This window comes from Aythya marila, assembly GCF_965140915.1.
Source record: "Aythya marila genome assembly, chromosome: 4".
NCBI lineage: Eukaryota > Metazoa > Chordata > Aves > Anseriformes > Anatidae > Aythya > Aythya marila.
In genome coordinates, this window is record NC_139045.1 from 76,184,805 (window position 1) to 76,461,250 (window position 276,446).

Consider the following 276,446-nt stretch of genomic DNA (forward strand, 5'->3'; position numbering starts at 1 on the left):
AGGCAGGGACACCAGGAGTGACTGGGGAAGGGCACTGGGCTGGGGAGCAGGAGAAGAAGGGCATTAAAGCAAGGGCAGTTGGTGCTCTCAGGCACAGAGATGAGCCAAGGGCTGGAGAGCAGACCCTGAGATGGCCTCGTGGTGAAGGCAGAAGAACATCAGACAGGAGAAACAGATTTTTCTGACAGTAGAGGTGTGTCCACATGTGCTTTAACAAACCTACTTGGGAGACTTAGCACATTTTAGCCATGCGCTGCCTAAATCTGCCAGGTGGTAGCTGGGGCACTGCAGTGTGGGCAGGAGGCACTGCCAGAAACTTCCCAATCCTTCCCTCCTGAGGCTACTCATTAAAAGACCCTGAGACAAGCCCATGAAGTGGGCTCAAATGCTTGGGCACACTGTAAAATTGACTGCAGCCCACTTTTTCTGGGGCTCGAAATAGACCATGGGCATCATCTCACCTTTCTTTTTTAAATCTTTAAGTCTTTGCTACAGCTCCTAGGAGGCAAAACAGTCACATCTGCAAATAATAATAGTAATAACAACAACAAGTGGATGTTTGTGTGGTGGGGCCATAGAATAACTCCTGGAGAAGCCCCAAGGGCACATAGGGCCCGACATCCATCAGGGTTGTGCTAGGGCCACCTGCCCAGCACACGTGGGCTGTGCCTGTCCCTGATGTGGGATCTTTGAGGCATGGCTGAACACTGAGATCTCAGCAGGGGATGGGAAATTTGGGATCTGAGACCTCTAGGCTTCATTTTTCCTCCCAGGTAGGATTTTTTCCTGGACTAACAAGGGGATCTTCTCTCCCATCAGACTCCAAGCCTTTTTCCAGCATTGCCTCCAGTCTGGCAAGCAGGCTGAGAGTGTCCTACAGGGGTGGAAGCTGTCTTAGGGGTGAAACAGAGAGGAGATGCCTGAACAGGCTGAGGTGGAGGGATTTCCCAAACAGGGCATTAGCTGGGGTGGGGATAGCATTATATCAGGAGCTGCCTCACCCCAGGTGCATGGTTGTGAGCTGCTCTGCCGGGTTTATCGTTGGGCTCTGCCTCCCCCAGTCAACCCAGGCTGGAAGGCACTGGGAGGGGAGCCCAGGGCTGTGTTGCACAGTCGGGCTCAGCCTCCAGCTCCAGCCTGAGCCTGATTTCTGCCTCATCTGCAATGGAAGGGCTCCCTCTGCTGCAACCAGCAATCCTCTCTGCCTCTTCCTTTTTTTTTTTTTTTTTTTCCTCTTTTACTTTATGTTTGAGTTTTTTTTGTTTTGAGTTTTTCCTCCAGAAAAGGCATCTTTTTTTTGCCACAACCATATCTGCTCCACGGGGGAGGACAGGGCCCACCCTTACCTCTTCTGTGTAATAAAAAACATTCTGTATCCCCCACCCATCACCCTGCCTTTCCATAGCCACCCCAAAAGAGACTGAAATCCCAGGAAACCTTCCCCACGAGGGCAGGGCAGTGATCACCCACCTCAGAGAGGGTCACAAAGCCTCAGCCCCGTGCTTTCAAACCATGCAGCTCCTTGTGGTCCATTCTGGCTGTGCAAAGACAGTGAGGAAGGCTGCAAGCCTCTGTGTCCTGCGACCTCCTGCTCTGCTGCAAGTGAGCCCGAGTTAAATAATGTCTCAGCGTCTGGGTGCCAAGCACAGCATCCTCATATTGCTCTTCCCTGTTTCTAGCTGGGGTCAGACCCCGTTCCCCTTGGTAAAGTGGGGGAAAAGCTCCAGAGAGGAGCTTTGGGATGGGGCAGGTTGGAAAGCTGCTTCCTTACCCAGGAGACTTGTTCCATCTGCTGCTCAAGGTGCTGCCTGCCCTCTGACCAAGCAGTTTTCCTTCTTCTTTACAGGCTGAAACACAGCAGAAGAAAGGACCTGAACTCTGCTTCCCTGGACCTTGCAAAAGGTCATCAAATAGCTGTGCCCAGAAGAGGCAACAAGGCTGCCTCGGGCATCCACCAGCAGGAAAATCGGGGCTGTTCCCTCCTGCTCACACGTCCTCCATCCTCCCCTGCCTGTGCTGCTGCCCCGGGGAGCATCACACCGTGTGGTGGAATGGCCACCAGGATCAGAGGTGTGCTGCAGCGCAGCAGCTGTGTTATGGATGTCTTACAGATGTGGAGGGGGGCACGGCTCCATCCAGAGCTCGCTCACCTCATGCTCACAAGGCCGATCTGGCAGGGGAAGGTTTGAGAGTTCCCACATGAATTTTTTTTTGTTTGTTTCATCTCTTCCTTTTTTTTTATTATTTTTAATTAAGTTTCTCCTGATTGCAAAACCAAATGTAAAAACCTGCAAATCCAGATAGCCCCGGGGAACAGAGCACTCGGAATGCTCCTGACAAAATTATAACTCCTGGTTCACTTGTGCAGTGTGAAAAAGTGCTGGATGAGAACAAGAACAAGCTGCATGTATTAATTATGGCCATAGATGGCACCATGATTTAAAATACAAGAACAGAATAATCCCCATCGATGTCAATGGAACAGAGCAAAGTTCTGAGGTGGAGCCCAGGGGAATCACGGGAGGAAGTAAACTTATATAGCCCTATGCAATATTCAATGAAATATTTACTAATTGTAATTTTAACTCATTTTTCTAAGGAGATGAATCTCGTGTCGTAGCTTAGATTAATTTCATATTAGTTGACTAGCCAGCTAGTTACAAGTGGGAGTGAACTTACAGATTTGACTGTACTCTAAGGAGGAAACTGTCTCCACCTAGGAGAAGGGAAGGAAAAGCCAGTTTGAGCTCAGTTTCATGACAAAGTTTGTCCTGGGAAGGAGAGGGACTCCGAACCCATCAGGGCTGAGGCCAAACTGAGGACATGGATGTGTGCAAGAGGCACGTGTTTGCCTAAGAAAACCACAACAGCAAAGGAGAAGCTGGAGGGAGTTGCATCCTCACCCCATGTCTCTGGGTCTTTTTCCAGGGTGCATTCACTGCTCCCCTCGTCCTCAGCCTCATCATGAAGAGCAGTACCTGGCCAGGCCATGGTGCACGAACCTCCCCATTCCTTGAAGTTGTCTCTCCCAAATTCCATTTGAAGGGCTGTGCTGGGGGATCTGGATGGGTGCTTGCTGCTCACTGGCCAAGGAAGAACTCCAGTTTTCCTGGAGCTGCCAATCCACAACCAAATGCAGTGGAAAATTGCACAGGAAAAGACCCAAAGCTCCCCCTCCAGCTTCTGAGCTCCTTTCTTGGCAGTGTCCAGCCAGCTCAGCATCCTTCCTGGGGAAATGGGCTTTGCATTCCAGCCATGCATCTCCAGACTTACAGGGATATTTCTTTTCAGGCACAGCTGTGCCTCTCCCATTTTATGCACCCCTTTCCTCCTACCCCTTCCATCCCAGACCTTCCTCTTGCTGGAAAGCCCAATTTGCTACAGGGAATGCAAACAGCAACTTGCTGCAGAGGTGGGTGATGTGTTATACGGGGCCTTTGATGTTCCTTTTATTTCCTTTAACTATGGAAAACCACCCTGAAAGATGCCATAAAATGCGTCAAAATTCATTGTGAGACAGGCAGTGGAATAAGATCAAAAATACAAAAAAATACAGGTGTGTGCAAAGAAAGACAGAGAAGGAGGGGGAGAGAGAGGAAAAAGAAGGAAAGAAGGAAGGCAAGAAGGCAAGAAAGAAAGAAGGCAGGAAAAAAAGGAAGGGAAGGGAAGGGAAGGGAAGGGAAGGGAAGGGAAGGGAAGGGAAGGGAAGGGAAGGGAAGGGAAGGGAAGGGAAGGGAAGGGAAGGGAAGGGAAGGGAAGGGAAGGGAAGGGAAGGGAAGGGAAGGGAAGGGAAGGGAAGGGAAGGGAAGGGAAGGGAAGGGAAGGGAAGGGAAGGGAAGGGAAGAATTTAAATAGTTTAATAATTAAATAAATGGAACATGGATTCCCTGAACCCCACTTTGTTCCTCCTTCTCAAAGTCCAATGTGATTCACTTTTTGTGAGGGGACGGAAAAAGTGAAGAGATTTAACCAAAACCACTCAGGAATTCAGTAGCAGAGAGAGAAATAACTGCTTGGGTTCTCATGTTTTGCATCTGTTTCCCTTGCAGCAGGCAGGGAAAGGTCCCTCCTTCCCTTCATTACAGGGACAGAGTGTTGGTTTTGAGACATGAACATCAAGAGGTGCAATCTGATCCCACAATCCTCGTCCCAGCACACAGAAATGGGGACGTTTCAGTTCTTAAAACAGGGACAAAGGAGGGGAAGGTCCCACCCAGGTCCTTAGACACACCAGGCACCATGTCCAGGCAGCAGTGCATCACTGGCATGATGCATGCCAACCAGCAGTCATTTGCACGCCACCAAGCAACCAAGCTCTATCTGAGGCAGATCCTGTGTCCTTGGGATTTGTTTGATCCAAATGTTCAGTACTGACACCCATTTCTTAATAATAATAATAATAATAATAATAATAATAATAATAATAATAATAATAATAATAAAAGAGCCCAAATCCCAGCATTGGACCTTGGATTTTGGGGCGATTTGGGGTTTAAGCTCAGTCCACCAGGTGAGCGGGACCTTGAAGCATGTCCCCCTGTGCTGTGCACCTGGAGCCATCTCCATCAGAAGCCTTACATCCAGCAAACCTCTGTCTTAGCCCCCCAAAAGCAGCCGATAGCCCCGGGGAGACCTCACACTCCGGCACGGCTCCCTGCTGAACCACATGCAGGATGTGACCACGGCTCTCAGAGCATCGTGTTCTAACAGTGAATTGCCCTCACTGCTGGAAAAATGAAAAGTGCTTTATTTCCACACCGAATTTGCAGTGGGTGCTTGTGACCAGGCCAATCCAGCGCGGTGCGTTTCTTTTTTAATTATCTGTTTCACACCGGCTTTGAGAAACTTCGTCTGGGCTGGGGCCCCGCTGTGGTAGGCAGGCTGTAAATCCATCTGCCCCATGGCATGAAGCAAAGGCTAACCACCCACCGTCCCGGATGGAAACTCAGCGACCTGCTCCCTCACACCTGTGAAATTCCTCTGCCTGCAGAGCGATCTGCCCCGGTTCTGAACAGCTCGTGGGGACATCGGTTTCGGATGGGGACAGCCAAACCTTCAGCATCTGCATACGACACCGCTGACTTCCTCAGCCGTGCAGTGGTGTGTTAGCCTTCCCCTTTCCTTTAAAAGAAGAAGGGGGAAAGCTGAACACTGGGTCCCCGAACAAAGCTGTCGTTCCTCCATGCTTATCAGTTTTGCTCCATATATTTCATTTATGGCTTTTTTTATTGACCAAAGGAAGCCCTGGAAACCTTGTTTTCCTTTATACCGCGGTAACACCAACTCTGTGAGCCGTGGGACTGACCACAGGCACATCTGAGCATAATTCACTAAAAATTCCAGTAAATGTTTTTCTAGTATGAAACTAATAGTAAGTAAGCAAACCCACCTGCCCCCAGGGAGCAACTAACCTCGCTGTTACCCGAGAATATTCTGCTGAACTCCACCAGCTACTCTGCCTCTCAAGTGGCACCTCTGGGCTTTGCCGGGTTCAGGTTATTGTTGATGTTTGGTTTTTCGACCACCTCCCTGCCAGAAGCCAGGGACGGGCTCTGCAGCGCGGGGACTCACTGCTGCTGCTGCTGCTCCTGCTGCTGCTGCTGGGAGCTGGAGCATCGCGGGGAGCTGGTGTCCCTGTGTCACTGGGTTTCTGCCAGCGGAAAACCTCCACCCTATGGCACTGCCTTGTGTGTATCAGAGGCTGTGTGATTCTGGAGAAAGAGGAGGCTGTGGAGCTGGGGGGAAGCAGGAGGAGAGTAGCCAGACCAGAGCAGGACAGAAGACAGGAGGGACTAGGTGATGTTCCAAGGTCCCTTCCAATACCTAATCTTCTGTGATTCTGTGACAGAAGAAAGAAAAAGGAAAAAGGAAAAGGAAAAGAAAAAGAAAAAGAAAAAGAAAAAGAAAAAGAAAAAGAAAAAGAAAAAGAAAAAGAAAAAGAAAAAGAAAAAGAAAAAGAAAAAAGAAAAAGAAAAAGAAAAAGAAAAAGAAAAAGAAAAAAAAGAAGAAGAGAAGAGAAGAGAAGAGAAGAGAAGAGAAGAGAAGAGAAGAGAAGAGAAGAGAAGAGAAGAGAAGAGAAGAGAAGAGAAGAGAAGAGAAGAAGAAAAAGAAAAGAAAAGAAAAAGAAAAGAAAAGAAAAGAAAAGAAAAGAAAAGAAAAGAAAAGAAAAGAAAAGAAAAGAAAAGAAAAGAAAAGAAAAGAAAAGAAAAGAAAAGAAAAGAAAAGAAAAGAGAAGAAAAAAGAAAAGAAAAAAAGGAACATGGCATCAAGGACAGAGAGGCAGGAGTCTCCTTGTGACTCCCTCCTGGAGTCTCCATATCCATCCCTGTGTGACCTCCAGGCAATCCCTTTCTTTTCCCCTTGGTATTTTGATGGCTTGTCCTAATTGCAGCGTTAAATTCCTTGCAGCAAACCATGTCTGTGAGAGGAAGCTGAAAATGGGCAAGGGGGTGGGGATGCCCAACATCCCACAGGAAATTCTGGGGGCTTTCTGTTTGACCAAAATCCTAATTAGAATCATGAAGGTTATAATAGAGTTTTGTTTTGGAGCTCATGGGTTTATGTTCTACGTATTGCTGGCAGATGGCTTCGGCTCCTGCTTCCCAGGGAAGTCCTGCCTTGCCCGTCAGAGGTCAAACATCACTACCCTCATTTGGCTGGGAAAAGAAAGTAGGAGAACCAGGGACTGGAGCAGGACAGAGGGCTCCACATCCTCTTGAAAATCTTACATTAATGCTGCTGCTGCTGAGCACTGCATCCCTGTAGTTTCCATCTATCCATCCTGCTGACCATCTACCTGCTGGTCCATGCACACACACAGTACTTTATCTTTTGACCTTAAACCTTTGGTTCACGTTCCCCATCCTCCTTCCCTCGCCACCAGGATGATGCTCAGACCGCTGAGCTCCCTGGAGCAGTGATGGTTTCCACTGCTGGGAGTTAACAGCCATCCTGCTGGGGTCACAGGCTGGCACACTCCATAAATCAGCCCCCCAGCTGGAAAGGCATGTTACACCCTCTGCACCTCATAATGGCAGTCTCCCATTCCCAGGGGCAATCAGCGTCTCTGTGGATGTACAGCATGAGACTTTCAGTAAATAGCATCCCTTCCAAACTTAAAAGGCTTCTTTCCTTTCCTTTCCTTTCCTTTCCTTTCCTTTCCTTTCCTTTCCTTTCCTTTCCTTTCCTTTCCTTTCCTTTCCTTTCCTTTCCTTTCCTTTCCTTTCCTTTCCTTTCCTTTCCTTTCCTTTCCTTTCCTTTCCTTTCCTTTCCTTTCCTTTCCTTTCCTTTCCTTTCCTTTCCTTCCCTTCCCTTCCCTTCCCTTCCCTTTCCTTCCCTTCCCTTCCCTTCCCTTCCCTTCCCTTCCCTTCCCTTCCCTTCCCTTCCCTTCCCTTCCCTTCCCTTCCCTTCCCTTCCCTTCCCTTCCCTTCCCTTCCCTTCCCTTCCCTTCCCTTCCCTTCCCTTTCCTTCCCTTTCCTTTCCTTCCCTTTCCTTCCCTTTCCTTCCCTTTCCTTCCCCCATTTTTAGACAGTTTTTAACGAACTGCCTTTGTCTGCTTGGGTTAAAAATAAATGCCGACAACATTGTCAAAAGGCTCTCAGGAACTCACAGATGCTTGAGCCTCAATGAAGCTTTCTGCAAATTGCTTCCTTTCAGTGTAACTCAAATAAGAACCCACCCAGAGCAAGAAACAGCTCTTAACCAAGACAACTGGCTACGGAGGCATCCTGCCGTCTGTAGAGCTTTCGAAGCCTTCCCCAAAACACCACTCATTGGTAGTTCCTTCCCCTGTTTTCCCTCTTCATCCACCCCAAAAGCATCTTGTTTTCTTGTTTGCCAATGCATCCGGAAGAGGGAATTAGTGCGAAGCCTTTTGAAAGGGTTTAGTAATGAGGGCCGCCTCATTATCGCAGAGAATTAATTCACAATTAGCTTCCTCAGTGAGGCTCTTACCTTCGTTAGCTGGCCTAGTGAGGTGAGTCATTGGCAGGAAGGGCTCGTGTCCCCCCCAGGGGGCTGGCGGTGTCACTTGGGTCCTGCAGCACCCTGAGCTGTGATCTCAGCTCTGATGTAGCAGAGCCAACATCATGGGCAGTTGCAGGGCTACAGAAATATGGCCAGTAACATTTCCCGAATTTCAAAGTGGCTCCCGATGATTTCAAATAAATCATCTTTTCAAATAAATCATCCCAAGACTTTTTTCTGAAGTTAAAAATTTCAGAACCAGGGTTTCGGTGTAGAAAAAGCATGAAAATATTGGAGCATTTTGGGGTTGAATCGTCCTGGAAAAATAAGATTTCAGTAATGTGATTTCTTCTTATTGAGGAAAACGCTCTTTCCTTCTACCTGATAAAAATAAAGGAAAATAATAAAAAATAATAATAATAATAGTTTTTTTTAAAAAAAAAAAAAAAGATAAATCTATGCTGGAGAAAAAAAAAAGCAAAGGACATTATCATGTGTAATGATTTGCTATTTTGCCATCCATAAGAAACTAGTAGAAGAGAAGCAAAGTTTAATTAGTTCTTCTAGAATTCTTTCTCTTTGTAGATCAGAAGCTACAAATCTTCCCTCTTTCTTGGGAAATTACTCGTGACCCTTAGCTGGTGGACTCTGTGTCACCCACAGAGGTGGCATCCACAGGACCCCGCACCGCACCCCCCTCTCGTGCTGATGTCCTTTCCCTGCCATCGCCACTTGTCCCACACCTCGGTGCCATCCAGGTGGCCGGAGGGTGAGGTGGTGGAAATGTTGACAAATCCAGGTCTCCTCTGGCAAATGGCAGTCACTGGAGACAAGATTGCTATGAAGCTTTTGATTTTGACAGTTCTCAGAGACTTTTTATTGGAGTGGAACCTCAAAAGAACACCTTCCCTCAAAAAAAAAAAAAAAATAGAGAAAATGCTCCATTTTTTTTTCCATTTTTCTCTATGACAAGGAGAAAAACCTCCATTAAGAATCAGCAGAACAGCTTTATTAAATCAGAGGGATTTATCATTATTTATTACTTGGGCTTAAGCAATGTCCAGGTTTACAAGCGTGGACAGGGAAGCTACTGAGCATGGGGTTTTACAAACACAGTGCAAAAAGATGGGGCCCTGCACCAGAGAGCTTAAAAGCAATTGTGATTATGGGGTGGAAGAGGGAGAGAGCTGTGGTCATGGACAAGTTGGAGGTGGGAGGAATGAACGGGGGAGAAAGGAGAGAGAAAGAGGATGAAGGGTGGGTGGAATACACAGAATGGGGCAAAAAAAGCCAAGACAGGGCTCCCACCAAGGGCGGTCACAGCAGGGAGAAAAGCTTCTGGCTGCTGCATGGGGAAGGGACATGTTTAACCTCTTTTGCCAAAGCAAGAAACAAAATTTGGCAATGCTTTCTGCCTCCCACAGCCGTCAGTGCTCTCCTCCCTCTCATGGGTTTGCCACGCACTCGCTCCATCACCGGCATCTGCTTCGTGTTGTCCCACACAAGCCACCAGCAGAAGTGATGCAGAGTTGTATATATACATGTTGCATACACAGAGCTTTCAGTCCCACATAGCAGAATTTGGGGAGCTGTGATAAGACCCAGGTGCAGGCCAAGAAAGAGCAGAAATCACCAAATGTTGGCATCTCCCTCAGTGTGGGTTTCAGGCCTCCTGCTGTTAGAGCAGAGATCCAAGACTCCCAGGCTGCTGTACAACACCCAGCCTCCGTCCTGAGCCTTCTGGGTGTTCTCCTGGCCCCCATCACCGGGAGGGAGCTGTTGGACTTCCCCGTTTCAGTGGATAAAAATAATCAATGTCTAATTGAAATTGGCTGCTGCCACAGCCCAGCAGCCCTCCGATTTTGGAAAGGGTCCTGTGGACAGGAGAAATCCCCCACAGCCTTGAGTCACCAGCCAGCGACAAAAGACGTCAGCAGACATCTGAAGCCCACATGAACCTCTGATGATGGCATGCAAGCTCGCTGTAACCAGATGCAGGCACCAACGCAAAGAGGTATGAAACCCTCAGCACCAGCACGCATCCCATACGCTGGCCTCGTGGTCCCTTGGGACTTCTCTATCCAAATACTGCATCCAAGGCACGTTGGATGGTGCAGGTCCCCAGCCTCTTGTTAACCTTGAGATAAAGTCCTGCGAGGTGCTGCAGAAGGTCTTCAAAAGGTTGCAGAGGCTGCTGAGCCTTTGATTTAAGGCTATGGTGGGCCACCTCAGCCCCAACCAACCTAACCCAGCCCCAAACCTCTGTGGCAAGAACTCACCAAGGGATGTCCTGCTTTTCCAGACTCCCAAGTGGAAAACTGAGTCTTACCAAAATCACAAAATAGTGGCAAAGTTGAAGTTATGGTTGCTCCCAGGATGTTATTTCTCTTGCATCAGACAACAACAGCTACATAGGTGGGTTGACACATTCCCAACGCAGATGACATTTATATGCAGTGGATGTTCATTTGCGTCACCATGTAGGAAAGCCCTGCTTGCCACGAGGCTGGAGCCACCTCTTCTTTTGCAGCTCATTTTCTTTTCCTCTTTACTATTTTTCCTATCCGGGGGGATGAGAGCTGAGGTGGGGTGGAGAAGGGGAGGAAGAGGGCAGCAGGCTGACTTTTGTTATCCAAGAAAATGTATGTAAAAGGGGATATTAACCAAGTTATAAATATAGAAATGAAAGCAAAAGTGTCACCTCGCCGAACAATGGGGGCATTTATGGGATAAAGTTACTGCAAATTAAGGGCTGGCACAAGCTGACTTGGGTTCATAATTTATAGCGTAGCCTAAATGCTGGCTCGCAGACAAGTAGGATAAAGTTGAGTTCATTGTGGAAGTTTCTATTTTTGTACCACGGGGTGAGCACGGCAAGCAGTGGAAGAAATGACTCGGGTGTCCTGGGGGAGGCTGAGCCTGCTTTATGGTGTTTGCAAGCCCTACCTACAACTCGCTGCTAAAGGAGGAAGCCCCGAGCTGGGTTAGGGCTGGATGGGCAGCTGGTGGAGCTGGGTTTGGGGAATGGTGAGTACCCCCTGCATACAGCTGGGTTTCAGCCTGAGGAAGTGCATTTTGCAGCAATGAACTTCTCACCTGTACTGTCCGTGCTTAACCCAATGAATCCCCCCAGGGATGTTCATAGAGATGCTCTCCACGAGGGATGGAAAGGAAAGGGGCTGCAGGCTCTGCTCAGCAGTGTTGTAAAAGATTACAGCAAAAGCACAGGGATTTCAGGGAAAAAGCTAGGGGATTTTTTTGGTGAGCCACCTCTGGGAAGAGTCCTCACTCTCTCCTATGTTCTCCATGGGGAACATCAGCAGATCCACCAAGGGTTTTCTCTATTCTTTGGTTTAGAGAAAAACAACCATTTCCTCAGCCTGCTTCACCTGGTAGCAGAGGGGATCCATTGCCTCTTTCAGGCCTGATGGGCTTCAGCCTCAAGAGCAGTAAATAACACCAGCAGCAGGAACAGCACTGCCTCTGCATGTTGCCTCTTCACCCCAGATGCTGTTCTTGCCTCAGTTTCCCCAGCCTGTGACAAGAGAAGAGGAGGCAAAATGCCGAGTTATGAATCTCTGGGATGATTTAGGCTACAGGTGCAAACAGCTCTCCATCATGGTTCAAAAGTATTGCCTTTACTATCCAGGATAAATACGAGCAAAGACTTTTATATTATATAAACCATAAAGCACTAATAAGAGCAATTTTGTGGCTTTGCTTTTATTTTTTATAATGAAAAAGGTAAAATCTGAACACAGCTTTGTAGCAGCCAGATGTATATGTGCAGTGATTTTATTTAGCTTAAAATCAAGACTGATTTAAGCATGGCTACTTGCCAGGGGTATTAAAAAAATGTTAAAATCAAGCTCAGCTACTGGGCTCTAAAAATAGCATTTACTGATAAATTCCAAATTTTTTGCTAGCCTTCTGAGGGCTGTTTCTAGGATGTTGTCTGCCTCAGGCAGAGGTGTATGGGGTTGCCCAGGTGAGCAAGTTACAGGCTGGTGAGGTGATGGCTCATGGTGTTGCCTTCTTGCTCCCTGAGCTAGAATGGCAATTTCTAAGGTGGGTCTGGACCGACAGAGCTCCCAGCGCTCCTGAGGATGTCAGGCACAGCTCCATCTGCTCACAACAGCAGCAGCCAGAGTCGAGTTACAGTAAGTGTAACCCTGACTTGTGCCCTTGGGGATGGAGGGGGAGAAAAAGCGAAAAAGCGAGCTGCATCTGGAACCTGACCTCACCAAGCAATTACGGCTTGTCAAACCTCATGGATGTCCTCTGCGGAGATAATGAGACTGGAGGTTTCTGTGGAATCTGGGCTTCATGGGGAAACACTTCATCATCCTCTCCTCTCTCCAGAGAGGCCAGTTTAATCCCTCAGTTCTGCCTGGGGTTGGTATTTATGCAGGCTTAAAGAGTCCCATACTCCTGGGCAGAACCTGCAGGACACAGGAGGAAGAAAGATGTTCTTTTCTAAAGGTTTTCCCTTACTTTCTCAGCTTGCTTTGTAAGATTGCAGCTGGAATGGTTTGGACCAAACATTCACCTAGCCCAGCATCCTTTTTCCTGCAAATGCAAGTAGAGAGAACCTACAACCATGGCACACGTTTCATAGGTCTCCTGGTTACAGCCTCCAACACCTGGCCTTCAGCTCATGAGAGACAAATGAAGCTGGACTTTCCATTAAGATCCTGGTCTAGCTGCCATCTCAATTAGCAGAGAGAAAAAAGGCAGGTTGGCTCTTGGAGGCAGGCTGAAATTCAGAACAAACCAAGTTTCACAGGGGGCAGAGCCACAATGTACACAGAGCTGTGAAAACCACAAGACTGCATGGCTTCTGGGGGTGACAGAATGTGTTTGTGGAAGAGGAATCCCATCAAGGTCTATTAAACACAAAGGTGCAATCCCTGTCACAGGAAAGCCATGATTTTTCAATCATTCTGCAGATGCATTGCCATCCGTATGCCCTGACATTACCACGGTATTGGTTGATCTGGCTTAACACAGCTGCATATTTTTCCCTATTTTCATGAAAATAGGAAATGCCATTGAGCCTGGCAAATCAGTCCGTGTGTCTCACTCCCTGTGTGTCATCACAGAGCTGCAACACGTCCTCGTCCAGGAACTGTGATCTACTGGAGAATCCAGACAAGAGCAGGGACTGGAAGCCTGAGAAAAGCACCTTGCGTGGCCAGAAACTCAAGAAGCCCGCCTGCTTTAATGTAGTCAAGGTTACTGGTAGCTCTTCACTAATTTTAATCATTAAAAAAAATGTCCAAATCAGCTCCCTGATCTCCATCTATAATCAGTGGGAGATGCCTGAAGGCTTAAAGCAGAGCTGCAGCTTTTGTTGTGCAGAGGAGCGAGAGGAGCCACTCACTGCACCGGGTGGCACAGGTCGGTGCCTGCTCCTGTGCCTGCAGTGGTTCACGTGGCTCTTTTTTAAGTCATTTCAGGGTGAACAACTAGAAGCTGAGTTTTGTTTTTGCAAATTAAATAAAGAAGGCTTCCACAATCTGAAAAGGGAACTCTTTGTTTCAAGTCAAAACCAAATGTTGTAATAAACTCCCCACACACATAAACACTCTTTCTTTTCTTGTTTTATTTTGGTGTTTTTGTGGGTGTTTTTTTTTGTTCAGGCTTGAAAAGCCTGAAAAAGATTTCTTGTTATATATACAACAAAATCAAATATCCTAATCTTCTCCAGCTCTCAATTTTTCAGGTCATTTGCTGAAAAGAAAGATTCATTATTCTTCTATCTCTATGTGCTACAAATCCACTCCGCCGCTCCTTAGAAGCATCTGGATGTTCTTGGATTGCTCCAGATCTGGGCATTTGCACAAATTCTTTCACACAAATCAACAGCTTCCTCCACGGTGCCCCCCAGATAGATCAATGTTTGCTTTTTGCTTGATCCTCAGGCATGCTGGGCTCCCCTGTTAGCAGCACCATGCAGATTCATTTAAAGTCCAGCAGAAAAGAGACGTCCTGACTGCACAGCTCTGAGCTGGGGGCCCAGGAAACTTCCCCCCATCCCGTTCCTATTTCCCCCTTTGGGTGAGGAAAATAATTGGCCTCACCACGACCATGGCATCACCACGGCTGGGCTGAGCAGTAGGAAGCAGTGGGAGGGCAGGGGGCATGGGGAGGAAGCTGTGAAAGATGTGCGAAAAGGAGGGTGAGAACAGCTCAGAAAATGCCTTCTCCTGAACCTGACAACCAAGTATTGAAGAAAATAATAAAAGTAATAAAACAATAAGAAATTAAATGTTTGGTTGCCCTTTCTCTCTGTTCAAAATTCCCATTCAGGCTCATCTGGCTGTCCTGAACCTCCAAGTCCATAAAGCTGGATAAACTCAGCCTTGGTGGGTACCTCCAAACTAAAACACCAAACAAAGGGGCAGAGGAGAAGGAAATAATGTTATCACCATTTGCACAGTTGAAAAACCAAGGTACAATAAACGCAAGTGGTGAAATCTTGGAATCATCCTGGCAGTCCTAGAGGTGGGCATTTCTCCCACCAGGGACATGAACGCTGCTGGCAGGAGGCACCACACCCCCCTTAGCTCCGAGCTGAGCTTGCTGTTTGCATTCCTTGCTTCCCAAAAGCAACCCTGAAATCTGGGATCGATCGGCCACGTGGCACCGAGCACAGGTTTATTTTAAGGGCTGCTGGACTCGTCCAGTTGGGATTCCATGGAGAGTTAATCCCATTTTTCCAGCCCCTTCCTCCTGCCAAAGTGACGGGGAGCATCTGAGCCTCCCCAGCATCCTCGGGAGCCCCCTGGCCCATACCCCTGCGACACGCACACGGGTGCTGTGGTGCCTGGGCTGAGTTTCTGCTCACAAGGACACGCTCCATGCCGTGGTTATGGTGTCACACACAGCCCATTAATGTCACCGCTTGGGAGTGTTTGGGATCCCGCAGCCAGAGCCCAGACGTGGTGCCGGGGTGTAAATGCCAAAGCATCCAGAAAGGGCAGGGATCACACGCGGATGAAATGTGAAAAGGGCTGTGGTTAGACACGAGATTCTTGGACATATCAGTCACTCCAAAAAATGTGTTCAAGATGCTCTAACAGTGGCAAGTGATGGATTTTTCCTTCTTTTATTTCTCTCAAAAACTTAACCCAGGCCTTCGTGCTGAAAATTCCCTGCCTGAAAGCTTTCTGATGGCAGCAGGATGGGAGCTGAACGTGCTCTTAATGTGACAAAAATGGGTCTGTTTCCACTGGATTAAATGGCATTAAACTATGGCTTATGTAGGCTTCACATTTAGGTACAAGGGCCCTAAACTGCACCTTTCCTGCAGTCTAAGACAGGAGTGGAGCAGGGATGGTGGAGCCAAGAGCTGAATCCAGCTCCCTCAAGGCCAACTCAAAGTCTCTGTGATTGCAGATGATGGAAAACACCCTTCCAGTCTACAGTCCTGTGCAAAAGAACAACCTTCAATGCCTGGAAAAAAATAATTATATATATTTTTTTTTTTTTCAGCAGGAGAAGACAAGAATAAATAGGAGGCAAAAGAAGGGAATTTGTGCCTTGGTTTTCAGCTGCAAAGGGCTGGAGAAGAGGTGGGCCTGATGACAGGGGTCATGGTCTCAGCCAGGGCACGGTGCACAGCAAGCACCTAAAGCCTCCAAACCTGGGCACGGGCACCCAAAATGACCCATTTCCCTTCGATTCAGGTGCACACACCTCACCAGCACACAGAGCCGACAAAGAAGGCATCAGAAGCACTTTTGCTCTGACGTCCCTTCCCTGTGGGCATAGGGCACGAGACAAACAGAAGCCAGGCCTGGAGGCAAGGAGGGAATGGACCTCACGGGGGGGGCTGTGGGCTGCTTGGCACCAAATGCTGCTTGTTTACCTTCCCTGCCAATAAAACCCCAACATGGAAATAATGAATGGAGCTTGCAAATTAGTCACTAGGAATCACTTAACTCGTAAAAAATTATTAGCCCAGAAACAGAGGTTTGGAGGAAAAAAGGTGAAAAAAGCCAGGGGAACTCTTGTCTTCAGACAAACGCTTTTTACGCTGAAATTAATGGGGGTCGTGTCAGGGCATGGAAACCATATAAAACAGAGCAGAGAGGGGAAAACTCTTACTGAGGAAGCCAAGATGAAGTGAAGTTGGATTTGGGTCAAGTAAGCATTAAAACACTGTCAAGAAGCCTGCCTTTTTAGCCAAAAATCAAATTCCAGATCGAAGCACAGATAGAGAGAGGTTCTGGTTTCTTAAAGCCAGAATCCGGCACGAACAGACGATGCTCAGCCGTGGCCCTGCTATTGCAGGGCTAAAAATAGCTTTCCCGTTCAACATGCCTCACAGATCTGCAACTTTTCTCGAGTGCTACAAGATCATTCGTTGCCCACATTTTGTGGAAAATTTCATTTTTGCCAAAAGGCCTCTCAAAGCTCTGGGCAGAAGCAGTGCAGAGCCAGCGCTGGGCAGCACAGGGCACAGGACACCCAGGAGCTGCGGAGAGGCAATGTGGGTCCAGAGCTGGTGGAGCAGAAGTCTGACACCAGTGATGATCACATCAGACACAGCCTCTGGCACTGGGCTGCACTGGGCAGGACTGGTCCACACTGGAGGGAGCTACAGTCAGATACGCAGCTTTTGCAGATGGGTAACGCAAGTCCCCTGGCTCTCCATCAAATGCTCCTCTGTGTCTGTTGCCCCCAGTGATCTGGGGACCAAACCTTACCATCACCAACCACTACTTGCTTGTGTGACCCCTCAGGGGTGTCAGGCTGAGGGTCCATGGCACTGGGCACCACCAAGACTTCACTTCTCAGCAGCCAAAGTCAGTTTTTAAAGTGGGAGGTGGATCCATTACTCATGCAGGGACACCCAAAACTCTGACTCTGCCTTCATGAAGGAAAGAGGTAGAACATACTCTAATTTTCAGCACATGCATTTATTTTTATTTATTTATTTTAAATTGGGAGCAGTATAGGGTGAGTTAGCGCTACAAATACAGACAGACCTCAAACCCATCCCAGTGGCAAATGCAGCAGCTCTCTTCCAGGTGCAAAAAAACAGTTGCTCCCATCTCCTTGCAGAAAATGTAATGAGATTAAAACTAATCATTATGATGGTTCAGTTTCAATTTAATATTTCATTCATTTTGTAAGGAAGAAAGCTTTTCTTTCTAGTCTTCACTCTTCTTTTTTTTTTTTTTTCTTCTTATTTCCTCCTTCTTCTTCCCAAAGGTCATGCTCAGGGCATGGGAAAGAGCCTAAAGGTGGAAATTATCCCAAACTGCCTCCTGAGCATGTTTACCCCATAATTTACTTTGCAACAGGTATTTATGGAGCAGCAGGGAATGGCACCCAGACTCTAAATGGGCCAGATTCCCATGGTATCCAACTGTGATTTTTCACAAGTCATGACCCTTCAGGGAAAAAGGAAAAGGAGAGAAGGAAACAAACAAAAAAATCAAAACTGCATTACCATATACAATTAAATATACCGGTTGCCACAGGTTGCCTGGGCTGAATCTGGCCTTTCATATGAAATCTCAGCTACATTGAGAGTACATTCTTTGCTTTCTCTCCCTTTTTTTTTTTTTTTTTCTTGGGGGATGGGGATAGGGATAAAATTGCAAGCAGGCCTCCAAATCTTGCTACACCATGAGGCTGTTTTGAAACTTAAGTCCTCCCCACCAGCAACTGCCTACTGTACCCAGAATCACAGATGCCTCGTGGCCTTGCTTTAAATTAAAGCCAGGCATTGCTTTTCATTCTCCTCTTAAGCCCCTGCTGCAAATTGACAAAAAATGCCCTTTGCCAACAGCTGCTAACAATGCTGCTAATGAACATTCATCAGGAAGGAATAAACAGAGGAAGATGGAAAAGCAGCAGGGAGCTGGGGGGAGACGGTGTCCTCTCTGGGGTTACGGTTGCCTCTGCAGCCATCATTATAGCCCATCATTTTAACCCGAAATCAGCAGCCACCCTTTGCAAGAGCAAACTGGACCGAGGGTGCAGCCGTGCTGAAAACTCCTGCGGGCACTTTGCAGCCCTAAATGCTTCCCCGTTACAGGCAGCCACCAGGAGGGTTTCTCCGAACTCATTTGCATGTGGTTTGGTTTGGCTGCCACGTGGATGCTCCTGCAGAGCCTCCAGGTGCCTGCCAAGAGATTTGCTGGGTCCCACCCAGACTGAGCCTGGTTTCATTCTGAACCAGAAAGGCCATTGTGGAATTGCTGCAGTGTCACCAATCCCCTCTAAAGCTGTGCCTCCAGCTTGTTTGGGTTGTCCTACGTGAAATAATAAGGATGAGGGGGGCTGAGGACCTGGAGGAATGGTGGGGCAGTGCCAGACAAGAGCAAATCTGCCCAGGGCAGGAGGCCTGGGAGGTCTGTTGGCTGGTGTAGCACCAGACACCAGGGAAATACAATTGTTCGATGTGAGTAGAAGATGAGAAAGCTGTTGCACTCCATGAATTAGGGTCAAACTTTCTAAAAAAATCCCTTGTCCCGTTGGACACCAAGAACTGAAGTACCACAGAGAGAAGTGTGGATATGTTGGTCAAACCAAAATGTCTCCAGACCTGTGTTTCCTTCACTGTGACCAAAAGCAGATGCCCAAATCAGACTGTAAGACCAGGGCAGAAAAAAATGATGTCCTGCACAGGGTCAAGACCAGGCTGACACGATTCTCCTCCCCAAGCATCCTCAGGAACCAACTCTGGTACCATTTGATAGGGAAGTCACGTGCTGGCAAAAGGCAAAGAGGATGGTTGTGGGTCCTGTCCAGAAGAAACCCCTTTATTACCCACTGGGATTTGATCAAATAATTTCTTGTACTGAATTTAAAGGCAACCTACAGAACTTGAAAGCTTTTTGACACATCCAAAGACCTCTGGGTGAATTAGGCCAGTAGGTCCGTATTAAACCCGGTGAAAACATCTCAGAGAAACCCTGTGCATTTCCTGGAGGAACAGCAATCGAAGGGCGCTGGCCTCCAAAGGGTTGATCCCTGATATTTCAAGCATCTCTTCATACCCAAAGGGTGTTGTTTCAGCTGCTGTGGGCAGGTGTAGCAAAACCCAAAATAGCACTGCATGGGGAGACACGACCAACTAACTTTTATCAGTCTTGAGCTGAACCAAGCCTCTGGATGCAAACCAACCATCTCCAGTTGGGTTTAGGTCTCCTGCTATAACACGAGAGCTACTCTTTGTTGTTATGGCTTGTTCAGCTCTGGAAGGGACCGTGCCTTGCTGGGACTCCCGGTCAGGTCACCGGTACAGCTGGGAGCCTCGCCTGGGACATCTGCTCCTAGGGTTTCTGGCTGTTCCACCCCAGTGAAAGCTATTTGTTACTCCTCTCTCAGCAGAGGAGGATTTCTCTCTATGTGCCATTTTTCCCATTCCTCTGGCAATGTCTACCAAACCACAGAACTTAAATGCCGGCTGGATTTTCGTGCTCTTTTCCAGGGCAAAAAGATTTACAAGGAGAACTGAAGAACTGGTAATCTCTCAACTTGGATGACAACAATTTGAAGGGGCCTTTCTCTTCTGCTGTCTCCAGTGGCTAAGTAACCATCAGCCCTTGGGGTAATGTAGATCAGAGACTTCTGGTGCATTTTAATTTACATTCCAATATTCACTTAAAATCCACTTATTGAGGACTATATAACATTCCCTTACCATGGATGAATTTGTTGGCAGGGACATTTGGAGAACAGCTACTGGGATGGCTTGTCTGCAAGGAAACCTCTGAATTCCCGATGTATTCCACCTAATTTCGTTACAACCTCCACACTAGACAGTTGACTTTTGTCCCCCTGTGGCGGGGTGACTAACTTTCCTTACCACGTAATCCGCAAATCAAAGTACTGAACAAATAAGACCCATTGGGCTCGTGCCACACGATTTGGGCAGAAAATGGGGAATATCTGAGCCTGCAGAGCCTAAGCTATATGTGACATCTTGGTCTGGAAACCTACACTTGATCCACATACAAGCCTGACCTTATCAGCCAGATCCATCTCCGAGACTATAGGCTGCAGAGCAATGCCATCACACAAGCAAAAAACAGAGGCTCCAGAAGATGGTCAGGGTGATGTGGAGCTGCTGTGCAGGGTCCCTGGGTAGAGGATTTGGCCCACTGAGCCCTCTAGCAATGCCAGAACCACAAGCAGACGAGGCTGGGAGCTGGCACTTGGGAGGAGTCAGCGCATCCAGACGAGCAGAGCCAGCTTGGACCTGGAGGTGAACATCTCATTTACTGCATGAACAGCCAGACTGGGGGGGAAAAATAGCTCAGAGAGCACGCATCAGGGGAAACACTGTTTGTAAGCCAAGGGTTTGGATGACTAAACTGCTTTACTGCAAGCTACAGCCTTCGCTTTGGTATCTGCCACCCGTGTAACTGCTGTTCCCCACTAAGTGCTCTCTGGTAGGGGACGAGGGGACACTGAGATGTTCTGGGATCACCTCTCGAAGGCAGGCTCCCCACGTGGAAAGCTGCAGCTCAGTCCCTGTCCCGTAGCCTGGTGGGGCCACTCGCTGCTGTGCAACCTGCCATGGCACAGCCCTCTGCGTGGCAGGAGATGTCGCTCGAGTGGCCACAGGAAGGAAATGGTTGGACACTTCTTCCAGCCTTTGCACAGGATAAAAGCAATGCTGGCTGGTGGAAAAAAACAGCTGTGAAACTAAGGGGTCTGCTGCCACTGCTCTGCCTCCTCTGCTGCTTTGTTTTGCCTTTCTCCTCTGTGCTTTGCCATCAGCTCTGTGGCTGGGGGCAGAGTAGTGCCCACTCTGAACTTGTGCATGGTCTTTGTCTAGTGATACTTGGTGCCGGCTGCCCCCGAGGCCAATGCATTTAATTCATACACTTCTCGATGACATAAACCTCAAGAAAGAGGAGTTAGCTTCGTATGGGCATGGGAGCAGAAATAGGCAGCGTTTTTTTGGATGGCAGCAATCTCTAGAAATGACTATTTGATGGGCTGTCTTTTACGGCGTGTTTATTTTATTTCTAACCACAGAAGTATTTGTAATCTCCTAAACACAAGCTTAGTTCCACTGCTGTGTGGTAGTTGCCCACCAGATGAGTTCACTCGCTGTGTCTCCCAGGAGCTCCTAGGCACCCTGCCCCAAACCAAAGCTCACCCAGGTGCTAGGTGCAGGAGCCCAAGCTCCAAGAGCTTGCAAGCCCACCCAGAGGAGATTGATGAAGGGGCACAGGGGAAATAAGGAGCAGGGTGGCTTGACAGGGGTCTGCTGGCACAATCAGCAGCGAAGATGGGGAAAGTCCTCTGAAAACCTGACCTGCTCCACACAGGGACAAGCAGAGAGCTGACGTGGTGACGCTGAGAACCGAGCTGCCACGAGGTTCCCAGCACCCAAAAGCATCGCCCCTCCAGAGGCAGGGGTGAAGGAAGAAGCCATCCATCATGTCAGCACGTCCGTCCTGGGCCCCTCCTGGCGCGGGGGAGCGCGGTGCCGGCGGAAAGTTTGGTGGCACGCGGGGGGCGCACATCTGGATGCGCTCGGCGGCGCAGTGGCAGCTGTGCTCGGCGCAGCTGTCAGACCCAGTAGGTCACCCCTTATCTGGAACCAATTTCTGAGCGTTTTTTTGTTTTGTTTTGTTTTGTTTTATGCATAAATTCGAGACCAAAGTCTGCTTGGCACCTTCTCTTCTGGTTTCCCCTTACAGCTGGGCTTCCATTCCTCGCACAGGCTTGTCCTCAGGAGGCTTAAAAATAGATGCGGAGGCTGCGGCGCTGTAAGAGGAGCTGCGCTGCTCTTCCAAGGGCTTTGCTGGAGGGAGGGAGCGGGGGGAAACCTGCTCTCCTCGAGCAGGGAAGGGCCCGAAAGGGAGAAGTCATTGCAGGAAACCAGCGGGCACAGGCACTTAGCTGTGCTTACCCACATAAATCCCCTTCCAGGTCGAGCAGTGCTGGTATTTCTTTGCTGTAGCAGGGAAGAGGCACCCAAAAGCAGATCCATGTCCAGGGTGGTTATGGCCCAGATGTAGAAAAACATCTGTTTGTACAGTGGGACTGAGGAAGGGTGTGGGAGCTTATGTCAAAATGTGTGGTCTGTAAGATCCCTCCTTGTACCTACTTGAGTTTATCCCGTGGAGACTCCTAAGCACCAGAAAATAGGGCATTTTGCACTGTTTTATGCACCTACAGAGCAGGTGGCATGATGTGAACTCATTTCCCCCAGCTCCTTTTCCATCCAGCAGAGATGCACCCCTATGTGGTTTTGAAGAGCCCTGCCACCACTGCATGAAGCCCATCAGACCCAGATACCAGCAAGCTCTGAGCATCCTTGGAAGAGCAGGATCAGCTCTCCAGGTGATACACGCACCTCAGAGAGGTTCTTCTGCCCTCCTTGGAGAAGAAAAGCTCCTCGTACAGCAGGACGGCTAGAGATCTGGCCTTCCACCTAAGTTAAAACTCAGATTCAGTGTTTGCTGTCGAGCTGGGATGAAAATATACATTAATATATGTAGGTAACGCCAGTTTTCCTTCCTGAAGACTGGACCAAGAACATTTAAGTCCATAGTGGACATGTTGGAGGACTTGCACAGACCTTAATGCTTCATTGCTCACAGATTATGATGCTTTTCCCATTTCCAGCCCTCAGGGCTGTGGAGGTGACCATGAGCTGGTGATGGCAAGCAGCGGGTGGAAGAGCCCAAAAACAGAATTTGGAGGAGGTTTGGGCAGACCTGCTCCTCTCCCCAGCACACCAACAAAAAATCCCAGCTTGTGCACTCCCCACGAGACCTCGCATTGTCTCTCACACCTTTTCAAGGGCCAAAGCACACACCTTTCCACAGCACCACAGCATTCACACGGCATTTCCAATTAAAACCGAGAGTCTGCAGCGCATTCCAAAATTAAGTGTGAGGTATGCTGGCTTTAATATCACACCAGCTAACGCAGGGGCTGCTGGGCTGATCGCTACCATTCATAACTTACCTGCGGCCGCTGCAGAGTTGAATTTCCTCCTGAGCATCCCCAAGGACCCCGGAGAGGGGCTCAGCTCCCACAGGTGATAAAGCAGAGCCTGGCCAGCAGTGAGTGCTGTGTGCGTTACCCTGCTTTATTCTGGGGGAAGTCTGAGGGGCAGCGGTGGCAAAGACCCCCAGCAAACTCAACCACGGGTGCTGAAATGAGTAACGAAGACTTTGTAATTAATTAACCCAGCAATAAGGTGGCCCAGTGGAGGATGTTGGAGGCTCCCTTCTCCAAAAAGCATCATTATTTCTGATTTTTCTTCAAGTAAATAGATCTGAGTAGTGCCCAGGCTAAGTCCAGGCTGCCCCCATGCCTGTTTGCATCGGGTCAGGAAAATGTTCCCCGATGAGCTGCTTGGTTTTAGCTGGGTTTTGGAACATCCACGCCGTCACAAAGGCCAAGGCAAATGACCCGCAGCCATCGATATGATGATGATGATTGCTATTCCAAGCTACAGAGCGGGATGGAAATGATTAACAGGCTTTAAAACTTCTCAGGATCCCTTTTTTTATTACTGCTATTGCACAAAGGGGGCAACAGAGACGAACCCCCCCCACGTTTGGGATGACACGGATTGACCCCCGAGGGTTGCTTCGCTCCGACGTGGCGAAGCAGCGCCCCGAGATCAGAGGTGGTCAGAAGTGTGTGTTCCTTGCTGGTGTATTTAACCAGTATTTCGACAGCAGTCCCAGCCCTGACAGTCGCTGGATAAATTGTTTCGTGTCCCTGGACTCCGTTTTCCCATAGGGGCAACAAGGCAAGTTGAAAAAATAATGAATTTTCCAGTTCACCAGCAATTCTGAAAAACACACTCTTTAAAATTAATTCTACCAGAAATGAAATGTTTTCTTTCAATCTCAAGACAGTTTTTTTTCAGTGTTCTTAAAATAACTTGAAGGAAATTTCAAAACAGGGAATTGCTTCACATCAGGACATCAAAATGTTTTGTTTCCAAAAAGGTCTAAACAAAGTAATTCCACATTTTCAAACAGGCTTCTTTTTCTTTTCCTATTTTATTTTTAAACTTCTTTTCTCCAAATGCACAGCCTGGTGTCACCAAACTCTATTCAGAGAAAGTCTATGTTTTGTTTTACCAAATTTTTATTTGCTACCAAAAAGAGAAAGAAAAAGAAAGAAAAAAAAATCCAAACCAATTCCAGTGTTTTTCCTGGCACTGGTTACAACCTTCCCTCCAGGAGGGCTGGGAGGATTCATCATTCATGAGCCTGAGCCGCTCCAAGGCCCACGTTGAAGGAGCCATAAATGAGCTCAGAGGGAAGGAGGCTCTTCTGCAAGCTGCCTTCTGCTCTTTGACCCCTCCAATGAGGATATCCAAGGGCTCCTTGAAGGTTTCCACCGGTAGAAGAGTGGAAGCCTCTCTCCTCCTCATCCTCACTGTGTCCCTGAGCTTTTCCCATCCTTTCTCCTCCCATTTTGTGGAAGGGAAGGGAAGGGAAGGGAAGGGAAGGGAAGGGAAGGGAAGGGAAGGGAAGGGAAGGGAAGGGAAGGGAAGGGAAGGGAAGGGAAGGGAAGGGAAGGGAAGGGAAGGGAAGGGAAGGGAAGGGAAGGGAAGGGAAGGGAAGGGAAGGGAAACAGATATCCCCCCTCTTGAACCACCTCAGAGTGGGGTTGGCAGAGCACTGTGGCCCAGGTGAGCCACCAGAATGGCCTCTCCCGTCCCTCCTTGTTCTGCTTTCTGTAGCCTCCATCGGTCACAGCAGGCTCTATCTTGGGTGGCGGCTGCCTCTTTTCATCTCCTTCCAGCAAATATTTTGCTCCTCTTAACAGTAGCTGCTTGCTGCCATGGAACAAAACCCTTTCCTCTGCCAGCCCCTCAGTGGTTTCATTCCCCTTGCAAGAGCCATCGAGATGTGTGTGCATGGCTTTCGTGTTGATCAAAGCAAGGAGTCTACATTTTGTTCCCTCTGTTGGGGAGTTTTGTTACTGTAAAACACACCAGGACCTCATCCTCCTTGAGCCACGGGTGCCTGCGATGCTGGCAGGCCTGCAGCAGGATCACAGACCCCATAAAGTGCACAGCACAGACTTGTGCTCATGCATCAACTTGGCACAACACGTGTAAGCCCAGACCTGACTTCCATTGCCCTAAATCCCCAACCGGAGCAACTGGACCCCTATCATTGCAATTTTTATTTTTTTTTCCAAGTTGGCAGCTCTCTTGCCATCAAGGTTTGGATGATTTATGGTGCCAGAATAACCTGGTGAGGGGGTGGAGAGGAAGGTCTCAACTGTTTAACTCTGTCGGTCATAAACCTCATTTTTCCTTCTCCATCCTCATCCCTTCTATCACCTTGTTCCCATACTCTCACTGCCGATACAGAGAGGTTTTTCCTTCAGCACTGGGTTCACCGGGTGTTTTTTGGTAGGAAGGTGGGAAGCAATCAATACTTACAATAAGTGAGCCATGCTTTCCTGCTCCATCACACTTGTAGGAAGGGGACAGAGGGATGCCCTGTCCTGGGATTGAAGAGCAGATGGTGGGTTGAAAGCGGACACCAAAATGATCTTGTATCCCACCACTGCTGCTATTCCTCATGGATCTGGCTTATCTTACTTACATCTTACTTATATTAATAAGATATCTTCCTTCTCCCTGAGCAGCATGCAGGTGACCTGTCCCTCATCACAGTCTCAGCCCTACAGTCACAATATCCTTTATTTTCCATCCTGCTGAGCCTCACCACATTCTATTTGCATTGTATGGCACAAGCAGTCTGCATGGGTGCTGCCAGAGGGACACAAACTGGTCAAAAGGCAGTAAAAACCCAGCTCATCCAGACCTGGGAGCTCCAAAACCCACCTAAACCTCAGTGTTTTAAATGACCGGTTAGCAGAGGGAGACCTTCCCGGGACCTTAGCCCCCCACATCATCCTCTGCCTTATGCCCAAGGCACTGTCCAGGCCAGCTCCCCCTTGCCATGGGTTTTATGGCTCAGAATTAGACCTCACACCAGATAATTTTGCTGCAGCTGCTGGGATGCTCTCCCAGCCCACACTCCCTGCAGAGGAGTGATGCTCCGGAGCTGTGGGATCACACATGGCCACCATGCCCTTCCTGCCTCTTCCCAGCCCACACTCGGGGTCTTTCCAGGCTTTTCCCACTCCCTTTCCAGGCATCTCCTCCTCCCAGGTCCATCTGCCTGCGATTTCCAGATGCTGGGCTCTGCCTCCACACTTGTGTGACTGCACAGGGAAGTCACGACATGTCTCCTCCAAGTGGGCTTCCCTTCCCATCAACGTGGTGTGGTGTCTCTCCATCATTGCTGGGGTCCCAGATGTTAATATTAAAAACCACAACTGGTCACAGCTCAGGAGAATGGGAGGGGAACAGAGAAAGTTGAAATGTTTTACTAAATCTATATTGAAAGCTTCAAACCTTTCCTTTTCATATCAGAATTTGCCAACAAGCAATTTTTAAAGACTTTTTTTTTACGTTTTGCTTTTAACATTCTCAATCTCAAAGTTTTTAATTAAGTAAGTTTAATCAAGTTTAAAGTCTAGCTAAGTTTTTATGGCTTTTTTTTTTTTTTTTTTTTTTTTTGAGTCAGTGTGTAGGGCAGAGGGATTTGAATGGGCTTTGTTTCATTTTTCACTTCACTGAGAAAAATATTGAGTTTTCAGTCTGGCCAATCTGCAGTGAGGTTTAAAGTTCATAGTTCTTGTTTCATCAAGAAAAAAAAATCTCAGCTGTAGTTGTAAAGGTCTATCAAGTGGCATACACAAAGCATACAAAAAGTGTCACACAAAAACCTTTTTATGCAGGGATTCATTTACTTTGAGGAAAACTTTGAGTTGAAAATAACTGTATTTGGATCATGAGAACCCCAAAGGAAAAGTGTGAGACCCAATACCTCTGTCACTTGGACCCCAGGACAGCCCAAGTCGGCCAGACATCTCTCCTGAGGAATTTACAAGCCCTCAGCATCCCTGGCTATGGATTTATCTTGTGTCTGGTTCTCCCTTCTTGTTCTACCTCTGGTTTCAGCAGAGGCATCTCAAGGGGCAGTGGGAGGGTACAGGAAGGGAAAGGTGCTCTGCGTGCTTTTGTGCTCTGCTTGCAAAACTCACCAACAGGCAGGATGGTGAGTGGGCCCATCCTTGGTCAGGATGGACGTTTGGTCTAACTGCTGTATCCTCATTGTTCCGACAGAAAAGCGTAACATCAAAGAAGACCATTATTTGCAGTATTATCACTAAATAATAATAATAATAATAACAACAACAACAATGTTAGTAACTCATTTGACAGGGAGCATTCTCAGTGCTTTGGTTAAAATAAGAGTAGCTGGGGACATTTTTTGTTTGGCTGCATGTTTTCAGTTTGAGTTTTGTTGTTGCTACCACAGGAGGTGGCAGAAAGTAAGGGTTATGCAAAACCACCAAATGTGACCTTTTCTTGTTCCATTTTAAACCAGAATGGGTTGGTTTTGCTACCAGTAACCTCCCAGATTCCTGTGAGAACTTCTGAGTGAAATGATCATTTTTAAATGCTTCTTTCACTAAAATTTCGGGAAAAGTCTTTCACCCTTTCTAGTATTTGCTTCTCCACAGCCAACCTACTTGAGAGAGTTCCTCAAAGCCACCCTGTCCCAGCACAACACAGCGTATGTTCCCCTTCAGGACCTGATAGGCTTCAAACCATTTAGGTTTGGACTAGATGGCCTCTGAAGGTCCCTTCCAACTCAACTATTCTTTCCTGTTCTGTTCCTCCCTTTTAGCACTGCTCTGAGGCCTCACAGGTGGCAGGCTTGGACGATAAGCCTACTGCCAGCCATGCTCCAGGCAGTGTTTTCAAACTAAGCTAAAAAGCACATTTCATCCCACACAAATTATTGATTTTCCAGCCACAAAGTCTGGATACTCCATTACCTCAAGTGATGAAGAAGCTGATATATCTGTTAAGGGGCTATCCACGGCTGGGATGCAGGAGAAGGAAGATGTGTTTGTTAGCTTGATGTTTTTCCATTCTGCAACCCGCTAGCTTTTCTTTCTTTGCTTTTATTTCTTCTGGTGTCTTCATTGCACAGCTCTCCATATATAAAAATAAACAGGCAGTTTCAAAAATATCATTTAATGCTCTCCAGTGCTTCAGCTGGTCTCCTGCACTTTAATAGCAAGCAGACCTCACTGAATTAGGCAGCCTGGCACATCTCATACACCCACCAGCACAACAGAAATGGATTTCCTACTATGGATCCTCCCTAGACTCTGCTTCTCCTTGCCAGGGTGGGACAGAATAGGACTTGACCAAAAGGTTTTTAATTTTTATACAGCCCAACATGGTGTCCATGGTCTAGTCAGGTCGCCTGGCTTTGTTCAAGTCTGCAGAGCAGGAGGTCAGAAGAGCCCAGAGTTTAGCAAAGGGGAATTTTCCCCACGCCATAATGAAAGCAAGGACAAAGCACACAATTCCCCTCACCGATGGAGCTTCAAATACTCTGAATCCAGGCTTTAGTTCTTCATGAACTTCACTTGTGACTGACAAAATGAACACTTAAAACATGGCCTTTCAGTGTGGGTGAGATGAAGACAGTGGGGCTGGCCCAGAGCAATCACTCACAGCCACCTGAACGCCCTTGTGTGGTGGTTTGGGATTGGAAGCACCTGGCAGGTTCAGCTTTGCCAGAAAGAGGCAAGCATGCAGTTGGATTTGCTTTTACCCAATCCTGCTGCCTGCTTGGAAGCAGATTTATGTAAGGATGGTTTGCAGAATATCTTTACTCTGAAGGTAGTAATGAGCGTGCTGAGGACAGTGCAAAGCCAGCTGGTGGCTGGAGCCAACTCTCGTGCTTCAATATCAGCAGCTGAAGAGCAGAGCCCAGTGAGCCCAGCAGGAGCTGAGGGCTTTGAAGATCACTGCTGGGCCTAACGCAATGCCCCCTCTGCGGTGGAAGGCCTGGGGCAGGGGGAGATGAAGCATGGAGGAGGGCCTAGGCCTGAGGGGAGGCCAAGGCCCAGCACGACGTCAAACGATGTCTCTAGATGCAATAAAAGCCTGAATTTATCTACTGCCACTCTGTTTGCTCCCTTCTGCCGACATTGCCTTTTAACTCGTCTCCTCAGTTGGGATTTACTAAGCTGGGTTTTGTGATTGTCAGATGGAGTCCTCTGAATCAGCCTCTTGCTGGTTAAACAAACCTAGGCCTTTGTGACAACTTCTAATCTCTTCCTTTAGGGAATCTCCATTCTCCCAGATGTTTCTGTTCCCTGCATTTGCTCCAGGTCCCTGCCTGACTCCCCCAGAAGCTCTGCAGGATGGCTGAAGCTGCCCAGAATGGGCTGAACCTGGGGCAAATCCCTGCTTTGAGTTAATTCCCCATCGCCTGGGTGGGATGGCCAAAAGAGGAAAAGAAGGGGATTACTCTTTCGGGGTCTCGTTCTTTATGAACCACTTGGGGATTAGTAAAGGTCTCCGACATTACCGTGTGGTTTCCTGTGTTCAAGACATTAGGAAGTTGATACCAGCTGTATCCATTGCCTACAAGACTTGGTTTTCAGGTGTTTCTTAAAAGAAATGGTGCTGGAGTTGAAGGAGATGTCAAAATGGCAGTTCTTGTGTGTAAAAATGTGTATTTTTAGTATTTGTACTTGCAAAGAAAATCTTGGAATTTCAAATCCACAATGACTCAGACAGCTATGAAAGAAACAAAAAAAAAAAAAAAGCAGCCTTTATATTATTTTTTCTATTATTTTTTTTCAGATTGCATAACTTCTAAAATAAATTATGAGGAGTCTGACTCCAGATTGCTCTTGGGCCCCTGGGTGATGAAGAAGGGATGGATTGCAGCATGCTGTGGTGAGGAAAGCTGCACCAGATCTGGGCTGAGAGGCATCTTACCAACCTTCCAGCATGGAAGAGATGGATGGCAAAGCCACACCAATGACCTTCCCCTCCCTCTAGAGTCCCTGGACAGATCCATCCCACCACTCTGAGACCCCTTCTTCAGCTGCAGTGACTCATCCTGGCAGGTGCCAGTTATCATCTGCGGACTGTAGAGGAGGACAATCAATTCAGGCTTTGTTTTCCAGCCTACAGCCATCAACATTGCAAGCAGATGACTCTTCCCGCTGTGTTTTCGTTGGCAAACAACAACCATAAATCTCTTGATTGTTCAGGTTTTTTCCCCTTTTCCATATCCACCAAATCCTATTTGTCTGGATTCGCCTCAGACAGAAGTACAACCCTGAGTCTGCTCCAAGGCCAAACAAGGGGAGGAGGAAGAGGATGCTGCCTCCTCCACTGGCTGCAGGGCCAGCCCCGAGCACTTGATCCAGTTTAAGTGCCCTGGCCTCCTATTTTCATAAGCATGGAACTATGCTATTTCCAGAAAAAAAGGAAAATAAAATTAAAAAAAAAAAAAAATGTCCCATCGTCAGGAGGCAGGAGAACAGATTAATTTCTTTCACACATGTTCTGAAACAAAGGATGAAGTGGGAGAGGAAAGCCAGCTTTGCAAAGGCTGGGCTTTCCTCATTTTGGGGGCTGTAACTCTCCACCCCTCCTGGGATGGCGCCCTTTGATGAGGTCTGGATGCAAGCTGGCGGCAAACCACAAGTGAAAAAGGAGGAGAGGATGGAGCAGAGAGTGGGAAAAGACCAAAGAGGGGGAAAGCAGAGGGAAGGTATAGCGTGGCCACACGCAACTTAGAGGAGCACTTCTGTTGTGAACCTACCTGACCTCTGATTTGAAAGTCCCTCTGTTTCCACGTCCCTGCTCATCCCTCAGAGCAGACTGACTCACCCTGTCTACAATCTGTCTTCAGGCCCTTGCTAAAATGTTGAAAACCAGAGCTCTCCGGCTGTGGACAGCTAAGGCATGGAGCACGTCGGTGTCCTGCCTGCAGGCTGGGTGGCTGCAGCTGAGACATTTCTGTGCCTTAAAACCCGTGGACATGCTGGAAAGACAGCACAAGGCACTTCTCCTTGGTGTGGCACTGATTCTCTTCAAAGTGTGGGACCTACGATCGTCAACTTTCATGTTTTCCTGGCACAATTATTTCACAACACAGCACATGGGCAACACCTTCCAACCATTTGATCTCTTCTGCCTCCAATCCAGCAGGAGGGTGGAGAAATGCCAAAGGAGGGGTAATAATGCCCATCAGCACCGCCTGTTTTGTGTAACTTGTTTTGCAGTCCTTTAGCTTTATATTTGCAACTTGGTGAGGGAAAGTCCCTGTTGTGCACAGAAAAGCTCAGCCCCCTCAGGGTCTGCTCGGAGATTTTGCCTCGCTCCATGGCACCAAGTTCACAGGAGGGTACAAGGATGCCAGCCAGGACCACAGTCATGTTTTCTTCCTTCCCCAGTTGTTGTGTCTCACAGCATCCGAGAGTCATGGTTCGAGGGGATAAGAAATTTTCAGCCCATGCTCTCCAGACTTGTTGATGGGATTCACTCAACCACAGATAAACATCTCAGCTGGGTCCCATCAGCTCCTAGGGGCTGAACGCACCACGACTCCTCCAGGACTGTGAAGCAAGACAAGACGCTTTGATGTCTTGATCCTGGACCAGCCGAGTGCTGCCAGTGCTGCCAGGAGGGGGAACGGTCCCCATGCCCCTTCCTCCCCTGGGGGCCGTGGGAGCAGACAGCCTGTCTGCGCCCTGCGCCCCGGGCAAGAGACGGGGTTGGGGCAGCGTCAGACCTTCTATCTTGGCTCCTCTGGTGCAGCAAAGCAGCAGCAGCCAGAGCCACCAGCTATGGGGACCACTTTATCACCCCACAGTCTAGATGATGTGTATATTGCCTGAAATAAAAGCCATACAGATATCACACGTGTAGGGCTGCGGGAGATGTCAGGCTGAGCAGGTGCCCACGGAAAGAGGGACGAGCGCTGCACACTTGCATTAAACCGGGCTGCAAAGAGCTGGAAAACCTGATACCCATGTGGGGAAGGGCCACGGCTGTGCCCTTGTCTTGCCAGTCCCCACTCAGGTCACTGCCTGAGGGAAACTGATTATTTCACGTTTATGGAGACTGTGATCATTTTTATGCAGCATGGGAAGCTCCCAGCACCTCAGATCCCTGACTTCAGACCGAGCCCCTGGTAACTCCAGCAAATTCAGCATGACTGTTGTATTGTTATCACTGCATTAATAATTGTAAAAAATGTTTGTAAGTACCGAGTAATTATCACATCAGTTAGTTCTTATCTGGAGCTTTCCAGCAGAAAAGCAGGCTGAGGTACACTTCTGCCTCCTCACCCCACCGGGGATGCAGGCAGGACCCAAAGGCACTGCTGGATGTGGGTTCTCACCCCCAAAATTTAGCCCATGATGGAGTTAAGCCATTCACAGCATAACAGTCCCCAGCTCTCACCCCCATGCCAACCTCACAGCTTCACAAGGCTGAGCAAAGCACCAGTTCCACCAGCAGAGCTGGAGGGCAGCATCAGGCACGAACAGGATGCCAAGGTCCCAGGAGCTGCAGGATTTGGGGCCAGGACCCCCACCCCTGTCAGTATGACCTGTGCCCCTCACTTGACACAGAGCCCTGATGCTGCTCCAAGGCAGGGATGGAGCCACCGAGTGCCATGGAGCAGAGCAGCCGGGGTCTCCCTGGAGCAAAACCAAAGGCAAACGGAGAGCCCGAGCTGCACCCGAAGGCACAGGGAGTTTGGGGCTGTGCCTGGCCTGCTGTACCGCGTGCTTAAATCATTGCTCACTCGAGGAGGCTGGGTGAATGGGAAAAGCAGACGGGGTGAATAAAGCTCATTTTCCTCCTGGAAGCTAATGCGTGGCGGAGACGAGGACACGGCAGTTTCACGCCCCATTGCTCGAGCGTCTCCATCCCCGCTCGGTGCGCAGCGGAGCCCAGCAGTCGGTGCACACATCTCCACGGGTCACCTCCGAAGCACATGAAATTTGGCTCATCTGGGACAAAGCCAGATCACAGCAACAGGGACGGGGCTGGCGGCTGCCCCAGCTGCAGTGGCACGGTGCTGCAGGATCACCGAGGAGCTCAGGATGTCTGTCCGGGAGCTCCGAAGGCAACAGAGCAGCTTTTGGACTCATCATAACCCTCTCTGTGCTTTCATTTACCAGGGAGGATATTCCAGGACCAGCAAACACCCTTTGGGATCTGGGAGTGGTTTTAGGGGCTATACCTTCAGCTAAAACCAAAAGAGTTTTGTCACTCAAGGCTATTTCCACCCTCCTCTCTGAAGCTTATTGCTTTGGGGACCAGGAGGCCACAACAATCTTCTCTACAGATGCCCTTTGTGCCTGCACCACTGCCCACTCAAGCAGCTTCATCACAAGCCCCTGTTTTGGGTGAAAACCTCTCTCTTCTGAGCAAATCAGACCAGGAGATTAATAGGGAATTGTCATTATTGAGGAGAAAAAACAATTCAGCAATTTCGCTACGCTTTTTCTGGATCAATGGGGCTCAGCCTCGTGCAGGGTGGCAGCTCCCCCGCTCCTCATCTCGTGGCCCTGAGCTGTCACGGCCGCCCCAGAGGAGATCTCGCATTTCCCATCTCCAGCCTTCAATTACACACAGCATCAAGCTGAAGGCCGAGGAAATAATAGAAAATCAAGCGGCACAAACGTGTTTAAGCCGTGGAACATTTTGCAGTTCACTTTTGCACTCACCCACAGACGGTCAGGCACAGGCAGGGACGTGAGATCCATCCCCCCATCTCCTGCCCCAGTGAGGACCCCCCCTCTCGTGCCTTCAGCATGGGGACACGTCCCCTTTCCCCCCCAGGACCTCCTGGACTTTCTCCTCCAGGACTTGAGGGCTGTCAGAGGCTGTGGTGGGGCTGGGGAGATGTGGCTGGGATGATGCTGGCTCAGAGTGCCTGCTCAAAGCCCTGCATCTTCCTCAGATGAAGCCTGGGACATTCAGGTCTCCCATCCCCTGCCTCCCTCCATCCCAGGCGCCATCCCAAAATGTGGTGCAGTGGAGGGGGTGTCTTGTGCCAAAGCAGGGAGCACACACCTGCACCCTGCCAGGGAAAGGAAAGGCATTTGGGGATTCCCAAATGGCCCCAATCTCATCAGCAATCTCCCCAGCACATCTGGAGCATCTCCCTGACACAGCCAGATCCAAAAAACATCCCAGAATTAATCCTTGGGCGTCTCTGCCCCCTCCAGCCTCTCCCTCCCAAACCTGCCTGAGGCAGTGAATTCTTTTTGCCATCCCCTTTGCTGCAAGAGGGTGAAATCTGGGAGCCTCTTGCCCTCTCCTCTTCCCCAGCCCTCCACCTTCTCCCCAGTCACTGCTGGCTTTTAGCAGGCTTATTTTGGGTGCCTGGGTTTATAAAAAAAAAGGGAGCTTCTGTTCCTGTGCAACATTAGCAAAGAGGTGAGAAAAGAGGAGCACAGTGACCATCACGCCCCGTCCTGTTCCTCCCAGCTGCGTTTTTGCATCCCCACAACAGGGAGGGAAGGCGCCCTAATTCCATCAACTCAAAAAAAAAAACACACAAGGAGATAGAAGGTTTCAGAGCATTTCATTTGTAACCACAGTGAAATTCGCGTTATTGTATATAAGGCATAGACAGGTGATACAGACATCATCCGGCTATCATCCAAACCCCAAATTGTCCAAATCCCAAATAACAGGGAGGCACAGGACGGACTTCACACAGCTCCTACCCCCGGCTGGCTCCGGTGGAGAGACTTAACCCAGCTACAGAGGGCTCACTGCCAGGCGAACAGATGGCTGTGGCTGTTCAAGCAGCAAAAAAAATGAGATTGAGCTGATGTTGTCAGATGCTCAGACCTGCTTTTGCCCACCACAGGCCCACGGAGTCTTCCTGGCATGAAAATCAGCTCTGCAGCCTGGTTTGGGAACACAGAGTATGGCATGTGGGGATGTAACCCTTTCCTTTTCCACTGGATCCTGGTCTCACACCACTGACAACCCGTTCTGGTTTGCCAGGGAAGAGCTGCTGGTAGGGTCTGGGAAATAAAATAAGGTTTCATACTGGGAGAGGCTCTGGGAGGTGGCACGTGGGTGTGTTTGGGTAGGGTTGCTTGTCTGTGCCGGGATAGGCAGCGGTGGTTGTGGCAGGCTGGATGGCAAGCATCCAGGTATGAGCACTGCTTTGAACTCAAGCTTTGAACTCAAACTTTTTTTGGGGGTCCTGGCACCAAGACTGTGTTTCTGAAACAGGTGGGGGTCATGCAGCAATAATGCCACAATGGGAAACTTTACAGACTCTGCAAATTGAAACAAATAAATGAAATACCAGGCCTGATTTCCCACTGCAGATGGGAGAGCGAGGCATGCAGGTAGGCAGCAAGATACCCAGACCCCTGGGCAGAGCTGGGTGATGGTGGAAGAGGTGCAAGGACCAACCACACCAGCATTTTCAGCATTTTCACAGAATTATAACTCGTTCAGAAAGGCACAAACCCCAGCACCATTTGCCCTCAGCTCACCGGATCCTCAGCAGGGAAGCGTCACAGAAAAAAAATGACTGAGACCTGGTAGCCTGGCAGCAGCTAATAAATGGGGTGTGGGTGCGAGTGAGGGTTGGGAAAAAAAATGAACAAATGCCAACATGAAGCACTTAACTGTGCCAGTAAAATGAAACACCCACCCTGGGGTGGGAAAGCCCAGAGTCGACTCCACCAGCTGAGCACCAGCTGCTTTTGGAAGGGGGATGCTGGATGAGCCAAACCTCTGCAGTGAGGACAGGTTTTATAGCTGCATGCTCTCCATGTCAAAGACGCTGTCTTCACACGTGGCAGAGAGCTGCCCTGGACAATCTGGGTGCTGTTACAGTACTGAATAACAAGGGATTTAATGCTCAACGCATCGCATCCCCATCCAGCAAAGCAATTAGGCATGTGCTTGTTCCCTGCCTCCTGCTAAGAACAGGCTTAAGTGGCTTGCTGGAGCGGGGCAGGAGCTTACACCAGCACAGTTTGTCCTGAGGAACTCTGATCCCCCAGGATCACTTTTCACTGCTACTTGTTCTCACGTGTCATGCTGAGCTTTTGGGGTCAAAAGGACCCGAGGCAGCCGTGCCTCGTCCTGCTGAAGGCAGAACCAGGTCCTGCGGGGGGACCGAGCAGGGGCAGAGCAGCAGCACGGCTGTCTCGCACGGGGACGTTTGCTTTCACACTTGGTGGCCCCGTGCTGGGAGATGGCTCCTTGTAGGGTGAGAGGATGCAGGATGAAAATTCAAGAGTAATGCTGCTTTGATGAGCATCTTAGCATGACATGAGCCAGAGCTATTAATAACTAGAAGTCCCTCTCAGTCCACATCGCTCCATGGGATTGCAGCAGCAGAGACGGATGGACAGGAGGGAACAGGGAACAGCAGAAATGTCCCAGTGCTGCCATCGCAGCCCTGCCATAGCTGCTCTGTGGCAGGGCAAGACCTGCAGGATATGCAGTATAATATTTTGTTCACAAAGCAGAAAGCAGAGGAGCCTGCTTCCAAAGCCGTGGGTTATCTGCCCCATTAGCACCCAGCAGCAGCGAGATTCACAGCTTGCCCTGCAGTCTGCTTTTTGTACTGCTTTGCTTAAGCATGTTTGGGAGCACAGGAGAAAAAAGACCGATATGTCACTGAGCTGTGGCTGCAGGGCTTGCATTTGGCAGGGAAAAGCAGGAAGGCAAAGCCCCTGTGCCCTGCTTTGCTCTGGGGCTGCTCTCGGGACAGGGCTCAGCCTGGCCCCGCGCTCTCTGCCACCGCAGCACTGGCTTGGAAAGGAGGCACTTGGAGGGGAAAGAGCCACCGAGGGGAAAAAGAAGCTCCAAAACACACAGGCCAGACTGTGCAGTCCTTCACGAGAGCAAAATTCAACAGTTGCTCTGATTTAGCAATTGCCACCAACCCCGGTTTTGGATCTCAGAGCCTTTCCCCTGGGTCCTCTGTCTCATGGCTTTTGCTCTTTGGGAAGGCAACTTAAGAGCCCAGGGTTCCAGGCTGTGCAGCACATTCCATCTTTGGTAAACTTTATATATTATAAACCAGATAATACACATTACACGGCAAAGGAAAACTAAGGCTTGTTCGGAGTGCAAAGAAAAGTGTGCTCAGAACCTGAGAGATTTTAGCAGGCACACGCTGCTTGCGCCAGCAGCCCAAAGCTCCCCCTCTAAGGTCTGCTGCATCTTTGTGTGCTCACGGGCTATACATGAAAAGGTCCTTTTCTCACCCACCCTCTTCAGCTTTGCATTGGTGTTCAAGCTTTCAAGATCAGAACAGCTTAACTGGAAAAAAAAAAAAAAAAAGAAAAGAAAAAAAAAAAAAGGAAATAAGAAATATCTCTGAGCAGGTCTTATTTACGCACTGCTTCTGAGGTGAGTGCTGCAGGTGGATTTCTGCACTGGGGAAAGTCGTGTCTTCATTTTGGCAGCAGCCTGGGCTGGAGAGAGGCTGCCCCATCTCCAGCTCCATCTGCTGATGAGATCCAGTGCAGAGCCCCAGCTTCCTTCCAAAATCCCCAGGCAGGCACCGGACCTTTCATGCGTTTGCCAGCACAGCTTCACTGGAAAGGCTTCACCAGTTTCATAGCAGCGTAGTTCTAGAGGAACGGAAAAACAAGGCAGAGAAAGGCTGATTTGAAGCAGGTAGAGCAGGGCAGCAAGTGGACGTCAAAGCATGTTTTGGATCGTGGTACAGAACTGCAGGGCGGGCTGTGCTCAGGATGGGCGAGAGGGATGAGCTCCAGGAGTCACTCCTGGACTTTGATTGCCCCTTCCAGCAGTTTTTAAGATCACTCAATCATAGAATCACAGAATGGTTTGGGTTAGAAGGGACTTTTAAACAAAATCAGGTCCAAACACTGGCACCTTCCGCCAGCCCAGGCTGCCCCCAGCCCCATCCGGCCCAGCCTTGGGCACTTCCAGGGATGGGACTCCTCTGGGCAGCCTGTGCAGTGCCTCACCACGCACAACATAAATAATTTCTTCCTTGTACCCAATCTAAATCTTCCCTCTGGCAGTTTAGAACTGAAAGATTGACTTCCCCATCTCCATTCCTTGCAGCAACATGCCACCTCCCCACCAGCATCCTCCTGGTGCCCGGCTGCAACCTCCCTCCTTGCTCTGATCCCTGATGCTGTACTCACTACTCAAGCCCTGCCTTCATATCCTGAAGGCTCGCTGTCCCCCAAAAGAGGTGACCTTGTCTGCTCTGCCCTTTGGGGTGGACCCTTTGGAAGCGGGCCCTGGCCCTGGTCCCCAGGCATCTGTGCCAGGACATCTGCAGAGCGGTCCCCCAGCCCTGCACCATCCTGGGTCTGTTTCTCAGCACAAGCCTAGCCTGCGGGTCCATGGACTGCCTCCAAGGAGTCTGCCAAAGGCAATTGTTGAAGGCAAACCTACTGCTGGATTTTTTTTTCTCTGCCCTGTCTGTGTCCCTCAACGTCTCAGCCATCTGTTTCAGCACCAGCGTTTGGTGCAGTTTGGCTCCTGAGCGCAGACACCCCAGGCAAGACCTTCCCGTGACCATTCCTGGGATCTCTGCTGCCCCTGTTACAGTGCAGTGAAGCATGGGGCTGCCATGGAAAATGAGGTGTTCCGGCATTTTGGCCTATTACACGTGTTAATTCCTTCCTTGAAAGATGACAACGCTGTAAAAAAAAAAAAAAGGCTAAGCTGTGTAAATGCCTCTTATCAAGACCGCAGCGAAAAGTACAGACAAAGACACATGCTTGGGCTGTTTGGAAAGAGCTATATTTAAAGTAGCTCTGGTTCAAACACCCGCAACCACATACTGGCCAGCTTGGAAGGAGCCTCCCAAGCATATTGAAGTTAATTGGTACAGGATGTTCTATCACTCCGGTGCTTTAACAAAAAAAAAAAAAAGTATCTGGAAACAAAGCATAACGCTGGTTTACCAGCAAGCTCTTTGGAGGAGGGGAGAGAATAAAAACAACACAAGTAAAGCCTGACCAAAAGCATCTTGATAAATTACAACGTGTAGCAAATTATGGGGCAGTTTGCCAATTGAGGATTTCTAATAATGCCATAAATCAGGCAAGGAAACTTAGGGCAGTTTACCAGAAGTCATTAGAAAAGCCTCCAGTGGAATATAACCTTCGAATTAATTATCCATCCATTTGTCTTTCGGAGTCTCTCCTCCAAAATGCTTCTATTTTTTATGATTTGACTGGTTGCATTCTGGAGGGTAGCAAGTTTTCTGTCCAGCTATGAATTTGTATTAACGAAGTGTTGAAAGCCAAGCAGGATTATCAATCAGCGAAGAAAGCAAGCTGTAATTAGAATTAATGGCGATGGAAGCAACACTGGGCTTGCAGAACACAAACAGAGCTTTAAAAGGTAGTAAACATTTTCATGGTGCTGCAAAACAGAGCTGACTCCAGCTGGAAGCCGCGCTACATTTTTCTATGGTGGTAGCCACTAAAATCTTTACAATAATCCCTGCTCCGGGGAGATAACTTCACCGCAATATTCCCTGTGCGTTGGGGCTGCAGAAGCCAAGGCTGGACTTTTATAACCTTTTCCTCTGACTTTGTGTCTAGCTTCATCCCAAGACTTTCCCTAAGCATTCCCCCAGAGAGGCAGAGCTCATGTTGGTGGTGGTACCAGTGGAGGAAAAGCCCACCACAGTCAGCAATCCTCACCAAAAGGCCCCCATCACGCCATGGATGTCCTGCTGGACAGGGGCATGGGGTGGAATTAGGGCATTATCTGGTAGAAAGACATTCAACCTCCATACGTGGATGCCTGGAGCAATGAAGACTTTACCACAACCTTTGGCAAACCGTTCCAATGGTGAATTAACCTTGGTCTCAAAAATTAGCGTCCTATTTCCACTGGAATAGGTCCTCTAACTCCGACATCCAGCTACTGGGTCGCATTATATGTCTGTTGTTGAAAAAGTCTCCTGATGTCAGGTTGGATCGAAGGCCTGCCTAAGGAAATCACGTAGGAAGCATCCGGGGAATGCCATTCCCAGTGCCCCAGCTTGCACAGACCACAATGACAAACGCTCTGCAAAGAGAGCTGAGGCAAGCCGGCGAGAAACCTGACACTAAGACAGGGTGGAAAAGCCCCAGTTAAAAACGAAGAACCTCAGAATATCGGATTTTCAGCATTTTTCCCTGTTTTTGTAAAAACAAGACAGTCTTTTTTTATGGAAATTTGCAGTACCACGCAGTTTTCCACCCAAACCCAAAGGGCCTTCCAGTTGGAAGTGGCCTCTCACCCACTCAAAGGAGCTGCTCTGTAAACAGCTGCACTAACAACAACCAATTTCTTAGGAACCTGTGCCTAAATTTCCCATCCCGCAGCACTCCCAGCTCCCCACGGGTCCTGGTGAACCTCCTCATCACCCCACAGCTCCCCCAGACCCTCCTCACCTCTGCACGGGGTATTCTTCACTCACTTCAACTCGGGACCTTCTCTGATTCTCTGATTCAAAGCACAAACCATCTTCAAAGGTTTCCAACTCCCTGAATTAGCTCTAAATTTTGCAGAACATTTTATTTCTCTGCCCAATGAGCAAAATACTTCCTGGGGGTGTACAACACCGCTCAATGATTATTCTGAACAAGACTGAGATATCATTTTCTTCATATTCACTGAAAAACCTGAGCTTTTGGGACCCACGTATTTGGGAACTACTGTCGGGGACCACGGACAGCCCGTCACTGCTTCAGGTGGGAGCACGAGGCTCTCAAACAGGCCGTTCACTCTGACGTCCCAGCTACTTCGACCACACAGCCGGGACTGTGGTTTGAGGCTTTCATCACTGAATGAGGGATAGGATGAAATAAAAATAAAAAATCTTATTTTCATACCAGAGGCCAATGAAAATGCCCCGGGTTCATTTTCAGGTGACATTCCCATCTCTCTGGGATGGCAGAGGAACCACTACTTTCCCAGGACACGTGGTGGGCATGTGTTTCCCAGACCCCTGCCCAGCTGAGGACCATCTCCTGAGAAGCAACCACTGGAAGGACCCTGGAGGTCCTGGAGAAGCTCCCAACAAGCAGAAAGCTGCAGATGAGATGTTCACACCAAGTCACAGCAAAAAGGATAGGAGAAACAGAAGAAGAATACCTGCACCTCTGGGTGCCCCCTGTAGCAGCCTTTTGGGGTCTTTGCCCCCAGCCTGCTTAGACTGAGGGTCCGTGGACCCTAATGGGATTCCCCTGAGGTCTTCCTGCCACCACCCTTGCCCAGCTGGAGAGGGACAGGGTGCACATAAAGCCCCCCACCTGCAGCATGGGACCCCAGAGCTGCCTGCAGGGTGCCAGGACCACGTAGACAGCACCCAGCAGAGCACAGCTCTGATTTTAAACAGGGCCTGACGGTGCCACCAGCATGCAAATCAGACAAGAAGTGAGGAGGGGTTGCTTTTTGGTGCATTTGGTTGCTTTTTGGTTGCTTTTTGGTGCATTTTAATCAGGGATGTAATGGTGAGCTCTGCCAAAGGTCAGCACACCAGGGGCACCCTTCACAGCAAACCACCACCAGCGCTACTGCCAAATGCACTGCTGGATGAAATGGGAAAGCAACTAAATCTCTGGGTAGATACAGAACCAGTGACCTCAAAAATCTAGGGGAAGCTGGCCAAACACATAAAAAACTGAAAAATTCCATGAAACACGGCCTTACTTATTCGAAATATGACTAAAAATTGACCCAACCAAAATGAAATTAAATACAACAACATTTAGCCAGGAAACGGGGAAAAATCCCAAGTAATAATGAGCGTAAATCAATATTTATAGTTTGTGAATTTTTTGCTTCTCTCAACATTGTTTTTATATGACACCACTGGAACGGCTGCAAAGCCACTTGCAGCTTCAGGGGAGCACTGAAGTTTTCTGAGTTCTTCTTGGTCACAAAGGCTCGGTTGCTGCTGCATGGCAGGCAAAGGGCTGGGAGTGCAGGGAAGGGCACTCGTACGATTATTTCCTCCTTCACACTACCTAGCACCTCGGGAATCGTTTCTCCAGCAGAAGAACCCCATGATGCAGGGATACGGGGAGAGCCGTGATCTAATCCCATCCCGTTTTTGAGATGGGAACAGCCAAGCATGCACAACGTCAGCTCATCTGAAAGTGATTACAATGGCGAGGAGAAATTCCACACCTCGCTCGTCGGCTGCGCGTTGCGAGCGCACAAAGCCATCTGCAGAAAGCAACCACGTTCTCTCGCATGGAGTTATAAATTACCCCAATGAGTTATTTTCTTTAAAAAACAAAAAAAAAATCATATACATGGAGCAGAATTTGTTAAGTGCTGGAAAGAGCGAGGCGGGTCATTTTTCTTATCAGTCTGGGAGGAGGGGAAAAAGCATCCAAGAGCCGGCATGAATTATGCCAGTGCTGTAGAAACAGAGGAGGATACAGAAACCCATCCCAAGCCAAATGGGAAGGCCAGGGCTCCGTTATTTATTTGTTTTGTTTTGCCAGTGGAACCGACAGCGAGGCAAGAAAAAGCCACTTGCTTGATTAACGAGGTGAAAACCCTCCCTCTCGTTTCAGATGTTACATTGGTATAACGTGCTGCAAGCCTTGATAATGAGCGACGGGGCTGCCTGGATGCCTATAAACTCCCCTGCATCTTTAAGCAATTACAGCCCGATCCATTTCTTGCCACTGCTCAGCCCTGTAAAATGGCTGTATTTCTAATTAGGCTGCTTTTTCGTCGGGGATTTTCCCACCAGCGCTCAACTCTTCCGACATCGGCAGCTCAAACCTCTTTGGAAACCCCCAGTTAACCTCTGGGTTTACTGGGACTGAAACACAAGGATGTGAGCACCCAGGGGCAGACAGCAGGAGCACAGACCCCCTTCTGGCATGTCACAGGGCTGTTCCCTGGGACTTCGCAGCCACCCACACCAGGACCTCTGTCAGCACAGCGGCTGAGCAACCTTGGAGAGCTGGGGGAGCAACTGAGACCTTGCTCAGCCCCCCTCTCCTCTCCCAGCCCCCTCGTACCGGGAAGGCGTAGATGAAGATCCCCAGGAAGAGCAGCAAAATGAAGAGCACGATGGCCAGGACGAGCACCCACTTGTACCGCCGCCACAGGATGTACTTCAGGGTCTTGTACGGGGAGGTGAACCACAGGAAGGAGGTCTCTGGGCGCCTGCAGCCAAATAAATTGAGGTCACTGCTGAGTGAGCTTCGTGGTACCTTCATCCTGCTGGATCCCAACCCCAGGAGTGCTCCTCGCTGTAAGAGTTGGCTGCTCCCCCTGGAAACCCACATCCCCCTGTGTGAACTACATTAAATGGCCTTTTTGGAGGTCCAGACTGGCCTCCCAGCCCCCCTGGACTGTCTCAGCTCATACGTCTGAGCATCAGCAGAGCCTACGTGGGAGCAAGCCCCGTGCAGATGGCAGACCTCAGACTGGGAACCCAGCTTTTCAGCTTCCTCCTTGAGAACTCTGTGCCCCCGTGGTTATTTTTCCCCTGAAGATGCTCTTACTTGGGGTCCTCCAGCTTGGGGTTCATGTTTGGCTCATCCCGACCCACGCCAGCTGGCCGCTCTTCATGCTCTTGTTCGGCCACGATTTCCAAAGTCATTTCCAATTTGCCCTGCGGGGGTTAAACAAAACCAAGCATGTAAATAAGCAGAAAAGTGAGAAATGAAGGCATGTTGGGGAAAAGAAACGGGGGAAAGAAAAAGCACTTTGACCGTAGCACAGCCACTACCTGCAGGGACCTTGAGGAGCTCAGCAAGAGCAATTTCATACAGATCCCTCACCTGCCCAGTGTGATGATCTCAGCAGATATCCCACCGCATCTCAGGTACCATCGACAGCCAAGTTTAGGCAACTGACTCAGGGAGCTTTGGTGAACGACTTAATTTGCTGCCTGGCCTCCCTCACCTGCATCAAATGGTCCCCACTGACTCCAGCTGGAGCCCACACACTTGGATTTAGGTGCATCTGTCTGACAGTCGAACCCCTTCCCTTGTACTTGTCGCAAGACAAAAGCATTAAGAATAGTCGTGGTGAGGTCAAATGAGGTGGCATGTTCCAAAAACAGCAGCAAAAAATCTAACAGAACAAACAATTTACTTTGAGGCGTGTGCATGTTGCTGAGCAAATCCTGGAAACAACCCAGTTTGGATCTGGTCTGGTTTGCGAAATTTGCAGGCCAGGACTGGGTTCCCTGCCCTGGCCATGACTTCCCCCGTGTGCCTGCCCAGCCGTGCTCCTCCTCAACACTTTGAGCGAGTCCCCAGAGAGAAAGCACAAAGAGGACACCCAGGGGTGCAAAAGGCCTTACCGCCAGGATCTTCTTCTGATCCTGCTCAGCAACGCAGGGCCACCAGCCCTTGACGGTTTTCTGCTCAAAGAGGGACACGAAGCGACCTGAGGACAAGCTCTCATCTACAAGCTCCAGGGAGCACTTCTCTGCGGTCTTGGCAGGCTTGGGCATCCTGTTGAGATCCATCTGAATGGAGCCTGCAGGGAGGAAAGCACAACAGGTCCTTAACCCAAGGACTATTCCCCTGAAGAAATACCCGCTGCAGCACCCTCCAGCAGCTTGGGCAGACACCCACACAGCACGGGAGGGAGCAGGCTCAGTCTGGTTTGATTTTCCAAGCACAGCACTGGGTTTAGCTCGTGGCTCTGCCTACAGCTCAAGCACTCAGCATCACCGTTGTGGGAGCATCACCATTCGGAAGACCTGAGCCATGAAGTCCTTGTAGAAGAGGCTGTAAAACATCTGCTGACTGTATGCAGCTATAACGTTGGATGGCTTGCACTGAGGTCAACAAGGCAAGCTAGGATTTTCAGAGAGGACTAGGAGATTTAGGTAAAACTCAGATTGTCCACATCCACAGGGCAGTCAAGTAGATGAATATTAGTCAGGAGACTCACAGATCTCTAAGCAGGTTATGTTATTGCCACGCCAAGGTTAGTAACTGCAGCAAACTACATAAGAATAATATCCCACAAAAAATGACAGCTTCCTCTTTGTACAAAGAACAACCCCACAATTAGCACTTTTTTCTAGCCTTTAGGAAATCTGAGCTCAATTCTTCAAGCGTTAGCTGGGAGTGCCAGCATTTAATTCCCAGTTACAGAAATTTACCTTTAGGCTGGGAAAGGCCAGGGACAAGCACAGGGGCTGTTCCTGGTGCCCAGCTGACAGCCAGCAGCCTTTTACACTGGGTGGCACAGGCAGGAGCCTGTTTGCATTTTACCTTTTCTGTGCCGCAGTTTCTTGGGAGTAATGGCAATAACAGCATGGATTGGGTTTGTTGTGAAACACGCTTTTGAGGTCCTTTAATGAAATGTGCTTTACAAAACCCGAGAACCACTTTTGTTTGCTGAAATTTGCAGAGAATTCACTGTTGGCAGTCATAGGGGTGAGTGAACAAAAACTCACGATGAGTAGAGCCAGAACTGAAAACACACCTTGTGAAAGGTTATCTTGGCACTCAGCCCACGTAATTAATCAAAGAGAGGATTTGAAAGGATCTTCATCACATACTACCACATTGAAGCTTTTGATGTTTGATTTTTTTGGGGGTGACACAAAGAAAGGTAGAACAATGTCCAACCAAAAAAAAAATAATAATAATGCTGGAGCCTCCAGTTTCTGCACAGATAATCTACTGCATGGCTCCACTCTCTTTCCTACTGGATGTTCTTGTTTTATTTTCAGTTGGCCTAAACCTGGATTTCTGGGGATGATGAACAAAGCTGGCAGTGCCCCACAGATGAAGCTGTGTTCATGTCTAACCCAAGTCAGGCTAGCCAGGATGGTGATCCTACCCGGGGGTCGCAGCTCAAGCACAAGGTTAGCCCTGATGAGCACACTTCAGCACAGATCAAATCATGGAAAACTGGGGAAAGAGATTTTAAAAGAGAACTAGGAGAGGTTTGGAAATTAGGACAACACTGCTGCTGTTTCTGGCGGGGGGCTCTCTTGTAGTGGGGTCAGCAGCCTCTCAGTGCCCCCACTGAGAAGGATAAAATCTCTTCTCATGGAAACTGGGGCCCTTTTGGAGTTGGTGATGCTCTCGAGAGCTCAGGTCAGCCCAGGAAAAGGCTGCTGCTGGCAGAGACTGGGAATCTGGCTGAGAGGAACCAGTTATCACCAGTCCTGAGCCTAGGCTGTCATCAGATCCTGCTCAGTGGCTTAAATTGGTCTTGTGCACATTCTTTGTGTCCTAAAAAGATTCAGTAATTGTTTCCTTTGTGTCTGCCTCGGTGGGGACGGAGCCCAAAACCTCTCCTGACTTACCCAAGTAGTCATCAAAAGAGAACTTGTCGTTGTCCCAGATCTGGAAGATAAGCTGCGGCGGAATCTTATTTTCTGTCTTGTCCAAGCTCCAGAAGTGCTCCTAAAATCAGACCAGAAGAGAAACCAGGGAAAAAATAAAAGGCTCATTAGCAGAGGTGGGCAGACCCAGGCTACTCTCATCTCACAGCCGTGGAAATCCCATAACATAACCGAGATTGACGCTTCCACATCAGCTCACTCTGCGGTGAGCTCCTTAGTTCTCAAATGACCTTATTCATCTTTTCTGCTCACCTCCGAGGTTTTTGTTCTCAGGACCAACATGACAACGTTGGAGTTGGACGTTATATCCCCATAATTCTGCTGCTGTTATCACCCTGGGCTGCTGTCAAGCTGCACAGTGTGCTTGCTGTATCTGTCAGGACATCCAGGTTCAAGGAGAGATTCAGAGCACCAGTGATGCCAGGGGACCAGTCTGGCTCCCTGGACAATCAATTAAAAGGTGGCACTGTGGCACCTAATTTCACTCCTAATAATGTGAGGTCTGTGACTATATGCACTTCTCTCTTCCATCCCATGGGCATTTTTTGTCTATTCCCTGCCTCTAGAGCTGCTGTGCCATCCCCTGGAAAGGTTTTGCAGCAGTCCCAGACGCCTGCTTGCAAAGCACCTGGAATGAAAATCGCACTGGAATCATCCCTTGCAATTATCATAATTTTACCAAGCCCTTGCACGGTGCAAGGATCATCCACCAGTTCTGCAACCCAGCCCCAGCACTACGGGACAGGCCCTGCCTGGCATCCAAATGGCAGCTCAGAAATAGGCTGGGAGAGCAATTTCTGCTTTGTGGAGAGGAGCTGGTTCACAAAACCCATGAGAAATTTGCAAATTCAGTGGCCCACTTACTACAGCCAGATGCTCTGCCTTCTGCCTTTTGGGTAGTCAGAGCATCACGCCCCAAAATGCTGGTGGAGGGGAATATTTAAATCAGGTTTCTCTAACAGGGAGGTTGGGGAATCTCAGGAATCCCATTGCTGTGCCTGCAGGCTTGTGGTCACACCATCGTAACATCTGGTGGATCCTTGTCCATCCCACGAAAATTGCTATCTGTGTGACCAGTAACATTTCCCAACGGGGATCTCATATCATTTTTGGGATGCCAGAAGATGCCTGAAGGTTAGGACCACGTGTAAGGACAGAGGGAGCGGGACAGAGACGCGCACAAAGCTGAGGTCCTGTTATTTCTGGTTCCAGCCAACGCGTGCAAAGAGGAGCAGCACACGCTCAGAGGTGTGTCCTGTGGGCAAGGCCTCCTGCTGCACGCCTGCGACAGGGCAGTATCATAAAGAGAACAAATTTAATTAAAACCAGGAAACTTCAGCATTATTCACGACACATAAGGAGCACCATAAATTCACTGCTGTGGCTACGAGACTGATTCATTATATCGTGCAATATATATAAATATATATATATATATACGAAGGGACAAAAAAAAAAAAGAATGTGTCACACTCCGTAAGAACATAAATATTCAACTAGGGAGCCTGTGGGTGGAGGGAGGCACTTAAATCCCATTGAAACTGGTTTGACTTTAAGAGATCACCCTGAACGGTTATATTTCAATTTAGCTCCGTTCCCAGCCTTGCTTAGGAAAAACACGCCAGCATTTTTGCAACGGAGCATTTTATTTATGCATTTTAAATATTTTATAATCTAGAAAAATAAAATAAAAGTCAATGGAAACTTCCATTTCTCCCCCACCGCTCGCCGAGATGTATTAAAACGTGTGTTTACTCAAGCGAGGGGGAGGGCCGTGTATTCCCAGCTAATAACTCATTTTAAATTAAAACTGCTAAAAAGGGAAAGAGCTTATGGTGATTCTTCCTCTTCCCATATATTGGTCGGGTCCTGCTCTGCAGAAGGGCTGTTAGTCATCCAGAGAAGAAAGCCCCGAGGAACCAGGTAGCTGTGCCAGCAGAAGGCAGCCAGATGGCATCACTGGGGGCCAGGGGCTCTCCTGGGGGCGAGGACAGGAGGATGGGGGACAGAGGATGGGGGACAGAGGATGGGGGACAAAGGACATCTCCTGTGGTGTGCCCCTGGAGGCACAGGCTCCCCCTGATCAGGGACAGAGCCTTTCAGGGGCGATCCAGGCACCCCATATATGCTCAGGCTGGGAAAGGACGAAGCATCCTACAAGTGCCTCGTCCCCCATAGCGCTGCTGTCCCTAACTTGGAGGCTGATTCCACCACCACCACCTGCAGCAGCCAGCCGTGTCCGTGCTCCGAGGGCACCACCATGCTGCTGCCAGCACCTCTAGGAGCACACCTTGGACCTTCCCTCTGCACCACCCCATCCACTCGGAGCCAAACGTGAGCGAAATTCAGCACTGGAGCAGCCCCTCTGAGAGCCAGGGTGGCAGCTTTGCTCCCCAGGGAAGGTTCTCTCTAAGAGGATCCAGTCCCATGCCAGCCCTGATGGGGAAAGAGCAGGAACACAGAAAAAGCTTGGGGTCCTGTGAGACCCCATTTCTGCCCTGAGAGCAGCGCCCCGGCTTGCCGGGGACCCCCTGCCCCACCAAGGATGATTTGGGCAGGATCAGCCCCATCCCGGGTGGCAACGCAGAGCTGGTACAACGCTAGCAGCTCTCTACAGCGTTGGCCTTTCCTGTGGAAAAAGCCTGTAAATGTGGTTTTGGCTGGTGGCGAAGCTTCCCTCCTCCGAGCCCCGTGAAGCCGGGGACACGGCGGAGCGGAGCTGGGCGGGCGGGCTGGGGAAGGAGGAATTTGATGCTGAGCAAAGTTTATGGGTCCATTTCGAGGCGGTGTGAAACCTGCCTCCGTGATTAAAGCTAGCTCTGAAGGCTCACTATAAAAACAACCCGTGGCCAGAAATTTATTTCCTAGCCTTTTTGCAAGGCATGGGGAGGGAAGGGGGCTTGAGTTATTGTTTGGGGGGTTTGTTTTGCATTGGGTGGGGGGTGGAGAGGGGAGGCCGGTGAATATTTTACGGTCTTGAATAATGCAGCAGGGGAGGCAGGGGAAAAAAAAAAAAAAGCTCATATCACGAGGAAAGTGTTGACAGGGCTGCATTTCTTCTGGGCTGCTTGTTGCTACAGAATACAAAGTGAGGAGCAATCCAGCTTTTTTGGGGAGGGGGGAAGGCATGAATACCCAAGCAAACCTGGCCCATTTCGGTGCAGGAGAGCTCCAGGCCCTGGCCCCACAGCAATCAGAGCCCCTGGCCATGCAGGAGCCCCTTGGAGGCTGGCTGAGAGGATGCTCTCCTGCTGCAGGAGCTGGGCAGGGCCACCCTTTGAGGTGCTGAGAAGTCGATTCTCCAACCTTCACCCCTGTGGAAGGGCTGCTTCCCCAGCCTCCACGTGCTGTCCTTCTGGCAGAGCTGATCAGGCTTCTCCAGGACCATCCCGCTGCCACCCAGGGTGCCCCAAGCTTTGCACCCCAGTCCTGGCCAGGCTGGGAACCTTCAGCTGGACCTGCAGCCCTCCACACGGCCACGCTTTGCTCATCCCTTTCCACACATCCATCAGAAAGCAAAATTTAGAGCGGTAACTCCCTGTGGCATGTCAAAGGGGCTGCCTGCACATCCCAGGACACGACTGCTGCCCTTGGTGTATTATGAAGACTGTTGTGTCATTGTGTCTGCTGGTTTCGGCCCCATTAAAATACCTAATTTATGACTGACTTGTGTAATTAAATTTTCTTTAAAAAAAAAAGAAAAAAGTACTTGGAGCACATTCAAAACGTTGCACTTTGGCTATATGTTGAGAGAAAACGAACTTGCTGCGTTTTGCTTTGCTTTCTAATGTCCCTGAGAGAACAGGGAAGGGCACGACAAAGGATGGGAACCAAGAAAGGAAAAAGTCCAAATTCAGAAGCAGCAACCTTCTTTTCACTTTCCAAGACCAAAGAGGAATGAAAATTTCAATCTAGCAAAATATTATCTATTATTCATAAAAATCAGTGCTCGATACACTGAAATTCAAAGCAAAACCAGCCAGGGCACAGAGACTTCTTGGTACGCCCTGGAGAGTCAGTGACAAACAGAACAGAATGAGGGGAAAACGGGAAAACGCAGCAATTCAGCTGCAGGAACCTCACACTCCTGGCATTTTTTTTTTTTTTATAGAAATTAAACAACGGAGAGCCATGCACTTGGAGCTGCTGCTGCCCAGCAGGAGCCTCCCCTGTGCAAAATCAATTGCAAGAGCAAGGTCCCTGCATGACCCTGTGCTGGCACCATCCCCTCGTCCTCTGCTCACGCAGAGGAAAGCAGTGCCTGATCTGTCCCAGGTGAGGCTCTGACCCTGCACAAATCCGAGCCATCAGTGCCCAGAAGGTGTCAGGATGCTGTAGTGAGTCCGCAAAGCAAGCAGAATGGATGGAACCAGACAGAGCTGGGGAAGCAGCAGCTCCAGGGAACGAGGAATTTATTCTCAGCTCCATTCATGGCACCGTTTGGAGCAGGGAGTTATTGCCTTTTCTGCCCCGCTTTTCCCCAGCAGGTTTAAGACCCCAAACCTACCTCTTTCCTGAGGAGCCTGTTGCTGATATGATTTCTAGGAAGCCACCAGCTGATCAGTTTTTATAAAAGGCCTTCCAAACATCACGTTTGCTGTCATACTCAGATCCAAAGCCAGCAAACGTGGAGGCTACAGCATGCAGCAGCTGCACCTTACACAGATGGGACCTCAGTTACTCAAAGATATGTGCAAGCAGCACCAATATCTCACAGCCACGGGGTTACTCCTGGGATTATCCTCTAGGACCAGCTATTTCCAGCCATGCTCCCACCACTGCCAGCAGCTCCTGCTCTGGTACTCACACATCCTGCATCAGTTCTTAAAAAGGATGGGGAGGGAAGCATCTTCCTGCCAGGTTACAGGGCCAACAGCACACCAACCTGCTGTTCCCTCCACTTTCCAGCTTCGCAGCTGTCTGAGGACATGAATCACATCTATTTGGTATTATCACTTCTGCCACTTCCACACCGTGATCTGTCCCTGGAGCTGTTCATTATTAACAAAGCATCTCCAAGCAAGCAAGGATTTCCATGCCTGAAGCACCTGCTGACTGTAGCACCTCCTCCTGCTTTAAGAAGCAGTTAAAACTGGAAGAAGAGATTCCCCTGGACTTGACCTTCTGGAATATTGTTGATTTTTTTGTTTGTTTGTTTGTTTGTTTGTTTGTTTCCCAGTGTCCCAGGCAGCACAGCACACTCAACCACCTAAATTTCCCTCCTGACATCTGCTGACTCAGCTTCCCTGAGAGCCTTCTTCCTCCCCTGCCACTTCTGTGCCCGACCCCTGACGTCTCCCAGTGAGCTTTGACCTCCACCAGTTCGTACTGGTCTCCCAGTTCTGTGGCTGAAGGTGACGTGAAGCCCAGCAAGCATCTCTGCAAGGCAGGCTGCAGCGCTCACCAGCTTGGAATCCAAATTAGGTTTTATATGACCATGCCAGCTTAAACCTCCAAATTAAAGCCACTTTGCTTTTGCACCCAAGTAGGTTGCAATTAATCTCAAACCTCGGACGGGCCCCTTCAGCAAAGAGCACACAGGGGAAGAAATCAGATGAAGGCAAGAGCTCCCTGAAGCAGAGCCTCACCACAATTGTCCCAGCCTGAACAAACCAGCCTGATGCTTGCAGCTTCTTCCACAGTAGTGGGATGTTTCCCCTTCCAATGGCTCTACACCCTCACAAAACAGCACATTTTCTGCTCTGGCATTAGCTCTTCATTCTGTTGTTGACAGCAAACCCCCAAGACTAGTAGCAGAACAAGAACGAAGACAACAGCTCTGTGCTTTGGTCTGGCTCCTGCCAGTGACATGGCACGGCACGGGGCTGAAATTGCTGACAATGTTCCCGTATTCGTTCTGCTCATCAAATGGAATTTCTTTTTTGCAACGCTTTTCAGCTGGCATATGAACCCCCCAGCCAGGTCTTCGAAACTCCAACCTAATGGTTTATTTCCAGGTCCTCTCAAGCACCACGGTTTTTTAACTCGTGTATGGAGACGCTCTTGAAATTCAACCCCGAGTGTTCATTTGTGCAGATGACATTTGCTGAGACATTCGGTGTCAAGCTTTTTTTTTGCCCTGGAGGACATCTCAAATTCAGACTTGGCAGCCCTGTGCAGCTACCGCTGTAATTGGCACTTGCAGCTGAACATTTCAAAATCAATTTCATGCATTTTCCACCTCCACAGCGCCTGCGAGACGCGGGAGCTGAGCGCCTCTCTGACGGGGTGCCCAGAGAAACCTGAGCCACATCCAGCCCATCTCGGCGGCGCTCTCCGTAGACTCTGCTTGCACCATGACCATCTGATAACATTGTCTGCGAGAGTCGAGAGCTGCCAGACTTAGACCTGGGGATCTGAGGTTTAAACCCTGCAGACATCTGCTCTGCTTCCTGCTGGCTGGCAGCAGAACCTTGTCCTTCGTCTGGGACCCGGGGTCGTCCCTGCCTCTCCTCCACGAGTTGATGTGGACACCGAACCTATTTGCTCCCCTAGCTCCCCCTGCAATGTAGTGATGCCCCAATGTGTGCTGCATATTGGCCCCTTCACCAAACCAGTGGCAAAATTGCAGTTTGCAAAGCTGGGCTCTTGCAGGATGCAGAGAGCTGCAAGAGTGCTGTGGGAATGCAAACAGCAGGGTCTGACCTGTCCATGGCTGCTAGAGAGGTGGCAAAACGAGAAGGGGGAACAGAAGAAGGTAATTCTGAATAAATACTGACAGAGGATGCTTAAAGAAACACGCATTTATATGTTTTCATGTGAGCTGTCCCAAAGATTGAATTCCTCTTTTGTGGGGAATTCTTTGAAATCCAGAATGGGGTAAATTCCTTTCTCAGAAGCAGAAGCAAAATCTTTACAACTTTACTCCATCAAGAGAAGATATGTTTGGAAAAAAACATTCTGAGATGGCTAAAAAGTTCAGAGAAGCAGGGACAGGAGCCCACACTTCCAGTCTGTAAGCTGAATTGCTGTTTGTGGGATTTCCAGGCTCCCACTTTCCCTCGAGGTGCAGTGGGAAAATCAAAGCTGTGAAACCTCAAGGGATCCCAGAGCTCTGAAGCTTTGGAGATGAATTTCCCCAAACTTTGTGGCAAGGACGGAACAATCCTGGCTACTGCTGCCCATCCCAAGGCTGCAGGGGCTGGCTCCATCAGGTGGCACCCGTTTTTCCCCAGGGTTTGTGGGCCTCCAGCTCCCCATAGGACTGCACACCACAACTAAACATCACGAGGACTGCCCTGCGCAGGGGCATCCTTGCTCCTCTGGGAGATGATTTCCCAATCTGGGTTGGGGTGATTCAATCCCACGGTCCATCCTCTAATGCCAAAGGGAACCCCAGCAGCGAGGAGGCGAGCGGAGCGAACAAAGGAGAGCAAATTGAAAGCTGCTTTTCTCCCGGCAGTGCTCCCTCTGAGAGCCAACACCAGCCAGGCTGGGTGCAGGTGGCTTTTAGCAGCTCAGAATTTGCCATCTGACCGTTTTGATTTAAATTCCACTTTCCATCGCCTGCGTTTAAAGTTCAGTGCATGGGCTTTTACAGCAGCAGTAATGAACCTGGAGTTCAAACAGCACATGGCGAGATCAAAAATTGCCAGAGCGGAATGTGTCCCACAAATACAAAGCATGGCTTTTCATTCATTATTTTTTCCTTTACAGAGAGGTTTTACAAGCTGTTTATTTTCTGATACAGTGTTGGCAGACATGTGGTCGGAGGAGAATCAATATCAGCACAGTGGGATGTATTTTCTTAAACGGTTTATAGGGGGGTCTTTGCTTTTTCAAAGGGGGATAATTGAATGTAGTACACACTGTACTTTTGATTTGTTTAACATGAAGCGTGAAATGGGTACAGCTATGATTCTGTCAATCAGTTTAACTACCCGGCAATTCATTTTGAAGCGAGGCCTCTTTGCAGGGATCGTCTGGCTGGAGGGATTGGGAATTTGCTCAGCATCTTCCCCGCTGGCGTGCCAGTTCCACCCCGGGCCGTGCTGGGACCAGCAAGGAAAAATCTGGGAGGGGGGTCCCAGGTGAGCTGTGCGGATGCAGAGGGTCTCGCTGCAACGAGCTGTCTTTGGGACAGAGTGGCTGAAGGGGTCTGAGCTTTAGGAAATGTCACAGAACAAGACCAGGTCTCCAAAACAGGGATTGTCCCCGCTGTCTACATAGACCCAGCGACACGCCTGTCAACCTCCAGGTGATCTGAGCTGGAAGTTTAAGTGAATGGTCTCCCCCTGCTAATGCTTTCCTTGCGAGCCAGTCCCGTTTTTCTGTGTATCCACCCCATCTCCATCCCTCTGCTTTCTTCCCTCCCTGCAACTCCCAGTCCACGTTTGCCACCACGGCACTGCACTAGCTTATCTAAGAAATACCAGAAGCAATACTCAGTTACAGGTGTAGGAACAAGGAGGCCAAAATCATAACTGTTTTTGACTTAGAGATTCATCCTGAATCCCAAACCAAAGCTTTTCTTCCCATCTCTGCATCAACGACACATTCCAGCCCCCTGCTCCCCTACAAAGCTACAAGAGCACAAGGGGCAGATGCTCCCCTCTGCTCCAGCAACAACTTGGTGGCCACTGACTTTCATCAGGAGGCAGGAGACCTGCTGTCCTCCAGCTGAGGGCACTGCAGTCTTTTCTCCCTGTGTGAGGTCTGGGACTCGTTTCCCCCTGGTATCCCTGCAGCCCAGGTGCAGATCAGGCTGGTGGGGGGCACTGGAAAGCTGCTGGCCCCATCCCAGCTGTGTGCTGAGTGCTGGGGGTCTCAGATATTCCCTGGGCTGCACAGGGAGCCTCCAGCTGGGGTCTCCTTCATGGAGACAGACCCTCCATGGCTGAATTATAAAGCAAGAGGCAGCACTACCAACACCTTTAAGCAGATTTTCCCTTGAAAGCGTGTTTTTAAAAGCAATATTCCCACCTGTCCACCACCCTGCGTCTCAAACATCACAAAGTTAAGGCTGAGCCTTGCGTAGCCCCAGCGTGTTGCACTTCTGCAGGTCTTAGGCCAGGCAGATCAGCTCAGAGATACCAGGAGAAGGCAGAAACGCCTGTCCAGCAACACTCACCTTTTTTGCAATGTAACACATTTGCTCAGCGGGGAGATAGTCGAAGGGGAAGATGAACCTCCAGTTGAAGTTGCCTTCTCCTCCCATAGACCTGTAGTGCACATCTGTCTTCTGCTTGTTCTCCTCGTGGCCAACCAGCCAGCTGCAAAACGCAAACACACTGCATGAGGAACTGGAAGCACGGCGAGGGCTTTGGAGCAGCTCACTCAGTGTTTCTGAGGCCACAAGCTATTGATAAAACCTCTCTCAGCCTCCTGAATGCTTTAGGCTGCTCTCTATCGGGGTAACTTGGAGCCCATAGGAGACTTGAGGGTGAATACAGCAGCTCCTGCAGTGTTGGGAGATGAACTAGTGCTGGTGGCAACAGCCTGAGAAGCTCTCCAGTCTGTTCCTCTCCCTCCCCTAAGCTTTGTGGATGTATTAAAGGCTCAACACAGCTCTAAGCTCTGGCTCAAAGTTGTCACTTGCCCATCCATAAGCCCATGTCAGCTTCTAATGTGCCTTGGTGAGAGCTGCTTTCCCCTCTGCAGCCCCCCCAACAAACTGACCTCACAGCCTCTAAAACCTGTTCTCTCGATGGAAGCAACATGCTGAAGTCCAAGGGTCATTTTTTTCCCTCTGTTCTCTATCAGTTCCTTGAAAATGATTGTTTGGAAGTCCTAAATGGCCAGGGTTCATACCCATGAAAATCCCAGAGTGGCCTCACCCTGCTGTGGCCAGGGGGTCCCCAGCTGCTCCTGCTGGGGTCCTTGCAGCCCAGTTCCCCTCCTGTGCTAAAAGAGCTTGCTGTGGTCCATCCCCAACCAGTCCAGGGACAAACTGAAAACTTTCCACAACTACTTTTTTTTTTTTTTTTTCCAGCTGCAAGTTTTGCAAGTGTCGGGTTTTCATTCTGCTCTCTTCCCCCGTCCAAATTTTTGTTGGTCTTCAGCAATCAATGGAACTAAACAACACAATAAAGCACAGCCGTTTGTGTACTTAGAGCCCTCCTGGAGGGGAGCCAAAAGATTCAGCGGGAATTTCTAATGAAAACAATTATCTCGTTTGATTGTTTTCCACTTAAATTGAAAATAAGTGGGTTTTTTTTTTTGCCCAGCTATACAAGTGATTCCTGCGAGGAGCACGTGCTCTGCCCCAAATGTGCTGCGGGAGACGGGGAGGTCTACTCAAGTTCATCCTACAGATCACAGGCACATGTGCTACGCGGACAGCGAGGGCTCGGTGGCACTGGGAATTGTGTGATGAGGTTACACTAATGCTTAAATTGTGGCCGGATTATTTGATTTGATCTGATTGGATGCAAATGGCCAGCCTGGGTGTTTATCCACGCCGCTCCAGGCTCTGCGGGGCTCCTTGGACGATGCAGTGTGAGCGCCCTCTCCTTGCAAGCAAGCAAAAGGACGAAGGAGAGCTCTGGTTCAGATCCCTCTTTGGCACTGTTTTGTCTCTCCCCACTGCCAGAAAGGAAAAGCACCCAAATCACGATGTCCCAGAGCTAAAAACATCACGGTGACCAACCAAAGGCCCATCTTGCCCAGTGTCCTGCCTCTGACTGGGGCCAAGCACAGACTTCCATGGATGAGTATGGGAACGGGGCAAGCACATCATGACACCTTCCCAAAAGATGACACCTTCTGAACATGATTCCTTCCCAACACCTCTCCAGCCTGCAGTGACTTGCAGGTCAGAGACTTTCTGGGCATGTAGGTAACGTTTTTGTGCTTAACAGGACCAGGTGGATTTCTAGCCTGTCAATTCATCCAGTCATTTCTGAATCCACACACCTTAAGGTACCTGCAATATCCAAAAGCAATGTTGGGTTCCTAGATTTAAGAGGTGACTTTCTTCTTGAAGCAAACAGGCATCTCACTGAGCTCAGCGCACATGTTAGATCTGGGAGGAACAAGGCCATCCTTTCATTTAGGAACCCCAAAAGGCATGAAGATGAGGTTTAAAGACACTGGATAATATCACATACATCATAGTAGTGGTGGTTGGCTGGTAGGGGACTCTGGAAACTTCTGGCCCAACCTGCTCTGAGCAGTCCTGATTTTGTCTCACTGTATCTGGAAAACCTCATAGGAAGAGTTTCCCACCTCCCACAAAACCTGGCTGATCTGTCCTATCAGTGAAGTCAAACTTTATTGGAAATCTGACCATGAAAATAATACAAAAATGTCCCCCACCTGTGACAGAGACCGACAGAGCTCTTAAATCCAAACCATCTTCAGCTCTGAATGAACGTGGTCTCCCTACACTTCTGTCTGCCTACATCACAAGGCTTTGGGAAGAGGAGTCTCTCTGTACTCAGCCTTGCACAACCAGACCTAAACGTGGTTGAGACCTTTTCATGCTATTGTAAGACTATCAATAAATAACATTGTTAATTCATTAAAATAAAAGGCTGGTGACTTCTGTCTTACTCGTGATAGAAAAGTGACTATTTAATTTACTTCCCCAACTGGCAGGCAACAATTTACATGTTATGTAAAAGACAATGCCCAAACCACTGAGATTCCGGTCCTGGTATTGCCTAGTGGGTGATTTCTCTGTAAAATGGGGACCACGCTGGCGATAGCCTCCTCAGAGGAGTGCTGTGAGACCTCTCCTGGAGGAAAGCCCGGGGTAACAGCTTCTTACCCATCAAGTTCTCCCAAACCCAGGGTCCCCAACAAAGCTCCACCATGTCATGGTGGTGATCCCTCTGTCCACAGGGTGCCAGGACCAGCCCGTCTGCAGGGCAGATGCTTATGCACAGAAGGACCATTGCCTCCTCTGCTCGCAGGGTTATTTATGCCCTATCCAGAAATGGGAATGATGCAGCCATTTGAGGGGGGAAGATGAAGAAGTCAAGCAAGATTTTTAATTCATTTACAGCACTGCGAGACTTGCTTGGTCACTGGGGGTGACAAAAGCCCAGCAAGGGGTTCCCCAGGCACTGGATGCTCTCTCTTTCCAGCAGCCCCCTGCAAGCACTGCTATTCCAGAGCCCCGAGGTGCACAGAGCAGCTTAGCTGGAGCTGATAACAATGCACTTGATGTGAATACCAGGTAAGCAGCGCGCATTCTGGATTTACAGGAGGAAAATTGGGATTGTAAAAAAGGGATTTACAGTCTGTTTCAAAATCCTACCTCTTCCTGTCCATAAATCCAAAGAACGCACAAAATAAGTAAGTCCCTTGGCTGGGATTGCACCATTTTACACAAGATAAAACATAAATGGAGTCAGGCAGAGAAGGGAATGTGCCAGAGGAGTTACTGCTGGTTGCCACATTTTTGTGTGTTTCAAGGAAAAAAGGGAATTCCAAAAAAAGCAGCTACCCAAACAAGCCAACCTATGTATATGGAACAAGCCCGCAGCCGTCCCAGGAGAGGAGCCGGGAAAGAGCCGCGCGGTGGAAATGCAGCGTGCGTCCCCCTCTCCAATGGCTGGGCTGCTTCCCCAGATCTCCTCTCTGTAAATGTAAACGCTGCAAGGCGAGCATCTGACTGTCAGAGATGCAGAGAAAACCTTGACAAGGTGAAGCGATTAGGAGCCCAGCAGAGAGGTGGCTGCCAAGGAGCTGGCTCCGTAGCTGGAGAGGTGTGAACGGCCCCTTCAGCCCATGGGGGCTTCGTGCTACCGCAGCAGTGTTGCTGCACATTAACTCCTCCACTGCTGCTCTTGTGCCTTCAGACTGTAGTATCTGGAGGGCACAGAAGTGGGGTGGCTTACCCTTTGACGTAGATGTCGCTCATCTTCTCCCCCGTGATGCTGAGGTCATCGAGGATGACGTCCTTGGTGTTCCAGATGATGCAGCGCAAGTAGAACCTGAAGGCACATGGGAGAGACATGAGAGAGGGGGAAATCTTGGTCAGGAGTCCACCCAACAGCCCGGTCATGCTATTCAGCTATTTAGCTGGAGGAGTTCAGATTCAACTCATTTTTCCCCTGAAGATAAGCCTGCTCAGACATCCCTCAGCTGAGCAGGTGGATCCTTCCCCACCCGGCATCCCCAAGCCCTCTCCTCTTCCCCCCAAGGAGAAGGTACAGGCACCAGCCCTGCTCTGGGTCAGAAAGGAAAAAGAAGTCACCTCTTGGCTTTGCGTGGCGTGATGTTGAAAGGGGGACCAGGCTGACCCAAAGATTTTGGGAACAGATCCACCCACATCTGCAGCTTTCCCTGCAAGCAAAAAAAGAGACTTGAAGCCTGGTGAGCCTGCTGGGTCACCTTCACCTCCTCCGTAGAACCAAGGACAGAAAATACCAAGTGCCCCACAGTTCCTTTGTTGCAAACCCAGGTTTCTTTACTGGAGAAGTGTCACTGAGTATTTTAGTAATAGTGGGGTATATATCAATGGCCTGTGATAAGAGGTCATCTGAATTATCTGAAGGTGCACTCCAGGTTTGTTCCCCAAGGCTGAATATCTTTACGTAGGGCCAGACTGAGGGCTGGGTCCATGGGAGGTGCTGGAGAAGCAAGCAGCTCACTGATTTTCCACAGTGTCACACCAGTGGCCACCAGCTGAACAGCTGGTTTATGGGTTTCTGACCATGGGAGTGGAGGGTGGGATGAGGAGAGCTAATTCCACTTTCAAATAATCCTTCCAGGGAAAAAGCAGCAGAAATGCAGCTGAAAATCTCAGGGGGTCGTTTTTTAGGTGGTCCCTTTTACTGTAAAACACCAATGGGTGCCAATAAAATATTTTATTGTACAGTCTCAAGGGTCTAAAGCAAAAAAAAAAAAAAAAAAGGCATCCTTTGACAATCAGCCCGTCACAGAGGGCTTTGTGGTTTGCTTGTTTTTTGGCAAGAAAATCTTCCATTTCAGCAGAAAACTTTAAAAATCCACCCTTTAAGCTCGCTGCAAACAGCCCAGCAGAGCCAGCCTGTTCCTTGGGTCTGCAGCAGGTCAGGGCCATGCTTTTGGGAGCTGTGCCCAATGTAACCCCTGCTGAGCCAGCCAGGTTAATCCCCTCCAGCCCAGCACCACCACCACAGACTCTCATGATTAGCAGCACCAAAGCAGGGCAGACCCAAATTGCTCTGCCCATCTGCAAGCCCAAAACATGCAGGAAACACCCTTCCAACACTACCATGACACTAAAAACAGCACAAACCCACTGGGCGGCTGACAGCAGCCACCTCCTGCCTCTAACCCCGAACTTCAGTGGGTGAATTTGCATGAAAAGGTGTTAGAGCCGTTGGCAGTGCGTTTACTTCTGCCAGCAAATTCATTGGACTGGCTAAAAACAAACCACGGGAAGGTAACGGTGCTGCAGTGGTGGAGCTCGGGCTGTGCACGGTTACACCAGCTGCAGAGCCAGTCCCACGAAACTGCCTCTGCAACTGGAACACGTAAGAGAGATGAGGACAAATCGCTGTGTTCTCCGGGAAGCAGCACTTTTTGGTCCAAAGGCATAAAGCCACATACACGCTAATCAAAGAAAAGGGGTTAGGTGAAATACGGATACCTGGGTTTTGATTGGTTTTGGATAGAAGCCTGTTTAGCTTTTGTTTGGCTGAAAAATATCCAGTCTGCAATAGGACTAAAACTCGATGCCTCCAAGGACTTGTTCCTGCTGCAGAAATCCTGCTGCATTGCCAAAGGAGCCTGCAGGAGCATTATCATTACAGAGAAATTCTACATCGACGCTTGCAGATCAGAAATGGCTTTCCCAAAAAAAAATAAATAAAAAAATTTTAAAAAAAAAAAAGGCTTTTGTGAGCAAATGCTGATGAAAGTGAACGCCTATTCCAGGAGGCTGGAGCCGATTTCCCCAAGCACTCAGAGCAAGCCAGCCCTGGGGCTGAGCTCCAGCCTGTGCTTGACAGCAAGAGCTCTGCTCTGTCCCACAGGCTGGAAAACCACCTCCTGGGGCAGATATACCCCGCATGGCATTGCAGCGAGCCAGCCAGGGATGCACACCTCTCCTGGAGCAGCAGGACCTCTCCGAGAGCAGCAGAACCTCTCCGAGAAACGTCTCCTCCTGCCGTGAGCACCTTGCAAAGGCTGCACCCAAGCCGTGGAGAACATCTCACCTGGGTAGCACCGGGTGGAAGGGAAGATGATGCTCCTGGTCTCATCCTGAGCTCTCAGCTCCACTCACCTGCTCGATCTCTGGTTGGAGGGGGCTGTAGAGAGCCCTGGTCTCCACGTGCTCTGGCACCAGCCCTTGCTTCCGCAGCGCGTACAGGGCGAGTCGCTCCTCCACCGGCCCCAGGTGGGGGTTGACGGGTTTGCCGTCCTCTGCAACAGGTCAGAGCAAGAGCAGGGTCATGCCACGCCACGGGCAGGGTGCTGAGCAACCCAGGGAGGGCTCTGCAAGGGCTGCTGCTCCGGGGAAAGCACCAGGAGCAAGCAGGAGCCCCACTGACCTCGCTGCAGCCAGGAGCAAGCAGGAGAAGGGCACAGGGCAACGTGGTCCCAGGGGGACACGTGGGCAAACCATTGCTCTGTGGGACAGGGACCTGCAAAGGGGGCTCACACAATCCCACCCCAGCCACAGCAAGCCCCAGAACAGTGAAACATTGTGAGCTGAAGCACATGGAAAGGGGAATCTGGGGGTTGATCCAGCTTGAAGTGCTTCTAAGGGCTTGGGATCCCCGAAATTACAGCAGCTGGGGCTAGCAGCCTTCCAGCCCACGCTGCTGCCCTGCTGCTCAATCCTGTCCCCAGCAGAGGTTTGTCCAAGGGGCACTGAAACAGGCTGCCCAGGGACGTGGTGGGTCCCATCCTGGAGGTATTTCAGAGATGTGTGGACGTGGTGCTTAGGGAGATGGGTTAGTGGTGGACTTGGTAGTGTTAAGGCATGGTTGGACTCGAGGATCTCATGCGTCTTTGCCAACCTAAACCTAAGATTCAGTGATTTTATGATTTAAAATCAGCCAGGAGCTTTGGCTGGGCGGAGAGGAGCGCAGTGGCAGAGCTCCCCGTGGGGTCCTGCTCCTTTTCTGCTGGGTTCAGAGAGGAAGACAGAGATGAGAAGAAGCTGAGGCCAACACAAGCACCACCAGCACAGCTCCAACACCCATCCCGGTCCCCGAACCCACCTCCACATCCTCATCCCACTCCGCACCAGCCCCTAATCCCTCCGCAAACACACTGCTGGACAAGGCCAATTAGCAATGGACATTTTTGCCCTCTCCACCCCTCAATTCAGGACCCTCATCCCACCAAACGTTGCCGTGCAGGACTCGCCCCGGCGCACGGCTGCCTCGCCGTGCACCTTCGAGGACCTTTGAAATGAAATGCGCTCCATAAATATTATTACAGCTCTGCAACTTTCAGGTGATATATCCCAGCTCCTTTCTTGGCAATGTCTTGAAGTGGTTAACTTCAGACATATGGGCCATTTCCCAAGCAGTGGAAACCTGGCGGGTGTGCGTGCGTGTGTGTGTGCGCGCGCACAGGAAAAAGAAAAAGCCCCTCTCAGAAAACAACAAATGTGGGGGTTATGGAATAATGGTCCGGGTGCAGTGCTTGTAAAACCCATGCTCTCGTGTTTAATAGCTTCACTTTATACCGCCAGGTTCAGATCTGACATTGCTCTGCGCACACAGCTGGTTTCCAGATCTCCTTGAGGTCAAGCATCAGACTTTGTTCTGTTTTTTGAACTGATTGCCATTAAAGCAGAGGAAGGTGAAAGGCAGAGGCTGGGAGAGGGGGGAAGCCCCCGCTCGGTTTAACACCTCTCCAGCCCTGGCTGAAAACCTTTCGCATAACAAGAGGCTGGGAAGGAGCTGTGGCTTCCCCACTCCTCCTCCCAAGGTGAGTATCACAAATTTGTGCCCCAAGTCCCCAGAGCACAGGCGGGCAGCAGCCCTGGGCTGCTCCTGTCCCCGCAGTGGCCTTCGTTAGCCAAACTGCTGCTCCTGGGCCCCGTGGGCTGGGGTTTCGCCTCCTCCCTGAGCCCAACACCCATTTCCAGGCTTTAAAGCAAGGTTTCCTCTAAAAGGCAAGCTCCTGCCCCCAAGGATGCCATCAGGGGGGCAGAAAACTTCAGGTGTGAGCGGCGTTTGGGGAGAGGGTTGTGCAAATGAAAAAATGCCTCCCTACCTCCCCGTGACAGTTCCTCCTTGCTGGCTGATCCCACCTTTCCAGCTACAGCACACCTCGCTCTGGTTGTACTGGCACTGTGCGTATGATCTTGTCTCCCTCTAGTGCCCCCAGCCCCGAAACGCAGAGATGTGAGGTCCTGGAAGCCAGGCTGCAGCCTCTCAGGCTGTGCTGGGCTTTGCTGCTCCCAGCCTGCGTGGCTTTGGTTTGCTTTGAGCAGCAAGGGAAGGAGGAATCCGTGCTCAAAGTGCCGGGTTTGGGTTCAACTCACACAGAAAGGAGCTGGGCAAGAAAGCCCCCGTGATGTGTTCATGGCCTCCAGCTCCAACCCTTGCTCTGGGTAACGGGAAGCTACCCACAGCCCCTTACCCAGTTCGGAGAGGATGTACTCCTGCTCCCTGAAGATGACCCGGTCGGCCTTGTAGGTGGGAGCCTTGTAGTTGTGCTGCAGGGAGAAGAGGTGAAGCAGCTGGGAAGGACGGAGTTGGTCTCGCCACTGGTTGGGTCCCGAACTGAAACGGGAGGGAAAACAGCACGGGATAAAACAATATCCAGCCTCAATAAGTGGCCACAGCAGCGTTACACCAGAGGGTTGTGCTGAGGAAGGTGCAGACAGCTCCGACCCTGTGCTCACCTTGGCCTGTTGGTGAATGGGGCTGCGTGTCCCACACCCTGCTCAGCCCCAGCTCACAGGGTTGGGGTGCCCCGATAGCCCCCAGACCCACTGCACCACCCTGCAGCTGGTCCTGTGCATGGGCAGTGCCTTCACTGTGGTGTGCCCAAGAGGTGTCAGGGATGTAGCAGATCTCTCCAAGGAGATTCATGTTATTTGAAGCTGCTGGAGGAGAGCCAAGGCTTGCGGGAAGTGCATAAACTAGGGGGCTTCTCCAGCAGGAATCTGTCCCTCGAGACAGATCTCTGCAGTGAAATATGGCAGCAGCCAGGTCCCCTAGGACAGCAGACCCGTGGTTAGGGCTGGGCTGAGGCATTGCCATGGTCCTGAGGACCCCCTCAGCACTGCAAAGCCTCAGCAGCTACAGAGACCCAATCCTACAGAGATACCTACACACAGTAGGTTTGGGGAAGCCCACAGCGAGCCCCATATTTTGACAGGAAGCGGTTCTCCAGGTCTATGACGGTCTCCCCAATCTTCTCATCCTTCGACAGGAGGTCATAGTCATAGAGCGTGATCTTCAGGTCCTTCTCCAGGGGCAGGGTGCAGCTCAGCTCGAACATCCTGCGCAAACAAGAGATGCCCGTGAGATGGAGATGTGCCGTCTTTGCCATGCTGGGACAGTACTAGAGGCTGATGGTTGATTTTGAAGGTCTTTTCCAACCTAGATGATCCTGTGGTTCTGTTGGTGCTGTGCTGTGCTGGCTTAGCTCACGGACATGCCACCAAGTAAGCACGCTCTGGGTTTCCCGTTGCATGTGGCTGAATTACCCTTGAGCAAATTTTGGCCCTGTTTAGCTTCCCCACCTGCTAATTGGAAGTGACAGCAGCCACTGCAGTACCCAGGGTAAAAAAGCAGGCACTGAGAGACAGAAATCCTCATTGCCATGGGGTGGGAAAGGGGAAGAAATGACAGCTTTGGAAAAGCAACTACCCTTTGAGCCCGAAGAGCAGAAATCTAAAATAGGAGGCTAAGCTTGTGGTCAGCATGAGAGTGACCCCCCAAAACCTCCTCGTCCTCCCTGCCAGTCCCATGCACCCGGATTTTGTGCTGTCCCCTCTGTCATCACTAGAGCAAATCTTCCTCGACCTCTTCAAACAAAGGGTGGTAAGACACAAAGCACCGAGACCCTCCCAAAACACAACACCCCGATCCAGACAAAGCCTGTGCTCATGGACATTAGAGATGTGGATGGTGGGATGTAGGGTGAGCAGGACAGTCTGGGTCTGACCCAGCGCCACCAGGAATCCCTCCACCTGCCGCCAAAACACCATCAATTCGGGGGCAAAACACGATGCCCGTTTCCACTAGCAGCACCCACCCCGCAGCAGCTTTTAAGGAGGGGAAGTGAGTGATTATGCCACCAATTAAGAGCGCGGGAGGAACTGGGGTCAGCAGAAAGTAATTAGCTAAAGCTGGCGGGCAGCCAGCAGCCCGGGGAAAAGCTCGTGAAACGGGAGGTTTAATAGCCCGCCAGCAGCCAGGACCTGGGTTTTACGTCTTGCTTTAAAGACGGGGTGGGAGGCGCAGCGCGCTGTCTAGACGGCCGCTGGCCGGGAGCCAGGTTTGGCAGAGGGGGCCTGCCCCAGGAGCAGAGCTCCCTGCAGACCTGGGCTCCCTCGTGCTCCGTGGGGAGAGCCCCCTTTGCCCCACAGGAAAGGCAGAGCGTTGGCAGAAGAGGAGGAAGCAGCTTGTCAAATCCACGCGGTGCTCCGAGACCTCACCGGTGTCACCCTTGCCATCCTTACCCCTTCTGCACCAACCTTGCACGTGGGGTATCTCCTTCTGCATCTTGTTTTTTTGGGAAGCTGTCCCAGCACTGACAGCCTGAGCTGGCAAGAGGCCCCAAGAAAACCAGCAGGACCTCACACGCTTTAGGGCTTGACCCCTGTTTGTCCTGGAGCACAAAACCCTACATCTAGCCCCAGCTTGCCGAGGAGACCCAACCCTGATCAGCACGTGAAGGCTGAGCACCAGGCTTTCCTCTGCTTCCCTCTGCTTTGCCTCACCACCATGGTGCTTTCCAGCCCTGAGGAATACCCTTTTCTGAAGACAACCTTACCTTTTTTTCCTTTTATCCCAACTTTGTGGCCCTACGGTTAGGGGAACAACTCAACCAGCCAACATCAATTTTATAAATAACTCTTTTTCAAGGCACGTGAAAATGTCTTTTCTTCAGACGTTTCACTGAAGTGCCTAAATGAGGAACAGCTTTGCCCCAAACTCTCTCTGCTATCAGTGGGAAGAGGCAGAAGCCTCCACAGGGGGATCTCAGGTCTAAAAAACCCTCTTGATGTCACCTCCACTGGTGCCAGAGCAGACCCAGTCCATGCTTCATAGTTCAGAAGACCCAAAGAGAAGATGAATGTGAACCATGAGGGGTAGGACAGTGACCAAGCCAAGGTCAGACCCACTTCAGCAAGGCTGAGAAGGCACCAAGGGAAGAGGAAGCTCTGGCTAACCCACCTCGATTCCCTCAAAATGCCATAAAAATCCCAGGGAATCCAGACTTAACTCAAACCAAAACTTACTTTCCGAAGACAGGCTCCAGCGTACAGGGGAGGTAATTTTCTTGGTCGTTTATGGATTTCTTTCCCACTGAAATCTTCACATAGGGATCACACTAAAGATGGGCATAAAAATAAATGGAAAAGTCATTGCACAGCGATAGTGGGATGGGATGGGATGGGATGGGATGGGATGGGATGGGATGGGATGGGATGGGATGGGATGGGATGGGATGGGATGGGATGGGATAGAACAGATCAGTTTGGTTCATTTTGGTTGGACAGGACCTACAGAGACCACGAGCCCAACACCTGAGCACCTCAGGGCTACCCAGGAGCCGAGGTGCGTTCCTGAGGGCATCGTCCCAGCTCCCGGGCACTGCGGGCACGGGGCATCCACCACCCCACCAGGAGGCCTCTGCGGGTGTTTGCCCACCCTCGGGGAGAAGAAATGTTCCCTCTGCACTTCCTCGGTGTCCCCTCCACGCTGAGGGCCAACAGCCATACACAGCAACAGGGTGAGGGAGATGAATGTGACACAACGTGATGCACTGCGATTCCGTTTCAGGGGTGACCACAGGACCAGTTAGCAGTGTGGGACAAGTGTCCAGATCCTTCTGAGGCCCACGGGGTGGAAAAGGAATGAAATTGCATGAAATGAGCTATTTTTAGGCTTGTTTCATGGACTGGGCTTGCTCAGATTCCTCAGGATGTTCCCATTCACCCATCTGAGTCACCTTCTCTGAACCTCAGGGTTCCCCTGAGGTCACCATTATTTTTTTTAACGTTGGGGTCAACTCAAAAATAGATTTACGAATGCAAGAAACCAAAATGTCAAAGGAAAAACATTTTGTTTCATTAAAAATGTGGCTCAAAATGTGTTGGTTTTTTTCCAACATGATGCAATAACTTTAAAAAATAAAATAGAATGGACGCATACTTTAACATAAAGCCTCATTGTGCATCTCAAAATATATCAAAATTATATTTTTATTTTTTGTAAGTTTTCTTAGCTTCTCGCTCATAACTAACATGATTCAGGGAAAAAGACATAAATCTGAAAAGTGGTTAAATTGACCTGAGTCATCATTTCCTCCGGGGTAAAAAAAAAAAAAAAAAAAAAAAAAAAATCACCTAAAACTTTTCACCTAGGTTGAATCCAACACCTAGAGGGACCCAGCATCTTACTCGGATAACATCAAAAACAAACAAACAAAAATCAACTGGGAAAAACTTTGGTGATTTATGCTGTCTGGAGAAAACACCCAGTCCAAGCTCCTTACCAGTTTTCTCTGACCTGGGGATTAATTAAGAAGAGAAGGATGTCCCTGGGGGAGGTCAGCAGCATGAGCACGGACTGGGCTCTCCTTTGGTCTGCCCTCGACTGGGACGAGCTTCAGGAGACACCAGAGCACAGGGAGAAAGGCTGTGGGCCAAGCCAGGATTGGCTTCGGTTTTCAGTGTAAAAAAAGCATTTTTTCTGCTCCTTGTTTTTCATTCTTAGGAGTCTCTTATGGGAGATTTCTAAGAAATTGAAAACCCTCAGTTCAAGGCCATTTTCAAAAACCGGGCAGATTAAAAAGTAATTTGGAGTTGTTCGTGTCAAAATATTTCCTACCTTTTTCTGTTTTTAAAAAAATCTCTATTTTGCAGCAGAGCAAAGAGAGTTAAGAAAGACTTTTCCCTAAGGGTTTTGTTTTTTTTTTCAAACTGAAACAAGATGAACATTTCTTTTTGAAGCGACACGATTTTCTTGTTGCACTGAATTTTTCTTTCAGACTGGCAAAGCTCTGCAGAGAGCAGTCATGTGAGAGACCTAATTTTGTTTCCTTTGGCACCGAGGTACAAGAAAAAAAAAAAAAGAGAGAGAGAAAGAAAAAAAAAAGCTAATTTAGCTATTTCAGCTAGCCCTACTGAAAAATCCCTCGGGATGGAGGATGAGGGGATGGCTCCTGGGACTCCCAGATGTAGCAGCGGAGGCAGGACGAAGGGGAATGTTTTCCCCTTGTTGCTGTCAATGTGTCGACGTCGTTCCTAAATTTTAGGACGAGCCACCCCATAACCCATCAGCCTACCTTCCCGTTGGAGTCCTTGGGCTGCAGGCCGAAGGCTCGGACGATGTAGACCCGGACGAGGCACTCCTGGGGCCCTCTGGCCGGCAGCTGGTGGAACTGCCGAGGTGGCGCCGGCACCCGCGGGTCGTCGGGCAGGGGGTAAATTCGGAACGAGCCCTGCAAGGAGACAGGGGCTCAGCCACGCTGGGACGGGCCTCGTGCTCGTGGACACTCACGCGGACACTACCAGCACAGAGCAGGGCCTGCCGGGCTCTTAACAGAACAGGGAGACAGAAGCAAGGAGGAAAACTGCCTGCAATGCTCGTCCCGTGCTTGAGCATTGATGCAAACCCTGTCATAAATCTGTGCAGAGCCCCAGTAGCATCCTCGCTCTCTACCTCTTCTACTTCACTGTTGTTTGAGCCATTGAAAAGGTGTTTGGGAGCCTTGCTGCCCCCCAAATCGCCCCCCAGAAGGTTCAGGCTGAGGCTTTCGCTGCAGGACAGCGTTAAGGTCCCTGGGACAGGCAGCAGCATCCTCAGCGAGGGATGGGAAGAGGAGGGAGAAAATGGGAAAATTTGCAAGTGTTTTATTCACCAGAGCTGATTTTTTTCCTAGAGAAGTGGCAGGAATCGGTCTCTGGGTACCATCTAGGGGAAGGAAGTGGTGGGTAAGAAGGGGAATTCCGAAAAAGCAGCTAAAGAAAATAAATCCTTCTCCTGAAAGCAGGCTAAGGGCTGCTCCGAGTGTGTTATGAAGAGCAGTTTCCCTCGCTCCCTTGCACTGGATGAATACCCTCACAGACAGAGCTCCGAGCACCCGGCCACGTGTGGAAGGGGCTGTCACACCTTGAACTCCCCCACAACCGAGGGGTCATCATTGGAATCCTGCGAGCGCCCGCGGTACAGCCTGAAGGTGTGGCAGAAGTCGGAGAGATGCTCGAAGTCCTCCACGTTCTCCAGCTCCGTCTCGTAGACCTGGGGAAGGAGAAAGGAGAATCAGAGGGCAATGGGCAAAGACTGCTCCCGGGCAGAGCTGGGGCAAAACGGAGCCGAGCTTCTCCATCTGGAGGAAATGCCACCCCCAGGGCAGGTGAAGAGCAGACATTTGGGAACCCTGTAAAAGTTACAGCACATCAGAGAGGACCCAGAGTGTGCCCAGGTCTCCCAGAGCATCTTTCATCCACCAGAGGGCTCCTCGCTGGGAGCATTTTCCTTACAACCAGGCAATGTTTTCCCCACTTCAGTCCTGCCTGGGCTCCTGTGTTACTTCTGGCACCTCTCGTAACAGGCACCTAAATCTCCCCTTTTCTTAGCAGTCTCTGGCTCTCCTTGTTCTTCCCAAAGACCTTCCAGGGTGGCAACTCCCCATCTCCTCCGCCACTTAGTAAAGTGACAATAACTTAAAGGCTGCGAAGTGGAAAGTTACCAGACAGTAGTTTGCAAAGAAAATCAACTTTTCAAAACAGAATAAAACAGCTACTTTTAAAAACAAAATTACCTGCTCTCTGGGGAAAATTATTTATTTTTTTTCTTGGAAGAAAGAAAGCCTTAAACTCTCTAAATAAATAAATAACGCCCCAAAGCTAGTGGAAAAACATCATGGACAGTTCCCATCCAGTGAGCCAGGGCCAGCCAAGGCCGCTTACCTTCAGCGTGTCGAAGCCCTTCTCCAAGTAGGAACCACATTTTTCCCTCTCTCCCGTGGAAGCGTAGAATTTGCTCCACCAGTCGATGAATTCTTCCTCCTGGCAGCCGGGGATACCAAAGTCACACACCTCCACGAGCAAACCCCAGTGACAACCAGTGCCAGCGGCACCATCCAGCTCCCCACCCAAGCAGACCCCATCCCCACCTGTACAAAAAAAAATGAATGTATAAATGCCACTTCCACTTAAAATAATGGTCCTCAGGTGCTGTACATCTCTCAGGAGGAATATAACCCTCTTCTCATTGATACTACACGCAGAAATAAGTAGAACTTATACAACCCATGGACACGATGCTGCTAAGGTGCATTTGCCTCATCTGCTGTGCAAACTGGATTTCAGCTCTGGGGATGCTGCTCCGAAAAGAAAGCCGGCTGCTGGCTTCAGAAAACGTATACCTTTTATAAGAGCACCATTGCTGAAATTTAAAGCAAGCGAAGATGAAGGGGCTTTGCCTGTGATTCATGAAACATTCCTGAAAAATAATGATGTCTTATTTTAGAAGTCCACAAAATTCCATCACACTGACCTAATGGAGGAATCATAATAGAGGTTTATTGGATTTATATTTTAAGCCAGCAGTGCAGACTCTAAATTGCTGTCTTGAATAGACATTGTTTTTAATAGAAATATTACATAAATTAACTCTGAGGCCTCGTCTGCCTCCTTTTTCTTCTTCTTTTTTATTTTTTTTTTAATGTTGCCTTTCGTCGCTTCCCGTTTTATTGTTTGAAAAGCTACACTCTGACCATCGCGGCTTTATTACGGCATTCCACAGGTACCGGGTTACAAGGAAAGCACTTAAACTAATCTGACGACTTACCCATGGTATCTTCTGCAGCACCAAGACAAAGAGTTTGGTTAGATATTTTTTTGCTGATTTCCACTGATGTTAAAAAAGCGAAAAAAGAAAAAAAAAAAAAAAGAAAAAAAAAAAAAAAAGGCAAGGGGAGCAGCTGGAATGTGAATAGCAAAGGACATTATTTCATTTGCCTTCAAATGGAAAAGCCAGCGTGCAAGCAACTGATTGAGGGATTTCATTTAGCCAGCAGCATCCCTGGTAGTTTTGTCCTGCAGGATGCTCCAAGAGCTGTGCCTGAGCCTGGGTGGGACCTCGAGGACCCCACGTGCCCTCGCCAAGCCTTGTGGGGATCCCCTGGGGCTTCAGCAGGGCACAGCCCAGGGGCGAGCATCACTGCTGGACATATTTCACACCAAGTGACCAAAGCCTACAGTTTCGGCTGGGAAAGAAGCTCGTTCAGCCGTGGTGAGCTGCAGTCATGCTTCCCAGATTTGCTTTCTCCCCATCAACATCCCCCACCTGCTGCCCCCACAGGGACCAGCCTAATGTGAGCTGCACCCCAAGTGCCCTGAGCCTGGTGGCAGGGTGGTGACCCTTCTCCATTCAGTGCAGGGACAAAAGAAAACCCCTTCGAGCTCCAAAGTGCCCAGCTTCAGCATTTGCTGCTAAAATGGGGAAGTTGTTTTATAACCCAGGAGCAGTGGAAGAGGAATCGTGGCCGTTTCACCAGGAGAGAGCCTGAGCGGGGCCGTCCCTGCAGTCTCCCAGCAGCTCCGTGAGCATTTAGGGCAGCAGAGAGCCCTTTTCAGCAGGGCATCCCTGCAGGCAGGATTGGCTTATGGGCAAAGGCACGGCCGTTTCCAAAAATAAAGACAGTTGGATTCCAAAAAAAAAATAAAATATATAAAAATACCTTTAAAACCAGAACTTCACCAGCATGCTGCAACTTCCCTCTTAAGCATTTCTGGAATTGTGGCTTGGACACAGCAGCAGCACTCAGACACATGCTTAACTTCAACCGAGTGTGCAAATCCCTCTGAAGCCAAGGAGGCTCTTCAGACACAGCCTGAAGGGCTTTCTGGATCAGGCCTTGGGTTCAGCAGAGCCAGCAGCAGTCCCCTCCAGAGGATACAACGGGGTTTAAGCTGTGCCGGATCTCCGTGTAGGACTTTTACCCGGGGGCTAAGCACTTTGCTATTGAGGGCATTAAAATCCTTCCTTCCTCCAGACCCCGACATGCAGACCTGTGTCCTCCCGGCGGCTGCCGGGATGTTTTCCATCTCATTTTGTTCCATACGGGGGCAAGGCACTGGCTGTGACCTCGTTTTTGTCAGGGGGCTCAGCCAGCACCGTTCTCTCCCCCAGCACTGGGTTCCCTCGTCCTGCAAGCCCAGGCACCAGCTGCGTCCCCAGATGGGGACAGGAGGATGTTGGGGCTGTCCAACACAACCCAGCTCCCACAAAGCTCACTGGAAAGGACATTTTGGTCCAGAGCAAAAGGAGCTGTGGGAACCTGAGAGCTTGTGTAAGGGTCCTGGTGAAACTCAGCCACCTCGCAGGTAGGGAAACTGAGGCACAGCCAGGCAGCAAAGCCAGGAGCAGAGCAAGCATGGGATAACTGAAATCCTAATAGTCATTTTTGCTCTTCTAATGATTACACAGTCTCTAATGATTACACAGGCTTCCCCGTGGGAATACAGCTAATCACAGCACTAAGAAATATTGCCTCTAAAGAAGCTAAGCCACTGCCTCGGTCTCCAGCGCACTCACACCTCACATCTGGGAGGCAGATTTCCTGCTGTGAGTAAGCTCCACAGATGGGATGAGGAGATTCCTGCAGAAACAGCTTGGGCATTTATGGATGCACCTCCAAAAAAGCTGTCTGCTACCCTGCTTTTGCAGGAGATGACACCCTGCATTTTGGCCTCAGAGAGCATCCCATTAGTGCTCCTCATCCGCTCCAGTGCGCTCAGGCAGGGCACCGAGGCACCAAAACACCAAGCACCTCCCCGTGCCCTCAGCCTCTGACCTGTTCCCCGGGAGGGACCTGGTTTTGGGATACCCTGGGGTTCTCCTGCTCCTTCCAGCTGGTCGCTCCCACCTGCTGCAGTGCTGGAGGGAGGAAAGCACACGCAGCCACACCAGGAGGCTGCAAGATGACTTGGCACGTCCTTCGGTTAACCCTTACGGTGTGAACTCTCAGATGGAAAAAGGGAAATGACCCATTTCTGGCTGTGTCACCTTTCCGTTTTCTTTTTTTTCTTTTTTTTCACCTGCTGTTAATTTTGCTCAGAAGTGGGCAAAACTGTCTTCGGCGTGAGTTTTTTGTGTGGTTTTTGTTGCTGTTGTTTCCTAGCCTGTTCAAATCCAAAGGAGCAAGCACCTGGGGCTGGGCAAGGACAGGACCAGCCTTCCCGACCAGACCCCATGTGCTGCACCGGGGATGTGGCAGTGCCAGGGGATGTCCCCAAGGCGTGGACAGAAGGCCAGGAGAGAGAGAAGGACACCCAGAGCACTCCAGGGGCAAGGCTGGGCTGCAGCACGGGCTATTGGCACCCATTTTCAGCTGGAGACATCCAACACCCAGAGCCCTTCCAACTAACAGTAACAGGATAAGCCATAAAATATGTGCTCTGATTTGGAACTAGCAAACACAGCAAATAACCAATTATTCCAAATAGTTTACAGATTCTGACTTCTTTCTTTTTTTTTTTTCTTTTCTTTTTTTTTTTTTTTTTGGCTGGGGTTAGCTTCGCTAACTTGCCATTTGATGGGTTATTTGTATTTCTTACAACCCAGGCACCGCAAGCCAAACTAACGGTACGAGGAACCCACAGAAAGCACCTCGTGGCGCTTCGTGAGGGAGCGTGGAGGCTCCTTGCTGCAGCTCAGCCACGTCCGAGGGCTCCTTGTGAGCTCCTCTCCTCTGGGAATGGTCGTGAAGTGCCCAAATCCTGCACACTGAGGCTGGAGGGGGGACCTTTGGCCAGACCATCGCGCCGCTGGGAAGGCAGGAGCTGCACGGGCATCAGCCCGAGGGATGCGCACGGTCCTACAAAGGGTGCTCCACGCCTCTCCTGCACACCAGGACCCCCAGCTCCCACCTCCTGCCACCCACACTCACCCACCCAGCTCATTTGTGCTGCTCAGAAGGAGCACCAGGACAGCCCAAGGAGCAGCTGAGAGGTACCCGGGGCACGAAGTCCCGCAGAGCCCCGCCGGCAGAATGAGGGTTTCTGGATAAAATGAACCCACAAAAATCCGAATATGTTTCGGGTTAATTAGCACGGGCAAGCAAATTAAACCATGCAAACGGCAGCGTCTGAACAGCACAAATGAGGGAACAGGGCCCAGGACAGCTTAAAGGATGGCACTGAGGCCAGGCAGGAAGCCAGGGGTGGAAACTGCCCCCAACCCCACTATTGCCCCAAAAAATACCAGGTTTATTTGTTGTTTGCCCACGGTCCATGGCACCCTATAGCCCCCTGTGCTCTCCCAACAATTATTTGTGGATAATTACAGGGAGGGGAAAATAGCTTACCAAAAGGCTTGTTCTGAGGCGTTAGGAAGTCATCAGTCTCTTTGGGAATTAGACAGTCCTTAAGGTCCCTTCCAGCCCCAGCATTTTCGGATTTTTCTGACTCTAAAACTTTGGATGGGGCTGTACCACAGGAGCATGAAGAGGGACGGGATCAGGAGGGGAACAAACCTGGCTACAAACAAGTGCAGGCTCAGGGCTTGCACTCGGGCAGGCTCCAGCTCTGGCAGCCCCAAGCTGATGTCAGTGCTGTGCCTGGGTTGGTTCAAGGTTTTCTCATGGGTTTTCAAGGTTTTCTCATTTTTTTCAAGGTTTTCTCAGATTTTTCAAGGCTTTCTCGGCACCCTGCTGGGGAGGAGCTGAGCAACACCCTCGAGATGAAGGAAAAAAGCTGCTGAGGAGCACAGCGAGGGGCTGGGCAGCCTGGGCTGCAGGTCCATGCGGTCCCACCACGCTGCCCCTGCTCCAGGGCGTTCACGCTCGCGGTCAGCTCCCTCACACGCTCCACACCAGGCTGCAAATTTTGGCCATAAAAGCTTTTTTTTTTTTTTTTCCCAGCATTTAAGCAGCTGCAGTCCCTATGCCTCGTTCTGCAGCCACAGAAGATGCTGCTTTCGTGCGAAGATCCCCGGCCGTAAAGGAGAAGGAGCCAGGAAGGAAGGCGCACGGGACGCCTCGGTGGCGCGGCTCCCCCGGGAACGTCAGCTGCTCCCTACAACACGAGCTTTATTGCATTTAATCACAGCCTTGGAGGGTCCTGGTGCAGGCCAGGAGAAGGGGCTTATTACTGCCTAATATTCCGTAGCTTTTATTTTAAATTAATGGTTTGCAGCTTTTTTTTTTTTTTTTTCCTCCTGCGAATTTTTATTTGAAGTAAAATAAAAACATATTCGTGTAAATTAAAAATGCTGATGAACGGGGAGGGGGGGAGGCTATTTATGGACCTTTTGTTTCCAGGCTCGGCATCCAGCACTGCCACCCTCTGCACCACAAAGGGAGCCACTGCAGTGAGCAGCATTTGGAGGGCACAGAGAGAGTCCAGGGTGCAGGAGGGGTGCACGTGGGGCCAACAAAGCACCCGTCTGTACTGTATGGAGAGCCAGCCCGGAGGTCAACGTGCCTCCAACCCTGTGCCAGACCTACCAAGGTGCCCCTGGGGGGGCTTCTGCATGCAAAAGGTAGAGTTGCCATGGGAAGCTGCAACCCAACTCTTACCCCAGGTGTTCTCCTAGCTTGGATTTTGCTCTTTTCAGCTTTTTTTTCCACCCTTGGAAAAAAATTGCTCCCCTGTGCTGTCAGCTCTAAGAAGGCAAAGCAGCCTCGCTGCACTTCTCACATCCCCAGAGCCTGGTTTGCTCGGGAATTGCACATAAAGGGAGCAGGAGAAGCTGTGCAAGGAGGAATCCGTCCCTATTTGCCCCGTCACCGTGCTTTGAGGGCACCATCCTGCACACCTGATGGACCAAGACTGGGCTGCTGACCGACCCTACCAACAAGCTGAAGCCTTCCTGCAGGGAAAGACCCCGACCTCGTGCAGGATCCTGCCTCCCAGCCTCCTTGCCTTGGGGTGACAAAGCAGGGGAATCTGCCCTGCTCCTGGGACAGCAGGGGGATCCTTCGCTGAAAGAAACACCCCTGTTGGCAGATCTTTAAATATATATACATATATAAATGTACCGTTCATTAAAACAATTAATCGAGCAATTAAGTTAGAAACGAAGCAATACCTACATGAGGTTCGGACCGAGAAGCTGGCATGTTAATTAGTGCTGAGCTGGTCAAACCCTCCGCAAGCTACAAATTAAAATGGTTGGTTGTCAGTGGGGTTAGAGAAACAATGGTCAACAAACATCAGCAAAAGCACATTTCAGGAGAAATTAAAGGATTGAACCCAACATGTTCCACCTTCCCTCCCCGTCCCCGGACCAAGCACCCCCAGCAGCACTCGTTACAGCACTCGTTAATGTTCCTCCAGTGGGACAGGGTTTGGATGGGTGCAAGCAAGGGGTTATCCCAGTCTTTGGCTGGAAACTGCAGCAAAAAAACATGATATAAAAAAGCCACGAGGGAAAGCTAAGCTGTCCATGTGTCCTGGGACAGGAGAGCATCTCCTGATGCAGACACCGAGGGCTGGGGTCACCTGGAGCCAAAAGGGGGGCAGCGGGGCTGGGGGAGCTCGGGACTGAGGTCTGGTACCAACAAAACACCCAGCACAGGTGCAGCTCGTCCTGCAGCTGAACAAGTTTCCTTCAAGGTGATTTTGGGAGCCCCAAGCCCTGGCTGCAGCCTTCAGAGCACCTGAGGCTGCTGGAGACCCGTCCTGGAGGCAGGGCTGGGGCCGGGTGTTGATCTTGACCAGCAGAGCTCGGGTCAAGCAGAAGATGCTGAATTTACAGCTGCTCCACGGGGGGAAAGATTTCTCTGAGCTCACTTCCCATTAAAATGGGAGCCCGGCAGAGGCTGGTGCAGGTGATGACAATTTCATGGCTTTTATCAAAAAGAAAGAAGCTCTGCAGGTGGACCTCAGGGTTTGGGACCCAGGAGAAGAGCACCAAGGACAAGAGGCACGCAAGGAGCCCCAGCTGTGTGTGCACGCTCAGCGCTTGCACAACCAAGCTGCGTGCGCATCCCACAGAGGGGCAAACCCGAAAGGAAGAACCTGGGAGACTTTTGTTGCAGAAAAACTGCCTCTCTGTGAGTCCTGGGAGCTTTTCTTTGCGTTGTTCCTCCCAGTTCACGTGTGCACAGCCGTGTTTTAGACAGACCTCGGGCTGAACTGCCCACCCCGCTTGGAGGAGGCGGATGGCGGCCCAGGCACGGAGGGGTTTTGTGTCTGTTTGTTTGCTCTCTTTCGGAGGAGGACAACAAAGTGATCCTTTGTTCCCCTCATCCATCAGGGGAGGGACCGGGGCCAGGCTTGGCAGGGATGGGGAGAGGCTCTGGAGCCCCACGCAGCACACCCATGCACACATGCACGGGCAGCTCCCGTGGCCAAGGTCACGGTGCTAAAAGGACCACGGGCAGGGGTCCCAGGAACCGTCCCCAGGAGAAGTCCCACGGGTGCCAGACCACCAGCACGTGGCTCACCCAACCTCCGACACCAGCAGGGGTGGGCACGGGGAGGGACGGCGGCCAGGGCCAGGATTTGGAGGCTGGGGGAGGGAGATGGTGGGAATTCTGCTCTGGCTTTCCAGGAACGAGCCGCCTCCTCCCCTGCCTGCAAACAAAGGGCAGGATTGAAAGACAAACAAACAAACAGAGGAGAAGCCATCTGGGGTCAGCCGGAGCAATCGGATTCGTGGCAGGGTGTTTTGTTGCTGAAATGTTTGTTTCAGTGAAGAAGTGCCAAAGTTTTGCACTTTGAAAATGCTGAAAAAGAGCGTTTTGGCATTGCCACCTCCCTCTGCCTGCCTCCGCTCTGACCTGCCCCAGGGCTGCGCCGAGGCTCAGATGCTTTTGGTGGGCTCAGAAGTGCCCCAGGGCATGAGGCAGCTATTGTGGAGCCGCAGGGGTCCCAAAATAAAGCCTGCCTGAGCCCACACAGCTGGAATGATAATGAAAATCTCCTGCTAACACACAGGAGCAGGAGGGCATTGCACTGCTGGCTCTGCAAGGGCAGGCTGGGCAAGGAGGTGCTGCTGTGCTGGGGGAACAGGGCTCTGCCTCCAGGCCTGGGGACACTGCTAGGGAGACATTTCTGACCTTTGCTGGAAATTAAAAAAATAAATAATAACGGTATAACGCAGTGCTGTCGTTTATTTTGGTTAAAGGGAAGTTAAGCACGAGCAAGAGCTCACCTCACTTTGCTTTGCACACCCCAGCTGAGGGACCTCGGCTCAGTGCCTCACCGGTGCCACCACAGCCCTTCTTGGTGCTTGGGTCCTTCACTTCCATCCCATCCCCTGCACCCACCGCCCAGAAATGCCCTCCTGGATGCCTTTGCTAACTGTGGGAGCAGCGAGCAAACCGGGAGACCTGCAGTGAAGAGGCCTGGATGCTGGGATGTGGAGGTGTGCCGCGTTTTTTTTACGGACAGATTTATTTCTGCGCAGCCAAAAGCTGCCCGGGGAGCACACAGCAAGCAGCAGAGGGTGCCCGGGGTCACCTAGGAAGGGCTGAACGCCCTTATTGAACACCCAGCCCATGGAAAAGCCATGGGAGCCCCCCAGAGGACCCGTTGTCACCTGCTCCTGTACCCCACAACCTCACCGCTGCACTCCTCGCCCGTGGCTCTGGCAGCACCCAGAGAGGGACCAACACTGCAGGAAGATGTGGGCACAGCCACCAGCCCTGATGGGCACCCCACCTTCTGGTTGTCACCTTCTAGAAATGCCTTTTGCCTCCAGATTGGTAGGAAACCTCGTTTCCTCCCAGCAGACCCGACACGGAGCACACAAGGTCCCCGTGCTGGGTCCCACCCTGCTGCAGACACAGCGGTGCCCCTAATTTCCAAGGCAAGGAGAGGACAGAGAGCCCGCTGTGCTGAGGATGAAACGTTGATCCATGGTGTGGGGGGTCTCCTCCGGGACAAGCAGCACCCTAAGGTCTCAGGGAAGAACATCAGAGCTAGGGAAAGGGTGATTTCCCATGATTGTGGATAGAAAACGCACAAATTTCCCATCAGGGATGCACCCCCAGGGCCATGCCTCGGGTTGTTCCCCCCGTAAAGGTGATTTTTTTTCATTTTCTTATCCAAGCTAACTGCAATAAAAGCCATGGAAGCCAAAAGAAACTTGAAATGGTGCCATTTTTGGCGTGCAAATTGAAGAGCGTGAGCCCTGCATTTCTCTTTCTTCCTTGCCCTCGCCTCCAGGTGCAACAAAATTTGGGGAAAACAGGAAAACAGCGAATGGGTCTCAGGGGGGGAGACTGTAAGAGAATGAACTGCAGCAAAATTAACACGAAAGCCATTCTTGATTTCTCCCCCCTAGAAAATAAAGCGAGGAAAGCCTCCAAATAAAAGAAAAATCCATGAAATCATTGAAAAAGAGGTGCCTTTTTGTTAAAAACCCACGCGATCTGATCAGGGCAGTCTGGGCGCTGGTGGGCATGGCAGAGCAGGGGAACCCCTGGTGCTGTGCTGTGGGTGGGGGCACCCTGGGGTGCTGCCCTGTGCCACCCGGACACCAGCAGAGGAGGGGATGGTGCAAGCTGGGAGCCCCCCACCCGCAGAGCAGCAACGTGCTGCAAGAATTGGCCAAGGGAGGGACCTGGTATGGGGGTCCCCAGCTGGATGCAGGGGGGTCAGCACCCTCTGCAGCCCCCGCTGTGCCCACCCAAGCTCACAAAGGATCTTTGGGGCAAAAACAGAGGTTCCCAGAGGGAATCACAATTCTCTCTGGGGAGTTTGCAGGTGTCTTTGCAGGCTGAGCAGCCCCGGCTCCCTCAGAGAAGAGAAAATAAAAGGTAAACGATAGATTTCAGAACACACCAGGAAAAAAATAATCCATCTAAAATGAAATCCGGGTAGATTTTGCTGTTAAAAAATCAGAACTGATGTCATCACAGCTCTCCAGAACTGCAGCTACCACACCGACCATCATCACCCTATCTGCAGCACCAGGTCCGTGCCACAAATGCCACCAACATCCCCCTGCTGCCACCAGCCCAGGGCATGGCTGAGGGCAAGCAGCCTCCTGAAACCCTGCCAAGGCCACCAATGCCCTCTCCACGTCACCTCCTCGTGCCACAAAGCAGCATCTTTTGCCCGGCATCACCCAGCAAACCAGGGGTAAAGCCATGCGCCATGTCCCAGCCCTCCTGCCCGTGCTGTTCGGCGATGCCCTCGCTTTTCTGTCAAGTGCTTTCTGCACTGGGCTAGAAAAGGTGTTGCTTTTTTATTTGTAGCAGCGCAGGTTCCCGTTCCAAGCCTCGTTTCGCCGTGATTTTTGCAGACATGCTCCAGTTACTTTGCTGATACAAAGATGAAGCACAACTGTAAACAGTCAAGACAAATCCACCAACGGCAAGGACACGGAAAGGCAATCAGGCCGTCAGCTGTATTTTCTCTCTGGAGCTGCTTTTCCCTCCCAGTGACACTTGTGCAGTCGGGCCAGGGTTTCCAGACCCTCTGTTGGGTCCCCACTGGCTCGGTGCATCAAGGCACACGCTGGCCCTGAGAGGTCTCTGCCTCAAAAAGGACACAGCTGCATGAGAAAATGCGAAGCACCAGCAGCACCAGTGCCACCAGTGTGGCCAGATATTGCCAGGAACACTTTAGGAAGGAGCAAGAGCAGCCCCGGTGGCACGACCTACAAGGCCAACCTGTAGGGCACAGCTGCAGGCAGAGGGAGGTGGGTGTCCTGCAGCCCCCAGACTCACGGCATGCCCAAATTTGCTTTCTGCAACAGCAGCAACACGTTTCTCCTTCATCAGCTCAGCTCAAGCACATCCAGTTGCCATCCAGCAGCCCCAGTACCCACCACAGCCCTCGGCCAAGAAACCAGAGCTGCAAACAACGAGCAACATTGGGGAAAAGAAGGCAACGACCAACCATGACCCCACATTTGCACTGATCTCTGCCCAGCCCTGCACCCAGACAAGTCCCCCCACGTAAAAATACTTGCAAAATAAGAAAATGTGGCAACATTTCCCATACCTGGGCAGGAAGAAGGGGCTCTTTGTCATCGATGTCAATGAGGACGTCGTCCCTGGGCGTGAGGCTCACGTCATCTGCAATCGGAGCCAGCATGGGCATGAGCAGGACACCCAGCTGCTACGGACCCCAGAACCAAACCACCTCCAGATCTGGCTCCAGGAGCAGCCTCGGCCATGCCCAGAGCCCTCGCACCACCCAAAGCTCACATCCATGGGGCTTGGCCATGACACAACCCACCAACAAACCCCAGAGCCAGACTCTTCCTCGGCACCTCCCAGGCCTTTTACAGCCGTGTTGAGCTAAAACCCACACACACAGCCACCCTCAGCTCCTCCTGGGGCAGGGTGAGGGGGGCAGCCGGCGGTGGGCTTGGCACCACGGGTACCTGCGTGCTCCTGGGGCCCGTCGGCCTCCTCGTGGTAGGGGTCGCAGTAGAAGTCCTCCAGCGAGCGGATGGTGCACTGCCCCACCACGGGCCTGCGGCCGAAGGGCCGGTTGTCGATGATTTTGATGATGATGGGGGGGCTGTACAGGCTCTCGCTGGGCAAACGCTGCGGGAAGAGACGAGGGGGAACACGTCACTACGCACAGCACCCACCCCAAAACTGCCCAAAGGGAGGCGAGGCTGAGCAGGGCAGAATCAGCTCGAGCCCAGGGGTGTTTTATAGGTCCTCAGAGGTCCCTTCCCGATGATGACGATGACCCCGTGGGGCCGAGGTCCTCACCACCTCCATGAAGAGCACGCAGACGTCAAAGTTGGGGTTCTTCTTGACGTTCTTGATGACGCAGGACTGCACGAGCTGCCCGCCGCACTCCACCAGCAGGCTGGGCGAGGTGACGCTGGCCAGCTGGTAGCTCTTCAGGTTCCTCAGCCCCCAGGCCAGGATCTGCAGGGTGAGAGGAACGGGAGGACAAGGCTGTTAGGAATGTTTTAACAATTCGTGTCCATAAAGAACAGTCCTGTCTGCCTCTGCGCCCTGCACTGGCAATTTAATTCTTGAACCACAGAGGCAGTGCGTCCCAGTCTCCCCCTCATTCTAGTCCATTTATCAAGCCTTCAGAAAATACTCCTCAAATTTATGAACCTGTTTGCTTTTGTTATTCCGGACTTCTATTTCTAACAGTTACAGCCTTTTTTTTCTGTCTTCTTCGAGATTAACTTAACACGGCTATAGGTGTGACTGTCCCTGTGAATGGCTGGTGAGGAATGTTTTAATTACTCGTGAAGTGTTAGTAATGAATATGTATTAGTCTAGGAGCAAAAAAAATCAGCTGCTTGATGTAACTGGTGTGCGTCCTGGTGGAGCGGAGACTCCCGGTGCACCCAACGCTGTTTGCTTACCTCTATTCTTTTAATAAATCCTATTTTTTTTATTGAATCCTATTTTGAAGACTGAGCCATTTCTAACAAGACTGAGCCAAACTCATCCCTCTGGGTCTGCCCCCAGCTTCTCAGCAAAGGGAGGCAAACCCAAAGGTTGGCCCACCGCGAGGAAGAGCCAAATCCTCCAGGTGCTGCGAGGAGAAGGCAGAAAAAACGGCGCTGGCTGGACCCTGTGCCCACCAGGTCTTCTCAGCTCCCATTTTTGGGTCTCACCCCTGTGTGCTCCCCACCACTCACCTCGATGGCCGTGCGCTGCAGGACCGGCTTGATGCCCTGGGGCACCATGTAGATGTTGGGCTCCCGCTGGGGCGGCGGGTACGGCAGGTCGGAGTCTGCAGACTGTGGGGTGGAAGGGTAATAGGGTCAGGGGGGGCACCAGCCCCATCACCTCCCTTTAATCTGACCCCAGGAAAGACCAAGCGCCTCTTGCTTGGGAGAACTGAAGGGAACTGAGAGGCATCTCCTGCCCCCAAACGAGGCACAGTCTCCTCTGGGGGAGGAGGAGATGAAAGCACATCTATCCCAGCCCAGGCTGACGGTGAGGTGGTTATGGGGAGGGATGGAGAGAGGATGAAGCAGCAGCAGGGGGAGAATTAGTGGAGTTGGAGTTAGCTCCCTGCAGTGAGCACACAGCCCCACGGGCACAGCACGATGGGACGCAGGCTGGCATCACCCCCGCTGCAAGAAGGGGCACACGACACAATCACACAATTTGGGCTGGGAAAGACCTTCACGACCACAAAGTCCAACCAGCAGAGGTTGTTATTCAAAGTAAAACACCTCTGCCACCTCTCAAGGCCTGAAAGCACGGGATTTTTATTGCTGTGTTGTGTGCGACGTATAAATTTATGTTATTCTTCTGCATCTGTGTTCCCACCTTGTATCTTCTTTTGAGGGAATCGGAAGCTTTCCTGAGCTAGGGCTGCCTTTTATCCTAACACAGCACGGCCCTGATCCCACTGGTGCTGTTGGATTCTAAGGAATTTGAGAAAATATGTATCTGTTTTTTATAATAATAAAGGAATACCACCAACTCGCTAAAAGCACAGTTTACAGAGCTACATGGCTGATGCTAAACTAATTAATTACTAACCCTACGAATCCCCAACAGTCCATCTGCTCTGGTAAATGTAAAGGTTCATGGGAATGCCCACTTGTTGCCCATCAGCTGTCCCTACAATAGGGCAGTTCTGAATTAATACTGAAAGTGGTTGGATATAAAGTACTCCCGGGATACTAATGGCAGAAGTAACCCCAAGTCAGCACTAAAAAGTATGTTTTTGTGGGGACTTTTGTGATAAGATTTAAGATCCCATAAGAGAATGATGCAGGCACCAGGACAGGGCTCAGGTGCTGGCAGAAGGAGGATTGAGACCAAGTCCGGACAGCAGGCGAGGGACCCAAAATTTGCCTTCAGAGAGGAGGAAGGAGGGAGCCAGATTTCCCTGGCTGCTGACGGAGGATGGGCTCAGAGCCCTTCCAGGGTTTGGGTTCTTCTTGACCTGGACCTTTGAGTTCAGACTCACCGAAAAGGCAGGAATGAAAGCAAAACCTCTAAAAACGCATCCCTCAACCAAGGGCAGTTGGAACCAATTTAGGAGAGCGGCATCCTTTTCAGGCTGAAGCATTATTGCATTAAATTAAGCGTGTATGCATTTCAAGTATGGGACTGGTTGGGGTTTATGTGCATGTGCAGATGACTGCTCTACAAAGGGGTTTTCCACGGTGGCATGCTGGATGTACCAGATGTTAAGCTCTGCTTTGCAGTGGCAGCTGCTGCTGGCTGCTGAATTGAATTTTGTGTACTGGGTCAGGCTTGGGGTGGCAGGATGGACGGCACGGCCCTTGGAGAGCTGTCCCCAGGTTCATTTGTCACACACTGCACGTAGAGCACATCAAGGTGCCCAAGCAGGGGCTGAAACAGGACAAGCCTCAGCCTGTCCTTGCCCGGTGAAAAAAATAATAATAATAATAAAATTGTTTCTATCTTTAATTGTGCTTAAGTTGCATTTTAGCTGCTCACCGGAGACACAGCTGGAGAAGTCAGCCCATCTCCAAGCCCTGAGGAAGGCTCAAAATATGATGTCTGTTCCCCAAAAGGGAGTGCTTTTCCCCTCTAAATTTCCACGGGCACAAATGCCATGTGTTGCATTTCCTCATAGCCATGGGACTAAGGATTATTTCAATTTTCCTGTCCTCTGGCAAATCCATAAGGGAAAAGGGGAAAGCCTTGGGGAAAGAGCTCCTGCTTGCCGCATCAGCAGGGTCCACCAGCAGCTTTGCCAGCAACAGCACCCGGCTGGCTCCCAGCACTGCGATGCCTCCAGCTGGGGCTGTGCCTCTCCCAGATCGCTGCTGGAGCATCAGAGGTTTCACCAGCTGGGACAGAAAAGGGGAAGGGTCCTGGGGATGAGCCAGCACAGGGAGGCACCTTGGAGGATTCAGGGTGATAGTAGGGAACAAGCAACTTCCAGACACAACAAGAAGGACAAGACATCCATGCAAAGGCCTGTGGGGGCAGCTGGAAGCTGAATTTTTTTGAGTGGGGCCAAGCTGGGGGGAATCAGAGTGGAAGGGAGCTCCAGAGGCCACCTCGTCCAACCCTGCCTTTCACATGGTGATAGAAGAGAGGTGAGCGAAAATCCACGCGGCTCAGCCCAGCTGAAACAATGACTGGCAACTTCTCCCTGTTTGAGCAATTCAAGGTTAAAGCTAAATCCCAGTGCGTGGAGGGGATACGTCCTAAAAGGGCTGCTCCCGCTTCCACCAAACAGAAAGGCAGGAGAAGGTCTGGTGCCAGCCTGGCCATCCAGCCAGGCCATCCAGCCATGAACCCAAATTTGAGGTGTGCATGAGCCTGGCTGCCCCCGGGGGCTCTTGGCATTGCTCTTTGGGATGCAACCTGAGGGACCTGGTTTGGAGGGGGCTCCTGCAGGGCAGGGGGTGAGGCCAGGCTGCGTCTGGATTTGCTTTCTGGGCAGAGGCAAAGGAACAGAGGGGAGCCGAGTGTCCGAGCATAAAAGGTACCCATTGAAGGAGCCCCTCGTAGAACAAGGCGGGGGTGCAGAGCTGTGGAGTGCCCAGTCCAGAAATGGCAGTGGCAAGAAATGGAGGAGAAAGAGCAGAGAGATGGTTACGTTTACACGAGCTCAGCCACCTCAGCACACGTGGAGCACGAAGACGAGCCCTCCCGCACCACCAGGAACAGCTGATGGAAGAAACCATGGAAGAAACTTCCACTTTGGGTGGAAGAAACTGATTTTTCAAAGATGTGTTCATGCCATCCAATCCTTCAGAGGGTGGCCAAGCTCTTCCCATGCCCCAGATTCCTCATCGCATCAGATTTGGGGGTTACCTGGCTCCTAGGGCCACCACAGCACTCAGAGCGTGGTGCCCTCGTTCAGCTCCCTGCCTTGGGCTTTCCAAGACGCCAGCCCACCCTGGCAGTGCTCAGTTCAGCCAGCGATGGGCTCTGCAGGGTGTACAGCTTTGTCTGTATTTCGTGTAGAGCACACGGAACACACCAGCACATGCCACAATTCATGGTGAATTCCCCCCAAAAAAGCTGCAAGCTTTTCAGGGTGGGATTCCAGCTGAGGTCCAGTGAGAGGTCAGCGCAGCATTTGGGCTTTCACATGCTTTGTTTGGCCAGGTGGAACATCAGCAGACCTCATGCACACACACCCCACAAAGGTTAATTAAATACCACCCGACGTGCCCTGCCTTGGGAGCCCTTTTTGAGTTACAGGCAGAGCCATCCACCCGTCCTGCTGGTCACCACTCGTTACTAAAATCCCGATGCAATGACTTTGACCCATCTGAAAAGTGCCTGCCCTGTGGATTGTAACAATTTCCAAGACGTGGAGATAAAAAAATCTTCCAGACTCACCTCATCCAGACTGGAGGAGAGCTCGTTCTGTTTGGAGAAGAGACAGAAAGTCGAGTTAGAACAGCTCAAAACCATAAGCTTTTAGGACTTTTAAAATGCAGCTGATAGCCAAATGGGAAAAGGATGCTGTCCAAATCTCTGCCTCCCCGGCTCAGTGTAAGAAATCAGTGGAGGTGACTTAAAACCTTCAAAAGGCCAGCATCAGTTAATGCCTTCGCTGGGCTTTTGGGTAGGAAGCGTGCTGGGAAGCACAGCTCTTTGCAATGGAAATGCTGAATTTTCTCAGGGCAGGAATACATCTGCTGAGACCCAGCAGCTCTTTGGGGCAGGGGAGGGCAGGGGACAGTTGGAGGTGAAGGGCTGAGGAGTTACAAGCAGGAGGGAGGCATTACCTCGAAGCCAGGGATGTGATGGACAGCCGGCTGTGGAGAAGAAAAACACACAATTGTCGTTTGCACTCCTGGAGATGAGAAACGTTTTGGAGCTGGGCTCTGCCTCCACCAGGCTGCCTTTGGCTGGGATCAAGCGAGGTCCTTGCACAGAACCAAAATCTCTCCCACCCAGTCCTGCAGTGTCTGCATGGGGTGAGGAGGCAGCAGAGGCAGCGTGCAGATGACTTGGCCCCATCCTGGCAGCAGAAACCTCCCCGGTGGCACACAGCATCCCCTCACCACCTCCCCTGGACATCAGCTCCCGTATTCCACCGGTGGCTGCCAACCTGCCCAGCTCCATGCAGCCAGAATTGGTGTATGGCCGATGTCAGCATCCCCATGTGGGCACATCCCCGGTCCCCCCAGTAGCCCCAGCACATCCCCGGCAGCAGCAGCAGCGTGCAGGAGCAGCGCTGGGACCCACATGGCAGGGAGAGAGGAGGGAGCTGCAGGACCCCGTTCCCAATTAGCACCTGGGGGCCGGGAAGGGGAAGCAGGAGGGGCAGATGGAGGCTCCCATCCACTTCCCTTGGCACGGAGGCAGAGCTGGGCTGCAGCCAGTGGAAAAGCAAGGGATGAAAAAGGTGGAAAGGGAACGAGAGCGCACGGGGCACGAAGAGCAGCCTCTCCAGCCCGGGCTGGCTCCGCGGTGCAGCCTGCATCCCCTGCGGCTCGTTAGGTGAGCAGCCAGCAGAGCTGGGCAGCTTGCTGCAGCAGCAACCGCCCACCGCAGCTCTCGTAAATCCCCTCCGGAAATTAACTCTGCTCTGAGCAAAGGGCAGCGAGCTGGGGCTGGATGCTCTGGGCTCCTCCCGCAGCGCAGAGGTGCCAAGGCTCAGAGCAAAGTGAGCCTGGCCAGGCTGGCTGGATGGACGCAGCACCTCCCAAACCAACACCCCAAGGCTTGGATCCAGCACCAAGCCTCTTCCCAGTGCTCTGGAAGCTGCGGAGGGGCACCCGGAGAGGCGCTGAGCCCAGCGGGGGTAACAGCACCGAGCGAAGGCTGGGAAAGTGCTGAGACACAGAGGGAAGAAGCCAAAACTGCAGTCAGAGCAGGACGGGGAGCTCACCTTCTCCCTCTGAATCAGCTCGAAGGACGCCAGCAGCTCCCCGACGCTCCTGCTGCCCTTGCTGACCGGGTACCAGGAGAGCCGTGGCGAGCGCTGCAGGCTGGGCTTGCACACGCAGCGCCCCATGAACTCGTCCGCACCCTGCAAGGCAGCAGAGGGACGGGGAGCTCCCTTCAGACACCAGCCACGGCTCTGACCCACGAGGAACCCGTCCACCCAAAGAGGATTTCGGATGCCCATACAGACCCAGGTTTTCCAGCTCCTCCCTGTTACTGCTAGGGCTAGAAACGCACCCTTTTTGCACATTTTGGCTTAAACGGGAGGTGAGATCCCTCTGCTATGGCACAATTTCAGAGCAGGAGCTCTGAGAGCGACACAGAATGACAGAATACAATGACAGAGCACCCCGAGCTGGAAGGGACCCCAAGGATCATCGAGTCCAGCTGCTGGCCCCAGGAGCAGGACCAGCAGCTCCCAACGAGCCCATTTGCAGCCCCCAGCTGGACCTCCAGCTGCCCTCACTGCCACCCCGAGGAGCTTCCAGCTTTCCCAGGAGTGACAAAAAGCGTGATAACTTAGGTCCCAGCACAGCAGCTAGCAGGACCTTGGGGTCAGCAGTGAGGTCAGGGCTCTCTTTGCAGGGCACGACACCACCTCCACCCCGAGAGCCCACATGGAGGGAAAAGAGGAGAGGGGAGATGCACCGAGATGTTCCCGAGGTGTTGGCGGTGCCGTGCATTCATGCACTGCTCTTATACGGGCTCTGAAAGCCCTCCTGCCCTTGTGGCATTTGGGGTTATCTCCCCCCCCAAAATGCCATCACTACAAGGCAGTTTGGATCCTGTGGGCAGCTGGGCAAACAGTGCATGGTCCTCCTACTCCCACAACTGCTTTAAATCCTGTCCCAAGCTTTTTTTTTTTCCACAAGGAACCATGGCTAACGGGGCTGCTGTGCAACACAGCACATCCCTGCAGCCTTGGAAACTACAGCAGGGCACCACGGGCATCATTGGCACAGCCACTCGCTGGATTTTTATCATCCAAGAGTCCAGGTCGGTGCCTGAGCCAGCCAGAGATGCTACAGCTCCGCACCCCGGAGGGCAGGAATGGTGCTGGGCATTTCTCCCGTTTACCCCAGCACACTCATACCACGAAGGCTCAGCTCATGCCAGTGCACTTACGTAGGTGTCGTGGTCGTATATTTCCACCACGATGTTGGGAGGGGACTCGGACACCTTCTGGGGGTCCCCGAAGATCTCAATCTCGTAGAAGATGAGCGTCTGGTCCCAGGTGGGGTTCAGGGTGTTCTTCACCACCACCGTCTTCTGGCTTTGGTGGAGGAAGGAAACGATGGCATACGGATCTGCAAGGGGCGGTGGGCAAGAGGTTAAAGGCTGAATCAGACCATAAAAAGGCTCCCCTCGTGGTTTTTGCAGTGCTGTCTCCCTCCGAGACCCCCCAGGCCCTTCATGAGGAGAGGAGCAGCCCATCCCCACCCACCCATGGCACCTGGAGTTCTGCAAGTTTCCGTCCTGCTGAGCCTAAATCCTCCCTTTTCAAGCTCAAAAGTCTCAGCCTGTGGAGCTGCTCCTCATAAAGGGCCATTCCAGACATCTGCTCATTGCAGCTCTTTTTGGAGCAAGAAAACCACAATGTAGCAACAACTTAGCAGTTTATCCGTGCAGAAACCTTCATAAAATCAAAGAATCCATGCAAAAACCTTCCTTCTTCTCCGATGCATCTTCCCTTCCTTAAAAACTTTTAATGAAGGATTTTGTCCCAAAACTTTCAGATATCCCCTGAGACCACATAAACCAGAGCAACCCTGTCCCAGTTACCCCAGTTAGCTGCTGGGCTGGGTGGCTCTGGGGCTCCCCAAGACCTCACAGCCACCAGCCCCATGCAGGTGCCTGGGGAGCTGCAGGTGCCTCACAGAGCCCAGATTTTGGGCACATTCGGGCTCTATTTGGGGCTGTTCTCACATCCTCACCCCCACCTGGGGCAACGCCACGGGCAGCAGCAGTGAGGAGCAGCCTCCATCAACAGCCCGAGCAATTAACACAGGAAGCCTGAGATCAATTAGCGGAGGAAACCTGAAATCTGAGTCCCCTCCGACACCTTCCCTTCCAGGCAGCCTCAGAGGCAGGACAGGCCATGGCAAAACAGGGATCGAGGCCAAAATTGTGCCATGGGGTCACGCTGTAAGGCCCCATGGGGGCTGAAGACCCTTTTATATTTGGCAGCACCTACCAGTCCCCATTGAGGATGAGATCTCCAGGACGGCTGCACCTCACCCGACCCAAAAAAGGCTCTGGGCACCTTCACGTCACGGTGGCCAGAGACCTGATGGACCCTTGGAGAAGGACACGGGCCAGCCCTGCTCTGGGCAGCCAGCCTGACGTCCCACCACAACACGCAGGAAAACCACAGAGCGCACGGAGAGCCACCAGCACGCTCTGGGGTCCCCCCCAGGTCACCCCAAATCCAGCCCCAGGAGAGCTGCTGGTGGCCAGGAGCACGGCAGACCCCATGAACACCCGGCACCGCACAAACCCCACAGTCCCAGGAGGGGACCCCAGCCCCACAGGAGCTCTCGTGCCCCCCACACAGAGCACAGGGAGCTGACAGGGGCGCGCACCAACCCCTGCGTGCCCTGGGCATGGAGCTCAGCCCCAAACACCCCACAGCAGGCTCTGGCGGAGCAGGGCAGCATCCCCCAGCTCCCTCCCCCTGCCAGAGGCTGGGGGGGCCAGGGGATGTATTTTCCTTCTTGGCGTCCGGACCGCAGCAGACGTGTTTAATGAGCCGGGCTGTTTGCGAGGTGGCCGGCTGGAGCGAGCACTATTCACGCTGGGAAGAACCTTTTCCACTTACACGCTTTTTTCCAGTAAGAGGAAAGCAGAATGCGTTACAATAAACAAAAAAAAAACATGGGTTTGGATTTGCTTTTTTGCTCTTTTTTTTTTCCCCTTCTTCTTCTTTTTAAAGGAGGCCTCCATAAAGCCCCTTTGTTTGGACCCTCGTGTGCACAGAAGGTTTATTTTTATAACTGTGTAAAGCCCCCTTAATGAACTCCTTTATGCTTTGTTAAGGCAGCGGAGATCACAATTCCACATTGTGGCATGTTGTTACTCATGTTGTCCTTGGCTGGGTTTTTCCGAGGGAAGGGACTCCCTCCCCGCTCCGCCATCGGGGCCGTGAGATCACCTCGGTCCCCACCGTTGCGAACAACAACCCCATTGTGGAGAGGGGACCTCGGTGGGCGCAGACACTGGGTGATTGTTTGGGTGCCCCTGCACCTCTCCGGGGTGTTTCTGCCCCTACCTCGCACCCCTCTGCTTCCAAACAGCGGGGGGAGCCCGAGCCCCCCGGGACCGCGGTCCTGCTGCCTGGCACGGGGATGTCACCGCTTCTGGGGACTGTCCCTGCATCCCACCCAAGGTCCATCATCACCTCCGTGTCAGCCCCAGGAGGAATCCCAAACCCGGTCCCTCTGTGAATCCCCACAGTGGGGTGGCCACAGAGAGGGTCTCGGGGGGGGGGTGCAGGATGCACCCACCCATGGGCACTGCTGCTGAGGGGGTGCTGAGGGGTGCTGACGTCCCAAACACAGCCCCACCACGCAGCACTTGGGATTTTTTGCATCTCCCCAGCCCCGGCTCTGACTCAGGGATAAATAGCAACATCCCCACTTTGCTGTTTTTCCACCTCAAAATGACACGGAAGCACTAACGGCCGTGCACAAAGGCAGCTCGAGTCACAAGCACCAAAGAGCCGTGGGGACGAGGACGTGGGGCCACCCGGCTGCAGGGCCAGTCCTCACCCAGCTCGGGCTCCAAAGGACAGCCCCCAGCATGTCCCCGCTTCCACAGCCACGCTTCTGCCCCTGCTACAAACAAAATGCTCCTAAAAACGAGCAACCTTGTTTTTAGGATGCTTGTTTGCAGCCTCAACACCCAAACAACCCGCACCCATCGACCTCCGGCACGACACACCTGATCCTAACTTCATCTCCTATTTCATCCCATTTTCTATCTTTCCCCATCTGCCACTCTCAGGTATTTTTTTTTCCACCCTGATTTTCAAAAGAACTTTTTATTTCCTAACCAACGGGGTCTCTCTCCTTCAGCAGAGCCCCTTGGTTCGCAGCAAGCCCCAAACCATGAGCCCCTTGCTCTTAGCTCGGAGGAGAAATCCTCGTGAGGATGCAGGATACGGTGCCTGCCTGCGCCCAGGTGCTCACTGCACCTTTGCACGGCTGCCAAACACCCCTACAAACACCCCAAAGCTGCAGAAATTTGCTTCAGTGACCCCACTGGCGTTCATCAGAGCACTAATCACGAGCACAAAAGTGGATGCACGCAGCTGGGCTCACCTGAAAAGCTGTCCTTGTCCATGGCAATCAGGTCCCGAGCCTGGTACATGTAGCAGCGCAGGTGGTATCTGTTCCCATCTGCCAGGGGAACGGGAAATGGGTGAGGGGAGAGCTCAGGGTGAGCTTTGGCAGCACCACAAGTCCGTGCCCACGTCCCCAAGAAGGAGCTGTGCCCAGATCCATCCCCACCCGCCGGCACTGGAGGAGATTTGGGGTCATGCCCGGCCATGGGGTGCCCGCAGCGGAGCCCCCACGCTGCTGCTCCAGAGAATTTTGCCCTCCCCCTGGGGACTCACAGTCAAAAATGCAGGAAATGGTGGGTCTGTTGACACCGAAACTGAGGGTGGACACAGATTTTCCATCATCGCTCCGGTCGTCCGTCACTCCTCCCTGCAAGACAAAGCAATGGGAGACTGGTTGGGAGACAATGAGATACTGGTTGTACTGGGACCCCTGCAGGTGCTGGTCCACAGGGGTGTCCGAGGGGATGTCGGGCTCCTGGGGACACCCATGGGGTGACCCTGGGGCTCTCCTGCCCCCCAGATCCCGACCCATACCATGCTGGGAGTTAATGGGATGGGTCAACAAAGCCCTAGAGCCACTGAATCAGATGGCCTCAGGTTTGTGTGCATCAGGCCTTCCCCTGCCTTGCTTCCTCCTCCTCCTCCTCCTCGCCCAGCAGCCGAGGGACCCCAACCCACAGCCATGCTCTGGCTCCTCTGCCACCCCCCCCGAATTTCAGCAAAGCCCCTCCTCAAGGCACAGCACTCTTCTTCTTGGGGCTACAGCAATTTCACAAAGTCCCCTTGTGAGCAAAATTAATGGAGTATAAACTCGGCAAACAGCGATGCAGCTGGTGTCGAGCGCAGAGAAACGCCCCGGCCGCTGCTTGGAAGGAGCCCGGGGCCGACCTTGGCCAACGCTCTTTCCTCTTCTTGTTTTGGCCGCTTAGCACCTCTTAATTGCCACGTCCTGCTTGAAATAGTTGCAGGAAAAGGAGCATAAAGATGGCTTTCCAGGCAGGGTAAAGCTGATCTCTGAGTATTTTCAGTTATCAGATGCTAGGGAGAGACGGGAGTGTTAAAAAAAAAAAAAAAAAAAGAGAAGGGAAGGAAAAATAAAAGAGGGTCTGGGATGGAGTTTCTGGGTCCCAGAGCTACCTGGTCCCGAAAACAGATCAGGAGCTTAGGTGGTCCGCAGAGGCTTTTTTGCCTTTCCAAAATGCTCCAGATCCATGCAGCAGGGCAAAAGGGGGTTCCCACCACCCTAAACCACTTTGGAGCCCCCTTTGACCAGGGTCGGTCACACCGGGTGCAGAGCCAAAGCTGGGGTGAACGCAGAAGCTGGTGGAGACAGGCAAGATTTTCCAGGCTGGTACGGAAACCCCAAAGCTCTCCTCCAGCCAAAAAGGCTTCCCTCAGCTGCTGCTCAGAGGAGGATCAGAAGAAATGAGGCTCACGGGGTGGGAGGGCTGCTCGCAGCTCCGGGGAACAGCCTTTGGGATTTGCATCTGAAACTGGAGACGGCCCCGAGCTGCAGAGCTCAGCTTGGGGCTTCCCAGGAGCCGTGGCTGCGGTCTGTCTCCTCCTGTAACCATCAGAGACGAGCCAGCTGCTATGCAGCAGGTCCCAGAAAAACCAGGACACATCATCCCCGAGAGGGAAGCAGGCTGATATGGCAGAGGTGGGGGCCAAGCCACCCAGTCTGGGGGAAAAGGACTCGGAAAGATGCTCAGCTTTCGTGGGGTGGGCGCAGGGTGAAACGCAGGCTGGAGAGGAGCTCACGAGCTGGAAATGACAGCACAGTGCTGCAAAACATTTTGGGTGCTAAAAGCCTCCTGTACCACCAGCTGCTTGCTCTCGAGCTCCCCGTTCATCAGCTCGGACCCACTGTGAGAAGCAAAAGCTCTGGGTGCTTTGTGGGCATCAGCACCGTGGGCTGAGACTCCCCACTGAAACCCCGAGACCCGTGCACATTCCTGCACCCAAGACACATTCCTTCTGGTGTGTTCGGTGTCACCTTCCTGTTGGAAAACAACCCTCACGAACAGCTCAGGGAAAGGGGTGCTGGTGTGTTCTGCCTGATTTTGCACTTTTTTCCTCCCTCCGCTTCGGTTTCCCTGCGCCACGCACAGGCAAACCCAGTCACGACCGCAGAAGGGCACGGGGACGTGGGCGAGAAGGTGGTGGAAAACAGGAGCCAGAAGGCAGGAGGGGCTGCGGGAGGCTCCAGGAATCGGTGGCAGTCACAATCCCCAGCATGGGTAAAATCTGAGCTCGGGGAGGCTCCGGGCTCCCTCTCCTGACAAAATCCCTGCTCTGCTTCAGCGCGCTTGGGTCCAGCAGCAGCCGTGCTTCGAGCCTTGGACCCTGCACGCCTCAGCCAAGGGAAGCTGCCTCCCGCTGCCTGCACTTCAAAAGCACCGAAAACAGAGAAAAATCAGCGCTGACCCCTCCCAGCCCTCAGTGCTCCCCCCGTGTTCCTCATCCTCAGCACCCCTGTGGCTCAGCACCCTCGTTCCTGCGGTGTGAAATCGGGAACTGGAGCGCCCTGCGAAATATGCCCGGGTGTGAGAGAGGAGCCAGGAGGGCACAAATCTGCAAACTCCTGGGACCTGACACCGCCAAGGGCTTTCCTTGCATTGTGCTGAGATTCAAGCAGGGAAAATTTACACTTCAGGCTTGGAGTAGGGGGATTGGATGGCTGCGTTGGGGCCACGATGCTCTACGGGAGCAGCCCCAAGGCAGCCCCATCAGATGTCCCCCACCTGGACCCCCCAAATTGAGCCACGGGCACACTGCAGCAGCACAGCCTGGTGGGCACCCTCCAGCAGCCCCTCTGCAAGGGGGCAGCCACCACCCAGTGACACCCCATCCCATAGCACTGGGGGGGATAAACACAGCCAAGGGGCTTAAAACTTTATGGGGTTTTCCAGCCAGAGCCCCCGTGAGTGCCATGCAAAGGGTGGAGCTGATGCAGAAGGAGGTTTGTCTGGCCAAAAGTGGGATGGATGAGCCTGAGGGTGAAATCAGGTGTCCCACCAGTCCCCACAGGGGTGGGTGGCAGCCAGGACCCCCCAAATGGGGCCAGCCGATGTACACCAAGCTCCAATACAAGAGGACACCCCAAGCAGCTCATCCCGGACAGGTCATGGCTCAGCCCTTAGCCAGGGGGCAGGACAGCACGGAGCAGAGGAAGGGGAAAAAAAAAAAAAGAGCCAAAAGGGGAAAAGAAAAAAAATAAAGAAAAAAAAAAAAGGCCAATAATAGGGGCTTTGTGCTGCCGCGGTTGGTTTTCATTCAGCTATTGGAAAAGCCAACGGATTATGAAATCCCGAGTATCAGGAAAGCCAGAACATGAGCTAAACAAACAGCGGGCGGCGGGCGGGTACCTACCAGGGCCCCCTCCAAGGCGAAGACGGCGGCGGCTCCGGTGCGCTCCAGGGGCTCCATCCTGCGCCTCCAGCGGCGGCGGCGGAAGGCATCGGTGCGCCGGGGCTTCATGTGGAAGCGCCAGCCGAAGAGCGAGGCGTATTCCCAGCCCTCCCCGTCCAGCTCCTCCTGTTTGTGCTGCCAAACGGGACCCCACGGGACCCCACAGGCGCTCAGCACCGGTGGCCGGGGTGGGGTGGCTCGGTCCCACCACCCCCAAAAGCCCTCCGTGGGTGAGAGCAGGACCCCAGCCCGGCTGATGGGTGATGCCCACGTGTGTGTGGGGTCGTCCTGAGCTCTGTGGGGTCAGGGTTGTGCCCACCCAAGCCCAGAGCTCAGCCTCCTCCAGCTGCTGCCTGCTGTGGGGTCCCCAAAGCCGTGCCGTGCCCAGGTCCCTGCAGGGAGCTCAGGACCCTCCGCTGGGTGAAGCCCACCTGCAGAAGGTCCTCGCTGGGCTGGGGGCTGCCCAAGCAGAGCAAGGATGGGGCCGTATCCTTCCCAGCCCTGGCAGCACCACTGCTTCCCTAATCCCAGCCTGTCCCCTGCTGTGCCACCGCCTCTGACCCCTGCTGCGGCCACCACGGCTCTGCCACCATGGGGTCACCTCTCCAGGGCATCAGTCATGAGGACACAAAGGGTGTTTTTTTTTTCTCCCCAGATCTCTGTCACCTCCCCGGGACATTTGCATCCCTTTTGGCAAACGGGGTGGCAGGGAACACCCCAGGATTTCTACCCAAAGCTGTGCAGAGATGGGGAAAACCGGGAGGAAATATTCTGGGGACCTCGCTGCCGGAGGGAACAGCAGCAGCGCTGCGGTGGCATTCGCAGTCCAACTGCACCACCTAGAGGGAAGCAGGACTGGGACTGGGACGGACTGGGACCTGGGCCAGCCCTGGTTGCAAGCACAGCTCTCCCCTAAGCAGCTTCACCCCACAAAGAGGCCTCCACCCCTGGGAGATGTCGACCCCCAGGGGCAAACCACAGAGGCCCCAAAGCACCACCAGGCTCTCAGGGAGGGGACGGGGATGGGGACGTGGCCGTGAGCTGCTCCCACCCCCGTTGTCCCCAGCCCCGGCCTACCTTCCTCATGGCCTCCATCTGTGCCAGGTCCCTCCGGCGGAGCCGTACCCAGCGCCGCCGCCGGTTGGTGTGGTACATCTTCTCGGCCGGCACCCAGGCCTTGGGCTTGCGGTCCGGGGGGATGGTGATGCCATATTCCCAGCCTTGGGGACAAAGGGGACACGCGGGTGAAGAGGCCACCGCCACCCCCCGCCGGCCTCCCGGCTCTCTTCACACCCCGAGTTGGAGCAGTTTTCACGGCAAGCTTTGTCCAGGCACAAGGTGGTTTTCCCCTACGCTGGGCAAAGAAGCCCCAAAAGCCCCCCCGTGAAGACCAGCCAGGCCCTTCCCCAGCAGCAAGGGGAGGGATGCTGTTGTGGCTGCCCACCCCACAGACCTGGGACAGAGCAAAGGGGGGTGAGGGACCCCCCAAGGGTTGACCCCCTTCTCCTGAAGCCACTGGTGCAGCTCAGGCAGCCACAGAGGGGATTTCGTCACCCCTGGTACCCGATGGGACCATGAGAGGGAACACCATGACGGGCAGAGCTAAGGGGATGAAAACTGCCCCGAGCTGCTTCCTTGTACCTTTCTCATCCACGGCCCTGTTGAGGTCGGTGTCCCACTCCACGTCTTCCCATTTCCAGCCCGGAGGACACTCGATCTCGTCCTTGTGCAGGACCTTCTCCCCATTCTGTGGGACACAGCGGGGATCCCAACCAAACAGTCCCAAAAAAAAAAAAAAAACAGGGTGGCACTGACCCTTGCAGCCCCGTGCCAGCTTCCCTCGGCCCTTTTGGCTGTACCCACTCCAGACCAGGCTGCGGGACAGCCCCCAGCGAGCACAAACGGGGTCAAACCCAAGGGATTGCACCCGCAGCCTTGCCTGGTGACCCCCCAGCCCCTGCCCGCCGACCCCACACCGTCCTTACCACGTCGGTGTAGGCATCGGCCATTTGGATCCACTGCCCCCCGGGCAGCCGGACCTGGTTCTCAAAAACCTCCTCCACGAAGCTCAGGTGCCCGGCGTCCGCCTCGTGCAGCAGCCTGGGGAGCAGCAGCGGTCAGGGCACAGCCCACCCAAGCCCTGTAGTTTTGCCAAAAAAACATCACTCACGTTTTTTCCGGGCAGATGAACCAGTCGCCGGCCCAGGTCCAGCCCATGGAGGGTCGGAAGCTGTCCTTGGGCAGTTTGATCTTGCCCGTGACGTCCGAGTATTTGGGGTACGTCAGGCCGGTGGTGCCCCAGTTCCCCACCAGCGCCAGCTTGGTCTGGTTCTCGTACTGAGGGGGCAGAGAGGTTTTTGTGTTAATGGGGTGAGACTGGTAGCGCAGATCCCTGGTAGGAAATACTTTGAAATCAAGCAAATAATGCCCGTATCCTGAGGACAGACCTGCAGGGAAGAGCCCAGCCCACCCCCAGGCTGTGGGCACCCCCAAATTTCACCCCCAGCAGGAGGATGGAGGGGAGTAAGCTTTGGGCCAGCACAGGAGGGCTTCACAGCTCCTTTCCAACCTCTCCATTGCTTAGGCTGGTGGAAAAGCGGGGAGGGTCCCCCCGAGATGCTCACGGTTTCGGCGAAGACGGAGAGCTTCCCCTCGGCGTACTGGTTGAACTCCTTCTCGTCGACAGACAGCCCAAACCAGAGCTGCACCCGGATCTGGGCAGGGATCTTGGGTCCCATTACCTCCTCCTGGGGGTACTGCACAAGACGGAGCCACGTTAACATCCCCGTGTGGGATGCCCAGGGGGGGACGCTGGATGGGAGGCCAAAATCTGCTGTGGGGTGGGGGTTACGAAGCCCCTACAACCCTGGCTGGGGCAGCAGGAGCCTACAGACACAGCATGGGGTTGGGGTGCTGCGTTGTGGGGGGACAGGTCTAGGACAGCGAGCCCAGCATAAAAAATAAAGAACAAGAAAGGAAACGTCTCGCTGCCCTTTCTCTCTCCCTCGGTCACTTTTTTTTTCCCCTCGAGTGATGCTAGTTTTCCATCCTGAGCTAAAGTGCAGAAAAAAAAAAAGCAATATATTTTGGTTTGCCTCCTGCTTGCCAGCTGGGCTTGGGGTTTTGGGGTTTGTTCAGTTTATTTTATTCTGCTTTATTTTTTCAGAGCTTGTTTGGCACTGATTGTCTGCTCCCAGGCTGGCACGCAGCGAAAAGCCAAAGAAACATCCTTGGAGATGCGAGAAGCTCGGTAAGTGCCTGGCAGAGGAGGCCACAGCTTAAATTTCGTGGGGTGGCGGAGGGTCAGGAATTTTGAAAAACATTAAATAACGATACAAAATTTAAATTTTTTTTTTTTTTAAATGCACTGACTGGGCCAAACTGCGCCCATCTTCGCTTAAGCTCCGAGCCAGAGCTTAACCCTACCCGGTGCTGGGGTGCCATGGCCAGGGCAGGACGAAGCCTGGGTTTGCAGTGGGGCTGGGGCTCCACCAGGCGAGGACAGGGCAAGGCACGGAGCATCTCCTTGTCCTTGCAGCCCACACAGGATGGGGATGAGCCCCAGGCTCACCAGACTGCAATCAGACTGCCCTGACTCACGTTTTCCTCCTTACAGGTCTCCCCGCTCAGTTTTTAGGAAAAAAAAAATTTAAAAATAAGTATATCTGGGCACGCGTGCACACAGATGAAAAGCCCACGCACCTTGAGGAAGATGGTCTGGAGCTTCCCGCAGTTCTTGCCGCAGCAGCCGGGGGTGTTCTTGGAGAAGAGGACCTCGTGGGCCGGCACGCGGGCGTAGGCGACGCGCTTGTCGCCCTGCAGCATCCAGATCACCACGTCGGGCAGGCTGTTCTGAGGCTGCAAGGGATGGATGCCAGCTGAGCATCACAGAATGAGGACAGGCACAGGTATCCGACTCAGGGATGCCCAAAATCCCATGGGGTGGACGTGGTATGTGTGCCCCGTGCCACCTCGTGAGCCCATGGCTGAGCAGACCATCCCCGCGTGTCCCCGCACCCTGCGCCTGCAGCCAGCCCAGCCCCCTGCAGCAGCTTGGGCTGAGGATTTTTTGGCAAAGCTTCATCATGAGCCAGGCTAAACCTCGATGGCTGTCTGCAAAACCTTCCTAAAGGGAGGTGGGGGCACGGGGATGATCCTTGCACGGGGACCCAGACATCGCCTCGGCTCCCCACTAGAGCAGCACCACGGCATCGCTCGCATCCATCACCACGAGCATCACCACGTTACCTCCTCCGCCATGGCCTTCAGCCTGCAGAGCCAGTCCTCCGCCTGCTCCAGCACCGCGGGCAGGTTCAAGTCCTCGTGCTTGAGCTTCAGAGCCGCCTGCACGACCTGCTCCAGGTTGGTGCTGCGGAAGCGGTACATGTTCTGGTCCAGGTGGGTGCTGGCCGGCTTCCCCAACACATCAGGCAGGGGCACGCTGTGGGCAGAGATGTGGTGTCAGCAGCTCCTGGGAGCCTCACCCTCGCTGGGGGCTTCTCTTTTTATTTGTTTCCTTCTTTTTCGGCAAGTTTACAAAGAATGAACAAGGCCCTGAAGATGCATTTGGGGAGCACGGCGATGCTGAGAGCAAGGACGTCACTGGAAGGGGCCACGTGGAGCCTGGCCGAGCTGTGCACATCGCCCTGCACGCTACGTGGACATTTTAATAGAAACTGATTCAAGCTGCTGCATCCAGGTTTCAGGAGGATGGGGACATTTAGGGGTTTCCATGCAAAATGGGGTGATGAAGTGGAGCTGCTCCCCACGGTGCCAGGCGGGACGCTGCTTGCCCGCCCCGCACACCGCGAAACCACGATGTGCTTCACCAGCCATGCAGGGACAAAGAAAATAAAATAAACCCAAGCTAAAAATATTCACGGCAGTTGCATTCCATGTCAGACAGACAAACTGTAAAGCTACACAAGGAGGAAATTTGTTATAAAGCTGTGAAAAGGAGCCACAGAACGGGTTAAGCCCGGTGGGCAGCGTGAGTGCTCAGCAGCCGCCTGCTCACCGAGGGTGTGTGCGGTGCATTAAAACCCTATAAAACCCCAGAAGATCCAGGGACTTAAATTGTGCTCCCATGGGAAAATGGAAGGCAATGGACTCAACCAAGCAAAATGTAAAAGCACAATGAAGTAGATTAAAGATAAATAGACGGGAGCATCGAGTTCATGCAGAGCCATGGGTCCTGCACTGATGTCCCTTGGGGCACAAATCACCAGGGAAGAGCCAAATGTGCTCTCTGGGGCCATCACCGTGGTGGGAACAGGGCCAGGAGCAGCCCCTGAAGCTCTAGGTCAGAGCATTGGCACCAAGGACCAGGCTGCAATGCTGTGCCTCTGGTTCTGGGGCTTGCTGCCACTGCTCTATCCCTAGCTCTGTCTGTCTGGGTGCCACTGCCAAGTCCTCTCCTGCCCAGGAAGGAGCACTCTGCCTTCCCTTCACCCAAAACCTGGGAAAACAGACCTGGGAAGGCGATCTGAGGCACGTTGCTGCTTTCCTACTGGGAACAGGAGGTGGAGACATCGCCTCCCACTTGGGCCCTTCCACCAGAGACCCATGCCCCGCTCACATTAGAGCAGGGAAGCACCAGGGAGCAGCTGGAGTTGTCCCATCGCTCCAAAATCCAGCCCAAATTCCTTCTGATGAGCTCTGCCCCGGCTGAGCGCATCCAACCTGCCCCCAGCCATCCAGCCCAGCCACCACAGAGAGGTCCAGCTGCATGGGTCTGCTCATCCCGAAGGGCACAGCATGCAATGGGGTGAGACTCTCCCAAAAAAAGCCATCAGAGCTGTCACAGCAGCCCCCACCACCGTGTACCGCCCCGGTCCCCGTGCCAAGCCCCTCCGGAGCCACTTAAGGCAGGAGCTGAGCACAGAGAGGGGCAAGGAGCAAGGGGAGCCACGGGCTTGGCACAGCTCACTGCCACGTTCTTCCCCTCCCTCCCCATTAATTGATTTTGGTTTGGAGGATGCAGCACCTCAGGAAAACCCAGCTCCGTGGCTCATCTCCCGGGTCACGTCCTGCGCATGGGGAGGATTTATGGCCTGAGGACGGCGCTGACCTTTCCAGCAGAGCCAGCATGTGTGTGGGGCGAAACACATCTCATTTATGAGGCTCAAAAGCAAATAAATAGGGAGGCCTGCGAGTGTGTGGCTTGTAAGTGTCCTCCAAGAGGTCTCCGGAGCAGGGCCAGCCCGCTTGGGGTCTCCTTGCTGAACCCAAAAGGGTGCCCCAGGAGGGCACAGCAGGCTCAGCACCATCTCCCCAACCTCCAGTGAGCAGCACAAACCACGGGGTGCAGGAGGCTGCTGGAAGAGCTGGGGGACACTGGTCCCAGCAGCTTTGGCGACCTCAAGGACCGTGGGGAGGACCAAATTCTGCGTCTCTGCTGAGCTGAAGCACCAAGAACCACCCTGGGGATGGGGAGAGTCCTGGAGATACCCCAGGAGACCACGTAGGAGATGAAAGCAGAGCTCAGCCCCATGACAACCCATCCTGCATCTGCCCTGGGTGGAGGCAGGGGGGCTGCGGGATGCCCACACCATCCAGCCCCACGTCTCCAACACCTCCATCCCCTCCACAGGACACACAACGGGCACAGCACAACAGCCTTCAGGTGCTGGGCACGGATGCTTCACACACAGCGCCCACAAAACCCCTTGGGGAGCCACCAAGGGGGTGGCTCCTGGCCCTGGCGACCCCCCAGAGCGGGGGCTCGGGCCCCGGCCCCGCGGCACAATGCGGCTCATTCAGGTGAGCCGGGCTGGGAATTTACGACTTGCCTTCACCGCCACCTCTCCAACTCCGTGCCTTGGCTCAGCGACCTTTGAAGTAAACATTAGCAAACGACCGGCCTTTTTTTTCAGCATTAAAAAAAAAAAATAAAAAAAAAATAAAAAGGAAGGAGAAGTCGTCCCTTCCAAGATAAACAAGTGCTCTCGCAATAAACGGCACGGAGGGGCTGGCAGCAGTACCTGCAGTCGGCGATGATATCATCCAGCAGCTGGGCGCCCAGGGAGTCCAGCTCGCTCGATGAGCACTTGGCCTTCAGCGCGAGCTGGACCTTCTCCAGGTTGGCTTCCTGCATGACACAGGGGGGGTGAGGGGGAGCAGCACGGGGGGACCCCCGGCACCCCGCTCCTCCCCACCTCCAGGAGCCTCCCGGCAAGCACCCAGGGCTCCAGAGCTCTGCACCCTCGGATTTGCTCCTGTTGGAGCTCCCCGGGGAAATGAGTGTGCAGCACGGCAAGAAATCCCATAAACAGCCCCAAAACTGAAGGAAGCCCTGCCTCTGGCATCTGCGCTGGCTCCCCGGTGGGTGGCACAGCGACGCACCCCGCTGTCACCCCACAGGGGTGAGGGTGGCCACCTCTTCCCATCCAGCACCGTGCTGAGCCCCGCACCAGCTGGAAGCCACGGAAGGAGAGGAAAGAGCCCAGGTTTGGGCAAGCAGAGAGCCCAGGGCTTGCTGCACCTCCAGCCCCTGCTCATCCCGGGGCTCCTGCACCCCGAGGCTCTGGCACCAGCAGAGGCAGCTCTGCAGGCGAGGGCTTTTCCAAGCAACCCACTCCGCTCCCTGGCTGAGCAGGGCACCTGGGACCCCACAAACCCCAAACCTGACCCAGCATGGAAATGGCCTCCATCCCCTCCCCGTGTCCCCAGGTGGGATGCAGACAGGCTTGTCCCCGTCCCTGTCCCTGTGGCACTCACCAGCCTGTCTGCCGTGTGGTGGAGGAGGTTCTGAGCGTCAGTCCGGGCGCTGATGTCTTCCCAGTAGGACGACAACACCACCACGGGCTTCACGTTGCCCCAGGGCAGGTAGTAATACTGGCAGCCTGGAGGGCACAACACACGGCTGAGCTCGGGACATCACGGGGACGGGCACCTCCCTGCTCAGGACCAGATCTTGGAGGGCTCCTCCAACCTAGATGGTTCTGGGATTCCGTGAACTGCAGCGTGGTGAGGACACCTCACACCACAGCCCCCAGGGAAAGGCCACCCTAAAGCACTGGCTCCCCCTTGAGAAGAATGGGGCACTGTTAGGGCTGGGTGGCCACCCTACACTCCGTGCCCAGAGCTCTCCTGCCTTCCCCACGCCTCCCTGGTCACCCATTTCCACGCACACCGGTGGCTGAGCTTGGAGACACCTCCGGGGTCCTCCTGGCCCCATCCCTCGCTCAGACAGAGCCCACCAGACACCGTCCACATCCAGCTGGGTCCTGAGACCCCCCCGGCTCACCGTCGAACACGGCCCGGCTATACTGCGTGGTGGAGGCCAGGGGTAGGCAGGTGTTGTCGAATTTGTTGCCATAATTGCCGATGCTGACCTCAAACTGGATGGCATCGTCCACGTCCTGCAGCATGGTGGCCGAGTAGAAGGCGGCGAAGAGGGAGTACTTGCGCCGGCGCAGGTATTTCTGCAACAGGCACGGGGACAGGGACATGGGGTCTACGCACGGACCCCCCCCCATTGTCCCCAGACACCAACCCGGCAAAGCCCCCGAGATGGAAAAGGTGACGGCTGGGAAGAGGACGCGGTGCCTCGAGGGAATTTGGGGTGGGATTTAGGACGGACCCCCGGTGACGGCAGCGACCCCGTTACCTCCACCCGCAGGATGTCATCGGCGGAGATGTCCTCCACCTTCTGCTCCACGTGCTCCACCAGCCGGGTCTCCAGCTCCACCAGCACCCTGCCGCGATACGCGACGCCCTCGCCCTTGGGGGTAGACCGGGGACGGGGTCAGCACCCAGGGGCCCGTCCCCGGCACCTCGCCGCTCGTTCGGCCTCGCTGAGGGACCGGGCAAAGCAATTCTGGCAAGAAGCCGACTTCACCTTTCCCAAATTGAGCGTCTCGTACGGGTCGGGGAAGCCGGTGAACTCGCGGGGGCTGCCGTAGAGGTTGATGTAGCAGGGGCCGAAGGTCGGCAGGAAGCCCAGCCCGTCGTCCACTGCGGGGCACAGGGAAGGAGCCGTCAGCGACCCACAACCCACATCAGTGGGCACCAAAACACTGCGTCTCCTGCGAGCCCGGGAGCTGCCGGGGCGCTGCGTGGACTTCCAGCAACCCCGGGGTGCCTCAGGCCACGGGACAGCGCTTGGAAGAGCAGCGCTCAGTTTTTGGGCACCTCAAGCTGATGAGAAGCTGAAACCCTTTGTGTGGTGCTGCTCCGAGCTCCCAAGCACCACGCCAGACCCCGACAGCTCGGCACACAACACACCACCACACCACAAAACCATCGGGGATGCCCCAAAGCCACCGAGGGGAGGACACCGGAGCCCTTCCCAGGGTGGGAGGTTTCCCCCATCAAGGTGCTCCCAGCTCTGTCCAACGCTCCGGCCCTAACGGTGGCAACGACAGCAGGGGAAAAAAAAATTACCAGGGTGGCGATTGCAAACCGAGAGGCTAAGGGGACGTACGGTCTGCGGCTTTCAGAGGCTTCGCGAGAGCAGGAAACTCATCTGAGGCACAAAGAAATGGAGAGAGGTTAGGAGGGGGAGCGCACGGAAAGGGCAGCGGGTTATGGAGGAGGAGAAGGAGGAGGAGGAGGAGGTGAAGGAGGAGGAGGTGAAGGAGGAGGAGGAGGTGGCACTGCCGTGGGCTCTCGGTGCCAACAGAGGAAGAGAAAGGGTGAGGCTGGTTGAGGGCTGCAGGACACGTATGAAAGCCCCGAGGGATGAAGGATGCTCCGTGCACTGCAGAAGCCATACGGAGCCGAGGTGCAGGGGGGGGTTCAGCTGGGGGTTGCCAGTCCCACAGACCCCTCCCAGCCTCCTCATCTCCCTCCCTGGCCCCTCTCTTCCCTCTCCAAACCATCCCGGGAGCCACACTTCAAAGCGGGGAGGCGCGGGGACGATGTGCACGCGCACAGCTTGGGCACGCTGCGGTGCCGGGCTGCTGCAGGGAGCAGGGCGAGGGTTCAGGAGGGCAGCAGGTGCCAGGAGGTTTCACCAGGCTCGTTAGCAGCAGGACACTCGTGCACCTTAGGGCAGCCTCTGCTCCAGCCCCGCCGTGGCTCGCAGCAGCCCCACAAGCAGAGAAATCGCCACGAGCGCATCCCGCGTCCCTCACAAGTGACACGGTCGGCGTCACCCACCCGGTCCCTGCCAGCACCTCCGCGGTGGCCCTTCACTCAGGAAGGCTCCTGGCACCTCGAACACTGCTCTCAGCACAGGCTAGACCTCAGCCCCCACCCCGACAGCCCCAAAATGCCACCTGAGGAGGAGCCGTCAGTGGGAGAAGGGAGAGGTGGCACCTTCCTGCGCCAGTGACACCGCTGTCACCACCTGCAGCCACCTCTGGTCACAAAGGAGGACACAAAACCTCGTCTGCAGCTCTGCAACCACCCCTCCCCACGGCCCCATTAGGACCCGAAGATCTGTAGGGCCACGAAGAAGCAGGGACCGAATCCAGCAGGGCCACCCCCGCGGGATGGAGCCACCACCAGCACCCTGCCCGCGTCCCCCCGGCTTCCCCCCCAGCCCCGGTGACCTGGCAGAGCCCTTCCCGGCTGCTCCTTCCTCCCGGCCAGCACCAACCCCAGCCAGCAGCACGCAGCACGGCTCCGTGGGCATGCACCGAGGGCCACGTCCTGCCACCAGCCCTTACCCTCCAGCTCCCCGCCGGGCGCCGAGATCTTGGACATGCAGAGGTAGGCGGTGCCGATGATGTCGTTGTGCGTGAGGCGGTCCCTGAAACACGGCCACGTCTCGTCCCAAATGCATCCCGTGTCCCAAACACAGCCATGTCTCAAACAGCCGCGTCCCAAACACGTCCCATGTCCCGTCCCAAAAATGTCCCATGTCTCACATACAGCCACATCTCATACCAAATCCATCCCATGTCTTGTCCCAAACCCATCCCACGTCCCAAACCCATCCCACGTCCTAAACCCATCTCACATGCCGCCCCAAACCCATCCCACATCTTGTCCCAGACCCATCCCACATCCCAAACCCATCCCATGTCTTGTCCCAAACCTATCCCACGTCCCAAACCCATCCCACGTCCCAAACCCATCCCACATCCCAAACCCATCCCACGTCCCAAACCCATCCCACATCTTGTCCCAGATCCATCCCACGTCTTGTCCCAAACCCATCCCATATCCCAAACCCATCCCACGTCCCAAACCCATCCCACATCTTGTCCCAAACCCATCCCACGTCCCAAACCCATCCCGCGCCAAGCATCTCCTGCTCCGTGAGCGCATCTCCACCCCCCCAGCTCCTCCTGGGTTTTAAGGGGATCTGGTGCCCCCTCCAACACCCTCACGCACCCTGTCCCCATCCCAGGGCCACGTCCCCACTCACCAGTCGGTCACCCGGATCCGCATCTTCTCGCACATGGAAGGGAACTGGGAAGAGAGCGGAGCGGTGAGCGGTGGCCAGAGGCTCCGGGGGGTTTTGGGGGACAGCCGGGAGCGGGCACGGCGCTCACCATCGCCGGCAGGGTCAGGCACTGGTTCCACTGGGGGTTGGCGTTCTTCTCCAGGATCCTCGAGTAGAGCTGGAGGTGTGGGAGCGGGATGGGGTGACTTTTCTCGAGTCTCCCATCCCCAAAATAAAGGCTCCCTTCAATGTCCCCGGCCCATGGGGCTCTGCGTTGCGCAGGAGGCAGAGGGCGCAACGGGTTGCTCGGGGGTCTCGCCCCAGGACCCCCAAAAAGCCACCCCCAGTGGCTTCCTAATGCAACAGCACCAAGAAGAGCCCGGTGGAGAGAACACCAAGGTGCACCCAGGCGTGCCACCCTCCCCATGTCCCTGTCACCACGGCGTGCCATGACCCACCGCCACGTCCCCAGCCCAGGGGACCCCTCTCCGGCCCCTCACCATCTTGCCCGCGAAGCTGACTTCCACGAAGGGGTCGACCAGGTTCTTCTTGTTGCTCTCGAAGCCGAAGACCTGCCGGACGTTGTCCATGACGGCGTCATCCACTGCGGGGAAAAAGGAGGCGCTGGGAGGGCCACGGGGACCACATCGTCGAGGTCCCAGGGACAGGGCTGAGGGTGCAGCTTCCTCATCGGCACCCTTGGTCCTCTACACGCCACGGGATGGGGAAACACTCACTCTGGGGCAAGTCCTCGGCTTTGAAGATCTTCAGGCAGAAGTGAGCCCCTCTCAGGGTGACCCCGGTGGGACGCAGGAGGTTCCCCTCGATGTCCTCCTTGTCTTCCGAGACCTCCTTCTTCTCCATCTGTGGGGCGAGAGGAGGAAAAACCCAAAAAGTCGTTCCTCAAAGCCCCGATACGAGCAGCAAAACCCCACACCCAAGCACCCAAGACCAGGGCAGGTCAAGGCTGCAGCTCCCTTGGGTTCAGCAGCCCTGGGCAGTCTGTCCGTCCATCCATCCATCCATCCATCCATCCATCCATCTGTCCATCCATCCATCCCACACCAATACTCACGGGAGCTTCGTCTCCGGGCCCCAGCACGAACAGGCTGACCTTCAGGTAGCCCTTGGCCCCCGCGGAGAAGTCCTCGGGGTCGGAGAGCAGCAGCCACTTCCTGAGGAAGGCGTGCTCTGGAGAATGAACGAACACCCAAGGATGGTGAGATCTTCGTGGAGGGAAAAACGTCATCTCCATCACCCCTCTTTCAGTGTAATGCAGATGGAGGTTTAATATCGAGGAAGACAGCAGCCACCCAAGCATTTTTGTGGCTTTACTCCTCAAATCAGCGCGTGGCTGTGCCTTGGTCACCCATCGGTCACCCCCTGCTGGCCCTTAGGAGTGATCCAGGTGGGTCAGGGCTCGTCCAAGGTATTTTTATGGGTTTTGCCCATCGTAGGTGAGGTTTTTCCAAGGTATTTTTATGGGTTTTGCCCAACGTAGGTGAGATTTTTCCAAGGTATTTTTATGGGTTTGCCCAACGTCAGTGAGATGTGCTCGTGCTGTCACACCAAGCCCCCCGGGGTGCCCAGGTGGGCGCGTTACCCCCTCCCCAGCCACCACAGCACTATTTAAGCAGCACAAGGTGGATCCGTCCCGGGGCACAGCCTCAGGACAGGGCTGAACTGAGATGTTTGAGCTGCAGCAGCCCCGGGGAAGGGGAGCGATCCCCGAGTCCCTAAGGAGCAGACACGTTTACCCCAAAAACCCGTGCCACTGGCAGTGCTGCGCTCATAAGGACGTCCCTGGGGACAACCAGAGGGGTTCCCTTGGTCCTCTGGTGACCTGTCAGTGCCACTGCAGGGCACCTCCAGCAGCCAGGACACCCACAAAAGGCACTCTGCCATGGCCCTGCTCCCTCCGAGCCCGCTGGGAGGCTGCTATGGGTTTTAGGGGGGCATGAGAGCACCCCACACCACAGTTGCCTTTATCAGCTTCGTAGGTCTTAGCTTTGTGTGGTTATCCCACGTTTCTCTGCAGGGATTAGGGTGGGAAATTTTCGATAAGCATCACTTTATCCTTCCCTCTGCCCCTCTGGTACAGGCAGCCAGGGATAAGCAGGATGGCTGCGTGCATTTTTCCCCTCTGTTTGACCCCAAAAAACTGTCACCCAGAGAGATCAACCCCCACCGCAGCAAGCAGCCCCAGCTGCTGAACTCACTTGGCTCCGAATAGATGGTCTCGACATCCATCTGTGAAAAACAAAGAGGAAAGCAAGCAAGATCAAGCACGCTGCGAGCCCCAGAGGCTGGAATCGGGGGCGAAGAGGCGCGAGCCTTACCCGAAACTCCCCGAGCACCGAATCCGCCCGAAATGACCGAGAATCCACCACCTGCAGGAGGAGAAGGCAGAGCAGTGAGTGCAGCACCGAGATGGGGCAGGGACGGGTCCCCAGGCAGCACGGGGAGGGGACGGGGCGAGCGATCCCCCCGGGGAGGAACCGGAGAGGCTCACCGTGATGAAGATGGGCGCATCGAACAGCTCGGCCGGCGACTCGAAGACGTTGAAGAAGAAAGTCTGCGGGGCAGAGGGCAAAGGGCTGAGCACCAGCATCCTGTGCAAACAGCCGTGGGGCTGGGGGACACCTCGGGGAGCCAAAGTGTCTGCTTGGTGCAGCTCGGGCTGCAGCCCCTGGTAGCCAAACCCCGGCCCCTGAGCTGTGCCGGTGCCTCCGTTCGGGTCCTGACCCCAAAAGCTCCCCCCAGGCCTCACCTCGTCAAAGAAGGGGCTGTTGCCTTTGCGGATCCTGGTCCTCCTGGTCTGCCCCGCGACCGTCACCTTCACCACGGGCTTGATGTTAACCCCGGGCAGCTGCCGGCCCTCGATCACCCGCACCCGGATCTGCAGCAGGAGAGGGAGAAAGGGAAAAGCTCAGCGGGAAGCCGGGGTGGGCACCGGGCACTGCCCGGGTACCCCACGGGGGATGCACCAGCACCCGGGACCCCCAAGAGGGACCCCGAAGAGGGATGCACCAGGACCCGGATACCCCAAGAAGGATGCACCAAGACCCGGATCCCCCAAGAAGGATGCACCAAGACCCAGATACCCCAAAGAGGGATGCACCAAGACCCGGATACCCCAAGAAGGATGCACCCAAAGCTGCCCACGCCTCACCTGGAAGTCCTGCGGCTTGTTGGACAGGGGCTTTTTGGGTGAGCTCCTCCTGCGCCTCACCCCGTGGACGTGGTGCACCGGGGGCTTGCGGGGCAACGAAGGGGGCTCAGACCCCGGTGGCCCCGAGGGCGCAGGCTCCGTCTCGTCCCCCGTGGCCGGCCGGTCCTCAGCCTCCTCCTCCTCGGTGGGCGCCTCTGCGCGGGGCAGGGGGCAGGGAGGTTGCTGAGGGGGCTTGGGGTGGGCCGTGGGGGACGTGTCCCCCCGTGCCGCCCGCGGGGCGCTCTCATTACCGGTGACCGTGTCGGGCTCAGCAGCCCCCGGCGATGGCTCAGGGGGGGACGGAGGAGGGAAGAGGGGAGCAGCGCCCGGAGGGGGGGTGTAGGACACCTGCAGGATGAGGAAAGCCTGGGGAAAAAATAAGAGGAGGGGTGTCACAGAGCTCTCCACAGCCTGCAAGGCGCAGAGGAGGGGGTCCCATGTGGGTGCAGGGGGTGACCCCCCTGGCGCAGCTCATGGGGTCCCCGTGGAAGCCCCCGTGGAAGGGGGGTGTCCTCCTGCTGCCCCCTCCCCGAGCTCGTGAAGCAAAGCTGAAGGGCTCAGGATGGGGCAACTGGTCCCAAACTGGGGTCCTGACAGGCTGGGGGACAGTGCCACGGGGTTACTGATGGCCCCAGGGGCAAAAAGCTGCTGCCCACATGGGAACGCCAAGGGGGCAGCTTAAGGAGGAGCGGATGGCACGGCCACCCCCAGGGAAGGGACTCACCCCGGTGGTCTGCTTCTTGGCATCCAGCAAGGGGACGTTGAAGGAGGCCGCCAGGCTGGGGGAGGAGAGGACATCTCGCAGGGGCACGCGGGCTTCTCCCAAAAACCTGGGGGCCGAGAGCACCGGGGGTCAGCAGGAGAAGGGGTCAAGGAACCGCATTGGGGACGGGGGCAGCTGCTGGAAATTCCCAGCTCAATTCCCAGATTTGGGGGGAAAACGGCCACGTCCCCGTTTGGACACTGCTGGGAGGATGCTCGGAGCCTTGGGGCTGGGCTGCCTGCCCTGCTCAGACAACGTGGGGACTTGTGGGGGCTCTGTGCACTTTTTAGCACAAAAAAAAAGCACCTGGAAAGCCGCTCTGGGGAGCAGGGAGCTGCCAGCTCCTTGGATGGATTTTCTGTGCCAGCTGCACCCAGAATAAAAACGGGGAAAGAAACGGCCTGGGGGGGTTCAGCGGGGTGGAGGAGTCCACAAAATCGAAGCTCTCCACGGGTTTCTGTTCCCCGTGATATCCAGGTGGATTTTAAACCACCACGGGAGCAATTTTGCCCTATATATCCCGTTGGATATATCAAGCTTCCCCTATATCAAGGGGAAATTCTCTCGCCGTGGCTGCGCCCAGCCCAGCTCTGCTGCTCCCGTTTCCTTCCCCACCACTTCAGGAGGGCTGGAGAGCCCCAACGCGTCTCCCACGGGGACAGGACCGCCTTCCCCTCCCCGTCTCCTTCCATTTCCTCTGCAGACGGTCACGGAAATAGGGCCGTGCCCCCCAAAAGAGGAGCGGGGTCGCTGCTAATTGCCCTGATGGGGCAGCACCCCGGCAGAGGGGCAGCTCGGTGCCGTCTCCATAGGGAAGGGAAGGCAAAAAGCCAGCGGGGAAGGGGACAGCAAAAAGGAGAGGGTCCGCATGGGGGCTCTGGGGGCGCACAGAGGAGCGGCTGCAACCCCCCGCAGGCAGCCAAGAAGTGCCTGCACCAGAGCCGGAGCCTCCTCCCCTCTGCCCCCCTCTATTTATAGAAGGGCACGAAGCCACCGAGCTGGACCGAGCCCAATTTCCAGCAGATCCAGCAGCAGCATCTGCGCTGGAAGTGGGGATCGGCCACGCCAGGGCCGTCCTCCCCGTCCCAGAGGCTGCAGAGCCGCGCTTCCCACCACGTGCTGCCCACAAATCAATCAATTCCAAGCTTTTTTTTTTTCTTTTTTTTTTTTTTTTCCTGTAAGCAGCCCAAAAGAGCCTGGCCAAGAAGAGCCTGGCCAAAAAGAGCCGTGGCACATCCTCGGCCGTGCGCCCATCACCGTGGCCTCGCGGCACCAGCCTGGCCACGAGCGGAGGCGGCGGGCACAAGGCACCCTGTGTGCTTGCTCCGTGCCCCGAGCAGTTTTTTTGTTTTTTTTGTTTTTTTTTTTCTCCCCAAATGTTGTGCAAAGCAGCCCAGAAATGCGGCGCCCGCCTCCCACCAGCAACATCAGCCCCCGCTGCAAAAGGGGCAGCGATGCACCAGTGCATCACCACCCCCCCGACTCCGATTTGCAAAGCCTCGGGCGTGCACGGAGAGCTAAAACGGAGCCGGGGAGGCTGCCCGGGGCTCGCCCCGGTGCTTTTCCTACCGGTTTCTCCCCATGGTCTCGTGGTCTTTCACGACGACGCTGAGCTCGGACCCAGGGTCCAGCGCTGTGCCCTTCAGGTCCCATTCGAAGCCCTGCAGGGGAGGAGAGGGGAGCGGGCATCAGCTGCGTTTGCAGGAGGAAAGCTCAGCCCCGAGCCGGTGCTTTTCACGGGTTTTTGCCACGGGTTAATTAAAAAGCTAAAGGAGAAAACCGATGGGAGCTGGCACGCAGCATTTCTGCACCAAAACTGCGTTCCTGCTCGCTTGCCAAAAGCCATTTTTTTAACCTTGACCCCCCCCGGGTCAGGGTTAGAAGGAAAAAATATCCTCCCCTGGGCCAGGCTGATGCGTAAACCACTTGTTTTCCCTGCGAGCTGCTGTATTTTTATACCGTTTCTTTTAATCTGCGTGCTTGGCCCTGATAAGATCTTGATGGAAGGGGAAGAGGTTGGAGCGGAGGGGCCGTGCAGAGCCAGCTCACGGCTCTCCGTGCCCCCGGCAGGATGCGTCCCGCACCGTTCCCGTGTCCTCGTGGAGCTGAGGCAGCCCCGGGCTCATCGGGATGGGGATGGGGCCACGCTCACCTCGTTCCATACTGGGTTCACGTTGTTCTTGATGACCTTTGTCTTCTTCTTCACGCCTGTGGGGAGCAACGCGCATGGGTCTGACGGGAACGGCCCCAAAATTCAGATCTCTCCCCTCCCCAGTATGTGTGTGGGGGAATAGCAGGGGGGTGAGAGGCTCCCAGGGGCAGGATCTGCCCAAACTTTGCGCACAGGCTGGGCTCTGGGACTGCCCCATGAGCCCCAGGAAAACCCCAGGCAACCCTCTCGCTGTGCTGTGCCTCAGTTTCCCCGCAGCAGGGCAGGAAAGAGGCTCTGCCTCCCCTTAAAAATGCTCCGGGGAGAATTTTGGGGCTGGAGAGCACCACGGGGAGCAGGACAGCCCCTCGCTGCACCTCGGTCCTGTCCCAACCGGGACCCAGGGCCCCCACACCGCACGGCACAGGGGCGAAAATCCTGGGCTCCACCAGGGGGGTGGCACAGACACCCCCAGGAGGTGAGGGCAGGGACGATGCCACCCCGTCCTGTCCCCGTGGAGCCAGGCGGCAGCGGCTGAGCGCAGCCCAGCACCGAGAGCCCGCGGTGCCCCCCGCCCAAACCCGGAGCCTTGGGTTCACACCGAACCCGAGGGACGGCCGCGAGCCCAGGGGAAGAGGAAGAGGAAGAGCAGGAGAACAATAGCGGTGACTCAAAGCCCACAGGACCCCGAGTGGCCCCGGCCCCGCCGTACGGTGCCAGGCGCACACGGAGAGGCTCCGCGGTGCCGCCGGGGAGCCCCGACCACTCCGAGCAGCCCCCCTGGTTGTTGATTTTTTTTTATTTTTTTAATTTTTTTTTTAAGCATTGCCAAATTAAGCTTTTCCTATTTCAGATTTTCAAGAGCCACCGCTGCACCTTCCGGCCCTGAGCTCAGCCAGCGGGAGGAGGGAGGGCTCCGTGCACTGGCAGGCAGCCCCACGGGACGCATCCCCACACCATGTCTGGTTCTGGGGAACATCCTCGAGCTCTGGAGACATTGAACATCCCTCGTGTCAGGCACAGCTCCTGCTCGCAGTGCCTCCTGGCTGTGCACAGCCCTGGAATTCCCCCGTGCCTCCAGGCTCTGGCCCTGAGCTGTTTTCTGCATCGGATGGAGCCCACCCCTGGGAGCCCCCTGGGACCTCGCAGCTCCGCGCTCCCCCCACCCCGCAGCACAGCACAGGAAAGGCTTGGTCAGAAGCCACTCATCATCCCTTTCCTTTCCTTATTTTTTTTTTTTCTAAAAATGGACATTTTCCACCGCCAGGAAGTGGGTGCCAAAGAAGCAACATCCTCCCAACGTGCGCTTTCGAGGTGCAGAGGCATCGCCCCGCTGCCCCAGAGGAAAGCCTCTGAGCATCCCCCCCGGTGCCAACAGCGCCGGGATGGACCCCGAGACACGGGGTTATTTGGGTATTTACTACAAATCCCCATGCTAGCAATTAAAAGCCCGTAATCGGAGCAAAGCACAAAAGCAACCAAAAGGGCACCCAAGGGTGCAGCGCCCTGCAGCACCACCCTGCTTTGTGCCCATTGAGCCCCTCTGGGGTCTCCCCGCTGTGCCACAAGCTGGGGACGGCGCTGAATGCTCACCCCCAGCTCCTCCCCTGGGGAAAAACCCCACTACCACCAAAGCGTTGGGATTTTTCACTCCCCCCCCCCCGCTTGCACACCCCGAAAGCTTGAGGGGAGAGCCCACCCCGGGGACCCCCATCCTCAAGGGATGCACCGCACCAGTCAGCGAGGCACTGGGATGTGCTGGAGGATGGGGATGGAGGGGGTCGATATGGGGAGCGTGTGGGGGTCCCCTGGGAATTTGGCAAGGATTTGGGGTGAGGATGGAGCTTGGCAAAGCCCGGGGTCCGCGGGGTGCCCGGACAGGACGTACGTCCTGTCCGGGCACCCCGCGGACCCCGGGCTTTGCAGAAAAAAATTTGCAAACGGAGATAACTCGCCCCAGGCAAAGCAAAAATCCTGCCCCCCACCCCCGTCCCCCAGCCCCAAAAGGCAGATTTGGGGTGCCCTCACCTCGGAAAGTCAGGCTGGCCACCGGGTCGCTCTGCCTGTCCCCCTTCTCTAGGTTGGGGAGGTGGCTGGCTCGCTGGAGCAGGCAGCGCAGCATGGCTGGGGGGCCGAGCAAGGCACCGAGAGAGAGGCCAGGCCGGGCCCCGCACCGGGCAGGATCCGGTCCCGGTCCCGGTCCCGGTCCCGGCCCCCGCCCCGACCCTCCCCGGCCGCTGGAGGAGGCGCCCGGGCGGTGCCACGGAGCGCCTCGGTGCGGCAGCGGCGGGGGGTGCAGGGGGCGGCGGGGTGCGCGCACCGGGGAGGGGGACACCGGGGATAACGCAGCGCCGGGACCCAAGGGTGCTGCGTGCCCAAGGAGAGCAGGCACCGGGAATAAGGGCGCACCGGGACCCAAGGGTGCTGTGCGCACCGGGATGGAGGGCACCGGGGATAACGGAGCGCCGGGACCCTAGGGTGCTGCAGGCACCGTGATAACAGAGCACTGGAGATAACGGAGCACCGGGACCCCAGGGTGCTGCATGCCCCGGGACAGCGGGCACCAGGGATAAGAGCGCACCGGGACCCAAGGGTGCTGCGCGCACCGGGACGGAGGGCACCGGGGATAAGGGCGCACCGGGATCCCAGGGTGCTGCACCCCCAGAACAAACGGGCACTGAGGATAACAGAGCACCGGGACCCCAGGGTGCTGCAGGCACCGTGATAGTAGAGCACACGGAGCACCAGGACCCAAGGGTGCTGCACACCCAAGGACCGCGGGCACCGGGGATAACAGAGCACCGGGACCCCAGGGTGCTGCACGCCTCAAGACAAGAAGGCACCAGGGTAACAGAGCACCGGGACTGCAGGCACCGTGATAATAGAGCACCAGGACCCAAGGGTGCTGCACGCCCTGGGACAGCGGACACTGGGACCCAAGGGTGCTGCAGGTACCATGATAACAGAGCATCGGGGATAACGGAACACCAGGACCCCAGGGTGCTGCAGCCCCAGAACAAGTGGGCACTGAGGATAACTGAGCACCGGGACCCTAGGGTGCTACACCCCTCAGGACAGCGGACACTGGGACCCAAGGGTGCTGCATGCCCCCAGAATAAGCGGGCATTGGGGATACCCAAGCACCAGGACCCCAGGGTGCTGCAGGTACGGTGATAACAGAGCACTGGGGATAAGAGAGTACCGGGACCCAAGGGTGCTGCACACCCTGGGACAGCGGACACTGGGACCTAAGGGTGCTGCATGCCCTGGGACAGAGGGCACCGGGGATACCAGAGCACCAGGACCCTAGGGTGCTGCATGCCCTGGGACAGAGGGCACCAGGAATAAAGGAGCACCAGGACCCCAGGGTGCTGCACGCCTCGGGATAAGAGAGCACCGGGGATAGAGGCGCATCAGGATCCATGGATGCTGCAAGCACTGGGATAAGCAGGTGCTGGGGATGACGGGGCACTGGCACCCAAGGGTGCTGCAGGCACTGTGATAACAGAGCAGCAGGGATAAGGGAGCACAGGGACCCCAGGGTGCTGCACGCCCAGAGCACGGGGACCAGGGATGCTGCAGGCACTGGGATAAGTGAGCACTGGGAATACTGGGGCACTGGGACCCAAGGGTGCTGCAAGCACTGGGATAACTGGGCACAAGGACTCGATGAATGCTACAAACACCGGGGGTGCTGCGAGGAGAACCGAGCTGCAGGAGGTGGCAGCAGGAGCAATGACAAAGCAGCAGGCCTGGGAACGCCACGAACCCCGGAGATGTCACAGCGCCAGGAGCCGGGGACGCTGCGAGGAACTGGGACAACTGGGAGGACTGGGAGCCACTGGTGGGGCAGCAGGGGTGACACAACCCGAAGGCACAGCTTGGGGACGGAGCAAGGAGGGGTCGTTCCCTGCATCGGGGACCCTGGGGGGGGGGGGCCCGGGGGTGTCACAACCCCAGCAGCGTGGGGGGAGCACGGCCCCGCTGCCACCCCCAGCCTTGGAGCAGCAGGAAAATTAAAAAAAAATCTGGAGCTGAGCCCTGCAGGAGGGGGGGGGTCCCAAAAACGAGCACCCTGACAGCAGGACGGGGACCTCCTGCCACTGGGAAGCCCCCCCCCGAGGTGCCCCCCCCCCGGCTGCAGAGTCCAGGACACGGACACATGGACACGGACACGCTCCCCATTCTCCAAAAAGCCATAAAAAGGCATTTTTTCACCCCAAAACCCCCCCGGGGTGCCACGAACCAGCCGCGACGCATTGCACACCCCCTCGTTTCTCCCGTCACCCCCCCCCCGGGAGGGGGGGGGACGCATTTGGGACCCCGCAGCCCCCCATGGCCATCGTCCCCCGCGTCCCCTGGGTAGCGCCATCCCAAAATAGCCCCAAAATAGCCCTGGTGCTGCGCTCACCGCTCAGTTATGTGCCCCCGAGGGGGGGGGGACAGGGGGGGCCGTGGGTGGCTCCGTGACACACGGACCCGCTGCTGGGGGGGGGCTGGAGACCAGAGGCAGCCCCAAACTGGGAGCCCCGCAGGAACTGGGAAGGCCCCGCAGTGGTTCTGTGCTGCCCCCCCACACACTGGGACCCCCTTAATGGGACCCCCCCCCCCCGTACTGGGAACCCCCCACCCACATCCATGCCCCCCCCCATCCCATAGTGGGACCCCTACACACGCACAGAACCCCCTTAATGGGACCCCCCCTCTGCCGGGAACCCCACACACCCACGCCCCCCCCCCATACTGGGACCCCCCCCATATACAGGGACCCCCACACACCCATGCCCCCCCCCTCCATCCTGGGACCCCCCCCCCCCACGGTACCCCCATAACGGGACCCCCCCATACACTGGTGCCCCCATACATGCATGGGACCCCCATAATGAGACCCCCCCACACACACCCACACCCCTACACACCAGAACAACCCCCCCATACCGGGACCCCCCCCATAACGCGACCCCCTCCCACCAAGACCCCCCCACACCCCCAGACCCCCCCCTTCCCATCAGACCCCCTCCATTCCCCCGGGGGCTCTCCAAGCACGGGGGTGGGGGGCGCGCAGACACCAACCCCCCCCCACGCCCCCCTAAAACCCCCCCCACGCCCCCCTAAAACCCCTCCCCGACCCCTTTGACCCCCCCAAGCCCCCCCAGACCCCCCCACCTCGGAACTGGACCCCGCAATAGGCGTCGCTGATGTCGGCATCGGGGGTGCGGAGGCTGTCCGCCCGCAGCACGAAGACGCGCAGCATCGCCCCCCCCGATCCCAATCCCGATCCCAACCCCGTTCCCGGCCCCCCCCCCCCCCCCAGCCAAGCACTGCGGCAGCGCAGCCCCCCCCCCGTCCCCGTCCCCCCCCCCCCGCCCCTTAAAGGCGAAGGGAGCCCGGGGTTGCCTCGGTTTTCCCCCATACGGGGGGGCGCCCCCCCCCGGTCCCTCGGAGCTTTTTGGGGTCGGGATTCGCAGCTGGAGGGGCAGGGAGGGCCCCCCCCCAAATGCTCACCTCCTCCGGTCCCGTTCCCGTGTCCCAGTAATCCCAGTTTGTGGCTTGGGTTCAGCCAGAGGCCACCACCCCAAAACCTGCGGTGTCCCCCTTGCACCCTGCTTTGTCCCTGCGCCCCCCCCCCAGGAGACCCCCATGTCCCCCCCCCATCCCTCACCCCTTTTTCAAGAGCCCCCAGTAAGGAGCTGGGGCTGCTCAAGCTAAATATCCAGAAAACGCAAAGCAAAATTTGCTAAAAGCCCACGGATTTCACCCAAAAGTGCCAGGAGGCTGCGGCTGCATCCCCAGAGCTGTGCCCAGGGGATGGGGGCGCACGGAGCCCCCCCCCCAAAAACAGCCCCTACCCCTCAGATGCTGGTAGCTGCGGGATGAGCCGGGCTGTGGTTTTGGGGACAACGATTTGGGGGCAAAAATTTGGGGGAGAGAAGTGGGAGAAGAAACACAGCAGCGCTGCAGGGAGGGGGGCCGGAGGGGGCAGCCCCCACCCCAAAACAGCAGCCCAGGAGCTGCTCCCTCCGGGCTCTTCTCAAGAAATTCCAGGTCTTGCCCCCTTATTTTGGGGCAGGAATTTGGAATTTTCTCTGATTTCTTCATCAGACCGGGGAGGCAGCAGTTAAGCAGCAGCACGCCAGCCTCAGCTGCTCGCTGCCTGCAGAGCTCGGCCCCTGCCAGCAGGGAAGGGAGAGAGGAGGAGGAGGAGGAGGAGGAGGAGGAGGAGGAGGCAGCCGTGTGGTTTCTCTTACCCTGAATCACGCTCCCTGGCCCGCCAGGGGGTTGGTTGATTGTCTAAATTCCTCTCCTGCACGCTTTTGAGGCTCTCTTCGTCTTTTCGGGGGGTCTGCACGCAGCAGCCCCGCGTTGGGGAGCTTTCCCCAGCGAGGGACCCGAGTTAAAAAAAAAAAAGAAAAACAGCCAAGGATAATTTAAGTCACAGTTTGTTGTGGTGCTGCACTGACCAGAGGGCTGAAGATGAGTTTTGTAGCAGCACAGCCTGTAAGATCTCTGCCACCACAGGCTGCCTTCCTCGCCCTGGACATGCAGGAGCAGAAACCGACGCAGTTTGACACAAATTTCAGGAGATGAGGTGAAAGATGAAAGCTGAAAGCAAAGTTAATTTTGATCCAGGCGCGGGTTGGCACGCGGGTAGTGCTGAATCAGAGACCCACAGTGATCAGAGAGCAACACCCAAGGGCAGGTTACGAAGTTCAGGCGTGCTGCAGAGCTCCACGCGCTGCTACCCCCAGAAGAAGCAGGGGAAAAAGAACCCAACGGGAACAAGGAATTCATTCACCAGGGGCAGAGCAAGGGACAGTGACCTCCCTGGCTGACTGCAGGCTCTGCTCCACCCGATGGCTTCAGTCTTGGAGTCCTGCTTCACCCCGAGACTTCAGAGGCCACGGGGAAAAGGTGGATAGGGAAAGCCCAGCACGATCGAGCCCCCTCGATTGTTATCGCTGAAATCTTTGCCACGATGGTCGCTGATTTGGGGCAGGAAGACTGGAGCACACGAAGAATGGGAAATGTCACCTGCAAAGCGGCACCTGGGAGATCTCTGGGGTGAATCCCCCAGCTCTGCTGTGTTTTGTCAGCCCTCTGGATGACAAGAAACCACGCCAAACACCATCCCCTGGTGTTAACTATACAATAAGAACATTTATTTCATGTCGACACTTGTAAAAGAAATCTCTTGCGAGTCGGATGATTTGATATACAAATCAAAGCCACCATACATCTTTTAGTCGGTCTATACTGAGCTCAAATTTATACAACATGAATGCTTGCTTCTGAAACAAAATTACAAATTAAATCATAGCAAAATACACAAAATTGACTGGACCCTAAGTTTAAACTTGCTGAAACAACTCTTCTTCCCTCTGATCACCTTGAACTCCGTTCTTCCCCGCTGTTACCCTCGTCCTTCTGCTTGGCCATGAATTTCTGCAGAAAGAAGGACAGACAGTGAGAAGTGATGCTTCTCTATTATTCCCCAGGCTACAATAAGATCATGCTCTAAATCCAGGGCAGATTTCAGAACAGCATCAGGCAAATGTCAGCAAACTCCTGGAGGTGGCTCTGTGCCATCTGCACCAAAAAAAATACTCACTCCCCACCCCTAGGGACACACACCACATCACCAAAGGGTGATGGATGGAATTTTCGTGGGGCAGACAGCAAAATATTAGGGGTTGGGAATTCACGTGATGCTGGGTACCTCACTCTGCCCATCAGAGAGAAAATAGCAATTCAAATAGCCTTACAGAGTTGATAAATTTGGCTAATTTCAGGAGTTAAAAATATATTTATTAGTTGATAATATATATATATATAATATTATATGTAAATATGTAAGTATTTGTATATTATACTGTATATTTGTTAACTTATATTAGCAATATATTTGTTGACTGAGTTATATTTGTGTCTGAGCTTAAAATTAAAACCCCTTGAAGTATTACCATGAGCTCCAGCTGCCAACGAGGAGGTTGTTAGCACTCCCTGAAGCACACATTTTACAAGCTGTGTTTTTTTTGAACCCCTGAGCGTTTGGAGAAGCCCCGGCATTACCTCCATGTTTTGCTGATGGAGCGGTGTCTTGCAGTGATTTTTCACAGACGTTTCATCCGCATAGAACAAAGAGCAGATCTGACAGAAAAAGCCAGCCTTGGGAACTAGGTAGTCTAAATCTGAGAGAGAGAGCACACAGTGGTAACAAAACACAGCTTAAAAAATAAAAAATCAGATTCCTTTGGCCAAATCCGCATAACTTGTTATTGCTGGAGGGATGTTGGTTACATTTTTTCAGCATTTACAAAATGATGCTTCTGATCTGAGCTGGTCCCCTGCCCTACCTCCAAGAAACAGAAGGGCACGTACTTTGTGAACAGCACAACTGACTTCAGGATCTGCAACCACCCTAACATCTCTTAGCCCTCCCTAAAGCATCTCAGATATAACCCACTCGCCAAGTTTAACCTCTGTCCCACAGCACGCGATGTGAACATTTTCTGTCACACAAACGTTGCACAAGCCATCAGGCAGCGATCCAGGTTTTCCTAGCAGCTTCTTTTACAGTTCAAATGCTTGCAGTGGTTTTGTCTAAGAAGTATTTTAGGTGACAATCTTGGTGTTTATATACTCACATGCTTTTTTTTTTTTTTTTTTTTTATAATGTAAGCAGTTCCCTCATGTGTATACATTGAGAGAAAGTCGGTGGCAGAGCTTGTAATGTCTCCTTACTGCTCTAATCCCAGTGCTGTGCTAATTAGAAGTAAGTTAGCCTCTATTTGTAAATTAAATTTGAGTAAAAATGAACTTTCAACTTTGCAGCTGCTATGAAACCAATAGCAGAAATGTGTTAAGCGTGCATTTGTAGGGATAAAAAGAGATTCTGGGCCACGAATTTCAAGCTCTAGGTGGCCATGAAGCAAATGGGGTGTTTGAAACAACCAAGAAAGGTGTTTTCCAACAAGAGCAGTATGCAGCATTTGGGCTTGTTTTGTTTTTACCTTTTGGAGCACTCTGCACCTTTGATGCATCCAAAGCAACCGTTTTCTTCTGCTTAGGCTCTGGTTCTTTCCGTCCTGATCCCAGCTGATCTACTGGAGGCCAGAAATGCACAATAAAACAAAGACAGCCATTAGTTTAGAGCATCCTGGACTTAAATGGTTCCTTACTGCTCGAAACAAACACCATCTTTATGGCCCTTACTGTTTCCTACCCTACTCGGTTTGGTCTCTGCACAGAGCAATTTTCAGGAACTCCTGGCACCAGCCCCGAGGACAAGGCTCCCAGTTAGGGTACTGGTGTACTGGTGAGCCCAAAAGCCTTCCACTTCTCAGCTGTACCACCGCTGCTCCCAGCTGCTCTGCTCCAGAGCTCTCACCAGCGACTTCCATGCTAACTTTGTGATTATCTTCCTAAGGCAAGCTACCAGACTTCCTCGAATTAAACTACCTCAAGGTCCAACAGCAGTATTTCAACTTAGAAATAACAAAACAAATCATTGTGTTTTTTTAAAAAAGCCACCAGCAGCACACCCATCACAAGTTGTTCCAGCAAGGCACTAACCTCACTTTCAAAGCATTCACCTTCTTTCTGTGAATTATCCCAGCCTTCTGCTGCCACCTCTCTACCCAACGGCCTGACCAGGATTTATTACCAAATTCCACCTCCTCGTGAAGATAATTAAACTGATGAAATCAGAAAAAAAAAAACAGAAAAGGAACAGAAAACTCTCTCCAATGATCTTGGTTCACCAAAATTACAGCGTAACACAGGAGAAGCTACCTGGCTTTAACAAGGGGCACTCACTAAGCTGCCAGGTTCATGGCCACTGCAGGACACAGATTTTTTACAGAGCCAAACCCAACCACAACTTGGTCACCAGATGAACCAGCTCCAAGGCACTCCCTAAATTAACATTTTAGGATTCTTCTGGAGCCAGGGAGCTCGACAGCCTCTTCTGCAAGATAAACAAGCTGTCTGGGTTTTAGCCTATCAGAACAGATCATCTGGCCAAAAACATCATAACTAGCTGCTTTCCTTCCACTTCTGCGTTCAAATAACTGCAACGCCAACACGCCCTGAGCAAGGTTAAGGCAACGAAGCCTTTGGCCATACTAAAAAACCCAGGAAGCTGCTAAGGAACGCCCCAGGCAGCCCCAGCCTGCTGTGAGCCCGGCATTTCTCAGCACGCTGCACCCACTGCTGCAGTCTGCCCGTCACTTACCCTGCTCGCCTCGCAGCAGCTGAGAGCCCGTTTCCTATTTTGCTGCTGGAGTCAGATTTCAGGACTCGCAGTAACACCGCTCAACCCGCTTTAACCTCTCCTTCCCGGTTTCCTTGCTCAGCTTCTCAAGCTCAGGGAGAACTTTTCTACATCCACCTGTTTCGCCTGGGATTTTTACTACATGGAGTAGAGCTAAAATCACTTACTGTGTCTAATGTTTTTATAATTTGTCACTACCACCTACAGCAGAAATCAGCTCAAGTGCTCGGATCTTTCTGTAAGAAGAGGTCTGTATTTGTAAAATTGTAAAAAAAAAAAAAGAGGTCTTTTTACAATTTACTTGCTTATAGAACACAGAAAATATTTGTTTTGCTTCATCATGTAGAAATTTACATTCTGTAACAAACAATATTACAGCATAATACCACATTTCGATAGTTATTGGTGTGTACACAGCTAACTGACCTATTTCCTACTGTTTACAGAAACTAAACTTTAAAATACTGTTTTCAGAATCTGCCCTGCTCAGGTTGCCTCTGCTACGCAGTAAGAGCAAGATGGACAAAAGCTTTTCCAGCACAGCAGAACAAAAGGCGCTGTTGTCAGCATTCAGCTGCATCAGCAGAGACAGAAAAGCTCAGCACTTGTGGACTGCGTCACACCAAGCCTTCCACCCACGCTCTGGCCAGAAGTGTTTTTGTGTGCAGGTTGTATCTACCTCTCCCTGCTTGGTTCTGTTGGGCATTTCTTAACCCTTTCCTTATTTCTACTACCGTATGCTGCTACATTTTTCCCTCCAGCCCCAGCTTGGAAGCTCTCACTTTGTGTATTTGTGTATTTTATTTGACTCGCCCGTTTTATTTTTTGGTTTGGTTCTGTAATCTAAGATTACAAATAATCTTTAGTGTTAGGTACTTTACCAAGCTTTGCATTAGAGGCTAGGAGAGAAACCATTTCCCCATTTTTAGCCATCATAAACACCACATGAACATTTCAGAGGAACATGCTGCTTAATTTTACATCAAGAGAAAAGGCTACATCCCAAAATGCATTCATGTAGTATCCTACCTTCAGACTGCTCTTCACTACCAGTCTTCATTTCCTTCCTAGTAACTCAATTATTGACTGTGTGGAAGATTGGAAAAAAAAACCAAACCCAAGTTTCCTCTATTCGCTTCAAGGATGCCTCTGTCCCTTCCCTGTGCAATGGTTACAACCATCTTATTTTCTATTTCCCCCATGGAAGCTACGAGAGGTTCCTTACCTTTTGACTTCGAGATTGCAATAATATCTTCGTCTTCTGGACTCATATCTCCCAGAATTTCCATTTCTTCTGGTCCTGCAACAGCAACAATATCCTCCTCTTCTGGTCCTGCAATGGCAGCAATTTCTTCTTCTGGTCCTGCAACAGCAACGATATCTTCGTCATCTTCATCTTCGTTCAGATTTTTCCCTGGGAAAGTGTTTTCTTCTTCCTCATCCTCCTCTCCAACTTCATCTACCGTAACAAAGTTTAGTTCCTCTTTTAGGCGATTGAAATCAGCCAGAAAATCATCCTCATCTTCATTAACTTCATCCAGCGTCACTAGGGGGTTATCCTCATTGTCTTCTTGTATCTCATCCACTGTCACCAAAGCGCTGGGATCGTCGGGCACCTGAGAGGTCACAAACTCTCCAGAATCCTCCGCAGGGCCTTTATCCTCCTCCTTCTGCTTCAGCACATCCTCGATGCTCAGGCCCGTGGGCTCATTCAGCGGCAGCTCCTCTACTTCACCGATTTCATCTACAGTTACCAAGGGTTCGGTTTTCAAATCCTGCTCCTCAAAAACCGACCCGGGGACGTCCTTATGGGAGCCAAGCTCCTCCTGCTCAGATATCTCATCCAAAGTCACGAGCGACTGCGGATCCTTCACCGCTTCTACCATCAGCTCTTCCTCCTCAATCACCTCATCCACCACCACCAGGCCCTGCGGGTCGCTGAGTGCTTCGAGGTTAGCAACTCCCACCAGCTGCGCGGCCACGTCCTCCTCCTCGCCGATCTCATCCAAGGTGACAAAAGACAGCTCGCTTTCGGCGATGCGTGCTGCGGAGCTTTTCCCTTTTCTCCTCTTCGAACTTGGCTCAGAGGAGGAGTTGTTTTTAGCACCGTCTTTCCTCTTTCCCCTCGGTGGGTTTCGCCGCGTTTTAACGGGAGACTCGCTCTCCTCTACCACCTCATCCACGGTAACAAATTCATCCAGGTTGAACGGGAACAGCTCCTCTTCCTACAGGGTGTAAAAACACGAACAGAACAGTTCAACATTCAGCTTAACGTAACCCACACTTACCTCCATCCACAGGGTGCCTCGTGGCAAACAGCTACAGACAGAAGCTGGATGAAGGGAAAGAAAATTCAACCTGACCAAGGTAGAAAAAAATGCTCAGGCCTTGCACCTCACACCGAACGGTTTTCATTATTTCACGATTTGCATTAAGCAGAGGTTAACTCGGAAATCCAAAGGATTCTTCAAACACACAGCTGGATGAACAGCCAATATGGATGTCTATGAAAAGAACGGGGCCAAAAACCTGAATACTTGTGCGCATTTTTGCAATAACCTGCAGGAAGCCTACTGAAAATGTGAATAGCTCCAGAGTATCCTTCAAGAACCCTATTTTCTTGTGTCAGATCTCAGTCTCTTCCCTCAGCAGATGCTGTTAGCAGTGCTCCGACAGAGGATACTGCAGTAGATGATCCAGCAAAGGCTTCTTTGTCCCAGTGACTTACTTTTTATCTCATCTCCTTACTGTTTTATCTCATCTCTTGGGTTTCACTCTAACATCTCAGCTCCAGGTTCTAGGACAGCTCCGTGCCCCAGCCTAGGAGAAGGCTCCCAGGACTGGAACCTCCCCATTCCTTAATAAAGAATTAAGATAAGGTATCTTAGAGATCTTAAGATAAATTAAGATCATTTTGTCCTTCCCGTTGAGGTCTGCCTAGCCCCCTTGGCAGACTTGCTGCTCCTCCTGTGCCCACCGTGCTTTGTAAGGGGCAGGAGGGCAAGCTCCAGCCTTCTGGCAAACATTTTACCACCTTCTTATGGTACAACGACAGAGACCAACCCCATTTCTCCTCACTTGGAGGCACAGCATCCTCCTGCAACGCGTCACGTACCAAAAATTCCTGCTACCCTGCAGTTTGACTGTGCTGCCTTCCACCGTGGCTCGTGCAATTTATTCCAGGACTACTGGAAAGAATTAGCAGCGATTTAATGCCATTTGCAGCTGAGAACATCTGGAGGAGGATGAATGGACAAATGTTGAGTTTAATGAAAGACTGAATTAACCCAAATTACATTTAGGCGATTTCGGTAGACAGAGTAATGTTTTTGGAACAAAGTGTTAGCCTCATTCACTATAAAAGGCTCTGCTTTTATCATCAGAACAACAGGATATGGTGGGTAAGATGTATAAGATGTGTACTTGAAGGCAATTAAAGTAAATTAATTCTAGACAGTAAAACACATCCAAATATCCATATATCCATAGTCCCATATTATTCATTCCATTTCTTCAATGAATGATTCTGATTTATTTTTTTGTAAAATCTGTATCCTGCTGTCAAACACCGGTTGGTGTCCAACACAAGAAGAGTGAAAAATAGTTGTTAATGCAGAATTTTAAGGCCAAGGCAAGATGAATTTTCCTAGTAATACTAGAAACAGACCTCCAGAAAAAAAAAATCTGAAACTGAAAGGCTACATTCCTCCCCCTCTTTGTTTTAAAGCTACCAAAAGCAGGAGCAGCATATGTCTCCACCTGCATCCCGATGCAGAAAGCTTATAAATATTTAATGCAAAGTGGGCAGAGTGAAGAAAATGCAAGAAAATGTTGTTATGTTTCAACTTAAATCAAATGTCACTGGATTTTTTCTTCTGTGAAAAGAAGAACAAAGATATTGGTTCTCATCAGCTGTACAGCAGCAAAGAATAAAGCTGTAAGTGGTGAAAGACATTCCAAAACCTTTTTACAAATGCTGAAGAATTTGCTCTTGGGATTAAAAAAAACATGTCTGGAGCTTTATACAAGAAAGCGTTATCTCCTACCATTAGATAACACCAACTTTGCAACACACACCAACATCAGATAACCACCAACTTCGCAAACACACCGTTCTGGCCGGGCTAGAAGTTTACATGGATTACATCCAGGTTGTCAGCTCTATGTCAGGAAGCCTTTTTCCATAGCGACCCTCTACTGACCCAGTAAGACCATGCTTTGATGCTGGAACTCTACTTCCACAACCTCATCAGCACACGTTTTTATTGCTTTCTGTCTTTCTTTCCTAAAGATCAAGCTATCAAAGAGGGAGACTCTTTGGGAGTTGAGCCAATAGCTCCAAAGTTTTTCAAACCAACAAGTCACAAAAAACATCCAGTAATCTGCTAAACAACCTGTGGAAAACACCTTTGCGTGCAAGGGACACTGTGGATGGAGAAATTCTGATTATCTGCTGTTATAAAAGTCGTTCATGAAGAGCTAGAGGACCTTCACCTTCCTTCCTCTTCTCACAAGTGCGATGATGGATAAAGATGTTACGTAGCTAACTGAGTTAATTAACTCTTCCTCTCCCAAACAGGTGTTATCCAAGACCAAGACCCACCTCCTTTTAACACTCACTTCCTGAAGCTTCTCTCCCAAATGGCGTGACTTTACAGCTTCATGCCAGTTGTTTAACAACCAGTAATAAAAACCAGTAATAAAAACCAGTAATAAAACCAGGAATTCCCTAGGAAGAACGCTGAAGATTCTCAGTACACAAATTGTCCAGACAATCTGTATTTTAAACAGTTACAGTCAGACCCTTACCTCCTTTTGTTTCACACTGCTGCTACTGCCACTTTTCGAAGGTCTAGCAGCATTGCCACCAACAGAAGCCTGCAAGTTAAGACAGAAGTTGACAAGAGATCAGTTAAGGCATCTAACCTGTCCAGAAGAAAAATAAAAATAAAAAAACCACGAACTCTTCCCTTAATGATTTTTTTTTTTTTTTTAATTGTCCAGATTCTGCTTCTGATCACATGCTTGGCAAGTACAGAGCTACGCCAACCGTCAGCGGTAGAGTCGAGGCAATACAGTCTCTAGCAACAAGTCACAGGCAGCACCTTGCTTAGGAACCTCTTTCCAGTAACCAGTGTCTGTGCAGGACTTGACAAAGCAAATATCAGCTCACAAAAGGACAGAAAGCTTATCGATTCCCATTCGGAACTAATCCAAGAACATAAAGTGGTAACACTCAATATAAAGACTCGCTTCAAAAATATACCTTCCTGCAATTTTATCCGAGTAGCATTTTCAAACCAGTTACATCCTCGCATTACACACAGTGCAGCTAAAAGCAACTGGTTGCCCACCATCGTGCTATTCCAACTCGGCCGCTGGCCCAGACCAGCTGAGTGATTTATGGGAAGGGGAAGGGGAACATACTCTCCTCGTCCCATACTCAACCTCTGAGAGAAGCATGGAGTTAGTTACCGATCGAAGCGGCCTTCCTGCCCTCCTCACCTTATTGCTGCTGTTGTCTTTCTTCGTGCTGGATGATCTACTCTCCCCCTCTTGAGACTGTTTTGAACTAGCCCTAGATTCCACTCGCGAGTCCTTGTCTTGCTGAGATGAGTTCCTCCCATTGCCTCCCTTGCCATCAACCACAGAACTTCTGCTCACTTTCGGCTTGCCGCTGCCGTCTCCCAGGCTCGCTCGGTTGCTTCCAGCTCTCGGAGCTCCCCCTTCTTTTGGTGAGATTTTCTTCTCCGCCACCGCTTGTCCTCGGGGCTCAGCTTTGGAGGCAGTTTTCTGCTCCTCTCCTTTACACAGGGAAGGCTCGTTTCTCCTCACCGGAACCCTTGCCTTGGACACATCAGGAAGAGACAGCACCGCTTTTAAAATCGCTTTACCAACAGAGGAAGCTTCTTTGACAGATAACGAGGGGCTCGCTGGAAGCGCTTTGCAGGTTTCATCAGCTTTTGCTGGTCCCGTTCCCTTATTTTGAGGTGCTTTGCTTAAACTCCCCTCGTTCTTTTCATTCACATTTTTTTCAGCGTTTTCCACGGACGCCCCGACCTTGGTCACAGATTTTTCAAGTTTCTTCTCTGGCTCTGCCCCAGTCTTGCCCCAAAGTTTTTCAGGGGTCTCCTCCGCGGCTGTTCCAGCTTTGAGCGCAGACTCCTCTGGGTTCCTCTCGGTGGCTGCTCCAGCTGCATCCACTTTCCTCTCCACCACGGCCACCCCAGTTTGAAGTGCGGGCTTCTTCTCCGTTATCTGAGTCACTGGCTTTTCACATTCGGTATTCACAGCATCAGAAACATGATTTTTTTCAAGAGCATCCAACTTTTTGCTCGTTTGTGTGACACGAGGCGAGACCATCTCTGCTGAGGCTGCATCCAAAGCAGGGGGCACGGCTTCAGGGACAGCCCCTGCCTTTTTCTCTCCTGGCAGCTTCAGAGCAGAGCCCGAAGGCACATCTTCCACCTTCCCCACATCGCACGATTCTCCTGGTGGCTCAGTGGCAGCAGCAGACGGCTCTTCAGCTCTCGCTTTTACTTCCTTCTCCGATGCAGACAGAACAGCAGACTTGCCCAGCTCCACTTTAGTGTTATCTGCAAGTGCCTCTTCTCTCTCCAGGCTGGAAGGAGGCAGCAGCTCTTCTGCCTTTGCTCCGAGCAGTTCAGCATCAGCCGAGTCGATGGATGCGACGCCAAGTTCGGCTTCCTCCTTCTCCACGGGTGTTTCTGCCAGTCTCGGAGCAGCCTCCCTTATTGCTCTTCCCAGGTGGGACTCAGAGGGCTCTATCTGTACTGCTGACATCTCGTCTTTGACATTAGAGATGGAAATGGGTTCTTTCTTTGCCACACTAGGCTCTACTGGAGGATTAGCAGCTGCTGTTTGCACCACTCCTGATCCCTCTGGATATTTTTTCAAGCCAGAGCTAAATGCATTTAAAAAAAACAGAAGAAATCAAACTATGTTGAGAATTCTACAGTTACCAGTAACCTCTTGACGCCAATGGTGGGTGATTTCCTGATGCATTAGTGCTTAGCATTTGGAAATCTGGCCTATCAGTGTTAAAACGGTTAAAATACTGAGGCGGACGGCTGATTAGTTTTATGCTTCTGCTTAATCCACCTCAGTACTGCGAGACTCTCTGAATTACATTACTTGTCGTCAGACCTCTCGAGGTGGTACCCGGTACTGCTGTGACCTCGCTGCTGCTGTGAGCTCCTACAATTTAGATCCCCTGCTACAAGGCAGACTGTGATAGAGCAAAACCAAACCTCGCCCTCCCTGCGTGTTACCAGCTCTGTTACGGCTGCAGGCAGAGGCTCTGCCAGTCTGAAGCTGCAGCCACTGACCTGGAGAAGTCTTCCAGTAGCTAAGAGCCTGTTCTCGTTTGGGGAGGGAGGCATAACGCTGTATTTAAGCTCCACCGACCTCACACAGCGGCGAGGAACAATGCAGGCACAGAGGCTCCCCTTGGCCGGGCCCTGTTCTCACTACATGATCCCACTGTCAGCTCCCAAAATCCCAAAGCCCAGGATGACACGCAGAGCGTGGCATCTTCCAGAGAACGCCAGTTAGTCCATTTCTCTGAAAGAAAGAATTCTCCAAAGATGATCTCGGGAGACTTCAGAACCAGAGGTGTCTGTGCCCCTTCTCCTACAAGGCTCAAGAAAATGAGCATCCTTCAAGCACCTGCCTCTCAGGACGAGGGGTGTCGAAGCACCAATGCTGGTGATTTCACTGGGTGCTAAAGCAAACTCAGAAGCATCAGACACCCGCTCGGTGGCTATGCACAACGGAGCAGGCTGTGCTATGGTTTCTCTGAACCCAGGCACACGAATAGAGCACGTGTTTGTGTTAATCCTCAGAAAGATAAGGAAGAAGAGCTTGCCGTTTTGGTACGGTCTCATCAAGAGAATGGAAGGACAGATAAAAGGGGGCCTGGCGCTGGCAGGAATGCTGAGTCTGGAGGGGGGCAGATGAAGGGAGAACAAGAGGAGCACACAACACGTGGAGCCAGAGCGATGAGAAAAAGCAAACTCAAAGTCTGTGCTGTGGAAGCACAAAAAAAAAATCAATAATTGCAAGGGTTTCCTCCAGCCCCGAGGGCACCATCCTCTGCTGCTCCAAAACTCAAGAGGAGAAGGAAGAAGGGATGTGAATTCTGCTTCAAAGCTCTTTCACGGAGCCAAGTGAGAAGTGGCGTAGCTGTAACGTGCCGTGACGCACAGCGGGCATCTCGGCACAAGAGGAGGGCACGCACCCAGCACCCAGCACCCTGCACCCAGCCCCGCGGGTGTTTAAGCAGTCCGGGCTGAACTGATTTTTATGCTGTGGTGTCAGGTTATTCAGCCACAGCACGGAAGGTATTTGGGTATCAGTTAAACACCGAGAGGGTTCCAAAGCAAAAAGTGCTTCAGGCCATTTCCTCTGCTATCTGAGCGTCCTACAGACCACTGGGCTTTGGGATCCCTCGTGTCTGTGTAGCAAAACATCACCTGGACATCTCAGAGCCCAGCCTTGTCACTGACACATGGCAAGCTTGATTGAATACAGGCTTTGGCACCTTGCTCAGCTGTACCCTGCTTAGCCTTTCTCTGTACAAGGACTGGAAAAATGTCAGAGAACACTAAAGCCATGTGCTAACTACACGCCTTGCAGCAAGCAGCACACGTGTGCTGTCCTCTGCACACTTCAAACGAGGTCCTAGTTGCTGGATTCTCAGCCTTCATGCCTCCCCTCACGCCAGCAGCCCTGCTGTGCCTTGGACAAAGCCCTGGTGGCCTCCAAAATACATTCTGATGGGTTCAAAGTGGACACTGAAGCAATGGAAGGAGAACTCTGCAGAGGTGGCAATGTGCAGAGAGAAAGATGAGAGAGCAGGAGGAAGCTTCAAGGTGCCTGAAGATGCTTAAAAGATCTGTCAGGCACTGGGCGAGAAGCCCACAGACCCACAAGACTGATGTCCTGTACAGAACTCAGCACAGAGGTGAACCAAAGTCCCTGCCCAGCACATCCCTGCAGCCATCACTGCCCCAGTCAGCCAGGGAAAGACCTGGAGAGGTTTGGTTCTGGAAGTGCCAGCACGGAGAGCAGAGGCTGTGTCACCACAGAGACACAACCTGCCACCCACACGTCGGCTCAGGGTTAAGGAGGAGCAGGAGGACAGACCTTGATCCTTAACCTGGTGAAGGAAAGTTTCAGCTATCGTTAGCTGAGAAAACAAACGGACAGAAAGGAACAAAACGCATCAACAGTCCTAAAAGGAGGTCAGTCAGCACAAGGCTGGATGAACACCCTGCTCAGTTTGGGCAAAAACCAAGCCTCAAAAAGCTGATCAAAGTTTTTTTTGACATCACATCCTCCAAGGACAGTGAGGAGGCGTTGCCTTCTGCTGTGCCAGTTCTGCTGCTCCCTTCCTCCCCAGAAAAACGTGGCAAAGACTTCCCATATATGATAATGTTTAAGCTATGTTCTGCCTCTTATGGATTGTAACTCAAAAAATTGGTCTGGTGATGAAGGCTGAGAAGGAGAGTTGCCTCAGACAAGGAGGATGCGCACATCCTTACCTGCAGGGACAACGTCAGCTCTGCCCCCTGCCCACCAGCCTCAGCAGGGTGCTCTGCAGGGGCTGGGGTTCACCCAAGAATTGTTTTGGCTGAATTTCCACTAGCTACAGCCCACCAGTCTGCAATCAAAAAGGTTACCTGCGAGTCTACACACGTGGGGTTCAGAGCCAGTGCACAAACTAACGCTTCCCAGTCTGACCAGGGCGTGAGGAGAAGTTTCATGAAATTAGGGGTGTCTGGTTTGAAAGAAACAGGTTTTTGGAAATATCGTAACAGTCCGTAACAGCATATATAGTGTCATTACTTGAAATTCAAATTTAAGGTAGCTTTTTTTTTTTTTTAAATGACAAATCTTATCCAGAAATACGAATTTGAGTCACAGAAGGCATCTTAAATCATTTTGTTAACAAGAACCCTTACGATGATCTATCCACTTACAAAAGTACTCCCAAAACATAACCGAGACAAAAACCAACAAATAGTTACTCCACAATTAGAAATTTTACCACAAGCAATGTCTGTAAAGCAATATTTTTTTTTTTTTAATGGAACATTCCAAAACCACAATTTCCCATTTCTAGGTTCTGATGTTAATGTAGCACCTAAACATTTTTAAAATCAATTTAGGGACCTGTATCACAGCATGAAGTGAATGTTAATAAGTTAAACAAGGAAGTTCAAGTTTATTTTTAGCATTTGGAAACAGAAACAATAGAGCCAGGTGCTCCGACAGAGGAAAGCACTGTAAGACAAAATAAAGTGTAACGCTTCCTGCTTAAATACAACAAAAAAGTGTCTTACCAACACGTATTTCCCAACATACTTTCCAGGACCTGTGGTAAAATCCTGGCCATAATTATTAAAACAACAACATCTCAACGAACTACACAGAAAACAGGATTTCACCCCGTTCCTCCACGTTCTTTCAAAGCCCCGTTTTTCAAGGTGAACACAAACAGTACAGCTCTACAGCAATACACCACACGTCCTGCACACACAGAACACACAGAAGGTTGAAAGAAGTAACAGCAGGTAGCAGCTGATGCATCTTGCAGCACGTCTTGTCATCATGCTTGGTTAGAGGTGGCTCAGCATCTGCTTAACGTTGGATATTCCATAAACAGTACACATAAAAAAAAATCTTAAATATCTGAGGGGCATACCTTCCTTTGCTTGGCTCCTCTTTCTTCACATCTTTTTTTATAGCTTCAGCCTGCAAGGTAAAAAGCAAGGTTCAGTACCTACAACTTGCAGAAGCAACAGCACAGTGTTTGTGTGGGACAGCTAATTAATAACACCACAAACCCAAATTTAACGCATGTGTTACCTGAAAGATCAACAGTCAGTAAACTAAACTAGTCTAAAATTGCTCACTGCAGAACAAGGACTTCCTAAGACAACAAATAGAAGCGCATGGCTGGTAAGAGGTTTTACCAGAAGGCTGCCAGGCAGAATGTGTGGCACAGCACCCGCGGTTTCACTCGCCTCATCTTCCAAGATGGGATTTTGAGCAGAATAATTAGCTTTTGACCTGGGATGTATTTTGGGGAGAGAGGATGTTAAACGTTTTTTTCCCCGGACAGCATCTTCTTTCCTGTACTGGGGAGGATGCTAACAGCTGCAGAGCTCAGGTAAACTGCAGCTAGCTTGACAGCTGGGTGCTGTACTGAAAACAGCAGCATCGCACCTCTTGGAAGAGGAAGCACATTTCGAGTTAAGCAAGTACCTACAGAAAATCCAAGGCCAGACTCCATTCCTTCAAACCTGCTGCAGTAGTATCGATTGCTTAAACATGACCAAGCCTTTCTATTTGCTGATATATAGAATAATTTTAATGAAATAACATCTGGAAAAAAAAAAATCTATCCAAGCTTTGTGGCTATCACAGTTCACAGCACAGGTCCAAGCAACCCAACAACTTTTAAAACTGTGTTGAAATTTCTTCTCTGAAGGCACTCTACAAACTCATTTGAAGACCATCCCTAATAATAGAACTTCAGATTAATTCATTGCACATACAGTTCGTGTCACTCTTTTATTTATGCACGTATTTTTTCTGAAGCCTTTACTTTTCCCTTTCTAAGAACGGATATTCCAGATACAGTAAGTGTCAAAGCACCAGCTATGTTGTAATAGATTCAAGATAGCTTTGTTTTTCCTTCAGAGAGCCTTCTGAGAGAGAGAAGAGAAAACAGCTTAGGTCAAACGGGGCTCCAAGCTCAACGCTCCTCTGGTATTTCACCACAGCACCCAGATTCTGCACCAGCACCGAGGAAGATGTGCAGCACACACAGCTCACTGACTCAAAGCACAGTGAAGAATAAATGAAGGAAAAACACAGTTTTCCCTTTTAAGAGGGGGACCAGCACAGGCATTTTTCTCCCTATCTCAGACAGAGATAGAAACAAAGCTGGAAGCACACCTCCAGCGTACAGATTTCTATTGATGCGTGTGAGAAGGCTGGGGCAGTGCTGCTACAAAGAGCAGTTACAGCACCTGTAGGGACGATGGGTGATTCTGTATCCAGCTGCACATCTGCTGTTAAATGAGTTTCCTCAAAGGTGTATTCTTGTTATTTCAGCAATATTAAAACTCAGACATTACCAGCAAAATGACAAAACCAGAACTATACTTGATTAAGCAGCACTTCCACTACTACCATCACTGTGCCGCTGGCATCAGTCCCTGCTGGCGGGCTGGCCAATGTCCCCAGGTCAGGCAAGCACCCCAAATCACCCCAGAGTGCACAGCTGGGAAGAAATATTACTTCAAAAACAGAGAGCTGAATGCCATTCTTTGTTGGCACCAAACCCTGCTCTGATGAGACATTTGCAGCAACAAAGGCACGTTATTCTGCGCTACGCAAGATACAGGAACGGCTACAACGAGCAGATCTGGTTCAGTGTTCCCACAGTGCATCCTCGCCAGGCGTTCCTTAGCAGAAGCATTTAATTATGATATTTTGCTTGTTTTTCAGTGCTAAGGGAGCTTATTAATATTTTTTTAGACTTAAGAGCTTATAAGCCTGAAGACTTTGTTATTTTCTTCAGCTACCCAGCTAGTCTAATAAAGGATATTACGCTTAAATGCATCTGATGACCTGATACAACTTTAACTTATGTTCTTTAAAAAGACCTCAAGTTCACTATTTAAGAAGAAATACAAAATGCAGTGGGGCACAGAAGACAACATGCTTTATCCCACACAAGAATCAGTGTCCTGCAGTGGGGGGGGGAAAGAAAAACCTCTTGGGGACATCTGATGCAGGTTCCTGCACCCAGCAGAGAGGACAGCACGCTGCCCCCACGCTCACCTGGGTTTAACACATCCAGCAGCACATCACCTGCAGGGCTCCTGGGGCACCACACTGACAGTACCACAACAAAAGGCTCACGTGCTAGAGATGGAGCATTCATAGCGAAATTTAAACCAGTTCTCTGAATCAGTTATGGAATTCAAAGGCATTTTCACCATTATCGTACTTTATTGCAGGTGAATGCCCAGAAGGTACGGACGGAAGAGCTGGGCAGCCAGGCTGACCACGGCTCCCTACGGACACTTCAAAGTCACCCTGACAGAGCAGGGAACAGGTAACTGATCCTACACAGACGGGACTCTACACACGCACAGCACCTGCTGATTTCCTTGGAAAGGGGCACTACGAATCTGCTCAAAAACATCCACGTGCCCAGTCACATGTGGTTGTGTACCCTATGCCCTAAACCATCAGCAAGGAGACTCAACAGCTGCAAGAGCCCTACCAAAAATGCATACCAAAATCTGCTGCCACACTGCGTATTTTAAAATCCCAAACACCAGACAGCTACCCTATAAACTTTGTAAGTAAGGATGCTTTTCAGTAAAGTGCACGAAATTGCCAGTGCAACAGAGAACAAACTATAATACCTGTCAATGATCAGTCCCCAACCTGTTCTCAAAAAATAAAATTAAGAATGCACAAAAAATCACTGTGATGATTGGTGAGTACTGACAGCTCGGTCAGCACAGCAAGAAGTATGCATCTGAGGGATTTATACACATTTGACTTCCCTGTGTTGAGGTAACAGACTGATGCTCTTGATATTAAGCACCTAAAGTTAAACTTCTACCTGGTAGTGAGTAACAGTGAAGAGATGCCCTGTCCCTCCAGCAAATCCTCGTGTTTGAGCAGTGTCTCTAAGTCAGGTCACTGAAAATGACCAGGAACACGCAGGGAAGGAGAGCTCCAAGGATGGAATTCACACGGATAACCCCTCGTAAGAGCAGAGCTTTATCTATTTCACAAGCACCGAATTCAGCTTAAGATAACCGTACAGCTTGTGGTCTATACCTTGACAGAAAACAGCTCATATTGACCTGCCACGTTGGTCCGTGCTTTTGGAGTTAAATGTAAGCTACAAAGAGCAATCCTATCTGAAATTCAGAAGAACAAAAGCCAACCTACATCCCCCTACGATAAACATAACTTGGAAGATGTGACAAAGAGATGGAGAGCGCCATGGGACAGATAGCTCAGATTTCTTGCTCAGAGCTCTTTACCCAGTGCAATGTACACTAAACTCCCCTCTCTGCTCTGCAGTTTACTGTTCCTTCAGCAAATCACCAGAAGTTAGCAGGGAGCTGTTCGATGCTGCAAGTAATTCCATCTGCAGGCAATAAAACAGCAGCAGCTGTAGGCCCACAGATCAATGCTGACAAAGCAACTGAGTCTGGAATCAAAAAAGGACCGAAGTAGATGAACTGTAAAAAGACAAATCAAACTCTGATAGAGTTTCTCTAACCATTTCAGTCATAAATTCTTCTCTAACCAGTACTGAGCAGCTACTTTTCTTCCTTTCTTCCTTTTCTCTTCATCTTTCGTTATGGAATATTTTTGTCAGTTGAAAGAGATTCCACAATGTTTGTAAAACAGAGAAAGATATAAAGAAAACCATCCAGCAACACATCCTTTTTCACATGTATAACATTCCAGAGTTCAGACTAGTTCATTCAGCACCCCACAGTTACACAGTTTTCACTCATCCACAACAGCAAATACTGAAGGAAATGCTGCCGTTATCCCCACTGCTCTTACAGAAAGGCTGTACTACTGCACAAAAATAGTGTACGGTTGAAAAAGAAGAAATCTTACTTCAGCATACTCTCCATTAGGTGACAACATACAGCTCAACGTATGCTCACCCATCTTGTAGGGATATTGTTTCAGGAAGCAGTACATTGATCTAGCTGCCTTGGGACTCTCCAGCTGTAGAATTGCCTGAAATGAAAAAAGCACAAGCTTCAAATGACTGTTACTTCAGAGTAAGTTTAATAAATTAAGTAGGCATAGCATGGGATATGTAGTATTTCTGAGGGCTTCAACGTCCTCATTTTAGATTTGCTAAAAGCAGCATTTTTGATGAAACCCTGTGCTCTGTATATGGAGAACGGTGGAATCTCTTCTTTCTGTGAGGCTGAAGAAAGAAATCTTGTGTTGGAATGATCTGCAGAAGCAAGCAAAGAACTGTATCACAGAACAGGGGAGCCTGGAGTTTTCCTACCCACGTGTCCAGCCTTCTGGTTCCCAAACACATTCAGCTTGGATTTTGCTGTAAATGATGAGCATCTTCCCATAAGCTGCTAAGGGAAGTGCATGGCCAGAAAAAAAAGTAGTGTTATATCAAGAAAATTGTAAAAATGAACTAAACTCTGAAGTTTATACACTGTACTGGAAATCTCTCGCTTCTTTACCCATAAGCTATCAAGTACAATGTGACATGAGTCTTCCAGCTTCACATTGTTTTAAAGATTTTTTTTTTTTAAATATAAATTATCCCTCATGTTTCTGTAAAAATTAAAAAGGTCTTTGAAAAACAGATCTTAAAGCATTTAATGAATAATAATTTAAAAAAAAAAAAAAAAGAGCAATTCTGACATTTTCCCAAACTAATTTTTTCCCAAGCTTCCTACTACATGGGGATTTGTTCTGCCTCCACCACTTACACCTCTCTAATGTCAAAGGTTAATAAATTTTCCAGCCACTTGGGAAGCTTTACTTTCAGACCTTAAGCTGATTTGTATTGTTCAGGCTAGATAACAGCCTAAAGTCTTTTTGTTTGTTTTCTTCCTTCCCTGCAGTCCCCAACAAATAAGATAAGCTATTTTCTTGTACAGGGTGAGTGGGAAAGAAAGCCTACACTCAGTTCAGGAACTCTGGTCTCTCCTTAGCAGAGCACTGTTGGTACTGGGAGGTTAAAAGCTTATTTTTTTTATTTTAACATGGTACTGCACGCTAGGAAAAAATCCTACTTACCTTGTTTTTATTCTTCAGCACAACATAATGGTCAACTTTTCCAAATCGAAGTCCCACACAAACTACTTCAAATTCTCTGTACCCATCATCTGGTAAGTTTCCAAGATGCACAAACTGATGATGTATAGCTTCGGTGTTTACCTAAAGAAAAGCGATGACTTCTTTAACTTTCCAGCATTCTTTATAAGCATCCACTGAACTAGGTTAGGAAAGAGCCACAGAAAGCTTCCAGATCACTCAGATCTCCCCAGGAAGAGCATTCACAAGCATCCAATGTTCGAATTTTCAGATTCACAAATTTCACAGATTCCAATGTTCAAATTTTCAGATTTTCAGATTTTCCAGTATTCTATGCAGCACATCAAAAGAATTTGATATAAATCCCAGTAAAGAATAACAAACTTAAAAATGCCAAGTGTTTTATTTTAAATTACCATTTAATTTTTTAAACAAACTAATAAAAGTCCCTTTAAGGAACACTACAAAATACTGCTGAAGTTCATATAAGATTTGGTATTTTGAAAAGCACATTATCTAGTCAGATCTCAAACCAGCCAGGGCACAGAAACCCACCTGAAAGAGTACATGATTATGGTTTTTAAGTTAGAGTTTGATTAATTTGAACGGCTTATAATGACAAAAAGATCCTTGGTCAAATATAATTTCTTGAGTTTGGCAATTTCCAAACAGTCTTACGGAATCCCTGCGCAGATTAAGAACCTGTGATTCCAGTCAGGCTACAATTTGAACAAATTTTGATAGTCAGCTGCTACAAGGATTGAATTCCCATTTCCATCCAAAACACACGCACAGCGAGTGGCTGAATAGCTCCAACCCTGCTACAGAGGCAGGGAGGCTTCCCCGCTAACCTGAACGTCCCCGGGATGAACGTCCTCCCCAGGGCAGCACTTCAGTCACAACGTGGTAGGCTCGGAAGCTTCTTGCACCAGAGCCTTTGCTGGAATAGGATATTCAACTCCAATTGGAAAGTTTTTCTTGCTAGTGAAGGTTCCTTTATCACCACCACCATGGGGACGGGCTGTCAGAGGAGACCTCTAAGTCTCTTCCTACCAGGAAGGATTCTGGTGCAGAGGGTAAGAGTGGGCTGGCTGCACACAGAAAGCTAACCTCAGCCATGTAGCACTGGCACAAAGATATACGGACTCCTGGAGCTAATTATTTTGTGCCATTTCCAAGGAAATGGCCCTGGGGCACAAAGTCCAAAGGTACTAGTAGACTTCTGAAATCTTAAATAAGTCTTACCTTTAAATACTTGGAAGCTGCATGTCTTTCAGAAACAGAACCAGCCCTCCTGACAACAAGAGCGAGCTCTCCCACCCCACCCCTGAGAGGTTTGCTATGTTCCCCTCCCGTTATTCACTACCTCACCAAGAGAAAAAATGAAGTTTTCCACCACAAGCATATCAGAAGCAGATGTAGGATATGGCAACAGGAGTACTGGCATTAAGGACTCAGATCTAGCTGTCAGTGCCAAACTGTGATCATTAGGAGAAAACAGATATCCCCCAAACACATTTGGGTTTGAAAATTCAAGCCTTTGGGGGGGTTTCCTGGAAAGTGACTTATCATTGGCAGGGCTCTTTGGAAAACGACTTTTAACCATATGCTGTGAGCTTTTGACTTTGCTGTTCTTATAGTTACTCTTGTGAAGTTCCCAGGACAGCTCTAAGCCCAGAGACACATTCAGACCCAATAACTCACTCTCTATCACAAATATTTTGAAAATGTTTTCCCACAGTAGCAAGGAAAAAAGAAAAAAAAAAAAAAAAGCTGTTATTCTACTAGCTTCTACCTGCAGAAAAGACCTCTGTGAGCCTACACTGCCTAAAAAAAGCTTTGCATGCCAATTGCCAGCCTGCACCAAGGTTTGAAGGAACAGGAGGGACAATAAGGGAGACCCTCTACACTCAACAGCAGAAGTAGTTTTGACAGCTAAATAAAAAATCAGAAACCTGTCTATAAAATATACTAGAAAAATGGGTGCCAGCAGACGCAGGCAAACACTGCACAGCCTCCAAGCTACAGTGGTCACAAGCACGCTGTTAGAAAATGAAAAAGCTCTCACCAAAGGAGAGGCTCTCTAAGGACTCCTATTGAATGCTTAATTCCTTGCTCCTCATGCATCATGGAGCTAAACTAAGCAATCATTTACTGCTTTCATTCCGTGCTTATTCACCCATGAATACATATATAAACATTTAATTCAACAGCAAGCTTAGATAACTCAATTAGCTATTATTTCACCGTGAAGGAAGCTGATTCCAATTTATATTGATGTATTTTGATAGCATTTTGAAGAATAGTTTGATTGCCAGCAGCTTACCTTAGGGTCAGACTCTTTGATGATAGCAGTAAATATTGATTCCTGGGGGAGAAAATAAAAAAAGTTTAAAGATTTACACAGTAAAATACGGTTTCATTAGCTAATTGGGAATCACAGACTCCCTAATTGAAATGACAACTTTTTTTCCTGCTTTATTAGTCAAAGCGATAGCATGAGCACTTCTGACAGCTGTGTTATTCTGGTATCAGACCAGGACCCCAAAAGACATTTAACATGAGTCCTCAGTAGGACACGCTATCAGAACGGGCAGTGCTCAAAAGTCAGCTTAGACACAAAATCCTGCTCTGTGTTGAAACGTTATCACGTATCATAGAATGTCAATATATTTTATTACTTACTTCATCTTTTATAGTCTTATACTGAGGCACCATGTTGATGCAGAGCTGATTCCCATCCAGTGACATTGGAAAGCAGGTGTAAAATTTAACCATGGAATCTGCAGATTTTCTATTTATTTCAAGGTATGCCTTTTAAGATAAAGAAAATAAAAAAGTGAAAAAGACACTCCAATTTAGCAAAACCATATCAATGGTTGCTACGCTGCATTATCAGATTTACATTCATTTGAAGCATATTTCCTGCTACTCCTGGTAGAGACCCCACTAGATGCACACTGGAATACCTTTTTATGAGATGATAAAATTAACACATCTCTCAGTCCTCCAAACGGCTTTGCTAGGTTGGAAACTTCTTCGACAGAATATCCTTTCTCAGGCAAGTTTGAAATAAGAACCACACAGATATCATCAGGTTCCTGTAAACAAATGAAAGGAAGTATTACTGTTGTTTCTTCAACTCTAAACCAGAACTCCTGTATGACTAACGAGGACGTTTATTTTTACTATGTCAAGCCACCATTAAACCGAACGAAACACTTGCTTAAAAGCATTTAGTTATGCATGCACTTACCCCCAAACCAAAGAATATTAAAGCCTTGGTAGGATTTAGTAGCAAAGCACTTTATACATCTTTTTAACCCCTCTCCATAATTGTGTCATGTAATCACCTTAAATGCTGCCTAATTGTGGATGTATCCAGGTCAAACTAATTCTGTACAAACCTTGGTCTCTCTCTTGCCATCTCACCAAAAATTCAAACCAAACCAACCCCCCCTATAATTATGCCATTACTTTATATCCATGATATGCCCACACGTCAAACACTGCAAGTGTGTACCTGCAATTTCTGCATCTTGAGAAAATAAGAGGGTTACAAGAAATCGACAGAAGGGCAATGATCAGCATAAAAAGTAGGTTTGATGTAAACAAAGAGTCAAGAAACTGTGGGAAATAAAGCCAGAAGTCTATCAAATCAAAACCAGCCCAGAGAACACAAACTAGTCACTATTTCCCACAAGAAATTAACAGACAAAGATGTAAACCAGAGGTTTTCTGACAGCAGAACCATCACTTGGAAACCTGCACCAAATCTCTCCCCACAGCATCCACAGATTCAAGCACCTTTAGACTGACCTTGCTAATTGGTTCTGTTGATTCCTCACTCTTCACAGTTGCTACAGCAGCTTCTATTAAAAAAAATATATTAAAAAGTGGAGGTTGTTAATTGAGTAGTTCAGCAGATTTCTTTAGATGCTATAGAGCTTTACGAACTCCTTGCACTATCCATATGCTTTATCACTACTGTAGGGGTGAAAAATTAAATAATCCTTCATTTAATTCACGGAAACAAATTACATTGGTGAGACGCATGCAGTGCTCTGTAAAAGATTTCAAAAAGAACGGTCTTAAGTAAGATTTTTTTAAAAACTTTAAATCCTTTGTTTAACACTCGAATGCTTTGCTGACATTAAGGCCTTATCAGCTGAATAATCACAACCACAATATTTCTTTGTGGGCATACTGGGATACTGTAGGGGCCCAGCACATGCCCATATTGTTTCTCTTTTCTTTTCTTTTTCCTGGTACAAGTCCACAAAAAAATCTTAGAGACTCCGAAAAACACAAACAGCAAAGAACAGGAAACCACCAATCAGAGCAGTTAAGGGAGAATCCCTTCTATTGTAAAATGCTTATATCCACCACTATCATGTGCATAATAACTGAGAATTAAGATACATCATGTTTAAACAAGTTCTGTTACTCATCAGTTACAAATATTGGGACAATAGGATCTATTGAACCAGCTCCTAAGCATGTACTGTAAAGCAATGAGATTAAAAGATTTAGTGGGGAGGCTGTAAGCAGAATACATAGAAGACCTTAGTCCTTTCCTCTGATGAGCTGCAAATAAAATTCCACACTGCACGGAAAAGGTCTAGGCAAAAATACTATGCCAGCTAAAAACATGTGAATTCTGAGGGGTTTTTGGCCACTCTTCTTCAGTCCCAGTCCCATAAAAGCGTTCTTTTATGTTTCGGTCAGCAAAGCTAACCAATTTCCTTCTCTGATATCCTGGGTCATCTTCGTCTCTGAAAAGTTCCTGGCCTTGGTGCTATTCTGACATAATCCACAATAGCAGAGAGGCTTAGGACAGAAATGAAAAAACACTGCCAGTTTGCAATTTACCTTGATCAGTTAAAGGCTCCTTAATTTCATCCAAGTCCACCGCTGCCACCTGAGGCATCTCTGCAAGTTTCTCTACAAAACATTTTAAGACACCACAACGTCAAATTTATGTAACGTACAACTAGCAAAGTAACCTAAAACCAGCATCATCGTATCAGAATTACCTAGTAAAGATGCAGGATTATCAATTCCTTTGGTCGGAGTCTCTACCACCTTCACAGCCTCTGTAACTTTGTCTGCTTCTGTAACACTCTTTGGGTCGGACAGCTCAGCCTCCCCAGTGTCCATTTCAGTTTCTGTTGAGATCTGAAGATCTTCAGACTTATTTTCTACTGAATTTGCTGGAAGGTAACAGCAAGAAAAAGATTTTTTCAGTTTGAAAGCAAGATAAAGATTTTTTCAGACCTCCTGTCACAAATGAGCAGAAAATGAATATACAGGACCAGCTCATTCCAGCTTCACAAAACAACTCTGTGGCTGTCTTTACATGAAGGGGTAAGATGATTTTGCTTTCTCAAAAATCATCTTCTTTACCTGGTTCTTTGCTATTCCAGACCTTCCAACAGCACTGTTTATTACTATTTGCAAAGTCACAAGGTGCGAGAAGAGTGCACACCTATCTAAGACTACTGTATTGCAAACTCTGTGAAAGGTGTGAAAGGTTTGGACTCACTCCCTTAAATATCTCGTCTGGGAAGTGGAGGGCAGCAGAATAGCACCTGTACTGAAAGCAGTACCTAAAGGGGACCTACAAAAAAGCTGGAGAGACATCTTATCTGGGATTTTAGTGACAGGACAAGGAGTAATGGTTTAAAACTAAACACGGGTAGGTTTAGATTAGATATTTGGAATAAATTCTTCACTCAGAGGGCAGTGAGGCCCTGGCCCAGGCTGCCCCGAGGAGCTGTGGCTGCCCCATCCCTGGCAGTGCCCAAGGCCAGGCTGGATGGGGCTGGGGGCAGCCTGGGCTCCCTGGCAGGGAGTGGAAGTAAGTGATCTTTAAGGTCCTTTCCAACCCAAACCATTCTGTGTGTGGTCCAAGGAAAGAGTGAAAGTTCTCATTTGTCTTACCTGCAGTAGTTGAGGTTTTCTTGATCTTACTATCTTTTGTCACCACAGATTTCTTAGTTTTTTCTTTTTTACCTATGTAAAATAGCCAAAAATAAATCAGCAGAAATGCTTATTTCTTAAGTCTTGCATTTGTGTAAGAGTAAAAAAAAAAAAAAAAAAAAGAGTAAAGAGGATGAAAATATGTACAGAAATCATCTGATCTGCAGCAATTCAACTGCTATGACAAAAAACCACCAAAACCTAAAAAATAAGTTAATTCAACAACAAACTTGAATGCAAGTCACAGAAGTTACTCTGCTTCATGAATTTATTTAGGATTCTGGTGACACAACCCTACTGCTGTAAAAAAGTTCATTTCCTCTTTCTCTTAAATGCAATTTAAGAGAAATTGCAATTCACTGTTTCCATCTGAGACAGCTCTGAGAAGCACTGCTATAGGAATTGTAATTCCATTTTACAAACTGGATTCAGAAGTGACGTACCACCCAATGAAAAAAACTTGAAACAGCACCTCTTAAGTTTTTTTCTTGTAAGTTTTAGCTGATTGAATTTTCCCAGCAAAACAAAAAACAGTGACTTGTCCCTAATTGCATTCAAAACAAGCACCCATGAAAGCCAAAAAATAAACAGCAAAAATGATTTGGTTTTCATTTTCAGTGTGTAACACCAGCATTTCTGTAAAATCTCATTGGCTTCTCATGTATTTGCCACAATCTGTCCTCTTTTTCAGTAAAGTACTAAAAGAAAGTTACTCGTTAAAGCGTGACATACAGGTGTTTCTGCCAGACTAAGTAACAATAACTGATTCTGTCCGAATCCTTAGATGACCAGGGCATAAATTTAAAAGCAACTTGAATGTATAGGATAATAAGGCACTGAGAAGCACTAGCTGCAAAAAGCAATGTTAAATGCATTATATCAAAGGCAACTCAAAGAATTACACAAAGTTCAAGGAGGATAGAACACCACACGTATCATGAATACACAGGGGCAAATATTTAAAATTACAGAGTATCAGCATGGGTCTTTTTTTTTTTTTAATTATTATTATTTTTATTGCTGCTTGCGGGTGTTTCTCAAGCCAGCCAGGTTACATGAAAAAGAAGACATCTGAAAGTATAAGCTGTTCACTTTCTCATACCTCTCTGGGCTTGCTTTCAGTCACTATTAAATAAAGCACTCATAAAAACAGAGAAATGGGAATGAAGAGCAAAGGTATCATCAGATACAAGGTAGTCAAAGCCTCACCTGTAACGGATTTAGTTGTCTTAGTGGTGGTGTTCTGATGTTTTCTATTATGAACAGATGGGGAAAAGATAAAGAAAAATCAGATTCAAAGACAATTCATGAATATCAAAATAGCTTTAGAAGTTCCAAACCAGTAAAACACAGATACGAGCACACCTGGTTTCCAGTGGTTATCAGTAACAGTGACATTAACGGATGTAATGCAGCACTTACTTTGTACTCGGCGCAACTTTTTTAACAATCCGAGTCTTTTTTTTGATGTTCATTTTAGCCTAAAGCAGACAGAAAGAAGAACTTTTATCGCATCACTTGTACTTTGTATTGGATAGGTTGCATCTTTCATTTTGTTAAACTGATATTCACTATTCACAGTCAGCAATCTGAACCAAGCAAAACAGAAAGCTCAAATCTGAAAGTCGCAAGGGGATTTTCGTATATTTTTTGACTTGGGCTTATGAAAAGCAATTTAAAAAACTATCAACTAAAACAACTAAATATTTTTCTTAAGAACATTGCTTTCTGGATTAAAATTCCAAGCTACACAGAAAATACTATGTTATTCACCAACACACTGCTTACCTGGCCAGGAGATGCCTTTGGCTTTTCTGCTACACTTATTTTCACCCGTTTCCCATTCACCAGCACTGGCACAGTTTCACCATATTTCACAGCTGCTATCACTGCTTCTTTGTAGTTCATTTCCAAGTAGGCCTAAAATAAAAGGCACTTTCAGGCTTTACTTCTATTGTAGGCACAAGATGCAAATTTCTGCATTTTTTTTTTTAGAAAAGCTGCTCACGACAGAACTGCGTGTGCTCCCAGAGTTCATGGGGAGTTTGATGACAAAGTTTAGACTGCAATATTACATAAAAGGGAACCTAGCTCCTCAAACAATTAACAATTAAGGCTCAGGTAGCATCACAGAATTAAGACTCCCTGCTATTCCAAGGTTACTTCTGTGATTTTTAATGACAACCTGCTCAGGAAGCCTTATCCAAAAGGACAAGCTGAGGTTACAGGTACTGCAGCTTTTATTGCTTGACAGTTTCTTTTGCATTCTTGCACAAACACCTTCTGCTGGAAAACTCACCTCGTTCCTAGAGCGCAGTACGATGAGATCACTGACTTTGCCAAACGGCTGAACGATTTTTTTAATATCCTGATCTGAAAAGCCATCATCAGGTAAATCAGATATTTGAAGGACTGTCCCGCAATTCAGCAGTTCCTCTCTCAACAGCTAAAAAGTAAAAAATAGAACAAAAATAAGCAATTTCCATGTTAAGTCCAGTACAACAAAGGAAAAACAATCTGCAATAGAAACTGCCCCAGAGCAGACCAACTGCTTAGCTCACTGAGGTGTTTTGAGGCTTTTGCTCTTTAACACAAGGTCAGATCCATAATTCCAATCACAGAATGGCCTGAGCTGGAAGGGCCCTCAGGATCATCTAGTTCCGACCCCCTGCCATGAGCAGAGACAGTAACAACCTTCAGATTATTAGGTGACGTCAGCTAGGATTATCAGGTAACAGTGTACAACCGTCTTGTTTTTACCGAGTATTAAAAATCAACGTCATTCCAGCTGTCTAGGCTATGTGGGGAAAGAGTTGCCCAATTCCACTACCTTCCTTTCACTATCTATTAGCCTTCAGTATCAGCAGGCAGTGTTCTCTTCCCTTATCATTTACAGGCTAGGATCTACCAAGGACAAGTGCATCTACCACAGACACCCAAGAGTAACTAAAACAAAAGTCTGGTTTACAGGTGCTGTGTGTCCTGGTTTATAGGTGCTGCGTGTCCTGGTTTATAGGTGCAGTGTGTCCAAGAGATCCCAATCTGATGGACAAAGTCGACACTGGCTTAAGATCCTTCTTACAAGAGGAGTAAGAAGTTCTTCTGCCTCGCCTTCTGTGCATGACATGAAAATGAGTACTTTCTGCGTCCTACCCCTTATACTTACATGGTAGCACCTTCCAGCAGAGCTCATCACGCACCATTTATACAAACAAGTGCACAGCAGCACAGGGCCCCGAGCTTAATTGGGATTTCTTTCTGCTGCTGTAACACAAACCTCCTGGAGTGCTTCCCATCTGTTACAAAGCGCTTGCTGTGGTGCTTAGCACGAAGCTGTACTATCACAGCACTATCTATTGCACAGAATTAGCGAACAGAACAGTTAATCCTTCCCCACATGATCCCCCTGCAATGGGATACAAAGCAAATACTTCAAATCACAGGGAAAAACACTGAGAAACTCACCCTGTTATAAGGAGAAGGACGAGGTCCGCTGGTTCCTGCGGGCAAGTCTTCCTCATCCTCTTCCACTTCTTTGTCTTGGGGCGAATCGTCACTTTCAGGAGAAGAACTTGACCCAGGCAGAGAAAGCGTGTCCTTCTTCGCAGCCTTCGGTGAAACGCTTTTCAGCGGCTTCTTCATGTTTCCAGGCATCTTCCCTAGGGGTCCATGAGAGGATGGTGATTTTCCCGATCCCGAGGATCCTAGCCCAGCTGCTCGAAGTGATTTATGCTTACTGAACTCCGCTACAAAGCCAGGTCCTAAACTTTTCACTACTGCCTCCAAAGCTGCCCTTCTGTCTGTGAGGGGAAGGGAAAACAAACCCGTTTTTGGTTGGTTTTAAGAGCCCTCACCTACGCTGCTGTTCTGGTTTCTACGTTCCCTATTCCTGACTCAATCCTGCAACCTGCTGAAGTTCGAGAACCTTAATCGCACTCTAGCAGAGGTGGCCTATAAATAAGAAACCTCTGCACTACTTTCACGGTGCTGTTGTATAACCTGACATTTTTAGTGAGGCTGACGTGACATGGGCAATATCATCTGCAAGCAGCCGAACGGCAGAGCAAGGAACGACTGCAGAATTTTGCATGTCAGGGAACATAAAAAAAGAAAACAACTTTTCAAGCCTTTGATCTTTCTCTGACATACTGATGCACTGCAGTGCTTTTTGGCTTGGTGCCCTCTGCTAAACTCAGTATCCTTCGCTGTCTTGCTCTTTGTCACTTTGTCCTACAGCCTAACGTGCGGGTTTAAATTGCTCTTTAACAATCTGATACAACTTTGATTTCCCATATGCTTTGTTTTTGCGGAGATCGCTGAAAAATTTATATTTTGGTTATCAATTGCCTCTTCTACCTATTGTGCTACATTAGAATGGGATTTTGCTCTTATAACTATCTCTTTGAAAATGCCTGTCCCTTCACAACTCCAGCTTCTTTCCTGTAAGAGCTCCCTTGCTCTTAATTTCCTTAACGCACACAAAGGCACAGTATCCGGGTCAAAGAAAAAAGAACCCATCCTTTGAAATTCCTTTGTTTCGCTCTTCAGAATTTGAAAAAGGAACAAAACCCTCAAAAATACTTGTATTTCAGGCAAAGACTGAACTCAGAATTAATTACAAGGAACTGAGTTCACTCAAAATTTCCTAGAACAACAAGCTGGAGGAAATGAGCTGACTGAAGAGTCACAAAGTGGTGCAACAAAATGTTATGAAGCATGCTTCACTGAAAGCCTTTCAGGTACCACGCCCTTATGTCAACTAAATTATTTATGAAAACTTCATCTTTTCCTCATAAATTCCACCTCCATGCAATGCAGTTTCTGAGCATCGTTTTTTCTTTCTCCACATCTACTCTGCACACTGGCAAAATTACTTTTTTTGATGCTGAACAAGCAAGCATCCTCTTGTTTTCAAATGTCACTTGTTTTCAGTTCTTGACTATCTTTACTGGCTTAAAAACTGAGCAAACACTCAGAAAAGGCAGTTGTTCAGCAGTGGTTTGGAACCATTAAACTGTTTCTGACACTAGGCAAGGAAGACTTTTTATCTTTCAGAATGCCTGTTCTGCTAAGCACACTCCTCTCAAAGCATCAGCAAAAGGAAAAGTCATCTTTAAAAACAGAGATTTGTTGTGAAAACCTATGGATAAACCTCTTGAAACCAACTCTGCCTTCCTGAAATTAAAGGAAGCTTCGATTTGAATGTGTAACACTGCATCTAAATAAGTGTCATCCGCCCTGTACCTTGCGATCGGGTCGCCCTCCTGGACCAGTCATTACTGGAAGACCTGGGAGGTCGCGGACTTGTTCTCAGCAGATTTCTTGACCGCTGTGGTGACCTTGACCTGTGCCTCGGGCTGAGCCGTCGCATCTGCCGTGGGCTTCGGCTTCGTGGTCTTGTTGGCCTGAAGCGGCCGGGGCTCCTGGATCGTGATCGTGAGCGCCGCAGAACATAGCTGGAGCCGGCCACCCTCGAACGCCTGGGGCTGGGGCTGGCAGAGTTGGAGCGCCGCTTCGGGGTCTGGTTTTCTTTCCTGTCACCAGCATTTCTAGCAGAATAAAGGCATTCAGTGAGCTCTGACACGGCAGAGAATGATTAACCTGCGCCTGTTCAAACAGACTTTCTGGAGAAATTAAAAAAAAAATCAACAATGCTTAGAGCCTAATTTATTAACAAACATGCTTCTATTTCTGGAGGAACCACGTCACCAATGTTAAATAGAACTGGGAGGCGAGTGGGAGAGAAATACCTGCATGGAGAGAAAGCTGTAAAGACAACTCTGAAGTTACAAGCTGCAGGGCTACGAAAAATGAACAGAAATAGGAGAAGAATACATGAAAGAGTAATGAATGAAGATACTTTGCTTCTTCCAAATTTACTTTGGAAGGTGGCAACCTCATGCTGTTACGTTTATAAGACTGATTGAGACTGAAAGACGGGTTCCACAGAACTACTTAAATACACACCTAATGCATACTTCTGCTATGGAGAGATGTCAAGCTGATGAAGAACATGGGATGAGATCCATCACAGCAACAGTCCTCTTAGAGGACCGAACAGATCACAGGAGTGAAAAAGAAAACCTTGAAAATGCACAGAGTATATTCTAAATTATCCAGAATATTTAAGGCAAGCTAGGACGAGTGCTTGGCCGTAGCATACTGGCCTGCCACTTGGCAATTTCTCAGCCCGTACTGAACCCTGCGATGACAAATATCCCCTGCCCAGGTAGAGCAGACGGTGCCTGAGAGATCTCACGTTAAAAAAAGTGGCTGATGGAGCAGCCCTTCAGCTCAGAACAAGAAGCAGAATCTCACCGGTAAATTTAGCACCAAAATTAAGAGACACACAGGGAAATGACTGACACGGCATGCGTGCCCAGCACAACTAGACCCACTGGGAAGAAAATATGCTGATCAAACAAAATGCAGAAGTCTTAGCACAACGTGAGCAACACGTGTCAACTGAAAGGCTTGTAAGTCAAGCTAGAGCAAGAGCACTTCCTGAGGCACCACGTCCAGCCTTATTATCACTGTTTTAGAAGCCAAGTTCCTCTGAGATGGAGTAGGTTCAGGCGTGAGGGCTGCCCCCTGGCAGACTGGAGAAGGGGCCAAGATCTGTGTGGCCAGCAGCTAGCTGAGGTCAGCTGAAAAACCTCCAGTCCCCTAAATGACTTCCAACACGCCCCGCACAGCGCGTCCCAAAAGTGGTATTTAATTAGCAACCTTCAAACACCATTAAAAAGCCACATCACTCCTGGTATTCCTGTGCACCGTAAAAATGGTTGAATGCAGTAGCAAAACAAAGCCATTTATAAAAATAAAGCAGCACAAAGCCAGCTACCAGAGGGTCACAGCACCAAGCGAGCTCCTCCGCCTTGCCCTGAGCCTGTGCCCGCAGCCCGGCCGTCACTGACTCCCCAGCTGCAGACGTGCTGTCAGCACCCAGGACTCAAGGAAGCACCACCCAAAAAGACAGCTCTCGCCCCACCTGCAAGCACAGATGACTCTCAAAGTGCTAGTAAACGTCTGTCCAGTTCATTTAGCTCCTCCAGTTTGGGGCAGTTCCCTTTATCCCTGGTGTGTTTAACAGCAGCAGCTCTTGCAGCTCTGCAGCAATTTCAGTTTGAGGTGTTAAAATATAATTACTCTCCGTGAAAGTTTGAAGTTTGTTTTATTTCCCTCTAACACCATATTGCTCTATGTTTATGAACCTGGAGAGACCTTGGATGCACTCTGCAAATTAACCTGACCTACATTTTCAGCTTTTTCTTCCAACTAATAGTCAGCTTCCCACGAAGCACATGTAATTAATGGGGGTCGCAGGGCAAGGCAGCAAAAATGAAAGTCCTGTCGTTCCTGTTTGTGTTGGAGTATGCACAAACACTGAGGCAATAGAATAACTTAATCTCGCTGAGATCCAAGCAGAATTAGTCTGCAGGGTGTGTTTTTATAAAACGTAATTGTAAACAGAATAAGCTTTAAGCAGAAGAGACATGAGTTCATCAATTCCACTGCTTCTTCAGCCCACGATCCTATAACTTCCCAAGGGATCTATGGGCGAAAAAGTCTGGGGAATAAGGAGCCAACACAGGGTAGCCTACTGTCAGATAGACTTCAAGCTGCTAACAAGAGCGGCTTAATTGGAAAAAAGTTTAAGTCTAAAAGTCGAAATCCCTCAGTTTGATCACGACAGACTGACGTACGGCTATGAGAAATGCCCACGGTGCATTGAAGAAATGTTAGGAGAAATTCCCTACAGCTTGCTCTCATTCTTGTGAAGGAAATCTGGATACCATGCCCCTCACCTGATTAAAGGATTTAGGGCAACACCATTTTACAACAAAAAGGCAAGGAGGCCGCCAGTACAGCTCGTCAGTGAACAAAGCAGGAAAATTCATTGCCTTCATTCCCAAATACTTGTGACAGTGACAAATTTAAAACAACCTGTAACCAAAAAGCAGTTACCTCTTTGAAGAACGAGACTCGGGGTTCCAGTCGGGGTACCTGTTAAATGCAGAGAACACGACTGTCAGCAAAGAGAGCTGCGTCTGGGCACAGCCCTGGTCTGACATGCAGCAGCTGTTACAGATCTGAGCTCCCGTGCAGGACTCCAGCAGCACCACGTGCCGCTTTCCTTCACCTAATAGTCTAAAACAAATTCAGAACAGTGCTCAGATATTGAGATCTGAACCACGGAAACCCACCCAGCACGGTTTGAGGGCCCACGTGCATGCACAGAAAGCGTTTTTTGGCCTAAATGAACTTTTTAAACAAATTCCTTACTGTTGGCGTAACTGGCGGCAGCTCTCGATGTGGGAGGGGGTGTTCTGGTGCAGAATCCAGTCCTAGGTGGAGAGAAGACATCCAGAGAAGTTTGATTAGCAGGGAAAACGTTAGCATTTGACCACAACCTGAAGCACTCTCATACTTTACCTTCCACTGCTAGCAAACGTTACTAACACATGATCTGATGTCGGGGTCACATTTCTCACTTGAGATTACCACTCCTTAATGCTAACGATGAGAACGCTTAATGATTATGGAAGGCTGCTGCAGAACACGAAGGAATTTAGGTGGAAAGTGTAGAGAATTGCATCGCATTACATTAATCTGCTACTTCCATCAGCACCCCGCGCCGCTGTCACCGCATCTCCAGCACAAAGGGCTGATCCAGCAGCTGGCTACACGTTAACGAGAAAGCCATTAGCAGCCTTCACGAGCTGTCAGGCCGTATGAACACGCACGCGGCACAAGAAGCTGAATACAGCAGAGAACCTGACACGACGTGCTATCGGCGAGCCAAGTCTCATTTCTGTGGAAGCTCGACTTAGCAGTGCTCCGAGCGCAATCGCTCCTAAGAGCAAGCTCCAACGAAAGGTCATTCAAAAGCCCAATGAATCTTGTCACACACACACACACCCCCCCCGTGAATTTCTATGCAGAAAAAGCTTTCACAAAAGCCTTACTTGGGAAAACAGCTGCTGGGATGAGCATTGCACAGCCACAAGTACAACGGGAGCCCCCAGACCTGAAAATTGCTTACGCACGGGGTTAAGGTAAACGCTGATTTAGTTCCCCTATAGGAAGCTGTGCACCAAGGCTGTTCTCGTGGTTGTAGGAGTAATGCTGGACTAAATTGATGCTCCAGTGGAAGCAACTGCTCCGGTTAGCTCGCTGATCAAGAGCTGCTGACTGCTCTCGGATGGTATCACATCGGGAGGGATCGTGTCAGGAGGGTACCACATCGTCGTGACAATCGCTGAGCATCCTTAAAGGCCAACTTCCTGCTGCTTCAGTATTTTAAACAATAATGGGTGAATAATGCAACTGACAGGCCCGGCTTTACAAAATGCCTCGCTGTTCTGAAATTACCTGGCTCTCTGGGATGCACGTGCCGGTTTACACAAGGTTATAAAACACCGAGCGAGCAGCATCTCTGGTTTATTGGCAGAAAGGCTGAACACGCCGCTTCTAAGGAAAGCTGGTGACGGCTCACTCAGAGCACGTGAGGTGGGAGGAATTGATGTGACCACGGGTAGCTTTGTGCGTTTTGCCAGCCCAGAGGACGGGGTGAAAACAGCCGCCCCCTGCGCTTACAGCCCCAGCCTCACAGCACTGAGATCTGCTAGAAGAGAGCCACCCCAGCTATTTATGCTGCACGCGGCTTTTACAGCAAACACAGCCCGTTTTAAGCACCAGACTTACTTCCATTTCCTGAAGAAGCAGACACGCTGCTCAACCATCTCCGGAGGACACTGTGCTCACACAAACATTCCCACTGCCCAAGCACCGGCAGGAGACAACCCTCACGGGCCCCTCCGCAGCAGCCTCCCCGGTGGGACCATGGCAAATGCAGGGTTTAGGAGCAGCTGAAACACCTTGCAGGCTCTAGGACAACGCAGCTACAGATCTGTGCGCACAGGAAGCACGCGGACCACGTACAAATTAAAAAAAAAAGCAAGCAATTCCTCAGGATAAGCTGGTTTCGTCCTCGTAACACGCGGTTATTGAGCGATCCCATCCGTAAGAAGGCTGTTTGTCCGTAGCCTTGAAGTTAGATGGAAAAATCGTCACTGAAGGGCTGAAATTAGCTGTTGGAAATGAAAGGCAAGGGGACTTCAGGCACTGCCCAGTGCAGAAAGCACACCCGGTGTCCATGAGGGCTGGCAGAGGCCGTTCTGCTTCCCCGGGTCTTCAGCTGCCGGAGCAGCGGGCACTGCGGAGGCTGGCAGGCCCACAAGGAGATATTCTCCTCCCTCACAAAACCCCCGTTCTTCTCCTCTTCAACTCTTCGCTATGCCGATGCCCTCTTGCGTTTCGTATCATCGCAGGCGCCTCCATTTATGCGTGTTCCTCCTCTTTGATTAATTCCTCGCCCTTTTCGAGTCTTCGGAAGGATTCCAGGCCCTCTGGCAGGGCTGTCCCACCGCACGGATCCTTCCCCCAGACGGATCCTTCCCGGCAGGAGGAAGCCCCCAGCCAGCTTCAAACTGCACCACGAACCCACATGGGCCAGGGGAGAGCAGCTCTGTCGCCGTTACCTAATTTTGGGGGGCCACAATTAGAGAACAGGTCTCGGGGTGTTGTGCCAGCCCAGCCCACGTTACAGAAAAGCCAGGAGGAAAAGGGAGCAGGATCGTGTTTTGTCCCACTACATCAGTGATGCAGCCACAATTCCTGTTGTGGGGAACCCCGTGGCTGCAGGACTGTGTGCAGGGTAAAGCCCAGGGCACCACAACGCAGCCTGGGTAAGGTCAGAGGGGACCTCTGGAGGTCACCTGGGCCAGGACCCTGGCTTTAAATCTGGTTTAGCTGGAGAAAAAAACCCTAATGTGGTGCTTCACTCATCAGCACAGGGCTTCCAGTACACACAAACCCTCCTGCTGTTGGCATCACAGCCGTGCTCTGTTCCCAAAGGGCATGGTTGGAGACAGAAACCACCCCTCACTGCTCCAGCATGACCACAACCCCCAGCTGAAAGCGAAGCCGCTCTGTGAAGCATTCGTGGAATGTTTTCATACGTCGGGGAGGCTGGAAAATACATTTGAAAGCAGAGGACACCGAGGTGAGATCGCATCTAACCCAGGACAAAATAATTCTTCCCTGAAAAACCACCGCGGGACGCTTCTGAGAACTCCTCCCAGGTCCAGAAGTCGTCTCAGCACCGACTGGCTTGCCAGATCTGTGTGTGAAGCTACCAGGCGCTGCAGGGCTTATGAAATGCTTCTCCCCACAGCAAGCCGCGGTGGCTGCGCCACGCCGCTGGGAGATGTTGTAACTTCTGACTTGTGAGCAGAGCCGTAGCTCAACAGCACTTCCAAAGAAATGATCACATAAAGAGCGCTGCAGGAGAGGTGCTCGGGGTTCTCCTCGGATCACAGAAGAACCAGAAAGTGCACCGAGTGCTGAGCGGCAGGAGCTGCACGCAGAGCACTGCTCCAGAGGATTTCGGAACGCCGCAGACCTCTCAAGGCCATTTCGGCTTTTATTCCATCAGACCTCATTAATTAAGCAAAGTTAAATACGTCAGCAGATAAAAACCCCGGGGAGAGCTGAGCGGATGCTTTGGGGAAGAGCAGAAGCATTTTTCAGCTCCAAGCCAAAACAAAGCCCTGGCTGGGTTTCGCTGCTGTTATGGCAGAGGCAGGCTGCAAGAACAAGGGCGACGGGGCTGAGATTTTGCAGACAGCAGGCTTCAGCCACCACCAGCCCCCGCAGCTCCGCAGGCCCCTCCAGGAGCAGCAGCCAGCTGTAAATCTGTCAGTTCAATAACGTGACATCAGGTAACCTGCTCGAGCTCTCTTCCAAGAGGCAGCACAGCTTCTGTGTCAAACTTGTCAAGAAAATGGACCCTAGATGAGTCTGTGCTTCTGCACAAGGCTGGGTTAAAAGAACCTACAAAAGGCAGTGCAGCACATGAATGCTCTGTGAAATCCGTTATCTCAACACCACAAACTTCGGTTTTCAGATGTTCAGTCCCTTCAAGTGTTGGAGAAAAAGGTTTTCTTCACCTGGTATCTTTCATCCTCTTCATAACTCGTCGTCCGCTCTTGTTTCAAGCCATCCTCTTTGCTCATCTCCTTCCTTCCCGAAGCCATCCAACCTTTCCAACTTGCCAGGGGACAAGACTCCCGTCTGTAACGCAGCGTTCCCAAACGGCCTGCTGCAACTGGGCAGTCCCCGTGCCTCACCAGTCCGGCCCAGAACAGCTCCTGAAGATGCAGATTCCCCTCGAGGTGTGCTGGGGAGATGAGACCAAAAGCAGCCTCACTCACCGGGTGTCTCCTCTTGCAGGGCTCACGGCAGCAGGCATGGGGGAGCCACCAGCCCAGAACTCACCTCCCGCCTACAGGCGGCTGCAGGTCGGGCTTCTGGAGCCATCAGAGGCACGGCCCTCGGAGGACATCCTCTGTGAATTCATCCTGTTATTTCTGAACTAATATTTGTCAAAATTGTGGTGAACTACCTCTGTTCCCCGTGGAACACCCCTGTGCTAGCACAGCTCACGCCCCACGAGGCTGTACGTTCCTGCTCCATCGCTTCACCACTGCTCATCTGCCAGTTCCAAGGGCCTCATCGCTTCCAAAACCCAACGTCCAGGGCACCTCCAGCCACACAATCGAGCCACAGCGGGCAGCAGCTTTATTTGTAAACCCACACCATAAATGCAGGAGGAATTTCTCATGCTTTAGGATTCACAAATGTACAGCGCTAACATTGCTCGAACAGATTTTTATTTCTTGCAGTATGGGGAAAAAAAAAACAAACAACTAATTAATCTTATTATTTTGAAACATCATTGTTTGAATGTGACTTGTCCCAAACTGGTATGTGATGCGTAATCAGCAGCTCGTATACATTAAAAAAAAAACAACACAGAATCAAGTTAACGTATGCTGGAGCTGGAAGCTGGCATGACGAGGAGAAAAGGTGCAGTGGGATCGGGGAGCCTGGAGAACACACGCTACGCTGAGTGCCATTAAAAGGAGGGGTTAGAGATCTGTGTCTCCCCCAGAAATTCAGCTGATTTGTCAACTGGTTTTTAGTAAAAACATTTCCTGGGTTTTAGCAAGAAGCAGTACGCAAGCTACCAAGTACTTCACACTTACACAGACCGCACTTCTCCAAAGTGCCGTGCCCAGTTATGAACACAAACACGAATTTGTTGCCCTGTTCAGTTTTAGACGTTTTTATCTTAAATCAAGCTTCCCTTTCGGTTTTGTAACCCGCCCGAGCAGCTGCAATTCTTCCTGGCCGTCAGTGCTTCCCATGTGAAAGTGCTTGAACATTTATTTGTTCTCTGAAGTCCCCAATGCAGCTGTCTCCATCTTAATTGTGCGCTCCCTTTTGTAACGGGCAGCACAAACAGGGCCTGCAGTCCTGCACGGTTCTGCCAAACTGCAGAGTGTCCCCCACCGGCTTCCCAAGCTTGCTGATGTCTATTTAGTCTGTAAACATGAAACTAATAAGGAAGCGTTTCATTTTAAATGACATTCTCCTGTATTTCTGACATATCCAGCTCAGGGCTTTCATGAAAAATCTACAGCTTTTGGGATTCTTTTCTCTCTCCCCATATTCCCCGGTTCCCTCTGCCGGGAGCTGGAACTGTGACTTGCTCCAGAACTGAACGCTAGGCCGGATGAATGGAAGCATTTTGTGTACTCGTCAGAGCTGCCCTTCAGTCTCTGGGCCAGCCAATGTCACCCAGACCACATTTGGAAGATTACATTTTTGCAGATAAATAGGCTGCTTTGTTTTGAGGCAGACTTTGCGGGAGTGGGGCTGAATATATGAACATCTCAGCCACCCCGCTGAGACCCAGCACACGATTTCTGCACGCATTTTAGTCACCCGGATGATGGATTTGACCCTACTGGTAAAGGGTTTGCTCTGTCACTTGAAATCCCATCGCAGAAGGCATAAATCATATTTCACATTCAAAGAAACCATAATAACATGCGTAGAAATTCTGAAATGCAGTCTGAGAGAGAACACGCTGTGCAGCGGGGTTTTAACCATTCCCTAGCAGGGTTTCTAGCAGTTTGCAATTAGCACACAAGCACCCAGGCTGCCGAGCAGCAGCACAACTCATTCAACGCACAATAAAAAAAAAAAAAAAAAATTAGTTCATGAAACAGTGCAGCAGGTAAGGTGCTGAGCACAACTTAGGCAAGAATCTTTGAAAGCCACTCACCTTCATATGAGTGCATTCTATGTTACAGAGAGAACACATATGGGGGAATATTCTCGGAGACGTGGCATAGTAGTCATTCATCATGGAGGGCGTGGGCAGCCTTTTGATCTTCTGGGCATCGGACTGCAGGAACACGGGGAGCCACGAGGCCTTCACGATGCCAAAAGGAGATTTAATCGGCCCCTCGGGCTGCGGCTGGAAGGCTTTCTGCCCCGCCACCGAGCCGCTCTGCGCGGCGGGCTGGCTGCTCCCGGCCTCGTGCTGAATTCGCTCGTGCTGGCCGACGGCTGCGAGGAGCTCGGCCGAAAAGGGCGGCTGGGCCATGGGCGGCATCACGTGCTGGGGCACGGGCGGCTGCACCAGGGGCGGCATGACGGGAGGCAGCAGGGGCTGCGCCAGGGGAGGCAGCATGGGGGGAGGCAGCATGGGGGGCATGACGGGCGGCACCGCCGGCTGCGACACCGACTTCACCACGGGGAGCCCCCCCGCGGGCGCTGAGCACAGCCCGGACACTTTGCCGGCGGCCTCGGTTGGAAAAAAGGAGCGGGAGGTGGAGGAGTCGTTCTGGAAAGCCGGAGGTTTCAGCAAATCCTGAACGGGGAACACCGGGTTGCACGGCACGCCAGGCGGCGGGACGCCCATGGGCACGTTCTGCTCTCGTTGGAAGTCTTCCCTGCTCTCTGGCGCCGGCGCTTCAGGGTTATAAACGCGCGACTCGAGGGGATCCTTGTTCAGCACCTCGCTGTTGTAAGCACGCACCTCCAGGGGATCCTCGGTGTAACCGTATTTGCTGGCGTGCCCGTAATCGATCACTTTGCCCTTGACCGCCGCGCCGCTCGTTCCGCCCAGCGTTTCTTCTCCGCGGCTCGGAGGATGCAGACCCGACAACGAGTGACCCATCTTCCGAATCCGGATCTCTCTCAGGATGAGGGGCATGTTTTCGGGCGTCAGCTGGTCGTCTGGGTAGCGACTGAGCTCCTCCAAGTCTTCGTTGGAGAGCCCAAAGCTGGCCAGGATGCTGGAGGCGCTCTCGGGCGTGTAGCGGCTCTGGGCGTTCGTGTTCTGCTCGGGGATTCGGGCCGGGGGGGGCGGCTTCTGTGCGGCGGCCCCGGCCGAGCAGGGGTTATTGTCCCAGCGGCTGCTGCGTGCCTCTCCCTTCTGCTCCTGGTGGAGGTTCGTTTTCACCTTTACCTGCCTCGGATCGGCCCTGTGCAGAGTCACCCTCACGTTGATCCTCTGCGAGCCCGTCCACTGGAAGCTGTCCTGGCCCGAAAATCTCTGCGGTGCTCCCGGAGGCGTCCCCGGCGCAGGTTTTCTCTGCAGCCCCGCTGCGCCTCCTCCCCTAAAGGATCCCGGGGGCTTGGCGCCGGCCGGATTGGGTCCTCTCGGCCTCTGGGGCAGCGCTCCTCGAGGGCTAAACATGGTGCTTTTCAGCAATGCCTGACCCAAGCGAGCATGAGGAGGTGCGGAGCTGCTGGCAGCGACCGAGGTCAAGTGCTGGAGGGCCAAGTGCGTCTTAATTTGGGCAAGCTGTAAAGGAGGAGGGCCCAACAGAAGTGGGCTCGCAATGCCAAGGTTCAAGGAATTCACAAGTGGTGCGAAACTTTCCAAGAACAGCACAAAGCTGAAAGTTAAAAGACAAGCGTTAGATTGTGTCATCTTTTCACCTGCGTCACGCAGCGGGTTCTCTAACCGGGGAGGACAACAAGGGAGCTCAGGCAGCAGCGCTTCAGCGACAGGTGAAGCGGTGCTTTCGAAAGCGAAATCCCGTTGCACAAAACCTTTTTGCTGCACAGCCTTACCCAAAACACACAGCCCTTCTGCAATCGAGCTGTGCCCACGAGCTCCGTGCCCAGCCAGGACACTCTTTCGACAGCATTGCCGACGCCTTGACACGGCAGCTCGGCACGGTTTGCATTTATTTCAATCTGGAGCTGTGTCAGGAGCAGTAAGCCAAAGTATTAAAACCCTCTCCAAGTGTTTACGGAGTAGGACTTGCGAGTGAAATTATTACGTGGAGAGCTCAGAGCAGTCACAGCCTGGATGTGGGGTTTTTGGGATCAAGCTGGAGCCAGCAGAGCAGCGCTCGGGGGGCCACTCCCGCAGCGATCCCCACGGGTGAGCTACAACACCCTGCAAGCATCCAAGGGGTGTGACAGCGCCCGAGCTCTGTGCCTGGAAGGTTTCCATCCCGCAGATGTGAAAGGCACGATCTTACATCCAAACAACTCGAAACAGAAAGGTGTGGGGCCACGTCAGAACGAGCTATGCTCCAGAATAAAACCAGCAGAGGGGCAGTGGGAACCACCACCCGGAATTTCGGCTGGAAGCACCGAGAATTTAATCCCGTAAGGCAGTCAGGCACCTCCACAACCAGGGGGTGCAGGACAAAGCGACGCCAGCCTAAAAAAAATGACTCCTGACAGAAGTTTTCCAATAAACGGAGGTGCCTCCCTCAGGACTGCTCGCCGTAAGGGCTGCAGTTTGAGAATCTCAACTCAAAACCCGCACGGAGCTGTAGCCTGGGAGAGGTGAGCCACGTAGGAGCAGCAAGTTTCACACTCTGAGGATGAATTCTGTAAGCTGTCCCGACCTTTTTTGTTTTATGTCCCACCCCGTTATGTCATTTTAAACGAGGAAAGCCTGAAGTCAGCCCAAGAAGGAACAGCAGCCGCAGGACCACGAACTACATCCCTTCTCCCTCAGAAAATAATGGGAAGGAGCCGACCCCCCCTGGGCAGCACCAGGGGCTCTCACCCCGACCCCTTCCCACCTCTTCCCCCTCCCGCGGTGCCAGAACAGAGCCTCACGCAAACAACCCCGAAGTCATCTCCTGCCTTTCAGTTCCCTCTCCTCTGGATCCCTCATCACTGCGGGGCAAAACCAGAACCACCTCCCGGCACATGAATTTGGAAAGCAGTCGGAGAGGGAACAATATTGGAGCCACCCAGAACGAGGAGGAACGCGTCAGCAGGGAACATTTTAAAAATAAATGTGCAGCTTTGCAAACCAAACCTGCGTTTGCTGGGTCGGGAAGCTCCCAGGGGACGTGGCCAGGAGCTCAGGAGCGGATTTCCCGTCGCTGGGACTTCCAGGAGCTGCAGATTTCAGCCCCGGCACGCTCCCACGCCACCAGCTCGCGGCGAGACGCGGCCCCACACACACCTCCGGGCCCTCAGCAGGCAATTAACCCGGCCAGAAACGAGGATTTGGCAGGTAGAAAAAAACAACTGCTATAACGCACGGTCAGTCTGTAACAAATGCCAGGAGGAGGTGGCCTCTGCTTTGGGACCATTTACAAACTACCCCCGTGCCTTAGGAGTTTTCTGGAGCGATCTGTTCAGCGGGGAAACGGGCACAGGTTCACCTCACCCCGTAGTGCTCCACTGGAATAAAACATTTTAAAGCAAAACAGCTGAGTTCAGTTTGCTGTTCAGCGAGTTTTCTACAGCTGAACTTGAAGATCAGCAGGCTGTGTTAACCGCCTTTCCTCCAGCTCCTGCAGCCTTCCTCCCTCGGCGCTGTTCTAAGGGTGGGAAATTTGCTTTACCCGAGGTGTTCACGGAGCGAGATGGTCAAAACGAGATTTTTCTCAGCAGCAACACGCCGAATCCTGCAAGCTCTTCAGGGCTGGCTCGCCCCAGACCTGCTCCCTCTGCCTCCAAACTAAAAACACAGCGGAAGCAACCCACGGGGAGAGGAGCCCTGCCTGTGGCAGGCAGCGAAAAGCTCCGGCTGCCAGCAGCTTGTTCGTCTCAGCAGCCCCAGCACACGCTCAGCGATAACTCACCGCTTCCCCTTTTAGCTCTGCAGTTTGCCTGCTCCAACCCAGGCGGGGATGTTAATAAAGGTGACAGCTAATTAATTAACTAACCTGGAGTAAAGCTGGTAACGAGGCAGAGAACTGCACTGCCAGGGGCGCAGGGAGCACCGGCAGCGCTGCCGGCCGGGAGATGCGGCACAGAGAGGGGAAGGAAAAGGGCACTGCAACTCCTGCAGCGCTGCTGAGGTCGAGCTTTTGGTGGAAAAAGTGGGAAATAAAAAAGGTCTGCGTGTCCTGAAGCTGTCTCGGTGGCAGCGGGGCCTCAAGCTGAACTCGCTCGCTCCCCAGAGTGAGAGGAAGAGTGGGAATAAGCGGGGTAGGGGCAAGCAAACAAGGCGGGCACTCACCTCCTGCCGCTCAGCCGGGCTCTGGCACCACACGACCTCAAAAGCCACGAAGCAGCCCCTGCCCCACACCCCTCTGGCCCAGTTTTATGGCCGAGCTGTGGCAGTTACAGCCCTCAGCCCGCAGGGTTGGCTGTTCTGCCTGTCCCCTCCCAGCCTCCTGCCCACCCCCAGCCGGGGGGAGAGCCCTGAGGACACCGAGCGCTTCCCCCGACCCCGTCACAGCCCCACAGGGCTGCGGGGAGCACCCCAAAATCCTCCCCAGGCAGATCCTCCTGCTGGAGCACCTCCCCGGGGGCTTACAGAACAGGGAGGGCTCACGAGCTGCTCGAGGAACCAGGACACGAGCTCTGCAGGCACGCAGAGGGAGAAAAAGCACAAATTTACTCGCAAATTTACTCAGAGGGGAGAAAAAGCACAAATGAACAACGAGCACCTGGGAAGGCAAAAAGCAGCCCGGCCAGAGGCAGCAGCACGCACAGCACAGCTCCCTACAACCTTCCAAAGAGTCCGCCCCAGCCTTCCAAATAACTAACTAAATAAACCTGCACAAGGTTTTCAGCAAGTAGGTCTTAAAAGAAGCCAAAAAAAGATCATTCCAGCACCCTTATTGCATATTCACAGCAGAAAATGACTGTTTTTTAGGGAATTTTTACTTTCCACCTCAAATTTCCGAGCACCACGAACCCTGCGGACTGCTCCCTGCACACACACAGCAGCTCTGAGGCACTCGGAGCTCTGCACACCCCATGTGGAGTCCCCCAGACACAGAGCAAACACAGACACTGCTGCCTAGAACTCCTTTTTAAAAACCTCTCCTTACACGGTAATTAACCTGATGGCAAAGCAATCAGAAAGCATTTTAGTTACCTTTAAACCTGAAACGCTGGGAAAACGTTCCAGCGTGCTGCCTGCTTCACACCAAGCCGTGGAGCTCTTCTGTGTCAGCGTGGGTACGGCAGCGTCTGCTGAGCTCAGCCCCAAGACAAACGGTAATTTGGGGGAAACAGAAGAGGGAAGAGCAATGCAGGGAGCAGCAGCCGCTTGGAACCCCACCCCTGGCCAAACATCGCTGGGTGATATCACTTGGTGTACGAGCTGGAAGAGGAGAGGGAGCAGCCGAGGGAGCAGCTTCGTCCCTGACGTCCTCCACCCTTCAAAACCGCACGATTGTTCTGTCAGGGCTGGCAGCTTTCCCTTTTAAATCTGGACAAGAAAGCAATCAGAGACGCTGGTTGCCCTCGAGGGGTGCCTCTTCAACGGGGAAAATAACGACCTCGCTCCTACACCCGCCCTCTGCAAGAGCTCACAGCCTCAAGACCTCGTTATCTGAAGATCCCCCTGACTGACCCCATACCGGGGGGGGACACAGCCCAGAACCGGCCCCGTGCTTCGCTGCCAGGATGGGATATAAGAGAACAAAAAACAATTGTCCTTACTGGTTTAAAACACGATTGGTTTTAATGACTTGTTTAGATCGGTTTTTAAGTGAGACTGGAGAAAAATAAATTTAAAAATTGACCACGGTACGTTATTGTATGGAAATAATTGTATCTGGGGGCACGTACACTGAGGATGGATGTGTCTGACCTTCCCAAGCAGCCTGCTCTGCGACCATCTGCAGGTTCCCACCTCAGCACCACGACCCAGACCACGCCGCTGCCCGGCGCGAAGAGAATTTTGCTGCTTTTTCACCTTTTTTGACCAATTCCAACCCATTATCGCCTCCTTTAGCCAACAAACCGCTCCCAAGAGGCGGTCTGCCCTGCTGCCTGCCAGCACCCAGCCCCGCGCTCTGAGCACCCCAAGGCCCCGGGACCGGGCCCCGGGACCGAGCCCAGGCCCCAGGACTGAGTCCAGGCCCCGGTACCAAGCCCCGACCCCCCCCAACCCCCCCCCCGCCGCCATTTTGTGCGTCCCCTCAGCCCGGGGGCGGCCGGGGGCCGAGCGCCTACCTCCGGGAAACCGCAACCCAGCGGCTCCGCTCGGCTCCGCGCCGCTCCCGGCTGCCCCCCGCCGCTCCCCGCCGCCTCCCCGGGCCGGACCGGGCCGGGCCAAACCGGGCCGGGCTGGGCCGCACCGGGGCCGCACCGGGGCCGTGAGGCGGCGGGAATGCGCACTGCGCATGCGCGCTGCGCACCCCCCCCTCCCGTTAGGGCTCTGCGCAGGCGCAGAGAGCAGGCAGAAGGTCGGGCACGCATGCGCACAGCGCGCATGACGCCGCAGAGGGTGGGGCTTCTCGGTGAGGGCACCGCGCTCGCACTGCGCGTGTGCGGCCGCGCTCCCGCAGCCTGAGGGGGAGTGCGCATGTGCTGAGTGCGGCTGAGGGGGCGGGGCGGACGGCGGTGCCGCGGGGCATGCCGGGAGCACGCCTCCCTATATAAGCGGCACGCGGCGGTCGCCATTTTAGAGCGCGGGGTCGGCGCCAAGCGGGCGTGAGGCTCCCGGCAGGAGTCCATGAGGCTGCAGCGCCTGCCTTTAATTTTTCTAATTAATACGGGCACAGAGCCTGAAGCTGTGACTCGCCCAGCCTCCCCGGGCTGTGTGCTGGCTGTTGCAGCAGCAGCATTAACACCTGGTAGTTGGGAGCAGGCTGCAGCCTCTAATACACTCGCGTCCCCAAACGTAATTAAGCACAGTTCCATAATTAAGCACGGTTCCCCAAACACAATTAACCCAGCCCAATTAACCAACCACAATTAACATGTAGCTTTGGTGCTGGCCCTACAATCCCAAAGGGTCTGTCACTGTGGGCAGCCGCCTTGCTGTGGGCGCAGGGAGCCCCCCGGGCAGCCCTGGGGGTGCTTGCGAGGCTGCCACGTTGTCCCCAAAACACCCCAAATTATGCCAAAACCGACTGTGGGGACACCCCAAAACGTCGCTGTTCCGTCACGGTGACTGTACCCAACCAAAAAGTCTCGGTACAAAGCAGACACGGGACCAGCCCTGCCCCACACCACCCCATTTGCCCACACACAGCCTGTGTCAGCAGGGTCCAAACGTGCTATTTGGGGTGTATTTGGGGCATTTTCGGGTCGGTTCGGCTCAGTTCAGTTTGTGTGCGGCCACCGGGAGCGATTCACCAGCACTCAGCTTCCTGACAAAGCCAGGCTGACACTGAACAAAGCCAGGCTGACACACAAACAGCTCGCTGCTCTCTGTCTCCAAACCTGCTCAGTTCCTCTCCAGCACATTAGGCCTGGAATCCTTTAAAGGTCGGATTTCCAAATATTCCGGGTTTTTTGCAGCCACCCAGCCCTGCTGCAGACCGCAGGCATTCCCCGCTCCCCCTGCAGCAGTGGAAAAACACAGCTGGGGCTGTAAAAATACAGCTGGATGCTGTATTTCTGAGGCTTGGGGATCGAATTTGTGGCTAAATTTCTTGATGTGTGCCTGCGTCTGTTCTGCCGTGGACGGTCCTCGCTGGGAAAGTCATTTTTGGGAGGTTATATTGGGAAATTGGTTGTCGGTTAGGAGAGGGGTTGAGCTTTTATGGTGAGACCACCGAGCTCTGCCGGTGTTATCAGTGGTTTTAGGAGCCTCCCAAAGGCAGACGGTGCCCAGCACCTGCTGGGAGGCTGAAACGTCTCATTGGGAAATAACAGTTTGGGTCAAAAGCTTTATAAAAAAATAATAATAATCATAATAAAAGCTGAGATGAATGCTCAGCCTGCGCAGCGCTGCTGTGCTGCTCCTGCGGGTGGTGCTGCCCTGACAGCTGTGAGAAAAAACACAGCCAAAAATAAGAAAAAAAAAAAACAGCTGGAGTCACAACACGCCGAGCTCCCAGCACAAAGCAGGCAAATTCCTCCAAGGGAGCCAAATTCCTCCTGCCCCCAGCACCTGGAGGCCTCCCCGGCTGCTTGAGGGGGTTTTCCTCTGAGAGAAGGCATGGATTAAGCCCCAGGAGGGTGTGCGATGAGAGGAAAATGAGCCAAAAAAATGATTTTTGTGCCTGGTTGTGTGGGGTGAGCACAGGGAGCAGTCTGCAGAGGGGCGCCCCGTCCCCGCGGGTGCTCAGCACCCGGCAGCAATTACAGAAGCGTGGTCTTAAAAGGCATCATTAAGAGGGAAACACTAAATAAGCTTGGGGAATGTAAACACCCGGGCTGCTCACACAGCCCCGCCAGCCCCTGCCCTGCTGACACCAGCTCTGCTCCTGCCAGAAGCTGCAGAAGTCGTGAGATGCAAAACGCAGGGAGGCAAAAGGGATATGAGGCAAAATCTTACGGTTTTGGGGGAGTTTCAGATGATCCGACCCTGTCCCGGCCACAGCCAAGGCTCGGATGCTGCCCCCGAACCACCTCCAGTTTGGGGCAGTGTGGATGTTTTCCCAAACTTCACCCTTGGAAATGGGTTTGATGGCTTCAGCTGCGACCTGACACGGCACATTGGGTCCCTGCAGACCCCCCAACACCAAAAAAAACACCCAAAAAGCTTCAAAAGGAGCTCACGGGAGCTGGAAACTGCCCAGCAAACGAGAAAAGCCAAAATCAGCAGCAGGAGGGAGCCTGGGGAGGGGAGCTCCACGGGGCTGGGATCCGGTTCCCTACGGGTGCTGCTGCTGCTCCTGGCCTGATCTCTGGGGCAAAAACAGCCTGTTTTGGGGCAGATGTGCTTCCTCCCTGCTCGGCTGGTTTCCCTGCTCGGCCCTGGAGCTGTCAGAGCTCCGGGCTGGGAGGATTCCCAGCAGATGGTGCCTCTGAGCTGGGAGCGCCGCAGCCGGCCCGGATCCTCGCAGCCTCTCCGGGGTGGATCATCCGTGGGATCGAGGTGTTTGGGGCTGCCAGGAGATAAAACCCTGGGCCTGGCAGCAGCAGCAGGCAGAGGAGGGGTCGCTGATGCTGCCAGGGCATCAACCCAGCGCTGGGAGCCCCCAAAATCACAGCGGGAAGGGCAGCTCCGGGCTCTGCTCTCTGCCCCCTGCTGCACCCCAGGGCACGGCCGTGGCTGCAACAGGAGCCCTGGGACGTCCCGACAGCATTTAAGCAGCGTGAACTCATCGGCACGAGGCTGGCAGCGGGTGCCCGCAGGCAGACGGAGGGTACTGGGAGCACTGGGAGCACTGGGAGAACTGGGAGGCGCGGTGCCAGTGCTGCCCACCCAGCCAGCAGCCCCGGTGCCGGGTCCTGTCCCTGTAGGGCCACCCCTGGCACCGCTTCGTCCCGGGGTCAACGTCTCGAGGGTGTCCCAAAAGGGCTTGGCCGGCGGCCACGGGGCCAGGCGCCGGGATTAGCGCCCGCTCAGCAGCTCCCAGCGACGCCCAAATTTCCTCGCTGTGATCCCAAACGGCCGCCACCGCGCTCCCCTCCCCGCGTGCCCCATAGCCCAGTGCCCCCGGGGGGTCGAGGGCCAGACCCCGCTGGGCGCAGGGCCACCACGGTTTGGGAAGGGCCAGCAAACGGCTCGGGTCCCAGCCCAAAAAGGGATGACCCCAAAAAGGCGCAAATCCACCCCAAAACACCAACAGGACGGGGAAGAGGGGAGAGAAGCGTGCCCGAACCCAAAGCCAGCGGCCCCAAACGGGAACCAGGAGGAGGTGGCGGGCAGGGGACGGGGTACGGGGGGGCTGCCGGCTGCCACCCCCCCACCCCAGGACGGGGCCCCCGGTGTCCCGGTGGCGTCCTAAAATTCCTGTGGCTGCAGCTGGGACCGGGATGAGCCGTCCCCATGTCCCCGTGTTCCCGTCCCGCCGCATTGGTGACATTCCCTGGCCCCCACCGGGCCCCCGCTGGCCTTCAGTGACCTTGGGGGGGCTGCCGGGAGCCCTGGGGACGGGCCCCTCGGTGCCCCCGTGGGGTCACGGGGACACCGATGGGGCTGCAGGGACACTGGGGGGGACACCCGGTACCTGTGGATCCCCCCCCGGTGCCACCCCGGGGTTATTTTTACCACCCCACAGCCCGGCCATACAAGGAGCCCTCAGACACCCCGGGACCGGGACCGGTGCCCCCGGTGACACCTCGGGGGGTGGCACCTCACCCCCCCCCCGGGACCCCCACCGGGCACCGGGGGTTGATACCGGGGGCCGGGACAGCACAGGGAAGGGGTCCCGTGCTTTGAGCCCCCATGGGGGTGACCCGACCCCCCCCTCCCGGTAAACCCCGTTCCCCGGTGCCTCCCCCGGTATAACACCAGGCACCGGGGGCAGGCACAGCACGGGGCTGGGGGGTCCGGAGCCGGTGCTGTGAGCCCCCCACGGGGTGAACCCGGTCCTACGGGGGTCCCCAAGCCCCCCTCCCCCGGTAAGCCCCAGCCCCGGTGCCCCCCCCGGTAAACCACCGGGATCCCCCGGTAAACCCCTTGGACCCCCCGGTAAACCCCCGGGACCCCCGGGGACGTGGAATTTGCCCTCCCCCCCACCTCCCCAGCCCGGGGTCGTTCCGGTTCCCTCCCACTCACCGCCGGAACGGGTCGAGGGGCACCGGGGGGGGCACCGGGGGGAGAACCGGGGGGGTCCCGGGCCCCCTCTGCCGGGGCACGGAGCCTCCGCCACCCACCGGCGGCATCTCGGAGGGGAGCAACGGGGGCCCGGGGGGGGGCGGCGCCGTCCAAAGGGGGCTCGGGGAGGGGCACGGCCCCGCCCTTGGGGGCACCGGGGGGGGCACCGGGGGGGGGGTTACCGGGGGTTACCGGGGGGGTACCGGGGAAGGGGCTGCCCCCCCCCCCATGGGGGTCACCCCCTCGGGGGATGCGGGCGGGGCCGGGTGACCCCGGATGACCCCGGGTGACCCCCGGGGAGGGCGGGGGGGGCAGCCCCGGTGCCACGCGCCCGCCACGTGACAGCCGCCGCCACCGGCGGCCCCGCCCCACCGCCCTCGCCCGCCCTCCGCCAATCAGCGGCTCGCTCTCAGCTCCGCCCTTCTTGGGTGTTTGTAACGGCTCCTGCCATTGGGCGCCGCCGCCCGCCAATCAGGGCAGCGGGGTGTTGTTTACATCGCCCCGCTCTTTGCCCCCCCTCCGGCGGCCCCACGTGGGGCGCGCGCGCTCGGCCAATCACCTGCGGCGCCTCGCCGCCTCTCCTCCCCATTGGCCGGGACGCCAATCCCCGCGCCCAATCGCGCGGCGGCACAGCCGGGAGGCGGGGCGAGCGGGCTTACCCTCCGCCGCCCCGCCCCCTCGACGCCCCGCTGGCCAATAGCATCGAGCGGCGCCGTGACCCCGCCCCTCTCCCTCTAAGCCACACCCCCTCGCTTTAACCTCATTGGCCGGCCGGCGCGGGGGCGGACCAATGAGCGCGCGGCGGGGCGGGGCCGGGGGGGGCCCCGGTGGCGGCGGCGGCGGCGGGCGGCGGCGGCGGCCCCGCAGGTACGGGGGGGGCGGGGGGGGGGGCGCCGGGAGCGGGGGGGGCGGGGCCAGGCGGGGGGGGCGGGGCCAGGTCCCGGGATGGGGCTGGGGGGGGGGGGGCACCCAGAGGGAGCGGGGGACCCCCAGGACCCCATAAAGGGCAGAGGACCCCAAGGACCCCATAGGGAACAGAGGACCCCAAGGACCCCATAAGGAGCTGAGGACCCCAAGGACCCCATAAGGGGCAGAGGAACCCAAGGGCCCCATAAAGAGCTGAGGACCCCCAAGGACCCCATAGGGAATAGAGGACCCCACTGACCCTATAAGGGGCAGAGGACCCCATAAAGGGCAGAGGACCTCCAACAGCCCCATAAAGGGGCAGAGAACCCCAAGGATCCCATAAAGAGCAGAGAACCCCCGACAGCCCCATGAAGAGCAGAGGACCCCGAAGACCCCATAAGGAGCAAAGGACCCCATAAGGGGCAGAGGACCCCAGTGACCCCATAAGGAGCAAACGACCCCATAAAGGGCAGAGGACCCGAAGACCCCATAGGGAACAGAGAACCCCGCTGACCCTATAAGGGGCAGAGGATCCCAAGGATCCCATAGAGAGCAGAGGACCCTGATGGCCCCCTAAAGGGGGAGAGGATGCCACTGACCCTATAAGGGACAGAGAATCTCAAGGACCCCATAAAGAGCTGAGGACCCCCAATGGCCCCATAAGGAGCTGAGAACCCCCAAGGACCCCATAGGGAACAGAGAACCCCGCTGACCCTATAAGGGGCAGAGGACCTCCAACAGCCCCATAAAGGGGCAGAGAACCCCAAGGATCCTATAAAGAGCAGAGAACCCCCAACAGCCCCATGAAGAGCAGAGGACCCCGAAGACCCCATAAAGGGCAGAGGACCCAGAGGGCCCCATAGGGAGCAGGGGACCCCAACGGCCCCATAAAGGGCAGAGGACCCCAAGGACCCCATAAGGGGCAGAGGATGCCACTGACCTCATAGGGAACAGAGGACCCCGAGGACCCCATAAAGAGATGAGGACCCCCAAGGACCCCATAGGGAACAGAGAACCCCACTGACCCTATCAGGGGCAGAGAACCCCAAGGACCCCATAAGGAGAAAAGGACCCCATAAGGGGCAGAGGACCCCAAGGACCCTATAAGGGGCAGAGGACCCCCAAAGGCCCCATAAGGAGCCAAGAACCCCAAGAACCCCATAGGGAGCAAAGAACCCTGATGGCCCCATAAAGGGGCAGAGAACCCCAAGGGCCCTATAAGGAGAAGAGGACCCCAAGGACCCCATAAGGGGCAGAGGACCCCAGCGGCCCCATAAGCAGCGTTTTTATGACCGTGGCACTGGGACGCGGCGTCCCCACTGCAGGGTATGGGGTGTTAACCCCGGAACCGTCGGGTTTGGGAACTCCTTGTTCGGGATTAGGGCTTCCTAAATGGGGCCCGGCATTGGGGTGGCTCCGAAATTGGGGCTCCGGAGCCTGGGAGGTGCCCGCGCCCCTGGATCGGTGTGGGGTGAGCTTCGGTGCTGGGCGAGGGGATTTGGGGTTTGGGTCCTGTGAGGATCCTGGTCCCACTGTGCCTAGGGCTGGGTGTTGGGGATGTGTGTGAAAAGCCCCAAAACATGTCCTCTGCTTCGTTACCCTAAAAAGAAAAAGGAAAAGAGCAGAAACCCTTCAAAAAGAGCAGAAACCCTACAAAAAGGGCAGAAACCCTACAAAAAGAGCAGAAACCCTACAAAAAGAGCAAAAACCCTTTAAAAAGAGCAGAAACCCTACAAAAAGAGCAAAAACCCTACAAAAAGAAGAGAAACCCTACAAAAAGAGCAGAAACCCTACAAAAAGAGCAAAAACCTTACAAAAAGAAGAGAAACCCTACAAAAAGAGCAGAAACCCTTCAAAAAGAGCAGAAACCCTACAAAAAGAAGAGAAACCCTACAAAAAGAGCAGAAACCCTACAAAAAGAAGAGAAACCCTACAAAAAGAGCAGAAACCCTACACCCATGGGGGGCGAAGCTGCCGGCTTGTGGGGTGCCAGGAGCACCCGGCCCCACTGCCCGGTTTGGGGTGCCCCTTGGGAGCCCGTCCTCGAGGCCCCATCTGGGAACTGGGCTTCATTTTCCGGGGAAAAGGGAAAAAAAACCCTCTCCAAAAGTTCCGTTTTTTTATCCGCCCCCCCCCCACTGCTGTCGGAGCTCCCCTTTGCCCAAAATCTCGGCTTTTCGGCCACGTGGCTGCCTCCGCTTGGGATCGTGGAGTGGGGGGGGACGACGACCCCAAAAGCAGCCCCGTTTGTGGGGTCGCCGCCTCCGCGGCAATCGGAGCCCCTCGGCACGGCCCCGGGACCCTGGGGGTCTCCAAAACGGCCCCAAAACGGCCCCAAAACGGCCCCGGGGGGCTGCGAGCCTGGGAGAGGGGTTGGGAATGGGATGGGGGGGGGCTCGGGGCCAGCTTTAGGGTGGCACAGCTTTATGGGATCTATATGGGAAGCTGTATGGGATCTGTACAGGATCTGTATGGGATCTGTATGGGATCTGCCGGCTCCTCCTTCCTCCTCCTCCTCCTCCTCCCCACCAACCTCTGACCAACGCCCTCGAGCCCCCAGGGGGGGGTTTTAGGATCCCATTTCGGCTCCTTATGGGGTTGCCGAGCCCTCCGCACCCCAAGGTGCCCCCATGGGACGGGAGGGGGCTCCCCGGGCCCCATTTGGCCCCGTCAGAAGGTCCCAAAAGCGGCGTTTTTTGGTAGTTTCCCCAAAAAAAAACAAACTGCCGAGCCCTTCCTGGCTTTTAGGGGACCGACCGTGTTCCCATCACCGCTGGTGGGCTCCAGCCCCGATTCCTGCTTGAAAAACCCCAAATCCCTCCGGATCCGCCCCGATAACCGCGGATTTCTGTGGGGCTGCAGAATCCTCCCCAAATCCTGCCCGGATTCTCCCCAAAGCTCCCCAAATCAGGCGGGCGCTGGGTGCTCCGACAGCCGCTGGGTGCTGCGGGCGTCTTGTAGGGTGGGGCCGGCCCTACAGATTGCGAACGGCTGTGGAATGGCCCCCCCGAAAATAAAAACGGGCAGCGGGGACGCGGGGACACGGCCCCAAAAGGAGGACACCCCCTGGGGGCAGGGGGTTCCCTTTGGGGCAGGGGGATTCCCCTTGGAGTAGGGGGTTCCCTTTGGGGCAGGGGGTTCCCTTTGGGACAGGGGATTCCTTTTGGGGCAGGGGGTTCCCCTTGGAGTAGGGGTTCCCTTTGGGGCAGGGGGATTCCCCTTGGAGTAGGGGGTTCCCTTTGGGGCAGGGGGTTCCCTTTGGGACAGGGGATTCCTTTTGGGGCAGGGGGTTCCCCTTGGAGTAGGGGGTTCCCTTTGGGGCAGGGGGTTCCCTTTGGGACAGGGGATTCCTTTTGGGGCAGGGGGTTCCCCTTGGAGTAGGGGGTTCCCTTTGGGGCAGGGGGTTCCCTTTGGGGCAGGGGGTTCCTTTTGGGGCAGGGGGGTTCCCTTTGGGGCAGGGGATTCCCCTTAGAGTAGGGGTTCCCTTTAGGGCAGGGGATTCCCTTTGGGGCAGGGGGTTCCCCTTGGAGTAGGGGGGTTCCCCTTGGAGAAGGGGGATTCCCTTTGGGGCAGGGGATTCCCCTTGGGGTGGGGGATTCCCCTTGGAGCAGGGGGGCTCACCTTGGAGCATGGGGTTCCCCCTGGAGCATGGGGTTCCCTTTAGGGCAGGGGGTTCCCTTTGGGGCAGGGGATTCCCTTTGGGGCAGGGGGTTCCCTTGGGGCAGAGGGGTTCCTCTTGGGGCAGGGGTTCCCTTTGGGGCAGGGGATTCCCCTTGGAGTAAGGGATTCCCTTTGGGGCAAGGGGTTCCCCTCGGAGCAGGGGGTTCCCTTTAGGGCGGGGGGTTCCCCTTGGAGAAGGGGGATTCCCCTTGGTGCAGGGGGTTCCCTTTAGGGCGGGGGGTTCCCCTTGGGGCAGGGAGTTCCCTTTGGGGCAGGGGGTTCCCTTTGGGGCAGGGGTCACCCCTTGGAACAAGGGGTTCCCTTTGGGGCAGGGGGTTCCCCTTGGAGTAGGGGGTTCCCTTTGGGGCAGGGGTCACCCCTTGGGGCAGGAGGATCCCCTTGGGGCAGGGGGTTCCTTTTGGGGCAGGGGAGTTCCCTTTGGGACAGGGGTTCCCCTTGGGACAGGGGATTCACCCTGGAACCCCCCTACTCCAGGGGGGTTCCCCTTGGGGCAGGGGGGTTCCTTTTGGGGCAGGGGCTTCCCTTTGGGGCACGGGTCCTGCCGCGCTTGCCCCATTGCCTCCCGGCTGACGTGGCTCCTGGAAGCGCAGCACCCGCGAGCCACCCGGGGCCTCACCCCCCAAAAACCCCCCTACAACTCCCCCAAACACCCCCCCAAACCCCACCCTACAACCCCCCCTCCCCGGTGCCTTTCCTCCCAGAGGCAGGGACGATGAATGGCTCCGGCACCGCGGCGCCCGGCCCCAAAACCACGGAGGAGCAGGTCGGGAACGGGAACGGGCACGGGGAGAAGGAGAAAAACCCCTTCGCTGAGTACATGTGGATGGAGAACGAGGAGGACTTTGACAGGCAGGTGAGAGATTGGGGGGGGGCGGCCACGGCCCCACAGTTCTGGGGGGGAAGGGGGGGAGAGGGCAGAGCGGAGGAGAAGCTGCCCCGATTCCTCACCCCGATTCCTGCCCCAATTCCTCCCCCAATTCCTTCCCCAATTCCTGCCCCAATTCCTTCCCCAATTTCTCCCCCCAATTCCTGCCCCAATTCCTCCCCCAATTCCTCCCCTAATTCCTGCCCCAATTCCTGCCCCAATTCTTCCCCCAATTCCTTCCCCAATTCCTTCCCCCAATTCCTCCCCCAATTCTTCCCCCAATTCTTCCCCCCAATTTCTCCCCCAATTCCTCCCTCAATTCTTCCCCCCAATTCCTCCCCAAACTCCTGCCCCAATTCCTGCCCCAATTCCTTCCCCCAATTCCTTCCCCCAATTTCTCCCCCAATTCCTCCCCCAATTCCTCCCCCAATTCCTCCCCCAATTCCTTCCCCAATTCCTCACCCCGATTCCTGCCCCAATTCCTTCCCCAATTCTTCCCCCAATTCTTCCCCCAATTCCTCCCCCAATTCCTCCCCCCCTCACTCAGTGTCGGGCAGGGGTCCAGCTTAGGGCAGAGCCTCCCTCCCCTATAAGAAGTGTCCTCCCCAAAACATCCCCTCCACAAAGTGTCCCCCAAAAACGTCCCCTCCACGAAGTGTCCCCCCCCCAAAAAAACATCCCCACAATCGCTTTTGGGGTCTCTCTGCGCATTTTCCAGGAGGGCCGCTGGAAACGCGGCTGTGGGGAGGGTTTGGGGTGGCTTGGTGGGGACGTGGGGTGGCTTTTGGGGCCAGAACTGCCTCCTGGGGCTGGCGCACGGAGGCTCTCCAGAAATCGGAGCGGTTTTGGGGGCTTTTTCGCTCGCTCATGATCACTTTTAACACCTCCCCGAGGAAATTCAGCCCGGCTCCAAGCGATGGGTTAAGGGAGGTGACCCCATGGCACCGAAATCCCCCCCTGCTACGCGGAGACCTCTCAAATTTTGGGGAGCGTTTTGGGGAGCTGATGGGGCCCCGGGGTGCGGTGGGTGCCCTGATTTGTGCCAAATCGGGGCTGGCACCCGGGGCGGGGGGGGGGCACCCGGCTCTGCGCTTCCCCCAGGGCTTTTTTTTGGGCAGGTGGAGGAGGAGCTGCAGGAGCAGGAGTTTTTGGACCGCTGCTTCCAGGAGATGCTGGAGGAAGAGGACCGGGACTGGTTCATCCCTTCCCGAGATCTGCCCCAACAGCAGCTCAACGGGGTCGCCGACGGCCACGCTTCGGAGGACATCCTGGTAAGGGGGAGCTGCCCCCACCCACCCCCCCCCCGGGCATCAAAATGAGCCCCTCGGGGTGTTTGGGGAGCTTTGCGCACGGGCGCCCGTTTTAGGGGAAATCCCTCAAGGTGCAAACATCCCATAACCAGTTGGGGTAAGAACGGGGCTGTGGGTTCGCACCCACGGGGGGTTCCCTGCTGGGGACCTTTCTGGGCCTTTTGGCCGGAGCTGGGCTCTTTGGGGTGCACCCAGTTCATGTACTGGTATTGACGGAGCTCCCAGTTCATGTACTGGTATTGACAGAGCTCCCAGTTCATGTACTGGTATTGACAGAGCTCCCAGTTCATGTACTGGTATCTACAGAGCTCCCAGTTCATGTACTGGTATTGACAGAGCTTCCAGTTCATGTACTGGTATTGACAGAGCTCCCAGTTCATGTACTGGTATTTATGGAGCTCCCAGTTCACATACTGGTATTTACGGAGCTCCCAGTTCATGTACTGGTATTTACGGAGCTCCCAGTTCATGTACTGGTATTTATAAAGCACCCAGTTCATGTACTGGTATTTACAGAGCTCCCAGTTCATGTACTGGTATTTACAGAGCTCCCAGTTCATGTACTGGTATTGACAGAGCTCCCAGTTCATGTACTGGTATTTATGGAGCTCCCAGTTCATGTACTGGTATTGACAGAGCTCCCAGTTCACGTACTGGTATTTTTGGAGCTGCTTTGCCTCCCTCTGCTGCCAGCAGTGCTCGGTGCAGCTGCAGGCACCTCACAGCTCCGGAGACGGGGGGGGGGTCCCCAAAATCTCCCCCCAAAACCCCGCCTGGGAGCGCACCCCTCGGAGCTGCCACCCCTTAAGCAGCACCTCGAGGGGCGCGGGGGGGGCTGGGGGAGGCTTTTTGTGCGTGGAAACCCACGGCAGAACCCCAAAAATCGGGGACGGGTCCGCGGGGGGGGACGCAGCGCTCGCCGGGGGGGCGCCGCTGTTGGTGACCCCCCCCTCCTGCTTCTCCCGCAGAGCAAAAGCAACCTGAACCCGGACGCCAAGGAATTCGTACCCGGGGTGAAGTACTGAGGGGGGGGCTTGAGCACAGACTGTGTCCCCCTGTCCCCGTGCCCCCATTTCTGTTGGGGACAGCACTGAGGGGCCACGGGGGGGGCCAGGAGCCACCGCGCTCTGCAGCGGGATCTCGCTCCGCGCTTCCACTTCCTTTTTTTTTCCCTTTTTCCAGTTCCTTTTTTTTCCTTTTTTTTTTTTATTTTTTTTATTTTTTCTTTTTTTTTTTTTTTAACTCCTCCTTGGCATCGTCTGGCACTTTTTGGGGTGGTTTTTGGCTTCCTCGGACTCGCAGCCCTCAGGTCCGTGCCGGAATCCGGCTGCGCCGCGGCCCCTCGCCGGGTACGGTTTGGTTTTGGGGGGGGGTCCCTGCCCGCCCCAAAGCCACGGGGGCTCCTCATTTTTCCCTTAGGATTTCCGTAGCTGAAGGCCAGGAGAAGCCTTCTGTGCACCCCAAATCCCTGGGGTGGGTGCTGGGATTTGGGTACACCCCAAATCCCTGGGGTGGGTGCTGAGGGGGCAGCACCCTGCGTGCCTGGAGGGTCCTGGGCGCCCCTGCGGCACGGAGACCTGCACCCCCCGGCCCCCTCCCACTTTTGGGGGCAGAGCTTCTGCCATACAGCACGTGGCCCTTAAAAAAAAATATTTCCCCTCGAGCTTACCCGGCATCACAGGCGTCTGCACCTTCGCTTCTCCTCGAAATCAATCCCAAAAGAAGCGAACGTGGCCCCTGCTCAGGCGTGGGGCAGAGCGGAGAGCACGGAGCTGGTCTCCAGCAGCCCCCCTGGGAAAGGAGAGGAGCCCCTGTAAAAGGGAGGAGCCCCTATAAAGGGGAGGACCCCCAAATAAAGGGGAGGACCCCCCTATAAAGGAAAGGACCCCCAAATAAAGGGGAGGACCCCCAAATAAAGGGGAGGACCTCCCTATAAAGGAGGGGACCCCCCTATAAAGGCGAGGAGCCCCCTGTAAAGGAGAGGGCCCCTATAAAAGGGAGGACCCCCCCTGTAAAGGGAAGGACCCCCTGTAAAGGAGAGGACCCCCTATAAAGGAGAGGACCCCCCCATAAACGGGAGGACCCCCCTATAAAGGGGAGGACCCCTCTATAAAGGAGAGGGTCCCCCTATAAAAGGGAGGACCTCCTATAAAGGAGAGGACCCCCCCATAAAGGGGAGGACCCCCTATAAAGGAGAGACCCGCCCTACAAAAGGGAAGGACCCCCTATAAAGGAGAGGACCCCCTACAAAGGGGAGGACCCCTCTATAAAGGAGAGGATCTCCCTATAAAGGGGAGGACCCCCTATAAAGGAGAGGACCCCCCCGTAAAGGGGAGGGTTCCCCCATAAAAGGGAGGACCCCCCTATAAAGGGGAGGACCCCTCTATAAAGGAGAGGGCCCCCCTATAAAAGGGAGGACCCCCTATAAAGAGGAGGACCCCCCCCATAAAGGGGAGGACCCCCTATAAAGGGGAGGACCCCCTATAAAGGTGAGGACCCCCCCATCACCCCCATACTCCACAGGTACCAGCCATGGGCTTGCACCTCCCGGGAGCCCTTTTCCGCCCCCCCTGCTGCCCCTCGGAGAGCAGACACCTCCTCCAGGGGCCAGTTTTGGGGTCGGGGGAGGGCAGAGCCCGCTTTTGGGGCCGGGGGCGAGGCCACGGGGCAGGCTGGGGGGGGCGAGGGCAGCGTCCCCCTGCTGCCCGCAGTGCCCACGGGGGCGGCAATTTGGGGCAGGGGGCTCCGGCACGGCCACCCCGAGTGCGGTACCCCCAAAACCATTCCCTTTAATTAACCACACCGGTTAATTGGGGAGGGGCTTACCCATCCCTGGGGGGCTGCAGAGGTGGAAACTCACCCCCACAGCAACCCAGCACGCAGCCGGGGAGCTCGGCACGCCGCGGGGCGCGCAGCCCCCTGTCCCCAAACCGGTACGGGGCTGAGCACCACCGCCAGATTTTGGGGCATTTTGGTGCCCCCGAGCACCACCGCCAGATTTTGGGGCATTTTGGTGCCCGCAGCACCGCCCCTGCTGCCCCCCAGCACCCCTCAGCTGCCCCCAGCCCGCGGGCTCGGAGCCTTTGGTGTAGCCCCCTCGGTGCGCACCCCCTGCCTTTTATTTTCTTGGTTTCCGTTTGATTTCTTACCCCAAAAAACCACAAAGCAAGCTACAAAACGACCTTCCGGTGACGTGCTGTAAATTTCGGACACGGCGTTATGAGAAATAAAAATGGTTTGGAATGGAGGAGTGCAGGAATCTGCCCTGGGTGAGCTCGGTGCCAGCTCGGTGCCACGCGCCTCGGCCCCGCGCCGCCTGTCCCCGCGAGGTTTTCCTCCTCCCCGTGAGCAGACACGAGACCTGCAGCACCAAAACCAACCCAAACCAACCCAAACCAAGCCAAAAAGCAATTTGGGAAGCCAAAGGAGGCGATTCCCAGCCTGGAAGCTGACAAAAGGCAGCCCCATCGGGCTGCACCTTGCAGCAGAGCCCCATGGAGAGCCCCCACACCTCCCATCCAGCCTGGAGGGGCCGATTCCTCCCCAGCCCACCCGAAATCCACGGAAAATAATTGTCTTGTTTTCTTCCTTCCCCCTTTTCCTTTTATCCCCCTTTTCCTCATCCCTCATGTCCTCTTATCCCCCTTTTCCTCTTATCCCCCTTGTCCCCTTTGCTCTCTCTCTTCCCCCTTTATTTTCCCCTTTGCTCTCTCCCCTATTTTTTTCCCCTTTGCTCTCTCCCCTTTTTTTTTCCCCTTATTTTCATTTCCTCCCCTCCTCTCTCTCCCCACCCCTTTTTTTTTTTTTCCCCTTTCCTTCCTCCTCCAGCCCAACCCCAGCCCTTACCCCAGCCCCAGCGGACTCCACGTGCCCGGCCACAACCTCCCCATGCCTGCATCTCCCCAGGGCTCATGGGCACCACGGTGGGGTGGCCCCATAGCCCCCCGTGTCCCCCCAAACACCCCCAAGGACAGCTTCAGACCCTGCCCTGGGGTCTGACCTGTCCCCTTCCTCGTGGCAGCTGCACCAGGACCGCGGTGACAAGGGGACCACCACCACTCAGAGCTGGTGGCCACCGGTGGCACCTTGCGCCCGGAGCGCATTGTGGCCATCAGGAGCCTTCCTCCTCCTCTTCCTCCTCCTCCCCCTCGGCCCCGACGCACCGTGCAGGCAGCGGCTCGGCTCCTTCCTTCCTTTTATTGTACAAAACCCCCCCAAAAATCCCCCTCTAGAAGCGGTGGCTGTAGAAGACGTCCACGTTGGCGGCGTAGTCCAGGGGCAGCGCCTGCCCGATGCTCTTGGCCCCCAGGCTGGCCCCCCCCAGCGCCGACGACTGCCTCAGCTTCAGGAGGCTGAAATGGGTGAAGGGACCCCCGGGACGCTCCCCCTGAGCCTGCGCCAGCACCCGGACAAATCCTACACAAGGGGACGGAGGTTTTGGGGTGGCAGGAGCCACCGGGACCCCCGGGAGGCGAGGGAGTCCCCCACAGGGAGGGGGCCCATCCCGCCCCCACTGTCACCAGGGGGCTCGGGGGGACACGTGGAGCTCCCACAGGGTGTGGGACACCCCCCGTGCCCCCGCTCACCTTCCCTCATCAGGTCCCAGCTGTTCCAGACGGAGCCCACGCAGACGATGGGGAGCCCCAGCTCCCCCTGGAACAGGCTCTGCGCGGGGAGCAGGCGGTGGCTCAGCCCCCTCCGTGGGGGGGAAATGGGGCCAGGAGACCCCCAGGGCCCAAAAAAACCAGGGCCAGGAGATCCCAAGACCTAGAGACCCCCCCAGATGACCCGGAGACCCCCCCAAGGGCCAGGAGACCCCTGCTCCAAGCAGCTTCCTGGGCACCGTGCCGATGGCGCATCAGGAGCAGGGGGTCCCGCAGCCCCAACCCCAAGGACCCCGGGGACAGGAGCGGGGGACGTCCCCGTCCCCCACCTCTCACCTCGTGGATTTTGGGCAGCACGGCGACCACGTGGCGAGCCAGCACCTCCCCGGCCTTGCTGAAGATGTGGCAGCACAGAGGGTCCCCTGCCTGGGCACCTGGCGCCGAGAGGGGCAGCGGGATGGGGACAGGGTCGGGGATGGGGACAGGGATGGGGACGGGGATGGGGACAGCTCACGGTGTCCCCATGCTCACTGGCACCCGTCCCCACCCCGACGGCCGCTCCCCATCGCTCAAGGGGCAGAGGGCGCTCGGGGCGAAGGGCAGCGATGGGGCAGGGAATTGGGGTGCTGGGGGCCGCGAGGGGCAAAGGGACCAGCAGCGAGGGACACGGGGAGGTCCCCGGTGGGCACCCAGCGTGGCAACCCCGACTGTGCCCCCCCCGGGGCTGCCACCACCCGCTTTAGGGCCCAAACCCAGCCCCGCACGGTGCCCTACCCGCTGCCAGGATCTGGCAAAACCCCGCAAACTTGGCCTTCTCGAAGGTGCGGTAGAGATGCGTCAGGAGCCCCAACCTGTCCGAGACCTGGGGCAGGGCCCCGCCATGAGCCCTGCGCGATGCTGGGACCCCCCCCAATGAGCCCCGAGCGATGCTGGACCCCCCCCAAGCCCCCAATTTGGCACCTGGAAGTACTGGAACATGGCCTGCTTGACGTGCCCGACGTCGTGCGGCGGCTCCTGCAGGTTGTCCATGCAGTCGAAAACCGTCTTCACCGCCTGGTGCGCGATCCAGTAGGCTGCAGGGCGCGCAACCGACGTGAGCCCCCCCCCCCAACAACAACCCAAACCCCTTCCCCGAGCCCCCTTCCTCCTCCTCACCGGAGCCTTCGTCGCCCAGCATGTGCCCCCAGCCGCCGCAGCCCGTCTGCGAGCCGTCGGGGTTGATGAGCTTGCAGTTGGAGCCGGTGCCCGAGATCAGCACGATGCCGCCTGCGGTGGGGACAGCGTTGGGGACACCGGCACCCCCCGCCCCATACAACGCCCCACAAGGTCAACCCTTGGGGAATTTAATCACCCCCCCCGGGGCCTTCCCATACCACGGTCGGTGGCGGTGGCCATGGCCCCCAGGGCGTCGGAGGTGAGGTGATAACTCTGGCTCAGGCACGGGAAGCGGCGGCGCAGCTCCGCCAGCAGCAGGGCGATGGCATCCTCCTGGTCCCCCCCGCTCAGGGACAGCCCCTGCCACCACGGGGACGTCACCCAGAGCAGGGGGGACACTTGGGGGGGGCGGAATGGGTGAGGATGGGGGCTCACCAGCGAGCGGAGAGGCACCTTTGGGTCCACGCCTGCCCTGCGCTTGGCCTCGCTCACCAGCTCCTGGATCCTCTCCGCGCACGCCGCGGCGCCGACCAGCTTGGGCACCCCGGGGAGCAGCACTGAGCCCCCCGCCAGCACCCCCATGGGTGTGGGGGGGGCACCCCACGGCCCCCAGCTCCTCCACCGTCACCTCGGGGTTTGGGGGACCCCCCCCCCCAAATTGTGCTTACCCAGTGGTTGGTGCAGGGCCCCTCCGCCTCGGCCAGGACGCGGCCGTCCGCCGCCACCAGCACCACCCGGGAGTGGGTGCCCCCTCTGTGGGGACACGGGGGGGTCACTGCCGGGCCCTGCGCTGCTGCCACCCCCCCAAAGACCCCCCCAATGACCCCCCCAGGTGGGGATCCCTAGGGTGGGGGCTACGGATCCGGCTTTTACCCCCCCCGGGGCCCTGCACCGCGACCTCCCCAAGGGGCACCAGGGGCGCACGGGGGCGCACGGGGGCGCACGGGGGGCGCAAGCAGCGGGGGGGGGCAAACAGCGGGGGGGGGGTTGTAAGCAATGGGGGGGGGTCAGGAGAGGTTTGGGGACGTGGGTCCGGCCCCCCCCCCGCAGCCTCTCACCCCTCCACGCCGCCGAACAGCGCGGCCATGGCGCCGGCACCCCCCCCCCCCGTGGCCACCCCTTCCCCGTTCCGCCCCGTTCCGCCCCGCTCCGCCCCGGTCCGGCCCCCCCGCGAGAAGCCGCGCCCGGGAGGCGGGGGGGGGGGCGGCGCCGGGACACGGGGGTGGCGGGGACACGGCACCACGGCCCCCCCCCCCCCGAGCCCCCAAACCCCAGGCTCGGATCGCAGCTCAAGGGGGGGACCCCCCGGTTGTTGCCCCCCCCCCCCCCCCGGTGCCCGGTCCCCAGAGCCCGGCGGCCCCCCCTGCGTCAGGGGCCAGGGGCAGGGGCAGGGGAAGCGCCCCCCCGCAGCACCCGGCCCAAACGTGGGGACTGCGGGGATGGGGGCGTTGGGATGGACGGACGGACAGACGGATAATGGGATGGGTGGGTGGGGGGGTGGGGGCGTGGATGGATGGATGGACAAATATGGATAATGGGATGGATGGAGGGATGGATGGACGGACAGACGGATGGATGGATGGGTGGAAGGATAGAGGGATGGAGGGATGGACAGACAGACGGATAATGGGATGGATGGGTGGATGGATGGATGGATGGAGGGATGGATGGAGGGATGGGTGGACAGACGGACAGATGGATAATGGGGTGGATAATAGGATGGATGGATGCATGGAGGGATGGACAGACAGACAATGGGGTGGATGGAGGGATGGATGGATGGATGGACGGACGGATGGACGGACGGATGGATGGAGGGATAGATGGATGGAGGGACGGATGGACGGATGGATGGATGAGTGGACAGACAGACAGATAATGAGATGGATGGAGGGATGAATGGATGGACAGACGGACGGACAGATGGATGGAGGGACGGGTGGATGGAGGGGTTGAGGGATGGACAGACAGACAGATAATGGGATGGATGGAGGGATGGATGGACAGACGGACGGACGGACGGACGGATGGATGGGGGGCACATCACAACAGAAAGAGCGAGCGCAAGGAAATGGGGCAGGGAGGAGGAGGTGGAGAAGGCGGCGACGGGTGCACAGGGACAGGGGCCCGGCGTGGGGAGGGGGCTCGCGGGCTGGAGCCCCTCTGCACCACGCACACGGCCCAGAGGTGCTGCGGCTGGGGGGGGAGGTTCTATGGACGTGGGGGGGCACCCAGAGGAGCCCCCAGCCCAGCGCCCAGCCCAGTTGGGCACTGGTGGCCCCCCCCACCTGGGGGTTCACCTGCAGCACCCATGGGGGACGCACAGGGGGTGGGGGGTGTCGGGGACCTGGGGGGGGTTCCCAGCGAGGGGGAGCTTCTTTTTTGGGGGGGGGGGGATGTGCTGTGCCCCCAGCGTGGTAAAAAGGGATGGGTGGGATGGGGACCGCGGCCCCCCTGCTCTGCATGGGGCTGGAGATGCTGGGGGGGCAGAGAGATTGGGGGGGTGGAGGTATTTTGGGGGGGGTGGGGGTGTTGGGGGGCACTTTGTTAGTCTGGAGTCCCCGCCTGGCTCCTTCCCAAGCACTTTTTTGGGGGGTCCCGGAGGGGGAACCTGCAGCCAGACCCCCCCAGTACCTGCTGCGGGGAGCTGTGGAGGCGCAGGGACCCCCCAAAAAAAATCCTCCCCGCTGTCCCCCAAGGTGGGGACAGGGAGGAGCAGCAGGGGAAGGGTTAAGCAGCGGTCCCACCAAAGGGGGGGTGAGTCTGGAGCGTGCAGCCCCCCCCCCCCCCCCTAGCCCACCGCCCTCGCGCCCTCATTAAGCCCTGGTGGCACCAGGCTGTCTGCCCTGGCGGGGGCCGGGATGGGGACGGGGACACGGGGACGGGGACAGGGCTGGGGGGCCGCCTTTGTGTGGACTTGTGGCACAGTTGGAGCCGAGCTGGTGGCTGCTGCCAAGGGTCCCGGAGCTGTGGGTGAGTCCGGGGGTGCCCCCCCAGGCCCGTGGGGACGGAGGGCGCTGACCCCACAGGGGTTTGGGGCTGCCCTGGGGGCTGGGAAGGGATTTGGGGCGCAGGGCACGGGCAGCGGGGATGGCAGAAGCTGGGATGGGGATGGCTGGAGCTGTCCCCAAGCAGTGCAGCGTGGCCAGGACCTCGAGTCCTGTCCCCAACCCCGTCCCCAACCCCAATCCTGTCCCCAGTCCCATCCCCAGACCAGTTCCCAGCCCCAGTTCCCAGCCCCGTGCCTCCAGCTCGCCCCATCTCACACCGAAGCCTGGGCGCATGGACGCGCGTGGCCCCGCACAACTTGGGGTGAAACGTGGAGGTTTTGGGGTGGCTGCACCCCCCCCTTCATGCACTCCATCACCTCCCAGCCCCAAAACCCCACAGGTCACATCGCCAGGCAGGAATGGGGTGGGTGAAGGCACCTGAAGGAGAGGGGACACCACGCCGAGCACGGGGACCCCTAGTTAGCTCGCACCCAGCCCTCGCTTCGTCATTTTTCGGGCACCCACGGGTGCCGGGGTCACCCTCACCTCCAGGAGAGCCCCCCAGGACCAGGCAGGACACGGAGGGAGGCCTGGAAGCTTCAAGCTGCTCCTGGAGGGGCTGGGGGTCCGGGGGGGGGGGTCGGTGCGCAGGGGCGGCCGCTTCGCCCGCGTGCTTGGAGAGGGCTGGAGCCAGAAGCGGGGCGCACGGAGGAGGAGGAGGAGGAGGAAGATTCGCAGAGAAGTGATCCTGCCCCGGCCGTGGGAAGGGTTTGGTGGGACCCCAACTCCCCCGGGGGGCACCGGTGGGGGCTCAAAGCGGGGCGCAAAGGGGTCGGATTTGGGCACTTTGTGTCCCGGGGGGCGCCCAGCGGGCAAGGGGAGCAGAGGGGTGAGGCAGGAGCGCGCTGGGAACCCCACAGAGCCACGGACACACAGGTGAAGCTGGGCCCTGTCCGTCTGTCCGTCCCTCTGTCCGTCTGTCCGTCCCTCTGTCCGTCTGTCCGTCCTTCCCCCAGCCGTCCCCTGCCCTCTCGGCCTCTCTCTCTCTCTCCCCGCTCCGCTCCCGCTGTGGCACCCGGCCAGCCCCCCCAGCCCTCCTTCCATCCACCTCCCCTCCGTCCTGCTGTCCCTCCAGCACCCATTTCTCCATCGCCCACCCCTCCAGCACCCATCCCCTCATCGCCCACCCCTCCAGCACCCATCCATCCATCACCCACCCCTCCAGCACCCATCCCCTCATCGCCCACCCCTCCAGCACCCACCTCTCCATCACCCACCCCTCTATCACCCATCCACCCATCCACCCATCCTTCCATCCATCCATCCATCCTTCCACCCATCCACCCACCACCCACCCCCATCCCTTCCTCCACCCCCCTGCACCCACCCCTCTGTCCCCCCTCCACCTTTTTCCACCCCCACCCCCCCCCATTCCCACCCCTCTTTGTTCAGGAGCTTGGGCTCAGCGCAGCACCCCCCAGCCTGGGCGTCCCCTGCCCCGGGACGGTGACACAGGATGGTGACACCGACGGCCCCGAGCGGGTGTTTGGGGCCTCGGGGGGGGGGTCCTCAAGTTTTTGGGACCCACGGAGGGACCTTGGGAGCGTGGGGTGACCGCACGGTCACGGCACCGCCGGCGGGTGCGGTGGCATTTGTGCTGGAGACCTGGCTGCCACCGAGACATTGGCGAAGGGGACGCGGAGGTGAACGCTGAAAGGGCACGGGGAGGGGGGGTGTGGGGAAGGGGGGGGCACGGGGAGGTGACGGGGGGCATGGGGAGGTGACGGGGGGCATGGGGAGGTAGCAGGGGGCATGGGGAGGTTGGAGGGTATGGAGAGATTGGGGACATGGGGAGGTGACAGGGGACATGGGGAGGTAGGGGGGCATGGGGAGGTGTAAGGGGCCATGGGGAGGTGTAAGGGGGGGCACAAGGAGGTTTTTTGGGGGGGGCCAGGCTCATGCAGCTGCTCTGCCTGGGGCGGGCGCTGCTGCCCAAAGCCCCCCCCGGCTGCGCCCCCGAGCCGTGCGCTCACCCCCAGCCCAGCTCCAGCCGGCTTCCAGGTGAGGATTTGGCTAAAAACCCGCCGCCTTCACCCAAATCCGGAGAGGAAAACCCCTTCCCAGCCCCGAGAGCTTTGCCCCCTCAGCAGTTCCACACCCCCCCAGCCCCTTTACACCCCACAGATGCACGGGGTTTGGTTCGGTTCGGGGCCGTGCCTCGGTTTCCCCACCTGCAGGAAGTGCACGGGCGCACGCGTGGGTGTCGGGGGGCGCAAGGGGGTGTGGATGGGGGGGTACACACACGGGGGGGGGGTGCTGGGGGCCGGGCAGGGCAGGGGTCACGGCGCCCACGGTGCAGGCAGCAGCGCCGCAGCCCTGACCTATTTAGCGCCGGCGCCCGCCCGGCTGCCGGGGGCCAGGCTGGAAAGTGAGTTAATGGGGTGGGCAGGGGCTGGGGGGCTGCGGGGGCTGCTCCCAGGAGGGGATCTGGAGCCAAACTGGTGTCACTGGGCTGCCTCCGGCCTCCCCGGCGCTTCTGGATGCTCCCCGGAGGCTCCTGGTGGCCGCAGACCCCCGAGGAGCCACCCTATATCTGGGGACCCCGGCACCCGGTGGTTTTGGGGTCAGCCTGGGCTCTGCCACTCGTCCCCAAGTGTCCCCGTGTCCACCCCCCCATGCCCTGGGGACCCTGGGACGGCTGCGGTGGCGTCAGGGGCTGCTAAACCCTGGCAGGCGCCTGGCAGGCGCTAAGAGGATCCAGCGCCGCTAATCCCCCGCTGACGCAGACCCCCCCCAGACCCCCCCCAAGGGTCCCCAACCACCGCCAAGCTGACACCAGGGGGCTGGGGACACCTGTGGGGATGTGGGGGGCTCTGCCGGACCCCTGGGTGGGTGCTGGGTGGGTGCAGCACCCCAAAAATTTGTTGGGGTGGGCGAGCACCCCAAAAATGCTGGGGACGCGCTGGGCTCCTGTGCCGGGCGCAGGGACATGCTGGGGGGGTTCCCAGAGGGGCAGGGGGTGCAGCACAAGGGTGCCCACATCCCCCACACATCCCCGTGTGCCCCCCTTCCTTATGGGGCTGAAACCCCCGGCACAGGGCGGTTTTGGGGAGCGGGAGTGGGGTGCCCCCAGCGGGCCGGCGAGGCTGACGCGTGGCGGTCCCAAACTGCGTCGCATTCACAGTTCGGGGAGCACGCGGAGGCTAAGGGGAGCTGACAGGAAAACCTTTAGTGGAACAAACGGGAAGATGATATCAGGCAAGGCTGACCGGAGCCTGAACCCCGGCCCTACACAGAGCAAATTAGCGTCAACCAAAATAGCGCCGGGCACCGGGCGCAGCCGGGCTGTCAGCCCGCATCAGGGCACGGATGCATAAGGGATGGAGCAGGGGGGGCGAGCGTGGGGTTGAGGGGGGCGGCGTCACGGCGTGGGTTTTGGGGAACGGGGTTTGGGGAGGGAAAAAATCCCGGCCGTGGGGATGCGTGGAGAGGGGACGGAAAGCTCTCCGTGGGGTGCACGGGGCTGGGGGGCACAGAAACCCCTCTCCATGGGGACACAGGGGGCTGGGGGGTACAGAAACCCCCCTTCTGTGGGGTGCACGGGGCTGGGGGGCAAAATCCCAGCCGTGGGGATGCTTGAAGACTTGGGGGGGGGCACCAAAACCTCTCCGTGGGGATGCATGGGGCTGGGGGGAAAAATATCGGCCGTGGGGATGCGTGGAGAGGGGACGGAAAGCTCTCCGTGGGGTGCATGGGGCTGGGGGGCACAGAAACTCCCCCACCCCTTGGGGATGCATGGGGCTGGGGGGCAAAATCCCAGCTGTGGGGATGCGTGGAGCCATGGGGGGGGACACAGAAACCCCTCCATGGGGACGCAGGGGGCTTGGGGAGGGGGTGGGAAGCAAAAATACCCCATTGGGGGGGATGTGCAGGGGGGTGACAAGCCCTGGTCCACGGGGTCCAAGGGGTGAGGAGGAGAAACCCAAATATCTGGGGGCGCACAGGTACATAAGGGGGTGGCAGCCCCCTCCCCATGGGGAAAAAAACCCAGGGAAGCCAAAATTGGGGCAGCGTTTGGGATGTTGCCCCCCCCCCAGCCCCATAACTCCCCCCTCCACACCCCCCCAAGCCCTGCGCCAGGGGTGCCCAGTGCCGCGGCAGGTGGTGAGCGGGGAGGCGGGGGGGGGGGGGGAAAAAGCAGCAAAAAAAAAAAAAAAAAGCTCTGTGAAACACATAAAAAGCTGGCAAAGTGAGGGGGGGGGCAGCCGGTGGGGCCTCCCCCTCCTCCTCCCCAGCTGAACTCGCACATTTTTTGCGCTTGGCTGCCCCGGCAGCGAGAGCGCTGGAAGCCAACTCCCCAGCGAGCGCCGAGGCAGGCTTCGCAGCCATTTTGTTGCTGGCTTGAACCGGAAAAAAGGGGAAAAAAAGAAAAAAAAAAGAGGAGAAAAAAATAAAAAGGAGAAAAATAAAAAATAAAAAATAAAAACATGAGGAGAAAAAAAAAATATACAAGGCAGCCCAGCCCTGCAGCCGATGGAAACTGTGGGAACGGAGAGCTGCGCGCCCGCACCTCGCCGACAGCTCCCGGCGTGGCTGCGACATCCTGGGATGGGGAATGCCCCGATTGAGTGCTCGGGGTGTTTGGGGTATTTGGGGTGTTTGGGGTTCTTGGGGTGTTTGGGGTGTTTGGGGTGTTTGGGGTGCCCAAGGTGCCCAAGGTGCCCAAGGTGCCCGGGGTGCCCGGGGTGCCCAAGGTGCCCGAGGCGCAGCGGGTGGCACGCAGTGCCGATGCGCCCCGATGTCACATTTCTGGGGTCAGCACCAGCCCCCCCATAGCCCCCCCACAGCTCCCAGTTCATCCCAGTTTGCATCGGCACGGCACGGGCCGGTGCTCGCCGTGTCCGGCCCCGAACGGGCGCTTTGCGCACCGGGGAGCGCGCGCCCCGCGGCATCGCCCCCAAACCGGGGGACGGGGGGGCACGGGGAAAATCCCAAATCTCTGGGAGAGATGGAGAAGGGAAAGGGGCCGCCGGGATGTCCCTCTGTCCCTCTGTCCCTCTGTCCCTCTGTCCGTCTGTCCCCACGCGCTGACCCCGCTGCTTGCTGGGAGCGGCGGCCCCGCAGCCCCACGTGCGTTTTTGGTGGAAACACGGGAAAAAAAAAAATCACCAATAACACCCCCACCGGCACCGGGAGGTTTTTGGGATTGCGGGCGCAGCCCCGCGGTGCCGGCTGGGGTCACCCCACAGACCCAGCCGGGAGGCACAAAGCTGGGTTTGGGCGGCCCCACACAAAGAGATCAGGGTGCACGACCCCATACCCTACAGCCCCCTTCACCCACCCCGCTGCGCTCCTGCCTGCCCCGTGCTGGCGCCCCCATGTCCCTGTGTCCCCATATTCCCCTGTCCCCGTGTCCCCATACCCCTGCAGCCCCCTGTCCATAGGTACCCCTGTCCATATATCCCCATGTCCCCATGTCCCTGCATCCCCATGTCCCCATGTCCCCATGTCTCTGTGTCCCCGTGTCCCCCTGTCCCTGTGTCCCCATATTCCCCTGTCCCCATGTCTCTGTGTCCCCATATCCTCTTGCCCCCATGTCCCTCTGTCCCCATGTCCCTGTGTCCCCATGTCCCATATCCCTCTGTCTCTGTGTCCCCATATTCCCCTGTCCCCATGTCCCTCTGTCCCCATGTTCCCCTGTCCCTGTGTCCCCATATTCCCCTGTCCCCACGTCCCAATGTCTCTGTGTCCCCATGTCCCCCTGTCCCCATGTCCCTCCGTCCCCATATTCCCCTGTCCCCGTGTCCCCCTGTTCCTGTGTCCCCGTGTCCCCATGTTCCCCTGTCCCCATGTCCCCCTGTCCCCCTGTCCCCATATTTCCCTGTCTCCAGGTCCCCATGTCTCTCCATCCCTGTGTCCCCATGTCCCTCTGTCCCTGTGTCCCCATATCCACCTGCCCCCATGTCCCTCTGTCCCCATGTCCCATATCCCTCTGTCCCTGTGTCCCTCTGTCCCCCTGTCCCCCTGTCCCCATATTCCCCTGTCCCCATATTCCCCTGTCCCCAGGTCCCCATGTCCCTCCATCCCTGTGTCCCCATATCCCTCTGTTCTTCTGTCCCCATGTCCCTCTGTCCCTCTGTCCCCATATTCCCCTGTCCCCATATTTCCCTGTCCCCAGGTCCCCATGTCTCTCCATCCCTGTGTCCCCATGTCCTTCTGTCCCTGTGTCCCTATATTCCCCTGTCCCCATGTCCCCATATCTCTGTGTCCCCATATTCCCCTGTCCCTGTGTCCCCATATTCCCATCCCCATGTCCCTCTGTCCCCCTGTCCCCATATTCCCCTGTCCCCATGTCCCCATGTCTCTCCATCCCAGTGTCCCCATGTCCCCCTGTCCCCGTGTCCCCATATTCCCCTGTCCCCAGTCCCCCTGTCCCTTGGGGTGCTGCTCCCCGGTGAGACCCCAAGGCCACCCCAAGGGGTCCCAGCACCCTGCCCCGGAGGGTCACGGGGTGTCCCCCTTCCTCACCCCAGATGAATTTGGGGTGCTGGAGGCGGTGCCGGGGACACCGTGGGACCCCATCCCCTGTGCCCAGTATAGGGGAAGGGGGGGAGCCAGGATCCCAACACATCGCCCAGTGCAAACCAGTGCAAACCAGTGACACCCAGTATGTGGGGTGGGACAGGGCTGAGGACCCCCTCCGTGTCCCCAAGCTGTGGGACCGCCCCAACCCCACAGTCCCCTCTTTGGGGTCTCTCCCTGGGGTGCCCCCCTTGGAGGAGGCAGATGTAGGGGTCCCCGTATGGATACAGGGGGTCCCTATAGGGGCGCAGGGTTTCTGTATGGACACAGAGACACCGATGTGGGGCCAGCCTGGGGTCCCCATAGGGGTTCTGGGACCCTATGTGGGTGCAGGGGTTCCTCTAGAGGAAAAGGGGGCCCCTATAGGGGCGCTGGGGTCCATGTGTGAGTGTAGGGGGTCCCTATATGGGTATAGGGGTCCCTATATGAGTGTAGGGGGTCTCTATATGGGTGCAGGGCGTCCGTATAGGGGTCTAGGGGGTCCCTATATGAGTGCAGAGGTTCCCTATAATGAGTGTAGGGGTCCCTATAATGAGTGTAGGGGTCCCTATATGAGTGTAGGGGGTCCCTATATGGGTGCAGGGATTCCTGTAGAGGAGATGGAGGTCCCTATATGAGTATAGGGGTCCCTATGTGGGTGTAGGGGTCCCTATATGGGTGTAGGGGGTCCCGAAATGAGTGCAGGGGGTCCCTTAATGGATGAAAGGGGGCCTTATATGAGTGTAGGAGTTCCCTATAATGAGTGTAGGGGGTCCCTGTATGGGTGTAGGGGGGCCCTATATGGATGCAGGGATTCCTGTAGAGGAGAAGGGGGACCCTATAGGGGCGCTGGGGTCCCTATGTGAGTGTAGGGGGTTGCTATATGGGGGTAGGAGTTCCCTATAATGAGTATAGGGGTCCCTATATGAGTACAGGAGGTCCCTATATGGGTGTATGGGTCCCTACATGGTTGTAGGGGACTCCTATATGAGTGTAGGGGTCCCTGTAATGAGTGTAGGGGTTCCCTATAATGAGTGTAGGGGGCCCCTATATGAGTGTAGGGAGTCCCTATATGAGTGCAAGGGGTCCCTATATGTGTGTAGGGGATGCCTGTACGGGTGTAGGAGGTCCCTATAATGAGAGTAGGGGGTCCCTATATGGGTGCAGGGATTCCTGTAGAGGAGAAGGGGGCCCGCATAGGGGTGTAGGGGTCCCTATATGGGTGTAGGGGGTCCCAAAATGAGTGCAGGGGGTCCCTTTATGGATGAAAGGGGGCCTTATATGAGTGTAGGAGTTCCCTATAATGAGTTCAGGGGTCCCTATATGGATGTAGGGATTCCTGTGGAGGAGAAGGGGGCCCCTAGAGGGGTGCTGGGGTCCATGTGTGAGTGTAGGGGGTCCCTATATGAGTGTAGGGGTCCCTATACGTGTGTAGGGGGTCCCTGTAATGAGTGCAGGGGGTCCCTATATGAGTGTAGGGGTCCCTATATGTGTGTAGGGGGTCCCTATATAGGTGCAGGGGTTCCTGTAGAGGAGAAGGTGGCCCCTATAGGGGTGCTGGGGTCCATGTGTGAGTGCAGGGGGTCCCTATATGGGTGTAGGGGTTCTCTATAATGAGTGTAGGGGGTCCCTATATGGGTGCAGGGGTTCCTTTAGGGGAGAAGGGAGCCCCTATAGGGGTGCTGAGGTCTGTATATGAGTGTAGGTCCCTACGTGGGTGTAGGGGGTCCCTATATGAGTGTAGTGGTCCCTATATGGGTGTAGGGATTCCCTATATGAGTGTAGGGGTCCCTATATGGGTGTAGGGGGTCACTATACGGGTGTAGGGGGTCCCTATATGACTGTAAAGGTTCCCTATATGAGTGTAGGGGGTCCCTATGTGGGTGCAGGGGTTCCTGTAGAGGAGAAGGGGCCCCTATAGGGGCGCTGGCGTCCCTATATGGGTGCAGGGGTCCCTATATGGGTGCAGGGGGTCCCTATATGGGTGTAGGGGCCCCTATAATGAGTGCAGGGGGTCCCTATATGAGTGAGGGGGGTCCCTATATGGGTGTAGGGGGTCCCTATAATAAGTGCAGGGGATCCCTATATGAGTGTAGGGGTCCCTATATGAGTGAGGGGGGTCCCTATATGGGTGTAGGGGTCCCTATATGAGTGTAGGGGGTCCCTATATGTAGGGCCCCCATATGGGTTCAGGGCTCCCCATATGGCTGCGGGGGTCTCCTCCCTATCTCCCCGCCCATCTTCAGGAGCTGCCCCCTGCGCTTTGCGTGATCCCACACCCCCTTTTTTGGGGGGGCTCCCTCTGCGCTCCGGGGACCCCCTGAACCCTTTGGGGTCCCCCAAAAAACCCTCCAGGGCCCACCCCAAAACCAAATTCGGGCCCCGAGGTCCTCCCGGCCTGCAGGGGGCGCTGTGGCGGGGGCCGGGCCGGGCCGGGCCCTTTCGCTGCTTCCGGCGCCGCGTGGGCAGCGGCGGGGCCCGGCCCCGCTCCCGGCCCGGTTGGGGCCCGGTTCAGGCCCGGTTCCAGGCCCGGTTCCAGGCCCGGTTCCAGGCCCGGTTTCAGGCCCGGTTCGGTTCAGGCCCGGCCATGTGGTTCCTGTACGCCCTGAGCTGGCTGTCCCTGCTGCTGCAGGTCGCCTTCGTCACCCTGGCCATCGGTGAGGGGCTGGGGGAGGCCCTGGGAGGGGGTCTGGGGGGGGGTTTGGGGGTCCTAGGGGGGGTTTGGGGGGGATTTGGGGGCGGTGGGGGGGGTGTCCGGGTGTCCCCCGTGTCCCCTTTTTGTCCTCTGTTTGTACCCGGGTGTTGCTGGGTTGGGGTCCCCCGGGGGTCCCCAGGGGGTCCTTAGGGGGTGGGGGGCTCCAGGGGGTCCTTAAGGAGTGGGGGGGACCCAAGGGATTGGGGGGGTCCCCAGGGGGTCTCCATGGGGTGGGGGTGTTCAGGGGGTCCCCAGGGGGTCCTTAAGGGGTAGGGGTGTGTCCAGGGGGTCCTCAAGGGGGTCCCCAAGGGGTGGGGGTGTCGCAGGGGGTGGGGGGATCCCCATGGGGTGGGGGTTTCCAGGGGGTTCCTTAAGGGGTGGGGGGTCCCCAGGGAGTGGGGGGGGGGTCCCAGGGGGTCTCCATGGGGTCTCCATGGGGTGGGGGTCCCCGAGGAGTAGGGGTCCTCAGGGGTTGGGGGTCCTCAGGGGTTGGGGGTCCCCAGGGGCTGGGGATCTGCAAGGGGTGGGGGTCCTTAGGGTTTGGGGGTCCCAGGGGATGGGTGTCCCCATGGGGTGGGGGTCCTCAGGGAGTGGGGGTCCCAGGGACTGGGGGGGTCTCCAGGGAGTAGGGGGTCCCGACGGGCTGGGGGTCCCCATGGTCCCGAGCCCCCCCAGTGCCACCCAATCCGGGCACCCCCACAGCCACCAAGGCACCCCAAGCTCCTGAGGGATGCCCCAAGGTTTGGGGTCCCTCTGGGTGCCCCCATTCGCACCCCTCCTCCCCCGGGACCCCCTCCCCATATCCCCACGGGGTGGGGGCTGACCCCATTGCTCCTCCCGCAGCCGCCGGCCTCTACTACCTGGCGGAGCTGATCGAGGAGTACACGGTGGTGACCAGGAGGATCATCAAATACATGATCTGGGTGAGTGCGGGGCTGCCAGGGGGGGACACCCATCCTGTCCCCCCCCCCTCGGGGCGTTGGGGACACCGATGCCACCTCTGAGGGGTGCCCACAGCCAGCTTTTTGCCTCTTTATTTAAATAAAAACAGCTCAGGAGCTGCCTTTCCTCTGCTCACACCACAATTACTCCATGCAGGAGCTGGGGGGGGGCTCAGCCCTGCTTGGTGCCCCCCCCAGGACCCCCCTGTGACCCCCCCCTCTGCTCCTCCTCTCTCCTTGCAGTTCTCCACGGCCGTGCTCGTCGGCCTCTACCTCTTCGAGCGCTTCCCCGGCTTCATGGTGGGCGTGGGGCTCTTCACCAACCTGGTCTACTTCGGCCTGCTGCAGACCTTCCCCTTCATCGTGCTCACCTCCTCCAACTTCATCCTGTCCTGCGGTGAGCAGGGGGCAATAATACGGGGTGGTGTGGGGCAGTATGGGGTGGCATGGGGCAATACGGGGTGGCAGGGGGCAGTATGGGGTGGCGTGGGGCAGTATGGGGTGGCAGGGGGCAGTACGGGGTGGCACAGGGCAATAGGGGGTGGCGTGGGGCAATAGGAGGTGGCGTGGGGCAATAGGGGGTGAGCACGGGGCAATAGGGGGTGGCAGGGGGCAGTATGGGGTGGTGTGGGGCAATAGGGGGTGGCAGGGGGCAATAGGGGGTGAGCATGGGGCAGTATGGGGTGGCAGGGGGCAATAGGGGGTAGCGTGGGGTAATAGGGGGTGAGCACAGGGCAGTAGGGGGTGGCAGGGGGCAGTACGGGGTGGCAGGGGGCAATATGGGGTGGCATGGGGTAATATGGGGTGAGCACAGGGCAATAGGGGGTGAGCACGGGGCAGTACGGGGTGGCAGGGGGCAATAGGGGGTGGCACGGGGCAGTACGAGGTGGCGTGGGGCAATAGGGGGTGGTGTGGGGCAATAGGGGGTGGCAGGGGGCAATAGGGGGTGGCGTGGGGTAATATGGGGTGAGCACAGGGCAATAGGGGATGAGCACGGGGCAGTAGGGGGTGGCACGGGGCAATAGGGGGTGGCAGGGGGCAATAATACGGGGTGGCAGGGGGCAATAATACGGGGTGGCAGGGGGCAATGGGAGGTGGCAGGGGGCAATAGGGGGTGGCAGGGGGGCAATAGGGGGTGGCAGGGGGCAGCAGGAGCTCCCTCGGGGCGTTGCTGAGGGCTCGGGTTTTGCACCCCAGCTGCCGGGGCGGTTCGGGAAGCCGCAGGACTTTGAGCTTTGAACCCTAATCCCGATTTATGGGGCGCGGGGGGGGCGGCTGCGGCCTCCCCGCCTGTTTGTCCCGGGCCGCCAGGAGCGCGTGGCTGTGGGGAGCTGCTCTAGGAAGGGAAAAGCTTGGAAAGAAACATTTGAGGTTGCAGACAGGTGGGAATTCAGCACGATTTTGGCAAAAAAAAGCAGGCAGGAAGGAGCTTTGCTGCTTTTAGGTACGGGTTTTGTTTCCTGCCGTGCTCCCGAGCCCCGTTGCTGTGGATTTTTCGGTTCCAACCCCGGTGCCTGCAACCTCCTGGGCCAAATCCCTGCAGGATGGTGGCTCTGGGATGTCCCCGTCCTGCCAGGGGCTCGTGCAGGGGGTGGGCAGGGGTTTCTGCCCCAAATTCGGACCCCGCACGGCCTCCAGTGCCTGCGTGGGGCGCCGTGAGACCACGGTGCCCGTGAGTTATCAGTTATTAGTGTGCCTCCCCGCAGCCTCTTAAACTGTGTGGGCATCCTTCTGTCTGTCTGTCTGTCTGTCCTGCTCGGCTTCTGGACATGCAGGGGGGCACTGCAGGAACAAAACACGAAAAACGCAGGAAAAACGCAGGAAAAACGCAGGAAAAACGCAGGAAAAACGCAGGAAAAACGCAGGAAAAACACAAAAAAACACGAAAAACACAGGAAAAACACAGGAAAAACTCAGGTTTCTCGCTGGGTTCATGCCCAGCCAGAAATTCCCGGGGTGCAGGGGGGATGTGGGTGCGGGGACGGGTGGCACGGGGCAGGATTTGTCCTTTTTCTCCTGACCCTGCTGCGTTCCCTCGGCAGTGCTGGTCGTCCTCAACCACTACCTGGCCTTCCAGTACTTCGCAGAGGAATACTACCTGTTCTCCGAGGTGAGGGGTGGATTTTGTTGTTTTTTTCAACGCTAAAAATTAGGAAAAATAGAAAAAAATACTGCTTTTTAAGTTTTGTTTTTTTTTTTTTTACAAGCTAAACCCAAACCACCTCCTGCTTGGAATAATTGCTCCTCGTTTCATGCCTCGGGCACGCTGATTCTTCTGTCCTCACGCCTGCAGGGGGGGTGGAGGCCCAGATCCACCACGGGTTCTCCTTAAACCTCCTTAAACCCGGCAGAAAATGTGAATTTATTGCCTCAGCGCCCTGTGCTCTGCCTGCAGGTCCTGGCCTACTTCACCTTCTGCCTCTGGTTGATCCCCTTCGCTTTTTTCGTCTCCCTGTCGGCCGGAGAGAACATCCTGCCGTCCACGGTGCAGCCTGGAGGTGAGCGTGGCTGGGGAAACCCTGCCCAAATCCTCCCAAAACCGGGGCAGAAAGGAGCGCTGCTGCCTGGGGGGAGGAGCAGAGCGAGGCTGCTCTGGTTTTTTGGCAGGTTTGGGGCTGGGGGGGGATGTTTCACTCCAGTCCTGGAGCTCTGGAGCTCTCGCTGGGGCTTTCCCCTCATGTTTCAGCCTCAGAATCAGAGGATCTGGGCTGCCCAGATGGGAGCAAAGCACAAAAAAACCCACTCATGCGCTGCCCCAAACCCCAGGACCTGCCCTAGCGATCGCTGATTTGGGTTTTTCTTCCCTTTTTCTGCTCAGATGACGTCGTCTCCAACTACTTCACCAAGGGAAAGAGGGGCAAGCGCTCCGGCATCCTCCTCATCTTCTCCTTCATCAAGGAGGCCATCCTGCCCAGCCGGCAGAAGATTTACTGAGCCCCAGGGGGGGGCAGCCGGGGCCGGGCGGACCCAAAATGTGCCCAGGGCTGTGGGGCAGCGCGGTCCCCACGCCAGGATCCTGCTGGGAACGTGTGGATACCTGGGGGCTGCGGGCAGCAGCGGCACTGGCCGGGCTCCGCTGACGTCCTGGGACTGCCTGCGAGGAGGAGGAGGGTGAGGAAGGTCCGGTGCCCCACACAGGGACCTGCCAGGCACCGTCGCCCGCTCTGGGTGCGAGGCTGGAGGCCGTGCGCTGTGGTTTGGCTCCCCTGGCACAGCAGCAGGACGTTGACGTTTCACTGAGGTTTACGCAGAGCCATTAATTAAAAAAAAAAAAAATAAAATAAAATTAACCAGCCTCTGGACGAGCCCCGCGCCCCCGCCTGCTGGCACCGCGGCACGGGGAGCACCCCGGGACAGCAGGGGGTGGAAGGAAGGAAGGAAGGAAGGAAGGAGGGAAGGAGCGGCTTTGGTTTTGTTTGATTTAACTTTGGAGATCTCCATTTTGCCCTGGTTTTGCTGGAAAACTCCCCGAGGGGCCTGGAAGCTGCTGGGCGAGCCCCTCAGCAGCGTCTCCTGCGCTACTAAACCCGCCGGGCCTCCCTGATTGCCAGTTCCAAAACAAGTAGATGATCCTGCTGAGAAGGGGGTGCGAGCCCTTTGTTCCTTCCTACGATCATTAAAAAAAATCCCTTTTTTCCCTTTTTTCCCTTTTGTGCTTTGTTGGCGCTCCGCTTGGGCCTGGGGCAGAGCTGGGTTTTCCCCCCCGGCTCCCCGGGGTCGCGGTTCTGGGATGGTTTTTAAGGAGTTTCTGAGAAAATGGTGAATTTGTTTGCCTTATTACCTGCGAAGCTGGGTGCAGGGCTGCCCCTCCAGCCCCTATTTCATGTGACATCCCCTGAGGACATCGCTGCTCGTTGGGTTTTGTTTCTAAAGAAGAAGGGGACGTCCCCAGGGGACCTCGGTGTGTGTGGGGCGAGGAGCAGGGATGGGACAGGGGGTGAGCAGTTTGCTGCCCGTGCTGCGGGAAGCTCCTGGGGGTGCTCTCAGGCTCCTGCTGTGGTTTTTAACCCGAAGCTGCAGCCTGCGGGCCCCCCGTGGGTGCCAGGACGGGCTCGGCAGCCCGCGGTGCACCCTTGGGTGCAGTTCTGGCACCACCAGCTCCAAATCCCTCGCTGCAGCTCCGGGTGCTCCTGCTCCAGGCGGAGGCTCGCCGAATTATGCTGAAAACAGGAATTTCTGCAGGAAACCCACGGCAAGAGGAGGGAGGGGGAGGCTGCGGGGGCACCTCGGGGACAGGGACAGCGGGAGGGGACACGCAGGGGGGGGGACGGCTCCTTCCAGCCACGTCTTCACAGCTCTGCTCCGAAGTGTTTTAACAGTTCCCAGCGCCTCGGGCACCGCCAGATGGGCTGGAGCGGGCGCTGCGTGGTGGCAGCGGGGACGGGGACGGGGTCAGGCTCCTCGTGCTGATCCCCGGGCATTTAGGATGGTAACGACACCTTAACGGGGATTTTGAGGGGCCCCACAGCGGGGTGACAGCGAGCAAAACCCCGCGGATATTTAAAAGGAAAAGCAGACGAAGCCACACGGGCACGGCGCGCACCCTAAATTAGCGCAACGAGGCACCAGCAGGTCGCTGGCAGCAAGGGGCAGCTCCATCAACCCCGACCATGCCAAAAGGTGTCAATTTTTAACAGGGAGAATCCTTAAAATCCCACACCGAGGCGCGTGGTTCCCCGCCAGCCGCAGAGGGAAGTTTGGGTTTTTTATTTCTTCCTGCAGGCAGAGAAGGAAAGCGGAGGCTGAGGGGGTCCAAAGTCACCCCCCCGGTGCTGTGCCCGTCCTTGGGCACCTCCAGAAGCCAGAATTGAGCCCCCCAGCCCCTGCCCCGTGCAGCCTGGATGCTTTGGAGCATTTGGGGGGGTTCCCGAGCTGCTGGCACCGCGCCGTGGCCAAGGGCGAGCCCCCACGGTGCCACCCCGCTGGGGGGCTTCGCTCTGCGCCCCAGCCCCCCAGCACCAGGGGGTCTGCAAAGGAGCCAGGGGGAGGCCGGTGCCACCTGGGTTTAATCAAAGCAGAAGGAAATGAGCACAAAGCAAGCAATAAATGACCTCGTCCACCGCATCCCCTCCCCGCTGCCCCCAGCCCAGTGGTGTTCCCCCAATTTTGGGCAGTTTTCTGCTCCTGCGCTGCCGTGCCCCAGCCAGCAGCAGCGTCCTGGTGGCCCCAGGGACACGGCTGGTGGCCGGCTCTTCCCCCTAAGCAGGACGGACGGAGGGCTGGACAGACGGACAGCCCTGCTCCCCTCCGTCTGCCCCGCTCCGGGCAGGTTTGGGGTGGGTTTGGGGCTGCCCCCTCTCCTCCTTCTCCCCCTTTCCAGCCTGCCAGGCGCAGGGTCTGCTCCGGGAGATGCCTCCCACCGCCCGCGGTCGGAACTGGAGGGGGACCCCGGCCCCGTCCCCGTGCCAGGGGCTGGGGGAAGCGGCTCTGCCAGCGTCCTCGTGGCCTGGGGAGAGACAGAGGGACAGACAGACAGACAGAGGGGGGGGTGTCATTGTCACAAGGGGCTGCTGTGAGCACGGGGACAGCGCCAGCAGGTCCTGCGTGACGGATCCGTGCCACCTACCCGAGCCCCCAACCCGAGCCCCCAACCCCTCTGCGCCCGACCCCAGCCCCTACCCGGCTCCGTCCTGCCCCCAGCCCCGGGCTCGGTGCTGTCCGGCCTTGGGGGGGACGTGGGGACATCGATGGCCCGGCGGCGCCGCTGCAGGATGGCCTCCAGCTGCTTGTCCTGGCCCCGCACGCTGCTCCTGTGCCCGCTCGCCCTCCTGCTCGCCCTGCGCATGGCGCCCTAGGGGATGGCACAGCGAGATGGGGGGGGGGGGGCTGCGGGAACGGCCCACGGGGGGGGGACCCCAGCTCCGTCTGGGTCACCCCACGCTGCCCCTCGTCCCTGCACCCCCCCTCTGCCACCACCCCTTTTCTGGGGACAGAGCTGCTCACCAGGATGCCCCGCAGCTCCAGCGCCGCGCTCCTCCGCTTGCTGGCTGACTGCGGGAGGACGGGAGGAGATGTGGCCACGTCCCCCCGACCCCAAAGCCCCCCCGTGCCCGTGGTCCCAAGGGTGACGCAGGCACCGGGGCTGGGGAGCTCAGGGTTTCCTGGGATGAGCCAGGATGGATGGGGAACCCTCGGGGTAAAGGCTCCAGCTCCCTGCCCGTCCCCATTTGTGCATCCCTGCGTTGGGAGCAGCGATCCTACAGACCCGGTGCATGGGGAGCAGGGTCCTGACCCCCTTTTTGGTGCACCCAGCAGCTGCTGCTCCCCAAAAGCACCCCAAATCCCAGCCCCGGGGCCATTCCCCTATGGGACAGGGTCCAGAGGAGACCAGCCCCACGTCTCCTACCTGGCTCAGGGCCACCCTCTCCTTGGCGGGTCTCAGCACCACCCCGTTCTTTATCCTCTCCATCATCTCCTGCACGGCTTGGGCTTTGGCATCGCCGGCTCCCGGTTTCCCTGTGTGGGGAGCACCCCCCTGGGAGCCGTGCCGGGCAGGGGGGGTGCTCCTGCCTCCATCCGTGTCGGGAGCATCACCAGCAATCCCCTGGGAATTGGGGGGTGCCCCCATGCCAGGGGGGGAGGGCAGGATTTTGGGGCCACGCTCTCGGACTTACGGTGCTGCGGGGTGGCCTGCCCCTTCCTCTGCCTGAGCGCCAAGAGGGGGCTGTGGGGGGGGGGGGGGGAGAGGGCTGAGATCCTGCAGGAGCTGCCCCCCAATCCCTGCTCCCAACACAGCCCAAAGCAGCCAAACCCACAGCCCGCATCCCCTGCTCCACCCACGGCACTGGCAAGCCCCCCACCCCACTAATTCCCCCCCTCAGAGCCGTCCCCACCTCACCCACCCCGGTGCCCAGCCAGAGCCCCCCGGCACCGCGCCCAGCTCGGCCCCATCCTCCCCCTGCCCTCCCGGCACCCCAGGGACACGGCACAGCCCCACGGGACAAGCACCGTGAGTGGGGGGGAGCAGGATCAGTGCCCCCACAGCCCAGACCAGCCCAAAGTCCCCCCCCGGGTGCCGCTCACTCCACGGGGACGGTGGGCGCAGGCGGTGGCAGCGGTGGCGGCGGCGGCGGTGGCGCGGGCTCACTCGGTGCCAGGTCCCCCTCCTGCTGCAACCTCGCTGCGATGGGGCCACATTTAGTGCTCAGAGGGGGGTGGGCGTTCTGGGGGTGCCTCCCCGTGCCCAGACGAAGCCCCCAGCCCCAGGGGGGGGTCGTGGAGAAGCACCCACCGGCCGCCTCCAGCTCCTCCAGCCGCCCGCGCGCCTCCTGCAGCTGCGCCCTCAGCTCCTGCCTCCCCTCCTCGGCCTCAGCCAGCGCGGCCCTGGCCAGCTCCAGCTCCTCCTGCCGCGGCCTCGCACCCAGCTGCTCCTCCAGCTCCTTCACCTGCGGGCAGACGCGCGAGGGGCAGAGAATTTGGGGTCCTCCCCGGCCACCCCCGCACCGTGCCAAAGCGCACCGAGCACCAGCCCACCCCTGGGTGCCTTTCGGTGCACAACGGTGGAAATCCAAGGGGGGAAAAACCCCTTTTGGGGGTGGAAATGGGTGCGTGGAGAGGGATGGAGAGGTCTGGGGGTGCCCGGTGCCGTCCCTCACCTGCTGCTGGTGCTGCTGCCGAGCCTCCTCCAGCGCCCTGGTGAGGCTGCCCACCTCCTGCAGCGCCCGCAGCAGCTGGGCGCTGGGCCCCGCGCTCTGCAGCAGGATGCTGCTCTGCCTGCTCGCCTCCTTCTTCGCCACCAGCATCTGCCCCGGGGGATGAGGTCGGAACGGGACGGAGGCCGGTGCTCAGCCCCTCGCCGTGCCGCAGCCAAAAAAAACCCAAAAAATCCCAAAAAAAACCTCTGCGCTGCAGGGCGGCACCCCCGTGCGCCACGATGGGCAGGAGACTTCGCTTCCCCGCAGGATTTGGGGTGAAGCTGCCCCTTCCCACCGCTCTCTGATGGACCGTAGGGTGCTCGCCCGCCCCCCCCCAGCACCCTAGGGTACCCCCCCCCAGCCCATCCAAACCTTGTGGGCGAAGGCCTCGGCGTGCAGGCGCAGGTCCTGCTCCAGCTCCAGCTTCTGCAGCGCCTCGCAGTAATCCTGGGTGACGACCTGGGACACTGCCACGGGGTGGGGGGGGGGAAAGGGGGCTCAGATCGGGGTGTTGGGGGGGGCACAAACCCCTCGGGATACCCAAATCCCTGCTCGGGGTGTCGGTGTCGCCTCTGGTTTCCGCTGGCTCCCTTCAGCCAGGTCACCAGGCTGGTGGCACTGGGGATACTGGGAGCACTGGGAGCCATCCAGCACCTCCCTGGTGGGGCGCAGGGGGGCCAGGAGTGGTGCCCGGGGGGCTCAGCACCCCCCTGCACCCCCCTCACCTCTCTTGAAGGATTTGAGGGTCCTCTGGGATGAATCCAGGGCTGCCCTCAGGCTCTGCCTCTCCATCTTCTCCTTCTCCAGCTGCAGCAGGACAAACCCCCCCCCCGTTGGCACCCCGGGTTTGGGGCCTGCTGCCCCCAGCCCCCCCCACCCCAAAGCATCAGGGAGAGGGGCTGCACACAGAGGGGTCCTTCACCCTCCCCAAAATCCCATCCCCAGCTCAGCAAGGAGCAGGAGAAGAAGGGAAAAAGGGAAGGTGCTGGAGGGGCTCCGAGCCCATCGGGGGGGGCAGAGGGGGTCCTGGGGGGGGGCTGCCCCCATACCTGCTCCTGCAGGTCCCGGTTCTGCCTCTGCAGCTCCTGGACCTGGATGCTGAGCTCCTTCTTCTCCACCAGCAGCCAGGAGAGCTTCTCCTGCAGACCTGGAGCAAAACAAAAAGAAAAAGAAAAAAAATAAAGGGGTGGGGGGCGCACGGGGTGGCCAAGGGGACAGCGGCCCCCTCCTCCCCCAGCACGGAGCTCCAGGCCACAAAAAAAAAACAAAAAAAAAACAAAACCGAAATCGTGAGCATGGGGAAAAGAGAAGAGGGCAGGGGGAAGCGGGGCCGCGGCGTTTTCATTTCGCCTTTTTCCCTTGTCCCAGCAGCTCTCCCTCGTTTCCCGGAGCCAGGAGAGCCGCTGGGACTAATTAATTAGCTAATTAGCTGATTTTGTGACCACCGCTATGGGAATGGCAGCGGGAGCGAGCGCAGCTGGGGGCAGAATTCACCCAAATTCATGCGGAAACAGGGGCGAAAACTCACCCTTGAGCTCCTCCTGGGTAGGGTCGGGGCTGGCGTCCCCCTCCCCGGGCACGTCCCCGTCCCCTGTGCCGGGCGGCAGGGCCAGGCTGAGCCGCTTCAGCTTCGAGTTCTCCTTCTGCACCTGGGGGGAGGCCGGGGCTGGGGCTGGGGGTCGCTGCTGGAGCCCTGCCGGGGGCTGCCCCGGGGGTCCCCGGGGGCTGGGAGGGCACCAGCAGGGTCCTGACCCCACTGGGAAATCCCAAACCCCCTCCCCCAGGTGCACGGCTGCAGGGGGCACAGATCGGGAAGAGCTTCTCCCATTGAAGGAAAAAATCAGTGGAAATGGTGGAAATTTGCCTTGTTTTTCTATTTGCTTCCATGCACAGCAAAAACACCAACTTCAGCCCCGTTCGTGGGGCGGAAATTGCAGTTTTTGTGCGCGGAACTGCTGCTGACATCCCCGGGGGGACAAAACCCCCCCATGGCACTACCAGGCAGCGCCCGGCTTCGGGCAGCGACGGGGACACAGCTTGGGCAGGAGCTGTGCCCGCAGCGCTGCCCAAATTCCCCGAAACCACCCCAAAAATGAAGGCACGGGGGGGTGTGCGGAGCAGCACCCTTGGGCACGGGGTCCCTACCTGTGCCGCGTACGCCTCGGCTTGCTGGCGACACGTCCTCTGGATCTCACACTCTGCCTCCAGCGCCGAGAGCTCGGCCAGCAGCGCCTGCGAGGCTGCGGGGCCGGGGGGGCCGGGGCTCAGCACCCACCCCCCCTTTTTTTTTGTCCTCCTTTTTCTGCCACCCCTGAGCTCCCCCCCGGCACCCTGCGCCCTCTCCGGCGCTCGGGGCACCGGGATGTGCATTTGGGGTGCGCTCCCCAAGCTGGTCCCACCTCCTCCATCCCCAAGCAAGGGGTTTGGGGAGGGTGGCGCGCAGCCCCCAGCCCCGCACGGGGTCGTGCCGTGGTGCCAGGGGTGCTGGGGAGGAATCGGGCGCTGCTCTCACCCTGCTGGAAGTCGTCCAGCCACGCTCTCGCTTCGTCCTCCTCGGAGAGGGTCTGGGGAGGGGGGGAGGCAGTGCCCAGCGTGAGCCCCAAGACCCCAATTTTATGGGGCTGCTGGGGTGGGATCAGCCCGGTGACAGCATCCCGGGGACAAGATCCTCTCTTGTCCCCTCCAAATTGCACGGGGAGGAGGGAAATAAAGCAGAGAACGAGCCCACGAGCGACACCTGCACCATGGCTGCCTCCTCCTCCTCCTCCTCCTCATCTTCCTCCTCGTCCTTCTCCTCCTCCTCCTCCTCCTCGCTGCTGTCTGACTCCACGATGGCTGCGGGGGAAGCGAAACACGGCCGGAGGTTACGGGTGCAGGTGGAAAAACGTTTGTGCTCCGTTCCCAACCTGCTGCTGGCACCAGGGGACCCCGGGGTGGCCGGGCTGGGGACAGGGACCCGCAGCAGGGCCGGTGGCGGAGCCGAATTTTGCTGCTGAAAACCAGCGTCCCACACCCACCAGTCCCAATTTCAACACAACCAGTTTGCCACTGGTCCCAGTTTCCCCCCCCCGCTCGCCAAACCTTGCACGGGGACAGCCCGGGGACCCCAGAGAAAGGCGCTGCCTGTTCTGCCCCGTAAAACAACGGGATCGGGGTGGCCCACGGCCACCCAAACCCCCCCGTGCACCCCAATTTTCCTGCGTTTCCCTCCCCGGACCAGCTCCCAGAGCAGGCAGGGGCCTCGGTGCGTCACGGGCTGCGGGGCAGGAATCCAGCACCTGCCCCTGACCCTTTTCCTGACAGCCCTAATCTGGTGGGGAATGCACTGCGGCAGCCAAATCCCCCCCTTGGTAATCCCCCCTCCGCCACCAGGACCCGCAGCCACCTGCAGGGGACCCCCAGGACCCGTGCCAGGGACGTGAAGGTTTGGGCAGGTTTGGGGCTGTGCCCCCCACGTCCCATAGGGATGGAGAGATGGGGGGGCGGACACGCAGACACCCCCCGTGCCATACATCTAAAAGCAGCCCCAAACCACCCCTCCCAGACACCCCTCCCCACAGCCCCCAGGGGCTGGCTGCGCCCTGCGGAGCCCCTCGGGGAGCGCAGGGCACCCCAAAACCTACAGGGACACCCTTCCCTCGGGACGTGCCGCCACTCCTGGCTGCCCCCAAACCCCTAGGAAGGGAAAGGGCCGGGACCCCAGACCCACAGAGCCTCACCTGCTAGCTGGGCGCCTTCCCCAGCCCAGTCCATGGCAGTAGCAGTGCCGGTGCCCCCCGGTGCCCCCCGGTGCCCCCCGGTGCTAAGGCCTCCTGCTCGCAGCTCCCCGGCGCTCGTCCGCTCGCCGCAGGGAAGTGAAACCCCGCTGCAGGCTCAGCAGCTGCCCCTGGGCGTGCAGCAGCAGCTTGGGGCCGAGCACCCCCATCCTCACGGGGATTTTCCTGCTGCTGTTGCAGCCCTGGGGGTGCCGGCTCAGTGGGGAGGTGGTGGGGGGCACGGCGGGACCCCCGGCCAAAGGGCTTTGTGGAGAGGGAAGGTGCCGGGGGGACGCGCTGCTGCAGGAGGGGAGTGGGAACTGAAACTCGCTCTGCCCCAGCTGCAAGTCCCATTTCCCTCGGGGCTGAGCCTTTTTGGTGCAAAAATGCAACAAAAACACCTTCGCGGGGGCTTTAAACCTCCTGGGTCCTCTCAAAAAAAGAAAAGGAGCTGTAGTTTAGCAAGACACCCAGGCGGTTTCTGCAGCCGAGCACCGAGCCGGGCTGGGTGGGCTGCTGGAGCCCGTGGGGCTGGCCGTGGGGAGCAGCAGCGTGGGGCAGGGTTCCTGGGGGGGGGGACAAGGTGGGACAGCAGCGCCAGGATGCCACGGGGCAGTGCCATGGGGAGGAACGGGGCAGGGCGAGCTCGGAGCCGGGGTGGGAAGGAGGAGCGCACAGCTTAGGTTGGAGATCACACTGCTTTATTGCGCACGGGACGGGGGTTTCTGGCAATTTCCTTCTCGTTTGGGTTGGAAACGGGAAGTTTCTGGGCAGCAGCAGCAGCTCACAGCACCGTGCTGGTCGCCTGCTGGCCCCCAGCCTTGGCCTCGCGAGGGTAGTACTCGGCCAGGATGGGCTCGGGGATGCGCTTCAGCAGCTGCTTGGGGAAGATGCGCAGCAGCTGCCAGCCGATGTCCAGCGACTCGAAGATGCTCCGGTTCTCGTAGGGGCCTGGGGGAGAAGCAGGGAGGGCAGTGCAAGGGGCTGGGCAGCGCCGGGCTCTGCCCCATCCCGTCCCATCCCATCCCACGCAGCCGTACCCTGGGTGATGAACTGCTTCTCGAACTTCTGCAGGAACTCCAGGTACAGCAAATCGTCGGCCGACAGCGCCTCCTCCCCGACCACCGCCTTCATCGCCTGCACGTCCTTGCCGATGGCGTAGCAGGCATACTGGGGGGCAGGGGGTGCCGTCAGGACAGACGGACACCCCCAGCAGCCCCGGCAAGAGCACTGCAACTGGAGGCTGCCCAGCTTGGGAAAATACCAGCCTGGGCTTGGCTGCTTGCCCCCGGTTCGTGGCACGCTTGGGGACACCCTGAGCAGGGTCTGCGTGGGCATTTGTGGGCATTTTTCGACCCCACAGCACCAAAACCCAGCAATTTGTGCTCAGTGAGCAACGTCCTGCCGGCTGCCTCGCTCCTGCAGCAGGGCAAGGCACAGCCGAGCGTCCCCTGCGCCCCGCTGGGACTTTGCGCCCTGGGGACTTCCAGCTTCCCAGGCCAGGCACCTCCGCACCTCCAGGAGAGGCTGGGTGCCAAAACGAAGGGCTCCAGCCCACGATGAGCCAGATCTCGGCCCACAGCCAGGGGAGGAGGGGGCTGCAGGGACAAAGGGTGCCGCTGCCCTCCCGCCCAGCCCTTACCAGCTGGTTGGAGACGTCGCCGTGGTCCTTCCTGGTCATGCCCTCCCCGATGGCCGACTTCATCAGGCGGGAGAGCGAGGGCAGCACGTTGATGGGGGGGTAGATCTGCGGGGTGACAGGCACGGTCCCACACTGCCAGCCCCCTTGGCCCCCAAATTTTCCCCCCACACACACAAGCCCCGGTGCAGCCGGCATCGCCGCGCTCCCCAGCCCAGGGGCACGGATCCGGACCCATCCCCGAGGCGGCGCCGGGAACAAACCTGGCGGTTGTGGAGCTGCCGGTCCACGTAGATCTGCCCCTCGGTGATGAAGCCCGTCAGGTCGGGGATGGGGTGGGTGATGTCTGGGGGAAGCAGGCGGCGTGAGCACGGCTGCTCCACGGGCACAGCCACGGCACCGGCCACCAGCCCGGGGCGCATGGAGCTGTGCCACCGGAGGATGCAGCGGGGAACAGGAGCAGGTCCCGCAGCACAGGGCAAGCAAGCACTGGGTTTAGACCTGTGGGGGTCTTTACACACCCTCAGGGGTGCCTGCGTGCCCCCCATGCACATGAGAACCCCAGTCCCGTGCCCACCCCACCCACGCTCTGGCTGGAGCGTAACACCACGCGCCACCACGCTCTGCCTGGGTTGGCGCAGGGGGAAAAAAAGTTGGCGTGGGGAATAAAGAAACCAAAAATGAAACCAAGCAAGTGTTGCTACAAAACAACACAAAAAAGCCATGGCAGGTCCCCCAAGCTCCCCCAAAACAGCTCGAATAAACCAGCCTGGCATTTCCCAGCCCTGAGGTTTCCCGTGTCCCGGTGCCCCCGTGCACCCCGGGGTGACGCTCACCGTCGTTGGGCATGGTGAGGATGGGGATCTGCGTGATGGAGCCGTTCCTGCCCTCCACGCGCCCGGCACGCTCGTAGATGGTGGCCAGGTCGGTGTACATGTAGCCGGGGAAGCCACGGCGACCGGGCACCTCCTCCCTGGCTGCCGACACCTGCGGGATGCGGGGGGCTGCGGGCGGTGCCGGAGGGGGCAGCGGGGCGAGCAGAGGGGGTCTGGGGACGTGGGGACGTGGGGACGGGGAGCTGGGAGGGGGCTGAGGGTGGCACCGACCTCCCGCAGGGCCTCGGCGTAGGAGCTCATGTCCGTCAGGATGACCAGCACGTGCTTCTCGCACTGGTACGCCAGGAATTCGGCCGTGGTGAGCGCCAGGCGCGGGGTGATGATGCGCTCGATGCTGCGGGGAGAGGGGCTGGGGATGCCGGGGGGCTGCGGGGGGAAGCACCCGGCGCCTGCAGCGCCTCCCAGCAAGAGGAGGAGGAGGAGGAGGATGAAGAGAGCCCCCCAGGGGGACTCACGTGGGGTCGTTGGCCAGGTTGAGGAAGAGGCAGACGTTCTCCATGGAGCCGTTCTCCTCGAAGTCCGACTTGAAGAAGCGCGCCGTCTCCATGTTCACCTGCGGGGCGAGCGGCTCAGCGGGCACGCGGCAGCTCCGCGCGCGGGGAGGCAGAGGCAGCAGCGGGGTGCCCCCGCACAATTTGGCTTTGCCGAGGTCCCCTCCTAGTCCTGACTCACCCCCATGGCCGCGAAGACGATGGCGAAGTTGTCCTCGTGGTAGTCCATCACGTCCTTGGACTTCTTCACCAGGCCGGCCTGCCGGCAGATCTGCGCGGCGATCTGCAGCGGGACGGGGCAGGCGTGCAGCACGGGGCCGTGCCACGGGGGACACATCCACGCCAGGACCACGGCACGGCCCCACGGCACGCCCAGACCCCACTGAGGGGCAGGGGGTGCCGCTGGGGCACAGACAAATAAGGAGGAAGCATCCCCAAAATGGGCACCGGCATCCCCAGCCGCCCACCCCGCAGCCGTCCCCGCTGTCCCCAGGTGCCCCGCAGAGGTTGGGACCCCAGGGACCTGGGGGGGGGCGACACACAGGCAGCTGTGCCCCATCGCCGTGCCACCGTGCCCTTCGTACCGAGCCCCAGCTCGGCCGTGTGAACTCTCCCCTGTCACTCCCGATCCATCAGGGACGTTTTTCTGTCCCACTGCATCACCGTCTGGCGCTGAGCCCTGCCGCTGCTGCGGGGGGAGCAAGGGGCTGCACTCCCTGACCCTGTCCCTGTCCCTGTCCCCGTCCCTGTCCCCAGCCACCCAAGCCCGGTGGTTTTGGTGCAGCACCCATCACTCAGAGGATGCTGGGGGGGCTCTGCAGCCCCCACCCCACTCTCGGGGCACCCCACATTGGGGGCACCCCTTATCGGAAAACCCCACAGCTCATCTTATGGAGAATCACAGAATATCCCGAGTTGGAAGGGACCCACGGGGATCATCGAGTCCAGTGCCTGGCCCCACACACATCTACCCAAAAATTCAGGCCATGACACAGCTCTACCCAAAAATTCAGGCCGTGTGACTGAGTGTGGAGCCCAAACGCTTCTTAAGCCCCAAAATCTCTGCCCCCCCAGCGCGGCTCTTGGCTTAATGGGGCAGCAAAGGGGGCACTGCGGATGGGGAAACTGAGGCACCCCAGCGGTGCGCCTGGCACCCACCCCGCACGGCGTGGACGTGGCAGATCCCAGCCCCACGCAGAGCCAGGGCAGGGGGCCAGGATCCTAAAACTCCCCCCGCTGCGTCCCTGTGCCAGGGGCTCGTGGCCCCGCTCTGCCCCGTGGGGGATGAAGGCACCCACCTCGTTGTGGGGGAGGCCGGCGGCGGAGAAGATGGGGATCTTCTGCCCCCGGGCGATGCTGTTCATCACGTCGATGGGCGAGATGCCCGTCTGGATCATCTCCTCGGGGTAGATGCGCCCATGGGGGTTGATGGGCTGGCCTGGAGGAGGAAAGGCCGGTGGGGCACCCCGGATAACACAAAATATTAATAGAATAATAACTAGAATAATTAATAGAGTATGGAATAACTCATAAGGAGCCCTTTTCGGACCCGTGTGGCCACCCGGTGCCCGCGCCCGTTACCGTTGATGTCCAGAAAGTCCTCGGCCATCACCGGGGGGCCGCTGTCGATGGGCTTGGCGGAGCCGTTGAAGACACGACCTGCAAGGAGAGGGCTGCTGGGGCCCGGGGGGCAGGAGGGGATGGGGCTGCTGTGCCCCCCCCCCGGGCTGTCGGCAGCGCTACCGGGTGCATTTGGGCACTGGGGAGAGAGGTGGCTGAGGCTGAGCTGCGCCTTCGTGGAAAAGCAGCGCTTTGGGTCCCCAAAGGGTGCCCCCAGCCCCAGTACCCTGCTGGGCCATTTGCAGCGTGGAGCACCAAAACGTCTGCCCCGGGCAGCAGCTCAAGGGGCTGCGAGGTGGAAATGGAACTGGGGAGCACCCAAGGGTGCCACAGGGTGTGGGCACGCGAGGGCTGGGTGACACGCACAGCCCCGCGGCAGCAAGGCACCAGGACACGGGGCCAGGTCCCCGCAGCCCTCCTGATGCCACCCACGCCACCTTCTCCACGGGGTCCCCAGGTTGGGGTGACACCGAGGCACCCCAACGTCCCCAAAACGGCTCCGGGGGGGGTGCCAGAGGGTTCCCAAACATCTCCAGCACTGCAGCTCCTGCCCAGCCTCCTCATCGAGCGGCTGCGCTGGGGATCAATACCTCCAAAGCCCCCCACCTGCCGCCCCTATAGGGCCATAGGGGCCGGGGCAGCGTTAGCGGGTGTCAGAGCACATAAAGCTCACGGCGGGGATGGGAACGGGGCGAGGAGAGCGCCGAGCATGAAAGGTCAGCAGCCTTGGTGCTGGCTGGGCACGCAGGCAGCGGTGGCACGGGGCCGTCTAATTCATTGCTGGAGCACGAGGAGAGGCGGGGGGGGGCTTTGCCTTATTGACTGCTTTTCCCTTTGTTTTGCTTTATTGACCGTTTTCCCTTTGTTTTGCTTTATTGACCGTTTCCCTCGCCGCTGCGCCGCCGCCGGTCCCGGTGGCACCGAGGTCGATAAAGCAAAGCACCTGAAGGGCACCGCGGGTGGGACAGATCCTACAGCCCCCCCTCTCCCTGCCCAAACCCTACAGGGGATATGGGGACACCCCAGCCGGGATGGGGACACGCAGCCCCGTGGCGCTCAGCACCGTGCCCCCTGCCCTTTACCGCTGCCCTTTTCGGGTTTTCCCCGCTCCCCACGAGCTGGGAAGGAGATGGCAGGAGACAGCCACGAGGGAACAGTGCAGCCCTGGTTGGGGTCAGGAGATTGAGCCGAGAATAACGGGGCTGGGGGCTGGAGCTGGGCTGTCCCACTGGGAAAACCCTCCCGGGCCGTGCCGAGCTCCGTGTCCTGGGACCAGGCAGGGTTTGGCCGAGCCGGGCTTACCGAGCATGTCCTCAGACACCGGCGTCCGTAGGATGTCCCCGGTGAACTCGCAGGAGGTTTTCTTGGCATCGATGCCCGAGGTTCCTTCAAACACCTGCAGGGAGCCGGGCAGGAGCCCAGCCAGCGGCGATTAGCGGGGATTAACGGGCAGAAAGGGGGCAGGGGGGGTCTCTTGTGGGGTTGGGTTTCATCAGCAAGGCGACTCGGTTTGCCCTCGTGGGGAAAAAAGCACCAGGGAGAGGTGATAAAGGAGAGGGAGAAATCCCAGGGTTAAGGGATCCCCGAGAGGCGCTGGCTCAGAGCGCAGCAGGGCGATGCTCCCGGTCACCATCCCCTCTGCCAGCCCCAGAGTTGGGGAGCAGGGGCTTGGGACACACGAGGTGCCCTTAGGGCATCCCTGGGGACGCAGGGGGGGTGGTGACACCCAGCGCTGGCTCTGGGCACCCCCTGGGTCACACCACACGGCGGCTGCCCCCGACCTACAAGGGCACACAAGTCCATGCGCCTGGGTAAATATTTCCCAACCTGTAAAGCATCACTGCAATAAATTCCCAAGCTGCTGGCACCAGCTCACGCCCTATAAATACGTGCTAGAGGCCTGCAGAGACACCCCGTGCCCCCAGACCCTTGGGTGTCTCCGAAGCACCCCCGGGGGGGACGAGGTGCTCGTGGCAGCGGGGAGCGCAGCAGCCCCACGGCGAGACCCCATCGCGGCGCTGCCCCTAGCAGGGAAGGGAAACCCAAGGCACTTTCACCCGTATAATATTTGACACCGTTTGTATTAATTAACCTCCAGGCTGCTGCTTTAATTAGAGCCGGGGGCCCCCTGGAGCCTTGGGAAAGCCGGGTGACGGCGCGGTGCCTGCGGGTGCGTGCCCGCGGCTCTGCCTGCCAAAGCTCCTGCCGACAGAGCCTTTTTTCCCTTTTTTCCTTCTTTTTTTTTCCCCTTTTGAGGCTGACTCCCTAATAGGATTAAGAGGGTGCTGCAAAGGTCTGGGCAGCATTAGAGGGGTGAAGCTCGGCAGCGAGGTCCCGCACGGGTCGCCCCCACAGCCACCTCGGTTCGGCAACCCCAGGCACGGACTGCGCTGGCCTGGTGATGATGAAGATGATGATGATGATGGTGAGCAAGGACTGGGGCCGCCTGGGCAGGATGATCCCTTTGCCTACAGAGGGCCCTGATGCTCACGGGGACCCCCCCAGCTCTTGGGAGCCCCCAGTCCCAACCAGTTGCCCGTGGGGTGGATCGGGGCAGAGGTGCCAGGAGCTGGAGGGCCAGAACCACGGCTCCTGCCTGTCCCCGGACACCCAGCTGCGGCCACCAGCGCCCTGAGGGTTGGGACAGCCACCACTGGAGGGGGACAGAGCCCCAGGACAGAGCCCCAGGACATAGCCCCGGGCCGTGCCGTGCCCTACAGCCCCTGCTCGCCCTGCTGTGCTCACCTGGACGATGGCTTTGGAGCCCACCACCTCCAGCACCTGCCCGCTGCGGCTGGTGCCGTTGGGCAGCGTGAAGTTGACGATCTCGGCGTACTGGGCAAACTGGGAAAGGGGGGGGGACAAGCAGAGGTGGGAGGTCAGGGTGGGATGGTTGGGAACACATCGCAGCCCCCCACGCCTCCCCACGCACCCCACTGCTGCCCAGAGGCTTAGAAAGGAGGAGGAGGAGGAGGAGGAGGAAGAGCGAGGGGAAGGTGCTGCCTCGCCAGCCCCAGCCTGGAGCGTGCCCGGGTGCCCTCAGCTGTGCCACATGCCCCGTGCCCCCCAGGAGGGGAAGCCAAGCCCCCCAAGCTCTGGGGACAACGTCTGAGGGGGTTCACCCCACGAGAGCCTGCCTGGCTCTGCTCTCTCCTCTCCTCTTCCTCCTCCTCCTCCTCCTCCTCTCCATGGATCCCCAGCTCGCGCTCAGCCGCCGGGGCTGGCTCGGCTGCTGCGAACTTTGGACTTTTAATTCCCCTGCAAAAAAAACCTCTGCACAGAGGACAACAAAGCGAAGGAAACACCCGCCGCAGCCCGGCTCTTTCATGGAGCTTTTTAATTTCCATCCTGCCGCGCCCGGCGTGAAAGGGGCCAGAGAAAGGAGCCAACAAAACCCCGCTGCGCCCAGGGGACAGGGGACAGCCCAGGGGACGGGGGTTGCGCTGCCCCATTGCCCACTCCCTGCCCCAAAAGGGGGCTGGCAGCCAGGCCCAGGTGGGGACAGCACGGTGGTGTCCCCCCCCAGCCCCAAATGACATGGCCAAGGGGGTCACCCCCTGGCACAGGGGGCTCCCCCCAACCACTGGGACTCGCTGGCACAGCCACCGAGTGAGCTGGTGGCCAAAGACGTGCTGGGGCCGTGTGTCCCCATGGGAGGGGACAATTGGGGACATCCACCCCCCGGTGGGACGATGCTGCCCCCCTTCCAGCCCCGTGGGACCGAGGAGGGGGCTCTCACCTTCACGTTGTCCAGCACCACGAGGGGCCCGTTGACGCCGCACACCGTCCTGTAGGCTGTGGGACGAGGACACCGTCAGCACCCGGGGACCACGGGGATGCCCCCAGCCCGCTCCCCACATCGCCACCCCCAGCCCGTGGGCATGGCACAGAGGGGTCCCGGGACCCCACCGTGCCCCCGGTGCCAGTTTCGACCTCGGCTGCTGGACACAGCCCCTAGGAAAGCTCCCTTTCACCCCACGAGTTTCCATCTCAGTTGGCACCGAAATATTGAAATAAAAACGTGCAGAAAGAGAGGAAACGGGCAGCCTCCAAACGCGCTGCACGTGCAGCCGAGCGAGCGCCGGGGCTGCCGCTTTGCACGCAGCAGGGAATCGAAACAAAACGACATTTAGAGCCCAAAATGAGTCAGTGCTGCCAGCCTGCCCCGGCCCGGCCAGGAGCTTTCGCTCCAGGAGGCGGAAAGCTGGTGTGCCGGTCGATATTTTCCAGGTTGGAGAGCAGGCAAAATTAAACCTGTTGGGGAAATGAGCAAGGAAACGAGGCACAGGAGGCACAGCTCCTTGGGGCAGGGAATGGCAACGTGGGCAGGATGGGGACCGTGCCCCCCATGGCACGGTGATGGCCCCGCACCCCGACGTGCCCCCCCTCCCCAGCATCCTGCAACAGGGGGACCCTGGGGCAAGCCCGAGTCCCCAGTCCCATTTGGGGACGCGGACCCCTCCAAGCACCCAGCTCTGAGCCCTTTTTGGGACTGGCTGCAAGCAGGACCCCAGTGGGACGTGCCACCCAAAGGGTCCTCTGCCACCCAAGCCCCTGCCACAAGCCGGGGGGCACAGCTTGCCCCAGCAAATCCCCCGGGGTGGGCAGTGGGAGATGGATCCCAGCAAGCATGGGACAGGCTCTGGGGGCCACTGGAGGTGCCAGCACCCTGTGGGGTCGGGGTGTCCCTCCGGGAGGACCCGGGGCACAGGCAGCAGGGGGTGGCTCGGGATGAGTTGGGGGTCCCAGGGGAACCTCTCCAAGTGACCCAAAGGCGGGGAGCACCCGCGGGGCTGAGCGCAGGGACCCCAGGGGGGGTTCACACGGGTTCACAAACCCCACGTGCAGGTGCTGGGGAACTGCCCCGGCCCTAAGCTGCTCCTTGATCATTTCCCCGATGTGCCAAACGCCTGCCACGGCGGGGCCTGGCTTTGCTGACCCCGCAGGGCCCTTTCAGCCCCCTGCCCTCTCCTCTCGCACCGGGCTCTCTGATTTCCTCATGATCCTAATAGGATTGGAGAGGCCGGGCCAGCTGGCGAGCTCGCGGCCCCCTCCCTCCAGCTGCGGGGATGGGTGGTCTGCAGGGGACGGGGACCCCCTCCACGGTGTCCCCACGGTGTCCCCATGGCCAGGGCTGCCCGGGGACAGTGTCCCCACGCCTCGTGCATGGGCAGAATCCATCCCCAAAGCCGAGCGGGGCACGGGGAGCTGCCCCCATCCCTCCCGGGACCCTCCCCGTGCGCCCACCCTCGCGCCCCGGTGTTAATCCCCGCCACTTTTGCAATTAGCCGGCTCCTCGTTACCCAATTACGCCCCGCTCCTGCCCCCGCCAGCCCCGCAGCCCATTCAGCAGCCTGGGGGGCTGGCGTGCTGGAGAAGGGGGGGGGGACCCAGCCGCCAATTTTCCTGCTTTTGTCCCTTTTATTCCCAAAGTGACCATTCTGCCTTTTATTTCCCCTTCGCAAATATCCGCCCCGGCTTCCCTTCCCTCGGGAGGTTTTGTTGGGCTCTTTTCTTCTCTCCCCGCCACCGGAGCCACCCACGTGGGGCACCCCACGGGCTCGGCCCCCTCCCCACCCCACGGTGGTCTGCGGGCACCCTGCTGCCCGCCGGCCCCTCGGGGACCCCCTCGCCCACCGAGGGCACCGGAGCCGCCGGCTGCACCGCTCGGCACCCCCCGACCCACCCAGCTCCTCGTCTGCTCCCCTCCTTCCCAAAACCCAAATATCCCCGTGCCCTCCGGATGCAAGCAGGAGGCTGGGGGGGGGTGTTCCTGAGGGATATGGGGCTGATGGAGACCCCCCAGCCCCACAGCATCACTCTCAGCATCACGGCACCACGGATGCGGGCAGGGACCCCCGGGGCCACCCGGTCACCTGGAGCCTATGGGGAGCTCGGGGGGAATCTCCCCAGGGGGCTTCTGCAGTGCCCAGGAGGAAATTGGGGGGACTGAGCCCCCCAGAGGTGGGTGGGCAGGAGGACGGACGGACAGACAGACCCCATGGTGGGTCTGGAGAGGGGCGCAGGGGGGCTTTGTGCAGGGGAAGTCCTCGCGCACACGCGGCTGCTCCTCACCGGGTCCGCTGAAAAACCCAGGGCGAAACTCTCCCAGGGGGTTCGGGGGGTTTTTTTTTTTTGGGGGGGGGTCACACAGCCTGGCCCTGTTTGGGAAACCTTAACCAGATGTGAGGGATCCTCCTGCAAAATTCCTCATTTCCTGCAAAACCAGGAGCGAAATGCAGCAGGAACGCGCCCAAAGGTCACCGCGCGGTGACACCCCCCCAAAATTTGGGGACACCCCCGTCAGGGGCACCTACCCTCTGCACGACCCCTAGGGGATGGGGGCAGCTCCCACCTGGAGCTCTCAGAGCATATCGCGACATATCGCGACGGCACCGGCGGGGCGGTGTCGCGATGGGGTTAGGGGGCGAGCGTGGAGAAAGGGAAAGCGCCGAGAGCAGGGGGGAGGAGGGAGGTGGGCGCAGGGGGGGTGAGGGGGGGAGAAGCCCCCGCCACCGGAAAGCACTAATTCGGAAAGCACTAATTTGGATAATTAGGACGTTGAGCCGTTATGAAAAACCCATTCCCGGAGCGGCGGGGTGGGTGGGCTGGGAATGGGGGGGTCAGGGAGGGGGGGGCCCCAAACCTGAGGGCGGAGAGGGATTGGGGAAGGGGAGCCTGGCAAGCGGGCAGCCCCCTCCCCAAATTCGCAGCTGCTGTCAGATGCCATCTCCATCGGCCCGCTGCTCACGCACTGTTAACTCCAGCGGCGGAGGGCAGGGATGGGGGGTGAGGGGTGAGGGGTGAGGGGGGGGAGGCTGACAAAGGGCCCCCCCCTCGCTAATTGGTGCCGCTTCAGCCGCCCTCCCTTCCCTCCGGCCCTCTGCCCCTGCCCCGGTGGCTGCTCGGCACGGACAGCTTAGGGCTCTGCTGCAAAGAGCAGCGCTGACTGGCCCTCATCAGCCTCATCTTCGTCCTCATCCTCATCCTCACCTTCATCCTCATCCTCATCATCCTCATCCTCATCCTCGTCCTTATCCTCATCCTCATCATCCTCATCCTCTTCCTCATCCTCACCTTCATCCTCATAATCCTCACCATCCTCACCCTCATCATCCTTGTCCTCATCCTCACCCTCGCCCTCATCTTCATCATCCTCATCCTCACCCTCATCCTGATCCTCCTCACCATCCTCATCCTCATCATCCTCACCCTCATCCTCATCACTCTCACCCTCATCGTCATCACCTCCATCATCCTCACCCTCATCATCCTTGCCCTCATCCTCACCCTCGCCCTCATCTTCATCATCCTCATCCTCACCCTCATCCTCATCCTCATCATCCTCACCCTTATCCTCACCCTCACCATCCTCACCCTCATCATCCTCACCTTCATCCTCACCCTCATCTTCATCACCCTCATCCTCACCCTCACTCTCCTCATCCTCACCCTCATCCTCCTCATCCTCACCCTCACCTTCATCCTCACCCTCATCCTCATCATCTTTACCCTCACCCTCACTCTCATCCTCACCCTTATCTTCATCACCCTCATCATCCTCATCCCTCTCCACAGGGCCCTGGGCACGGGGCAGAGCCTGGCACGGGCACCCCTGTGCCACGGGCTCACCGGAGGCTGGGTTTGGGTCAATTTGGGCGACAAACCTGGCACACGGCTAACAAACAACCAGCCCCACGGTGGCCGGGTCGGTGCCCAGGACTCGTGCGAGGCTCAGCGCCACCCAAGGGGGTCCCACATCCAAATTTCACACCCAAATTTTACCGAAAATATCCGGCAAGGCCACAATGGGGCACGGCGCAGACCCCAGGACGGGGGGGCACGGATCCGAGCTGCTGCCCCGAGGACAATTTTGGGCACCAAGCCCTTGACCCGAGGGTGACTTTGGGCACCTCGTGCGCCCCGAGCCGAGCCCCGTGGGCTCCTGGCACTCCTCAAACTTTTCCGACAGTCCCTAAGTGACCGCTCTCCCCCTCGCACCCTGCCCATTGTGCGATGTGTCACTTTGTGCAGCGCTGTCAAACGGCGCGGGGCTGCCCAAGCCCCTCGCAGCCCCCGTGAAAAGCCCGGCGGGGGGCCAGGCACTATGCCACTAATTAGGGCCGCCGGGGCCCAGGGTTCCCATACACACCTGCACCGTCATGTGAGGGACGGCGAAGAATGGCAGCGGCAGCCAAGCGTGAACCAAACAAGCAGCACGGAGAGAGGGGGGGAAAAAGAAATGGGAAAAAAATAAATGGGGAAAAAAAAAGAAATGGGAAAAAATGGGAAAAAAAAAAAAAGAAATGGGAAAAAAAATAAATGGGGAAAAAAAGGGGGGGAAAAAAAAGAAATGGGAAAAAAAAAGAAATGGGGAAAAAAAAGAAATGGGGAAAAAAAATGGGAAAAAAATATGGGGAAAAAAATAAGTGGGGAAAAAATAAAGAATGGGGAAAAAATGGTAAAAAAAAAAAAAGGAATGTGAAAAAAAAAAAAGAAATGGGGAAAAAAAGAAATGGGGAAAAAAAGAAATGGGGAAAAAAGAAATGGGGAAAAAATAAAGAAATGGGAAAAAATGTTAAAAAAATAAAGGAATGGGAAAAAAAAAGAAATGGGAAAAAAATGGGAAAAAAAAAAAAAGAAATGGGAAAAAATGGGGAAAAAAAGAAATGAGAAAAAAAAGAAATGGGGGAAAAAAAAAGAAATGGGAAAAAGAAAAAAAGTAAATGGGAAAAAAAGAAATGGGAAAAAAGAAAAAAAAAATGGGAAAAAAAAAGAAATGGGAAAAAAAAAGAAATGGGAAAAAAAAAGAAATGGGAAAAAAAGGAAATGGGAAAAAAAGGAAATGGGAAAAAAAGAAATAGAAATGGAAAAAAAAAAAGAAATGGGAAAAAAAAAAGAAATGGGAAAACAAAAAAAAAGCTCTGGGCTTACTGTCACATCTCTATCAGGCAAAACAGGGCTGATAGGCTCTGCCCCCCCCGTCCTGGGGGGGCAGAGCAGGCACCAGCTGGGCCAGGCGTCCGTGAGGGATTTTGGGGCCGAGACTGGCCCAGAAGGAAGGGGGGATGGGATGGGATGGGATGGGATGGGGATGGGATGGGATGGGGATGGGGATGGGGATGGGATGGGGATGGGATGGGGAGGGGATGGGATGGGGATATGGGATGGGGAGGGGATGGGATGGGGAGGGGATGGGATGGGATGGGATGGGATGGGATGGGATGGGGATGGGGATGGGGATGGGGATGGGATGGGGATGGGATGGGGATGGGATGGGGATGGGATGGGGAGGGGATGGGATGGGGATATGGGATGGGGAGGGGATGGGATGGGGAGGGGATGGGATGGGATGGGATGGGATGGGATGGGATGGGGATGGGGATGGGGATGGGGATGGGATGGGGATGGGATGGGGATGGGATGGGGATGGGATGGGGAGGGGATGGGATGGGGATATGGGATGGGGAGGGGATGGGATGGGGAGGGGATGGGATGGGATGGGGATGGGATGGGGATGGGATGGGGATGGGATGGGGATGGGATGGAGCAGGGCATGGGGATGCTGCCCTGCGGTGGGGGACAGGGGGTGCCCCAGGGGGTCTCTCTCCCCATCACCAGCAGCCCCCCAGTGCCCAGGGACAGCCCGGCCCCGTGGAGGTGCAGCGGTGCCCTCACCGAGCACCGGGTCCCCTCCTGGGCAGAACCTGGTGTTTTTTGGGCTTTCTGCTTGCCCCCCACCCCGAGAGAGCTAAATTCGGCCTCCTGCTCCATGCTGTGACTCAGCTCCCGCGCTGATTTTTCGTGGAGGTGGCTGAAGGCAAAGGGCAGGAGGTGGTAAGAGCTTGTGCCACGCGCTCGTGCTAATGGATTTGTGGCAGCTGCTAATTTCTCCTGGCTCTCTGGAGAGCCATGCGGGCAGGGCAGGCTCAGTCCTCTCCGCCACGGAGCTGGGGATGTGTCCCTGCCCAGTGACAGCCCGGTGGCAGGGTGAATTTGGGGCCATGTGGCTGCTCCCACGGGGACCCCACAGCGCCGGGCACCCCGTGCCGCTATGACCCAGCCGTGGGGTTGGCAGCTGATGGGGTCACACGTTTTGGAGACCCCAGGCACAATCCCAGAGCTGCCACGCAGCACCCACAGGAGCACCCAGAAGCGGCACTCGGCTGCGCTCAGCCTCGCACGCAGGGGACCCTGATAAAAGTCCCCAAAACCCTTCCAAATGCCACTCTCAGGTGCGCCCTACAGGGACAGCACCAGCCTCCCACCCTGCTCCCACCCTCCCCTTTCCAACCACCCCCATGCTGGGGGTCCCAAGGGGTTCCCCAGCTCCGGGACCCCCCTCTCCAAATCCTCCACCTCCCCGCAGCAGTGGGGGAAGGCACGAGGCTCACCATGCCCGTGCGAGGCCGGGCACATTCCCTGACCCCAAAACCAACGCAGCCCCCCCAGGGCCACGCGTCCTTGTTCCTACAAGCACCACCAGCACCCCGTGCTCCTCGCACATCACGGGGGGGTGTTTGTGGGGGCACTGCTTGAGCCCGGCACGGGGGCTGCTGGCCAGCAAACCGTCACCCATGGGTGCACAGCGCGAGCCGGTGCCTGCAGGTTTAATTTAGGGCTCTCCGGGGAGGGCAGGAGCTTCCTGCAGCGGGTTGAGGCGCAGCCCCAGCCCCTCGCTGCCCTCCCTGCCCCTCCTGAGGCCGAAGGCTGCCCTCGCCCAGCGCCAACTGGGGAGAAGCCGCCCGCAGCCGGGTTCTGGTGGTGCTGCTCCTGCCCTGTGTTGACAGCAAACAGCGGGTGGCACGCAGCCCCCCCGGCCTCCCGTGGGCCTCCGATTGCCTCCAATGCCCTTGACACCTCCGACCCCACTGAACTCGGGCAGGTGGGGGGCGCAGAGATGACCCCAGCTGCCCCCGGGCCCCCGGAGATGTGTGGGATCCCCCTGCCCTGGTGAGCCCAGGGACCCCCCAGCAGGGCTGTGCCTGCACCCAGCAGTTTTGGGGCTGGGAGCAGTGACACGGGGGGGTGCCACGCTGCGGCACGTTGTCCTAGGGGGGGCAGAACTGTCCCCATTACGGTGGGCTCCATCACCCGGAGGACCCCCGCGCCCCCCAGCACGGCTGAACCTAACCTTGGTGGGGACCCCCGCGCCCCCCTCGGTGGGGAGGTGGCCGTGACCCCAGCCCCCGCAGGCACCCCGCAGGGTGTTGGAGCCCCCCCAGCCCCCCCAGCCCCCGCAGCCCCCCGAGCCCTGCCCCGCACTCACTCAGCCGGGGGCTGCTGCTGAAGTCGCGGGTGACGGCGAGGGCGTGCTCACGGGCTGCTGCCTGCACCTGCACCGCCATGGAGCGCCACTGGCACCCTTGGCACGGCTTGGCACGGCTTGGCACGGCTCGGTACCGCTTGGCACGGCTCGGCACGGCTTGGCACGGCTTGATACCGCTTGGCACGGCTTGGCACGGCTCGGTACCGCTTGGTACGGCTCGGTACCGTTTGGCACGGCTCGGTACCTCTTGGCACGGCTCGGTACCGTTTGGCACGGCTCGGCTCGGCTCGGTACCCCTTGGCACGGCTCGGCACGGCTCGGCTCGGCACGGCTGCCCCGCCTGCAGCGGCTCTGCCCTGTGTTGGCTGTAAACAGAGGGGAGGTAGGGGCGGGGAGGGGGGTGGGGAAAGGCAAGGGCAGTGGGGCAAGGGGAAGGGCAGGGGAAGGGGAAGGAGAAGGGGTAGGGGGTAGGGGATAAGGGTTTAGGGTAGGGGTTAGGGGTAGGGATTTGGGGTAGGGGTTTGGGGTAGGGGTTAGGGGTAGGGGTTAGGGGTAGGGGGGTGATAGGTAAGGGAGGGATTTGGGTCGGGGGAGGCTTGGGGTAAAGGTGGAGTTAGGGTTTGGAGTGAAGGTCGGGTGGATGAGGAGCGTTAGGGGCGTGGGGAGGGCTGAGGATATTGGGGTCTGGTGGGGGGCATTTCGGCAGGGGGCTGGGGTAACCGGGGGGCTTTGGGTAGGGGTAAGGGAAGGGAGGGGGTCAGGGTAAGGACGGGGTAGTGCAGGGGAAGGGGGCTGGGGTCTGCGCCCCCCAGCCCAGTGTCTGCTCTGGGTGCCCGGGCACAGGGGACAGGGGGGGACATGGGGGGGACATGGGGGGGACACGGGGGTCACGGGGGCTCGTGTGGGTCACGGACCTGCACCCATGGGTGTGTTGTGGAGGTCGTGGGGTGCAGGAAGATCTTTAGGGTGCCAGCAGCGGGGGGCTGCAGCTTGGGGGGGGGCAGCTTGGCCACCGAGGGCGAAGGAGGAGGCGGCAGGCGGGAGGCAGGACGTCACTTTTATTAACCATTAGAAACCATCAGAAACCACGCCGGTCGTTGGAGTTTCACGTACAGTACATGATCTGTTCCTCTCGGTCCCACTTCACGGGGCAGGGCGAGAGGGGCTGGGGGCGAGCACCCCAGGACCGGGACCCTCCTGAGCCCCCCTGGGTTGGTTTTGGGGCAGTTTGGGGCAGGTTTGGGGCAGCTTTCCCTGGGTTTAGCTTGCCAAAGGCGCTCGCTGTTACAGCCTCTGCCTGCCCTGCTGCCCTCAAAGTCGGAACAGGGGCGCAGGAGACCCCCAGGGCATCCTCGGAGCACCCCAGGTTTTGGGGGACTCTTTGGGAAGCAAACCCGAACCTGGCGCTCTCCAAAGTGAGCCCAAACGTCCCCGACCACGTCAGTGCCAGGGGGGCCACTTCTGAACCAAACCGCCCCGAAATTTCCTCCCGGTTCACCCAGGAGGGGAGGAAGCAGGGTGAAAGCCTGGGGAAATTTTGGTGGCACAGCTCGCCCGGGGAGGGGGCTGCGTGGGGGAGAGGGAGAGACAAAACCGGGGGGCTGCCAGCAGGTCCTGCCTGCGGGACCCAGCACCAGCCCCCCCCCCAGCTCGGCCCCCCTCGCTCCGAAACACCCAGCCGAGCCCATTGGGGATGGAGAAGGGCGATATAAATATAAATTAAGTGAGGTGGGGAGGGGGAAGGTCCTCGTCCTGCCGACATCCAAAGCCTCGGTCGGACACCAGCGCCACGGCGGCGTGGGGAGCGCGGTGCTGGTGTGGATAGGGGGGAGGGAGGACGGGGAACCGGGGCCACCGCGAGCAACCGGGGGCCACGTTTGGGGACGGGGGCATCTGCCTGCAGCCCCCCCAGGGCTGGGAGCTGTGATCTGAGCTGAGCAGGAGCAGGGAGCATCCTCCGTGCCCCCGGCTCTGTCTCTGCCCCCTGCCAGCCCTCCTCCTGCCTCAGTTTCCCCACCTGCGCCCTGGGCAGCGCGCTCCCGTAAAGTGCTCCAGGCGTGAGTGAGGGACAGCTGCTGTGCCACGGAAACACTTGGTTTAAAGGAAAAACAGTCCCTGCTACAGGCCCTCCTTGCTGGGAGTGTTTCTGGTGTTATTTTGGACTTCTTTCTCCCCCTCTTCCCCAAACGCTTCCAGTTCAGTTGGGAAAAGCAAAATTTGGGGCTCCTAAAGCTGGCGTTCGCTCCGTGCTTGCAAGGCTGGCTCTGCTTCCAGCTCCTGCTTCTCCTCTTCTCATTTCCTGGACAGAAATCTGCAGAGGCAGGTTCCTAGCAGGGAATAATGCCACCATGGGGCACCCTTATGGGAATAATGCCACCACGGGGCACCCTGCCAGGGGGATGCCTCCTCAGGGTGTCCTCCCAGGGGGATGCCCCCGGATTATCCTGCCCCCGGGAGCTGCCAGCCCAGGGTCCTGCCCGCACGGTGCTGCCCAGGAGCAGCCCCAGCACCGCAGGCAGGATGAGCCCTGAGACCCCCACCACTGCTGGGGCCGAGCCCTGGGAGCAGGATTTGGCACCGGGACCCTCTGGCACCGTGGAACGTGGTGACCCCAGCTCTTCGGGGGACAACCCCACGGAGCAGGGCTCTGCGTTTTCACCCGTGCCACTCCATGGGATGTGAGCGAACAGCAGGAGACGTCCACGGGGCACCAGCACCCCCTGCCCACCCCCGGGGGCTGCTCCTGGCCCACAGCAGAGACCACAGCATCGTCCTGCGAGCCCGGGGGGGACCTGCAAGGGGAGGTGGCCCCGGTGGATCCAGCGGTGTGGGAAGGGGACGCGGCAGCACCGGGACACCCGGGAACCCGGGCAGTGGTGACCAGGCTCGGAATCAGCCCTAGGGAGAGGAGGTGGGCGGTGTGGTCCTCGGTGGGATCTTAGTTCCTGGGGAGGGGGCCGGGCGTGCACGCACAGCACCCGGCCCTTTGGTGAAGTCCTTCAGCCCCCCACTCGCGCCACGAGCCCCGCGTGGGGCGCAGGGTGCGTGGGGACGGAGATGAGGGGGGTGAGGGGGGCAGGACGCCCTTTTGACACTCGTTTTCGTTTAAGGGCTCGGCTTCTTGCTGGGTATAGAATTGTCTTTCCTTTCCAGCCGCGTGTAAGGCTCAAAAGCGGAGCTGCCCAGTCCGTAAGCGCCCGGCAGGTCGTGCAGGCTGCCCAGCAGCGGCGCCCCGAAGCACAGCGGGGCCGCGGGCAGCCTGGCCGAGGAAGAGGAGGAAGAGGAGGATGAGGAGGAGGAAGAGGAGGCGGCGAGGGCAGGGATCTGCAGGCTGAAGGCTCCGGTGCCGGGGGGGCTGCCGCGGCCGCCCAGCCCCGGGGAGGTGGTTCCCGGGGTGGCCACGCCGGACCCGCTGCCCGCAGGACTCCCGACGGGGTGGGAGGTGGGGGACAGGAGGCTGGGGGGGGCCGGGACGGAGAGGAGCCGGCCTTGCTCCAGCAGCCGGAGGATGTTGCAGGTGGCGAAGGACTCGGAGGTGGAGGTGGAGCGTTTCTCAGAGTCCCTGCTCTGGTCCTTCTTCTGCTTGGTGCGCCGGTTCTGGAACCAGACCTTGACCTGGGGACGGGGCAGGGAGGAGGAGGTGTGGGGGGGGGGGGACACAGAAAGGCAGGGACAGAAAGACAGCACGGGGAGGGCAGGGACAGAGAGACAAGAACCAGGAGAGAGTGAGAGATGCGAGAGAGACAGACGTGTCAAACCAAACGCCCCAGCCCCCTGCCCCGTGCAGAGGGGCTGCGGGGAGCCCAGCCCGCTGCCAGTTCCAGGGAAACAGCAAATTTCTGGAACGGCAAATTTCTGAAACAGCAGATTTCTGGAACAGCAATTTTCTGAGACAGCAAAGCTCTGGAAGAGCAAATTTCTGGAAGAGCAAAGCTCTGGGGCTGCGAGGGGGAAGCGGGGCCAGGGTCTGCGTCCCGTGGTGCTGCCCGCGCCCATGGGTGCTCTCCTGGCGCAGCCGAGCTACGGGCGCTGGGGACCCCCTGCGGTGCCCCTAAACCCCTAAATCCCAGCTCTGCCGCCCTGCCCAAGCAGCGGGGGTGTCCCCAGCTGTGCTACGGTGCCGGGGTCACCTCTGGGGGACAGCAGGGCTCTGGTGGCCCCGAATATCTGAAGGCAGAGCCGCTTCCAGGCGTGAAGCCGCGGGGAGCGGGGTGGGGAGCCCCTCCCCGAGCTGCCTCGAGCATCCCTGCTCCTGCCTCTCCATCCATCCTCCAGCCCGGGGGAGCCCCAAAAGTGGAGCTTGAGCACCCGGGTCCCTCGTCCCACGGCCACCCCACACCCTGGGGCCGGCTCAGGGCTCAGCCTGCGGGTCGGGGCTGCCCCGGCACCCCCTAAGCTGGTGGCATCGCCACGCTTCTGTCCCTCCCTGGCAGAGCAGAGGGGTAGGAGAGGCAGAAAGAGACAGAGAGGGGACGGAGGGACAGACGGACAGGCAGAGGCAGGAGAGGGAAGGAGACGGGTGAGAAGAGATTCGTGTTAGCGCCTGGCAGGAGGGGCTGGCACCCTTGGGGCCGCGGCGGCGGCGCCCCAGGAGGGCCACCGAGCGGCACAGCCCCCGCGCGTCCCCCGGCACAATGGGCCCACAGTGCAGAGCTAATGGACCGTGGGCTGCAGGAGGTCGCAGCCCCCAGCCCCTTTCTGGGGGAATAACAACGCCGACGTCGGCGCAAAGCCGGCCACGGGGTCGGGGGCTGCTCGGGGAGGAGCAGGGGCACCAGGGCCAGCAGCCCACACCCATCCCCAAATTCCCGAGGGGGTCCCTGCACCACCGCTCGCCTCCATCCCAAGGGGCCCTGGGTCCCTCCGTGCCACCGGGGTGCCCAAAACTGACGTCCCCTTCTCGCTGCCCCCATCCTGCCCTCCACACCACGGGGTTGGCAGCCGTGCTTGGGGACTTTGGAGCAGGCACCAGCCTGGAGGCACAGCCCCGTCACCACGCGCAGAGACAGACAAGAGGAGGCACCGGCGTGTCCTGCATGCGGGACAAGCAAGCCCCAGGGGACGAGGCAGGGGCAGGAGAGGTGGACAGGGTCCCCCCAGGGGTATTTTTCCTAAGATGTGAACCAGGAGGCACCAAGAGGGGTCTCCAGGTTGGGGCTGGGTTGGCACCAGCACCCCTGCCCTCTGCGCCCTGCGCCCCAGCCCTGTGCTGGGCTCCTCGTCCTCGTGCCCCTGCCCGGCTGGGGCTGCTCCCGTCTGCACGGGCGTCGTGGTGAGCAGGATCACATTTGCCCCCGTGGCTGAAGTTCATATCCAGCTTGTCTCTAATTAGTGGATCCATGTCCTTTTCAGCCTCCATTACGATCAAGGGCTGCGTCCCTCTCGCCGGAGACGTAAATAAGCTCAGCCAGACCCGGTCCTCGGCGAGTCCATGAGTAATTCCCCTCCGGCCCTTCCTCTTCCAGCAGTATCCGTCCCCACCTCCCCTCTCGTGGGCTTCTCACCGCAGCCAGAGCTTTGCCAAGGTCTTCTCCGGAGGCAGCAGCTTCATTTTGTCCTGGCAAAAACCCACCTCCTGCCCCCCGCGTGCTGGCACGGCGCAGGCAGGCGGCACAGAGAGGGGACACGGCTCACAGGAAGCCTGGCAAGAGCTCTCGGCGTGGTGTGAGGCCAGGCACAGGCTGAGGTTTACAAACCTGAGAGCATCTGGAGGGCTCCTGGTGCTGGGGACAGGTAATTTCCACGCCACGCGGCCAGCTCCAAGGGTGCCCGGCGGAGACGCGGGCACGCGCTCCCCACCCCTGCCCGCACCAGCAGGAGCAGAGCCGCTCCCAGGAGAAGGGCAAGGGAAGGGCAGGAGCAGTGCTGAGAGCCACGTGAAGGCAGGGCTGCGGCTCCCTCCCCTCCCAAGCAGCTCCTGCCCCTGCGGGAGGTCCCCGGGGTCACCGCCAGCCCCGAAACCAGCGCCCGGGAGCTGCCACGGGCGGCGCTGGAGGCAGCACGCGAGCTCCCCGTGGGGCTGCGGGGCTTGGGGGCTAATTTAATCCAATTTGATTGCTTTATTTTATTGTATTCGTTATTTTCATGTATTATTTTAATATATTAATTTAATATATTAATTTTTGTTTGTTTGTTTTATTTGTTTTTTCACTTTTTTTTTCACCCCCCAGCGCCTGCCCTGCGCCTGGTGCAGGGAGAGGAACAAAAGATGCTCCAGGTCAAACGAGGCTGTCCCCCTGTCCCCCTGACCCTCTCCAGCCCACCTCCGAGGCCGAGCCGAGCACCACCAGCCCCCGGGTGCCCCCCACACATCACAGCAGCGACGTCCCCAATCGCCCCCCCCCTGGCTCCCCGCTTGGCAGCCGAGCAGCGGAGCCGCGTGCTCGGTGCCACCTGCTCCCCTGCGCTGGGAAAACGACTCAAAAAAATGTCACCGAGCACCGGAGCTGCCCAGGGCCCCGCCGCGGGGATGCTCCGAGGAGTCCTTCCGTCCGTCTGTCCGCCTGCCAAGCCGTGGGACGGACACACGGACAGCCCCTCCCGCGCTGGGGCTGCCCAGCAAGGCGCGAGTGCCCGCATCTGGGTGGGATTTTACCCAAGCAGCTCGTGCCGGCGGCACCGAGTGCTCCACGGCATCCCCCAAACCAAACAGCCACCGCTCCCGCATCTCTGCACCGCCCGGGGAAAAGCCACCCGAGGGGGAGCTGCCAGGATTTGGGGTGTGCAAAACCACTCAGGGGGCTGGGGCAGGAGGCAGGCACCGGCAGCCCCCCCCGTGCCCCCGTGCGCACGCTCGCGCCCTCGGCAGCATCCTGCTCGCAGCCAGCTGCGGGGCCACGGCTCCTCCGAGGGGCTAAGCCCACGCTGCTGCAGCATCAGGAGCGGGCACAGGGCCCCGTGCCATGGGTATGGCTCTCGCAGGGCTGCGGGAGGCACAGGAGCCCCCCACGGGGGGCAGTTGGTCCCCAAAGCCTTTGCCCCCCGGCCACCTCCTTCCGTGGCTGAGCCGGGGCTGCGGTGCTGGGAGTGGCCGCCGGGACCCCGCTCGGCTCCCTGCCCTCTGCCCGACACCTCTCGGCTACAAAAGAAACGATTTCCAAATGATTAACCCCGATTAAGGCCCCCAGCCGGCAGGCCAAGCTCCCCCGTGCCACGCTGGGGTGGAAAGGTGGAGGGAGCCCGTGGCCGGGGTGGGGAGGGAGCCGACATCGTGAGGAGGGAGCCCAAATCATGGAGAGGGAACCCAAATCGTGGGGAGGGAGCCCAAATCGTGGGGAGGGAGCCCAAATCATGCAGGGCATGAGCCCACATCGCCCCGGGGCATTTGGAGCATCCCGGAGCCCCACGAAGCATTTTGGCTGCAGCCCCCCTGCTCCGCTCGCCCATCGCTGCCCCAGGCTCTGCGAAAGGTCCCACAACATTTCCCTCCCCACACCAATCCCCACCTAGCCTGATACAGCCCCTGGGCACCGCCTCCCCTCTGCACACCTCTTTTTCCAGTCTCGGGGCACCCAGCAAACGCATGGCACCGGCTGGAGGCTGAGCAGCAGCACGAGGCTTCCCCGCACCCTCACGGTTTGCTGGAGGAGCCGAGCAGAGCCTGAAACCCCCCGCTGCCCACCCAGGTCCCATCCCTCAGCCCTGCTCACTAAGCCGTGCCGGCACACACACGCTCACGCAGGCGCACAAGCTCACCCTCACCATCTCCCCCCGGCCACCCTGCCCTTCCCCAAGCTCCCCGGTGGGATCGCACCGAGCCTCGGAGCCCACCGGCACCTCCCCAACCCATCGGCACCTCCACGCCCCACGGTCTGGAGCTCCCCATCCCCTGGTGCTGACACCCTTGGGCCTCGCCACGTGGGGAGCACGGGGCCGGGCGCATGCAGGGCGGGGGGCTCGCCTGGTTTTGTGCTTTTTTTTGTTTTGTTTTTTTTTTAATGCAGTTTGTTATTTAACAGCCCTGCCCCGGCAGTGACCCCGGCGCCGTGCCGCTCTCCGCGCCGTGCGCCTCCGTCGCGCCGATCGAGGCCGGTTCCCCACCGGCGTTGGCCGCCCGGGATCAGCCCCTCACCGTGGTGCAGGGAAGGTGGGAGGCAGCCTGCCCTTCCTCCTCCTCTTCCTCCTCCTCCTCCTCCTCCTCCTCCTCGCACCGCAGCCGGCAGAGCCCTCGCGCGTTGCGTAAGCCGGCGGGCTGCCTGCCCAAGAGGTTTTGTAACCGCGCGCTGGCCGCGCAGACGCCGCCTTCTCGCCGGCCCCGGCGGTGATGGGAGCCGGCGCTGAGCACCCAGCCCCAGCCCCAAAAGTGCCAGGGCGCAGCACCCACACCGAGCCCTCCAAAATACCCAGGATGGACGTGCTCCGGGCCATGGCTGTGCCTACAACGCACAACAAAGCGCATCTGGGACGAGCACTGGGACCCCTCCCCACCACGCCGCGCTCCGAGCCCCTCATCCAGGAGCCCCTCTCTGCCCCAGCACTGCTGTAGGGCCAAAAGCAGACACCAGCCCCCGATCTCCCTGCTCCCTGCAGCTCAGGACTGTTCCAGCTTGCCAAGAGCACCGCAGGATGCTGTAACACAGGGCTGTGTGAGACGGGGCTGGGCACAATTTGGGGGGCGCAGCGCCCTGCTCCACCCGACCCCAACACCTCTCCTTGGGGACACCCAGCCAGCGAGTGCCAAAACCAGGTGGGGACAACCCCAGGTCTCCTCCGAGGCTCTGGCAAGGCTGTAGGATGTTTTCCCCATCTATAAAATTCTCAGGGATCCAAAAGGTGCTGCCGGGGAGGAGACAGACCTGGCGGTGGGCAGGGAGCTGTGTGGTGGGAGCTCCAGGCAGCACCGGGGTTTGGGGTTCAGGGTTGGGGTTCCCTGCGCCAGCGGCACCAGAAAATGGGGTGGCATCAGAGCTGGCCCCGAAACTCCCACCAGAACTGCTTTCCATCGGAAAGCGGCACTTTTAGGAAACTCCTTCCCCACAATTGTACCCACGGCGATCAGCGGAGCTCGTTCGGAGAACACCCAGCGCCCTCCCACATTTCAGGACCCCAGCCTTCAATCACAAATTCTGGGATTATTTTCCATTCGCAATGGGAAGTGCCTAATGAGACGAACCTCAATTAGATTTCCCACCTTTATTTACACCGACCATTTCGCTCAGCGCCAGCTGAGTTTGGGGGGCTGTCGGAGCACCCAGGCCTTTTGGATTCCCTCCTAAAGCATCTCAAGGAGCGGCTGTCTCGCAAAAACTCCAAAAAAGGTGAATTTTGGGTGGTGGATGGATGGATGGATGGATGGATGGATGGATGGATGGATGGATGGATGGAGGGATGGATGCCTCCTCAGGAAAGAACATGCTTGGCTCTGACAGCTACCTATTCTGCATGGCCAGGAAAAGGGATTTCCAGCAAAACTTTGGAAATTCAGCTTCCCCACGTGCTGAGGACTGCAGACCAAGGACGAGTGCCCTGCCCCGTGGCACAAGCCCAGCCTGGTGGCCCCCGCACATTTTGGGGTGTCTCTGACCCACGGACCCCAGCCCCAGGCTCTGTCTGGCTCTTGCCTCCTCCAAACCACAGCTTTCCCGTGGCTCTCCACGCCAGAAGCCCACAGCCGGTCATCTCATTGTTTTCTCCTGCAGGTGCTGATAGCTGTTAATGGCTGGAGGTGCGATTAATTTTTAACAGCCTCGTCTTAATTGTCGTGCTATAAATAGACCTGCCTGCCCCTGCCCTGCGCTTTCTCACTGCTGCTTCGCTCGGAAAAATCCTGGAAGCCTTGCGCAGGGGGTCCCCCCACCACGGAGGGTGCTCGGGGGTCCGAGGATGGCCCAGGACCCTGTCCTGATCCAGACCCACGCAGCGTGGTGTGAGCCCTGTCCTCATCCCCTCGGGCCCCCCGGGTGCCCCGCACACCAAAAGGGACCCTTGGTGGCCAAAGCGGCGTGTCACTTGAACCTGAGCCTGGCATTGAACTCCTGACCCAGAAAGCAAAGCCTCCTGGCCCAGGCAAATCCCCCCCGGGGCAGCCCACCCCTCCTCGCCTCCCGCCTGGGGATTTGCAGGAATTATCCTCCCCGAGACATCCCCCCGGGGTCGTTCAGCCTCGCCGCTTGGCGTTTTCCATCCCGCAACGGCACCAAGAAGGGGCACCTTGCCCCAACGCCTTGGGGTAGGGGTGCGCTGCCTGGAGAGAGCCCGGAGAGGGCAGAGGGGCTGCTGCTGCTGCTGGGGGGTCTCGGGGGACCCCCACACACCACCCCAGGATGAGATAGGGACAAGGGAGCCCACCGGGATGTCCCCATGCCACGATGGGACGTGGGAGCCCACCGGGATGTCCCCGTGGGGATGAGGGAGCCCACTGGGATGTCCCAGCGGGCAGGGATGCGTTTCCAAGCCGCTGCTTTACAAGCTCATGGAAGCGCTCTCCGGGCTAATTAAGCTCGCTTAGCACCAAACTGCCATTTCCACGGATTAATTAGGAAGAAAGGACGCAAACGGCACTGGGCTGGGGCCAGAGCAGCGTCCCACAGGCGGAGCAGGAGCTGGGTCTCCTGCCTGGAGGTGCCCCCCCGGCGCTCGCCCCGTGCCCAGCAGTCCCCCCAGTCCCCTGGGGAAGGCACAGCCCAGCCCAGCAGACGGACACGGGGACACCCTGGGTGAAATTCGAGGCGAAATTCGAGGAGGGAGCGCAAAGGATCCGCCCCACGGTCCCAGTCGCCAGCACAATGCCGAATTTTGACCAAGAAATAGCCACAGGATGCTGGGGGCTGGGAGCTGCGCGAAGCATCGGATGGAGCAGCTACACCACGGCCTGCCCCGGGTCCTGGGAGCTGCTCACCAGGAGGGAAACCACCCAAAAATGAGAAATGCTGTAATTATTGCAGAAATTGGATTTTTTTCCCTATCTGAGGCAATGGAGCCCCGTGGGACAAGGAGTGGCTGGTGCTGAACCCCCAGCTCTGGGCCACATCTCGGGGGGCAGCGTGGGGGGTGCAGCACAGACATGGCCCCCAGCCCGGGGGGCATCGCCCAGCTCCTGCCAAAAAACCTCCCCGACGCAGACAGCAACGCCTGGGTGTGCAGAGCACGGGGCCCCCACCTCGCCATCGAGAGGGGGCCGGGGAGGGACGGCGGGGGGGCACGGGGCTGCCCCTGGGAACTGGCTGCAGGGGAGGAAACGCCGTGAAAAGCAGAGGAAGGGATTCAAGAAGACAGAGACGAAGGAGAGCGATGGGGAAGAGAGGATGCGGGAAGGAGAAGAGAAGAGGAGAAGAGACAGCCGTGGCCTACAGGGTGCGAATTTTCTCACCGAGCGGCGAACGCAGCACCGAGGCACCAAGCAGACAGACTCTCGGCCCCGACACGACGGCTGCGCCCCCTCCTCCTGCCAGCCCCGGGCTGTGCCAACAGCACCCACCCGGCCCCGTGCTCGTCCCCGGCACGGCCAGGGCAGCGCCGTGCCGCCGGCACGTCCCCAGGGAGCAGACCCCGAGCGCAGGACCCGGGGCGCTTCGCCCCTCACCGTGCCACCAGCACCTCCCGGGACGTGTCCTGCAGTCAAAAACCTGCCACCAGCAGAGCGAGGGGGTGTTGGGGTTGCGTGGGGGGCTCTGCTCCTCCTGCTCCCCTCGCAGGGGGATGGATGGATGCCGTGGGGGTCTCCCCGCAGCCAGACCCCCAGCACGGCACGCAGCAGGAGCCTGGAGCCAGGGTCAGGCTGCTGGCAGCAAGGGAAGTTTTGTTCTGGGAGAGTTTTGGGGAAAATTGAGATTATTTCCAATCTGATTGTGGGAGAACTCGTAGCTGTCTCCAGACGTGCCTTACTGGCCAGAGGGAGCAGACGGAGTTATTTCGGTAGTTCCCAACCATGCTGATCGGCACGGGGGTCTCCATACATTTTATTATTATTATTTTTGCATCCATTTTCAAACCCAAACCGCTGCAACCCCATCTCCTGCTTAGGAGACATCACCACGACCCCCTGAGCACGGCACAAACTCCTCCACCTCCACTCGCCCGGACCACACAGCCCAGCCCCACTCTCCCCACACCCCACAGACCTCAGCAGGGCTGTGCTGGGGCAGGCTGCGTGCCCATACTGGGTTTATGGTGTGGGTTCACCACCCCAGATCACACCCAGGCAGCCTGCACGCAGCCTGCTCCCGGCAGCGCCCTGCGCTCCTGCCCGGCCACGCTGCGCCGCGGGCGCTGCCGCGAGCGTTTTGGGGCAGCACCGAGAGTTTTGGGGCTGCACCACGGCACCAGGGACGCTCCCTGCAGACCCCGCACGGGTGTTCAACCCCCCCTAAACAGCAAACCGACAGCTCCTTTGGCTCAAAAAGAAATAGGGTGAGGGTGCCCCACACACAGCACCGTGCACACAGCACCGTGCATGCATCTCCAAGCTCCAGACCGAAACACGAGCGAGCGCCCGGCCACCCCGGCACGCACCAAGCCCCCTTTTTGGGGCTGGAGCCGTGGGCTGGGGTCAGCAGGCTCCGCACCGGGACACCTCTCCCCTTCCCCTGCGCCCACCTTCCCCCTCCCCACATCCCGGAGGAGCCGGGGATGGCAGCGGGGTAGGGAAAGCCAGCGGCCCCTTACCTGGGTCTCGGAGAGGTTGAGCTGCCGCGCTAGCTCGGTCCGCTCGCGGCCCACCACGTACTGGCAGCGCTGGAACTCCAGCTCCAGGCGGTAGAGCTGCTCCGCCGTGAAGGACGTCCTCGTGCGCTTGGGCCGGTCCAGGTCCAGGCCCTTGGGGAGGACGATCTCCCGAATCGTCCCTTTGGCATCTAGGGGGAACGGGGAGAGGGGACGTCAGGGGGGAGCTTCCGCGGGGGGATAAAGCTTGGCCAGGGGGGAAAGGGGTCGGGGGGAGCTGGCCCGAAGCATCGCTACGGGGGGAGGAAAATCTTCCTTAAATGAGGCCGCACAACGAGGGCCGGGGGGAGGTTTTGTTCCCGGGCTTGACGCAGGAGTAACTCCGAAAAATCGCCCGAGCTGCGGCTAGGAGAGGTGACACCGCACAGTTCAATTGTCCCCTCCGGCCCCAAGTGCTGCGGATTTATAAATCTCCAGGGAGTGTTAACAGTTCTTTGTAAAAACAGGGATTTTTTTTATTTTTTTTTTTCAAAATGAAAAATAGAAACCAAAAAAAAAAAACTCCTTAAGGAAAACGAAGCATTTGGTCACAGATAAAACAGCTTCTGAAAGCCAGAAGCAGAAGAGAGTTGTATACCAAGAAAGAGTTCAAATTAAACAGAATTTTAATTAAAAATTATTTTTTTTTATGTCCTTCCTTTAGAATACTGGGAAAAAAATAAATCCCTGTTGAAATTCCTTTTTTACAAAGGTGTTCTCACTGCAGTATTCTCACTGCAAGTCAGCAGCCCCCACTTTTGGGGCCGTTTTCTCCCACTTCTGGATGTGCTGCGTGCCTCGGGATGCTCCTGAGCCCCGGAGGATGGGGTGGGGGTGCTGGGGGACAGGGATGGGACCAACAGGACCAACACAGAACCCAGGCTGGGACCAAAATGGCACGGCACCACCGAGCGGTGCCAGCCCCAGTGCGCCCAGCCCCAGCGGGTGCGCAGCGCCTGCACCTTCTGGGTGCTTCCCTTTGGGGCAAAACCCCCAAAACCGGTCCCTCTGGAGCAGCTGGGGGGGCTCGGGGCTGTGTTCGAGGGTAAAGGAGGCTTTTGTTAGGAAGAAAACTGTTGCACGTGGAGAGCAATGAGACCCGCGGCGGCTTTGCAGCCGGGGGGGGGGTTCGCAGCTGCTGCGGAGGCTGCAGATTTCACCGGGCTGGGACTGCCGCTGCCCAAAGCCTTCCTCGGGGAAACACACGGGGATTTGGCTCCCACTTTTCCCACATCAGCCCCTTCCACGCCGCAGGATGCTGCCTGCAGCCCGTCCCAAGGAGCCCCAGCATTACTGTGCACTGATGGGGTGCTCGCCCTGCTAGCTACCGAGGGGTCTGGCATTAAAAATTGCCCCTGCAAGCTCCCTGCTGGGCTCCCCCAGCTCTCCCAGAGCACAAATCCCTTTTTCTTGCCATCCCTTGCGCTGCCTTTCCTTAAACACCACGGGCCCAGCGCTCATCACCAGCAACACTGGTGGAGCCACGTTGAAGCCAAGCCTGGCCGCAAAGCCCCCGGTTCTGCCAAGCGCCTTTCCTGCAACGTGCAGGGTAAAAACCACTCACGGAAACCACGGCGAGGCTGCTGCAGGCAGCCCCTGGCTTCCCAGCCCTTGGCTTCAGGGCTCCCCGGCCCCACGGGACCCAAGGGCTCCAGCAGCCCCGGCTGGAGGTAAGTTGCTTTCTCTTTCCGGCTGACTCAGGCGTGAAAGGATTAAAAAGCTGCTGGGGCAGGAAGGGGGAAACAGCGAGGAGCAGACAGGGAGGGGGCGACGGAGATGGCATGGGGATGACGGGAGCAGGGAGCAAGCACAGGCTTGAGACAGGCACCCGAGTCCTGAAGCCGTTTTCCCACCGTGGTGCATGGCCAGAGCCCGATCCGGGCTGGAGCACGGCACTGCAGGAGGCGCTGGGACCGCAGAGCGCATGGGGAGGGCTGGGGGGAGACGGTTTGGGGGAGGCAAGGAGCGTGTGCTGGCCTCCAGCCAGGCGGGGAAGGTGCCCTCTGCCCCAGGGTATCTCCAGCAGGATGAGGACGCCGGGGTGGGAAATGTTTTGCAAGGGGCAGAGCGTTGGCTCGGGTGGTGCCCAGACCACGTCCGCGCTCCGCAGCCGCGCCGAGGTCCCCCCCGGCACAACAAGAGCCGGGGCTGTACGCACGGAGCAGCCAGCAGGGACCTGCAGGCTGCCCAGCCACAGCTGCAGCAACGTGCCCCTCTGCCCTATGCCGCTCTGCATGGCCCTGCTGGCATTATTAGCAGTATTATTAATTGTTATTTCCCTCACCAGCTGGGCGCGGGGAGGGGGAGCGGGCTGGGTGCGATGCGTGCCGAGCCGCAGCACGCCGCGCCGGCTCGGCGGGGCCCCGTGCCCCGGCCCTGCAGCCCTCACAGCGGGGCTGAGAGGTGCCCATCTGCACAGGGCTGGGGGTCCCGCAGCCAGCCCCCGGTGCCAGGAAGGGCAGAAATCCCATAAGGGGATTACAGACCCCAAACAGCCCCCCAGGTCCTGCCACGGCGGCTTTGCAGCCTCCCCGGTGTGGTTGTAGTGAGTCGGTCTGCTCTCGGGGACCGGGAACGCTGATGGCAGCACATCCAAGACAAAATTTGGGACTAAAATCCCTGGAAAGAGGGCTGGAGCCAAAGGGACCGGCCCTGTTCCTTGGCAGCTAAACACAACGAGGCCCTGCAGCCGGACAGGGCCGGCAGCAGGAGGGAACGGAGAGCAGGCAGCAGCTTTGGGCACCCGACCTCAGTGCTGGCAAACAGCGATTTCACAGCAAGCACACGCTGTGCAGCGCAGCACACATGGGCTCCCCCGGCACAGAGGGGACACACCACGCACTGCAACACAGCGGAGCCAGACCCAGGCTTGGGGACACCGCACACACAGCGGGTGCACGGGGCGCTCCCCCAGTACACCCCGGCACACACCGCGCACCCCCGTGTGCACCGACGCTGCTGCCGGGACACCCCTGGGGCTCACGGCCCCTCGCCAGCCCCCAAAATGAGCACGGGGCTGCTGCAGCCCCCCATGCTTCGGGAAGAGGAGAATGGGAAATGTGGGGAGCACCCCAGGCAGCCGCACCCGTGGGTGCAGTGGCAGCCGCAGGCTCCGGTATGGCGCAGGTCCCGGTGCACGGGCTCAGCCCCACGGAGCCACCGGGGCTCCCGGTGTGCACAGCCCCCGGCCAGGGGGAACGTGGCCCTCCCAGGTCGGGAACGGGGCCGGTGCTGGGAGCGTTACATGGGGAGATGCGGCCCCGTTCCCCCGGGATGTTGCAGCCCCTTCGCACCCGGCCCCAAAACAGCAGAGCCTGGGGACACGGCTGGAGGATGGGGGCGAGGCGGGGGACAGCGGGCCTGGGTCCACCCCACCGTGATCCATCCCTGGCGTGGGGGAAATAAAACACCGGGAAGGAGCTGGAGCAGCGGGGAAAACAAAACCACTTGCTGGGAAATCAACGCCGAGCAGCTTCCCTGGCACTGCCCCGTGCTTGGCACCGAGCCCTTCACCGGCAGCGGGTCCCAGGTTGGCCCCGCTGCTGCAGGTTCCCCCCGGGGCCGTTCTGCTGGGCAGGGGTCTCCCCGCCAAGCCCCCCGCTCGCTGCCCGCTGCACTCGGCAGGTTTGTGCCCTTCCTCCCCGCCACCATTTTGTCCGCGCCATGGCGGCTGCAGCAAGATGGTGCAAACGGCCGCTGCCCGCCGGGACCCGGGGACGGGGAGAACCGGGGGCAACCCCCCCTCGAACCCCGGGTCGCCCCCGGGTCGCTCCCAGCCTGACCCCGCCGGGACCGTGGCCGAACCTGGGCAGAGCCGGGCCTGACCCCAGCCTGACCCCCGCCAGCCTTGGTGGCCAACCGGGGGTGCCCCGGGGGGGTCCCGCAGCCCCCAGCCCCGGGCTCCCACCCGCTCCCACCCGGGGGACCGGAGCCTCCGGGGAGGGCGCGGGCTGCTCCGGGAGAGGTCTCCCAACAGGCGCCTATCGCGACATGCGGGAAGGGCCTCGCTGCGCGGTGAGCCCCGAGCGCGGCTCCGTGCAGCCCGGGCGCATCCCGAGGAGCATCCGCGGCTCACGGCTGCCGAGCGCCGCCGAGCATCCGCCGGGCCACGGCTGCCCGAGCCGTGCCGAGCCGTGCCGAGCCGTGCTGAGCCGGGCCCGTTGCTGGGAACCAGCGGACACCCGGGATAAACCCGGGAGAGGAACGCGGCTGTACCGGGATCGGGGCTCCGGCTGCCGCCGTGCCCCGAGCGCTGGGGAACGGACCGGGGAAGGGACCGGGGAAGGGACCGGAGCAGAGCCCGTGCGGCCCCGGCCCTGCTCGCCCAGCGGCCTCCGAGCTCCGGTTCCCGCAGCGGGGTCTCGCTGCGCGCAGCCCGGGAGGACGCGGCCGGGAGCCGGGGGTCGCCGAGCGCTGCCCGCCCCCAGCCCCAAACTTTCGGGGTTCGCCCCCAGCACGGCCGGTGGTGGCCACGGGAGCCGCGGGGCCGGCGGCGGGGAGGGATGCTCGGCTGCCCGCTGCCCGCCGCCTGCTGCCCGCTACCGGGACAGAGCCGAGCCGAGCCGAGCCGAGCCCACCGCGTGCCCCCCAGCCCCAGCCGGGAGAGTGATATTATAAAGAAGGGAAATAAAAAAAAAAAAAAGAAAAAAAAAAAAAAAAAGAAATAGCCCCTAACTCGCCGCCGCTCCGTGACGCTTTTCTCCTGCGACACCGGTTTAAAAGCGAAGCCGCTCCGCTCGCCCTTCTCCCGCTGCCTGCGCGTCCCCCGAGCGGGGCACGGCCGGGCAGGGGTCGTGGACCCCCGCTGCACCCCCGGCCCGGCCGGGCAGAGCCGTGCTGCGCCCCCGGCCCCGCTCCGGGGACCGCGGGGAGAGCGGCCCCATGCCCGCCGCGCGGAGCCGAGCCGGGGGCAGCGGCGGCGGGGCCGGGAGGCCGGAGCCCGGGGGCACCGGGAGCACCGGGAGCACCGGGAGCGGGGCCGGGAGGGTGCGGGGAAGCGCTGCGGGGGGGAACCGGGACGCGGGGCCGTACCTCGCACCAGGATGCGGCGGCAGTAATCCGCCTCGCCGGGTCCCGACGGGCTCTCGGTGTCCGGGGCGCACTCCTTGGAGGAGCCGGGGCTGACCGCCGACGTTCCCGGGATGTCCTTGAAGCCGCCGCCGCTTCGCAGCGCGTTCTCCAGCTCCGCCCGGGTCGGTGCCTTCTCCCGGGCCCGGCCGGGGGCTCCGGGCTCGGCCAGCAGCAGGGGGCTCCTGCCAGGCTCGGCCCCTCCATCGCTCATCCCTGCGGGCGCCGCGGCGGGATCAAACATCAGGAGGGAGAGAGAGAGACGGAGAGAGGCAGAGAGGAGGCAAGACTAGGCGGGGGGAGGGCAGCCCCCCCCCCTCCCCAGACCCCTGCCCCTCCCCGCCCCTCCCGGCCCCCCCGGGGCTCGGCGCCCTGGCAGAGCCGGGGGCTCGGCGCCCCGCTCGCCCCCATGGCCGCAGCCCCCCGGCCGCCGTCGCCCTCCCGCCTGCAGGAACGGAGCCGGCCCCGGGGCTGGCATTTAAAGCTCGCCCCCTCCCCGCTCCGGGGGGGTGCCCCCCACCCCCAGCAGGGCACCCCACGGGGAGGGGGTGCTCCGGGGCCGAACGGGAGTTACAAACTTTGACAGCCCCCCCCCCCCAACCCCGCCGCATCCCGGGTGTCCCCCCCCTCCGGTGCCCTCCCCAGCTCCACCTCCCGCGGCACCTCGCTCCGGGCAAACTTCAGGCGCTCCGGCTGCCCCCGGGGCCGCGTTGCCCACCCATGGAGAGCGCCCGGCCCGGCCCCGCCGAGAACCGGCGGCGGCGGCGGCCAAGGAACCGGGAGGGGGGGCGCAGCGGCGGAGGCGGCGGGGCCGCGCCGCGCTGGGCACCGGGCGGCGATCCGAGTGCGGGGATATCAATACCGGGAAGGGGGCGGCTGGGGGGGGCACGGAGGGGAAGGGGAGGCGGCGGGGAGGGAGCTGCGGAGGAAGCGGGCGGGGGGGGGGCGGCGGGAGGACGGGCGCTGCTGCTCCGGCCCGGCCCTCCCCCGCGCCGCCGCTCTGCGCTGCGCATCCCCGGCCCCGCGGCGGCGGCGGCGCGGGGGAGGCGCGGGGAGAGAAGCAGAGGTTTTAAGCCGGCTGCCCGGCACGCAGCACGCGATTTCCTGCCCTCCCGGCCCGTGAGAGCGGTGGGCAAACAAAGAGCCCCCTCCGCGGTCGCTGCACGGCCCCGGGAAAGCGGGGGGAGAGGCGGCAGGGCCGGGTTCGGCCGCACACCCCCTCCCCCGGGCCAAACGCGGCTGGGTGGAAGGAGTAAAGCGAGAAGTGGGCCCCGGCCCGGCTCTGCCCCCCCGGTTTGGGGTCGGGGGGCTCGGGGCCGCTCCGCTCCTTCCCCCGGTGGCGGATCCGCCCGGCAGCCCCGGGCCGGTGCCCGGTAACGGAGGTTTCCCGGTGCCGCCGGAGTCACCCCCGCCGCCTCCCCGAGCCCTCGCGTTGGTCCCCGCTGAAACCCCCAACCCCGGGGCCCGGCTCCGAGGCGAGCGCTGCCCCGTGCCCACCCCGAGCTGCTCGCCCCGAGCCCGGCCGAGGCCTCCGGGCCGGGGGTCCCGAGCAGCTGCCCCCCACCCACGGCTCCGTTTGGAGCTCCCTACGGCGGGGCAAAACCCGTGGGAAAGCGGGACCCGGCGCTGCTTCACCTCCTGCCGCTGCCCGCAGGACGGGCTGCGAGCGGGACCCCTCTTCGCCGCGCACTGAATCCCCTCAAATCGAAGCGGTTGTAATGACGGTGGATTAAAAAGAAATAAATTAGCTGTTAATCCAATTGCCGGGAGCCCAGCATCCCCGAGAGCTCAATCCTCGGCGAAGGACACCGAGAGGGCTCCGTGCCCCCCGACGCCGCAGCGGGGGCTCCGCAGCCCGGCACCGGGCGTCCCCCGGGGCTGCGGCAATCGTGGCCGCCGAGGGGCCTGGGCACGGCCGGGGGGGGAGCTCCGGGATTTCCCCGGGGACGGGGAGTGCGAGGCCTCCAAATGTGCCGCCGGGCTGCGGTGGGCCCCGAGCCGCCGCTCGGTGTCTGCGGCAACCCGCCTCCGGCCCCCAAATAACGGGAACCGGCGGAGAAAGCGCAGAGCGAACAGAAACGGATGGAGGGAGAGGGAAAGGGAATAAAAAATAAAAAATAAAGAAAAGAAAAAGAAATAAAATGAAAAGGGCAAAGCGTGGCGCACGAAGGAAGCAGGCGCGCGGGGAGGGCCGCTGCGCCCCGCTCCACACCTCGGCTCGGCGAGGCTGGGGGGGCCAAACGGGGCGTCGCGGCTGGACGGGGCCGGTGGCCGGTGCTGCCCGCGGAGCTCAGCTCCCGGCTCCCGGTTGCCCGTTCCAGGTCCCGGTGCCGCGGCAAGGCCGGGCCGGGGCCGCGCTCCCCTGTCCCCGCCGCCGGGCCCGGCTGGAGAGGGGGCTCTCGTCGTGCCGGGGCCGAGCGGAAAAAATATATATATATAAAACAAATAAATAAAAAGCCAAACCAAACAAAAACCCTACGACCAAACCCTAACGAAACCCAGGGAAACAGCCGCCTCCCCGGTCCCTCCGCCCTGCCCCGGCCGCTCCCGGCGGCGATGCGCGGGGTGGGCTCCGGGCCCGTTCCCCCCGGGGATTGCGGAGGGCAGAGCCGCCTGCACCGGGCGACCGATCCGCACCGAGCCCCGGCTCCGCACCGAGCCCCGGGCCGAGCCAGAGGCAGCGCAGCCCCCACGGAAAACACCCCCCGCGCAGCCCCGCCGCCCACCCTCGCTTTTGCTGCTGCTCTTATCGGGCTTGCCGGTGCTATCGCTCGCGTGAACCGCCCGGCGTTTGCTCTGCCTCGGTCACGGTGCTCGGAGCAGCCGGGGAAGGGAAATCCCCGCCTGGAGCCCCGCCGGCTCCGCCGTTCCCCGGGCGCAGGAGGCGAGCGGATCCGCTCCGCTCCGCGGGCTGCGCAGGGCGGAGAGGAGCCGCGGCGAGCTCGGGGCTGCTCGGGCTCATAATCATAAATCATAGCAGTTCCCATGATAATAAACAATGCGGAATATCAATATTAGACCGTGGCCCTTCCCGGTTGAAGTTTCACCGCCTGATGACTGCCGGCGGTGCCGGTATTGTTAGCGCCGCGCCTGTTATTTCACGGCTCGCTCGGGAACCGGGACCGAGCCCCGGGCAGGGCCGTGCCGGGCGGCTCCCACCCCGCCGAGGGGCTCCCGAGCCCGGCTGCTCCGGGGCTCCCCCGAGCCGCCGCCCGTTCCCCGAGCCGCTCCGGGAAGGGGGGAGGAAAATCCCTTGGGTTTTCCGTTTTACAGCTCGGCGGAGGTGCCCGGCCTCCCGCCCGCAGCTCGCCAGGCCCGGGGGGCTGCGGGTGCTGCGCGACCCCCGGCCCGCTGGAAATGAAGGTAACGCGGAGCCGGCGGCGGGCACGGCCGCTTCCTACGGGCACGGCACGGCCCGGCACGGCTCGGCACGGCACGGCACGGCTCGGCTCGGCTCGGCATGGCCGCGCTTCTCCGGGCCCACTGCCCGCGTGGGCGGCCTGCGGGTGTGGGAGCCCCGGGGACCCCCGGTTCCCCCGGTCCGGCTTTACCGGGGAGCCTCCGGTGCTGGCCGGGGAGCAGGGGGGGGTTCCCCGTCCCCTCCCCGTAAACAAAGGCTCTTTCCAGGGAAGAAGCCCGGCACGATCCCCTCGGAGACCGCAGGGCCGGGCCGCGGCTGGGGGCTCCGGGGCACCCCGAGCACAGCCCCGGGTCCCCAGCACCGCCGTGTCCCACCCGGGGGGCGGGGGAACGAAATCGCGGCCGGAGGCAGCCAGGGAAAGGGGCGCGGGCGGGGGGCGGCGGGAGGGCACGGGGGGAAAGTGCACGGCCCCGGAATAAATGTGCATGGACATTGGGGAATTGTGCATGGACATGGAGGGGGGAACTGTGCATGGACACGGGGAAACTGCATGGACACGGGGGAAATGTGCACGGCCCCGGAATAAACGGGCTTGGACATGGATGGGGGAAATGTGCACGGACACGGGGACCGGGCACGGACACGAGGATCGTGCACGGCCCCGAAATAAATGTGCATGGACATGGGGGAACTGTGCAGTGCATGGGGGAACTGTGCGTGGACGTGGATGGGGGATCTGTGCATGGACATGGGGACCGGGAACGGACACGGGGGAAAGGTGCACGGACACGAGGATCGTGCACGGCCCCGGAATAAATGTGCATGGACATGGGGGAACTGTGCAGTGCATGGGGGAACTGTGCGTGGACACGGGGACCGGGAACAGACGTGAGGGAACTGTGCAAAAATAAGGAGATCGGACATGTGCAAGGGGAAAAGTGCACGGCCCCGGAATAAATGGGCTTGGACATGGGGGAATTGTGCATGGACATGGGTGGGGGAACTGTGTATGGACACGGGGACCGTGCATGGACACGAGGGAAAGGTGCACAGACACAGGGATCGTGCACGGCCCCGGAATAAATGTGCGTGGACATAGGGGAATTGTGCAGTGCATGGGGGAACTGTGCGTGGACGTGGATGGGGGAACTGTGCATGGACATGGGTGGGGGAACTGTGCATGGACACGGGAAAACTGCATGGACACGGGGGAAACGTGCATGGATGCAGGGACCGTGCACGGACACAGGGAAGTTGTGTATGAATACGGGGACCGTTCACACACACGGGGGAAGCGTGCATGGCCTCGGAATAAATGTGCTTGGACACGGGAGAACTGTGCATGGACACGGGGGCCATGCACGGACACGGGAGAACTGTGCACGGCCCCGGGGAGTGTGCACAGACCCGAGGGAACCGTGCACAAAAACGGGAACCGTGCATGGATACGAGGGAAACGTGCAGAAACACGGGAGAACTGTGCACGGGCACGGGGACCGAGCACGGACACGTGGGAACTGTGCACAAACACGGGGATCGGGCACGAGCACGGGGGAACCCTGCACGGCCACGGGGGAACTGTGCATGAACACGGGGACCGTGCACGAACACGGCAAAAACGTGCACGGCCACGGGGGCCTTGCAAGGACACGAGGGAACTGTGCACGGCCACGGGGACCGTGCACGGACGTGGGGAAACGTGCACGAACACGAGGGAACCGAGCACAAACACGGGGCAACGCGCACGGCCACGGGACAAGTGTGCACGGCCACCGGGTAAACGTGCCCGGACAGAAAGCGTGCCCGGCCGCGGGTGGACACGGGGGAAATGTGGGGGACACGCGTGTGCATGGCTGTGCACGGCCACGGCGCCGGTGTGCCCGGTCCCCGGTGACTGTGCGAGCGGTGGATGGGCACGGGAAAGGTGCACGGGGACGGTGTGAGTGTGCAAGGACACGTTGGGAGTGTGCACGACACGGGGCAACTGCACGGGGTAAACGGGCACGGGAGCAGGGCACGGGCACGGTGTCGGGGTGCAAGGGCAGTGTAAGTGTGAAAGGACGCGGTGTAAGTGTGCAAGGACACGGTGTAGGTGTGCGGGGACACGGTGTAAGTGTGCACGGACACGGTGCCGGTGTGCACGGACACACTAAGGGTGCACGGACACGGGGTGAGCGTGCAAGGTGTGAGTGTGCAGGGCTTCACACGGGCTCGAGGTGACCGCACGGAGACGCCGTGAGCGTGCACGGGGCGTGTGGCTGGGCACGGGCACGGGGAGCCGCGTGGACACGGCGCCGCTCGGCACGGACACGGGGCGGCCGCGCGTGGGTGGGTGCTGTGCAGCCGCGCACCGCTCCCCGCAGGGTTCCCTGGTGCTTTCTCCTTTTTCCCTCGTTCCTTGGTTTTGCTTTTGGTTCGTTTTGGTTGTGTTTGGTTGGGAATTGGGTTGTTTGGGTGCGTGCCTGCTGCCGGGGGCCACTTTTCGTTTGGTTCTCTCGTTGATTTCTGGGGTTGTTTTTTCAGAGCGCACGGCGGGCGCGCACACGCGGCGGGTGTGCAGCACCCAACGTGCCCGTGCCCGGGGGGGGGCAGCGTGCCCGGACCGCGTGTGCCCGCAGCAGAGAGGTGCCGGTGCTCGGTGCCACGGTGGGGGCCCAGCGGGCAAGGTCCCACTCGGCGCTGCGTGCCCACGAGGCGGGGGGCGCTTCCCGTGCCACCCTCCCGGTACCGGGCACTTTCTCCGCAGCCGGGCGGGGGTCGCAGCCCCAGGGCCACCCCCGGGGCCGGTGCCACTGCCCGGCACGGGAGAGTCCCGGGAGGCCTCGGCGGCTCCGCCCGCACGGGCCCCTGTTTCTGCCCCGGGGGCAGCGCCCAGGAGCGGGTGGGGGCGCAGGGACCCCCGGATTCCCCCCAACGTCGCCCCCGTCCCGGGGCCCGCTGCGCGGTGCCCAGCCCCGCCGCGCCCCGCACCCCGGGACCCCGACAGAGCTTATTTCGTTTGCGAGACCCGGCCGGCCCCGGGTAACCGGGGATGCCCCGGGGCTGTCGGGGCGAGGGGAGCCCCTGGCCGGCCATGGGGCCGCTTCCCGCCGGGCCCCCCAGCTCCACAGCCCCGCGGCCGGGATGCGCTGCCCCGGCCCGGCCCGGCCCTGCCCGACCGCCCGGCCTCGGTGCAACGAAATCGGTGGAAATCAAACGAAATCACGGAACCCGCTGCCGCAGCCACCCCCGGCCCGGCGGCTCCCGGCCCCGCACCTCCGAGCCCCTGCCTCGGGGCTCCCCGTGCGCCCATCCCGGCCCCGGGCGGCTGCGGGGCTCCGCGCCCCAAACGAGTCCTCGGCCGTGGGGCTGCCCCGAGCCGGGCAGCGGTGGGGGCCGGGGAGCCCAGGTCCCCCCCGCGCTCCTGGGACCCAATTTCGGGCGTCCTCTCCCCCCGGCACCCTGGTTCTGGGAACCCCGCGTGGTGACCCCTGCTTCTAGGGTCCCTGCTCCGTGGGTTCCTGGTCCGAAGACCTCACTGCTGGGATCGCTTCTCGGGCTCCAGGCAATCCCATTGCCCCCCCACATCCCCAGGCACTGGGGTGCGGTGTCCCCACAGAGACCTGTCCCCCTCCCCAGCCCACTCCGTGGCACACCGGAGCTCCAGATCGCAAAAACAGTCCCTGGGGGGGGGTCTGTGTTAACGGTGCCTCAGTTTCCCCTCTCCAGATGTGCACAGCCCCGCAAATACCCACGGCAGGGGACACGGTGACAGCAGCTGTGAGGAGGCACCTGGGCACGGGGACCCCAGCCCGCCACGGGGCAGCGTGCACAAACCTCGGGGCTCAGCTTGCCAAAGCGCCTTGCAGGTTGTTTTGCCCTGCAAGAAGCCGCCCTGCGTTTCACAGGCTGGCCTCTGGCTGCTGCTTCACCCTGCACATCCTGAGGGTCCCCAGGGTTTGGGGTAGCTGCACACCAGTGGTGGGATGGGGTGACCTGGGGGGGTCAGCACACCGTGCTGCCAGCTGTGAGGAGCCACGCTCTCATCGCCTCCACCTTTCCCATTTTCCAGCCCCCCTGCTCTGCCCTCCCACCCCCCCGGTGGGCTGCTTCCTCAGGGGGCCAAAACGGGCTCCAAAGCACAGTGCCTTCTGCAGGCACCCATCACTGCCACGCAGAGGAAATTCCAGTTAATGAGCATCAAATTAATGGGGTGGGGGGGCCTTGTCACTCCTCATCCGTGGAGCCCGAGGGTGCTGCTGGGCACGTGGGTTTCAGCAGTGGCCTGAGTGATCTTGGGGTACCAGGAGGGCCCCAATAAATCCCCCAAAAAACCCTCTGTGAGCAGCAGGAGCAGCGGGGTCCCTTGGAGCCGGCAGGGGGGCTCTGTGCTGGGGATGCTCCTGCAGCACCCGTGGTGTCCCGTGGGTTTATGGAGCAGCATCAGGAGGTGCAGGGCTTGGTGCTGAGCTACTGCCCGGGAGCTCTGGGGATTTCACAGCACGAGGGGCCAGGAACAGGGCTGGGTGTTGGTGGGGGTGGAGGGAAGCCACCCCCATGGGGCTTAACGAGATTCATCGATGACGATGGGGAGGAAGAAGCGGGACGGACTCAGCAGATGTGACCGAGGGCGCGGAGGGACGGAGGAGGACGTGACAGGCGTCGGCGCTGGGATGGAGGAGAGGTGACCCCGGCCAGCACCGGAGCTGGAGCAGAGCAGAGGCAGCAGGGGGGTGCTGCTGATGGTTTATTGTGGGCTGAGGGGTAAATCCTGGGGGCACAGAGCACGGGGGAGGCAGCACGGCGTCGCCCCGCACCTCTCGCCCTCGTGGACACGCGGTAGAGCCCAAAACCGAGCTGCTGGTTTCTGCAGCTCATTTCCCCCCCGCCGGGCAGCAGGGCAGAGGGCAGGGCGAGGGACACATCTGCACGGGGCCGTCACGCCTCTGCTCCCACGGGGCTCATTTCCTGACCGAGCGGGGCCTCTTTTACGCCTCTGAGCCCGGCAGGCCAGCGACGATAATTGCAGCAGTCATCAGCGTCACTGGTGCACCGAGGCACGGCTGGGTGACACTTGTGGACAGCTCCCCCAGCACAAAGCGACGTGAGCCAGCCGAGCCCTCCGCGTGCCCCCACATCACCCCCGCAACGAGCGGCGGGTGCGTTTCAGCCGGCCCGAGGATTATTACTGCCAGCCAACAAATCAAAGCGCGCGCTAATTTATCCGAGGAGAAATGCCTCGCACATCTCTGCAAGGTCCTCTGCCTGATGGCAAATCCCTGGCCCCCGGTTCACCTTCTGACCTGCCCTTATTCCCTTGCTCTGCCTCGAAACCATGTGACGGGAGGATTTGGCTTAACGTGCGGTGCTCCAGAAGGAAAGGAGGAGAAGGAGCTCAGAGGGACCGGAGGTCATCGCTGGCTCCCGTAGCGCCAGCCCTGGATTAAGCAGGGAGTGCACCCTGGTCCTCTCCCAAGCCCTGCAGCTCCCCGGGTCCCCCTGCTCTCCAAGCTTAGCAGAGCTTCGGCACAACCACAGCGAGCTCTCAGCTCTCCCACGGTGCCACCCTGTGCCCGCAGCCCCTCTGTGGGTCCCTCGGCAGCTGGGACCCCCTGGTGCCCCCCCCAGACCAGGCTGCGGCGGTCGCGGTGCCGGGAAGGGTCCCCAGCTGCCACCAGTGCCCGCCAGCATCTGCCCCGGCCCCCCGGTGAGCGGCTGGGCACGGCGGGCAGCAGGGGCCAGCTGGAGCAGCTGGGCCACCCGGGGGGGGCTTCGGGTGAGAATTAATGAACTTCAGCCTTGCGAGATGCAGAGGGAGGGAGCTGAGGAGCACCGGGCCCCTCCTCGGAGCCCGGGGCTCTGTCGGGAGCAGCGCAGCGAGCGGGTGCTTGGGGAGGATGGAGAGGGCTCTGGCACGGAGATGCCTTGAAAAGGTGATGTCCAGCCCGAGGGGGGGACCTGCCCAGGTCACCCCGGCTCCACCTGGACTCATCTTCCCCGGGCGTGCAGCTTAGCAGACGATGGAGGTTTAACCTCGCCGCTGCTGGATGCGGGGGGACCTCAGCAGGAGGCTGGGGGGGGGGTCCCTGCTGCCCCCACAGGCTCCGCTCTGCTCCCATCGCATCCCAACCCCCCCACCCAGGGATACCCTGAGTGCTGGCAGGGGGACGTGGGTCTGCGTGTGCCAGCTGAGCAGCAGATTAGCCAGAAATTTTGGATGTAGCTCGAAATTTGGGCCCCTTCCAGCCCAAACCGTGCAGCGATTCTGTGGGGTTTGGGTGTGGAGAGGCAGCGGGGTGCTGGGGCCAGGCAGGGGAGGCGATGGGATCAGAGGGGGGGTGTGGGCGCTGCCCCACGCCCCACGCCAGCCATGGCACGCTCCCCCAGTAACCAAACAAAGCAGCAAAGCAGCCGGATAACGCGGGATTAAGCACCCACGTGGGCGAGCATCGCCCCCGCCACCACCGCCCCGCTGCGTGGGCACCCACGGCACAGCCGGACCCAGGGCACGGGTGGCCTCAGGGTGACATCTAACGGGGAGGGGACAGGGCTGCGGCAAGCAAACCCCCACGGTGAGCCCCTGGCAGAGCCTCCTGCCCGCTGTGCTGGGGAGGTGGGCTCCCCCCGTTCCCAAAACAGCCCCCAGGGCGCAGAGCGCAGCCCCCCCCCCACAGATGCGCACTGCTCACACTGCTCCGTGCTTTATTTCCAGACAGGTGAGTAGCACGCAGCCCCCCCGGGGGCAGCAGCTCGGTGGGGGGGTGAGGATGGTGGTGATGGAGAGGCCGGCACCAGGCTCGCACCCCCCTCCCAGGGGGGGGTCCTGGGATTTTGGCAGCTCCGAGCAGCCACGGAGCGCGGCGCACCGCGCGCAGCCGCAGCACCACGGGCGCTGTGCCCAGCACAGCAGGGGAGGGAAGGAGGGAGGCAGGGGGGGCTTGGAGGGGGTGTCAGGATGGGGCTGGGCTGCCCCAAGGTGGCTCTGGGCCCCCCCGTGTCGGGGGCTGTGCGGTTTCCAGCTGCTACAGTCACTCCTGCGCCAAAGAGCCAGCGGCTTAGGACGCTCCATCCACCTGGAAAGGGTCAGGGCTGGCTGGGGAGACCCTGCCCCATGAGGGGCAGCACCCACGGCACCCCGGGGAGCACCCACGTGAAGCCCCCCCCAGGGAGAAGCCCTTCAGGGGGTGCTGGGCTGCAGCCCGGACCCCCAGTGCCCATCTGCCCAGACCCCCATGATGGCCAGCCCCCGACCCCAGCCAGCCCCCAGCACCGTGCCCCATGGCCACGCCGGGGCTGGGGGCGTTCAGGACCCCTCAGAGTTGGTGGAGGGGAGAGAAAACGGGGGAAAAGGGATCGGGGGGGTGAGGGCAGGTTGCAGGGAGCCCGTGGGTGCTCCAGCACGCTGCTCCCCATGGGCACCCGATGAAGGGCAGGGTCCTCAGAGCCACCCCCAGCACTGCCAGCTCCTACCTGCGGCTGCTCCTGCTTCCTGCTCAGCTCGAAGGTGTCCTCAGCCTGCGGCAAGCCCCAAATCTTGCGCAGCCTGGGCAGGAGGAGAGGCAGCTGCCACCCGCTGCACCCCCGCTACGTGTCCCCGCGTCCCCATCCCAGCCAGGGGACGTTACCTGGGCCACAGCCTCACGGCCAGGAGGGCCAGCAGGGCCACGCAGAGCAGGGCGAGGAGCAGCCCGGCCAGGACGGTGAACACCAGGAGGTGGGAGAGCGCTGCGGGAACAGGAGGGGGGGGCCCATCGGTGCCGGGGGCTGGGGACAGGCTGGAGGGGCTTTGGGGAGCCTCCTCCTCCGGGTCCCTTCCCCGTGCCTGCAGCCGCAGCGTGGCCCTGGTGTGGGGTCAGTGCCTCGCCCCCCCATGGGACCCTGCGGCTGGGGGGGCGCAGAGTGGCACGGCACAATGGGGACCCCACGGGGACACTTGTGCTGGCGTGTCCCGGCCCGTTTTGCTGTCCCAGGTGGGACAGGTTGGCACAATGTTGTGTGCCCCCCCCGCTGATGGCATCCTGTGCCCCCCTCTGCCAACACGTGGAGGGTGGGGGGGCCATGCACAGCAGCAGACAGCATGAGCACACTCTGCCGTTCACTGAACCCTGCCCTACCCCTTTTCTTCTCATTTTTTCATCAAACTTTAGCATTCAGCTCAATTTTCTGCTCGTGGGGGGGGTGCCGCAGCCCTTACACAGCATCCTGCCGCCCCCAGCCGGGGATGCTGCAGGAGCAAAGCCCCTGGGAACAAAGCACCAAAATCAAGCAGAAAACGCGTGCTTTGGCAGCGAATCCTCTTTGCCTTTCCACCTAAAACCTCAAACCTCTCCGGATTGTCTCCAAAACCTGAAATCCCACAGACCACCCCCCCCCCCAAAAAAAGCAGAGCATCCCCTCGGGGTCCGTCCCCACTCACTGCGGGTGTCGAAGTAGGCGCTGGCCGTGGCGTTGCCCAGCGGGTTGGTGGCCACGCAGCTGTACTCGGCCGCGTCCTCGGGCCCCAGGGCCACCATCTCCAGGCGCAGGGCGTTGAGGGAGGCGGCCGCCCGCAGCCCCGGGGTCGAGGCCGTGGCCAGGCTGGAGGCCAGGAGGTGGCCGCGGCGGTACAGGGCGAGGGCGGCGGGCGGGTGGCTGTCGGCCACGCACAGCACGATGCCCACGCGCCCGCTCAGGTTCTCCAGGAAGGTGCTGACGGCCACGGCTCGCGGGGGGTCTGCGCGGAGAGGAGGGGGCTGGAGGTGGGTCATGGCGCAGGGAACCCCCTTCCCCCGGTTATAAAGAGAGGAGCGGGGCAGGGAAAGGGGGGCGAGAGCCCCTGCCCTGTCCCCGAGGGGCTGGGGGGCACTCACAGAGCACGGTGAGGCTGAGGGGGGGCGAGGCCACGCTGCCCCGCACGCCGCTGGCCCGGCAGTGGTAGAAGCCGGCGTCGGCGCTGGAAACGGGGCCGAGGATGAGGGTGCTGGCCGGTCCCTCCCGCAGCCACCGGCTGTTCTTGTACCACGTGTAGTTGGCCTCGTCGCCCACCCAGGGCACGGCCGAGCAGTTGATGGTGGCCGTGGCACCCTCGGGGACTTCTGGAGAGGGCTCCACCGTGACTCGGACACCTGAGCAGGAGGAAAGGGCCGTGCAGACGGCGTGGCACGGGGCTCACGGGGATGCCCCACGGCCGGCTCCGTGCGGCACAAGCCCCGGGCAGCGCGGTGCTCACCGCTCGCCGCGAGGAGCAGGGAGGTGGTCGCGGTGCCGAAGCTGTTGTTGGCTGAGCAGACGTAGAGCCCCGCGTCCCCGGGGCCCAGAGCCACCATCCGCACCCTCAGGGTGTTGGGCTCAGCCTGGACGGAGGCTCGGGGGTCGGAGGGGCCCCGGGTGGAGGCGAGGGGCGCACGGCCCCGCAGCAGGGTGATGTCGGCGGGCGGGTGGCTGTCGACAGTGCAGAGCAGCTCGGCCTGCCGCCCGCCCCACGGCTCCACCAGGGACACGAAGGACGGCTCCCGGGGCGCGTCTGCAAAGACAAGGACAGCGCGTCGCCTCCTGGCTCCGGGTGGCCTCGGGGGAACGCGTCCCCCTCCGGCTTGGTGGGGTTTGCGCGCTCGTTGCTGGCTCAGGCTGGGGAGATGGGGCACGGTGAGGGTGGGGGAAGCATCCAGCAGCCCCCCCGGTGGGGCAGCAGCGTGCTCTCCACCACAGCACCACCCCACGGGGCTTTAAACCATTTTAACACCAAATTATTTCCTTCCAACCAACACCCCCTTTGGAACAGCGCCCCGGGCACCCCCGGGACGGGACCAGCGGTCACCAGATGGCGACACAGCCCACGCTTCCCTCCCCATCAGCTCTCCCCGCTGCGGGGCAGCCCCTGCAGCCCCCCCTTTTACTCACACAGCACCCTCAGGGCTGCGGGGGGGGCTCTCCGGCTGCGCGCCCCAGTCCGCGCTTGGCAGCTGTAGGCGCCGGCGTCGCTGCTGCGCGCGGCGTGGAGCAGGAGCGCGGCACCGGGGCCCTCCCGCAGCCAGCGCCCGTTCTTGAACCAGGCGTAGACGGTGCCCGGCTGGGCACCCGCGTCCTCGCAGCTCAGTGTCACCTCCGTGCCCTCCTGCACCTCGCTGCCCGGCCGCACCACCACCCTGACGGCTGGCGGAGACACGGGGAGGGGGGTGCTGGCATGTGGCAAGGCACGGGACCCCTCAACGTGCCCACGGCGAGGCTCGGAGGGGGGCACCGAGCCCTGAATCCCCCCGTGCCACGCTCACCTTGCACGTGGAGAGGCAGGGATGTGCTGGTGCTGCCGAGGGGGCTGCGTGCCCGGCACTCGTATTCGCCCTCGTCCTGCGCCGTGGTGGCCGGCAGCTCCAGGCGCAGCGCGTTGGGAGAGGGCGAGCGTTGGCCGGGGGTCGTGGACACGCTGGAGGCCACCAGCTGCCCCCCCCGGTGCAGGCTGACCTCGGCCGGGGGGTTGCTGTCCACGGTGCAGAGCAGGATGACGGCTCTCCCCCCGCTGCTCTCCGCGAAGGCCTTCAGCTGCATGTTCCTCGGGGGGTCTGGAAATGAGAGGGGAGGGGGCTGTGGGCCAAGCCTGGGTTCCCTGCGCCTCCCTCGAACCCAAGCCCAGCTCGGCACAGCGCACAGCCACGCTCGGAGCCCGCTCCCACCTGCAGCCTGCTCCTGGTTTGGCCCCCCGGGGGGGCTTGCACCCGTTCCAGCAACCCCCCCCTCTCTGCTGGGAACACCAGGACTGGCGAAATGGCAGCAAAAACCTGGGCTGTAACTCAGGCCCAGGACACCAAGGTGGTGTTAGCAGCATTTATCCTGCATTTCCCACCCAAAACTAGGAGCAGGAAGAGACAGGACACATTTTTGAGGCTCTCTGGAGGGTGTTTCCAGGAGAGCCCCTCGGCAGCCACCCCTCGCAGCAGACTTATGAGTTAAAACCATCTTTTTCTACTAAAAAGGAAAACCTTCCATTCTGACTTGCAGCTACGTTTTTGCACATCTTTTTTTTTAAACAAAGTCTGGTTTTAATTTGCCAAAGCAGGAAAGAAAATATATATATATATATATCCTGCAATCTTCCCCAAAAGCCAAAAATGTTTCTGTTGCAGCTTTGGTTCGAAATGTAAAGAAAAACTCGTGGAGCTGGGAGGAGCGGGGACCTCGCTGGCATTGTCTGCAGCCGCAGGCTGTGCCCAGGGGGGTTTCCAGCCCAGGGAAGGGGACGGGGGCTCCGAAGCCCCCCCCGAACTCACAGAGGACGCTGAGGGTGCTGGGGGCCACGCTGCGGGTGCCGGCGGGGCTCTGCACGGCGCAGTGGTAGGAGGCGGCGTCGGCGGCCACCACGCTGGGGAGGACGATGCGCGGGGCCGTGCCGCTGCTCAGCCTGACCCTGTTCTTGTACCAGGTGTAGGTCAGAGCCTCCTGGGCTGCGCTGTCCACAGCGCACGTCAGGGTCACGGCGTCCCCTTCACGGACCTCCGAGGAGGGCGAGATCCAGACCCGGGCGGCTGCGATGGGAGAAGGAAGAGAGTCAGGGAAAAAAAAAAAATGAGCTCTGGGCTCCAGCACCAGCCGGGGCTTCTCTCTGGGCTCCCTCCCTGCTGCTCCAGGACAGAGGTGATGGGGACACCGCAGCCGTGCCATGGGAGCTTCCTACAGCCACACATCCCCCTGGGGACAGAGCTGCAGCCCCTGCTCCACGTGCGCACTCCCCCTTGCCACCCTCCACCCCATAAACCCGCAGCTTCCACCATTCCTTCCCTATTTCCATCCTATCCTAGCCCTCTCCCCCTTCCCCTGCAAGCATCCTCCAGCTCGTGTCTGCCTCCATCCACACCTTCCCTGCAGCCCCCAGCACCCGTCCTCCCCTTGGCACGCAGCCGGTGCCTGCCTCAGCGCCGTGCCCACCCCGTGCCCACCCCGTGCCCACCCCGCGCCCACCGCACTCACTCCCTGCCGTGAAGTTGGCGGCGGTGCTCGCGTTGCCGTAGGCGTTGCTGGCAGCACACACGTACTCGCCCTCGTCCTCCAGCAGCACGTCGCCGATGCTCACCCTCAGGCTGTTGGTGGCCGCGGTGACGCTGAGCCGCGGGGAGGTGGCGGGGGCAGGCAGCGCGCTGGAGGCCACCAAGGAGCCGTCCTTGGAGAGCTCCAGCTGCGCCGGGGGGCTGCTGTCCACCCGGCACTGCAGCACGCCCCGACGCCCCCCCGGAGTCTCCAGGAAGGAGCTCAGCACCGGCACCCGGGGGGGATCTGCAGGGCGAGATGTGGACGGGTGTCAGCAAGGCCGGGTCCCCCTTTTTTTGGGTACCTTTTTTTGGGTACCCCTCGGGGAGCACCCACACGGCGGCACCACGCGCTCGCACAAGCACCAGCCAGCATTTCCTTGCCTGGAGTTTCCCCCCCCCGTCCCAGAGGGACGATATTTCTCCAAAACTTGAGTCTTGAAAAGTGTAATTAGGCCAGTCAAAATGTGGTGTTTTAACAGAACCAAAGCACTGGTTATTGCATTTTTCCCCTTTTTTTAACAGCAGGCAGCTGGGGTCTGGGGTGGCACCGCGCTTCCACCCAACATCCCTGCGTGGGGACACCTCCGGGTGAGGTGGCTTCTACACAGACCATGACCTTATCAAGGAGACACATTCCCCAAACACCCTACTTTTAAAATTTTGGTGTTTTCTCTGGGCAGACAATTCTTCACTGCAGAGCTGTTGCTAAACCCCAGCCTGTCTGCGCGGGGGCCATCCGGGGACGGTGCCAGCAGCAGGAGCCGTGCCGTGCCCCGCTGTGCGCCCCGTGCCACGTCCCACCCCACGTGCCGTGTCCCCACCACCCCTAGGTGCCCCCAGGGGTGCCGTCCCCTCGCCCACTCACACAGGACACGCAGGCTGACGGCCGGGGAGATGCTGGCACCGGTCCCCGCGGGGCCGTGGGCTTTGCAGTGGTAGGAGCCCGCGGCAGCGCTGGCGACGTGGGGCAGCGCGAGGACGCGGCCGGGGCTGTCCTGCAGGCTCTTGCTGTCCTTGTACCAGGAGAAGGCGGCGTCCTCCTGCGGCTCCCCCGGCACCTCGCACGTCAGGGAGACGTCGTCCCCTTCCAGCACCTCCGCCGACGGCGAGATGAGGACGCGGGCGGCTGAGGGAGGAGAAGAGAGCGTGGGGGGCACACGACGCCTCGCAGCGTTTTGGTGCCCCTGCTGCGGCCCGAGGCTGCTGCTGGGCGTTTAGATCAAGGACCCAGCACCATCCCCAGGTCACCTTTCCCCAAAAAAGTGATCGGTCCTGAGCACCAGGGTGAGGGGAGCAACCCTTGGAGGCCGTGCCCAGCTGCGGCGCACGGGGTTTTAGCACAAACCACTCTCCCTGGGGGCAGCAGGATCGCACCCCCTGCAGAAGCCCAGCCTCATTCTGCCGTCTGGCCGCAGCCTGAGATGCTCGGTGACATTTCTCTGCCCCGCTGTCCCCATGGGACACCCAGGGCCATTATCCCTCCCCACCCGCCGGCTGCGCAGAGGCAGGAGCAATGCGGAAAAGGTCACAGCCTGCGCTGGCTCTCACCCAGCCCTGCCCCACGGCGCTTGCCACCCACCAGGACTGGCCCCAACGCCCGTGCCACAGCCCCTGCTCACCCTGCACACGGAAATAGAGGTGCTGGGACACGGTGCCGTGCGCGTTGGTGGCGGTCAGGCTGTAGGTGCCCTCATCTGCCAGCGTGACATCCCGGATCTCCACCCGGAGCGCGTTGCGGGTGGCCGTGGCGCTGACCCTCGGGTTGGTGCCGTGCCCCGTGCCGCTGGAGGCCACCAGCTCCTCGCCCCGGTACAGGGCCAGCTGGGCAGGGGGGTTGCTCGCCACCGAGCCCTCGAAGATGGCCAGCCGGCCCCGCTGCGTCTCCAGGAAGGCGGTGAGCTGAGGGTCCCTCGGGGGGTCTGCGTGGGACAGCGCGGCCATTGCGCGGATACCTGTCCCCAGCGCCACCTCGGGAGGGGACAGGATGGGACAGGACGGGATGGGACAGGGACAGACAGCACCCGAGCAGCCAGGATCACGCTCAGGGGCGGTGGCGCAGGGGGCTGCAGCTGGAGTGCGCCTCCACGGGCCGGCAGGGTGACCTCCGGGGGGCACAGGGGGGGGACAGATCCCCACGGGAGGAGGCACTGGGACACCCCGAGGCTCTCAGACACGAGCACCTGCACCCACAGTGGATGGCCCAGGCTGTGGGCATGGCCCTGGGGGCCTCGTGTCTGGGCAGAGGCGTGCGCACTTGGATGTTGGCTACGTGTAAGGACCAACCCCAAGGTAATAACCGCGCACAGACGCGCTGCGCGCCCACCCCCCTGCGCTCCATGCGGTGCCACAGGGCCCCTGAACCAGCCCAAGGGCGGCCCCTGCCCAGAGAAGAGCAGGGGCAGGCAGAAAGGTGCTCCTGCAGCGCCTGACAGCCCCCAAAACATGCCCAGCACACCAAAGATCCCCAGTGCCCCAAATATCCCCAGCACCCCAATATCCCCAGTGCCCCAACATTCCCAGTGCCCCAACATCCCCAGCACCCCAATATCCCCAGTGCCCCAACATTCCCAGTGCCCCAACATCCCCAGCACCCCAAATATCCCCAGCATCCCAACATGTGCAGTACCCCAACATCCTCAGCACCCCAACATCCCCAGCACCCCAAACATCCCCAGTACCCCAACATGCCCAGCCCCCCAACACCCCCAGCACCCCAAATATCCCCAGCACCCCAAATATCCCCAGTGCCCCAAATATCCCCAACACCCAAACATGCCCAACACCCCAACATCTCCAGCACCCCAAACATCCCCAGCACCCCAAATATCCCCAGTGCCCTAACATCCCCAGCCCCCTGAACATCCCCAACACCCCAGACATGCCCAGCACCCAAACATCCCCAGCACCCCAAATATCCCCAACACCCCAAACATCCCCAGCACCCCAAATATCCCAAGCACCCCAAACACCCCCAGCCCCCCGCACTCACACAGCACATCCAGCAGGACGGCAGCAGAGCTCCGGCTGCTCCTCCCGGTGGCGGCGGTGCAGTGGTAGAGCCCCGCGTCCCCCCTCACCACCCGCTGCAGCACCAGGGACGCATCGGGGGGGTCGGGGTCGGGGCCCCGGGGGAGCCGCTGCCCGTTCCTGTACCAGGTGACGTTGGGCAGGTTTGGGGACCCGCTGCTCACTTGGCACGTCAGGTTGGCGGAGCTGCCTTCCGGCACGCGGGGGGACGGGGACACCACGACACGGGCGGCTGAGAGCAGGGAGAAGGCGGGGGGGGGGCTCAGCTGCAGCACCCAGAGCTGCAGGGGGGGTTTCGGGGCTGCAAGGATGGATATATGGCCCCAGCACCACGATGCCATGAGCGGCACCGGTGCGGTGGGCAGGCTGCGGGCACCTCTGTAGGTATGGCACCGCGGCATGCGCAGCACCCAGGACTACTGGGAGCCCAGGGGAGGGGTCCACGGGGGCTTTTGGCTGCACCCTCCCCTTGCAGCACCCGCTGGTGGCCCTCCCCAGCACCCTGAGCACACTTTTTGGGATCGATGCTGTTTGCTACCCTGGGTTTCATGAGCACGTGTGCTACCGACGCTGCCTCTGCCTTTACGCACGCGGTACCCACCCCTCTCCAACTCCCCTCTCCCAGGATTTCCCCAGGGTCACACCCTGGGGGCTCAGACCCCGCTACCCCCCTCCCCAGCACCTCACTCACTCTCGGCACTGAAGGCCATGGAGGCGCTGGCGTTGCCCTGCGTGTTCCTGGCCTGGCACACGTAGGTGCCCTCGTCCTCCAGCACCACGTCCCGCAGCTCCAGCCTCAGGCTGTTGTACGAGGCCGTGGCCTGCAGCCGGGGGCTGGGGGCCGGGGGGCAGCCCCCCGTGCAAGCCAGTGCCTCTCCTCCTCTCCACAGGGTCAGGTTGGCCTCCGGGTCGCTCTCGACGGAGCACTGGATGATGCCCAGCTGCCCGCCCCGGGTCTCCAGGAGGGAGCTCATCACCGGCTGCCGGGGGGGGACTGCAGGGACAAAGCAGCGTGGGTGAGAACGGGACCGTGGGGTTAGGGGAACCCCCAAAGCTGGGGGACTCCTGCCTTCCTGCCTGCACCCACCCAAGGTGGAGGGTCCCACGTCCACCCCCTCTCCACGAGGGACCCGCGTGTCCCCAGCACCTCTGAGGACCACGAATTGATATCACGGGATGCTCCTGGGAATTAGGGGCTTTTCTGGACTTCTCCCCTTCCCGGAAAGGTTCCCCCAGGGCACTCACAGAGCACTCGGAGCGTGACGGCCGCCGAGCTGTGGCTGTGGCCGCTGCCCTGCGCCAGGCACTGGAAGGCTCCAGCGTCGGCGCTGCGGATGGCCGGGAAGCTCAGCGCTGGCTCCGCGCCCTTGCGCAGCCACCGGCCGTTCCTGTACCAGGTGAAGGTGGCCGGCACCACGTCACCCGGCACCTCGCAGCTCAGGGTCACAGCTTCCCCCTCCCGCACCTCCGCCGAGGGCTGGATCAGGACTCTGGCAGCTGCCGGAGGGAAGGGAGAGGCTGAGCCATCGGGGAAACCTCTGCTGAGGAACCTTTGCCCCCCCGTTGTGGATTCGCCTGCACAAATCCTCCCCACGCCACTGCCCTGCAGCGCACGGATCCGGGCAGCCCCCGGACAAGGGGTCACGGAGCTGGGGGGTGGTGGCAGCCAGCTGGGATGTCCCCTCCTGAGCCGTTCTCACCAGTTCTCTGCCACCAGCAGGGACCCACGGGTGCCTTCTGGAGACGTCAGCTCCCTCCAGGCACCCGTGTTTGGTGAGAGGAACCGGGCCAGGAGAGGGGCTGGGGGGGTGGTGAGGGGCTCAGGAGAAAACGAACCCAGCTAACAGCACCACCCAGACCAGCGTTATTTCCTTTGAAACCTTGAGGTCCATCCTGGTTTTTTGTTGGCATCCTAAGGACGATGCCCCTGGGTGTGTTTTTGGGGGGCTTTCCCCTCCTCCCCTCTCATTGCTGCTTCCCCTCCACCCCAGATCTCCAAAGCAGGGGCTGTGAGGAGAGGGAGCAGGGGACCCGCTCCGTGCCCGGGTGCTGCTCCCAGGGGGATGCCACAGCCCCACAGAAACACCCCAAAACCCCCATATCCGTGCCAGAGGAGGTGCCATGCCCCCAGCCCCGGGGACGGGAGCCAGCTTGGCACAGTGGGACTCACTGTGGGTGACGAAGGGCTGCGTGGCACTGGCGTTGCCCAAGGTGTTGGTGGCAGTGCAGCGGTACTGCCCGCCGTCCTGCGGCCTCACACCATGGATCTCCAGGCGCAGGGCGTTTCGGGAGGCCGTGATGGCCAGCCGCTGGCTGGGGGCCACCTGCGAGCTGCTGGTGGCCACGAGGTTGCCGTCGCGGTACAGAGCCAGGCTGGCCGGTGGGCGGCTGTCCACCGAGCAGTGCACCACAGCCAGCCCGCCGCCCTGCGGCTCCTGCAGCAGCGTCAGCGAGGGGGTCCTGGGGGGGTCTGCGGCACAGGGAGGGGGGGTCAGAGGCTGTGCCAGCCCCCAGAGAACCCCAGCATCGTGGCCCTACCTCGGCGGCCGCGCGCGCGTCACGGCCACCTGACCAGGAGCGAGCACAGCTGCTCCTGGGAGCTGCTTTCCCCCTGACGTCAGCAGGTTTTATTTATGAGCAGCAATGTCAGAGCCAAACCCAGGGCTATTTTATTTTTCCCCTGACTTGCAAAAGCTCCTGAGCTGTCATTATCCCCGCTGGCTCCTGGGGTGGTAACCCCCGAGTGGCGTTTGGGGCGCGAGGTGCCAAGAGGAGCCTGGCACTAAGGGATTTCGCCCACGGGGGCCCCCCGTCCCCGCAGGGTGATGGCCAGGGCCACGAGCACTCACAGGTCACGCTCAGGCTGACGGGCTGGGACGCGGTGCTGCCCCGGTCGTTGGTCACCTTCACGGAACCACAGAACCACAGAAAATCACAGAATCGTCCAGAACCGCAGAAAAATCACAGAATCTCCGAGTCCGACCTCACCTTGCAGGAGTAGAAGCCGGCGTCGCTGGCGGCCAGGCGGTGGAAGAGCAGGGTGTGCGCGGGGCCCTCCTGCAGCCAGGCGCTGTTCTTGTACCAGGTGTAGTTCAGCTCCTGGCCCTCCCTGCCGGGCACGTCGCAGGACAGCTCCGTGCTCGTCCCCTCTTGCACCTCGGCCGCGGGGCTCACGGAGATCTCGGCGGCTGGAGGAGATGGGAGCTCGCTCAGGGCGGGCAGGAGACCCCCAGCAGGCTGGGCAGGGGGCTTTTTTCCGAACTTAATGCCCCCTGGAGCGAAATCCTGCATCACTGAGGACCTGTGCTTGGGCGCACGCAGAGGTACCCAAGGTACCCAACCCAGGGCAGATGCTTTCCCACCCGGTCCCATCACACCCAGCCCGGTTCCCTCATCCCATTGCCCCTTTCAGACTGGGTGCCCCCCCCAGCCAGCAGCCCCCCAGCACTTACAGAAGACATAGAGCATCACGGGGGGCGCCGTGCCAGCCCCGAGGGCGTTGTGGGCTTCGCAGCGGTACTGCCCGTGGTCCGCCCGCCGCACGCCCCGCAGCGTCAGGGTGCGCTCGGTGCCCGCGGCGGCGCCGTCCTTGTACCACTGGTACGCAGACACCGGGGGGTAGCTGCTGGTCACCTCGCAGCTCAGAGACACCGTGTCCCCCACGAGGATGTTCTGCCCCGAGGGGGTGATCGACACCCTGGTGCCTTTGGGGGCGTCTGCGGGGGGGGGACACAGTGACGCGGTGGCGGAGGGGAAGCCGGGAGGGACCCCGGGGATGCTGGCGCAGAGGTGGATGCCGGGGAAAGGAGCCCTGAGAGGCTCTGCACGGAGGAAAGGAGCAGGGAAAAGGGGACAAAGCTGGGACAGAGGTGGCAGAGAGGGCGGGGGGGGGCACTGCAGGGTGGCTGTGGGATCTGCACGGGCGCTGATCATGGAGGAGCAGGGAGGGAGAAGCTGGGGACCCCCTGCCCTGGCTTTCTGCGAGGGACCTCGGGGTGCCTCAGAGCAGCGGGAGAGGTGTCCCCGTGCCGCGCTCCGAGCCGCCCCACGTACGTCTCACCCGCAGGACCAGCTCCCCGCTGGCCTTCTGGGAGCCGTGGAGCACCTCGCAGAAGAGCTCCCTGGCGTGGTCCTTCCAGGAGAAGGAGGTGGCGAGGCTCAGGTGGTGGCCGACCCCGCTGGTGTCCAGCTGCAGGCGGCCGGACACGGAGGAGACGCGCTCGTCGTAGCCCGCCCAGCGCAGGGCCACCTCGCTCAGCGGGCACACGTAGGGCGTGGAGCACTGCAAGGTGACCTCGGTCCCCTCCGACACCTCCTCGCTGGCCGCGATGCTGGGGCGCTCCAGGACATCTGGGGACAGGGAGCCGAGGCTGGGACATCCTCACGGGATGGGTGAGCACGGGGTCGGGGGGGATCCCCGCCGTACCCACCCGAAACGCTCAGCTCCACGTCCCGCTCCGCTGACCACCGGTCTCCGTCGACGATCTCGAAGCGGAATTTGTAGGGCCCGCTGTCCTCCGGGGTCACCCCCCGCAGCAGCAGGGTGCAGTTGCGAGCAGCCGGGTCCCCCAGGAGCTGAGCTCGGTCCCGGAACCTGGGGTCCACGTCCTGGCCCTCCGAGTGGTACACCACGGTCTTCTGGTTGCTGTAGTCCTTGTACCAGATGGCCACGATGCCTTTGCTGGCCGAGATGCTTTCGGGGAAGCTCAGCGTGCAGGGGAACACCACGCAGGAGCCCGTGATGCTCCTCAGCTCAGGGGGGTAGCTGACACCCCAGGAGCCATGGGCTGGCAGGAGGGAAGGCAAAGGGTGGGCGATGGGGGGTGGCCGATGGTGCCCGGCTCCCCTGTGCCACCCCACGAGCCCCGTGCCACTGCTCCTGATCCCAGCCAGCCAGGGCCACGGTGGGGTTTGGGAGAGGAGAGCTGAACCCTCCAGGAGGAAGCGTGGAGGGGGAGATAAATGGGGAAGGGTCCGGCCGGGGGGCGATGCTCCCAGCTGGGCTTCCAGCAGGCAAAAGGCGCCGGCTGGACTCAAAGGGCAAAAGCCCTAAATCACCAGGAAAAGGGGAAATTTGCCCTCTGAGCCCTTTGGGAACTCGTTTTCTTTCCCCTCTCCCCATCTCCTTGTCCTTTCTCCATGGGCTGTCCCACCAACATCCCACCCCATCCCACTGGGAGGGTGCAGGGGGCAGGGGGCTGGTGCGGTGGCACCTTACCTGGGGGCACAAGGCTGGCCAGGAGGACGAGCCACTGCAGGGGGGACGTGGCCACAGCCATGGGGCCGGCGGCAGAGGGCAGGAGGTGTCGGGTCGTTGTGCAGCAGCCCCTGATGGCAGAAGGGTGGCCAAAAGCCCCAGAACCACGTTAATCCACCCAGCCCTGCGTCACCTCGCAGCGTCCCTCCTGGCCCCAAAGCCCCCTCACCCCGTGCTGCTGTCCCCAGGGGGTGACCCCACATGGCCATCCCGTTGCTGTCCCCAGGAGGTGACCCCAGGAGGTGACCCCAGGAGGTGACCCCATGGCTGTCCCCAGCAGCCACCGCACAGCCCCGGCGCGCCGGCAGCGGTCGGGATTAAACAAGCAGCAGCACTTCCCCCTTTTTGTGCTCTTCCCATCCGTATTTTGCTCTCTGCGGGCTGGGATTTATTAATCGAGGGGAAGGAAGCGCCGCGGCCCCCCGGTTTCGTTTCCCTGCCTCCCCTCCCGGTTTCGTTTTCTGGCGGCGGGGCCGGGGTCCCGTGAGCAGCCCAGTTGGGGGCACCGGGGGTTGGGGCTGGGGCACGGCAGCTCTGAAAACCCAAATCTTGGCTGGGTTCAGCAGGAATTGATAAGCTGAGTGTGTGGGACGGAGCAGCAGGGGCTGAGCATCGCCACCCCGACACCGACAGGACGGTGCCTGGATGGGAGAAGGGGAAAATGGGGTGATCACCCAGGGAAGGAGCTGGAACCATCCCCTCTGCACCCACACGCACCCATCTCTGCGGGACAGCCTCCAAAATCCCCACAGGGCTCGCAGGCAGTGCCAGGCAGCTGGCCGGCTCCTTTGGGTGCTGCTGGAACTCGCCCGTGGGGCTGGGCACCAGGAGGGGCACGGGGAAACTGCTCGGCACCCCCGGCACCGATCCTACAGCACCCCCATGGCAAACCTCAGCCCCCAGGGTCCCCTTCCCAGCCCCTCCGTGCCCCAGGGGCAGCAGAATCACCTCGGTGTGACAGGGAGGGTCCGTGTCCCCCGGTGGTCCCCGTGTCCCCCGGTGGTCCCCGTGTCCCCCGGTGGTCCCCGTGTCCCCCGGCGGGCACCCGGCTGTGCCTCCACGCCGCCGCCCGTCCCGCGCAGCCAGGGGCGAGCTATTTATCTGCTGCGGGGGGTAAGGAGCCCAAATCCACACCACTTCCCCGTTTAGGGGTTTGTCCCTGCCTCCGGTTTTGGGAAGTGGCTGCCACCGTCAGCTCTTTCTTGCCTTCTCCTGGTGGGGGCTCTTTTGGGGTGGGCACCAAGGGGGTCCGCACGGAAGGGTTTTGCAGGGGTCCAAGCCCCCATTCCTATTTGGGGGGGTGAATGCTTTTGCACCCCCTCAGCATCCTTGTGCCGTGCCCGGCCCAAATTAGGGCACGGGAGGCACCGACCCACTCCAGGGTCCAGTTTTAGGGCCCCGCTGGGTGCCCCTGCTCCGTGCCACGGACCCTGCAGTGGGGTGAGCCTGACAGAGAGCCCCCAGGGCAGGCGCAGCCCCCAGGGCAGGCACGGCCTCCCTACAGCCCTGGGCACCCCCGTGCCAACTTTTGGGGCTCAGCCACCCCCAGAGCCAGCCTGGGACCCCACAGAAACCAACGGGGCCGTTCCGTTGCTGCCCGTGCCGGTGCCGCAGCACGCGGGGACCACGCTGGTGCTGGGCTGCACCCCAAAACTCCCCACAGCACCCCAAAACTCCCCACAGCTCCCCACACAGCGTTCCGGTGCTGGTGCCAGGCTGGGCTCACCGCAGCGTGGGTGCAGAGGCAGTGCCACAGCCGCCCCCCCCCGCACAGCCCCCTGCCAAAACACCCTGGGGAACGGCCCCCAAAGTGGGCAGGGGGGCAGGGAGCGGGGCTGCTGCCCCCGGGGGGCCTGCAGGGACCTCCTTGCATCAGCACCGTGCGTTTCCAGCTGGGTCTGAGCCGCATCCCCTGACGCAGCACCGCCAAACCCTGACTCTGCAAGGAGCCAGCTGGCCCCAGCGCAGCCCCAGCTCCAGCCCCTCTGCGTGGGCTCCCTCTCAGCACTTTTTTTGGAGCCCCACAGCCCCCACACCCCCACGGCTCCACTCGCCCAGCTCCGGGCACTGCTGGGGCTGGATGCGCCCCTCGCCACACCGCAGCCTCATCCCAAATCTGTCCCACAGCTGCCCAGCGCTGCGATCCCCCTGCCCTAGTGGATTCAGCTCCTTTTTGGACATTTTAACCCCCCCCCGGGTTTCAGGCACCCGGGGGCTCCCCCAGAGCCGTGTCCCAGCAGTGAGGCTCGATGTCCCCACGTGGCACTGGGCACGCAGAGGGTGCCTGCCCGCGGCACCGAGCCTTCATGTGGGCAGCGGGCAGCACCCAGGCTGGAGCCCCCCCCCGGTTCCTCTTTCCAGCTCCCAAGACACGTCCCGCGAGGGTGGTGCCCGTCTGGAAAGGGGAACCTCCTGGGGAAAGAGAAAGAAATGCAGGAGATGAGTGAAAGTCTGCGCTGTGCCAGCAGAGCCATGCCCCGCGCACGGGGACAGGAGTTGGCGGTGGCGCTCCCAAGGGTGCAGGGAGGCTGCTGGGGCCCCAAAATCAGCTTCGGCTCCTTCCCCTGCCGTCAGTCGTGGGGGGCTGCAAGGTCACAGGAGGCCGGGGTCAGGGTGGGCACAGGGCACGGGGGAGCCGCCGTCAATGCTGGAGGAGAGCGGGGCTGGGCGCTGCGCCCCGAACCCAGAGCCCTGCGCAGACGGGGGATGGAAGGGTTGGGGAAGGGCTGGGGAAGGGCTGGGGAAGGGCTGGGGAAGGGCTGGGCATTCCCTAAAGCTTGCCAGGGAAAAAGGGAGGGGGAGCCTGGAAGTCTCTGTCCGGAGGCAGCCTGCTCCTTCTCCCCAGAGGAATGCGGGACGCCGGCATACCAGAGCGATAAGGGGCTGCCCGGGGGCATCCCAGGAATTTGGGGTGTGAGGTGTTGGGAGGGAGAGAGGGAAACACCGCGGAAAAGCGAGCATAAATCAGCAGCAGTGATGTGCGGGGGGGGCTGCAGCCCCTGCTGGCAGTGGTGGGAATGGGGGAAAATGAATTTCCCCATGAAAAAATGCGCCTTGTGCCCGTCTGCCTGCTCGGGGGGGCACCGCAGGCAGGAGGGGCTCAAGGCTGGCTGCAAGCCCCCCCCAGGAGTCCCAGTTAACGTCCTGGGGGCAGAGAGGGGAAGAGAAGCATGTTGGATGACATGGGGCTGACCTCGGGGGGCATGGGGCTGAATTTGGGGGGCCGGGGCAGCTCCAGGACCCTGCCCTCCCCCTGCAGCCAGAGGGGCTGGAGCCCCACAGGGACACCGGGGGCCCCCCGGGGCCGTGCTTTTCTTGGCAGTGGGGGGGGTGCGAGGCCCCCAGGCTCTGGGCCAGGCTCTGCTGAGCAGATTTGGGGGGGGGGATTGCAAGCCCCAAGCTGGAGGCGAGTGCAGGGGCCCCGGGAGGGGAAAGGGACAGGGCTGCGGAGCTGGGGACGAGGGGACCCAGGGCCACGGGGGAAGTGGGGATGGGCAGAACGGACCCTGCACGGCATGGGGGGGCAAGGACCGGGGCTGCTTTGGGGCTGGGAGCCCCCCTGCAGGCAGAGCAGCCCCCCCGGTGCCCCCGGTTGGGTGCGCACAGCTGCAGGCAGCGCACGGCTCGGCCCCGCGAGCTGGGCTTGTGGGATCAGCAGCGTCTGGGTTTGGATTTCGGGAGATTTGGACACGTGTAGCAGCCGAGCAGGCTTTCAAGTGCAAAAATCAATTCCGACTGCTCGACCCCAGCTTGCACATCTCGGGGACGACGCTGGGCTGAAGCGGTTTTCGGCGCGGCGAGCCAGCGATCCCCAAGGGTTCATTAGCTCGCGCGCCAGGCGGGGGCTGCTGCGAGGAACAGGCGAGAAAAATCTCCTTAAATTATTCCTGAGACACGAGGAGCGATCAGGCCCGAGGCGACGTGATGTGGCACACGCTGTGCTGCAGGAGCTCTGCAGGGCCAGGAGAGGGGGAGCGCAGGTCAGCGCCCCGGCACCTCCGGGGATGCGCCCAGAGCCTGGCTCAGCCTAAAATTGGGGTCAATTTTAGGGCTCAGGCTAAAATTGGGGTCAAAATGTAGGGTTTGTGCACGCGGGGGTGGTAACGGGGATGGGGACCCTTGCCTGGTGGCAGCGCTCTGCTGCCAGGGTTTGGTGAGGGTGAGGAGGTGCCCAAAAGCCTCGGACCCCTCGGATCCATGGGGATAGCACTGGAGGAGCCCCCTCATCACTGGGGGCTCCCCGAGCACCGGGAGCTTGCCCCCCACGCGTGGGGACCACCAGCTCCTGCCCTGAGAGCTGGCAGCAGCTCCTGTGCCTCGGGGAGGGACGGGGTCCCCAAAGGGACAGCCCCGGCCACGCACCAGCAACCACAATTTCCAGGGCCAGAAGCGCTGGTGCTGGCCGCAGGGTGCTGAGCCCTGCTCATGGGGGGGGGCTGCAGCACTGCAGGGGACGGAGGGGACGGTCAGCAGGGGACAGGGCCGGGGGGTACGAGGGGGTGGCTGTGGGGAGGGCGGAAAGGGGAAGAGGGAACCGCAGCCTCGTCCCCGGGCTGCCGCGCACATGACACCGAAACCCAGGAAAGCCAGCGCCCCGTGGCACCCCAAAAACCACAGCCCAAGGGCCTGGGGGCCGTGCAGGGGGAGGTGAGGCCCCCCCCCCCGAGGGGGGTTTGTGCCTGCTGAGAGCCCCCCGGTGGGCGAGGAGCGGCTCCCTGTGCGCGCGGGGTTCTGCGGACATCAGCAGTTTTGCGCTGAAATGCTCTGATTTGGGGATTCTTTCAGATTTCTGGAGGCGAGGAGGCCGTCTCTGCCAAAACTGCTGGCAGCGAGACGAGGACTTGGAAACCGGAGAACATTTTGCTCGGGGAATTACGAGAACGCAGCCCAAAAGGGGGATTTTTAAGGCGTCCTCCCAGGGTGCAGGGCTGGAGACGCGCAGGGTGCCCCCCTCCCCGTGCCAAGGCAGCGAGGGGACACCCAAATGGGTGGAGAGGGGACACAGGGGGGGGCTCGGGGACATCGCAGCCCCCAGGGTGCCCGCCTCGTGCCGAGCAGCTTGCCGGGGAGGCTGCTGTCAGCTCGATGTCCCCGACATGGCTCTCGCCTGCATCGCATTACGGGCAGCGCCGGCGCCGCCGGGAGCGGGTTAGGGACACCGTGCACGCCTGGCAGCGCCCGCGGCGTCGTGCAGAGCTTTGCTTCTGCTCCTCCGTGTCCTCCCCTCACGGTTATCAGGACCTGAAACATCAACTTGCAGCGCGGGGCTGGCGGAGGCACGTGGAACCCCCCCCTCCGTGAGATTCAGGGCAGGAAAAGGGGTCCCTTGGGCTCCCAGCCCCAAATTTCTCCCCCCAGGGAAGCAGCAGGTCCCCGTGGCTGCAGCCCCCCGGGGCCCACCGCAGCCCCCGACCCCCAGTTGCCATCCCGGTGCCTTCGTCCCCATGCGCCCACGGAGGGAAGGGACTTGGGGATGGGGCAGGGGGCTTGGGGAGGGGTCCGGGGGACCGGGGATGGGGTGCCCCGTGCACACAGCCTGGTGTGAATTGGGCCCACCCAAATGGGGACCAATACAATATTTTTGACATTTTGGCTGTTCCATACCCACCAGGAACCCACCGAGGACAGCTCAGGGGATGGGGACCCAGGGGGACACACGCCTCACCCAGCCCCATGGCAGGACCACCTGGGAACTCCCCAAACCCCATTTTGGGGATGGCCCTAAACCGGCTGCAGGAGCCATGCCGGCCCCTCCAGGCCCCGTTCCGACACCGCAGGAAGGAGCTGAATTTGGGTTATTTTTAGTGGTCTCCTCGGCCGAGCTGCTGCCCGGCACGGGGCTCCCGGAGCAGCTCGGCCACACGTGCCGGTGTCATCGGGGACATTTCTGTGAGAGGGACAAGGTGCTGGAAAGCCCCGAGCCCGGGCATTTGGCACCGTGCTGGTGTGAAAGTGCTTCGTCTGCACCACCCGCCTGCTGCCGGGGCAGGGAAAGGGGCGGCGAAAGAATGAGGCTTTTTGGGCAAAACCCGCTGCCAGGCGGTGCCGGTGGGTGACCCGGGAGCGGGGGACAAGGGACACGGCTCCGGGTGGCCCGGGGCGGGTAGGGGAAGGGGAGAGGCCAGGAAGGAAGCTGGCAGCACCCGACCTGGGGACAATGTGGCCCCGGGGAGCAGAGGTCCCACGAGCAGAGCGCAGGCGCCGTGCGCGGCCGCGGCTTCCTGGGGAAGTCGGGAGTGGGTGTGCGTGGGGAGGGAGGGGCGCAGAGTGCGGGTGTGTGAGCATGCACGGGTGTGCACGAGCGTGGCAGGGCAGGGCGGGTGTGCAGGGCTGGGAGCTGGCCCCGGGGGTGTGCACAGAGGGGGCTGTGGGGGTGTTTGGGGGGGTCCCCTGTGGGACCCTGAAGGTGCCCGGGGGGCTGCGCTGCTCCCCTGGCAGGGGGGGTGCGGGGGCGCAGGGCTGGCAGCAGAACAGCTCCGTGAATGTAGCCCCGTTTGGGGCCAGAAATGGGCATTTCGGCACCGAGCATCTTGGCACAGGGGTGCAGCAACCTCGGGGCGCCCCCGCTGCAGCCCCCCCCCCCCCGGCACCAAGGGCTGGGAGCAGACGGGACGCACAGCAAGGAGGCTGAAGGAGGGAAGAAGGAAAATCTTTCTACCCATGGAAAGGGGAGCCATGGGCCCCCACCGTGCTCCCCCCCCGAAGCAGTGGGCGCCGTGCTGACCAGGCACCGAGGCACGGGCAGCTGCTGCCCCCCCCCCCCCATCCCATCCCAGCCCACGTGCGCCCTGACTGCAGATGCCCCCGCGCTCCGGTGCTTTCCTTCGCCCCAGGGTTCCCGTGGGAAGCTGGAGGAGTGGGGTCACCAACCCAAAAAGCCCCCCCCAGGGCAGAGCTTGGCAGCTGTGGAGCAGCAGGCAGGAGGGTGGAGGGGGGTGGGGGTGCTGGCTGAGCCCCGGCACCCCCAGGGCAGGGGCAGGGGGGCTGGGGCTGTGCCCAAAAACCCCAGCGGGTGCTGCCCGGGGGACGTGGAGCTGCAGGGAGCAGCGGGGCCGGGCGGGGTGGGAAGATTTGTGAAAGGGTCCTGGGCGCCTGGATAACAGCAGTGGGGTCCCCAGGGTGCGGTGGCCCCTTCCTTCGCTCCCCCTACACTGTCCCCAAACCCACACCTGGGGGCAGAGGGAGGTGACGGGGGGGGCGCAGCCAGGTGGCCCTGGTGATGGTGCCACTGGGTGGTGACGGTGGTGGTGATGATGATGATGGTGGTGGTGGTGGTGGTGGTGGTGGTGGTGGTGGTGATTGCCCCCCTCATGCTGCACAGCAAGACCCGGCACAGGAGGGGGCAGCTCTGCTTTGTGCACCCAGGCTGGCACTGCTGGTCTCTGGGGGAGAAAACTGGGTGAACTGGGCTGGGTGCGTGTCCAAAGGAGCAAACAAACTGGGTGAACTGGGCTGGGTGCGTGCCCAGAGGAGCAAACCGGAGAGGGCTGCGGGCAGGGGGGCGCGGAGCCACCCCAAAAGCATCAGGGGGTGCCCGAGTGGGGGTCGCCCATCCTGGCCCACCCCCGTTTCGCCTCTCCACCCCGTGCAGCGTGCTTTTTGCGCCCCCAAAAGCTGGGCTGGCCCCCAGCTCTGCGCTCTCCTCCCGTGCTTCCTGCGGCAGCGCTCGGGGCCCTCCTCAATCGCCGGAAAGCGCTACCTCATCCCTTGACGGGGAGCCAGGGAAGCAAACACAGGCGTAGCCCCCTCCGCCCCTCTCTTCCCCTCCTCTTCCCCTCCCTCCGGCAGCTTCCCGGCTCCGGGTGGGGCTGGGACCCCCCCCAGGCACTGGGGGCACAGCCAGGCCCTGCGCCCCCCCCGCAGCCCCGGCACCGGGTCCCCCGGAGAGCTGCCCTTGGGACCCCGCTGCCCAGCACCTTCTGGGCTCCTCCCAGTTCCCAAACTGGGACCGAGGGGGCACGGGGTGGCAAAGGGGCAGATAAAGGGGTGCGTACTGCCACCAACACAGGGACTGCCACCAACGCAGGGACTGCCACCAACGCCACCACCACCAGGCACAGCTCGCCCAGCCCTGCTCACCCTCACCCCCCCCGGGCAGCCCCCCCCCAAGGATTTGACGCCCTTTTGGCAATGCCAGGCTGGTGGCACGCAGAGGTGGCACGGTGCCTGGCAGCTCTCGGGGACACGGCTCCGTGCCCCGGCCAAAATGCTCAGCTGGAGAGCAGGGAGTGGGGACGGCCACGGGGCTGGGGGAAACGGGGCTGAGAAGGGCTGGGGGGGCTGGGGACAGAAGGACAGGCAGGACAGACACACGGACGAGCAGGGACAGAGGGCTGCGGGGACACGGCCAGGATCTCTGTGGGTGTAAAGAGCGGCACAAACCCGTGGAGAAATGTGCGTGGGGGGACACGGGCAGCTGAGGGAACCGAGGGGCAGCCGTGCCCGCAGGCACCGAGGGGTCCCCAGCTCCCCGCAGCCCCCCCAAGCTGCTCGGTGGCCTCGGCCCCTCGGTGGCCTCGGTCCCACCCCGGTGCGGGGAGGCCGGGGCCGAGCCGAGGTTTCCGTCCCGGCGGCCGCTGGCCCTGCCTCCTCCTCCCCGCTCCCACATCTGCAGCTGGAATTGCAATTTGAACCGCTGCCGGGGCTGGGCCGGGAGGGAGAGGGGAGCGGAGGAAGGCGCCTCGGGAAGCCAGAGCCAGGAGCAGGGCGGCGGAGCCGGGCACGGGCAGGCGGGGGGCTGGAATCACCGGGCATCGCCAGAGCGAGGGGGCAGGAGGGCACCGACGGCACCACCGAGGGCACCGGTGGCACCGAGGGCACCGGCAGGAGCCGTGGGAGCAGCTGGAGAGAGAAGGAGGTGGCCGGCCCTGGGGTGTCCCCGCTGCCCCCGCCGCAGAGGTGAGCGCCTGCGGGGTTCGTGGTGGGACCTGGGGAGCGCAGAGCGGCACCGCCCAAAATTTGGGGCCGGGGGGGACACGGCGCTGGGGAAGGGGCCGTGGGGAAGGTGTCGCAGCCGGGATGCCGGAGGTGTCCCCCCAGTTTGGGGATTTGGTGAGCGAGTGCTGCGGAACTGGGGAGGACTGGGCTGGGCTGGGTCCTGTCCCCAGCCCCGAGCTGCGGGCAGGGAGTGGGGGGGGGCTGTTTGGACCCCCCTGAGCCTCCACAGGCCCTGTCCCACCCCACACCCCGTCCTGTGGGGACACCACCACGACCCGTGGGGACAACTCGGTGACATCCCAGCACCTTGCAGTGCCAGCAGGAGGCTGCGAGTGGCACGGGGCCCACCACGCTGGGGGCACCCGGTGGTGGCCAAGCGATGGCAGCGGGCAGGATCCTCTCTGCCCAGAGGATTTGGGGGCTCCCCAAGCCCTGCAGCCCCATTTCTGGGGTCACTGCACCCCTACAGCCTCACGGCTGCCCGGAGACCCCCGGGCTCGTGCAGGTGGAGCCGTGGAGCCCCCATACCCAGTGGTGCCAGTGTCCCCGTGCCGTGCGCCCACACCGGCACCCCGCGGTGCCCAGCCTGCCCGCGCCCTCCCGGCCTCGTTTCCTTTCCCCATTTCCCCGAGCCCCCGCAGAAGAGGAAGCGGCAGAGCCCTCGGAACTGCTGCTGCTGCACAATTTGCCACGAGCCATCGCTGGGAGCCACTGGCACCCTCCCCGGCAGGGGTTGCGGGGTCTGGTGAGGCTCGTGGCGCACCCCAAAGCTGTGCCAGCGCCCGGATGGTGCAGGGGACAAGTGTCCGGTGCTGCACGGGGACAGGCAGGGCAGGGGCTTGGCAGCTTGGGGACAAACTGGGTGGCCACCAGGCACCCGCAGCCTGGAGCTCTGCTGTGGCTCCTGAGTGACCGAGAGCGTCCCACGGCCACCAGGGGCAAGGACACAAAACCTCTGAGGCACAAGAGGCCGGGGCCTCACTTCTGCCTCCTGCTCAGGCAGAGGGCTCCGAGCACCCGCTGCAGGCGTGCGGCCTCTTTGGGATCTCCCAGGCAGGACGTGGGGACACGGAGGGGGCTGGGGCACGGAGGCTGCCCCCGCACGGCCCCATCGGTGGGCGCTGGGGTTTTGGGGCTGCCCATCGGGGCTGCCTGGAGCTGGAGGAGCACGAGGGGAGCCCGACCTGCAGGGCAAAGTCACCGTGGCTGGAGACGAGCCCTGGGCAGAGCTGCAGCGAGCTGAGCACGGGGCAGAGGCGCCCCAAAAAAACGGGATTTGGGGAGGCGATGCCGGGGGCGCAGCGGTGCAAGGCGCTCCCAGCACCTCTCCACCTGCCTTCCTTTCCTAGCTCGAGGCCTTTTTTCAGGACTGTGCCCGGGTGGCAGAGCGTGGGTGGGTTTGGCTGGCAGCAAAGCCCCCTCCCCGCCTTGCTCAGCCCCGTTGGGAGCCCGGGGGGCTTTGCGGGATGGAAACCGCTGGTGGGGGCACGGCACCTCGGGGGCGGCGCGATGCTCTCACAGCCAGGAGCCCCTTCCTCAGCCAGGGGAGAGGGGTTTTGGAGAGGGTCCCTGCTGGATCTGCCCCCCGGGACAGGCAGGGACACCATGGACCACGGCCAGTGCCACCCCCCCGTCACCACCAGTGTCCGACAGACCTCGGGCTCCCCTGGTCCCTGCTCCTACAGGGTCCCAGAGGGCGCAGGGGCACGGCGTGGGGTCATTGAGTGGGGTCAAGCCTGGGCTTCCCCGGTGACCCCGGGGGACCCTGTGGGTGGCCCCAAGGGTGCGGGGGGCTACAGGGCACTCGCCCACCGCCCGCTCTCCCCCTCTGCAGCCGGGAAGGCGAGGCCGCGATGGCGACGCTGCTGGAGCCCGGCGTGCGCAGCCTGCGCGTGGGTAAGTGCCGCGGGGAGGGCGGCTGGGGGGGGTCTGTCTGCTCCCCCCACCCCCCCTACACACACACACAGGGCAGCCGCTGTCCCCAACGCCACCCCCCGGGCTGCTGACGCCGCGGAACCCCCCCCCTGCGCCCCTAATGAGCCGCGCTCCCCCGCGCCCCATAACCAGAACCAGCTGCTGCCGCGAAACCTGACGCCGCGCCAGCAGCGGCCCCAGCAGCGGCACCGCACGGGCCCCCCCCTCCACAAATCCCCCCCCCCGTGCATGTCCTGCGGCCCCCCCACGCCCCACACACCACCCCGTGTCCCCCCACCCGCCCAGCCCCACACCCGCTCCGCTCCATGTCACCCTTTGGGGCGCCGCGCTGCGCCCCCCTCCCAAAAAAAAACAGAGGCTGCGCTGCCCCCCCCCCCGCAGCCCCGCCGCCCCGTCCCCAGGGACTTTCCTTTTTGTCAGGGATCAAATATTCATGCCGCAGACACGGATACAGGGAAAGGCACTTATGGAACAGGCGTGAAGGACGAGGCCGTGGCGTGGCGGGGAGCAGCCGAGCCCCCCCCCCGGAGCCCCCTCCCGTCAGCTCCTGGGGGGGTCCAAAGCAAAATCCGGCCTCTGGCAGCGGCACGCACGGTGCTGAGCCCCGGTGAGCCGTGCGTGGTGCTCGGCTCCTGGCCAGCCTGGGAGGCAAAGCAGTGGGGAACGGCCGGGACCCCCACTGCCGGCGTTGGGGTGCCCACCACCAAGCCCAGCCCCGGTTTTAGGGTCGCAGAGGACCCCCCCGCTGCAGGCCGTGGGGCTCCCAAGCTGGATTTAGGGAGCTGCCCCTGGGGTGTCACTGGGGTCACTGGGAGCACGGGGGGGTTCACCTGGACACAGATATCTGGGCATCCGTGCCGGGTACCCCTGGTGGGGGGGACACCCCCGCAACCCTCCTGGGGCATTTATGGCAGCTCAGGTGGTCTCAGCGAGTGCAGCCAAGTGTGGGCATCCCCCCGCAGGGAGCAGACGCTGGGCATCAGCCCTGCCCTGACCCCGACCCCGTCCCACCACCCCCATGCCTGGCAGCCCCCCCGTTCCCCCCTGTTCCTCGCCCTGTGCCGCTCTCCAACCACCCGCAGGGGGTCCCGCGC

At 57.2% G+C, this 276,446-nt stretch overlaps 10 protein-coding genes across 25 annotated transcripts in view; 3 read left to right on the forward strand and 7 right to left on the reverse strand.

The window, feature by feature from the left end:
- Positions 1-34,386: 34,386 nt before the first annotated feature.
- DYSF (dysferlin) lies at positions 34,387-118,457 on the reverse strand (the record flags this gene model as incomplete). 9 transcript variants are annotated; one of them, XM_082758861.1, is made up of 57 exons in its annotated part: positions 34,387-37,470; positions 42,865-43,012; positions 43,354-43,463; positions 44,160-44,338; positions 46,131-46,230; positions 55,240-55,381; positions 58,955-59,050; positions 59,314-59,402; positions 61,330-61,469; positions 63,648-63,790; positions 64,345-64,515; positions 66,484-66,575; positions 68,535-68,690; positions 69,362-69,490; positions 70,162-70,260; positions 76,293-76,355; positions 81,160-81,233; positions 81,545-81,710; positions 81,885-82,046; positions 82,781-82,882; positions 85,571-85,612; positions 86,433-86,459; positions 86,825-86,854; positions 87,934-88,074; positions 89,115-89,296; positions 92,309-92,386; positions 92,605-92,698; positions 95,704-95,877; positions 96,820-96,962; positions 97,384-97,489; positions 97,728-97,842; positions 97,913-98,079; positions 98,367-98,498; positions 99,445-99,600; positions 99,991-100,183; positions 102,726-102,832; positions 103,462-103,586; positions 103,991-104,168; positions 104,354-104,467; positions 104,585-104,700; positions 105,170-105,211; positions 106,359-106,441; positions 107,063-107,106; positions 107,190-107,258; positions 107,581-107,684; positions 107,818-107,944; positions 108,156-108,271; positions 109,300-109,330; positions 109,420-109,470; positions 109,593-109,655; positions 109,851-109,979; positions 110,253-110,446; positions 110,543-110,657; positions 111,016-111,121; positions 112,624-112,715; positions 113,207-113,262; positions 115,232-115,455. In XM_082758861.1, the coding sequence occupies 57 exons, from the start codon at positions 115,323-115,325 to the stop codon at positions 37,432-37,434; spliced, it is 6,336 nt and encodes a 2,111-aa protein (XP_082614987.1). In that variant the 3' UTR covers positions 34,387-37,431. The 9 variants fall into 9 exon arrangements, with proteins under 9 accessions (XP_082614987.1, XP_082614986.1, XP_082614985.1 ...); XM_082758860.1 differs by lacking the exon at positions 115,232-115,455 and adding an exon at positions 118,370-118,457 and having other exon boundaries at positions 110,253-110,657; XM_082758859.1 differs by having other exon boundaries at positions 110,253-110,657; positions 115,232-115,456.
- A 1,879-nt stretch (positions 118,458-120,336) lies between these two features.
- Positions 120,337-170,240, reverse strand: ZNF638 (zinc finger protein 638). Of its 6 annotated transcripts, XM_082759932.1 has the most exons (27): positions 165,654-165,799; positions 164,569-164,796; positions 159,532-161,155; positions 153,621-153,682; positions 153,303-153,341; positions 150,579-150,883; positions 148,800-148,993; positions 147,634-147,780; positions 147,123-147,254; positions 146,757-146,815; positions 146,544-146,587; positions 145,296-145,367; positions 144,389-144,565; positions 144,225-144,296; positions 143,172-143,224; positions 142,322-142,453; positions 142,038-142,166; positions 141,679-141,720; positions 139,335-139,475; positions 138,174-138,299; positions 134,206-134,255; positions 128,982-130,401; positions 128,286-128,354; positions 124,702-125,701; positions 122,215-122,307; positions 121,274-121,392; positions 120,337-120,646 (listed from the first exon to the last, which is right to left on the reverse strand). In XM_082759932.1, exons 3-27 carry the CDS (start codon positions 160,951-160,953, stop codon positions 120,587-120,589), a joined length of 6,159 nt encoding a protein of 2,052 aa, XP_082616058.1. In that variant the 5' UTR covers positions 160,954-161,155; positions 164,569-164,796; positions 165,654-165,799; the 3' UTR covers positions 120,337-120,586. The 6 variants fall into 6 exon arrangements, with proteins under 6 accessions (XP_082616058.1, XP_082616056.1, XP_082616057.1 ...); XM_082759930.1 differs by lacking the exons at positions 164,569-164,796; positions 165,654-165,799 and adding an exon at positions 170,101-170,238 and having other exon boundaries at positions 122,215-122,304; positions 148,800-149,134; XM_082759931.1 differs by lacking the exons at positions 164,569-164,796; positions 165,654-165,799 and adding an exon at positions 170,101-170,237.
- A 708-nt stretch (positions 170,241-170,948) lies between these two features.
- Positions 170,949-180,402, forward strand: PAIP2B (poly(A) binding protein interacting protein 2B). The gene is made up of 4 exons (XM_082758648.1): positions 170,949-171,006; positions 175,428-175,579; positions 176,710-176,862; positions 177,870-180,402. Exons 2-4 carry the CDS (start codon positions 175,439-175,441, stop codon positions 177,924-177,926), a joined length of 351 nt encoding a protein of 116 aa, XP_082614774.1. The 5' UTR covers positions 170,949-171,006; positions 175,428-175,438; the 3' UTR covers positions 177,927-180,402.
- Positions 180,403-181,079: 677 nt separating this feature from the next.
- Positions 181,080-183,747, reverse strand: NAGK (N-acetylglucosamine kinase; the record flags this gene model as incomplete). The annotated part of the gene is made up of 10 exons (XM_082759083.1): positions 181,080-181,317; positions 181,488-181,566; positions 181,842-181,939; positions 182,280-182,367; positions 182,466-182,578; positions 182,661-182,771; positions 182,879-183,020; positions 183,096-183,194; positions 183,329-183,413; positions 183,719-183,747. 10 exons carry the CDS (start codon positions 183,745-183,747, stop codon positions 181,130-181,132), a joined length of 1,032 nt encoding a protein of 343 aa, XP_082615209.1. The 3' UTR covers positions 181,080-181,129.
- Positions 183,748-194,685: 10,938 nt separating this feature from the next.
- TEX261 (testis expressed 261) lies at positions 194,686-199,491 on the forward strand. Its single transcript, XM_082758798.1, has 6 exons — positions 194,686-194,868; positions 195,750-195,829; positions 196,091-196,244; positions 197,890-197,957; positions 198,243-198,345; positions 198,666-199,491. The coding sequence occupies exons 1-6, from the start codon at positions 194,799-194,801 to the stop codon at positions 198,779-198,781; spliced, it is 591 nt and encodes a 196-aa protein (XP_082614924.1). The 5' UTR covers positions 194,686-194,798; the 3' UTR covers positions 198,782-199,491.
- A 1,440-nt stretch (positions 199,492-200,931) lies between these two features.
- Positions 200,932-207,274, reverse strand: LOC309877376 (shootin-1-like). The gene is made up of 16 exons (XM_082758649.1): positions 207,201-207,274; positions 206,219-206,316; positions 205,994-206,045; positions 205,627-205,721; positions 205,010-205,130; positions 204,531-204,628; positions 204,207-204,288; positions 203,854-203,948; positions 203,443-203,589; positions 203,079-203,232; positions 202,871-202,967; positions 202,462-202,511; positions 202,194-202,303; positions 201,791-201,838; positions 201,467-201,638; positions 200,932-201,293 (listed from the first exon to the last, which is right to left on the reverse strand). The coding sequence occupies exons 1-16, from the start codon at positions 207,232-207,234 to the stop codon at positions 201,046-201,048; spliced, it is 1,701 nt and encodes a 566-aa protein (XP_082614775.1). The 5' UTR covers positions 207,235-207,274; the 3' UTR covers positions 200,932-201,045.
- A 652-nt stretch (positions 207,275-207,926) lies between these two features.
- ATP6V1B1 (ATPase H+ transporting V1 subunit B1) lies at positions 207,927-223,436 on the reverse strand. Of its 2 annotated transcripts, XM_082758547.1 has the most exons (15): positions 223,323-223,398; positions 223,152-223,282; positions 215,622-215,677; positions 214,628-214,726; positions 213,185-213,278; positions 211,844-211,921; positions 211,561-211,700; positions 210,444-210,545; positions 210,227-210,324; positions 209,982-210,105; positions 209,712-209,862; positions 209,139-209,221; positions 208,879-208,983; positions 208,277-208,406; positions 207,927-208,187 (listed from the first exon to the last, which is right to left on the reverse strand). In XM_082758547.1, exons 2-15 carry the CDS (start codon positions 223,228-223,230, stop codon positions 208,021-208,023), a joined length of 1,506 nt encoding a protein of 501 aa, XP_082614673.1. In that variant the 5' UTR covers positions 223,231-223,282; positions 223,323-223,398; the 3' UTR covers positions 207,927-208,020. The 2 variants fall into 2 exon arrangements, with proteins under 2 accessions (XP_082614673.1, XP_082614672.1); XM_082758546.1 differs by having other exon boundaries at positions 223,152-223,436.
- Positions 223,437-224,202: 766 nt separating this feature from the next.
- Positions 224,203-241,101, reverse strand: VAX2 (ventral anterior homeobox 2; the record flags this gene model as incomplete). 2 transcript variants are annotated; one of them, XM_082760254.1, is made up of 3 exons in its annotated part: positions 224,203-226,766; positions 235,755-235,942; positions 240,822-241,101. In XM_082760254.1, the coding sequence occupies 3 exons, from the start codon at positions 241,099-241,101 to the stop codon at positions 226,257-226,259; spliced, it is 978 nt and encodes a 325-aa protein (XP_082616380.1). In that variant the 3' UTR covers positions 224,203-226,256. The 2 variants fall into 2 exon arrangements, with proteins under 2 accessions (XP_082616380.1, XP_082616379.1); XM_082760253.1 differs by having other exon boundaries at positions 235,816-235,942; positions 240,822-241,093.
- Positions 241,102-250,885: 9,784 nt separating this feature from the next.
- On the reverse strand, positions 250,886-264,392 carry SIGLEC1 (sialic acid binding Ig like lectin 1; the record flags this gene model as incomplete). The annotated part of the gene is made up of 22 exons (XM_082759596.1): positions 250,886-251,270; positions 251,668-251,740; positions 251,823-251,922; positions 252,614-252,910; positions 253,047-253,301; positions 253,406-253,699; positions 254,077-254,328; positions 254,448-254,735; positions 255,441-255,695; positions 256,138-256,440; positions 257,062-257,322; positions 257,816-258,115; positions 259,186-259,455; positions 259,915-260,217; positions 260,469-260,720; positions 261,394-261,693; positions 262,073-262,127; positions 262,212-262,411; positions 262,676-262,939; positions 263,277-263,573; positions 263,654-264,010; positions 264,377-264,392. The coding sequence occupies 22 exons, from the start codon at positions 264,390-264,392 to the stop codon at positions 251,253-251,255; spliced, it is 5,010 nt and encodes a 1,669-aa protein (XP_082615722.1). The 3' UTR covers positions 250,886-251,252.
- Positions 264,393-272,337: 7,945 nt separating this feature from the next.
- Positions 272,338-276,446, forward strand: part of HSPA12B (heat shock protein family A (Hsp70) member 12B) — a 16,041-nt gene continuing 11,932 nt past the window's right edge. The window contains exons 1-2 of the mRNA XM_082759493.1: positions 272,338-273,378; positions 275,252-275,313. Of these exons, the coding sequence (XP_082615619.1) occupies positions 272,873-273,378; positions 275,252-275,313 (568 nt within the window). The 5' untranslated portion in view covers positions 272,338-272,872. The remainder of the gene's footprint in view (positions 273,379-275,251; positions 275,314-276,446) is intronic.

What these genes read in the sequence shown, in the direction of transcription:
- LOC309877376 (XM_082758649.1), bottom strand. Translation starts at nt 207,234, where the DNA reads ATGGACTGGGCTGGGGAAGGCGCCCAGCTAGCAG. An exon ending in GCTGGACGACTTCCAGCAGG is followed by an intron (nt 205,722 to 205,993) that starts GTGAGAGCAGCG and finishes CCGGCCCCGCAG; the next exon opens with CCTCGCAGGCGCTGCTGGCC. An exon ending in GGCAGCAGCACCAGCAGCAG is followed by an intron (nt 203,233 to 203,442) that starts GTGAGGGACGGC and finishes GTCTGCCCGCAG; the next exon opens with GTGAAGGAGCTGGAGGAGCA.
- ZNF638 (XM_082759929.1), bottom strand. Translation starts at nt 170,207, where the DNA reads ATGCCGCCGGTGGGTGGCGGAGGCTCCGTGCCCCGGCAGAGGGGGCCC. An exon ending in AAGACAACAGCAGCAATAAG is followed by an intron (nt 128,355 to 128,981) that starts GTGAGGAGGGCA and finishes CTTAACTTGCAG; the next exon opens with GCTTCTGTTGGTGGCAATGC. An exon ending in TGCAATCTCGAAGTCAAAAG is followed by an intron (nt 122,308 to 124,701) that starts GTAAGGAACCTC and finishes TCTGGCCTCCAG; the next exon opens with TAGATCAGCTGGGATCAGGA.
- PAIP2B (XM_082758648.1), top strand. Translation starts at nt 175,439, where the DNA reads ATGAATGGCTCCGGCACCGCGGCGCCCGGCCCCAAAACCACGGAGGAG. An exon ending in AGGAGGACTTTGACAGGCAG is followed by an intron (nt 175,580 to 176,709) that starts GTGAGAGATTGG and finishes TTTTTTGGGCAG; the next exon opens with GTGGAGGAGGAGCTGCAGGA. An exon ending in ACGCTTCGGAGGACATCCTG is followed by an intron (nt 176,863 to 177,869) that starts GTAAGGGGGAGC and finishes CTTCTCCCGCAG; the next exon opens with AGCAAAAGCAACCTGAACCC.
- ATP6V1B1 (XM_082758546.1), bottom strand. Translation starts at nt 223,230, where the DNA reads ATGGCGGTGCAGGTGCAGGCAGCAGCCCGTGAGCACGCCCTCGCCGTC. An exon ending in TGGTGCTGGACAACGTGAAG is followed by an intron (nt 214,727 to 215,621) that starts GTGAGAGCCCCC and finishes CCCCTTTCCCAG; the next exon opens with TTTGCCCAGTACGCCGAGAT. An exon ending in TCGTCTTCGCGGCCATGGGG is followed by an intron (nt 210,325 to 210,443) that starts GTGAGTCAGGAC and finishes CTCGCCCCGCAG; the next exon opens with GTGAACATGGAGACGGCGCG.
- TEX261 (XM_082758798.1), top strand. Translation starts at nt 194,799, where the DNA reads ATGTGGTTCCTGTACGCCCTGAGCTGGCTGTCCCTGCTGCTGCAGGTC. An exon ending in CTTCGTCACCCTGGCCATCG is followed by an intron (nt 194,869 to 195,749) that starts GTGAGGGGCTGG and finishes CTCCTCCCGCAG; the next exon opens with CCGCCGGCCTCTACTACCTG. An exon ending in AATACTACCTGTTCTCCGAG is followed by an intron (nt 197,958 to 198,242) that starts GTGAGGGGTGGA and finishes CTCTGCCTGCAG; the next exon opens with GTCCTGGCCTACTTCACCTT.